The sequence below is a fragment of the Periophthalmus magnuspinnatus genome, chromosome 11 (assembly GCF_009829125.3).
Source record: "Periophthalmus magnuspinnatus isolate fPerMag1 chromosome 11, fPerMag1.2.pri, whole genome shotgun sequence".
Classification (NCBI taxonomy): Eukaryota; Metazoa; Chordata; class Actinopteri; order Gobiiformes; family Gobiidae; genus Periophthalmus; species Periophthalmus magnuspinnatus.
The window spans coordinates 15599767-15833208 of record NC_047136.2 but is presented as its reverse complement, the minus strand read 5'-3'; the positions used below and the strand labels follow the sequence as shown (position 1 = coordinate 15833208).

General features: G+C 38.4%; 7 protein-coding genes across 8 annotated transcripts; 2 read left to right on the top strand and 5 right to left on the bottom strand.

Annotated features, from left to right (window-relative positions):
* The first annotated feature begins 25872 nt into the window (after positions 1-25872).
* On the top strand, positions 25873-40435 carry oxnad1 (oxidoreductase NAD-binding domain containing 1). Its single transcript, XM_033975314.2, has 8 exons — positions 25873-26031; positions 26950-27069; positions 27511-27574; positions 27709-27812; positions 30511-30652; positions 35074-35301; positions 36203-36311; positions 37077-40435. The coding sequence occupies exons 2-8, from the start codon at positions 26960-26962 to the stop codon at positions 37232-37234; spliced, it is 915 nt and encodes a 304-aa protein (XP_033831205.1). The 5' UTR covers positions 25873-26031; positions 26950-26959; the 3' UTR covers positions 37235-40435.
* A 7167-nt stretch (positions 40436-47602) lies between these two features.
* Positions 47603-102402, bottom strand: LOC117379120 (raftlin-like). Its single transcript, XM_033975836.2, has 12 exons — positions 102255-102402; positions 73016-73199; positions 68331-68439; positions 59674-59862; positions 58583-58739; positions 57339-57539; positions 56408-56611; positions 52954-53060; positions 50249-50352; positions 48426-48501; positions 47865-47980; positions 47603-47768 (listed from the first exon to the last, which is right to left on the bottom strand). The coding sequence occupies exons 1-12, from the start codon at positions 102400-102402 to the stop codon at positions 47603-47605; spliced, it is 1761 nt and encodes a 586-aa protein (XP_033831727.1).
* An 18559-nt stretch (positions 102403-120961) lies between these two features.
* dazl (deleted in azoospermia-like) lies at positions 120962-131508 on the bottom strand. Of its 2 annotated transcripts, XM_055225188.1 has the most exons (10): positions 131400-131508; positions 128677-128799; positions 128266-128357; positions 128148-128199; positions 128011-128077; positions 127815-127945; positions 124720-124797; positions 124596-124646; positions 122817-122879; positions 120962-122050 (listed from the first exon to the last, which is right to left on the bottom strand). In XM_055225188.1, the coding sequence occupies exons 1-9, from the start codon at positions 131400-131402 to the stop codon at positions 122835-122837; spliced, it is 642 nt and encodes a 213-aa protein (XP_055081163.1). In that variant the 5' UTR covers positions 131403-131508; the 3' UTR covers positions 120962-122050; positions 122817-122834. The 2 variants fall into 2 exon arrangements, with proteins under 2 accessions (XP_055081163.1, XP_055081164.1); XM_055225189.1 differs by lacking the exon at positions 124596-124646.
* Positions 131509-132720: 1212 nt separating this feature from the next.
* Positions 132721-191194, top strand: dnah3 (dynein axonemal heavy chain 3). The gene is made up of 62 exons (XM_055225491.1): positions 132721-132739; positions 133913-134037; positions 134556-134737; positions 136193-136374; positions 136439-136634; positions 137351-137546; positions 139290-139415; positions 140152-140350; positions 141795-141974; positions 142971-143101; positions 143179-143284; positions 143937-144115; positions 144658-144842; positions 145438-145561; positions 146236-146386; positions 148322-148466; positions 148546-148757; positions 149581-149672; positions 149748-149862; positions 149934-150050; positions 150472-150651; positions 150738-150874; positions 152259-152460; positions 152919-153011; positions 153334-153444; positions 154642-154756; positions 154829-155027; positions 155611-155719; positions 156208-156321; positions 157248-157424; positions 158322-158413; positions 159069-159288; positions 159601-159735; positions 160052-160163; positions 160780-161021; positions 161912-162012; positions 162603-162708; positions 163242-163371; positions 164468-164704; positions 165290-165393; positions 166103-166397; positions 167553-167732; positions 168245-168368; positions 168916-169072; positions 169147-169290; positions 169884-170176; positions 171747-172120; positions 172962-173127; positions 173821-174037; positions 176054-176236; positions 176695-176893; positions 178412-178925; positions 179281-180908; positions 181550-181775; positions 182460-182704; positions 183401-183517; positions 184532-184689; positions 186524-186691; positions 187596-187738; positions 188576-188780; positions 189767-189904; positions 190841-191194. The coding sequence occupies exons 1-62, from the start codon at positions 132722-132724 to the stop codon at positions 191192-191194; spliced, it is 12105 nt and encodes a 4034-aa protein (XP_055081466.1). The 5' UTR covers position 132721.
* Positions 191195-208499: 17305 nt separating this feature from the next.
* On the bottom strand, positions 208500-211678 carry LOC129456679 (C-type lectin domain family 9 member A-like). Its single transcript, XM_055225490.1, has 6 exons — positions 211622-211678; positions 210810-210917; positions 210215-210277; positions 210076-210123; positions 209576-209742; positions 208500-208628 (listed from the first exon to the last, which is right to left on the bottom strand). Exons 1-6 carry the CDS (start codon positions 211671-211673, stop codon positions 208500-208502), a joined length of 567 nt encoding a protein of 188 aa, XP_055081465.1. The 5' UTR covers positions 211674-211678.
* A 2033-nt stretch (positions 211679-213711) lies between these two features.
* LOC129456678 (hepatic lectin-like) lies at positions 213712-224110 on the bottom strand. The gene is made up of 5 exons (XM_055225489.1): positions 224050-224110; positions 221249-221422; positions 214340-214509; positions 214147-214271; positions 213712-213895 (listed from the first exon to the last, which is right to left on the bottom strand). The coding sequence occupies exons 1-5, from the start codon at positions 224108-224110 to the stop codon at positions 213712-213714; spliced, it is 714 nt and encodes a 237-aa protein (XP_055081464.1).
* Positions 224111-225182: 1072 nt separating this feature from the next.
* On the bottom strand, positions 225183-230249 carry LOC117379117 (CD209 antigen-like protein E). Its single transcript, XM_033975833.2, has 7 exons — positions 230180-230249; positions 229313-229429; positions 228885-228947; positions 228765-228800; positions 228314-228480; positions 227051-227175; positions 225183-226975 (listed from the first exon to the last, which is right to left on the bottom strand). The coding sequence occupies exons 1-7, from the start codon at positions 230238-230240 to the stop codon at positions 226777-226779; spliced, it is 768 nt and encodes a 255-aa protein (XP_033831724.2). The 5' UTR covers positions 230241-230249; the 3' UTR covers positions 225183-226776.
* Between the last annotated feature and the right edge of the window lie 3193 nt (positions 230250-233442).

The following is a 233442-nucleotide window of genomic DNA, read 5'->3' as shown; positions in this document are numbered from 1 at the left end:
GTGTTTGTTTACTTGCTTTACATATTTGGCCTACTTCCTGTAGCCTTTCTCAGAAGTTTCATGTAATGGTGTAGTGATGCGTCTTGTCGGCTTGTAGGAAAGTTTTTCTATAAGCCTACAAGTAGGGGGAGTAAGCTTCCTCTACTATCTGGAAAAAACCAAGTGAAGGAGCTTACGAGACATGTCACTAGACCATTACATGACACTTCTGAGGAAGGCTATCGGAAGTAGCCCAAACATGTAAAGCATGTTTCAACAAAAGGAATCACTAATAATAAGTTCCTCTTGAGGTATGTTTTTGATCAGGGAACACCTTTATAACACGGTAGGAAGATAAAAAATTGTTTGTGTATAATTATCCCACTTTAATGCCATACTGTGAAACATTCCTGGAAAAACAATTACATCTTCATCGAGACAAGTAGAGGGCAGACAGCTCCACTAGAAAAGTTGCATTGCACAAATGAACTAAGGTAAATGATCTTTTCATTATAGTATTAAAAAGGACTGTGGGATTAAGAATGACAAATTCTGTTGCACCTAAACTCAAATGACTGGGCTCAACATTTACAGATTTTCAGTTTGGTTATTATTTTTTTAAACTCTCATAGATATATATATATATATAGGGTCCTGACCTCCATGTGAAATTATGATTTATTTTAAAGTTTTTAGTGTCTGTGAAACTAAAACTAGCTCTGCGTCCACTACTCCAAACCTGACAGAGGAATGCCGTAGGACGGCCTCTCCCATCAGTGCACAAACACACACACGCTGGGTTTCCACACTTCTTAGGGACATCACGTTGACTTACATTCATTTCCTGGAAACTGACCTAACCTTAACCATAGTCAGCACTTGCCTACCCCTAACCTAAATAACCCTAACCCTAAAGGCACTGCACGCGATTGTTAGTGTCTTAAAAACCTGAAAAACAGGATTAGTTCATTTTAAACAGTTTGCAGTGGTCCAAAGTTATCCCTCACTTGCCTTATGCATTCAGAGCATCCTAATTATTCACTGTGATGTGTTTATAAGTGCCAGAGGAGTTTTGTCATCACGCTAATGCTAGAAACAACTAGCATGCTAACAGTGCACATCCTGATTATCGAACAATAAAACACTTTAGAACCAGAGGCGAACACACAGCAGACTTATTTTGAGGTCAAGAGTTGTGTACTGTATGTAATATATCTCTTCTCTTGGGCAAGAACAATTTTTAAGATGGAAAATAAAATCGGCTACAGGGCCTTTATTTTAACCCACATCTGAACTTTAAACCATGTTGTTGATCCAATAATAAAGGATTTACGTCATGGGGACCTTTTGTTTTTTTTTTAAGTCCCTATAATGTGATGAATACGTGTCCACACACAGACACCTTTGACTCACCGCACTTATTTGCAACTTAATAACCACAATCCATCACAATCAACAAACAATAGCATATTATTCTGCTAAGTATTTGTCATACTGGTTTAACTTAACAATTAAGAGCCAGATTTACCTGTCTGGAGCACAGATCAAACACATTAAAATCATGAATGCATTTATGTGTTCAGTGAGGCAAACTGTGTTAAGTGTCTTGCTCAAAAACACAACGATAGAATGAACTACTCATCACAAGCTCAAGTTTGAAATGGAAAAAAAAACATTATACAAGTATCTGGTGATGTCCTTCCTCTGTACTGTAAAAAAACAAAATACTGCAGTTAAAATTATTTGAGTACAACATATTAAAGGACCACTACATAACTTTCTGATTTGGCATAAATGGCATTAAACATTATATCTCCTTGGAGATAAGCGGGGTACGCCACCGGGCTAAGTTACAGGTCAGATCTGTGGAGAGGCGACTCTGATCACAGAAGAAACACCTGTTTTTCAATGTATGTTGGAGCATTAATAAAATTGTCAAAGAAAAAAATGCAAGATAGGTATGTTTGATGCCGTACTGCAGGACATTTCAGTCAAAGCTATAACATCTCCATGGAGACAAACAAATGTTACATGGTGCATTGTTCATAAATCTATACATGTAAGCTTGCAGATATTTGATAAGACTGGAGCAAAAGGTTGAACTTTTTTTTTTTATTGTCATCTTCTTTCAGTTCACAGGTGATCACATTTCAGTTTGTGCCTGTTTGTTTAAACAGACAATAATGTAAGATAGGCCAGTACAAAAGCAATACTACCTATGTTGTAATCATTCTGGACAATTTAAAAATGACACAAAACAGTTCTTGCACAACATATACTTCTAATCAACTTGAGTAATCTTACTTTGAGGTATCCTAACAGTGCTCTTATCCCATTCTTTGAAAATATTTACCTTATTCCACCCCACCGACTTTTACCTGTGAATGGTACTAAACCTCACTTTCTTTGTGGTGGCACTTCCAGTCAGGTGGAAATCCCATTCTTTTAAATGGAGAATTTGAGAAAGGTTTTGCCACTAAATATGACATAAAGTGGCTTGATTTGTGTAAAACGTTCTATGTTCGTGTGTCAACGCTGCACACATTCTCCTGGAGGCTTTAAAACGGCTCTGAAGTCTGTATAGAACTGTCAAGATCAGCAGCCCCATGTAAAATAATACAACCCAAACGATGAAGGTGGTGCCCTCTGCAACTTCTGGAATAGAGTGAATAGCATTTCAGAATTTGTCAGTCTGATTAAAGGTACAGTATGTAACTTTCATGAGGTGGCACTTCACCTGCATGATTCCATAGAAACAGTAGGTTAAAACCATACTTCTGAACATTCTCCATGAAGATAGATATGTTTTATGTCATACTGTGGAATATTTTAGCTGAAGGAACATTTCCATGGAAACAAGTAGGAGGAAGCCCTCCTCCAGGCCAAATAAGAGTCAGGCTTGTGGAGATGCAAGACCCCTCACAGTCAGTATGCATGTTTTTCAGTGCAATAAACACAAGTAATGAGAAATAACATGCTTTTATTTTTAGCTAAAAAGTTACATACCGTGGCTTTAAATATGAATTAAACTTGAATCTTACTTTTATAATCAAGTAATTTTAGGCTACTTTTACTTCTTGAATACTCTACCTACTAAAAAAAACAAAACTATTTTGTTGACTTTCTTGACTAGACCAGGCTACATTATTCAGTTGTATTCCTTTTTTAAATTGTCCAAGATTGTTACCACACTGGAGATATTACATTACTGGCCCTCACATTATCTGCTACTACATATTCCTTCACTTTAGGCAGTTTTTATGGCTAAATATAAATTCTATCCTTCATTTCAAATACTTCAGCGATCAGCATGTTTAGCTCTGCTTCCATTGTTAGCCCCTAGCAAGCATGTAGCATTATAGCATCTGAGTTAGCATCATATTAAAAACACCTTCATAAATACCCATCCACCCCTTACATTCATAATTATGAGATAAAACTATAAACTCAATAACAAAAAGTAAACATACAAACTGTCAGTTCATTATGAGGACATGTGGAATCGGCTGTATGAAATATGAATTATTATTTAGCCTAATGGTGTCTCTTTGCAATATTAAACCCTTCTATAAAAGTATACATCCATTTGACTATTTGGAAGAGAAAAAAAACATGTATTGACTATGTCTGTGTAATCCCTCAGTCATCCAGGTCTGATCCAGAGTAAAAACCAAAAATAGAATCTGTCAACTGGACAAAAAGTTGTTCAGTTACTTTTGGCTTTTACTATTTATCGACTATTTATTGATGAACCAAAAACAGCTTATAGAGCCTGCATAAAACATTCATTTCAGACCTTGCACCATGTGGCTTAGTAGTTAAGTGGACAGTGCATGTGCATTTCCTACAGACCAAAATAATTCAAATAAACATTATTTTCCAAATAGTGTTTGTCTGTGGGTTTTGCTCCACCTGTTGAATCGTTTCATTATATTTCACACATGACATAAGCTAACACATTGGTTATGTCACATGTGGCAGTGATATTTGTTTGTTGATGTCTATTTTATCTTTTGATATTTATACATTACTAATATGACCATACTTGGAGTGTTTTATGGACTGTGCACATTTTAGCGGCTGTCTTCATCATGTCAGTTCTTTTCTTCTTCATCACAATGTAAACAGTTTGTGGTGTTTGCTGTTGTTGGGCTGTGCGATTGGACAAAATATCAAAGTACGATTCTGTAACCAACAAGAGGAGTACTCCTCGCTCAGACCGCACACAGTCCGTCTGAACCCTGGTGTCGGACCGGTTTATTTGTGGTGTGACACTCACACGAGGCACTGCTGTGCCGCTGCGTCACCGCCTTTGAAGCTGCACGCGTGCTCACTCGATAACTATTAACTTATTAAGACAAAAGGCCTGAGGTTGGCTCTGGCCTCCGGCAAAAATAGAATCCAACAGATTTGATCCAGAGCTCCGTGGCATTAAAGGACACATAATATGCATTTGTTGTATTATTATTATTGGCCTTTAAACATACTTTGTAGCACCTTAGCTTTGGCATGTCATCTTCTGGTAATTTGAATAATGGCTTTGTAAAGCAGGGGTTCTCTTTTCACTTTTCAGTTTCCTGATGACTCACGATCCACATATACTCACATTATTAGTGAGTGTAGTGATTAGTATACAGTGATATTTTTAACATATTGACTAAAGTAAAAAAAAATAAAAAAGGAAAATATATATTAATACAATTATTTCTGGAAATCATCTCGCAACCCTCACCCACACCTCCCCTCTTCCCTGCGCCCCCACTTTGGGAACCACTATTGTGAAGATCAAGACATTATTTTCCAGCATGGGTGTTCCCCATACTCATAGGGCACCTTCAAATGGCAGCAGAGGGAATTTACCATGTGAAAAAAAAATAGCTGTAATGCTCACAATGATTCTGCCAATATTTTATGAACTTAAATACTGTGCAGGGTTTTTACCTGCGACAAAACAATCCCAAGAAAGTTCAAACAGCGTATTCCTTGAGTTCAGATGCAATATCCTTTTTACAAAGAATTACTGAAATCAGCTTGAAAGAAGCGAAATACAACTCTACGTATGTTTTTGATGAAGGAACAATGTTATAACATGGTCAAAAGCAAACAGATGCATAATATGTGTCCTTTAATTTGAAAAACACTGAGTTATGATCTTAAAATCTTTCCTAACTGACTCATTGTCATACCTAACTTCATTTAAGGTTTTGTTATTGTCCACCCCCCAGTGGAGGCCACTCAGTCAGACCCTTCCTTCTTCATAAACACATTGTAAACAGTGTTGGATGTGCGTGTTTGCTGGTTCAACACCCTTCCTTCTTGGTCACAGTCCTGTAAGTTCTTGGTTTTTCAGCTAATTTTGTAGATTTTTGACTGCTAAAACTTACTAAACATAGTAATTTTGTATAACTAGGATTTTAACATCACTATCCATGGGTTTCAGCGTCCTGTTATGGGTGACATTTTGAAGACTTTTCATCATTCAAAACATATAACATTTCATTCATGGCGACAGTTCTAATTACCCCTTATTCTGAAGCCCATCAATATCCGTTATGTATTTTTTCAGATCCCACATTATCAAAGCTGGGCTGATTTGGTCCCTACATCGCACTTCATCGGTCCGTTGTTCTTCACACATGTACACATAGTAAACAGTCTTGGCTCGGCACGTGGTGGCAGGGTTGCAGATTCTATCACCGCACCTCCTCCTGGGCCCCTGTGTCCTGGATCGGCAGGCTCTTGCGTACCCTCCTCTTCTCCTTGAACCTTCCAGAGCGGCTCACATTCATGTTCCTCCGGCAGGTCCTCTCGTTGAACACTGACTCCATGTGCGTGTCATCATAGCGCTCGTCGCTGTCCAATTGGGCGGAGTCGGCTGGGGTCACAGCGGGGTCAGCTTTGGAGGGGGTGGAGTCTCGGGGCTTGTCCGGATGCGGGGCCCAAGGGTCAAAGTCCGGGCCGATGGGGTGGCTGTCCTTGGAGCCGGTCTTCTTCTTGGGCAGAAAGGCCTTCCACCAGGGGGCGCGCTCCGTCATCCTCTCTGCACACAGCACAACAACAAGAGCACAGAAAAGGTATTTAAAGAAACAGACGTTACTATTGTTTAAAGAATGGATATATCACTTTTATGGAGTATTCATTGTTCTTCACATAATTAGATCACCATGGTACATTTTACTGTTTAGAAAATGCTATATTTGCCCCAAAACAACGTATTAAATTGCTTAATTAGTTGTCCCCCCCTTCTGTTGATCTCCGTGGGAACTCACTCCTCCTTCAGAATACTATCACAACACAACACAGTCATGCATCCCACAAATAAAACTATTGCACATCACATCAAGTTTGTGAAGTTGTAATATATTCTATATCAGTGCTAATGCAGCCTGTGCAGCTCAGTGAGTGAATTCTGGAGGTTCACATGAGGCTGTACTAGACTGGAATGGACAATATGTGTCCGGGTCCTGCGTCCTGTTTTGATGTTATTACATCAAAACATATACATTATACTTTGGTGACTATAATCAGACAATATTATGACAACCCTTCAGAATTATGCTAAAATACTCCTGTAAAAGTCTTGGTTGGGGTTTTTCCACAAAACGAAATGGATTGGACACAAAAGAACCTAAATATTCTTCACTTATTTGGAACATGACACTACCATTACTTTTTATTTTCTTATCTAGCAAAAACTACATTATATCTTTCAGATATAATGTATTTTTTCTCAATTTGTTTCTATGCTTTGAAAATACCAGATTTTGTGCCTTATTTGATGTTTTGTGCTCTCTTAAGTGGTTGTTTGCTTAAATACAATTTTTTTTGTTACTTGAGTCATTTCTTGGACCACTAGTTTGCTCTTCTACTTAATATTATTCTGAAGTAACATTACTCCTACTGGAGTACAATTTTTGACTACTCTACCCACCTTTGAACATAATGACTTAGGTGCATATTAGTTCAGTAGCACAGAACCACAGATACATGAGCTGCTCTCAGTCTCAGGGGGGAGGGACTCTAAGGACGTTTCACCTACACACTTATGTACGCGGATTATTTAACTCTGCAGTACCAAGTGTTCATTAAATCAATAAAAATATTTTCAGTTTTTGCCAATTTAATATTTTTGCTGACTAAAACTAAATAAGAAGTCATCATTAAGACCTACAAGCATTTTTAGATATAAAGTACTGATATTTTTGTGAATACAAGGAATACGTGAAGACTAGATCCGAGTCCCTCAAGTAATAAGAATAATAATAAGAATAACATTATGTTACGTTAAGTAGAAATGCAAAGTAGTGGTCCATGAAATTACTCAAGTAAGATTAAAAACATGTTTGATAAAACTACTCAAGTAAAGCCCACTACACAAAACATTTTTTTTTTTTTCTGAAATTTCATTTCAGAAATGAAGAGAATCATATGGGATTTTAAATCTTACAATCCTCTGGGTGCAAAGACTGCAGCAAAGAGACCACACACTTCAAGCTGAAACTTGTGAAAGCTAGCACACTCTCACGAGCCGTTTCCTCTGTACAGTAAAGCAACTCGCTTTGAGACTATAATCTATTCAAAACAATCAGAACATTGTACTAATAGATTATGTGCAACTCAAATGTGTGGAACGCCTGAGGAACTACTCTAATATTTATTATGGTTAAAATATTTATTATGGTTAAAACTATTATGGACTTAGTCGACTAACACAAGACTAAAACTAAAAAGAATGAGTTGACTTGGGATGCATTTACACTGGTCATTGTCCTAATTTGAGGCCATTTAAGTTCTGATGTGGACTTGCTGTCCTGTTCTAGTCCTTGTTTGATCCTGGTTAAGTCTCAATTTTAATGTAATAAATATTCAAGTATGATGCATCCGTACAATCTATTTATTCAAAATACTAAGACTAAAACATTAAGATTAAAATTCCATGACAAAATCAACACTGCCATGTACTACTCATGAACTAGAGTTGCCATACAAGTACACTCCTCTGAATTCCACACACTCACACGCGTCATCACAGCTGCTTGACGTCCACAATGTACTTTCCTATTCTCACCATCATACCCCTGGGAACCTCTACCATCTCATAGAGATAGGACTCCTCTATTATAACAAAAAACAATGACTATTAATGTGGCTCATCATTGAAACCACAATTAGAGTTGAACCATTTGAAAAACATATCTAATTGCAATTTTTCTGACAAGTTAAAATTCTAAGCACGTCCAGGAGAATTGACAAAAGACTGAAACTAATACAAGAATCACATTTCAAAACATGTTTTAAACTACAGGGTTAGGCAGTTTTTATGCAGAATAAGACAGAAGGTTTTGTTGTTTGAGGAGGGAATTATGGTACTTCAAAAACTGCAGCCTTAAGTTTGATAGTAATTAATCTTACAGCTCTAATCATGATTACAGTTAATTCTATAGTAGAGCTATCATTGACCATTAGAAATGACTGAATCTCAATCTTGATTAAAATTTGATTAATTGTCTGTGCCCTATTCTGTCGAAATTATCCTGTCAAAGTACAGCTTTAATATATATATATTTTTTAATAATGTTTTTTGATACTGGCTATGTTTACATGCACAACAAGAATCTCATCATAATCTCATTTCTGGAGTTATCAGATTATTGACATGTCATGTAAACAGTTCTAGTTCTAGTTCTTCTTTTGACAAGGAAAATTATGCAAACTGCACAGCCATAATTCAAACTATAATTAATTTCATATTTTTATTTAAACACAAATGTACAGACAAATGCACAATACAGCGAGCATATCACTGTTGTAGAGCTGGGCAATATATCAAAATATTAATAATATTATGTATTCTGTTTGGAGAAATACATAATTTCTTTTCTGCTTCCATATGTGGCACAGTGGCTGAGTGGCTAGCAGTCTCACCCCACAGCAAGAAGGTTCCGGTTTCAACTCCCCGGCCTTTCTGTGTGGAGTTTGCATGTTTCTCCCTCTGTCTGAGTGGGTTTCTGCCTGCACCACAGCCTCATGGGAATGCTCTTCAGCATCACCAGACTCTAACCGTGATGGGAATGATCCAATACTTGACTGGAACTGCACCCAAAACAGGTACAAGACCGGTGTTTTGTATACTTTCTGGGAGGTGATAAATACCAAATGTGTGCCTAAAAATGCATCATTTTTAGGAACTTAAACTACTCTGGACATCTTGGACAACACTGGTCTTGATATTTACTGTAGTCTAAAATTGTCCAGCTAAGGTACCAGCTCTGGAGATGGATCCCCAAGTACTGTATTGTGGCACTGAAGGATGGGTCAAATGCAGTGGACAAATTTTCCAGTGGGAACAATACCGTGTACCTTTAGGAGGGGGTATTACATTACTATGGGGTAGGGCCCTCAAAGTAACCGCAATATTGCAATACCACAGTATGTTCAACCACACAAGGGGCTCAAGTGACCATGGTAACCGCATTTTAACACTCCTTGCACATGCCCAGCGTAATTTTACTATCCAACTATAAACCAATTCATGTTTACCTAGCATAAGCTGTGGGGAAGGATGCCGAGAATATGTATCGGAGGACAGTGGTAAGAGAAGACAAGGTGACTCAGCCCCTTTAAGAAAAGCAGTGTCGGTGTCAATGCTAAAGCGAAATGCTACCACATGGCCGTCTATTGAAGCCATGGGTCTATTAAAATAACTGGATAGGTTATTGCTAGCTTAGAACGGTCCTGAGTTGGATTAGTCATTGGTACTTCAACGAAAAAATCCCTCCTGCCCATAAAGGATTTTTCTCATAAAGCGCAGTGTAATCACAAACTGCTCATGTGTGCTGACAGGGCACCTACAATTTTCGCAAAGGTCAACTTTTGTGTTGATTTTTTTGTATTTTCAGAGCATAAACTTTTTCTCAGCTCCAAATCCATCTGTTGCCTTAAAAAATGCTTTTAATTCATTAGCTTCGGCTCTAGCTAAGCTCAAGCGCTGATTGGTTAGAGCGGCCACGTGGTACGACTTGAACAAGCGTGTGAGCGATGTAAATGAGAATGTAAATGTAAATGCCAAACCCAACACTAAGCCACAAGTTTAGAACATGGTACAGAAGCTCCTGGAAGGATAAACATTATTATTTATACATTGTAATTTATCCAACTGCGCATTATCTATAGGCAGCGCACGACCGGATGTACCTAGCCACTAAACTCGAGACATGTGCCATTGAGCAGAGCCCATTGAGCTCAAAGGGCGGCCATGTTTAGACCCCGGGGCTTGATTGAAACCAATAGGCCGTGCTCAATGGTGCATGTCTCTAGTTTAGCCTCATGAGACTTTGCGTGATGAGAGCGAGCAGAGTGTGTCGGCCACAAAGGAGGGAAGGGAATAAAAAGTAAATAATACATTTTATATTATAATGTTCATCCTTCCAGGGCACTTCTGAACCATGTTCTAAACCTGCGGCTTCTTCATGTCATACCACGTGACCGCTATAACCAGTCAGCGCTTGAGCTTAGCTAGAGCGGACATAGAGTGTAGCCGAAGCCAACAATTAAAAAGCATTTTTTTAAGACAACAACTGAAAATAGGTAAAAAGCAACACAAAATTTTACCTTTTTACCAACACAAAATTTTACCTTTGTGAAAGCAGCAGGTTCCCCTGTCAGCCAACCACAAGCAGTTTGTGATTACATTGCTCTCTAAGAGAAAAATCCTTTCTGTGCAGGAGGGATTTTTTTGTTGTAGTACCAATGAGTGGCCACTAATAACTCGTGACAGCTCTAAAACAGCAATACCTTATTATATTTTAATAGATCCATGGTCCCATCAGTAAGAGGGCTCGAGTCTTGAGCAGATAAGGGTTTACTGTGGGTGTACGGACTTTATGCATTACTTACTGAAGAAGCAACAGACTTGAATGCAAATCCACTCATCGGGCAGTGCTAAAACCATGGGAAGTTTGGCTCAGCACTGAACACTTAATAACCTCGATAAGTGCCCACAAGCTCCGTCCCAAACGAGTTTAGTGCAAGACACACATATCCTCTTAACTTGTCCCAAAAACTACATTTAGTGAAAAAAAAGTATTTTTCTGTTAGTCATGCCTGGCTGTTATTTGATTTGGCTATTTTTTTAAGTACCACACCAATGAACATATAATGTTATATATATATATAACAATATGGGCCTAGGTGCTATACTGCATACACCGCGATGACATCGCGGTGCTGAGGTATAAAGTTATCGCAAGGGAAATTCTTTAGCTGCGACAGCCCTAGTAAGGGGTACGGAGTATTGTTAACACATTACACATTTAGATCACCATGTTACCTTTTATTGTTTTGAAAATGCTACATTCCCTGAAAACAATGTATTAATATGTTTTATATGTTTCGGTTTTGCTTTTGACACTCTGAGTGCCTCCTTCGCACCCTTAATATCACCCCACAATCAGTATTCATCCTACTAATGAAACTGCTGCATATTGCATCAGGTTTGTCAAGTTAAAGCATATTGTTTTGTATCACAATTTTGTATATTTATGAAATACAGCAGTGCGGGAGTATGGGTGACGTAAGCTTGTGCGCTGTCTTGTATAGGCTCGTACTGCTAACCATAAGGAGGGTTTGAATAGTGCCCAGACACTCAATAGTACTTAAACATGCATGAATGACATATAAAACCTCTCCATGCATGTTTTTGATGAGGGAACAACGTAACATGGAAGAAAGCTCCAAAATGTTAATTTTGCATCAAACCCCTCTTTAACCTTAACTTGGGACTTTACAATAACATGAGATTGGAATCATACTACCAACGTTCTGGTAAAGATGACCTGCTCTTCATCCCCCTGAGTCACTGCTGGTGAGTTCATACTATTTTTGTTCTGTCCTCCTACACACTGTACTATGATTCAAAATGCTTTTAACAATGAAAGCAAATCTAACTATTGAATACAGAGTAAATTAATGACTCATATGTTAAATATATCTTTACTGTGACTAATTACCACACCATCAGCACATTAAGGCCATTATAAAGCCACAGCTTATTTTTATATTTAAATGAATCATAATCAAAATTGTAATTTCAATTTTTCACTTATGTGACATCACAACATTGTGAAATTCCTTAATTACTTCAATCAGACTGCGTATTTGTTGACCTGGTTTATGGTTAATATCTCTGTAATTACTGGGCCTATTCACATGAAACAAAAATTGGCATAACGTTCAAAGTCTTCTCTGTCAGCAACTGAAACAACAATATCTTCACAAAGTGGTGCTATTATTCAACCCCAAAGATGTGTCAGTTGAAAGCACTCAAGTTTGTGGAGCCGGATCATATCCGTGTGAACGCAACCTATTTGAATGGCTACTATTATCAAATCACCAAGACTGCACTTATTTGGGAAATTTAATGGTCCACTATGTAACTTTTCTAGGGGTGTTGTTTGCTTCCATGAGGATGTTATTGCTTTGTCAGCAATGTCCCACAGTATTTCATTAAATCTAAATCTATCTACAAGCAGGAAATGCCACCAGGCCAAGTTACAGGTCACATTTGAGGAGAAGTGACCCCGCACACAGTAAGAATGTTTCAAGGTATTTTTGAGCCACAAAAAACATATTTAATTGAATAAATCCAAGACAGAAAGCTTCATGCTAGGTACAGCAATAGCATCTCCATGAAAATAAGATGGTGACAGCCTACCACCAGAAAAGTTACATAGTGCACCTTTAATGCCGTCTGCAGAAAGCTAATCAAATCCAGATTTCAAAATTGATCAGAAAATGTATAATTTCATATTTTTTCATATAATCAAGCTTTTGTTTATCTCTCTAATTATTGGTTTGGTTCATTTATTAGAAGCCAGTCCTTAAGTGCCAGTCGTTAACACTTCTCACCCTGGACATGGACTATTTGAGCCACTTCCCTCTGGCAAGAGGCGACGGTCCATTGGGACCAGAACCTCTCGTCATAAGAACAGTTTCTTCCCCTCTGCCGTTTGTCTCATGAACACTTTATAATATTTGCACAAAACTGTACACTTTATAACACCGGTCACTTTAATAAGTCATGTTTGCACTGTTGTTCTGATGCTGCTGTTGTATATATTTTCTACCTTTAAGTATTTTATTTTATTTTTTAAGCATATCTTTTTAACTTGTGCATGCCCTTATTTGTATTTGTATTTATTCAGTGTGTTTTATGTTGCACTTTATCACCGAAGTAAGTTCCTAGTTTGTGAACTGTGTTCACAAACGATGGCAATAAAAGGATTCTGATTCTGATTCTGAAGTGACATTTTAACCTTACATTAATTCATATTTATCTGTCAGTGTGTAATTCAAACACACAATTTAGAAATTTTTACAGAACATTTTTGCAATTTTTCAGTTTTCAAATCCTGTAATTACCTTTACACTAGATTTTGAAACATCTTGTCTTACAATTGGTTTGGTATGAACATGTCTACGCTCATAAATCATAGACAATAATAACAACAAATGAACAATTTTTAAACTGTCAATGCTTAGAATGCATTAGGTTGCATTAGGTTCCATCCTCCCATGTTATACCATATTCTTTAGTTAAAGTTAACGTTAAATCATATTCTTTGCAAGTACTCAAGTAATTTTTTTTGAAGCAGCCTAATTTTTTTTTCTTTTCTCTAAACTATAAGTGAAAACCTCGGATTATATGTAATAGACTTTTTTTTTTTTTTTTTTTTTTTTTTTTTTGCTCTTGGGCCAATATATTTATAAACTGGAAATACTTTTTATTTTGTATTTTAATCCAACCATATTATTTTATTTTTTTAATAATTTATTTACTGTTGATCACTTATAAAGTTCTAAGTATTAGCAATAAGAGTAGTAGGTTACTCTTGCATAATACTTGCAGCTTATTATGCGTATGAAACCCTATTAGCCTGCAGGCCTACACTTGACCAGTTTATAATTACTATGATTTAGGCCAATTACATAAATGGACAGGCCAACTCTTACATATTACTTGTGTCATATTACGTATCTTTATTATTGAAAACCCCATTAGCCTATAGGTCTGCTTTTGGCTACAATTATTTTATACTATTAAACAAATAATAGCCTACTGACTCCAACCAAAGTTTGACAGACAGTGAAATAAATAAAAATCCAAATATTGTTTTTTAACGTAATGCGTAAACAAGCGTGCGTAAACGTCTCTTGTTTTACGTAGCCAACAGATAGAACAATATTCAGGAGCAGAGCCGGTGCACGGGCTATTGTTTACGTCCTGAATGCACGGCCCTTTTTGAAGCAGGTAACGCAACTTCGCCCTTCGACTAATCCCTCGAGTGCCAATGGAGCTTTGAAAAACTGGTTTTGGGTCGTGAGAACGTGCAGGGTTTTTTTACGCAGCCGTCATTCTCACATAAACACGCGAGAGAGTCAACAAAATCGGCTTACCTGGATATAAACAAACTCAACTCGAAATGATCCAAAGTCGAGTTTTGCTACAACTGAAGTCCGAGCTATAATCCGAGATGTGTTTCTACAGCAGAACTTTTAGCATCTATTTTTTTCGCGCGCACTCGAACGTATCCAGAGTCATCTCCAGTTGCATCGTGTTCCGGTATTGTCACTGTCAGACGGTTAGACAGCGCGTTCCCATTGAACCACGTCCGATTTGACATATTTATAAAGCGCTACTGGATCTGCAGGTTCCGCCTTCGAAACTTCGTTCGATAGCCACCTGTTCTCGCTCCCCATTGGACGAGAGCCAGGCCAGGTGTCACGTGGTCGTCTCAGGTGAACGTGGTCGGGGCTTGTGGTAACCTTAGCAACCTGGGAGCGCGCACACTGCCTCCTGTCGGTCCCACTCCCAGTTTGAGAGGGTTTAGTTTAGACCTGGTTTATTCCTGGTTTAGAGATGTTGGTTTAACCCATTTGGACACTGTTTTTAACTCGTGTTTAAGGTAGTCCTGCCATGTTTTATTTTGTCCTTTCAGACCTGGTTTAGTCCTTGTTTCGTCCTCTTTTACTTGAACCTATTGAATCTATTTTGATAAGTCTGTTTGTCCGAATCAGTCCCAATTATGGCAGTACAGAAGGCCTACATGGCACACTTTTATCCACTCAAAGACAAACTATTTGATCATATACGGCTGTGTTTGGGCTGTTTTTACAATAACATGGCTGCCAATCTGCCCCAAAGTCATGTCCGCTCACCGCCGCAAGGACCGTCTTGGTGGCTGAGTGGCTAGCTCTCAAACAAAAAAGCAAGAAATTATGGGTTTAACTCTCGGTCTTGCATCACCTGGGCCTTTCTGTGTGGAGTTTGCATGTTCTTCCTCCCAGTCCAGTTTCCTTTGTCAACCCAAAACATGCACAATAGTTCAAATCCTCCAGCTGAGGTAGTCCTGACCAAGACTAGCTCAAGATCACAGCGGCTTTGAAGTCAAAAGCAGAGGACAAATTTCCATATGCTATGAGTACAGTACTTTAACCGTGCATCCTCACTCACACTCCCAAAATTGTTTTGAATGGGTCAAGTAAGTGAAGTGTCTTGCCCAAGGGCTGCTAAGGTCATTAAAAAATGGATCGGCAAATGTCCTTGTGGTGGCAGTAAAGGTTGCAAATAGTTTAGATCTGATTAATGATGATCCTGATGATGATTAGCATTTGTGGTTGGTTGGTTTTACCCCAAGTTTTAGCCTGGCTTAGTGATGGTTTAGTCCTGGCTTAGTACTAGTTTGACCCTAGATTAGTCCTGGTTTAGTATTTATCCCATCTTAATCCTGGTTTGGTCCTGGTTTAACACTCTGGTTCAGCCATGGTTAGTTCTGGTTTAGTCCTAGTTTGACCCTAGAGTTAAGTACTGGGTTAGTTTTTATCCCAGTCTTAGTCCTGGTTAAATCCAGATTGAGTCCTGTTTAGTCCTTGTTTTGCTCAGGTTTAGACCTATTTCAGTACTGCTTTAATCCTGGTTTAATCCTGAATTAGTCACGGTGTTGTCTTGTCTTAGTCCGGCTTTCTATTACACTGCAAACTATATTTGGTGTCACAGCCCAACCCAACTTGTCATTGCATCAAACCATTAATGACGCTCAAAACAAGCTAGCAAAACAAGCTAGCAGTGATGCAAAAGAATGGAATGGGACTGATGCTGATTCGGCTTTTGTGGTTAGCAAAACAAATGAGCCAAACTGGTTGGACCTAGCAGCACCGTGCAGGCTACAATAAAGAAACGGCTAAAACGGAGCTTTGCAAAAATATATCATTAGAAACACGCAACAGGAAGGAGGTGCGGCTAACAATGCCACAACAATAGCAAAACGGGCTATTGTTGAGCTGTAATTCCAAGTAAAGAGGAGGAAGAGGACATGAAGGGAGGAGGAGAGAAAACAAGGAGAGAGAGAAAACAAGGAGAGAGAAGTGGAGGAGGAGAGGGAGGAAGGAGAGGAGAGGACGATGGGGTCAAGAAGAGGAAAGGAGAGAAAGAAGAGGGGAGATGAAGGAGAGGAGAAGAGGTGCTTATTTGACAGCAGTTTAGCTTGGAGAGCTGTACAAAGGTCTGTCTGAAAGGTTTTTAAAAATAGCCAAAAGGTGACGAAAAAACACAATTGCATAGTACAATAGCATACAAGGGTGTTATTAACTGTATATTTGATTTGAACTTAAATTAAATATTATACAATCATTATACTAATAATAATGATTCAATTGATATAAATAATAACAGAGTTTGATTCCTGCACTGAAGAACAAGTAGCGCTCCCGTCTGCTAAAACAGTCAGATTATATACACTACCAGTCAAACTTTTGGACACATTTTTTCATGTGTGTTTCTTCTTTATTTTCATAGCTATTTACACTACCGATTCTCACTGAAGGCATCAAAACTATGAATGAACCATGGACTGTATAAAGAAGTGGAATAAGGGAGTGTGACGTTACCCATTCGCCTCCAGTCAAATGAAGCTCATAAAGGCTAGATTATTATATATACAGTTTATGGAATGGACACATATGGAAACAGAAAATAAACTTAGATTATAGATTTTCAAATACTCTCACTTTGCTTTGATCACTGCTTTGCACTTTTGGTATTTCTTGATCTTGAAATGGCACACCTGCTTCATGGAAACAATTTCAGATGACTCATTAACCTCAATGAAAGAAGATCAAGGGTTTGCAGCTAACTACGCAAAAGAATAGGAGGCTAGGAAATTATAAAACATATGTACTTGAGTTGTGTAACTTTTTTTCTTTGCATAATCCCATACATCTTCATATATTTGATGTCTTCCATATCTATCTGAAATGTAGAGAATTATTAACTTAATTTTAATAGTCGTAATTCAATTTTAACTGGTAGTGTAAATGTACGTTTTATAGAATATATACATTTATAAATGTTACAATCCACAGTAACATTCGATACATAAAGCAAGGATACTGGCATTGTAGGAGCAGAATAAAAAAACAACAACACAGACTTCCTTACTCATTATAGCATTATTTATTTATTTGCATTTTAATGAACCTCTGTATAATTATAGATGATGGGAGATTCCTCTGATGGTTAGCCCTCTGCACGAGCTCATACTGACAGGACATTTGAAAGCAGGTAGGCCTGTAATATTATGTTCAAATGTACTTTTTGTTGTCTGATATATGTTTTACAGGATGTCCTTTTCGTGTACTGACCACATCTCTTTTCTCACAATGTATACATTCATTCTAAAGTGGAATATTGAAGTTTATGAAATGCACCTTTAACCCTGAATACCAGACAATAGTACACTTCACAGGAAGAGGTGTGTACAGTATTCAAAATAAACTACATGGAGTTATTGCTGTGAACAGAAAACACAGAGGAATGCAAGTCTGTCCCTTTCTTTCTTTCTTTCTTTCTTTCTTCTCTCTCATATCTCTCTCACTCCCTCTCTCCCCTTTCTCTCCCCACTCTCTTTTTCTTCTATTTTTTCTCTCTCTTTCTTCTCTCTCACTCCTTTTCTTCTCCCTCTTTCTCTCTCTCCAACTCTTGCTCGCGCTTTCTCCCTCTTGTCTCTCTCTTACTCTCTCTTCCTCTTCTCTCTCTCCCTCCCTCCCCTCTCTTTTTTCCCCTCCTCTCTCTTTTTCTCTCTTCCCCTCCCTCCCTCCCTCCCTCTACCTCCCTCTCAGTGAAAGTGTTCAGAGGAGGAATGTCTCGATGAGAGAGATTGCACATTCCACCAAATCTTCTCATCCAAACTGAAAGGTTCCGTACCAGGTCAGTATCTGGGTGCACTGTGAAACTGTACTTGTAGATTCTAATACTTGATTATGCAATGGTTACTTAGAATGAGAGGGTAGAGAATGCATAGGAGAGGTCTGATAGAGCAGAGGAGGCAGAGGAGGGGGTCAGATAGAGCAGAGGAGGCAGAGGAGGGGGTCAGATGGGGCAGAGGGTGCAGAGGTGGGGGTAAGATGGGGCAGAGGAGAGGTCAGATGGAGGAGAGGATGCAGAGGAGAGGGGCGGATGGGGCAGAGGAGGCAGAGGAGGCAGAGACAAGGGCCGGATAGAGCAGAGGAGAGGGGCAGATGGAGCAGAGGAGAGGGGCAGATGGGGCAGAGGAGGCAGAGAAGACGGTCAGATGGAGCAGAGGAGGAAGAGGAGGGGGTCAGATGGAGCAGAGGAGGCAGAGGAGAGGGGCAGATGGAGCAGAGGAGGCAGAGGAGAGGGGCAGATGGAGCAGAGGAGGCAGAGGAGAGGGGCAGATGGGGCAGAGGAGGTAGAGAAGAGGGGCAGATGGGGCAGAGGAGGCAGAGAAGAGGGGCAGATGGAGTAGAGGATGCAGAGGAGAGGGTCAGAGATAGAGAGAAAGAAAGACAGAAAGAAAAGAGGGGCTGAGCAAAAAGAAAGGCAGTGAAAGGAAATAGAGAGAAAGAGAGGACGGGACAGAGAGACTGAAGTATGACAGAGAGAGAGAGACTGATGTATGTGTGAGAGGAATCCTGGTTGTTGGCTCACAGCCAGGAGGGACGCCCCAGAACCTCCGCTCAGCTTTGCTGATGTCATCAACACTGCACTGTACATGCACAGTGAAACATGTGTAAGACACTCTACCTCTGTCCTGGTGCGAGTTTGATTAGTGGCCGCTCCAAGTGCTGCAGCTTCGGGCCAGAACTCCAGAGTGCAGTGTATTTATGCATAATTGTTGATGTACACATCATCATTTTCCTGCATGCAGTGGACGGTGGTCATTTAATGTCTCTGGATCCAGTAGTTGAATTTCTGCGTAGCTACTTGATGAGATCAGTAATGTTCCATAAACCAAGATGAGAGCTTTCCAACGACAAAAGACATTTTCTCAGAGTTAACCAAAATGTTCAGTGTCTTGTAGAATTCAGGCAGCCCACTTAATTGATCATGTCCTTAGTTTACTGTGTTCCATGCCAATAAAAACACTTGAATGAATGAAACAGTATCCTACTATATATGGATATTTGTCTTTTAAGTGTCTGGAGTTTTTCTTTGAAGTAACATGCCCACTGTATCAATGTTAGTAACTTGTTTGTAACTAGTTTGTCCGTCTAGGATGCACCACATCATTTGTTGCTTTGAGGAGGTGAATTTTTTGGTATAAGGACTTTTAATACAGTTAGAAGTTTACTTTTTTGTGTTTGTTTTACTTGTTTTTCACATGGATTTCATTTCTTTTGCAGATTAAAAAAAATAGTTCACTGTTTCTTTCACATTATAACTGTCCTGTCAAAAAACAGATTCAAGCTAGAAAAGCAGTCTCTCGCGCACACACACACATATTCAGTTTCCCTGTTAAACACACCCTCAGTGACTACTTCAGATGGACTTTCTGATAGCAGATTTCACTTTCACCACACGTTTCAATGAGTTTAAATGACAGAATATCCATTTCATGTGGGTGTGCATAGAGATTCATTTTTTTCATAAACATTCCATATCTGTGTCCCCAGATCATTTTAATATGTTCAAGTTTAAAAATGATTTTGCTGATTTACTTCTGACTTATAATTTATTGACAGTTACAAAAACACTGTACATAAGTGTTTTGTTCTGGATTAAAACCAGTCTGAAATAAACCTAAAAATCGTTACTACCTAAACCCTCCCTAAAACCCTCCCTAAACCCTGCATCATTAATCAGTGCTAGTGCAGCCTCTGCAGCTCAGATTCTTCCATACCCAGAAATCTCAGTGAAAACTGTGAATGAACCACTCTTTACTAGTAGTGGAATGTAACAAAGTAAAAGTAGTGCTGTAAAAGTAAGTACAAGTAAAAGTACTGTACTTAAGTGCACATTGTAGGTATCTGTACTTTACTTAAAATTTTAAAGTGGATATTTTTTACTTTTACTTCATTACATTTGAGAGAGGGTATCTGTCCTTTCTACTCCACTAGATTTGTGAACAGGACTGAAAAGTAAAGGTATTTTTTATTATTGTATGAGACCTGCTAAATACACTGAAAGGTTTATTTTTAACATGTTTATAATTTGAGTGAACAAAAATATTCAAATAAAAACAGCTAGAAAAAAATGATTGATGAATGAAGAAGAATTCAGCACACATCTTTTTTTCTTTTTGCTCTTCAAATACATTTTTAAACAGGTATTTATACATTTACTTATCTGTATTTTACTTAAAAAATAAAATTGAGTTCTTCTTACACCATTTTCCCACTTTTTTCATGTAGGCTTCAACTCTTAAGCTGGACATTCAGTCAAATCATATATGTCCTTCCACCCACCCACCCTACCCCCACATCTGCATGACCCCACACAAAATTACAACTCCCAGTCACTTGCAGTCTCACCCACATGTACAGACACAATCAGGCAGAGTACAGACAAACCATCAGAAGAGCCGCCTGCAGCCATCAGGACACTGACACAGGGCCCAGGGAAGAGATGAGGCTGAAACACCAACTCCCCGCCAGGAGCCCACAGAACAAGCCCCAGCAACCTCACCGACCACCGCTCCTGACACAGAGCGCTCCTACAGAGAAAACACTGGAGAGTCTTAAAGTAATAAAACAGTATGAGAAAGCTAAGAACTAGAATATAAAATAGCATCAAGAACATAATATAAAATAAGCCTAAAAATAAATAAATATAATCACTACATGTAATAATAGACAAATAAAACAGTAAATATTAATCTAAAGTTAAACTAAAGTGTGTATGATGATGGTTTTGATGATTCTCTAATTTCTACTTAATTTGGTGGAATAATTCATTTTGTAAATATAAATTATAGTTTTACACCAATCAAGAAGTAATTTGTGAAGAAAGGTTCTGTTTTAGGGAGCAACAATATAAAGGTGCTTTCTTAGATTTTTATTTGTCAAATAATAATTTCTGCGAACTGTACATTGGAGGAGCTTTGGCCCAGTGTAAAACATTGTTCCTAGGCAACAGACTAACAGAATTACCGAATGTGATGTCATACTTTCCAACCAGGAAGTAAAATGTTAAGCCTAAAAATGACTGAGCTAGGAAATAAAGTAAAATGTTTAGTAAAAATCTTAAATATTGTGATCTTAAGTATGTGCTGGAAAGACACCTCACTGTGATTCTTTGGGAATGACTAAGAGCCTGCTGCCGGAGGAGCGCAGGGTCCAGGAGGGTTCATAGGATTCTGATGTTTAAAAACCAGTAAAAGAACTTTAAAATCAATCCTGAAACACACAGGGAGCCAATGCAGTGATTTTAAAACCAGTGTAATGATGCTTTCTGATCCTAGTCAGAACACATGCTGCTAAATTTTGTTGTAAACCTGAAATATTCTTTTTGGAAAAAACAGAATGAAGGGCAGTCCAGCATAAACCAAAGACACAAATAAACAAACACTGTATATGAAGATCTGATTCATTTGCTTTATGACTTGGTATACTTTAGGTCATTAGTTATTATTCAGTTATTACATGTTAGACATACATATATTGTGCATAACTGTACATACAAACTCATTTGAATAGTTATAGTCATTTACAAAGTTTTAAGTACAAGACTACTTACTAGATAATGTCTGCCACTGTCCCAGTGGAGCACAATCTTTTCATACACTTTATTATTATAGATCGCGCAAAGTATCATTTCTTTGTTAATCCAAAAGGCTCTGCAGTGACCACAGCTGTCTGAGCTCTTCTGGACTGAGCGCTCCTCTCCTTTATGAAGGAGCTCTACTCAGGGCCTGAGGTGAATGCAGATAACACATAAATTAACTAATAACAACAAATCAATCCATGATGATTTATTGATGCCATACTACAATCATATATACAGTAGTCTTATAGAGAGAGAGAGAGCGTGAAAAAGAGACTAGTACTACACACACCCTGATCTTGTCTGATCTCAGAAGCGAAACAGGGTGAGTACTTGGATGGCAAACCACTCTGAATACCAGGTGTCGCAGGGGGGCAGCAGTGGCTCTAGTGCATACTGTTGTTGTGTCCTTAAGCAAGAAACTTCACCCACATTGCCCAGAATTAATGTGGTGTGTGACTGAGCGTTGGTGGTGGCTGGAGTGGCCAAAGGTGCACATTGGCAACCTCACTTCTGTCAATCTGTCCCAGGGCAGTTGTAGCTACAATAGTAATTTACCATAACTGAGTGTGAAGTGAATGAACAATGAATAATATGTAAAGCAACTTTGAGCATCTGAAAAAAGAGCAATATAAAACTAATGCACTATTATTATGATTAACAGCAGAAACATGCTCCTTGACAATTGACATTCTCTGAAAACATGTGAAAACTTTAATTTCTATGATAAAAATGTCTCCTACAGCAGTTCCTCATGTACTTTCTGTTCTTCAGTCACTTTCTTGTCTGTTAAAAACATAATCATACATCATAACTCAATCATTGGCACATTAAGAGACTAAAAACAGAACAGGTATGGCTCTGATTTGGGTCTATATTTAGTCCAGTGTTGGTTACCGTGGGAGACCGTGTCTGATACAAGAGCGGCAACATCTGCGTGACATCACTGCGTGCGCCTGCGTGTGTGTGCGATCACCGCGACTGCCTGAGCCCGTCCGACAGGTGCGCACCTGTTGTTTTTCCACTCACAGCTTGAAACAATGGACACTGGCCTCGGTGCAGTTCCAGCAAATGCACATTTTTACATTTGTCTGTGAACTATGTGTGGGTGTGCATTGAACTTGGCACAAATACTAACATAAGCACTATTACTATTGCTGCTACCTGTTTTCTTATTTTATCTGAGCTTTTGTCTTACTGTGAAGTGTCTTTGAAAGTGCTGTAAAAGTGTAATGTATTATTATTGTGTCATTTGTGATTTTCCAATTCTAGATGTAGTTATGTCCATCTTGCAGATGGGTCGCAGGGACAGCAGTCTGAGTAGGGACTAATAGACTCCCCTCTCCACACACACTCCCCCCAGCTCTCCTGAGACATTCCCAGACCACACAGGTACATCAGAGTGTCCTGGGTCTCACCTGGGCTCTCCTCCCTGTGGGCTATGCTTAGAACACCTGCTCCAGGAGACGTCCAGGAGCCATCCAGAACAGATACCTGGGCCACCTCAGCTGGATCCTCTCCATGTGGAGAAGCAGTGGGTCTACTCTGAGCTCCTCCCATGTGACTGAGCTCTTCACCATCACTGCTTGTATCCACCATCTTGTCCTTAGCAAAAATAATAATTTCACCTATTTTGGTTTTGACAGTTCAAAGGTAAACTCTATCATACAATTCTGACCTGCCCACCCCCTTTGTGTTTACTCTCTTTACAATGTTTGCATTGCATACATTGCATAAACCATACCACCCACAGGCAGGACCACATCTTGGGACACTTTTGGTCAGGTGCTTTCTGGAGGCGGACATGTTGCGTTGTAAGGGGCATATTAGCTGGAGGACTGAGTGTTTTGTAAGTTTGGGAGGAGCTGTGGTTATCACCTGAAACTGTCTGTGACACTATCCCACATGAGAGGGTGGAATGTGGACTGGAATGTGACGTGGCTGACCCTCTCCTGCACCACTGTGACTGCAGCAGACAAACAGCACTTCAGGATCTGGTAGAGTAGCCAAGAATTCTACTCAAGTAAGAGTAATGTTATTTAAATGTGATATTACTTTGTAAAAGTACAAAGTAGTGGTCCAAGAAATTGAATAGAACAGGAGTGGGCAAACTTCTTGACACAGGGGACACAGTGGGTTCTAAAATTTCACAGAGGGGCCGGGCCAGGATATATATATATATATATATATATATATATATATATATATATATATATATATATATATATATATATATATATATATATATATATATATATATATATATATATATATATATATGTATATATTATATTAGAGATTTGACCTGTAACATGTAGCAAAGCATGAATATGCAAGGCTCATTGTACAAATTGTTTTCCAAATGCATTAATTAAATTAATAATAACTTTATTAAATTTCAGTTAAATAAACACAGCAGAAAAACTTTGAACAAGGTTTATCCTTACCTATTTTAATCTAATTTGGTCACCTTTGGCGGGCCGAGTTAATAAACCCAAAGTACGGCAGTGGGCTTATTAACTCGGCCTGCCAAAGGTGTGGCCCCCTGGCTGTAGTTTGCCATGTCTGGACTAGACCTTTATTCGTGCTTACATCGTCAATGGGAGACATTAAATATTTTATATGGGCTTGTTAAAGTAGATTTTCAGAAATATACAGTAAAAAGTACTGTTTAAGGTAATATGGGTCAATTCACTTGGAAGCTTGAGGGCCAAGAAAAACTGGTCTGATGGTCGCATAGTTTGGGCATGCCTGAAATAGAAGAATAAAAAGGTATTTGGGAAAACTACTACTCAAATAAGAGTAACTTAAAGAGTAACCGTTGGATCATAATTGTTAATGTCTGTCAGGACATAACTGTTGGACTAAACATACACCGGTATTTTCAAAGGATAGATACAAAAATGAGAAAAACTACACCATAACTGAAGGAGCGGTGCCAGAAACCAAATGTTCAAATCATTTCAAATTGTCAACATAAAGCTTTTGTCACTTGTAAACTGACTCACAGTGGGAATAGTAATGACAGCTTTTAAGTCAAGTAATAGTGCTGTTACTTTAATAATAACATGAGCCACAAAAGCCATTAAAGCCACAGTATGTCACTTTTAGCCAAAGAATGGAGTAAAATAAAAGCATGTTCTTTGTCATTTTAGTTGTGTTTATTGTTCTGAAAAACTTAAGAAAACATGCGCATTGAGGAGGCTTGCATCTCTACAAACCTGACTTATTATTTGGCCTGCTTGTTTCCTTGATATAATCTTCCACAGTATGGCATAAAACTTCTCCAAGCAGAATGTCCCAAAAGTAGCATTTTAACTTTCTATTGGCTCATCATTTTGATGGAATCACGCAAGTGATGTCCCACAGGCAGAAAATTACATACTGTGCTTTTAAGGATGAGTGTAACTTAACTCTTATATTGCAATAATAAGAGGATACAAACAATAGTAAAGAAATTACAGATACCAACAATGGTTATGGGTTAGTGTTGATTCTGAAAAAAACAAAAGAGAAAACACAGCTCGTGATTAACGTGCAATTTTGAATCCTCTTACTAGACATAAATTAATGTATAACAAACAATACAACAACTCTGCAGCAACTCTGTCTAAAAGTATTCCGAGTATTCAGAATACAGTAGACCCTTGTAACGGACTACATTACAACATACATTTTAATTCAAGTATTCAGTAAAGTATTCTGTAACAAAATACATTTTAACAACATACCTCCACTATCTCTCCTAGTGGAACTGTACGTCCTCTGTGTCTTATGTGTTTCTCGTGAGTCTCCTGCAGATGGCGCTCACGCCTCACACTCCCTGCACCACACTCACAGAAGGAGCCGCTGTCATCTCCTCCGCCATGTTTCTGCTGCTAAGTCTGTTAAATGTGCATGTTTTATAAGGTTTAAAATATGTTCGAGGTTCCAGACAGTTGATACAAATTTAAATCTAAAGGATCTACCCTGACATCTCATTTATTTACTCTTTGGTAAGTTATTTAGTCAGAAAACAATCTAAAGCTACCGCTAAGCTAAGTGCCGAAGCTAACCCAAGCTAACCAGCATGACATAACTATACAGGGGTCATCAGTACCCGGTGTTCTCCCTCTGCTTTTGTAATTAGCGTTATCTATTCGTGTTTCTGTGATTATTAATGAACCTTACATTAGAATATGATATTGCTGTAACCATGTTAATTTGGAAATGTATAAAACAGGTGAAACTAGAGCATATTTGGTATAAGAACGTTTTACTGTGTTAAATTGAGACAGAGAAAGGTAAAAATGTCTATTGTTGATCTGTACATTTTGGGGTATTTTGGATATAGTGGAGTAATTGGCCTTGGTACTACTACTTAATTTGGACGTTCATTATAAAATACTGTTGTATCATATGGTGAGCACAAGACACTGCATGTGACTAGGAGAAAAACCTAAATGTATTTAGACTTTTAAAGATGCAATATGTAAGCCATGTTATGTTACCTCATCAAAAACATACCTGGAGTTGTGCTTTGTTTAATTTATCCGTTCAACCCGTTACTGTTAGTCTGTCCTCATCTCCAAAGTTCAAAATGCTCTGTTCCTCCTTGTGATGTCATGAAGTAGTAGTTTTCAAGTTGACAGCTCCTTTTACCTGTATTCAAGTGAAGATGCATGGAGTTAAAAACACAGTTTTCCTGTATTACCACATGACATCACAGAATGTTTTCTGTTTGAGAGAAGAACTCAATGTAAACATACAAGATTTGTGTGTTAAACATGTGAATGTAATAAAACACAACCAGGTCATGTTTGTGATGAAGAAACAACATTATAACATAGATCAGAAAATAGCCTAATATATTTCCTTTAAATGTTTGTGTACACTTGTCATGTAAGTTCTGCTTGTATATCTCTCTATGTTAGACTCCAGGAGATGGTGATGACTGCGCCCTGTGTGCTCCTTTCTCTGGCTCGGACCTTGGCTTCCCAGACCCCCTGTGGGTCCTCCCTCAGAGCCCTCCACAAGGGACTGATGTCTCTCAGGTGGGTCATGGGCTGTTTTCTGATAGGATCACAATTCAGTTTGTATCACTATATCACCCAGGACTAGATCATTTTCATGGGTTGGCCTAACGTTGGGTAAACAAACTACTCAGTATGGCTACTTTTGTCAATAAAATATAATTTAGATTCCTTAAATGTATGTTTATTCTTGTTCTGTGACACTTTGTTGCAATGAGCAATGCACCATTTACATGAGTTTTAAATATCCATATTTAGTTTGAAACCAAAGCAAATCGTGTCCATCCTACCCTCAGAGTCATTGTCCTAGCCCTTTAAGTGTCCTCATGTGCTCTCACATGAAGGTCAAAGTTCAACTTGCTCAGTTGTACTACACAAGAGCACACTAACCAAAACCACCACTAACTTGGCTAACACAGCTAGCAGAGCTAACAGAGCTAACAGACATGTGTGCGCTGATAGGAGGATGTCGTCCAGGAGACAGATGGACCACCTGCAGAGGACCGCAGCCCAGTCCAGACACACAGTAAGGGCCCTCCTCTCTTCTTCTTTGCTCCTGTTTATAATGTACTCGTGTGTGAGCAGGACTCTGCTCTTGTTTAGAATGCACTTGTGTGTGGACACTGGACAGGTCATTGTGTTCTGTGTCATTGTGCACAGGCCCTGTACCCAGCTCATGTGTGTGGCATCACTGATGAGTCGGACACAGTGAAGAGGCTGAGGTTAGCCGTGCACCCAGACTTCAGCTTTAAGGCCGGACAGTGGTGAGTGCACTTAAAAACAGAGACAACTCGCTTCTTGTAACTAATACTTCATTCAGTGTTTTTAGATCCTGACTTTTTAGTTTCAGGGTTTTTTTGTGTGCAAATTTTAAATATAACTTCAATTTAATGTATGCAAATAACCCATATGATTCTCTTTTTACATCACACAGCAAACTGGAATGAAAATATTTATCATACAGAGCACTGATTGTGTAGTCACTAAATCAGTTTGTAAGGATTTTAAATTAAAGTATGATCAAAATCCTGTAGCAGCCCACAAACATCAGCAAAGCTTATTAGCCATCGATTGATCTGGATTCTAAAATATCAGAATGGGCATAGGCCATGGAAAACTCATATTGGTCGATCTATAGTTATACCAGACAGTAACCAAAATACCCTTTATTCTTAATTTCTTGAAAACGTAATGTGCTTCTACTTGAGTAATATTATTTTTAAGTAATCAGATTCCTACTCCTACATACTAATTGGTCTTTTACTACTACTTCTATGATTGCTTATATTGTAGTGGCATGTCATTGGCACGAGGTGGTGCCATTGTGAAAAAGTTTGTTCCCAAGTTGGCCCTTTCACGTTAGAATTTTAAAATGCCAGTGAATAAAAAATCCCTACTTATTAGAGAAAGCTTGGATCTTTTTGCCCAGTCTCTGTGATCAAATGTGTGTGGGCGTTTTCCACTTTCCACTGTTTGTGCACATAGGTTTGTCCGTGGGACGTCCTGGCAGTCAAACAGCCTGTACATGGGGCGCTACTGCATTTGGAAACCATTACTCCCGTGGTTACTCTTACACCACACACACTTGTTAAGAATCTCACCCAGAGCACTTTGTGCATGCTCCTAACAACTGTGCGTGAGGGGGCACGTGTTCACAAGGAGATGGGTGGGTTTTTTATCACATTGTGGAGACTAAAATCTGTCTACACACTCACAGTATGGAGATGTGCCTCCCTTATGAGGATGTGGGTGAAAATAGATTAAAGGCACAGTATGTAACATTTTCGTAAAAAAAAAAAAAAAAAGACTAAAATAAAAGCATACTTCCAAACTTGACACAAACAAATCTGACTCTTATTTGGTCTGCAGGAGGGCCTCCTCCATCTCCATGGAGAATGTTCCGAAGTATGGTTTTAACCTTCTATTTCCATGGAATCATGCAGGTGACGTGCCACCTCTGTACCTTTTTAAGGTTAGAGTTTAGGTTATGCTTAGGCAAGAACTGACTATGTTTAAAGCTACCATTTGTAATTAGACCGGCCGACCCTGTTGTATTCTCACATAACAACACTTCACTATAGATGCTGTCTGTGTTATGGCTGCCTGATAGTGTGTGTTTTGCATCTGTGTAGCATTAAAGTTAGGATCAGTCTCCAGGAAATGAACACCCAAGAAGCATGGAAAACCAACATGAGTTATCACATTGTGAGAACAAAATTTTGTGCGGGTGGGCGAGACATATGCAGGTGGGTGGTGCTAGCAGATCCATGGACTACCTCGTATTTGTAAAGTCTCCAGTGCCAGGAGAGGTGGAACAACCAAACTTGAGCCAAGTCTTTTACAGATTTTTACATTATTTGGAGGGGCTTGCGTGGATGGGGCAGCAGTAGTGTAGTGGGTTATACTAGACATTTTGAATGAATATCAGTGGTGATGGATAAAAGAATAAACTTGATGCTTATATGTTCATTTCTTTGGGACACAAAAGGTGCAGATTCCATGGAATGACCCATTTGTTTATTCTATTAGGGCTAAACGATTTGGGAAAAATGTCTAGTTGTGATTTTTCTGAGAAGCACTGAGATTAGATTTGCGATCCATGTTTTAGTACCAGGATTCTGTTCAAAGTGAATGTCCAGAACTGACAAATTAATAAAAAGAATGACATTTGAGGACATGTTTATACAGATCTAAACTGCAGTTTTTATACTGACCTTTTGTTGTTTGTGGAGGAAATTAAAGAGTGGGTATTTTACTTCTATGGAGGATTAACACTAGACATATTTAGATCACCATGTTACCTTTTATTGTTTAGCTATATTCACAGAACACAACGTATTATCATGTTTTTGACACTCTTTTTGAGTCTCTCCTCCCTTTGCTGCCGGTGTTAAGTCACTCCCCCTTCAGAGCACTATCTGTGTGTATTCTACTAATGAAACTACTGCACATTTCAACAGATTTGTCAAGTTGCAGTATACAGTTTTGTATCATGTTTTTGTATACAGGATGTCATGTCTAAACATGGATGATTTGTGGGCTGAGCATTGCACAGAATCTTAACCATAAGGAGGGTTCGAATAGGAGAGATTGGTAAAATAGTCAAACATGCATAAATGACATCTAAGACCTTTTCAGGCATGTTTTTGATGAGGGAACGACGTTTTAACGTTGTAGAAAGATCCAAAAAATCGATTTTGGATTTAAAAAGCCATTTGGATTTGCTAATTTTCCATTCAAATTGCGATTTTGATTTGATTTCGCTTAATCTTGCAGCTCAATTTTTGATTCTGTCAGTATTCAAAAGAGGTCATGGTTGTTGAGTGAGGGTTAGCAAATGTCCTGTTTTAAAATAAGTAGTAGCAAATAAGTTGAACCACATAATTTTTTTTTTTTTAAATTTCCTACAACCCCTCCTGTAACTCCAATGTGGTGCAGTAACGTAGTATACTCTGTGTGCAGGGTGGACCTTTTCATCCCAGGCTTGGAGACTGTCGGGGGCTTCTCCATGTGCTCCAGCCCAGGTCTGATGCAGAGGGAGGGGGTCATCGAACTGGCCGTCAAGTACACCCAGCACCCCCCGGCTCGCTGGCTCCACACACAGGTCAGAGTTCACATTTAGTTACAATACTAAAATTTCTAATTATTTCGATACTATGGAATAGACTTGATACTCAATACCAATTCTGATACTACAATGATAAAAACATTCTTTATTTAGACAGTAGAATGTTGTATTTAATATTAGCTCAGAATACTGAACACTGAGCTGGACAAGTATCATTAAAGCGGGTATTATGCAAAATCAACTTTTTAGAGCTTTCTACCATGTTATAACATTGTTCCCTCATCAAAAACATGCTTGAAGAGGTTTTAGATGGCATTCGGGCAATCTAGCCATCTCTCCCGAGCCCTATTCGAACCCTCCTTATGATTAGCAGTACAATCCTATCTAAAGCCCAAAGCTTACGTCACCCATGCTCCTGCATGCCCATTTTTTATAAATACACAATACGCTGGATACATTAATACAAGATACAAAACAATACAATACAACTTCACAAACCTGATGCAATGCAGTAGTTTCATTAGCGGAATGTACGCTTACTGCATTATGATAACATGACTTTGCATGGGAGGGGGGACTCAGAGCGTCATAAATTGAAACTAATAAAAAAAATTTCAATTTGTTGTTTTCTACTAATACAGAATTTTCAAAATAATAAAATGGTGATCTAAATAACATATTTAGATCACCAGCTCTCTCTGGTGATCTAAATATGTTATGTGTTGGCAGTTAATACCCCATAGGAGTGTAATACCCCCTCTTTAAAGGTGCGCTATGTGCTGCTTGTCTTCCCGGAAATGTTATTGCTTTGCCTAGAAGATCCCGCAGCGTAGCATTTAACTCACTCTGCTCACAGTTCATGTATCTTTATTATTTATTTATCTATCCTTCTTCACCTGTTCTGGCTCATGTCTTTTGTCTCTAATTGGTTATTATCAATTGTGTACTTGTTGAATACAGTGAGACACTACTGCTTTGTTAGTTAGTGATGTCGTCCCTGGCTGTAGAACAGTACTCTTAGGCGTTGTTCAGATAGTTGGATCTGTTCACCAGGACTGGCATGTGATTTTCTTTGAGTGGGAGGTGTTTTTTTCACTGCACAGAGAAAAATAAGGTCCACATTTGGCACCGGAGAATCTGGGAAAAGGCCTGGACGATTTGGGAAAAGTACTCGCAATTTTTCTGACAAATTGTGCCACGTTTTAAAAGTCATTATTCAGTTCACAGTGCACATTTTAAACCCGTCCAGGAGCAGTAACATTTGAGAGAAAAGAAATCTGAATTGCAAAATGAATACAACATTTTCATAAAATGTTTGTAGAGGTCTAAACTACAGGGTTAAAATGTTTTAGATAGGATAAGACTCCAGGGAGGGCATCTGACACACAGGCACATTTCAGAACATGTTTGTAGAGGTCTATACTAGGGTTAATAGGGTTAACAGGTTTTACACAGTGTAAGACTCCACTGACACACAGGGACAATGAGTTTATATTACCTAAATAATTTGTTAATCATCATTATAATTATTACAATAGACCTAACCCTAAAGTGCACATAAGTAGTAACAGTTTGCACCCATAGTTAAAGGAATTGTTTTGAAACTTGACTTCTCTGTTTCTCCAGATATACATTGGACACATGATGGGCAAGTTTGTTTTTATGCTATAATTGGTTGTTTTGGTTCTCAAGACAATTATCCAATCAGAAAGCAGAATGAGCCTTACGTGAGTTTGTTTAAACCTAAAAGGACTCTCTCTGATCTGAATGGTCACTACCTAAACCCCAGAACCTGCAGTCAGTCATTAATTAGTTCTAGTGCAGCCCCTGCAGCTCAGTGAGTGAACTCTGGAGGTTGTTTCACATGAGGCATGACCTGTCTCTATACTGAGAATGAGGAAAACTTGATTATGTCCTCTGTCTGCAGTTTAAGGCTCTGACCACCCAGGTTCAGTTGTGATTCTAGTAACGTTTTTAAAAAACAGGTTGCATATACATTTCCTTATGGAACTCCCCAAAACCCATTACTAACCTTGTTTAAGCACATGTTTCGCTGGACAAAGAAAAACATATTCAAACCAATGTGAGATGGACATTCAAGGTCTGTAGTGTCAGGCATCAAAGAACAGCAAAATATTTTCAATGAACTGAAAAACACTTATAAACTCATTGCAGTGTGTACTTAGGATGCTCGGAGTGCATAAGACGAGTGAGGAATAACTTTGGACCATTACAAACTGTTTAAAATTACTTAGGTCTGTCTTTCATGTTTTTAAGTCAGTAAAAATCAGGGACAGCACCTTTTAAAATCCCACAGAGCCTGAGCACAGAACGCACAACTTCCTTCCTGTGCTTTTGAACTCTGCTGTTGACCTATAAAACTTAACTGTGAGAGAGAATACTTCACCATTTTAACTGAGGCTTTGTGATCCCAGACTTTTCCCTTCCCATGTTTCCTGTTTAGTTGTTTTTTGTTTGTTTGTTTGTTGAGGTGCTGTTTCAGAGGTTGTTCTCCAGAGACAAGAATGCTTCCTGTGGCACCACTTGGCTCTCAACTACTACAACTGCACAACCCTTTATCTACCATGTCTCTTTCTGTCCGCCTGTCTCTGTCTCTCTCACTTTCACTCTGCCCCCCATTTTCTTTTTCTCTCGCGGTTGTCCAACCCTCTCTTCTTTTCTACATCTCACTCTTTCCATTCTCTCTCACTTGTTCTCGCGATTCCTCTACTTCTCTTCTGTCTTGCCCTCTTTCTCAATAACTAGACCTCTGTATCCATCCCCTTCTCTGTAGTTGTCTTTATGTACATATCTCCTCTTTAAACATATCAATCAGTTCTCTCCACTTCAGAGGAGAGAGAGAGAGGGGGGGGGGGGTCTGGTCTGGTCTGATGTGCCACTATTACACCTCTCTTACTTTGTTTCCACGGATACGCACAGCCAATGGGAGCACGTACACAGCTCTTTGATACTGGGGTTTGAAGTCTTGGGCACTGCTTGGGACTTTTTGTTCACAGCTGACAGTCGCTCATGGTCTGAACGGATCTACCCAAAGCAATAGCACTCAAGTCTTCACCTCTCCCAGTCACGTCCACTGGTTAGTTTGGTTAGGAAGTGCACATGATAGGTTTTCAGGAACTTGATAAATATTCACCCACAGGTACTATGCCACCAAATAAAGTAGTTATTACATAGTTTGTGGGGTAACATTGAAAATTGAATCCGTCATCAAGGCACAAACTTGCATCCCAAATATAGGAACAATTTACACACAAGAAACTTTTTTTACAGTTTAAACACTCGCTTAACAATATGTGTTTTGTCAAATCATTACTATTTTGTAAATTAGGCACATTTTGGCCCTAGTTTACGGTGTGGTTGCTAGGTAACAGCTGCTAACATTAACCAAATCTTAATCTGAAGCATTTCCTAAACCTAATTTAACGATCTGGACCTTGTCCATAACCTCAAGTGTATCCCTGTTCCTAAACTTCATCACTTTAACTGACTAATCACAGTGAACTGGCTGGACATGCCAATCTAGAGCCATCCTTTAGAAAAAACAGTTTTAATTGAGTCAGGATTATAGTTTATAATAATTGATAACTGTTTTAGTAAAATGGGTAGTCTAATCTGTCACATGCACGTTGAATCAGAATTGCATTTTCATTCTTTACCAGTTGTGGAACATTTAGCAGAAGACATGTTTTAATTTCTTATCTCATAAACTGAAATAAGTTAGCAGCTCCTTCTTTGCCCCATCAACTTAAAACATACACAGTTGTCTAACCCTCCATCTAAGGTGATTCTAAACAAGCCCTAAAAAGCTCTAACACAAGACCTGGAGACCTGGAGTGTTGTACTGAAGTTACCCACTGCTCCACCAGCTCTCCAGTGGCTCTGGTTGGAGGTTGCACAGGATACATTTTCCCACAGGGACAATAAAGTTCACCTTCAGTAACTAACAAGGACAAAATATTAACCTCATACTCACCTTTTCTTGCTTGTATCCAGAATACATACTTCTTCAGTACTACGAAGATGTGAGTCTAGTCACTGGTGACAGGTGGATATGCCAGTCAGGGGCATCCATGGTCCATCTGTAGCAAAACAAATACGGCTGCTTCTGGGGAAAGAAAGCTCAAAAATATTACAGGAGACTGAAAAACATAGCAGATTTCTGCAGAATTAACAAAGCTAAACTATTGATGTGAGGTGAGAGAAATGACATTTTGCTCTTTATTTCAGTGACGCGTGCGAAATAAAACAAATCTGATTGGATGATCATGTTTAGTTCTGACTTGAGATGCAATGGAGTGCATGGGGACGAGACTCATATCCCTCTGTATAAAAAATACACAGACATCAGTCTGGACTTCAAGCAACACTTTCATTAAAGGTTGAAATTCTCTAGTCATGTCTCACTGCCACGTTAACTCCATTTTGTGTCTCCTCAGTGCACGACCGGCTCCCAGGTGGCAGTGCGAGCGGGCGGAGATTTCTTCTTTGACCCTGCCCCCTCAGACCCCGCCCTGGACCTCTTACTGCTGGGTGGGGGTGTGGGCATTAACCCTCTGTACTCCATCCTGCTGCACACGGCTGACTTGCTCAGGACAAATCGGGCTAATATCAGCACTGCACACATCTGCCACAGCGCCAAGAACACTCAGGAACTGCTCTTCAAGGTATGTTTTCCTCACAAGTCAGGGGGAATATATTTTTGTAAGATTGGAGCAGTTGAGGGTCAAGCAAGTGTTTTCTGCAGTGGATATAGATACTAACCAAGTATTTAAAGTGGAACACTAACACTAAGTCTGCATATGGTGTTTGAATTGCATTATCTACTCTTCCTAGTAATTTTTGGCAATTTTAGTGCAGATTTAGGCATTTATGACCAAAAAGCTGCAAATGTACCTAAGTTTGTGGTGCCTTCAGTGACTTCTGCAATATCCTGTAGTTGGTGACATCACACAGGACAACCCTGATAACAGCCAGATGTTTCTGATTACAAACACCTGGCTGCAGGGGCAGAGTTTGATGTCAAAATAAGTTCACAGTGTCTGCATTTAATTACATGTATATAATTTGAAATAACATTAGTCTACTTGAGTACAGTTTTTGGCTACTCTACCCATCTTTGATTGATGATTAGATATGACTCAATCTTCATCTTGATTAAAGCAAAATTGACTTTTCAGGGCTTTTAACCATGTTTGAGCAATCTGTAATTGCTTATTTTCAAGACACCATATGCCAATCAACTCCCATTTTCACCGCCACTGATCTACACTCATTGCTCTGTACTCTGGATTCTTGCAGTGTCACGCAGCTATTTTGGTACAAATGAAAAAAAATCTATTTGCTTGCTCTGCAGCTATCCGTCAGAGGTACCGACAACTTTGCAGCTTTTTGTTGTGGTGATGTTTCTGGCAACGTGCAAATGATATCCTAATGATTCATGGGTGTCATAGATTATAATTTCTCTGAACTAATTTGAACAGCAGAGTGATTGTGTAATTGATTGTAGCACTAGTACGTGAGCCTGTGAAATTATTCTACAGTTGAACATTGTTGTTTCTTTGTCAGAGTTCCATAGTGGACATGCATGAAGAGTTCTCCAGCACCATCTCCTGTGAGTTCCACGTGACCCAGCAGGGCGGCGACGTGGAGCCCAGATTGCAGCCCTACACCAGCCGTGAGTACACGCAGGACCAGGCTCCAGCTCTGGGGACGTCCTCTTGGGATGGATGACATGGCAAAAAAATGATCACGACTTTTAGCGACAGAGCACAATTTTGATTTTAACGCAATTCATGTACACTTACTGTCTTTACATTTTTTTTAAGAGGTAGCTAAAGGCATCTGCTTCTTCTGGAAGTTCACACATTACTAGAGCTGGAGTCGACTGAAGAAATTCTTCGTCGACTAAAGACATGTCCTTATTATCTGTTTCTGATCCAAACTGCACTCACAAGAGTACAACTGCACAAGAGTTCATACAAAAACAACTTTTATGCAGAAAAATATACTTCAAAACAATATATTTATATAAAGACAGACTAAACTGGTGAATCATGAGTTTAATTTACATATAAATACAAAAAATACCAAATTTTCAGATAACCCAGTCACTCATTAATTTCTCCTTTCTGTCTTGGCCCAGATAAATCCTTATGATTTAGATGAAATTATTAGTTGACTACTAGAAATTTTGGTCGACAAGACTCCATCGACCAATTAATCTAAATCTAAACTAAACAACCAGAGGCCTACACATCGCAATTATTTAAATCCACCTGTCACTCACTCAGTACATTGTTGAGCCTGACCAATAGGGGAAGTGGTTGGGAGCACACAGCTACATTTAAGAGTAAATTTGCGAATCACGATATTGCGATTTGACCCAAACAACTGATGGTCGCAGGAATGAGATCACATTTCGATTCTCTTCTCTCCTCAGGGGGCAGGATCACAGCCGAGCACCTTCAAGCCCATGTGCACCCTCAGAGCACCTTGTGTTACCTGTGCGGCCCCCCACTCATGATCCAAGCCCTGTCCTCCAGTCTGAAGGAGCTGGGACTGCCTGAGGAGCGCATCCACTTTGAGAAGTGGTGGTAGGACTGAGAACACAGCTGGAGGGGCCACTTACAGACCATGTACTGTATTTGAATGGACTTTAAATGGACAAGTACACACCTCCTCTTTTGGGTTTGGACAACTTATCAGCTGCTATGCACAAAACTGGTTGGATATTGTGTCCAGTAGCACTTCTATAATAACTACAGCTTAATTAGCCTTAATAAAGCATCTAATGAAAAACTGGCTTAGTAACTACTTAATTTGTACTCTCTAAACACAACCCCTTAATTAAGTAGTTACTCAGTCATCATTCTTAAAGAGCCTATATTATGCTATTTAAAAAGCCTGTTGTAATGTTGTTTCCTCATCAAATGCTTATCCGGAGTTGAGTTTTGTTTCATTCACGCATTTAACACACAAATTCTGCATATTGAGCCTGTAATCTTCTCTCAAACTGAAAACACTTTGTTCCACCTTGTGATGCCATTAAGTGACAGTACAGGAAGTGCTTCACTGTCTTTTTAAACTTCATACACCTTCACTAGAATCATTTGCAGTTACAAAAAACAAAACACAACTTTGTTTTTTTAAGGAGGTAACAGCATTATAATATGACTAAAAGCTTACACGATTCATTTTTGCGTAATATAGGATTATTTGTTAGTTTTGAATTAAGTCTTTGTTCATGCTTTATTAAGACTGTAAATAGAGTAGTTACTATAGTTTTAGCATCTAAGTGAAAGTTGTTACACAGTTCAGGTCCAGTCATTCTCACAAAATATGAATTCCTACCTGAGTTTTATTTTTTATATTTTTACTTTTTCTGACTGATAGTTGCAGACAAGATGCTGATGGGAACAATGCAAATCTAGAAATTATCATTTTTATCACAATTCTTAACTTTCCAAAACTGATCCAGGCTTGTGAGAAATTGGGCTCAAATTAGTATATAATTCAATGTTCAATTATTCCCATATCCTAAATAACACATAGGCTGCAACAAAAATTTTTATGTATGCACTTTGTTTTGAATGAAAAAAAATCTTTTGGTGCAGATTGGAAAGATTGTTTCCATTTGACAACTTAAGTTGACAAAGCAAGTGACCCAAAAATGCCTTTAGTGTCTTTCCTTAAATTTGAGGTTTGTTTGAAATTGAATGATATTTTAAAAGGTTATTGTCAAAGGAACCATATTGTGCTGTTTTCTGATCTATGTTATAATGTTGTTTCTTCATAAGTAACATACACAGAGTCATGTTTTGTTTTGTTTCACACAAGTTTAACACAAATCCTGCATATTTAGGCTGTTTTTCTCTCAAACAGAAAACCCTCTATTCCATGTCATTTTGGTAATGCATAATTAAACTCCATACAACTTCACTAGAATCATTTGGACAATGTCAGATCTGAAATGGTCAACCTTTGCTGAAATAAAGGTAAAAGGTAGCTGTTAACTTGAGTATCATAAAGTGGAACAGAGCATTTTGGAGATGTAGACGGCCTAATAATGCAGGATTACACAAACATGTGTGAATGAAATGCACAACTCCATGTATGTTTGTGAGGATTCTAAAATAGCTTAAAACTCACACGAGTCAATGATGTAGGGGCTTTAAATTGACAATGTTTGGTTTGTTTGAAAGGAGATCTTGGTGTAAAAAAGTAACCTTAAATCTTAATCTATAATATGCAGATTGGTAGAATTACGATTTTGTGTGCTAACAATAGTTTTTCCCTCAGCAGCACTTTGCAACATAACACAGTGAACAGAGCAAATACACATTTTAATAACTGATTTGAATTATTTTAAAATACCTCAGTGCTTCAAACTATTTATGTCATTTATGATGTTAATGTTTGGAATGTTGAATATAATTACGGTGTTTTTACCACGAATTCTGCTCCTTTTCATTTTGCCATAGCGGGAGAGTGGAGTGAGAGTGGAGAGAGTTTGTGCACCCCCTGTGGTGTGGTGTAATAAGAATCTCTGGGGGGTCTGTGAGGACATGTTCTGTCAGCAGGGGGCACACTCATTTTCATCTTTCCTTTTCTACACATGACACTGTAAATGGTCCTGTTGTAAAGGCTTTATTGACCTGCTCTCTTATATAAAGTACCACTTACATACACTACGTACAGCATGGTGTAAAGGCTGATCAAACCATAACAATACACCTTAAATGCACTTTTAACTGGATTCATTTAAAGGGGCACTGTGATACTTTTCTGGTGCTTACTCAAAACAATGTCAGGTCAACTGGATAATAATTGCTGTGTTTCAGATGACATCGCAACATCCTATAGGTGAATAATATTTTATATGGATAGGGGAAGTTGAAAATAATAATTAGAGGTAAAATGCTTGACCTTTGCACTTTTTAGAATATTGGCTATCTGCCTTAAATCTGTAGCAAAGGCCAATATTTACAGTAGTTTTGGCCGACCTGCTGCCTAAAGAATGCACATAAAGCTTAATTTGAATACTTTAGTGCGACGTGATGACTGCATTTAACGTGGCAACACAGCTCGCAAAGCTGTGGTCAACAAGGGCTGTGGGTGAGTTTGCAGCTATTTAGGTAAAATAATCTACATCAGCCCAAAAGTATTGCCAGAGTTTAACAGCTATTGGTTGCTCTGGATTCGACACATTGACCGATATATATATTTTTTTCACGGTTGATCTGTATTAATATTGTTCAAATGCAGAGTTTTGTAATACAGTGAGTTCTTGAGTCTAGTCACTGATAGAAATCGGTTCAACAAGTGCAGTGTAATTCCTAAGAAAAACTACCTCTTGCCCCCATCTGAGAGTATGGTACCATCACCTCATAGAATCTGAAAAACAGCAGTATTGTTTTGAGTATTTTCATACCTGGATAAGTTAAAAAAAAATATCTGGTGCTTGTATCCATAGAGATGTTAATGCTTTGCCTGGATTATGCCACTAAACGTCTGTCTCATGAACAGGGTCAGCTCTGTGGAGAGGCGACCCTGCCCTGGATAAGTTTCAACACAAAACAAGAAAAATGGAGACTAGTAGATGGCTGACCACCCTTCCTATCAGAAAAGTTACATAGTGCACCTTTTAAATGAAGTAAACATTATATGGCAGTGCTCAGATAGCGTCAAAGTGCAATATTTACATCTTTTGTCAAACCAAGTTCAGAATTTAAAGGTATTGCGCTTAATTACAAGTGTTTATTATTATGCCATAGCGACAAAATGAACAGAATTAGGACTGCACAACATTTTACAATAAATAAATATATTGTATGGTCTCCCATTAGATATTTCTTTTACTTGCAGTCCTTAAATGAAACCTATTGTAAAAATATACAGTACTGGTGTAACACTTTTAGCATCTCTATTGTCAGATCACGCAGCTCTAACGGATACACAACATGATAGTTTTGTAACCTAGTAGCTTTAAATACAGATAGAACATAAAGTGCATAAGACAGGTTTAAAATAATTATACTTTACATGATGCTAAAAATATTTCTGAGTTTTACCTAGTTTTGGTGAAGTTTATCGTTTGACTTCATCGTCGGACACGGACTATAGTAATTCCATAACTGTAATCTAGCAGCCATACTGTAAACAAGGACTTAAATTTAAACTAAAATTTAAACTTATAATTTCTGTCACTTCCAGAAAAATTTATGGAAGCCCGTTTCCACCATGGAAAAAAAAAAAAAAAAGCCCCACGGAAAGTCAAAATTACGAGTTTTAAACTCGTAATTATTAGTTTTAAACTCCTAATTACGAGTTTAAAGGAAAGGAAATTATTAAAATACCAAATTAATTTAATAAAAATTGATAAGGTTCACATTTTGTAAATGTTACGTTCCCAAAATTATGAGTTTTAAACTCGTAATTAGGAGTTTAACACTCGTAATTAGGAGTATTAAAACTACTAATTATGAGTTTAAAACTAATAATTACGAGTTTAAAACTCGTAATTTCAACTTTCTGTGGGGCTTTTATTTCTTTTTCATGGCGGAAACGGGCTTCCATAAAAATGCCTTCCTTTCACATAAATTGTTTGTATTTTGAATGTAATTTTGTCTCTTAATGACATAGATCAGAGGTGTCAAACACAATTTCACCAAGGGCCACATCAGGAAAATGGCTGCCGTCAAAGGGCCAGATGTAAAATAAATGTAACTACTCTTTAAATTTGTTAATTAATTTTCTGTATTTCTTACTTATTCAAGTTACAAATTTTGCATATGCGTTTGCAGAGATGTAAAAATATGCCTGTGTAACTGCGTATCTCCTGATAAAATTACATTTTAAGACCATCATACCTTTTAATTTACCCTATAGAGAGCCACATAAAATTATGTGAAGGGCCACATTTGGCTCGTGGGCCTTGAGTTTGACACATGTGACATAGAGAGAGGGATTGTTTAGAACTCAGCGCTACTTCCTGTATTTTTAACCATCTGTTTTTTCAAATTATGTTTTTGTTTGTTGGGATAGTATTTGTAGTAAATATTTATCAGGTTGAGAAGAAAAGCACAAAAATACAGAAAGTAGCGCTGAGTCTCTCTATGTCATCAACACCAAAAACTCCATGCAAAATGCAAAGACAATTTACCCATATAATTCTGTTTAACAATCATAAATATTGTTACAATTTAGTTTGGGCAACTTTTTAACATTATTCTTGCTAAGTAACAGCCATGGAATTACCTCTATGTAAGTTACTTCTACTGCCTGTGTTCAACCAGAAAGCAAAATTATAAACATCGCCAAAATTGAGGAAAGATCTTAAATATAATGACGTTATCTATGTTTAGTGAATGGGGTTGTCTAAACTGTCAAATGCACTTTAAATTTGAGAGGGCTCTTAAAACTAACACTGATTTCATAACAGTACAACACATAAATTAACTGTCATAATGAAATAATAAATACAGTGCAGTATTATATAAATACATTTTACATAGAAAAATACAACAGAAGTACTTTTTACAGTCCAGTCGTTCAAAGCTGTTTAAATAAACCTTAAGGCATTTACTCTTTACATACAGAACATAAGATACCTAAAAGGCCTGTACCCAATTTTCCCCTGTATTTAGACAAAATGGCCGCAGTACAGATGTATCGTATAAGCAGCTCTTGAGGTCAAAATAAGTCTGCTGTAAGCGGTCTGCGTCTAATTATACAGGGTTTTATTGTCTGAGAATCAGAAAGCGTGTATTAGCATGCTACTTGTTACTCCACTCTCTGAATGTTGTAAAAAATGCTTATAAACTCATCACGGTGAGTAATTAGGATGCTCTGAATGCAAAATATAAGTGCTGAATAAATTTCGACCACTGCAAACTGGTTAAAATGAACTAGTTTTGTTTTTCATGTTTTTAAGACAGTAAAAAATCAGGTACAGTGCCTTTAACTGCACAATACAGCCAACTCCAAAACTATAAATAACCTAACAGTAGAAAGTCTTTAACATTTTACTCATACATTATAATATTAACAAAGGCAACTCTATAGTACTCATTTTAGTTAGACGTTTCCAGGTTCACTCTGGGACGTTTTCGGGACATTGGCATTATCTGGCAACTTTCAACATGGACAAAAATGTGAGTGTAGTAAAAAATCTAACACCCGTACTGATGTGTAATAGGTTATATACAATAGAATTCTCCCTCTAGTGGCAGTAGTGGGTAGTGCAGGCGTTTCTAATGACGTTTTAAACAGCCAGCTGGCCTAATACAACATGTTAGCAGATGTTGTGGAGACAGTTAAATTAGCTGTGATGGGAATGTAAGTATATTCATGTTGTGAAGAAAATATTCTTATTATGTCTTTAAATGCATTTGTTCTGTGTCAGGCTGTCAGACCCAGACCAGACATTAACACATGTGAAGCGTCTGTCCCATCCCACAAGAAAGGAGGATATTGTTCTACCTGTCTAAGTGCAAAAGTTCACCATCTCATGGGTATGAAACAAAAGTCACTCTGCTTTGAAATGTATGTAGCTTTGTCATTCTGGTATAAATACTCAGAGCTCAGATGCTTGGCGGAAACTAAGGACCGTGACAAGAGATGCTCTAGGAGAGACTCAGAAAGACTTGGGACACCAGAAGGCTGCCAGTCTGCGGCCAGGGCAGATCTGGGCCTGGGCCTGTCTGTGTCTGTAACAAAGGATAAACCTTTTTTGTATTTCATAACTCACCGGGCTTCACAAATGGATTAGTTTTCAATTAGAATTGTAATCAAGAAATCAAAGAGATTCTGGCAAACCGTCCGACGCCTCAGAAGGGGGAAGCAGTGCTTCACCAACACTGTTTACAGTGCGGGTGGAGAGCTGCTGACTTCGACTGGGGATGTTGTCGGGCGGTGGAAGGAATACTTTGAGGATCTCCTCAATCCCACTGTCACGCCTTCCGAGGAGGAAGCAGAAACTGGGGTCCCAGAGGCGGACTCATCCATCACCCTGGCTGAAGTCACTGAGGTGGTTGGCAAGCTCCTCGGTGGTAAGGCTCCGGGGGTGGACGAGATTCGTCCTGAGTACCTCAAGTCTCTGGATGTTGTGGGGCTGTCTTGGCTGACACGTCTCTGCAACATCGCGTGGCGGTCGGGGACAGTGCCTGTGGAATGGCAGACCGGGGTGGTGGTCCCTCTGTATAAGAAGGGGGACCGGAGGGTGTGTTCCAATTACAGGGGAATCACACTCCTCAGCCTTCCCGGTAAGGTCTATTCCAGGGTACTGGAGAGGAGAATCCGACCGATAGTCGAACCTCGGATTCAGGAGGAGCAGTGTGGTTTTCGTCCTGGTCGTGGAACACTGGACCAGCTCTATACTCTCCATCGGGTCCTCGAGGGCTCATGGGAGTATGCCCAACCAGTCCACATGTGTTTTGTGGATCTGGAGAAGGCATTCGACCGTGTCCCTCGTGGTGTCCTTTGGGGGGTGCTCTGGGAGTATGGGGTCCGGGGCTCTTTGCTAAGGGCTGTCCGGTCCCTGTATGACCGGAGCAGGAGCTGTGTTCGCATTGCCGGCAGTAAGTCAGACCTGTTCCCAGTGCATGTTGGACTCCGCCAGGGCTGCCCTTTGTCACCGGTTCTGTTCATTATATTTATGGACAGAATTTCTAGGCGCAGCCAGGGGCCGGAGGGGGCCTGGTTTGGGAACCACAGGATTTCATCTCTGCTGTTTGCAGATGATGTTGTCCTGATGGCTTCTTCGAGCCAGGACCTGCAGCAGGCACTGGGGCGGTTTGCAGCCGAGTGTGAAGCGGCTGGGATGAGAATCAGCTCCTCCAAATCCGAGGCCATGGTTCTCGACCGGAAAAAGGTGGTTTGCTCTCTCCGGGTGGGTGGTGAGTCTCTGCCCCAAGTGGAGGAGTTCAAGTATCTCGGGGTCTTGTTCACGAGTGAGGGAAGGATGGAGCGGGAGATTGACAGGCGGATCGGTGCAGCGTCTGCAGTGATGCGGTCGCTGTATCGGTCCGTTGTGGTAAAGAAGGAGCTGAGCCGGAAGGCGAAGCTCTCGATTTACCGGTCAATCTACGTTCCTACCCTCACCTATGGTCATGAGCTCTGGGTAATGACCGAAAGGACAAGATCGCGGATACAAGCGGCTGAAATGGGCTTCCTCCGCAGAGTGGCCGGGCGCACCCTTAGGGATAGGGTGAGGAGCTCGGTCACACGGGAGGAGCTCGGAGTAGAGCCGCTGCTCCTACACGTTGAGAGGAACCAGCTGAGGTGGCTCGGGCATCTGCTCAGGATGCCTCCTGGACGCCTCCCTAGGGAGGTGTTCTGGGCATGTCCCACCGGGAGGAGGCCCCGGGGAAGACCCAGGACACGCTGGAGGGACTATGTCTCTCGGCTGGCCTGGGAACGCGTTGGGGTCCCACCGGAGGAGCTGGAGGACGTGTCCGGGGTGAGGGAAGTCTGGGAGTCCCTGCTTAGACTGCTGCCCCCGCGACCCGGCCCCGGATAAAGCGGAAGAAGATGGATGGATGGATGGATAGAATTGTAATTTTACGCAACAATAATGGTGTCAGAAGAGTGAGATCCATGAGTGATCGTCCAGGTTTCTGTCGTGATGCATGGAACTTTCAAAGAAGAACATGGACGGACATTGACTTATGTCCTGGACCACCACTGCTGGATTTGTACAACTTTGTCCGGTGAGCTTTTGCAATACAGACTTTATTTAATTAAGGGAAATCTTCATCTAGAAAGACTGGTAAATCAAAGGGCAATGTATTTTGAAAATGCAAAATGCTTAACTAAACATACACAATGGTTTTAGTTCTGATCCTATATCATTTTTGATTCTCACAAAAGCTAAAATTCCCATATTTCAATTACTTGATTGGACTTTTTCAGTCTTTTTGACTCCAAAATCTCATGTGTACTAGCATGCTGCTATAACACCAACAACAATTGCTGTCCCCCACTCCTGATTTCCTCATTTTTGGGACATAGTTGACAGACCACTCATCTCTTTAAGTCACTTTAAGCCACAGAAACGAAGTTGGACGTTACAAGTGCTAAAAGAAAAATGGGGAACAAAAGTTCAAGAGGATGTGGACAGATTCCAACTAAGGAGTCAAGTCAACTTGTGACATCAAAAGTAAAGCAGCTGAAAGCCACTGTGCCCAGTCACTAGCCCCTGATCCAGGTCTAGTTCATGGGACCGTGATGACTGTAGCTGCTTGATTAAGCTGTGAGACTCTGTGTAAAGGTGAACATGTTTTGCTGCACTTTGCTTTATATATTATCTATTATTGGGACCTATTTGGATTTATTCTCCACAGTGAGGTTTAGGAGTCATTACGGTTAACTACCAAACAGTCATGGCCCCTCTTATTGTAACTAGCTAGTCAACAGTCAAACGGGTTAAAGTCCCAGCTATTTAGTGAACAGTCAGTAGGTGAAACTCCTACTTACTAACTAGTAAAAAGGCAAAAGGGTGAGAGTCCCTGTGTAGTTAAGTGTAAGGACGGCTAAACTGTTCTCATGAGGGAGAGTAAATTCAAAGGGCCAATGCACCGCCATCAGGTCTAAGAATGGAGAAATTATGTAAGCGCAACGTGCAGGAAGACAAATGTAAATTTACGTCATGTCACTTTGACCTAATTCAGTCGCAATGTTAAGTGTGAAGAACTGTGGCAACATGGGAAAAAAAACAAGAAAAAAAAAAGGGGAAAATGATTAAGTACAGGGGGTGACACCAGAAGTCAACTGTACGTTTGTGTGTCCTTGGACCTGATCAGTCAAGCTGCACGATGTAAATTGTGCGTTATCAGAAAATATGTGTTTAACATTTGAGCCTTTGTAAACAATCAGCAAGAAAATGACTGGATCCAGTTTTAACAGATTCACTGATTTTCTAGTTTTATTTCTTTTTTTTTTTTAAATATTTCTTTTTTTAAAAATTGTATTTATTTTGTGCTTTTTGCCTCATCACGGCAGTGAGTTTAATGACACACATGTCCTAATTAGCTCAAATCAGAATGAGTCTTATATAAAGGTTCAATTGAGGAGGGTCTCTTTACGTAGAATTCTTACTAAAAGTGGACATGAGGGCAAAACACAAATTTGCGCTTTTCTTTTTTGGAACAGACCTTATTTTCATATTAACTTGTCTTTTTACAGAGCACAAACTTAACATGGAAAGTAAGCACAGTTTATAAATGAGACTGCAGCTGAAGTCTACATCAGAATCAAACTGGGTTCAAATCAGGACAAAACAAGTAAAAGTGTGAACACAAACTTACAGACAAAAGGCCACTTCCTGGTTTTGTTGTCAAAATACCTCATTTCAAACTATTTTAACACTAAGTTAAAGGTGTGTTTCTTGATAGAGATTTCGATACTAGAATACATTTTTGCAACAAATAACTTTCAACACTAAATCAACACAGTTTTTTATGTAATATCACCATGTGGTCTTATACTAGGTCTGATAAAGGTCAAAACCATTAAAAAACTATTCAGGAAAAGTCCAAATCGGTCCCAGTTTCCAGTACCTGCTCAAATGAATATCTAGTTTTGATACTAATTTCAGTATTGGATTAATTTCTGGGTATCAATTTTACAACAACCAAAGTTACTGGTTTCAATTGCTTATTCAAAACATGACATTGATCCATCCATCTATCCATCCATCCATCCATCCATCCATCCATGACATTGAGTGATTGCTTAAATATGGCTGATTGAAACAGTTATTCCAAGTCTGCTTAATGGCGACAGTAGCTGACAGTACTACAGCAGTTGTAACTTCACAAAAATAAATAAATAAAAGCCAGCCGCCTTAAATCAAGGTAAACACTGAGGAATCACATTGCGGTTAAACCCTTCCGTCCCGTCCCATTTCCCACCTCCTTCCCACACGATCCCAGTTTTCCCAGTGACAGTGTGAACCCGGGCGTGTTGTCAGCAGACCCCGGAGAAGAGTTGGATCTTGACGGGCTCCTCCACCGGGCCCTGGGACTCCTTGCGGCACACGTCTGTCCACCTAACGCTCTTGTGGATGCTGTCCACTTCTGTCTCGTCCTCCATGCCCTCCGGCGGCGCTCCGTTTCCGGGCAGGTACAGGACGCTTCCGTGGTGATGGTGGTGATGGTGGTTTCTCTGTTCTGGTTCTTCCTCCCTCCTCCTCTGCTCAGGTTCTTCCTCCCCTCTCCTCCTCCTGTGCGTGGGGGCTTCCTCTGGGCCCGGCGTGCCCCTCCTTAGGCTGTCCATCTCCAGGTGAAGGGAGGGGGGGAGGACTCTGCTACTCTTCTTGGGCTTGCTCCGGCTTCTGAGGTTCATCTGAAATCAGACACAAGCAACTTCCTGTTTGTTTTGTTCTTTGTTCTCAAGAGGACAACCTGTATAAATGTAGATAGTTGCAACCTGGTCTTAATTTCTATCAGTAAGTTTATAGCATTGTTTATTTATATGATTTTGGCGATTGCAATTAGATTTGCAATTTGTTTTAATAATAGGAGGCTGTTAAAAGTTCACATTTGAACCGTGTCTAAATCAATTGACCAAAGACTGAAATATGAACTGACAAACTAACACAAGAATCACGTTTCAGAACATGTTTGTACAGATCTAAACTACAGGGTGACCAGTTTTTATGCAGAACGAGACAAGACATTTTGTTGTTTGTGGTATTGTTTATGATATTTCAAAAATTGCAGAATTTGTGATTTGCTAATTGTGTCCATTTAAATTGTCATTTCGGTTGTGATGAATCTTGCAGCCGTACCTTGAAGTCTCTCCCCTTCCTCTGCAGCACGGGCCTCTGCAGGAACAGGATCTGCTTGGTGGACAGGCTCCCATCACTGCACAAAAACATTATTAGAGTTTACAGGTATACTGACCGATACTAAATTTATTATTGAAACAGTTACCTCATTTGGAAAAGTATCGATTCTAAAAAAAAAAAGTCACATTAACAGGACAGAAATGAAACTTTCCTGAACAGCTTTAGAATGATCTTGAGCTGTATCAGAATAAGTATAAGACTAGTATACACTCATGGACCACTATGGAACCTATCTGGATGACTGGGGCATTACAAAGATGTAAGGCCACATGGTAATATAAAAGAAGGCACTATGATGTCATGTTGAAAATCACATTCTACTCTCTAAATAATATCATTATATTAATAAATAATATCATTGTGGTATCAAAATCGGTATTGAGTATCGAGTTTGTCAAATTGCGACAACACTAATATAAACAGCTCCTGACATCAAAATAAGTCCACTGTTATATGCATCAAATTATAAAGCTTTTTACTGTCAGACAATCAGGAAGTGCATGTTAGTATGCTAGTTGTTCTTTGCGAGAACATTAAAACTCTGCTCTGGTCTTTGAAAGTTGTGAGAAGTGATTAATTGTAGTGAATAATTAGGATGCTCAGATTGCATAAGGTTATTGAGGAATAACTTTGCACCATTGAAAATCATTTAAAATGAACTAGTTCTGTTTTTAACACAGTAAAAATCAGGTACAGTGCCTTTAATCTGCCGCTCTTTGAGTGTGACAGGTTTAAATGTGGTTTCATGTAGAGACGTGAGGAGCCTCTGTACTTGGTTCAAATGTGAGCGCTGACAGTACAGTGCTGTGATGTGACAATAGGACTTGTTTACGGTTGTCAATAGTGATGGGGTCAAACTAAATGCACCAAAATATGGAAATCTGGCAAAATATTGCAGTTATGACAAACAACACAAAGTGATGTTCCTGACAGCCTCAGGCCTAAATGTGTCTGATATGTTGACAGGTTTAGCCCTATAGGTTCTTCTTTAATACTTTTACTTAAGTAGATTTAATACTTTATACTTAAGTAGATTTTTTTCATGTGATACTTTTTTTTGCTCCGGCATCTGCAGTTTTGCTTAAATAACAAAATGTAGTACTTCCCCCATCACTGCTGACTACTCTGGTTGGAGTACTCATAATATCAGGATTTCTCACATGTCCTTACATAAAGTGGATTGATCCTTCATTCTTGATGTACTTCCTCATTTTACATATCACGTTATTTCAAGAAACTGGAAAATTGCAAAAGCAGGGGGCAGTGACTCATTCTGTAACTTTGTTCCCTCTGACCAGATGGTGGCACATTCAACTCTCGCTCAAAGCCTGTACTGTTGTCATTGTGTCGCTGGGCAAGACACTTCACCCACATTGCCTCATCCAATGTGATGTTGAAGGCTGTGACGGGGAGAGCATCTGGTGTAAGTAACATGCCAAAATGTGAGTACTTTGCCATGGCACATTTAACCGTTAACATAGCAACAAAAAAACCAAAATGGTAACAACAGTGGCACTGAGATAATTCCACACACTGTGACATAAGCACCATAAATATTAAGCACCCCGAGGAGAGTTCACCCCTCAACCTCTTGCTCTATGGGAGTCCCAGATGACAGCTGTTAGAACACACATGGTGTACTCATATAATTTTGGATATACTTGACTATAAACTGGTCATTCTTGCTGTTATTTGCTGGGGCTGGTGTTACTTCTATTCCACATTGCCGGATCTACTTTGTGTGAGTTGGTTCGGTCGGTCACCTGTTGGTCTTGACGATGGGCGTAGGCAGGACACACATGAGTCTCCAGCCAAACGGAGCCAAGGACTGGAGCAGGGGGATATAGTCTGCCTTCACCATCACACCCTGCACACACATAGTTACAGGTATCACATTACAATTAAGAGGTAGAGAAATGAATGGTAAATATATATATAATGCATTAGTCTTATTAGTTTTCCAGATGCTCAAAATCGCTCAACAGTTTGGTGCATTATTCATTGACTCCACACTCGGAGGTGGTTCCCTGGGGCAGACTGATGGAAGTGAGGCTACCAATCTGCACCATCAACCCCCCCCCCCCCCCCCCCCCCATCACCAACACTGACGCACACAGCACACTCATACTATGCAAGGTGGGTGAAGTGTCTTGCCTAAGCACACAACAACAGTTTTTGAGACTAGTGCTCCACTGTGGCACCGGATATTCCCAGTGGTCTCTCATCCAAGTACTAACCAGGCCCTGTCCTACTTGGCTTCTGATGAGATCAGGCTTTGACAATGAGGTTTAGTTTATTACTTTCCATCTAAATATTCTTCAGGGTTTTCTCCACTTTCTCAATAAGGTATAATAGACAGTTTAGCTCTGTCATAAAATACAGCTACCTGATAAATGAATAATGCACAAAATCTGATTGCAAAAATGAAACAAAGTAAATCATATCTTAAGAAGTGGTGCAAGAAACAAATGCTTAACTGATTTTATATTATCAACATAAAGCTTTTGTTCCTTACTTTTAGACTTAATGTGGGAAAACTTTTATTCAAATAAGAGTACTGCCCTGTACAATATATTACTCAAGTAGGAGGAACAGTATCTAAAAATCTAAGAGGTTATATTAAAAAGAATTTAGCAGTTGGAAACACTTAGATTAAACTACATTAAAGCCACAATATGTAACTTGTTAGCCTGTTTTTAATTTTGGTTGTGTTTATTGGACTAAAAACTGCAAGCTTGTGTCTCCAATAGGGGTGGGACAATAAACAATAATGTGGTTTATTGTGATAAAAAAAGATGATAGTCGTTTGTGGGGTATTTTATATAATCGTGATAATCGTCAACAAAGGTAATCACCATTATATCACCAGAATGTGCAGAAAAAAACTAGTGTTGCTGTTTTCACTTCACAAATACAACATTATAACAGTTTAAATATGAAACTTATTCATAATATTAATATCATAATTAGATAATTTCTCAGGAACTTTGATAATTATCACGATATTATTGTCATCTTTAATGATAAGTATAAAGCCAAATTTCAGTTTGTCCCATGCTCTACAAACCTGACTCTTATTTGACACCCCTCTTGCTTGTTTCCATGGAAATGTTGTTCCTTTGGCTATAATATTCCGCAGTATGACATAAAACGTATCCATCTCCATAGAGAATGTTCCCAAGTATGGTTTTCACTTTATATTTCCATGGAATCACGCAGGTGACGTGCTATCTCCAGAAAGTTACATACTGTACCTTTGTCTTTCTGAAAATGAACAATGCAAACATAATTATGATACACACTATGTAGTTAAATGTAGATGCCAACTCTTAAACAACATATAAAACAGAAAAAAACTAAATATTATCTAGAAACCTTTCAAACAACGATATGTAGTGATCTTATAAAGTCAATCCTGCAAAACAGAGAATTTGAGTCCTTTTTCTCCAGCGTAGCCTTGGTAGCCAGCGGGACTGACACCCTCTAATCCCCCTGTGATCCTGCTCCATGTCTGAGAGAAGAGAGCTTAAACCTCATTTACACCAGAAGCCCTCCTCATAGATACAGACACAACAGTCCAATCACTCCTCAGTCCTCACACACTCAGCCTACACGCAGCCCAGGAAAACTGGATAACTGGCCTAGTCCAATTTAAACCACTTTATCAAAATACATGTAAACCCAGGAACTACGATTAAAGTGTCATGAGTCGAATCACGAAGATCACAATGACACATCTGGAGAAGCTGATACATACTCGGATGCCCGCTTCATGCAACAGTGCAGTCTGATTTACATTAGGTGGAGATTAGGAGAGGTGTTCAACTGCGCAGGGAAAGAAACAGCCAGGAAATATTAGACATGTGTTTCGACTTTTAATCACTTGTTTTAGATTAGCACTGATGTGTGAAAATAAAACCTACTGGACTTCACGGTGTTTATTTGTACTGCAGAGAGAAAATAACTTGTGAGTGTGGTTATATGTATGATAACCATTTTATTTAGCAATTATGGCTGCAAAGTTTTAGTGCTAATGCTAAATTACTAGGCGCCCCTGAACATCTCATAGTCCCCTGTTCACACCTATTTGGTTCTTTGACCTGCTAAAGAGTGGGACAAGACTGGTCTGACAAGTTTTCATACCTAATTTTCTTTTTAATTATAGTTAACATTAATGCTCTTCACATCATTGTTTGCATTGGTGGGTAAAAGCAGCTGTAAAATATAATGTATCCATTTTGTTGTGTATCAACTAATACAGGAGCTACTCACACGGTCACCCCTTTTTGTCCAATCAGGCACATCGTTACCAAGAATCCTGGGAACTGCCTGACACAATCTCAGACTAAGTTCAAACTAAGACATGTTCCTGACTCAAATCAGTTACAGGACCTTTAAAGCCTGAATCCCTCCTCACACACACATGTTTACATAGACCCTCCTCACAGACATATACAGGCACACTCACGTCCACCACGGTCCACTGCTCCACCACAATGGCATCATACGAGGCGTTCACGGACTGGGTGGAGCTCTGGAAAATGAAGACGCTGTCCACCAGGGCCACTCCACTGTCTGAGGAGCACAGGAGAAAGCTGTCACAGAGGCATCACCCAAACACTAACATTAGCTCAGAGAAGTCGTGTGAGCTCAGGCTGAACACAGACCTCCTGCTCTGACTGTACTTACTGTAATAAGGTCAGGGCGCTCATTTAAAGTGCTCATATTCAAAGGTGCATGGGAAAAGTAGCCAAAAATTATACTCAAGGTTAACATTACTTCAAAATAATATAACTCAAGTAGAAGTGCACAGTAGTGGTCCAAGAAATTACTCAGATAAGAGTAAAAAGTAATTGGGAAAAGCACTTCTACTACTTAAAATCTGAAGTACTTAAAAAACTAAAAATATTACTCAAGTAGGAGTAAAAGTATGCCACTAGAAAAGTACTCTGAAATGTATAGTTTCTTTAAAAAGTTACTCAAACAAATATAACAGTAAATGTAACCATACCCACCTCGCCTCATATCACGCTTTATTTTCGCCTTTTTTAGTTTTGAAGAGGCTTGTGTTCACCGTGCCATTATAATTCATATTTTAGAACTAAAAAGATAGTTGTACAAGACATTTCACATTAGAGCAGTATTTCTCAGTGTGGTATGCAAGCTCCTTCAGGTGATACACTGGATAAAGGCACAGGACCAAATTTATCCAGATGGTGGTGTCTATCAGAGGCTCAAAATTATAGAGTACACTGCCAGAGCACATCATAAACTGTGACAACTACTCAACCTTGAAGAATTTTCTTATAAATTGGTTGAAAACTATTCAGTCATGCGCCCGTAGATGATCTCATGCTTTTTTCTTGTTTATTATTCTTTACAGTGGATTTTTTGTTTTCAATTGTGCCAAAATGGCTGTGTAATGCTGTTGAATGCTACATGTATCTCAAACATGCATGAATCACTCTAAATAGAACTTCAAGGGGGTAAATGAGAAGGGAAACAATTACAATCCAGGGATGAGCCCCGGGCGCAGAGCAGCAGAGTGAGACGCTGAGCTCTCGCCCGCATTGTCACAAATCAAGTGTTCAGTCTCAGCAGATAGAGACTGTGTGTGTCCCTCAAAAAACTCCAATAAGCCACATTTCAAAAATGCTATTGCAGATGTCAGACGACAAAACTTAAAATAAAAATACTGACTTGTCCAAGTAACAAACAAATGGATAAGAATGTGAAATGTGGACTGGTAAACATTAGGTCTCTTTCCTCTAAATCTCTTTTAATAAATGAGTTAATTGGCGATCATAACATAAATCTTCTAGCTCTAATTAAAATGTGGCTCCTGCAAGATGATTATTTTAGACTAAATGTGTCGATTCCACCTAGTCGCTTGAATTTTCAGAGCGCCAGGCACACAGGCCGAGGTGATGGTGTGGTAGTCATTTCACACTCCACTTTACTTCTTAGTCCTAAAACTAATACTGCATTTCTCTCATTTGAAATCCTCTTACTGTCAATTACTTGTCCAAACTGGAGAAACCAAAAAGCAGTTTTTTTTTTTCATAATAATCTACCAACCTCCTGGTCCCTATTACAAGTTTTTGATTGAGTTCTCTGACTTTTTATCAAGTCTAGTGTTAGCTTGGGAAAGGATTGTAATAGTTTGAGATTGGAACATACATGTTGACAACAGCAGTGCCTTGGTAATGCCTTCAGTTCCCTACTAGATGCATCGGTTTTACCCAGAATGTAAATAAAACAACTCAGTGACGAGCAGGTTTCCGTTCAGCACTATAACCAGGCTGACAAACTGCAACAACCCAGTTTGAATCTTCATCTCTCAATTAAATGAAATGACTCCTACAGTTAGTACTGAGCAAGTCCAGCCAGTAAAACTAGGATCCTGCATAAATCCACCAGAGATACTAGAGAGTTTACTGCTGTTGATCAAGCAGAGATAACTTCAGCCATTATTCCTCTAAAACATCAGCTTGTATGTTAGACCCTATTCCAAGCAGATGCCTCAAAGAATGACACATAATTATCTGCTTCTTAACCTGAAAAAACAGAAGTAATTTTTCTAAGCCCCAAAGGCTTGTGAGACTCTGTGTCTGACCAGATAGTCACACTGGACAATGTCAGTGTAGCCTCCAGCTTTACTATAAGGAAACTTGAAGTCTTATTTAACCAAGAGCTTTCATTCACAGCACATATAAACCAAGCCTGTAAAACAGCCTTTTTCCACCTATGTAATATCACCAAAATCAGTAATATCTTGCCTAAAATTGATGCTTAAGAACATATTCATACTCTTGTTACATCAAGGCTATGTCACCGTAATTCCCTACTCCTATTCCTTGTCGAGTTTAGAATTACATTCTGCAAGATTGTATAGTACGATATCATCCAAAATCCACTCTTAAAATGCTGGACTACTGGTGGTTTCTAGAGTGTCTAAAAGCACAATAGGAAGGTAAGCATTTAGCTAAAGCTCCTGTGTTATGGAATCAGCTTCAAGCCCATACTACAGAGGCCAACATAAAACGTTCCTTTTTTAATTAGTTTATAGCCAGTTAGGAGCAGAAATAAAACCCACAGTTTCAGCTACGCTGCCTTTGGAGCAACTATGCTGGGGGAAGTATGGTAACTTGAGCACTATCCACAGTTTCTTCCTACTTTTCCTGTATTCACCTTTCACTCTTCAGTTCACCTGTAGTCTGTTCAATGCTATTCACAAGTTGTTCCCTGTTTCAGCTGTTTCAGATGCCTGGCTATTGACTCCCCGGGGATTACTGGATTCTAGATGACCCCTCTATGCCCTGGTCCTGTTCTGTGAACCAGAATCCTCCCCTTCCCTTACCTGGCTGGATGACCCCTACTCTATTTTGGCTGAGCCTCCCTCTGTCCATTAGTTTTGGCCAGGCTCTGATCCTACAGACTTGAACTTTATCTGCAAGTGGATGTGTGTTAGTCCTGGACACATCTGCAGCCTGTCCGTCCTGGTTTAGTCCATGGAAATGGATCTCATTTTTACTTCACTATGGTTTTCCTCAAGGTTTCTCTTGGTTCTCTTCCTCTTCCCACTGGGTTTTTGGATTTTTTTTCTGCCAAGAATGAGGGTCTAAGGACAAGGGATGTTCTGGGACAGTTATCTATTTGCTTGTTTTCAGTGAATGCTGGTTAATCTGTTTGTTACTGACCATTATTTGTTTCACTGTTGAATTTTCTAAATTCTGTTGGTTAAATCAATAATCTTCTTAAGCCCTAAAAGGCAACTGCTGTTGTGATTTGGTGAAAATACATTGAATTGAATTATAACACTGTTAAAAGTTCTTAAGTAAAATTTGCATAATACATAATAATTCATAAGAATCCTTTCCCATCCCTTATATCCTTTCCCAGCCCTCCATGTCATCACCCACCGTTCTCCTCTGTGACATGGAAGAAGCCGTCGACAAGCTGAGCGCCGCTGCTAAAGTGCTGGGTCATGTGATCCAGCCAGTGGGCGTCGACCTCGGTGACCAGCCCCGCCTCCTTGTGCACCCTGAGGGGCACCCTGAGTGAGTAGAAGCGCAGAGAGGAGTCCTGGTCCTCTGTGTGGTTGTACAGGGCAAACAGCTGAGACCCTACACAGAACAGCACATGATAATCACTTACTGATGAGTTCAGTTGCTAGTGTGAGACGACTCGAGAGTCTAAAGGTAACTATCACATTTATATAGTGGGTCAGTGGATCTCTACCAGTGATGTTTATGCTGGGATTGGGATTCAAACCACCAATCTTTGGATCAGAGGACAAGTACTCTACCTAGTGAGATACTGTCACCCCAGACTTTTTAAAGCTTAACCATGTTATAGTATTTCCTCACCCAAGATATACCTTGAGGTGTCCATTTCATTCAGATATCTTTAGGGAGACAATATTCATTATTTATTTAGAAGTCTATACACCTTCTCTGTAAACAAATGTACCAAACATTGATAATAGCAAGCAGGTATTATTCTATACGCGCATGAGCCAAAGGCCATTTCCCCCTAAAAAAAACCCAAAAACTTAAACCTAAATTAGTTACAGTTGTTTTGTATGTATCCTTAACACATTAAGGATACCACAATACTGCATTTGGCTCCTGGTAGTCCACGAGCCAAATGCAGCCCTCAGACCAGATGATCACACTGCAGATTTAAGTATTTCTTCCACTCTAACCTCAGTAAAATCACATTGTATTGTGACACAGGACTAAATGCAATATTCTAAGCCTAAACAAAGGTACAGTAGCTCTGTAAAGTTACATAAAGGTCTATGGCCCTCTGCTTTGAATATGGCTTTAATCTGTGGCCCTCTGCTCTTACTGTTGGGGCGTGGAGAGGAGCTGCTCCTCTCCCTGTCTTGGCTCATCAGGTGGATGTGGTTGTTGTTGTGGGAGGAGCGGTTCTGCTGTGAGGCTGACTCTGCTCTCACAGCTCCTCCACACAGGCTGCCCTCTGTCTGAGCCCCCTCCAGTGCTCCTCTATACGTCTGTGCATCTGCGGAGCTCACACCGCTCTCTGCTCCTGGAAAGAGTCACATTTAGGGTTTAAGTGTAGGGGGGTTGGTATGGTCAAACACTGAATGGAGCAGAGCATCCAGGATACAAGTAGAACAGAAAGATCCTGGAACAAGGTCTTGAAGTTGATCCCATCACCCATAATTTTTAGATCTTGTGTCAGGTCTCAGCAATGAATATAATTTGAAACGAGATTGAGCTTCTGGCATCTTTAATGATCAATTATCAGTTTGGGTTTTGGAAAGTCAAAAGGAATCAGCCAAGATATCAGGAAGAGAATTGTGGGTTCTGTGTCCCAGAGATGAACGTGCTTTGGTCTCAAATGTGCATATCAACCCAAGAACAAAAGCAAAAGTATGAAGTTGTGAAGATGTTGACTGAAGCTGGTAAGAGTGTGTCATCCACAGTGAAGCGAGTACTGTACCAACATGTTATGCTGTGCTGTACATCACGCTAGCAAATACAGTAAAAAAAAAAAAAAAAACGACTACATGACGCTGCTGAATCTGTGTCAGAGATTAAGAAAATAAAATTGGAGAGCAAAGTACGTACAGAACAGTGGGCATGTACCAGTGGCAGTGAAAACGGGGGTAGATCGAAGCAATGACGTCTTGAATATAGCAGAATAAAAATGTCTCAAACATGCACAAATCACGCTAATCACGCACTTTGAGAGGGTAAATGGGAAGAGAAACAACTATAACATGGTTAAAAGCTCTAAAATGTGGATTTTGCATATTAGATTCGCCTTAAATTGCTTAAAATTTGTATTAAGTTCAGGATATAATAATATTGATAGCCAATATTGATAATAATAATACTGAAAGCACTTGTTTTAGAGAGATGCTCATCTGCTGCTCATCTGTGTAGCTTTTACTGAAATAATTCATAAAAATAGCTTTGAGTTTGCACATTAACACAATTTTGAATCTCCTCTCCTGGGACTATTTTGCAACAATTTCAATCCAAAATCCAGGAAGATCCAATTGTCTGTGGTTTTGTACATTAATCTAGCACACTGCATTGCTCTTGTTTGACTATTGTACCCACCTGTACTCCACTGTCCTGTGTCTGATCCAGGTCTCTTTAGTTTATCTTCTGGGGTTAGTGTCTGGTCCTCCTCTGTTGGTCCAGGCTCACAGTGCTGTGCTTCTACGCCCTCAGCCCTGGTTTGAGGTACTCCAGATGCCTCAGTGGTGGTGGTGTGCTGAGGTCAGAGGCGGGTAGTTACATTTACTTGAGTAACTTTTTCAAGAAATTGTACATTTCAGAGTTCACTTTTCTAGCAGGATACTTTTACTCCTAGTTCAGTAATATTTAAATTGAAATACTCTTACTTGACTAAAAGTTGTGGTTTACAAGTCTATAAGTGACACATGCTTTATGTTGACAATTTGAAATGATTTAAACATTTGTGTTTCTTGTACTGCTCCTACGGATATGGATCTCACTTTCAGCAGATTTTGTGCATTTCTTTGTCCTTCTAATTACACTAACATTTTAACAAATTATAAATCAGATCTTACATTCCGACAGTTACTCTTTAAGTTAGTCTTCGTTGAGTAGGAGTTTTTCCAAATTCATTTTTTACTCTTACTTAAAGGGTCCATATTACACTATTTTCTGATCTATGTTATAATGTTGTTTATTCATCAAAAACGTACCTGGAGTTGTGTTTTGTCTCATTCACACATGTTTAACATACAAACCTTGCATACTTCTCTCAGACAGAAAACACTCTGTTCCACCTTGTGATGTCATGCTCCACTGTGTTTTTAAACTGCAATCACCTTCACTAGAATAATTTGGATAATTTCAGCACTGGAATTCCCAATCTCTACTAAACAAAAAGTAAAAGGTACCTGTTGACTTGAAAACAACAGCTTCTTGACATCACAAGGTGGAACAGACATGTACAGACTAATAATAAAGGGTGACTCAAACATGTTTGAATGCAATAAAACAACTCCAGGCATATTTCTGATGAGGAAACATTTTAACATGGCCTAAAGCTGTGATATAGGACCTTTAGTATTGAATTAGTAATTTCTTGGATCACTACTTTGTATTTCTACTTAAGTAATATGATTTTGATGTAATGCTACTCTTACTCGAGTAAAATCTTTGGCTACTCTACCCACCTCTGGCTGAGGCTCTCCTGGTGCCTCTATGGGACTAGCCCCGCAGCTGAAGCCTCGATGAATGGGAGAGGGGCTGGAATGCAGTGAGGACAGTTCGTCTGTGTCCCACTGCCCCGTGAAGCTCAGACCAGGCCCAGGCTGCTGGAGGAAGCCCACGAACATGACGCCCTGCTCCGCCACGTCCTGGATCTATCAGACAAATACACAGGGATGAAGCATAGGGCTCGTCTTAAGCTGAATTTTTTTTTTTTCTTAAAGAAAACTTCTATTAATTGCCAATACATAACACATTTAGAGCACCAAGTTACTATTTATTGTTGTGAAAAGTGTCAGTTTAGTTTTTGATCCTCTGAGTCTCCTCTCCCTTCGGCCTTCGTGCTAAGTCACCAGCCCTCCATCATAACACAACCAGCGTACATCCCGCTAATGAAACTACTGCACATCGCATCAGGTTCATCAAGTTGTAGTGTATTGTTTTGCTTGATGCTTTCGTATATATTTATGGAAAACTGTCGCGTGGGAGCATGTGTGACTTAAGCTTGTGGACTGAGTATTGGACAGAAGAGACGAGAGCACATCATGCCTGTGCTGTGTAACCTGCACTGGCTCCTATGGGTCTACTGGGTCCACTTTATCTGAGGGAGTTACTGCAGCCCTATACTCCACCCAGAGCCCTGAGGTCAGCTGACCAGCTCCTGCTGGCTATTAATACTAGCTAGACAGGATCTCTTGGCATTTTATTGTTCTTTTCCTATTTATCATGTTATCTGTATATTTGTTTTTTGTGGAGTTTTATATGAAGCACTTTGGTCAGCAGGTTGTTTTTAATGTTCTATATAAAGAAAACTCGAATTGAACTGATACAAACTAATACTAGATACTAGATACTACTAATATTATATTTGTAGAGGTGTAAACTACAGGTACAACATTTTTTCTTTCAATAAAAAGACATTCTATTATCTAAATAATTGTAGCCTTTTCGACCGAATAATTGTGCCAACTCAAAATACAATTTCAATTTGATTGAAATATATTGTGCAGCCCTACAATAAAGTCACACTAACAATCATACGGGAAAGTGTTTTGCCCTACGGCACAATCACTCACCTTTGAGGTTCAAAGTTCAGATGCATTTTTAAAGGAAGGACCATACGCATGATTTATTTAATGTGAAAGAAACAAAACAGCTTTAGATATGTTTATAATGAGGACTCAACATAATGGTTATGAAGCTGAAAATGTCATTGATCATAATGTATAACATTTGTAATATAAAATGACAAAGACACTAATAAGCCATTTGTGGCAGGCAGCATCACAAAGCGACTGTGAATGTCTCTCACACAGAGCTCATTTAGACACAAACAAAGGCACGCAGCATTCAGCCAATAACAGCCTCCTAATCACTCTGCAAATCAAATATTCTAATGACAAAAGGACTATCTGAGAGAGAGAGAGCATACACAAGACCTGAGCATGTGCACGAGACCTGGGTGTGTGTGTGAGCGTGTGCGAGGGTGACGTGTATGTCTATGAGCGGGCACGAGGGCTGGAGTCTGTGTGTGTGAGAGAGAGCATGCATAAGGGCTGTGTGTGTGTGCGTGTGTGTGCACATGTTTAGTATACAGAGCAGTGTTGGTTAATTGTCAGATATGGGGGCTGAGAGTTTGACAGGAGATGGCACAGACCAGTGGTTCACAGCCTGATACGTCCTGTCTGCTGCTCGGTCTGTTTATCAAACTAAAGCAACTTCTCTCTCTCTTATGTTTATTACTCTGCAAATAAAACTGTCACATGAAACCTTTTGCTTTCTTTTTAAAGACGGGGTATTATGCAAAAGGATTTTTTGAGCTTTGTACCATGTTATGATGTTGTTCCCTCATCAAAAACATACCTGAAGAGATTTTAGATGCCATTCATGCATGTTTCAGTAATTTTGCAATCTCTCCCGGGCCCTATTTGAACCCTCCTTATGGTTAGCTGTAAGATTCTGTGCAATGCTCAGCCCACAAGCCTATGTCACTCATACTCCCACACGACAATTCTCCATAAATATACAAAAGCATATACAAAACTGTACACAGCAAGCTGACAAACCTCATGTGCAGTAGTGTCATTAGTGGGAGGCACACTGATTGTGTTGTGATTGTGCTCTGAAGGGAGAGTCATGGGCAGCAAAGGGAGGCAGGACTCAGAGCGTTAAAAACAAAAGTGAAACTTTATAAAGCTGTTAATATATTGCTTTTGGAGAGTATAGCATTTTCAAAGCAATATAATGTAACATGGTGATCTAAATATGTAATGTGTTAGCAGTTAATACCCCATAGACGTAACATACCCTCGCTTTAACTACCATTTAGAATTATGTCACTATTTGAAATGCTAGTTTATTTGGTTTTGTTTAGTTTTTTGTTTCTTGTTTAAATGCTGTAAATGATGTCCTCCTGCCCTGGTCTCTCCTCTGAGAGCTGTGACCTCTCACCTGCAGCAGCTGGCCGCATCATTGTTAGACACTGATGTGTGTTTATATCTAGTGAGCTGGGCCTGTGCACTCTGTGTTCTTATGCTAATCTCCCCTCTTCTCCTCCCCTCTCCTCCCCTCTTCTCCTCCCCTCTCCTCTCCTCCCCTCTCCTCTCCTCCCCTCTCCTCTCCTCCCCTCTCCTCCCCTCCTGTCTCCTTCCCTGTGGCCAGGTCAGAGCTCAGGTGACGTGTGCTAAATGCCAGGGCTGCCACAGTGCCAGGGTGAGGCTCTAGTTAACACCATATCAGCGAGTTACATCACCTGAGGCTATTTTAAAGGGATTATGCTTCTGCTCTGTGTATTTGGAGACAAAGACAAAGCACATGGAAGTGCTGCAAGTCAATTCACAAAATCTCTTTTCCATATTCATTTGTATAGAGTCACAACAGCTGCTGTCAGGTCATATCCAGGAGCCTGTGTGGGTCATGAAACTTTCATTTAATTATAAACCTGGAAGAAATGTCCTGATACGTGGCTATGTTATGTTTTGGGATGAGAAGTGATTGGCTGAGCATTTTGTGTCTGAAAAAGCTGATTTAGATCTGTGAACTGAGAAATGATTACGTAGAACATGTTGGAGTTTAAACACATTCTTCCTCTTTCTATATTTGAAAATCAGATACTCCAACTTTAAACTGATCAGGAGACAAAAATACTGGTTACACATTCTGGTTCAGACTAAAGCTGTCAAAAAAATTAAACTAATACTTTCACTTGAGATTTTTTTTCTCCTTTATCTATACTTTAGTAACAAAATTAAGTATTCACTGATTCAGACAAAATTGGTCCTTAACTGATTATTTTAGAATGGCCTTGAGTTATATCTGAACTAGTATAAGACCACGTGGTAATATTAAAGAAACTGCTATTAATTTATGTTGAAAAGAACATCATTTTGTGTCTAGACCGGTGAGTTGCAAGCACAAATGAACAGAGACAGAATCCAACTTCTTTTTGTAGAGTTACAGAAGTTAAAGAGGGGGCGTTATGCAAAATATATTTTTTTAGCCTTCTGCTATTTTATAATGTTGTTTCCTCATCAGAAACAAGCCTGAGGAGGTTTTATAGGTCATCCATGCATGTTTGAATAATTTAGCAATCTCTCCTGGGCCGTATTTGAACCTTCCTTATAGCTAGAAGTATGTTTTTGATGAGGGAAAAACTATATAAAATGGTTCAACAATGCGTAATACCTCTTTAAATGCTGCAACAAAAGCCTTATAAATACTTTTGGGGCTCTTAAGTTTTCCATTTCCTTTTGGAACAACTGATGAGCAAATGTATGCTTCCTTCACAATGACTCATTTTACCTAACAATACTTACTCACTTGGTTCTATAAAACAATTCACTGCTTGGAACTATAAGATATCCCACCATGCAGGAACAAAAACAAGACTTATTTTTTAAATCCATTCTCATAAAACACTTAAGCAGATAAAACCAGACACGCTCAAACTACAGCAGATTGAAACAATGGAATCTAATGAGCAAGTCCTCTGACAACCGTTACTCAGAAGTCTGGAAACATCTCAGCAACCTCCTCCTTCCTCTGAGAACAAGGCGAAGTTACACACAAGGCCAAAAACACAAAGCTGAAAAGAACAATCAGCAAACAAAGGACGTTAACTATGCATAACAGAGGACTTCTTAAACAGTAACATGTATACTGTACATGTGAACAGAGCGTATATTATATTGACTGCAGTTCAAAATACACTTCATTGACAGTAAACAAGATTCAAAAATTACGAATGTGCCTTGGCCATAAGATGGAACATAAAATAATGAAAAGTATAGCACAATTTTGCATATGAATAAAAATAAACATTGACTAAATTATTACAAATATACAGTGAGGACAGTGAGGCACCGAATTCAGACAGGTGTGATTGACAAGGGGATTAGCCAATCAGGGACATACATGGTCCGTCTGCATCAAACTACCCAGGCCTAACGAGATCAGCTGACATGGCCACAATACGGCTGCTTATGTGTAAAAAAAACCCCTCAAAAACAGAAGAAGCATTACACTAGTCTGAGGTGAGAGAAATGTCATTTTGTCTGTAAATGATGGGCAACCAATGAGCTCCTTCATTTCACCTGTGCCACTGAAAAAAAAAAATCTGATTTGACGGCCTTGTTAGAGCCTGGCTCAAGGCATGACAGAGGGCGCGGTGACCAGACTGATATTCCTCTGTACAAAACATACAGAGATATCAGTCTGGCTTGGCCAGGCCAGGACAAAGGATTCCCAGGACATTTATCCTTTTGCATATTTTTTAATACTTCCATTGATGCTGTTCTTACTTCTTTGTTGCAAGTTGCATCACTGAAATTTCTCCATTGTGGGACAAATTAATCCCGTGACAACTGATGTGGGTGGGCAAAATTTTAAATCTCCAGATTGTGTGGAGAGGTTGAATAAATGTGTCATAAATAAAAATATATATTTTAAACATGTCTATATTTTTGTTTGTAAATGCTTGGATTGAAAATCAACCAATTCACTTCATTTTGGATAATGTGTTTAGTTTATTTTTCCATTGTCTGTTTATAACCAAAGCTTTCCTAAAACACTAATATAACTGAACTCTAATTTCCGGTCCCATTAGTCCCAGCTGTTTGTTTCTGCCTGATTGTCTCTTAACCAGGTAAACTTATGGCAGACAACTAATCTAATAAAAACTAATGCAAAACTAATCAGGTTTGGACCGTCTGAATAGAGCAGAGGCAACCAATCATGAACGGGGAATGCAGCATAGACGCCAACAAAGGACCAGCCACGGGACAAAAGAGGAGAATTATTATGAGGATATATCCGTTTGATCTGCGAGAGGGAGAGGGGCCTCGTGGTAATGGTGCGCGTTACATTTAGAGTTTTTAGATTGTATTATATTGATACAAATTTAATATTTTATATTTTATATTTTCTTCCCAAGTTAAAGCGGCAAGTAAAAACTATAAAACTAACCACAATACTCACACCGTCACATTGTTTGGATAATTACATAATACCATAATACATTATGTTGTTTTGTTTTTTTTACAAATCAGTATGGAAGCTTGAGCTAATATATTCTACATTTTTTTAAGAAAACATATATATCATAATCAGTGCTAGTGCAGCTTCTGCAGCTCAGTGAGCTTTGACATGAGGCACGGCCTGTCCATACAGTGAGAATGAGAAACACTTGTGTGTGCTCTATATTCAATTCAATTCCATTTATTTTTGTAAAGCCCAAAATCTCAACAGTACTTGTCTTTCAGGGCTTAACAAGATCGTTGATGTCACCACCAGAAAGTTAGAAAATCAAACAGTGGGTTAAGGCACTAGCAACACAGGATCAGTTGTGATTTTTAAAACTGTAAGAGCACAGACTACACATAGCTCCTTTAAGAAATACTCAAACACAAAATACATACATTTTGAACCTGATCATTTACTTAACCACGCAACAAATACAATAATACAAAATGAAGTATTTGAATTTTGCATGAATTGTAGTAAAATGTCTGTGTAATCCCTCAGTTGTCCAGGTCTGATCCATAGCAAAAGATGAAGTTTAGTAAGATTTTCTCATTAAACAATACTGTGATCTTTATAAATATGAAGTAAAGCAAGTCCAGCACTGCAGTCTTAATTTGACATAGATGAAATCATAAGTGATATTACCAATAATACTATTAACCAAAGCACCACCAAATATCACCAGACAACACATTTTTCCAGCTCTATTGATCTTATTCCGACCTTCCCACTTTTTGATATAAATGCTCCAAACCGTGCTTTCTTTGTGGTGGCACTTTCAGTTTCGGGAATCCAATTCATTTCAATGGAGAATTTGAGAAAAGGTTTGCCTAAAAAATCTGATATAGCTTAATCTGCGTAAAATGTTCATTGTTCACGCGCACCAAAAGGTCAACACAGCACTGATTCTCTGGGGGGCTTTAAAACGGCTCCGTATAGAACTCAAGATCAACATAATGTTTGACAGCACAAATGAAAGAAGAGAACTTGGTGACCCATAAAAAAGAGTCCAAAAGCGGTTATTATTAGACAGTGAACAATGCGTTCTCAAGGCTGTCTAATCTATAGCCGACTTGCTCATCCTGTGTCGTATTACAGCGATGACTGACAGCTCCCTCGCCTGCACACACACACACACACACACACACCCACACACACAAACATGCACACACACATGCATACCCACACACACATTCGCACCAAGAATTACTGTGATTGAAGCGGAGATGGACTGGATTGGAACCGGAGGACTACAATAGTGCACTAATGCTGTCTGAGGCTCCATTGTGCTCAGTGTGGTGAGACTACATGGTGCAGGAACATGAGGCTAAAGCGGAGGTCTGGGTTATATGTAAAGGTCTGCAAGAGTTTACTGAATGTTTGATAATCATGCAACAGTTACACTGAGCTATTAATTAAAGTCAGTGGGAAATTAAATTAGATTAGAGTCATTTAGAATTGCTGAAAATCATAAAGACTGAAGTTATCCATTTTGGGGCTGAAACAACTAATCATACTAATGGCAATTTATCTCTAATCAATAACTGTCAATAAATGTAGTAATCAAGAAATCTGGAATATACAGACTGTAAAACATGCCATTTAGTAAAAAAGTCATTACACCATACAGGAAAGCTACAAAAATAAAACTAAGTCTGGAACTGCAAAAAAGAAAAAGATACATTGATAAGTAGGCCTGTCACGGAAACAAATTTTGAAGCATATATATTACCAGAAATATCACCATAAATGATAATACTGAAACTACTTTATGTCACTGACACCACAACAACAAAGCACGGTAATCTCAGTAAAACATATTTTTAATAGATAGCATCATTTAAAGACCTGATCTGCAACAAATATAGCAGAATGAAGTCATAAAAGTTATTTATTCAAGCCTCTACAGCTCTTTTTTTTTTTTTATCTTATTACTGCAACTAGAAATAGAACCTCCAGAATGTACTCACTGAGCTGCAGAGGCTGCACTACCACTGATTAATGATTGGAAGCAGGTGTTTGGGTTTAGGTAGTAAGGATTCAGATCAGAGAGAGTCATCTAAATTATAACATAAACAGCTTGGCTATCATGTCCAATGTTTTTGTAAATAAGAATAAATCAGCATTAGAAATCAGTAAAAGCTGTATTTGATTTGACAATGTTTCTTGATGTCTTTAAAATCATGATACTCAAACATCCACCATCTTGAAGCAATGCATGCTGTGCAAAAAAATAAAAAAAATGCTTGCCTCCAGTTTCTGTTTATACTATTTAAGACTCATCCGTCTGATTTTTTTACATTATCGAATTGTACATCATGAACACAATCTATACAAGTAAAAAAACAATGTCTAAAAGTGAGAATTGACCGTGTACTTAGCAGGGACTGAGCGACCCAACCATGTTTCTCCAATAGGATGATACAGTCTTTCATCTGGAATTTTACAATCTCATCTACAATGTGACTATAGATCCATTTAATGTTTTAAATAGACCTATACAGTCGTTGTTATTATGTTTTTATGTTTTATAGTATTGTCTAAACAGGGCTATCATCAAAAGTCTGGTACTCTCATTGGTCTCTCCCTGTAGATAGATAAATGGAAAAAAAAAGCTTCTCTAAAATAATCTACTAACATATACCAAAACATACTCTCCTTGATATATTGATACAGCGGTCCACATTAACGATACTGTATCACCAAATTTAGTATCATGGAATATTGATATTTCGGCACATCCCGAGGAAAAAGGAACTGTGTAAATTGAGAATTGAGAGTGAGGCGTACGACTTAATCTAAGCATATTGTTTTCCAATAGGATTATACTGGAGCCCATCTTCCATCTTGAATTTTCACTTAATCAAATGGTACATCATGAACACAATCTATACAAGTAAAAGAGCTCTGTATAAATGTGATAACTGACCATGGAGTATTAATCTAAACATATTTTTCTCCAATAGGATTATACTGTCCCTCATCTTCCACTTTAATTTGCGCATAATCAAATGATGCGTCACAAACACAATCTATACAAGTTAAAAAGTGCTGTATGAATGTTAGGACTGAGATGTACTTGGCAGGAGAGAGGAGCACTGACCTTCTTGACGTAGCTCTGGATGAGCTCAGGGTCTGCAGCCTGGTTGCCCCCCACACACACATCTGTCTCAAGCCTGTGCCGGCACCACCGCAGCTCCCTGCGCTCCCAACTGCAACAAACAACACAACACAAGGGATAAGAACATTGAAGCTCGTCATTGAAGCTTGTCGCCACTGAATAAAAGGTTAAAGGTAACAGTTAATTTGAAACTACCTCTTCATGACGTCCAAAGATAAAACAGAGCATTTTGAGCTTTTGAAATGTAGACAGACTAATAATGAAGTGTTACTCATACATGTGTAAATGAAGCAAAACACAACTCCAGGTCTGTTTTTGATGAGGTAACATCATTATAGCATGGCCTTTAAGCTATATTTTCAGTAAGACTTTTTAATATGCTTCTAATATACTCACAAATATAAAATATGCTCTAATTCTAATTGTTGTGGAATTTCTAATAATATAAACCTTAAAAACTATAAAATCAACAGAGAAGCTAACTTCAGTCAAAAAGTCTGATTTAAGTCTGAATCAATTGTGCACAACTGTCAAAGAGCTGTTGTTCCTAATAGCGTCGTCTCACCCGCAGCTCCCAAATGAACACACATACTGTGTATTTATACCATCAAAACAATCATACCAGTTTAATCTAGTCCAAGTGGCTTGAGGCCGCTCAAAACATCGCCTCGTAGTCTAACAAATAAGAGATACACTCATGGATAATAACAGACAGTATCATGAAGGTTAGGTCAAACAGATCCAGAACAATACATAACAATACAAGTAAAGCTGTAGGATAAAGAATGCCATAACATAACTCAAGTATTGTTTTGATTTAATGTTGCAATATACACAAAATGTTCTGTATTGGCTTAAGAATAGTGACTTTGATTCCCAGCTTACTGATTTACTCTCCCCACTCTTTCAACCAATTGCCCACAAAATGAAACATCAGGTATATTATCTTTAATAAGAGAATCATAAAAAAAGAGCTGATACAAGATGATATTTCTACACTTTTTATTTATTTACATTTCATTTTACAGTTTTTCACATGTATTTGAGCAAAATGCGTCTTGCCCCAGTATATTGTATAAGCAGCTCTTGAGGTCAAAATAAGTCTGCATCATACTGTCTGTGTCTAATTATAAAGCTGTCAAAGAATCAGGAAGTGTGTGGTTAGCATGTTAGTTGTTAGCAGTACCACAGCAGCAAACACTCTGGTCTCTGAAAGTTGTGAAAATCACTTATAAACTCATGTGGTAAATAATTAGGATACTCACAATGAATAAGGTAAGTGAGGAATAACTTTGGACCACTGCAAACTAGATCTGTTTTTCAAATTTTTTAAGACAATACCTTTAACCTGGACCCTAAAATATACATAATCAAAGTATAGGACTGTATATATATACCCTGATAACACAGCACTATCTAATGCAGTAAAAGTATAGTACTCATAGACAGTGGGATCCCTGGCTGCTCCTCCCCTCTGTGTTCATTATCACAGGTAGTTCTGTCACAGCGGTACACTAGATACACCAATAACTCCAGACTGTATTACCCCAGCTATAACCAGCGTTGTCAGCAGAATAGACCAAAACAACCACAACAAAATGAAATAAAAATAAAATAAACTAAATGATATTACCTGTACATTTTAGAAGACATTTTGTCATACAAAGATCATGAGCACAGACGAGCATTTTTAGCCAGTCAGAGACAGTGTTGAATGGAGTGGAAACAACTGCCAGTGACAACTTCAGAGAGTAGTGTTTGTGTTATGGTTCAATATCAGAGTGAGAGAAGTAGGGATGGGTATTGTTAATGATTTATTGATACTCCTTATCGATCCAGTTTTTATTGGTACTATTATTGGCACTTTAACAGCAAAATTTATAAAAATATGAACAAAATAACACCGCAACTCCGATTACCCAGTGCACAGTGTCAGACCGTGTCCATGTGGCACGCAGTCAAAGCAGTGTTAAGAGCTCTAATAAATCTGGAGCTTATTGATCCACTGGACCGTTAAGACTTGGCACCGGAGCTGTCATGAAATCGGGTTTCGGTATCCATCCCTCGAGAGAAGGGACAAAGTGAACTGAAACATGTTCTTCGCTCATGGCTCAAAATCAGGCACAGGTTCCATTATTGAGTGAAGAAAGATTCGACAAGCTTCTCACAGCGCTACCATAGCTCATATTCTTTTATGGACAACCTTGCGACGTACAATTATACATGTTATTAATTGCACAGTGTCCAAATGACTACCTTTGAAACATTTTGTACCACTCACGAAGAAGCAAAACAAACCGAAGCCAATAGAACTAAATATAAATGCTCCTCATTACAAAGTCTTCAAAGAATAACATATACAATGATCATATAGCGTTCAATTCTCATTCAAATTAAGACAGCCACTTTTATCAATGTGTTTGATACATTTACCTCCATTCAGGCTCCCCTTGTAATAACCCTCTTAATCAGACAGGAGGGAGAGCTCATTTCTTTTGATATCATAAAGCATTATTCAGATTCAGATTGAGGTCATGGTGAAGGCCTCGCTATTATACCTCTCTGTGCCCCCACTCTCCCCACTCCACACACACACACACACACACACAGAGACAGAATATGTCACATTTCTTTCATAGCGTTTCTTTTTGGATGAACGGGGACAGCGGCGATGGAGAGATAAAAGGGTGCACACGTGGGGGAAGAGAAAGTGAATGGATGGAAGGAATGAGCAGGTGGGGGGTTGGTGGGGGGGGGGTACGGGCCACAAAAGAAGCCCCCACATGAAACGCTGTACTCCAAGAGAGGAGGAGAGAGGAGGAGACGGGGAGATGCTCCGTTCCCCCGCTGACGACGCGAGCCCGGCGTTTCCGTGGCGACAGGTGGCGGGGAGCAGAGGGGAGCAGCGGGGCGTAGAGCGGCGACGTGGGGGGCCATCAAAAGACCCCACCGCCACCACCCATCGCCACGCCCGTCTGCCTTTTATTCAAATGACAACAGAAATGTACAGTAAGCAGTATTATGTGTTGATATGCCAGAATGTTCCAGAGAGATAAATGAAAGTGGAGAATGGGAGGGTGGCAGTGTCGGGCTGCAGATTTCTATTGAGAATCAGGGATAATTTATGTGCATGTTTGTGTGGTGATAATTTATGAGCAGCGCACATGGACAAATGTAAGGCAGCCTCACAGTCTATGCGTAAAGAGACTTCATCAAAATGGGTTTCAGAAAAGGTGACAAGGTTCAAAATAACACAAAGATCTAAACTGTGTGGTAAAGTACAAAGGCGTGAAGTGGTGAAATATAGTCTTAAGAACTAGCTAAAGCCTTCTGTTGCATCTGAAAGTTCAAACTTCACTGTGATTGGTTAAATCTATCCTTCACTCAGTCGATACTTTGCAGCTGATGTCATCAATATTTCTGGGGGGTTAGAACATAAAGAACTGACTTAGCAGGAACTATACGACTATATAAGGAACTATATAACTGTATAAAAATAGAAATATCTGGTAAACATCTGGTAAATTAAATGCTACTCTATGTGCAATTTGGACGAGGACTACACCCACACATTATTAAAAGTTGTTGATCAAACACAGCACGCCTTCACTACCTACACAACTCCTGCTTGTTCTGCTCTAGTTTGGAACCATAATAAAGTAGTTCCCGTATGGTTTAGTGCTGCTGAGTGAAAGAATGAGGACAGAGGTAGAGCTTCTTTTGAGCTGAGTCAGGTCCAGTTAACAGTGTGTTTACATGTGCGTATGAGGGTAAGCAGCACCATTGTGTCATTATGGTTCTCAGATGCTCCTAATGAGGCAGGTCCTAGAGGAGACACCTACATCTCCTCTCCACTCAAACACGAGCATCCTCATTTATCTTCATCATGTGGTACCAGGCTTCAGTCCTGATCGCACGGTGTATGGAGGCGTTAGCATACCAGATCCATATAGATGAGGTAACCTTAGTGCACTAGGAAGGATGATAGCTTATCATTGTGTTCTGAACTTGAGTATCTTGTCACTACGCTGTGTTTTAGCAAAATATAATTAAAAATTACTGGGCCAATATATCAGAGCTTTTCTAATACTGATGAATGAAAAACTCCCTGATATCACCATCACTGTATTTTTATTATGAAGCTAATAACAAACACTTTGAAATGCTAAATTTTAGTGCTATGGTTGAAAAAATCCTTGTGACAATTAATGACCCAATCAACAGACTGGTTCAATAATTGAGTGTCATATTTTCAAACACCCCAATTTAAAGCTGCACGACGTAACTTTAAACTTTTATTGTATGTTGTTCATGATAATTCTCATAATAGTGTCTTACCTAAGGACGCAGTGACTGAATTTGGTCCAAGTAGGAATCTATCTTCCAACCTGTGTGTTTCTTCTAAGAACACAATAGCAGCATCAGTCGTGCTCAGAAGGTGAATCCAAAGTTAAGATTTATCAGCTTGCAGTTACAAATGACTGGACTTGTTTGCAGTGAGAATGTCCCATCTGTCTGGCAGGCTCATTTTCATATCCAGCTTTTACCATAAATGGCTATTGATTTTTTAAGTGGCCTTCTTTTGCATGCAATTCCATCAGGGTTCCACATGAATCTGTCCTGTGATAAATTGTGGGTGTTGGGACAGGGACAGGGTGGTACCTCACCTCTGCGTCTCCCTGATGAGCACAGCGCGGTGCAGCTGTCTCTGGATGTGTGCGTGATCTGGCCCACACGCATGGACGAACGGATGAACCGCCACCAGCACGAAGCCCTCCGAGTACAGCTCCCGGACCTGAACCGGCAATTCCCGCACGGAGGACAGGCACAGCACGGAGGACACTGGCACCTCTACAAGGGCAAGAAGACACACTGGGTTAAACAGAGATAGAGTTCATAGAGTTTGTGTATTTTGTGCTTGATAGGTGAGGTGCATAGATTAAAAAGATCCAAAAGGATAGGACTTTGTTATTGCAATTAATTGTTACAATTCTTTATCACCTCAAAATCCTACAGTTTCAAATCAGCAGATTGGGTCTTTCTAATGGAGAGGTCTATGTGGTTTGGAGCTGTGTTCAATCTTTGGAGGAAAGAAATTTATTGGGTTTAATGGCATCAATTACTGTAGAAGTTTGTCTAATTAATATTCATCAAATTGAAAGCCATATTTATGTATTTATTTATTTATTAGCAATCAACAGTGATTTGTAAAATCACTATCACTTTTAAAAGTAAAATAGAGCTATGTTCTATTATTAATGTTATATAGTGTTTTTCCAGACGCTCAAAGACGCTTTATAATTGCATGCATTTGTACATTCACTCCACACTCAGCGGTGGCAAACTACTATTGTAGACACAGCTGTCTTCCATTCAAGTATTAACCAGGCCCAGTCCTGTTTAGCTTCTGAGATCTGACACGATCAGACTTTAACAAGGAGGTCTGACCACATTTGGATTCCAACAAAGACATTGGCATGCTACAGTGGCTAACCCAAGCTGCAAATCAGTCATTATTAACAAACTGGCAAACTTTGAATTGACCCTGTCTCTTTCACACGTCTAAATGAGCTATTGTAAGCTAGTCTATCAGTGAGGACTCAAAGCCTCTTATTTAGAGTGGATCTCAGCTCATTCACTCAAAGAGGCCTCAGTCTCCAGGAGAAGCCTAAAGCTGCATCCCCACATGGAGAGGAGCTGCTGAGGCTCTGGAGACTGCGCTCATCAGTGGCCAGTCGCTGTGATGTGTAACAATAGCCAGTAGATTACATGTATTAGTGTAATCCATCTATTAAAAGACATTTGAGCACTAGAGAATTGAAAGTTGTTTGTAAGCTTTACCCTCAAAATGGCCTTGAAAACTAATTGTATTTTGGGCCACTCTCATACGACAATGCACCACAGTTACTACGGCAGAATGCTTATCCTTTGACAGCTTTACCTAAAATCTTTATCACAAAATAAATATCCTGCTTCTGACAGAGCACAATATACCAAATCTGAAAACATTAGGCTCGTAGATACTGAGACATAATTGTCATATTCCAGTATGAATTATGAGTCCTCTATCTGCAGGTTAAGACACTGGCAGATGTATTTAGTTGTGACTGTAGTACCTAAAAAAAACAATCAAAAAATAATTAGCACACAGGCTTCAAACTGTTACTTTAAGTGAATGCTCATTTTGTGTTCAGCTTAAGAACCTGCCCATGTGGCATCTTCACACTAAACCCACTTGAGCTAATGGCCAGTCCAGAGCTCTGTTCCTTTGGCTGACAGATGCTCTAGAGCTCTGCACCACTCCATCAGTCTCACATAAGAAAACAAGAGGAACACAGAAACATGAAAAGGTTAGGGAGACAATGCATACACAGAGCGCCTCCTCTAATCACAGCACACAATAGAGTACAATGTACACTCCAGTGCAGAGGGGACAGCTGCTAATCCAACAGCAAACTGCCATGGCTGTCACACAGAGAGGGAGAGGGCCTGGTCACCACACGCCTGAGACCTGAGCTACACCCAGTCAAAGTACTGTCACACACAACACAGGCAGAGATACCACAGGCAGAACAATATATGATCACGTTAAAAGGGTACTCACTGCCTGCTCACACCTTGTAATCTTAGCCTACGTCATCAGAGGTATAATACTCCCTACACTGGAAGCACAGCCAGACTAGATGTGAATGCACTAGACTGAAATGAACAACACTATGATAATGTGTTTAGGGTTCATGTCTCCAGTGAGTGCTGAGTCCTGTACTGATGGTAAATAAACTTCTCCTGCAGCATCTCTCTTCTCTTCAACTCTCTGACTAATTCAATTTATTCTACAACAGTACGGATGTCTAGATTTTTAGTTGAATCAATAATTTGGATGATTCAGGTCGTCATTTGTTCATGGTGATGTGATACTGATTGTTTAGAATCCAGTGACACCAATGATTTGGTTAAACTCTGCCAAAAAATGTTCTATGTGGAAAAACATGTAAATTTTCAGTTATTTTGACATGATTAACAGATAGATGTAATTCATTAATTTACAGCTTAACATGATTTTTTGATGATAGAAACATAATTATTGCAAAATGATGTAAAACATGATTGTTTTTGAGGTTCACTGACACCCCACCCTCCATTGTTTTTATGGCATCATTTTCAATTCCATATCTGAACATTGTTATTTACAAGGTGCAATTGAACGCCCCACATTGTTCAGTCAGTCATGCCCTGAAAGTGACTTCAGGTCTAAACAGTTCCACTACAGCGAGGCATAGACTGAGAGCAGAGGAGCCATTGTAAGCCTGTTTTAAAGGGCCTATATTACATAGAGTTGAGTCTTGTGAGCTTTGATCCATGTAAGAATGTTCTTACCTCCTCAAGAACATACCTGGATTTGTGTTTTTATTTCATTCACACATATTTGAGTAATCCTACATTATTAGGCTGTCTACATAATTACAAGCTCAAAATGCTGTTCCACCTTGTGATGTCATGTAGTGGTAATTTTCAAGTGAACAGTTATCGTTTACCTTTTGTTTGCCAATTCCAGGGCTAAAATTATCCAAATGATTCTAGTGAAGGTGTGCGGAGTTTAAAAAGAGAGTGTATTCCCACATGACCTCACAAAGTGGAGTGTTTTCTGTTTGAGAGAAGAACTCAGAAATATGCAGAGTTTGTGTGTTAAACATGAACAAAACAAAACACAACTCTGGGCATGTTTCTAATGAGGAAAAAACATTATGACATAGATCAGAAAATAGTGTAATATGGGCCCTTTGTGGCTTCTAAATAATGATCTGTTGTGAAAAATACAACTTAAATGATCATCTGTACCTAAAGATCTGCAACAAAAAGCATGACATATTTGCATGTATGTAGTGCACAGAGCACCAGAGCTCACCCATGCTGTGTGTGCTGTTTGTGAACGCCTATGTAATTTTTCTCATTCTGCATGCTCTCCCCTGTATGTGCCACCAACCTAAATCTAAAAGCAAAAAAATGCTAATATTTCATTAGCTTAATGAATGCTCCAAATGTGTCTCTGGGCGCTGCAGTCACATGCTGTTGCTGGGTTATATTTGAACTTTAAAGAACAAACATCATGCATTACTTGTAGGTACTGGCCTTTAACCATAATGTTGAGTACCTTAGCTTTGGAATTTCATGATTTAGAACTTAAAAAAATGCCTACGTAAAAATACAGCCTCAGTGCTCGATATACTCTGATCTGGTGCTCCTCGCCATCTACTGGCAGCAGGGGGAATTACCACAGTGCAAACAAATTAAACTAATGAATATAATTTGATGGCAGAAATTATTAAAACAAGTCTGGCAATGATTTATGGACTTAAAAACTGCCCAGGGCTTCCATCTGTGATGAGGATTACTGAAACTAGTGTGCAGGACGTGATATTCAACTTCAGGTATGCGTTTGACGGGGAAACAATATTCTAAGATGGTTAAAAATGTCTATTTTGCACAATATTTGTTCTTGAATAAAGAAGGATTCCTGAATCACCATCAAATGACGTCGTCACCAACATTTTGCACTCTGATAGGGAGCAGATTTACACGCACGAATAAAATCAAACTCCAGTATGTTTTTGATGAGGAAACATTAAAAACTCAATATAGTTGAATAGGACTTTTAAAGAGCAAAGCACAAACATGCAAATGCTACACAGACTGTCAGATGACAAGAAAGAAGCAGCAGCAGTATTTGAGTGTCAAACATTTTCCAAACACTGTAAAACCACTGTCCCACTTTCACCATGTCTCCATGGAGACTAAAAAACACAGACCCTGCTGCTAAAATGTACAAATACACAGTGCAAACCATTTATGGCCATTAGAAAATATAAACCAATCAATTCATCCTCCTCAGTCTGAGTAACATAGGCTACTTAATACTATGACTTGGTGCCTTAGGCGGGGCACAGCTCACACAGATGCATGCACAGAGAAGCATTCACCAGCATTCATCAGTCAGGCTCAAATGGTTGTGTTCATATTCTAGAGTTTGATGAGGAATATCCAAAATACAAATCCCTAAACCCTATCAATATTTGTTAGGGAATGACTCCATATGAAGTTCATGGCCTGAAGTCCTTTCAGCTGACAATACCTTTGGACTCAAGAAAAATGTCATTACTCTCTGAAACTATTGTGAAAGAATAATTTTACATTTGTTTATTTATATAGACAGAGATAATGTTGAACTTTCTGCCAGTTTTGTTTCATGTGGATAGGTTGAGTAACTACAGAGATATTAAACACACACCAGGTCAACAAATCTGAGGTTGTCTATGACAGTGAAATATTTAAATTTTATATCCTTGCATATCCTTACACAAATATGTCATCTTATAGGTTATTTGTTATTGGATAATTGAATAGGTTGCATTTACATGACATCACAGTTTTCTATAATCCCTATAGTTTACACTGAGCTGGAGGACAGGTCATTATTCTCTGGTGGAATTCGCTGTTAAACTGTCAGATTGCAGATTTGTTGACCTGGTTTGTGGTTAATATCTTTGGTCCAGAGTTTATTTTTTGACAACAAAGTGGCCCTTGGTCTGAAAACACTGGTCTATGGTTATTCACAGGGTTCCAAGTCCATGATTTAGATAACAAACCTCATACAGTAATATAAAATTCATTATAAGCATTAGTCATATTAATACTTTGCAGCTCTAGTCTAGTCTAGTCTGGTTTTGTATTGTGAAATAAGTCTCTCTCAAATTACATTATAGTCATAAGTACACTAGCATTAGCCAGCAGTTTTCCAATCACTGTCACCTTTTTTGTTGAAAATCTAGACAGGACCATGAATGCTTGTATTGATCTTGGGCTCCAGAAAATGTGTTGTTTAAATCCATTTCATGTTTTTACTTTTTTGCCAGTGTTTGCCAATGTGTGCATTGTCACCATGGTAACTGTTGGTCATCCCCAGCTTGATATCGCTGCATAATATCAATAATGGCTGTTTTTTCTGATACTTGAATGTCACTAGCAACATGTACTGACAACTTTCTAGAACTTTTAAATCTTGGACAATGGCTTTTGGTTTCCTCGGCATCCAGGTGGGAGAGCAATGTAGAGAGGAAGATGTATAAGCACACGCACAAAAGAGGAGATGGAAAAACCAGAGGCAGAGGAGCTGAGGCTGTCTGTTGTGCCTGAATGCTTGTCATCCTTCCATTCAATCTCATTTGCATGGGTCTGGAGAGGAGAAAATAAGCTGCATAAATTAACTCCACACACATTTTGGGTTCCCGTGCTTTTTGGGGACATCACATTGACTTGTATTCATTTCCTGGAGACCAGTCCTAAACCATAGTCATCACTTACATAACCTTAACCTGAACACTAACCTTAAAGAAGACATATTGTGCTTTTGTCTGCTGTATAGTTGCAATCTACGAAACTTGTGTGTTATTATGTTGTGTTTGGACATTTGGACATTTTAAATCGCAATATTGTCCACTGACGCCTGGGTTGGAAAATTGCAAAGTGCCGCAAGCTGTTGGACCCTCCAATGGGTAGCTGCAGATCACACTATTAAGCAGTGAATTTTGTTTTCATTTGAGCCAAAATGACTACACGATGCTTCTGAATCCGACTTTGAGAGGGTAAATGAGAAGGGGAAACAACTATAACATGGTTAAAAGCTCTAAAGAGTAAAATTTACACAGTATGTCTCCCATTTAAACTCATATCTTAAAGGCGCACTGTGTAACTTTTCTGGGGGAGGATATAACACCTGATTGTTATTGCTCTGCCTAGAATGTATGTCTCAGCATGACATTTAAGAAATCAGTCTCCATAGAGACAAGTAGGTGACACCTCTATGCCAAGGGAACATGACCCTGCTCACAATGACAATCTATGTTTTTCAATGGATTTTCTAGTCTGGAACTGAATAAATGCAAGATAGATGAGTTAATGCCATACTGTAGAACATTTCGGGTAAAACAATAACTTTATACCAATAACGTTAACTTTAAATCATATTGTTCATCTAATAATTGATAGTTTTCAGATTCTATAATGTGATAATGTTGTACTGCCAGATGGGGGCAAGAGTTTGTTTTTCCTATTGATTATATTGTACTTTCCTATTTTAAGGTATCTACTCTTAGCATCAACTGTTATCTTAACACGTGCCCACCAGTGCAGTGCAGACACTACACAGACCAGCGTGTAACTTATGAAGACGCTGTGCGGATTAGAAGAAGGACCCTCCTATAAAAGCTCCACATCTCAGAGCTCTCTTCCTGTCCTTTCCGGAGAGACCTGTGTGGAACTCATTAAAGCCTTCTGACTTTATGTTTCAGTCTCTTGGTCCTCTTTGACACTTACACCAGAAACAAACATTCTTACACTGTGAAATATCCAGAAGACAGAAGCACATATGTTGAACTTGATTTTTTATTGGTGGGCAAACCATATAACTCCCATGTTACATAAATCTGCATTTCAACAATTTAACATCTTAGCTGCCCCCATTTGTATTAAATATTATTTGCCCATGTTGTGATGACATCTGAAATCCACCAATAAAGAATTTACGTACTTTATGGGGACCTTATTTTTGTTCCCATTAGGGTTGTCAAAAGTATGGAAAATCAGGTACTAATCAATACTAAAAGTAATATAGAAACTGGACTTATTTGAGCATGTATCGATATCAAAAAAGTCACATTCAAAGGAGAGAAATTAACCTTTCCTGAATAGCCTGAGAGCTTGAGATCTTGAGCTGTATCAGAACAATTATAACACCACAGAGACAAGTAAACACCCATGGACCACTATGGAAGCTTACATAGATACTACACTGTAATATTTACAACTAAGATATTCAGGAAAGGTTAATTTCTGTCCTTTGAATGTGATATTTTAGTATCGATACTCGCTGAAAAAGTATCTAGTTTCAATTGTAGTTTTATTATAGATTAGATTTCAGTCCCCACAATATGATGAATATCCGCCCACACACAGACACAAAACAGTGAAACTCATCTCATTTTCAATTTGTACTCCATCATCTCCATCTGCACACATGGTCGTACACAGGCAGACAGCACAGACCTGGTCAAGCTTAGAGGGCTAAAGGACATTTCCCCATCTCCAAATCCCATTCAGATTTATACAGGCTCAAACTAATGCCTTTTCAATTCAGAATGCATAACTTGTGTTGCACTCACTCGCCTCTACGATTGAAAAAATGGCCACAGCTGAGGGTGATGTAGCTGTCTCCTCTGATTGGGTATTATCCACAGCAAAAACAATTTCGGACCCAGACAGCATGAAATCAGGCCTTATTACCACTGTCAACATTTATATAAGATGCATGGGAGGGAGATTGCGTTACATTGTTTTGTATAACGAAAACACCTTAAAGTTAAAAAAAGCTAAATAATCTCAGTTTGAATGTGCGATTGAAGGAGGTAGAGTGATTTAAAAAGTACTGTTTCTTTAAAATAAAATGTTCCTTAAAGAGAGGATATTACTTAATTGCTAACACATGACACATTTAGATCAGCATGTTAGCTTTTATTGTTTTGGAAATGTCATATTCACTGAAAACAAAGTATTAACATGTTTAATATTTCACTCCCCGTTCAATAGCCATGCTAATGAAACTACTGCACAAGTTGTAGTGTAGTGTTTTATATCACATTTAGTATATTTATGGAAAATTGCAGTGTAGGAGCATGGGTGATGTAGGCTTGCGGGCAGAGCATTGAATAGGATCATACTGCAAAACATAAGGTTTTGCAGTACAGGAGAGATCACTAGATTACTCAAATATATATGGATAACATCTAAAAACCTCTTCAGGCATGTTTTTGATGAGAGAACATTATAACATGTCAAAAAACACTGTTACTTGTCATAATAATCATAACACAGAAATTTGACTTTGCCCCATTCCCAGTGATATCAGATTTCTATACAGAATACACTGTACAGAGGGCTGATCATCTTCAGTGCTATCTACTAGTGGTTGGAGATCTCAAATAAAAAAGAGGAATTGTTGTCATGGAGATATGCAGAATTTGAATATTGCGCATATGGTCTTCAATTAAATTTTTTTTTGTGCAAAAACAATTAGTGTCTGCTAAAGGTAGTCAAAAGTCACATGGAGAGTGATCAAGTCTGTGACTTGATGCCACAATATTGAACAATTACCGACCCATCTCAAATCTGCCGTTTTTACTTGAAAAAGTTGTTTAAAGTTGTTTACCAACAGCTTATTAACTTTCTCCAAATGAACAACTCCTTTGATATTTTCCAGTCAGGTTTAGACCCCACGACAGCACTGAGACTGCTCTTATCAAGGTGACAAATCACATCCGCCTGAACACTGATGCAGGCAAAGTCGCCGTCTTGATCCTGTTAGATCTGAGTGCTGTTTTTGACACTGTGGATCATGGGATCCTCTTACAGAGACTAGAGGACTGGGTGGGCATCTCTGGTACTGCACTAAACTGGTTCAAATCCTATGTAGAAGACAGGCAGTAGTTTGTTGAAATTGGAAAATGTATCTCAGATAAAATGTCCCTGACCTGTGAGGTGCGTCAGGGGTCAATCCTGGGACCCCTGTTGTTCAATCTCTACATGTTGCCGTTAGGCCAGTTAATACGCAGCAATAATGTGTCCTACCACAACTCTGCAGATGACACTCAGATCTATGTCTCACTGGCAGCAGGTGAATATGGACCAGTGGATTCACTCTGCCACTGCATCCAACAGATCAGTGTGTGGATGCAAAACAACTTTCTCCAGCTAAACTCAGACAAGACTGAAGTCATCATCTTTGGCCCACAGAAACATAGAGAAAGTGTCAGCAGTCACCTCCAGTCTCTCTCTCTGAAACCTTAAAATCAGGTTAGAAATTTAGGGCTTATAATGGACTCAGACTTAAACTTTAACAGTCACATAAAATAATATCTGCAACTTTTTACCATCTAAAAATCATTGCAAAAATCAAAGGTATACTGTCAAAACCAGACTTAGAGAGACGTATCCATGCATTTGTCTCCAGCAGTTTAGACAACTGTAACGGCCTGCTCTCTTACCTCTCCAAACAAACACACAGACGGCTACAGTACATCCAGAACACTGCTGTTCAGGTCCTGACTAGAACCAGAAAGTACGAGCAGAGTCTAGGTCTCTGCACTTGCCCCTGTGGCTCAGAGAATAGACTTTAAAGCAGCTCTGCTTGTGAACAAGTCTCTCCATGGACAAGTACATCTACGACATATTAGTGCCATGAACCATCTCACCCTCTGAGAACCTCAGGGACCGGCCTCCTGCTGGTGCCCAGAGTCAGGACTAAACATGGAGAATCAGCGTTTCAGTTTTATGCAGCTAAAACAATCTTCCTGAAGATGTGAGACAGGTCTCTACTTTGACAATGTTTAAATCCAGGCTCAAAACTGTTCTGTTTAGCTGTGCATACAACTGATTCTTATTCTGCACTTTTCTTCTTCAATGTTAATTTTATGATGATTATTTATGTTTTGATTTGTTGTATTGTGATTTTAATGTCTTTCTTATTCTGTAAAGCACTTTGAATTACTTTGTGTATGAATTGTGCGATACAAATAAACTTGCCTTGCCTCTGTAAGCTGCCCTAAACTTTCTTGGGATTCAGAATACAGACTTTACAAGATCTCCTAGAGCTCAGATGGGTGTGATTGACAGGTGGATTAGTCAAAATAAGAAAAAATATCATAGGGGATGGAAACAGAAACGTTGCAGATTTTGCAGATATATCATTTTGGACTTGTTATGCAAGCCCTAAGCAGGCTTTCAAATCATTCTAATGTTCACATACATTATACATGGGCAGACTCAGCATCTCCTCCCTGTGATTTGTTTATTTTATTTGGCCCCAAAGTAAAAAAAAAAAAAGAAAAAAAAAAAGCATGACGACTTATGCTAGTAATCCAGTAAAATCCAGCATTCCATGGTTAACCAGTTGCACAGTGACTATGGCGCCTGTCCTGCCACAAACAGCAACAATTAATACTAGAGTAGCCAGTGTGCAGGTAATAAAGTTGGCAACAGTATCAAAAATCAAATACTTATCAACACTAATATCAAAGCTAATATTGAAACTAGATACTCGTTTGAGCAGGTATCATTACAGCAAAAAGCACATGAACAGCACAAAATTTGAGCTTTCCTGAATGGCTTTATCAGAACTAGTTTAGGACCACATGGTAACAAAAAAGTAATATTATTTTGTGTTGAAAATGACATTCTCTTACTAAAAAGGAGCATTTTTTTTATCTTCGTAATGGTATCATAACCAGTATTGGGTATTGAATCAATTCCTTAGTAACGTCGAGTTTGAAATTTTAGAATTGCAACAACACCAGACAACAAATCACAACACAAAAATAAACTCAATACTAGATAAATGTGTAAAAAAAATATTTCTGATAAAAGCAATCTAAATGTTACAGAAAGATGATTTTTTTTTCCATTTTTGCCTGTTATTTGTATTTCTATTAAACATATGCAAATACTACCCCTGCAGAAATGACAGAACGCACATTTGCTATTCCATACTGCTCCCTGCATCACCGCACACTTCCATCTCAGTTAACAATGACGAACCATCGCTCCCATCCAATCACCGCAGAGGACCAGACACTTTTCATCAAGCAAACTGGTGCGTGTCTGCAGGGACTGATCACACCGCCACGATAATAATAATAATCATCATTCTGCTACATGCGGGAGGGAGGGGAGGGTAAGGGAGGGAGCGGGGAGCCCGGAGCCGGGGGTGGGCTGCTCCTGTCAGTGTAAACAGTCATTAGGATGTGTCATTAAATGTGGTGCTGGCTGCCGTTCATTCAGTGCCAGGACAACAGCACAAGTTCTGAGGCCGAGAGATCGCTCCAGGCAGAGGAGAGGAGGAACCATTTGGTCTGTGTGCACGGAGAGCTGTGTGTGGATTAAGGGAAACTGTTGTGTACAAATATCTCACTGTTTGCTGTTGTGGTTAGATTTGCAGTTTTTTCTTTTTGTAAATGAACAGTATGTAGCCTTATTTGTTACTGTTTTAAAAAGGTACTACAACTGAAACTAGGTCAACAGTAGCTAATTTGCTATATGGACATGTCTCACGTGAAAGCTCTGAACCTCCAGAATTCACTCACTGAGCTGACATTGGCGGCAGGTGCTGGGGTTTAAGTAGTAACGATTCAGATCAATCCTTTTAGGTTTAAACAGACTGGATTTCAGCATTCGAACTGGCAACCCAAATGAGAGCCTCATGTGAGTCTCATTCTGCTTTCTGATTGGATAATCGTCCAAACACAAATTTACAACAACAAACAACAACACTCCAATGTTTTCTGTAATTGGGAATAAATCAGCATCACAATTGTCATCATTACAATTATTATCAGTAAAAGCTATACTTGATCTGAACATGTTTACCTCATATCTGGAGACACTGATAGGTTGTGTTTGTGAAATCAAATCTTACATATACTGTATGTACATATACTATTATGCAAAAAATGCTCACAGCTTTAATACATAAAACCGCATTTAGTTGATAATTAACTGCACACTTTGTTACTTGTGACCACTCAAATCATTTTGGCTGATAAACATTGCAGTCTTAGTATGTATATGATGGGATTAGAGTACACTAAAGGATTGATGATAGTAATTAATAACAAGATAAGTACTACTAACGATTCTGATTTTAAAATAGGGGTAAACATCTGAGATTTTGCATAGAATGCCAAAAGAGCAAGGTCCAGCTCATGGAAATGCAGTCTGCTCTAAACCACATGTTTTACTGACAGAGGTTTGGCTGTAGAGTGCTCCATTAAAAAGACCCAAGCTGATCACTGACCATTTGAAACAACTGGATCTTGATTTGATTAAAATTTGCCCAGCCCTGTATAAGTGCACTAAACATGCACTGATGGTGTTTAGTATAAAATGTGAGCCTCATATGACATCACCCAATATGTGGTCTGCTCAGGTGAACAAAACACTTTTTGTAGGCTGATGTGTGCGCTCTACCTGCTGTAGCTGTGGCTGTGTGTAAAAGTAGACAAATGAATGAATAAATACATGTTGCAAAGTACAAGTAGCTCTCATTTTCATGTGCTCCTGAGGGAGAAAAATGTTGAACACCTCTGGTCTAAGTGATTGCAATTAGCCAGGCCAATAATGAATTTTAATTAAGCTTTATAATTTGCCAATAGTCCCTTAAAATACCACGTTTCCATGATTAGTACTACTCGTGACTATTCATAACCAACCTTCTTAAAAATGTAACAGACGAGGACATATCAAACATTTATCATTTTGGGTCAACAAAAATAAAAGCCTAAAAAAATCAGCCAACTCTGCATAACTTTGTCCTCACTCACCATTTGGGATGCACGGTGATTAGCCGGGGCATTAACTGTATTCTGATAGGGCATAATGTTATGCAGGGGGCTCATCAGAATATTACAAACTACATTACTTGCCCTAGTTAGGCTTGTGCACATTTTAACAGTGAAAAAGCAGATAGTAGTTAGAGCACTCATCAACCAACCAGAACAGCGGAAGATTGATTACCGCTTGCGGAAGGTTGATTACCACAATTTCTGTTGTTGTGTCCTTAGGCAACACTTCACTCACATTACCTAGTCTGAATGTAGTGTATGGAGGGACGGAGGGGCAGAATGGCAGACTTACCACCACCACGTATGGAGTGAGTTATTAATGTTCTGTAAAGTGTGTTGGATGTCTTGAAAAACACTATATAAAGCCATCATATAACTATTCTAAATCGTTTTATTGTCCGAGAATCAAGAAGTGTACTAGCAAGCTACTTGTTGTTAGTATTACAACAACGACATCTCTGCATTATCAATACATCATCACCAAATTAAGTATTATAACATATTGATATTTTGGCACTCCCCTAGTTTATAACATGAGCGAGCCAAATTATAGCTTGTGAATGTTGAATGCTGAAAGTGTTATAGTAAATGTGTTTACAGGCTTGTTTCATCTGCGCAAACCTTGGCGTTGGATTCAGGTTCAAATACTAGACAAGATCTATACGGCAACAGTATGCTGCTATATTACACCTCTGTCTAGTGTCCAATTCTCACTGCTCTCCAACAGAAGGGACATATGGCTCAAGTGTGCAAGCGTGTCTGAGGATATTCAGAGGTGTTCCAACCACTCTACACACTTCACATAGACATGCTCCTATGTGGAAGCCTCTACATAGCTGCTCAAGAAATCAACACATTTGTACAAATCTTAAAAAGTCTGTACCAGATTTTTTTTCCACGCGTTTGGGCAAAATACACCTTGACTCTGTACAGATATTGTATAAGCATCTATTGAGGTCAAAACATGTCCGCTGTGCACCATCTGCATCTAATTAAAGCATTTCACTGTCTAGTAATCAGAAAGTGCACTGTTAGCATTACCAGTACAAAGGCACAGAGGTTTGGAACAGCATCCCAACTACTCTCAGAGACTCACATTAAATATATTAAAAAACCTCAAACACTGGCTCAAGAGAAACCAGGTCTGTAATCACTGTTCCTAAAATTTTTGTTATGTTAGTTTTTGTATATGTTGTCTCAAAATGTGCATTGTCTGTTCATAAATATGCCTTTAAATAAATACATCAAAAATCTTTAAATAAATACAGTATATCAAAAGCCATTTGTAATCATTTCTTGAAACTCAAAAAGCTCCATTTTAGAGGCCCATGAGAAAACTCAATCTCCACAGCAGAGGGAACATAGACCTAGACCATGGGCCTTTGAAATTACAGTTATTGAGCTCCTTTTCACATGGTAATCCTTAAATATGACAGAAATGAGAACACTACAAGGTTGAATAAGAACCATTTCTACAACAGTCACTACATTTACATGCACAGAGAAATCCAAGCACGCTAAACATTCAAATTCAAACTTTCTTTGGCCAAAACCTCTCCTAGTCTGAGCCTAATGTAAATTAGACTGTGCTGTTACATACAGAGGATATCCGAGTACATATCAGCTTCTCCAGATGCGCTATTGGGACCTTTGAGATTCAATTCACAACACCTCAATAGTAGTTCCCAGGTTTACATGCATTTAGAAAAATCGTTTAAATACAATACGACAATATCATAAGTATAAAATAAGGGCAGCAGTGGCATACATAAAAGACTAGCAAAGGCAATATTTGTAACTGACTAACTCTCTACAGGCCTTCTCCTTTTGTTTGTTGTCCAAATAAATTTGAGATGTCCCAGCCCAGTTTTTTGACGAGAGTTAACAATAATAATAATAATTTGTTATAGCATTCAGACATTATAACATAATGTTTGAAACTCCTCCACACACAGCGGCTTCAGAACATAGTGACAGAGACATTAGATAAAGTTTTAGCCTCTGTTTCTAAAGGCAGTGTGTTTTCATCATATTATTCATGTTTGAGGCTTGTAAAAACACACCAGCCCGAGGCACATGGCTACTTAACATATGTAAACAAGTTAGCACATTTGGCTCTGCTCCTCCACCAAATTTGTCTTAAGTATTTTTCATTCTTAAGGCTCCGTGAAGACATCACAAAGGTAAAACAAACACCATCTCAGCCATTAATCGTGTTTTAGCTGTTTTAGAGCATCCCCAGTCTGTGTTTATTCATCTCTGGGTGTTAGCTGCAGTGTTAACACCATATCTGTGTGTGGAGGACACTAGAAGCTGTATTGGCCTATTCTATTCACCAAAATCCAAGCCAATACTGACTACCTCGGCGGACATCCCTAATATAAATCCCATTAAAATCATTAGTCCACTAATAAAAGTACAGTCCTAGTGCAAATCATGACCTTGTGTGTTGTGCCTCTGAAAGCTCAATATCCATCTATGGCATTAAACTCTTATGAGGTGAATACCAAATAATTCCAAAATATAGCAAAATTTAGATACATACATACTATTGTTATCAGCTGCTGTATTTGTTTTGAACATGTTTAAAAAATTGAGGAAAATGTCTAATTTCAGTTTTGATTGCAAGAAGAATTGCAATTTACGTTTTGACAGTGAACTGACAAACTAATTCAAGAATCAAATTTCTAAACAAGAATAGACGTAAATACATGGTTAGCAGTTTTTATGCATTGTTATTTGTTGAGGAAATGATGGCACTTCAAAAACTGCAGCCTTTTGTGATGCGCTAATTGCGTCCATTCACATTTTTAGGAAATCTACTCATCTAGTACCATTACATGGTGTTTACCCAAAGGCAGTACATAGCAAAGCATATGACTAAGGCTTTGAAAAGTTCCACTCTTACAGGAGAACACAGTGCATCACAACACGCCGCGAGCTTTAGAGGCACACTTCTCAGTTACATTTGTCTGTGACACTGTGTGAACCCTAACACCCTTTGTTCCCTCTCTTTCCAAAGTGCTTCACATCTCACAGAAGATGCAGCAGCTCTGTCTTCGCCCACGGACACACTCCCCGATCAGTGTGGAGCTGTGTGTGTGCCGGGAAGTTGATTGTTTTTTACAGTGACGCTTTTCAGAGGGTAGTACTCAATTACATTTACTTGAATAACTAAGAAAGTGTACTTTTCAGAGTAGTTTTCTAGCAGCATACTTTTACTCCTACTACATTTATTGAAGGAACAGGACTTTTACTTGAGTCAAAGTTTTAGTTACTCTTGCCACTGTGATTAAGTGTACAAGTACTAAAATGTTAATATTGACAACATGAAATGATTTAAACATGTTTTGTCCTTTATACTCACTTAAAATCATAAATCAGATGTTACGTGCTGACAGTTACCATATTCTTGCTTAAGCAGTAGTTTCCCCAAATATTTTTTTTTTCTTACTACTTTCTACTTCTATGATAGTAATATTATTTTGAAGTAACATTACTCTTACTACTCTGGCTGTTTTTGGCTCACATCTCTGGACCGGCGCTCTGAAAGTGATTAGCAGGCTATTGAGTGGCGCGTGTAGCTGCGGCGGGCTCAGGGATAAGCCCGGAGGAGCTGGAGGTGGAGACAGATCTACATGCATCACCTCCCAGGCTTAGCGCGTGCTTTAATGCTCCAGCACACCAGGATCTGCTCACATGCCCAGGACTGGATGTGAATGAGGAATTATGGCTACAAAACAGCAGCCTACAGACACTTTGAGCTCAGAGTTCATCACGTAAAGGGTGTAACCATGACAACAGATTTGACATATCGCGATAATTACTATGTTGAACAAGTTATAGATGGAACAATACTTAAATAAACATCTATTGTACATCTATCTACTTTGTACTGAGGGGGATGCAAATCTAATCTGTACTAATGTCAGATTTGAGCTATAGGATGAATAAATAAGTCATTATTGATACAAACTACCATTCAGGCAAGCTCATGTTTTTTAACCATATTGTACTTTTAGAAATGTATATATTATTGGATGTGACGTCCATTTTCTGCATTATAACTTTCAATGACTCTAAATAATGTTTTTGTTTCTCCAGAGTATATGTAGTTTTAAAAGCCTGCTTAATTTTGGGGGATTAAAAAAAAAAAAAAAAAAAAAACACTGAAATGTCCTGCGGTGTAACTGTAATACTTTGCTTCAAAAAATTCAAGAATGGGTCACTTTTGTCAGAAACAGTAATGGTGATGGCATAAAGTTAAACACGTATACATCGTTTAATAAAATAACACATTTATCTCTACCTTAAAGCAGTTTGATGCTGTAATCCAGATAGTGTCCTTTAGGGTGACATGAAAAATTATAAATATAAAAAGGCAACTACACAAAAACTAGAAGGAGCTCATGTGACATTTAAGCATCAGAAAGTGCTTTGGGGTCAAGGGTTTAAGCTACAGCTCAAAATAAATAATTATCATATTCTTTTTTTCTGTTTCCTTTGTTTGCTTTGGGTCTGAGGATGGAGTTATAACTCTTGTTTAGGCTGAATGATTATGCTAAGTAGGCCTCATTTCACACTTAGAGTAGCTCAGTAGACCCAGCCTACGTACTGAAACTGTAAACAATAGCTGTTTCAGTGTATTTAACTCCTCACTTCAGATAGATATAAGGCAGTGTCCACCAGCAATCAGACCAGAACTGAAGAAGCGGCTTGGAAGAGCAGCGAAACGTCTTCACTCCTACAACTTTTTGTCCAGTTGACAGATTTAATTTTGACTTTTACTATGGATCAGATGAAGAATACCGAGGGATTACACAGACATAATATAAAACTAGTACTATAGACGTATTCGTTTGATTTTTTAATACCGCAAGTTCATAGTGAAGGTCCAGCAGAGTGACTGGAGATATGTTTTTATAATCTTTTAGGGTTATTGTCTCAGTGGCATAAATTTGTTTATAGTCTAAATTTTTCTTCTGAAATATATCATACTTCAGAATGTGTTGTCATGACAGACCTAGATTTACATTACTTTTCTGGTGAATGAGCACATTTTTACACCAGATGCCCTCTCTCAAAACTGCATTATCCCGACTGGAGTGGTTGCTATGGGGGTAGTGATTTACCCAGGGACAACTGTAAATGAGCCTTGAACTGGTTAGCCCCTGGTTCGAAGCTGAATGCTTTTCAACTGCACAATAGTTCAATCAATCTAGTGTAAATTATAATAACAGCAGGGATATAGAATGGCAGTATTCAGGCAATGTTACAGCAATCCATCAGAAATGTGCCAAAACATGCCTCTAAATGTGTTAAATTCACCTCAAAAGAGCAAAAATATGACTTTATAGTCTTATTTAAAACATTACACTATAGGTACGTTTTACTTTTTTGTATTATTTTTAATATTAAGTGTTAGATAGATTTTGCTAGATATTTCCAAAACAATTGTAGTGTTTTTGATGAATAATACATATAAGAGCAAAAACAAACAAACAAAACATAAATGGCAGTAGAACTTAAATATTCTAAATAAATAAATTATAAATATTCTTCATCACCAATGAGTAGGCCTGTCACTACAACACATTTTGAAGTGCAGTATCATGCAAAATATAGGTAATAAACAATAATATTTAGACTAATTATGACACTGGCACGAAAAGCCTGACGCGGGTTTATACCCCCACAATATTCTATACTGGATTATATAAACCTGCAGAACTATAATAGATAATTAGCTGAATGCTTTAACAGGTAGCTTGTATCAATAATGATACTTAGATTAATACAATCTAAAATTAATAGAAGTTATTAATACAACCCTCTACAGCTCAAATTTTAACATGCTAAAGAAAAATAACAAAAGGTTTCCCACTAGACAAAAACAAAAGTATCCACAATAAATGCTGACCCCCAAAATTGTTGGTTGTTGGATGTGCCATTTATTTAAAGGTACAGTATGTAACTTTCTGGGGGTGGTAATAGAAAGTTAAAACAAAACTTCTGAACATTCTTCATCAAGATAGTAATTTTTATGCCATACTGTAGCCAAAGGAACAACATTTCAATGGAAACAATGGTGCTCAGAGGAAGGACACGTGTTTTTTTGTACAATAAACACAATCAAAATGAAAAAATATGCTTTTATTTTACTATATTTTACTATAAGTTACATACTGTGAGTTTAACATTAGATCAACACAGTAATTATAGTGACAGGCCTGGCAATGGCTCAGGGGCAAAAACAACAACCATTTTTTTTCATCAGGGTATATACCATAGACTGTACATATAAATGGACATAGATAATCCGCTAGCCGCCACATTCCAAGTCATCATGAGCACGCTTCCGGCTCCATCGACTCCCTCCCTCTGTAACTGCTGCAGTGAGCCTCGTCATTTTGGTCTTAAAATGTTCATAATAACCCGCTCTACATATTCCTGGCATTTTTATTTTGCTGTTGTGTCTGTAAATCTGGTAAATCAAGTGGTAGCCTCGATGAGCTTCATTTGGTTGTAGTTAAATGCTATGGGTGACATCACACTCCCTTAGTCCACTTTTGCATATAAAATGATATATACACAGCGATTTCCAACTGCTTCCGAGACAGGATCCAGGTCCAGAAGAGTACCTAGCTGGAAAATGTTCCATGTCATGGTCAATTTAATGTTCAAATTAAATTGGCAATGACATCATGACAACCAATTCACACATTGATAAAATACTACCATGCCCCTGTACCCGTGCTAGCTAACATCTGAACAATGCCAACTAGATTACGCCAACACAATTATTTACAGAAACAACAAACAAAGCAAAATATATTCATAACACTTCTCGATGAATTCATTTGTTTTTCTCAAGAACTGCATTCACATCTTCCTGCGTCAAACGGGATCTGAAGCTCACAGGAACCGGGGGGTGTCAGGGTTCACAGTAAACATGAGGAGCCGTGTAGACGCGGCGGAATACAGGGCCGTGACGCTGCAGGCGAAAAGCACGCACAACAAGACCCCGCTCCTGTTTTTTTTCCTGCAGGTCTCAAACTTCACAAAGATTTAAAGATGAACTCTGTCACATCAGCAGTCGTGTGTGCGTATGTTTGTGGGGGCGTTGGAGCGTAGAAGCCGGAGCACAAATCTGGTAAAGGGATGCTCTCTCCTCCACTCTCATCCATCACTCGTCTCCTGGTGGTTGGGATATTTCGTACAGGCACGCGGGACATATCTCACGCTGACAGCACACATGCGACGCACAGGTGGGGTTAGCAGAAGTATGGGAATATGTTATCTGAGGCTAATGCAGGTGAGATTCTGTCAAAGGGGTGCAATTTAGGCTGGGTAACAGTTCACTATCGATCTTTAAAGGTCCTGTACTGCACCAAATTGACTCCTGTGAGCTTTAAACCATGTTAGAATGCTGCTGCCTCATTAAAAACATGCCTGGAGTTATGATTTGTTTCATTCACACATGTTTGTGTAACCCTTTATTATTAGTCTGTCAACATCTCCAAAGCTCAAAATGCTCTGCTCCACCTTGTGATGTCATGCAGTGGTAGTTTTCAAGTTAACAGCTACCTTTTACCTTTTACTTTTTCTTCAGTAAAGATTGGCAATTCCAGGTCTGAAATCATCCATAAAATGATTCTAGTGAAGGTGTGTGGAGTTTAAAAACACAATGGAGCACTTCCTGTATTACCACATGACATCACAAGGCGGAATACTGTTTTTGCTTTTTGTTTTTTTGAGAGAAGAGCTCAGCCTAAAATTTGTGTTGTATGAATGAACCAAAACACAAATCCAGGTATGTTTTTAAGAGGAAACAGCATTATAACAGATCAAAAATTAGCATAACATAGGCCTTTTAAAGAGGGGATATTATGCTAAATCAACTTTTTTGAGATGTTTTATATGTCATCCATGTATGTTTGAGTAATCTAGTGATCTATTTGAACCCTCCTTATGATTAGCAGTATGATTCTGTCCAATCATCATCCATGCTTCCACACAATATACTACAACATCACAAACCGGATGCGATGTGCAATAGTTTCATTAGCAAAATGCATGCAGACTGTGTTGTGATAGCGCTCTGAAGGGGGAGTGATTTAGCACATTATTAGGAGATCTTGAGTTGAACTGTTCTAATGGTCAATGATGAACTTGGGTCTTTTAATGTAGAGGTCAACATCTAACTCTTTGTTAGTAAAAGCATGTGGTTTGCAGCAGACGAAAGACATAAATAAATAATAATAATAAATAAGCAACTGTTCTGTACTAATACTTGTTTCTGTCTCACTTCCTCCCTGAACAGATTTATGGCATGAATCGTTTTTGGTTTTTGCTGTAAGTATCTTCTAACAACACCAAGCCGTCATTGTGACAGGACAAATAAGGCCACACTGATTACACAACTGTTGTCTTGTGTTCGTGGACTCAGTGTCGTCTTGGTTGTTGTTGCCGTGGTTCTGCAGTGTTTGGCACCAATGAGTAATATTTATGTAGATGGAGCGGCTGATTAGAGCAGTTTGACGCCTGTCACACCTCAGTCTCACGGAACGGAGCACAGAGCAGTCAGCTGGGGACTCTCACAAGGCTCTTTAACACTCACACAAAGGACTAATTACACTTCACTTCACTCCATTCACGAGAAAATCATTCCAAGCTAAATATGAGCTGATCAAAACGCAGTAAGTGATAGAGATAGCCCCATATGGATTTTTTAAGCCGATACCTATATCGAATATTTGTCTTGCAGTTGTAGTCGATAACCGATATTATAACAAAATGTATTTATCTGGGATGTAAAGTCATATTTTCACTCATTTTGCCAGTTCAAAAAGACAAATCTGATGCACTGAGGACATGCAGAGAATGACACATGGGCAAACAGAATGAAAGCAGTGCAGGAAAAATATCGATGCCAAATATCGGCTAAATTTCCAATATTGGGTTCTTATGATATCTGGGGAAATCATCCAATAACACAGATATCGCCGATAGCCAATATATCATGTCTAATAAGTGACACAATACATCTAGGCTGTGGCAGAGTGGTTAATACGTACAAAAAGTAGTGTAGGTTTTCTATCTCACTTCCGTCAAAAAATTTTTTAAAGACAATTGCAAGGATGAGGTGCATTGCATTGGTAACTTAGAATTAAAATGAGAGTTAATGACTGTGTGTTTCTTTGTACTGTGTCAGCCCTGACTTGGGAGGACAAGTTCAATTGCTTAATAAATTAATTGATCACTAAATTAATTATTCAATAACTAAAAAATTCTAATAATGAGAAGTGCTTTTATAACTGGCTCAACAAGATCATATCCAAAATATCAAAATTTGCCTTGTTTTAGTATGGATATTTTGTATAAGCAGCTCTTAACATCAAAATAAGCCCAACAAAAAGGTAAATTTTAAAAGGGAACGTTTTTATTTTGACCTAGTTTGACTAGTAAAAGTTTTGGTTACATTTAAAGTAGATCTATAATGCAAAATCAGCCTTTTAGCACTTTTAACCATTTTATAGTTGTTTCCTTTTTCATTTACCCGCATGTGATGTGCAGTAGTTTCATTAGCGAAATGCACACAGATTGTGTTGTGATAGCACTCTGAGGGGGGAGTGAATTGGCACAGAATTAGGTCTCTGCAATTAATTGAACCTCCGAGATCTAGATTCGAACTGTTCGAATGGTCAATGATGAAGCTGGGTCTTTCAGTGCAGAGGTCTACAACCACTGAAAGGTGTATTTGTGGTAATTCACGCATATTTGAGTAATCTTTATTGTGCTGTATTCAAGATATCATTGCTCCAATCAACTCCGCTTTTCACCGCCACCAGTACAAACCCACTGCTCTGAATTTGTTACATTCTCCAATTTTACATTAGCTCCCATTGGGTTTCTTTTAGTTTTTCAATATTGCGGGTGTAGATATAGATTACAACTATACAGAAGACACAAGCACAATATGTCTTCTGTAACTGAACTTACTGTGTCAAAAACTAAATTAAAATATTACAATAATATCATGATCACAAAAAAAAACAAAAAAAACATGGTTATCGACTATTGCATATTTTTCCCATATCATGCAGTCCTCGTGTTCATCATGTCAAAATGTATATCGTCATGACTAAATTTAGAGTTTACATTATCAAACATACCACAGACCCTCTTTGACTCCCGGCAGAGTTCAGTGTCACCAGTATACTTGTCATGTATCAGGTTTTAATGAGCCTGTGCCCAGTATGAAGCAAGTCACACCTCTCTATCTTCTCACAATTCTCCCACCCTCTCGTCCTCCCTCTAATTCTTACACCTCTCTGGTTCTGTTCGACTTTGCCCTTTTCCACGCTTTTTTCCTCCACCTCTTGTGTTTTTCTGTCTCGCTCCATGTATCGCTGCCTTCCATTTCATCTGCTCATTATCGGAGTGGAGCACAGGTAGAATGTCAGGCCTGTTACCGCAGTTACCGTAACTTCATGCGGCGTGTCGGGGAGGAGAGGAGAATAACACGGTAGATTACGGCGCCTACTAAAGGGTCATTTGCTCCGCAGCAGATGAGAAACGTGTCAGAGCGGTAGATGTTTCTGGGTTGCGTAGATGTAGAGGGAAAAGTTGGGGAGACGCTGAGTTGAAATTGGCGACATAATGGCTGCTAATGTCAGGTGAAATGGTAACAGTTGTGCAAGTTGCCCTAATCAGGTCTCTGAAGATACATCATTTGTTCTCTGCTCATATACTTTTTCCACTGTGAACTACCTTCGCTAAATGAAAATGCCAGAGAGAAAATTGTGCTTTTTCTAGAGCCCATTAAGCAAAACTGACCATTTCAACTGGTTAATATTGCATCATTATATAAAAATACTCCTGGTAATGATATAAGGACAAAAAGGGCATTGTGTTGTTGGAGTTAGGAAATATAACTGTATAAACTCAATTGTGGCCTTTCTTTAAAAACTTGCATGCTTTTTCTTGTCATTTAGTGATAACCATGCGTCACATTCATAGATTATGCCTTACCTAATGATGATTCTCTGCTGCTGGCAAGTCTCATGTTTTATGATTTTGTTATTCCTGGTGTAGACATGGCTTTATTCTGGGTTAGTATTGGGTTAGTCCTTGTTTGTTTCAGTTTAGTCCTTGTTTAATTCTCCTTAAGACCTGGTTTAGTCCTATAGCGCACTGTTGTCAAAGCTTTTATATTTAATTTTTCACAAAAATCTAATATGGCAGTTGTTATATTGTTATTGAAACAGATCTAGTACATGGAGGCACTACATGGCCAAAAGGTCATGGTCCTCCGAAAAATCTGGCCCTCAGAAAAGCTTAGCTGAATAGCCCTGCTCTACATGAATGACTTGGAGTCTAAAAGTCAATTGCAAAATAGTTATACCAAAACCAAACCTATGGACACTTTTATCATAGACATGAGGAAGGGCAGGGCAGCCACATCATTAGCATGTGTTTGAGTAAGCACTGAGGGGTTCAGTTAGCCTCTAGTGTATCGTCTGCACTCCACCCTAGCATTAGGCACTTGTCCCAGACAGACAAATACTTGAGTTACTTTAAAATCCATCTCTCCGGCCACACATGCCTGGGAGGCTCATACCACTATTGTTTGCTCCTTCCAGCTCTGTGGCCCAGTCATCGAGCCACACTGCAGGGGAATAATAATATTAATGGAAGCTAAATTCAATTAGAGCATGCTTTGACCGTGGGTTTCCTCAATGTCATGGCCCCTCGTACACATTCCTCTATCTGCCTCCCACACACACACAACACAACACAAATAAATCCCTTTGCTGGGAATGAGCTCTCTCAATCTGGACAAACAATCAGATAATCCTCCAGGAATCCTCCACTTCTCCATCAGTGGCGCAGGAGAGGAGCGCTCAGACACATTCACACCACTGCTTTTACCCACACGTCGAGGATATCTTAAGCAGCTCAGGTGGAGTCATGCGATTTCTCCATATAAATGACCTGCCTGTCTGCTCCCAGATAAGGCTGAACTCTATTGACGAAGTGCTGTAAGTGTTTTGTGTGAGAGTGAATGAGCGGTCATGGCCGCTTATAGGAACACATTTCTAGCAGAGAAAAGTCCATACTCCCCCCCAAATCGATGTAAGCTTTAGATGCCATTGTATTTCCTCTACATTGTCCATGATGAGGTGTTGCTGTGTGGTGCCAAATAGCTATAAAGAAAACCATTGTAATAGCTTGGAGGAGATTGGTATAGAAGTTAGAAAAAAACATAGCAGATTTCATATAACAATTTTCTGGGAGATTTGCCCAGCTGTATATATCAAATGTTGTCCTATTGATAAAAAGCAATGTGACATTACCTTTTGAGCCAAGCTAGTTTGCATATTTAGCCTAGTTAAACATGCAAACTCTGCATAGAGAAGACCCCGTCAGGACGTTTCTGTTGCTGTGTCTACAGGCAAAACACTTCACTGACAACTGTATCAGACTGTGATAAAAAAAAGGCAACCAACATTTTTTGTCCAATGTTGTGAACAGTTACATACAGAGAAAAGAAGGTCTGCATAGTTATATTAGAACCCCATTTTTTATTATTGCTAAGCCTGTCATGATAACACATTTTAAAGTGTAATATATTGCATGAGAAAATATACATGATAATATTGACACTAATTTATGGCACATGATTATCCACCCCCCCAAAAAATATTCTAAATGTCTGTAATTAAAAACACAACCTGCAATTAAGAAATAGCACGAAAAGAAACATCTCAATCAAAAGTTTGTATCTGTAATGAGTCATGTAAGTTATTTATTCAACCATCTACAGCTCAAATCTTATCATAGTACAGAAAAATAGCAAAAGCTTCCCCAAAATACTGACCTCCAAAAATGATTGTTTCATCTCATGTATTGAACGATAAGTCAATGTAGTGATTATTGTGACACGTCTAATTATTGCGATGTGTAATAATAATAATAATAATAATAATAATAATAATAATAAGCTGATAAATCTCTGGGAACATTCTTCTTACTATACTTATTTTGAGTCCTGCAAACAGTCGAGATCCTGGGACAGTTTAACAGTCAGCTACATCCTGTATATATGTTTTAAATTATAGTCCACCCCTGTTCTTTACATTTTACCATGAGACTTTACGGCCAGTATGTTATCATTAGCCATTCAGACTCCACTAGAGCCATCATCATAAAAATTATATAGTACATTATATAGAGACGAGGGATTGGTTTTGGACAGCACCAGTCTGTGTGTGCATGTGTCCATCTACAGGCTGCTGGATGCGATTAGACAATTGAGCCGCTTTCCGCCTTAAGCAACATTCAGGAAAGGCAGAGCTCTCCTCAGGCCTGTGATGAGTTCTGGTTGGCGCTAACGTTCCACTTTGCCAGATCTCCCTCTCCATCGTTCCCGGCCAACTCCACAGCCTCAACTCATTTGCCAAACATAACAAGTCTGGCTTAAGCATGAAGCTGACTGGCAAACGGGGCCTTGTCACTTGGCTGCACGCCGGGCCTGCTGTCTGTTACACTGTTGCATTGGAGGAGGACTTTGGTAAAGCTCCTTGCACCTGCTTTTGCATGTCGGTTGATAGAGTTACATGAAGCTGAAAGATAGGTTTTATGAGTCTCCTCTGCACCTCCCTGGCTGTCTCATCTCTGTGCAGGCTAACACAATGGAAGAATTACTATTTTTAGAAGCCTCTGGAGGATTCCCATCAAACAGTTGTGCAAAGCTGTAGGCGAACAAACACAGTATTTTTCATATTTGCAAACATAAAAATATATATATATAAATTGCGCTCTTACTCCCAAGATGAGCATATATCAGCATTAGTATAATATCTGCAAGGCAAGTGCGGATGTTTGAGAGAAGGGCACAATACAGCAGAATTTGAGAATTAGAGAAGTCTTTGAACTGTCGGCAACAGGAGCTGGCAAGGAGTTGAGCTTCTTAGCCACGTTCCGCCCTGAGCTACTTACGGTAAATAAATAAAGAAAGGAAAAATACAGCTGCGCGCTCAGAGTTGCTGACCTAAACATTTTATTGAAATGCTGGGAGAGGGGACAGCAGATGTGGGTAGTCTCGGAGGTGCCCACACACAGCCACACTGGAGCATGGCAGAAAAACAAAGAGTGTGTGTGTGTGTGTGCTCTGTACAGACTGTCATTTAGGGAGAATTAGCTTGGATTAGACTCAAACCTCCAGACTGGAAGTAGTGCAGACGTGGAGAGAGTACAGTAGCTCTGTCTGTCCATTTTATATAATCATTTAAATTGTGATAAGTATGTAGCACGGGATATTAAGTCAAGTGAGGCCATATCATAAAGCCATAGTCTCACAAGAGTTAGCTGTATCTCCTTTTTTAAAATATATTTTCTCTTGGGAGAAATACTTTTATTTTGTCTCCAATATGTACATGTCATTCTATTATGTTTAAATTTGAAATTACTTTATATGTGATTTGCATTACTTGGGAGAGTGTTGTTGGTAATGTTGTCTGTTTTATTTAGTGAAAAAGCAAATAAAATATTATCATAAAAAAATCTTTACACATATTTCACTTGTTGCTCTAACTGGGCTCAGGCCAGATTGATATGTGTAACACTCTGAAGTGAGTTCTACTCTCACTGAAGTGAGCAGAAAATTCAGAACGTCATGATTATTATTTAAATGGGATTGGCTGAAGCGTCACAACAGCGAAACAAGCCGAAAAATCTAACTTTTGTTACATCCAGGTGAGAGAAAAGAACAGCCATCTTCCCTTTACACAAATACACAAGGATTTCCTTCTGCATGTTTTTCAGAATCAAAATAATCCGTACTGATGCTAAAATAGGCTGAAGTACGACTGTTGCCGTTACCATGTTTGTTTTGTTTGGGCGCTTCGCCTTTGGCTTTTGCACAAACCTCAGTGCTGCTCTGTGATTGGTCTGCCCGCCCTATTAACCTTACAGCGGGAGTCTCTCAAGATGGATTCTCTTGGGTTTGTGAACTCACAAATATCACAGGAATCCATCTTGCTGTGCAAGGTTAATGTGCTAATCTTTCGTGTAAACATCTTATTTCAGACAAAAAATAGCCAAGAGTGCTTAATGTTTCACAGAGAGGCACCAATATCAGTGTTAGGACCTGTGAATAACAAGAACCTCTTCATATGGTTGCATCGTCACCTGATGCTCTCGGCTTACCCTTTGGCTAAGCATTTAGTACTTCAGTAAACATATTGGTTGACTAAAGGCACGCCCTGTGCCTCCATTAGTTGACAAAAGCTTTATGTTGACAAGATTCAATAATTAATAATTTCTTACACACTCATTCACATGTTTTTTTTTCTCTCATTTTGTGGTCTATCTGCTGAAAATAGATTATTATCATTTGAAGCAAAAAAAATAAATTACAGACAGCACTCGATTTTATTTGTGTAGTAGTTTCCCTAAATACTTTTTCACTTTTACTTGAATAATTTCTTGGGCCACTACTTTGTACTTTTACTTGAGTAATATTATTTTAGAGAACTGTACACTTGTATACACAATTTTTGGCTACTCTTCCAATTTCAACAATTAGTGTGTACAATTAGTGGTATTATGATGCAAAATGTTTAATCTCATAACAGGACACTGTACGTTTGGCCTGAGCGTGACTACAGACTGTGAGGCCACAAACTCATGAGAGAGCATGTACTACACGACACAGCTACAATTAAGTACAGAACAATTAATCATCCACAAAACAACCTTCTTTTAAAAGTGGTGACATGTGAAGATGATCCAAACAGATGAAGCAGACATCAGCTGTATGAGGAGGGGCTATTAACGCAGTGAGTGCAGTGGTTTAGGTTTGTTAGTGGTTCAGCTCTGTTGTAAGTTGTAAGTACATGTGATCTTCTGTGTTATTAATCTGATATTTGGGCTGAAATTATAAGCACACACCTTGCCTTCTTCTGAAAAGTCAAAGATAGATGTTTATAGCCCCAAGGCCATGTCTAGTGCCTTCCCTTTACTCCACACAAAAAGATACAGACACATTGGGGGAGCAAGTATTTGTTCTTGAACCTAAAGACAATTTAAAAGTCAATCCTAATGCTAACTCCAGACACCATACTAGTGGTTCACAGGTGACCAAAAAGCAAGCATTGTTCATGTTCTGTATGCCTAAAAGTGAGATACTACATAAGGTCGTCAATGTCATAGCTTCTCTAAACTAAAGACTTGCCAAAACAATCAGATCTTAGAAATGTTAGGTTGTACACTTTCTACTGAAGCAGTACTAAATCCTTACAAGGCCATGTTTTAAAAAAAAATCCCACAGCAGGTGTTAATAAGTTTTCACACATGAGATAAAGGCAGACATGAGGTGAGCAGAAAAGGTGCAGGTTTAAAAATGAATCATCCCAGCATATGGCATAACATACCCCACCCCTGTATGGAACCATACCTTCTTTGCCCAAAAGGAAGTCCAGGAAGTGGTAGGTGTAGGCCACACCCACTTTGGTCTCCACCTGGGGGCGCCGCAGAGTGGAGTAGATGTTGCCCGGGCTGGTTCTCTCCTCTGCTTTCTTCAACTTTGGCAGCCGACAACCCATTTCTCTAAGAGCAGGAGAAGAGGAGAAGAGCACGAGCATTAGCATTAAAATAGACGTGAGACAGGAAAAATAACACATATCTATGAGCGTGAGAGAGAAAGACACGGAACTGATGAGATTCTAAAAATATGAAAAATGCATTAGCGCTTCCAATTTTGCAAGCGACAGATAAGTGTAAATACAATTCTGCACATTGGAACATGAGCTAGAGGCAAGAATAGATGCATTTTTACAGCTGAGCAGTCTCAGTGTGACTGGAAGGTGCAATAAAGATACATGTTGCATTGTAAAAGCAACTCTGTGAACTTTTAAGATGGATACGAATACATAAATTATGAACAACCATAATAATAGCCAAGTTTACTCTTCAAGTAAAGGTATAAAGGACTTCTTATAGCTTAAGGAAAACAGTGAACATGTACAGAATCATTTTAGTGTAACTCAAAATGTTAAAGACTGGACTTTTTGTAGGAGGAATAAGGGTGAGGGAGGAATACAATTTTCAAAACAATAAAAGGGAACATGGCAATGTAAATATGTTTTTTTCAGTTTTGTGACCAAACCTCCTTTTGTGGTCAAACCTCCTGGTCAAAGCCTGATCTTGTCAGACCTCAGGAGCTAAGCAGAGCTAGGTCTTGTGCCACAGAGGGGCACCAATGGCAAAAACTGTTGTTGTCATCTTGTGAGTGAGTGTTGGTGGTGGTTGGAAGGGCCGATGGCGCAGATTGGCATCTTCCATCAGTCTACCCCATGGCAGCTGGGGCTACAATAATAGCTTACCACCACCAAGTGTGGAATGAATAAATAAGCCTCTGTAAAGCCTCTTTGAATGTCAAAGAAAAGTCCTATATAAATCAAATGCATTATTATTATTATTACTATTATTACTATTAATTTAGTCAGAGGATAGTCCCAGTTTAGATCAGTCAGTCCTAGTCCCTGTCAATCCTGCTGCAGACATGATTGATTTGAGGGCCTTTATTTCACGATTTAGTCCTGATTTTAAACCTCATTTAGTCCCAGTTTCTTGGTTCTGATTGATGTATAGCTAAAGAAAATATAAACAATAGACAGTAATATTCAAACATATATTGAAGACATTTATTTAACCCCCTACAGCTGAAATCTTATAGTAGTGCAGAAAAAAAACAAAAAGATTATCCTCTTGCACAAAGATAAAGCACCCACGATAAATACTGACACCCCAAAATCATAGCTCCATCTATCATATTTTGAAAAATAAGTCGATATAGTAATTATTGTGAGAGGTCTACTACTATGAAACGTTTTCTGGTGAAGGGTCTGCCACCTCCTTGTCTTCAGTCCTTAGTCCTTACATCCACAATAAACATACTAGAAAGAACTTTGATCTTATTAACAGCGCCAAAGTTAGCCTAGTATTCTGCCTATAGTTTAGAGTGTAAGTATACTAATAAACCCCAAAATGAATGTGTAAAAATGTTTAAAATGGTCAACATGTGTAGAGTGTGTGACAGGTTATTTATGAAATGTTAATTATGTGTTCATTAACATTGTGGGGCTGATTGCTACGTCAAAAATAAAGTAACACTTCCATGTGCTGTAATGTTTTCTAACAACATTCTGGTGTCACTCATGTGTAGTCGAGTGGTTGTCAGTCACCAAAACAGCCTTGGTTTTTCAGAGTTTGTTATGTTGTGTGGCTATTGGCAACTTGTCCACTGAAAATATATTGGAGCCAATGTATGGAAGGGCACCTGCCTAAGTTTTTATAGAGTTGGGCAATTAACAATTGCCATATATAAGTAATTACTGGTGTAATAATATGTCTAAAAATGTGCTGGCCTGTTTGTAGCACGTATAGTAGTAATGCACTGACAGTTACATTAGATTTCATATAGCCACAAGCGACTTGTCTGAACTAAAATGTCACCCATTTTTCAACTAAATATACTGCACAAATAACTTCCATGGACCTCAAGCATCAATCTCAAAAAAATATTGCACTGCTCTAATCTCTCTTTACAGCATATTTTTCAATTATGATTTATTAGATAAGGAAAGGCTCATTTTCACTATGTGTATTTTTCCCTGACACTATCAAAGCCAAAGTCAGGCAGATAGAGCAATGTACTTCATGTAGTAATATATTCACTAGAAAAGGCAAGTCTGGGTCTAAAGTGGACCTATTGCAATATATATATATATATATATATATATATTTGCCATTGTCATTGCTCTAATCTACCTCATGTGTTTACTGTCACTGGTGCACGCTCACTGCTCTGTATTTACTTCCTTCTTAAATTTTATTTTCTTAATTGGTGGTATTGGCATTTACAATAAACATTTATAAACATTTGAAAGCTTGCTTGGGGATAATCAGCTACGTCTTAACTAATGACCACAACATCTACAATTTTATTTAAAATCTGTTCCTGACACTTTATAAACTGCAAAGTTATTAAAGCATTTTACTGAATCTTGCATTTTAAACAGCCCTTTTGGAGTTAAAACATAACGGCGTTATGAATATAAGTTACCACATAGCTGCTTAGTCTCCACGGTGTCTTTGAACTCTTAATCTTTTTTTTTTTTTAAGTCTATGGAAAAATGAATAGAAGATTTACTTCTGAGCGAGTGGTCGCTGATGAGCTCCATAGCCCTCGTCTATAGAACAGCCTCGAGGCTCAAGGCCCACCTTTTTAACTTGATTGTTTTATTTGATTGCTTAATTGTTATTGTTATTTGTTTATTATTACATGTATTTAGTGTATTTATTTTTTTAAGATTACCATTTTATAGATATTTTATATATTTATATATAAATTTATCTATACCTAGCCTTATATATTTTAGTATGCAAAAGTGTGTGGGTGTGTGTGTGTGTGTGTGTGTGTGTGTGGGGTGTGTGTGTGTGTGTGTGTGTGTGTGTGTGTGTGTGTGAATGTGACTGCTTGTGAGGTGTATGATTGTGTGGGGTTGGGCAGTAATGGGGATAAGGTGGTGGGGTGGAAAGGCATGTGTGACAGTTTTTTGTCCCACATTTCTGGAATTCTTTTCATGTGTCTTAGCTTCTAAAAAAATACAAACACCTTAAAGACCTGCTTTGAGTCGGGTTGTCACTTCACAGGTCTGGCAACCAATGTTCCCTCTAATTTTTCACGAGCAAACACACAAACTCCCTGAGCGTCCCATGGACCACTGTGAGCGACATCAGACCTGTGCACTGTGGTCACGCTGCATCGCATCCATCCAAGTTAAATGGTTTATTAAAATAATCAAATGACCACATTTACATTTCTGTTATAAGACTTTTAATTAAGTGCTTTAGCCACTTATATAATGAAAATGACAAAAATCTTGCTCATGACCTGTGTAGTATGTTAATGCTATTGGAAGTATAAATATTTAATTTTAACTATGGCAAAACATGAGCTTCCAACCAAACCAAGACAACTGTAAACTCCAATGTTGAAAACACACTTAACATTTTTATGATAAAGCTCTGACTTGTATTATGAGTATAAGCCATTGTGTGAAGCTTTTGCTGTGACTGAGTGAGATTGTCCTACTGTGTCTGGGAGACAGTCCGGTAACTCTTTCAGTATATGACACATCATTTGATTTTTACAACTCATGAACTAGTGACAGTATCAATGACCAATACACACTGAGAGAAATCTGTATCTGCACACCCAGCTGCTCTATTACTGTACATTTATATATCATATCAAAACACAATATATAATGTGTATTTGTATATAAAATATAGTCAAAACGAGTGGTATGGGTCAAAACAAATATATATTTACAAACCACACACTGCAAACAGTGAACAAACACACACTGGAAACTAATAATACACTGTACATGTGACAGTGTGACAGTCATTCTGTGACAGAGGTTGGAGGATCGAGTCACGCTCGGACCAACTTCTGTCATTGTGTCCTTAGGCAAGACACTTCACCCAAGTGGTGTGTGTGTGTGTGATGATTGGTGGTGGTCGGGGAAGCGCAGATTGGCATTAGCTAATGCTAATGATTACGCATGATACACATTTGACCCACAATTAAGTCAATAGCAGAATAAACCACGCTTACCGATCAGGAACAGCATCCAGTCCATCCAATCATAAGGTCCTCTGCTCCTGAGTCCATCATTAGATCTTCACTCGGTTCCACGAACCGCTCCGGGTCCGAGATGCCTCTAGTTTCACTTGTACAAACATCCACAGTGTCCTCGGTCGCGTACTTCCTTAGTTTTGTCCGTTTCGTCATGTTTAAAACGCAAAACTGCTGCAAAACAGTACGTAAAATTACGCAATTACTCGCACGTAATTTTACGCGCGGATCTTTGCCCGAGGGCGGGCCGTCGGAACGTAAAGGGGTTAAACACTTAGCATCATTAGCATCATTAGCATCATTAGCGAGTCTTCACTCCACATCGGCCACATCAGCTAAAACTCTGGCAGCGGGACATGAGGACGCCTGTCAATGACGTGGATAAGCTGCGCAAATACGTATGTGAATCACATAATTGTCTGGAGCAGCTCGTCCCCGGTCACACTCACTGACTCACATTGAAAAATAGCGCAGAATGAATTGTTGTGTGTTTATTTTATTTTCAACTCCGGTTCGATTTTTTTTGTGCGCAGCACAGATTTTCTGTGCGCAGAGACCGTGTCAGCAGTGCGCAATTGCGCACGCGCGCAACTTGGAGGGAACAGTGCTGGCAACCTGCTTGTCTCCATGAAGATAAACAAGTTTAAAGCTTTACTGTGGATCATTCCAGGCAAAGAAATAACATCTCCATGGACAGGTGACGGACATTTCTCCAGAAAAGTACCTTAAATTAAATTAAAATTATCTTGAGTCATAAAAAATGAAAACAGTAATTCTTCAAATATTTTATAAGAGGAGCTATTCTAACAAAAGAAATTAAGTCTAAAAGGGAAATATGAGCTTGTCCGTCTCTGTGTGCTCTATTCCCACACAATTACAAACTCCCCACTCTAATAATATGAGTGTGAGCGCGTCAACCATTACCTGCTTGGTGGGCTGTGATACGTACGTGCATCTCCTAATCAAGGCAGGCTGATTGGGAGCGACATGTTTGATCAAAATGAATTAAAGCAGAAATGAAAGCGATTTCCTGCCCTGTCAAGCAGAGCAACACAAGAGTGGATCGACAGGCAGAGCAGAGCAGAAGGTAACCACATTGTGGCAATATTTCATTCACATCTTGAGCTGTATAGGTTGCTATTTTAAGATATTTGAAATGTCAGAGAACTGTGTGCACTTACACCGAGAAGGGAAGGTATATTGTGGAAAATGTACTGTCTCTTGTCAAATCTATTGCCTCTTTTCCACCGGCACGGTTCGCTTGGGTCCGCCTTGGAGCGGGTCGGCTTGGTGCCTTTTAAGCAAGGCCCCAGGTCCAGTGGTCTGGCTCTGCTACACAAGACACTGACGTCACCCCCCACATGTTTACTTAATAAATAAAATCTAAAATCATATCTAAATTATACTCATATTGTTTGGCCAATCTCAATGATTCATAAAAAGACATAGTAATTTCAAGTTTGTGGCACTGGGAGACGAGGCTAAAGCCAAAACTTATTCTGGTTTATCATCAGTTTTTGATGCATTTATTTCAGGTTTCTTTATGTAGTCCATTATGTGCATTATGCACTGGAAATATTATATAATGTTTGATCTTTAAATGCGAGTGGCGTGTTTCCATAAACAGGAAACAGTTGTTGCATTCATGTTGCCTTGTTTTGCGGAGCATATCAAATAACAAGATAATCTGGATAAATGTGTTTCAAGCAGCAGTATGCTAAAAATACAAGGAGGAAAACTAATTTGTAATATATTTTCTTAAATTCAGTACAACCAATATGACAATCATTTGACTGATATTTTACCACTTTAATACCCATGACATTATCAGCTGCACTAGAGGCCCCCAAGAGCAGAACAGAGACACAACAGGAAAGCCTCCCCTCGGCCTTACTCTCACTGCGCTCTGTTGTTTCGGTCAGTGATGAGGCCATTCCCTCTGAACGTCTACTGCCATATTTGATGTAGAAACTCTGAAACTGGTTAGCATAAGTATTCCATGCAGGGTCACCATGGATACAGCAAAAACTTGCTCAAATCACACATCACATCAGTTGGTTTTCGTAAACTAAACCTCCAACATACAACACAATTACATACAACAATGCCTGCTTTAACTACAACCAATTATACTATTATATGATATTTAACTGATCCAGCCTAAAATGTTTGAAAAGTACAATTGACTCAGTTCTTAGTTGCCTTAGTTGAACTTAAAGTTAACTGTAGATTGTGCACAATTCAAGGTTTACATTGCCTGGGATACAGAATACACACCGCTTCAATAGTCCTCCTAGTCACCGGAGACATTTAAAAAAAAACTTTCCTCTTGTTTTCATTGGCAAAGGGGAAAAAAAATATCACAGGGGCCTGAAAACATGGGGGATTTCCATAGAATCAATGAGTCTAGAGAAATATAATTTTGTTTGTAAATGATAGGCAACCTTCTTCATTTCATGTGTTCCTGGGAAAAAAAAAAGATTGGATGAACATGTCTGGTTCTGGCTTGAGACCATAGACTGTATAAATGGGCATAGCTAACTGATGCTGTCAGGCTCTTCATTTTGATCTTAAAATGTTTGTATTAACCTGCTCTACATGATCCTGATATTTTTCTTTCACTATTATGTCCTTAACTCAAGATATGAACATTAATAACAGACAAATCAGGCTCCTTCTTTCCCCAAGGTCACTCCTACTAGCAACAGGTTTACTCCATGCTAAACCAGTGGTACAGGTGGGAAGGGGCGTTACCTTCAACAGCCTCGCTCTTGGATTGGCTCTTTGGTTGCTATGATACACATGGTCAGAATTCCTACTTTGAAACTCGGCTCCAAATTCACCCCTGTAACAGCCTCGATGAGCTTCATTTGACTAGATTTGAACTCTATGGGTGACACTCCCTTAGTTCAAGTCTATATACAGTTGTTTGTTCAAGACAGCCTGGAGTGAAGACCAGACTGATACCCCCTAAAAAATACAGAGATATCATTCTGGATTTACCAGGCAAAGGTTAACAGCATTACTAAGATGTCTGTCATACATAAGATTGTTCACTAATGCGCAAACATAAAATTGTCCATCACATCAGAATGCCAACATGTGACAGGCAGGAAAAAAAAAAATCATTCAAACATATATTTACAAAAGAATTAATTTGTGCTGTGTATACTAATTTGAGGGGTTGGTTAGAGGGAACGATTAGTGTGATAGATCTGTCTGACTGGTGTGAAATGAAAAAAAAAAACAAAGACACTGCCCGAGTATCATCAAACTAATCTGATGTGACAGTGTTACTTCCCTGAAACCATTTGCACGGTTCCACTTAATCTCCTCATCTTCTGCTGGCGTGAGGAGCACATGTGTGTCTCCTGCAGTGCGCACCTCCACCCCGGGGCAGACCTATATTCGTATCTGCACGTGTGTTTGCACACAGAGAATGGCATTGGAAACTCCCATCAGGCCAAAACACATGGACATTAACTCGACTAATGACCCTCGCTGTCTGCATCAGGCTAAAGACAACTACACGTGTGCATTGTTGATGCTCTAATTGGATGGTACTTGCGATTCCAAAGGTTATAAAGTTTCCAAAGAAGTCTTGCGTGTCGATTGTCATCTCTCATCTCTCTTCAGGCACTGTCAATTTGAATATGCCATGGAACAAGCAATTAAGAACCATTAGCGTTTCAAAACAACATTCTCTTTTGTAATGAGGGCAGTGAATGAATAATGTGTTAGAAGCGCGACTCATCTGACTGTCTATGGGTGCAAAATTCTATTCACCGTGTGCTTGTGCCTCTTGACCTGCTATTTTTTGTCTGACGATGGGCAGATAATTATTCATGAACTATTTGCACACTCAGTCTTCTGTCAGGCTTTGGCAGTCACCTTTTAGCTTTTTAGCCACACTTTTGTACCCGCCTGCCATTCTTGATTAGGGCACCTCGCTTTTCTCGTGCTGCACAAAGCCCCTATTAACCCTGTAGATAAAGACAATTAAACAGTTTATTTTCTGTCCTCCTGATGGAACTCGCAACAAAAGCTAATGAACGTTTGTTGTTTATATAGTAAAGGTACCATGTACCAGTGGCTACAAATGGTACAAGGATTTGAACAATGGCTCAATTATGTTTCAAGTGACCAAATTAAAGTTTTTCTATGCATGCTGAAACAGAGCCATAAGATTAATTCCCCAAAACCAGCTATTTTTTATCACTTGACAAGAGCTCTGTGCGTTACCCGTCTTTGTATCAATCACTTTTTGCTAGGTGCACATATGTATTAAACAACAAAGCACTAACTATTCATGTGTATTAAACTACAACGCACTAACTATTCATGTGTAATAACTACAAAGCACTAACTATTCATGTGTATAAACTGGTTATTCACAATTGTGCCCGACTTACTAATTGCATCTATTCACTCACTGTTCATGATGAAACGCTTCTGGTGCAGCGTCTGCCACCACTTTGTCCTCATGGAGATGTTACTTTGCCTGGAATATTCCACAGTATATCTTGAAACTTATCTCTGTGGAGACAAGCAAGTGATGCCTGCCAAGTTATAAGGACATATCTGTGGACACCTGACCCCGCTCATAGCAAGAATGCATGTTTTCAAGTTAATTTTGACCGAAAGAAAAAGAAAAAAAATAGGATTGACTAATGTGTGAATGTGGGTTTATCTATCTGTCTGTCTGTTATTGACCAACAAGACTGTTACACTGTTTGCTTTCTGTTAATAAAATCAATTATCTTGTTAATCCCCAAGAGGCGAGATTTTGGGCTTTACAAAAATAATAAATGCTAGAAAGATTAATGGCATACTGTGAACATGTTCACGCAAAGCAACAACATACATGGAGACAAGCAGGGTGACACTCCACAGGAAAAGTTATACAGTGGCCCTTTAAATAGCCAACTAAAACAGTATAGCTGCTTTGTTGCATCTAGAAAACCAGTTTAGTGTTTTTATAGCCTTAATAAATATGATATAATATGAACACTTAAAACTGAAGTTCTACACACAACTTGGTATGTGTGGACAAAATGCCGTACTATTGATGTCAACAGCCGAGTTTTCAATTTCCATAAAGAGTAATGTCTCCAAATGTATGATAGAAATAATACAGAGGGTCCGTCCATTCCGATTTCTAAAGGATCTAAATTATTCAATACAATCCAGCACTTTCATTTTTTGCTTACATTTTTCTGTACTTGTCATAATTGCTTCGAGCTTAACTAGACATAGCAAATTTAGACACATTTTAAAAGACAATTTATACAATTCCAAGTACAAATAAAGTATTGCACCCAGTCCTTTCAAACTTGTTCTGTTATTAGTCATCTTACAAATGAGTCACTCTGAAGCGTTAGCTGGAACTTTCCATTTCTGAAGCAGATACCATAACTTTTAATCTTGAGTCAATCCACTTAAAGTAATGAGCTCCTTCTGGGTCCTATACTTTGGTGCATACACCCATCTATCCATCTTAGCCCTCTGTCTGTGTGTGGGCACTGGGAGGTTTTGGCGACAGAAGTGCTCCCCCGCTGAGCCTGTTAAGTTCTATAAAGCATTAGAATGTCTCCAGCCAGACAGCCTGCCGGCCAATTGGAGCTGAGGTTATTACTAAGTTGAACCGTGCACATCTCTCCAACAGTTTCCCTTCAGGCTAAAAAGACCAATGAGGATATGATGCATCGCAGGACTCATCTCAAGAAACGTTGGAAACCATAAATCAAAGACTGAAGACCCAGTCCTTGTCTATTCAAGGATTTAAAAGATTAGCTATAGGTTTTCTAATTTTTTATGAACATAACAAATGGAATACTTGGTGAGATGGAAAACTGATGCTTGCTCTTCTCCATCTCCTCTGCTCTCTTTGAAATTCTAAAATAACCATCAAAGTAAAGCAAAGTAACTTTAGTATTCTGTGATATGCTCTTCCTATGCTGTAACTAATTGTTTCTACATACTGGCTTAACATCTCACCTTGGGAGCAGGATTCAGAAAGCTTTCATGAAACATTTACATTTCAAAATCTTGCATGATTTTGTCACTTTCTGAACTGAACTGAAAAGAGATACAAAATATATTACAATCCGATCTAAATTGTAACTTGAATTGATCAGTTGAATTAACTTTCAAAGAGAGCAAAGCTTATAGGTAGAACAACGTCCTCTGCAAACAACTAAATATGTGGTCTTAAAAAAAACTAAACTAAAATGTATAATAATAACCCCAGTGTTTAGACAATATTCTGAAATGCATGGATTCTTGTATTTAGGGATGGGCAGATATGTATTTTTTGAGCCGGTACGATCTAATATTTGGCCTGCTGCTGTGACTGAAAACAGATATTTAGTTTATCAAATCACAGCAAGGCCACATTTCACTTTTGTATAAATAATAAAATGTATTTATTTGGAATATAAAATAATTTGTTACATGTTTGTATAATATCCTAATAAATACTGCTCTTCCATTTCCACTCAGGAGTCTGTTCAGAAAGACAAATGTGATGCACTGAGGACAGTCTGTGAATGATACATTGTATTAGTTAAGCAGTTCATATTTCAGTCTTCTCTCAAAGCCTCTTAAAGTGTTTAAAATGTGCACTGAAATTAATCTGAAATCATTCATTGCAAGTCTAATTACAAACACATCTTTTCAAAGCTGTGCAGTGCAGCCTCATTCACAATTATTGAAAATGGTTTGGTCAGCTCACTACAATACACCCCAAGCCTAGTAATGAAGTATAATGATATTTTTTTTTTGTTTTATTTTAGTGGAAGCAAACAACAGTACATGAGCTAATGGGCAAGCTAGTGAATAAATTCTTTATAATTTCAAGTTGAGGTTCAAAAGCCACAATTTTTATTCATTTTGGAAGCAAACATCTGCATCTACAATTTCTACTTCATAACATAGTGCATATCTTTTATTTTCTGTCCATCTAAATGCATTATGCATTTTGCCGTCCCAGACATCCAACTCCACTCTAAATCACTGGCCCACTGTTTTGCTTGTGGCGCTTGCTTTTATTGCTAAATAAAATGTGATTGGTTTCGGTCATGAGTAGCCTGCAGCCGCTCTGTTTGATCCTCATCATAATTCTTACTGTCTGTGCGGCTAAAAACAAAAGCCTCACTAACATATGCACAGCAAGTTAGAAATTTGCCTTCTGTAATCCAATACAACAGGAAATCAAAAGCTGCGATTGTAGCTGTGCTAAATCAGACACAAGGACTTATTTTTATATTAGGCATTTTATCTTTGATTCAAACTGACTGACATTTTTTCCGTATGGACCAATGTGCTGATTTTTTTTTTCATATTGTCAGTATTGATCTAAATATCCCATGTGTCATTCCCAGTTTGCTCTCAGTACATCACTCTTGAAGAAAACAATGTTTTAAGTCAGTCCATATTGCTAGCACAACAGCACAACTTTGATCTTGGTTTGACTCCATTTTAACTAGACTTGAATTATTTTGAATAATCTTGAAATAAGATTTACCAGTAGTAAAGTAGTACAACATTGGATTTTTAAGTGCAATAAAAACAGTCAAAATATACTCAAATCAAGATAATTCTTCATTCAAACACTAATGAACATATCTTAGGATTGTTCAAATGAACTAAGTGCTGTATGGTTATGCAAACATAGAAAATACACCTATTTTTATTACATACCAACCATGAAAAGTGCCAATTATTTTTTACAAAAGAGAATTGTTCATTTGTGAATAAAACTGCATTTGATTGGCTCTACCATCAACAGCTAGATAAAAATCAGATATACTGGCTGAAAAAAATTCTGACCGTAAATGGGCAACACATTAAAGGCCCTGTATCGGATTTTTTTCATGTATTTGAAAATGTGTCCTGCTCCAATGCAGCTCTTGATCTCAAAATATGTCTGCTGTGTACTATCTGCATCTATTGTCTGATAATAAGGAAGTGCACTGTTGGCAGCTGTGAAAAGTTCTTATAAACTCATTGCGGTGAATAATAATACCAGAATACTCAGAATACATAAGGTAAGTGAGAGAGAACTTTGGACCATTGCAAACCATTGAACTAGTTCTGTTTTTCAATTTTTTTAAGATCAGGTACAGCATCTTTAAATCAAAAGTGGAAATTGCTGCTCAGACAAAAAGGCCCTTTTTATGACATATTGAGCAGGTTAACATCACTGACTTCGCTACACGCCAGGAAATAGACAGAAAAGTCCCTGGGAGCACAACACATCAATGCAGCGATACAGGCGGAAAGAGTGACACATAAAAGGAGTGAAGGGAGAGAATGGCGTGAGTAAGAAGATAGATGGGAGCAGTGAAGGGTGGCTCATTAGACAATTTCTTGTAACAGAGACTTTTGGGATGACAGAGGATTTGAGCGGGAGTGTAATCCGTGAGCGTTGTGCCGTGGGGGTGCTGAGAGAGCCGAACCCAGCGCTGCAGCGGAGAGATACAGGTAACCCTCACCTCTGGAGCCTTCTGAATACCAGGGAGAACAAAAGACTGCCTCGTACAATTCAATATGCCATTTATGAATTGAAAATGCACTGATGTGTTATTGCTCGCTTGACTGTCGGCCACAAATTGTGTTCTGTACCTGTATGTATAAATGACTACCGGGTAAATGAAGTAGGCTGATAATTTGCTCACCAGTCAAACATCCAGGTTTTATATCAGAACCACACTTGTTCACAATGTTAAAGTCAAAATACAGAAAAGGTATGAAAATAATAGCCCAGGGAATCGCAGGGTCCTTCACAATTGTATAAAATACATCACTCACAAATGCAATATATTAATACATGATTTATTGTATATGACATATTTACAATGCACCACTATTCATAAGTATTAGTAAAAAAAAAAGCATGTTTATAAAGTCTCTAAGTGCAGTATAGAACATGTTTATTAAATACACTTATTTTAATAATCAAAACAGTGAAACCTTCAACTGCAATTATAAATAAGTTTCCTTTCTAAGAATAAGCAACAAAATTGTAGTAAATAGTCACATTTTTATATAGCGCTTTTCCATCTTTAAGGCACTTCAAGCACTTTACATCAAGAAACCACTCACCCATTCACTTGCATATTCTTACACTATTCTTACAATATTTGCAGACACTAGCAGTGAGGCGGGTTAAGTGTCTTGCCCAAGAACCCAACCATGGCATTCATCTAACATCACCAACCTGTGGGTCAGTGGATCTGATTGCTCTACCAATGATGTTTACGTCGAGAGCAGGAATCGACTTCAGATCAGTGGTCAAACACTATCAACTGAGCTACTGTCACTCATATACCGCAACACTAACCAATAACAGACTGCAGTAGGGATGGGTAATATGGTCATAAAATCATTGTACTGTGATTCATATGTGATTTGCTTCTAAATCAATCAGTTTTTCCCACCCACACCTCTTATTGTTCCACTTCAGCAATGCTAATTAACCAGTTGCAATTAAGTGTGAACTTTCAGAAGATGATGACTTTAGTTGCCTCCTCAAAGCAATACAAAGATCCAAAGTGTACATGAATAGTGATAAAATCTAAATTGTGATCTGGCTCTAGGCTGCAGTTAGCAAATCACTTACTTATAACCATGGGGAAAAACTGACCTCTAGATGTGGGACTCCCTTACATTAAACTAGGGGGTATATAAAGAAAAATACAATCAAGAGTTGATCAATCTTTACATTTTGAAACTGAGAGCCTTTATGCTGAGGCCTGATGTCTTTTAATCTCAGAGGAGGCGATGTGCTGGACAGTAAGAGTTTGAAGTTTTCTGTTCATTCTGGTCTGAGGAAGGAAGAGAAAGCAGACGGCTCACCCCTTCCCACACTGCTCTACCTCTGTCACAGCGAGGAGACTTTGCTGAATAAGGGCTTGTACAGTTTTGATGCATGGGATGTGCTGTAGGGTAAAAAGATAGTAAGGAAATGTTGATATGTTACATGAATCAGCCAATCAAATCTGGTCATCTGAAGTAATGCAATTTATGAAAGAAAGTTGAAAATCAGTGTGGCACGGGCCAAAATAACCATCCAGAGACGGTCCAAACTATTGTTTCTGAGTGAGTGGTCATAAGCAGCGCTATACTGTCCCACTGAAACGACTGTCTAACGTTAACCCTCACATCAGCAGTCACAACCTTTTAAGAATTACAATATGTACTCTAAAAGAACAAATATTTCAGTTAGGATTAAGATGGTTGGTAGAGTTAGATATTTGAGGTGACACATTTTTAGGTGTGTGGGAGTATGTACCTTTTTTAAATGAATGCATCTTCTTCATGTCTTCAAATGGTTGTCACTGTTTATTATGCTTCATTATGCTTCACTGAGGTTCATTACTAACTGTAAAAGTACTGTAGTAGAACATCACTGACTTCTACTTGTGAGTGGTCTTTTATGTCAAACAATCAGCTGTATATATATATATATAAATATATATATATATATATATATAATATAAGAGAGAGAGAGAGAGAGAGAGAGAGAGAGAGAGAGAGAGAGAGAGAGAGAGAGAGAGAGAGAGAGAGAGAGAGAGAGAGATAATAGTTTGTAAAGATTAGATTATAAACTGGCATAGGTGATAAAAGCATTTAAGCATTACATGATAGCTAGTTTGTAAAAGCTGTGATAGAATAGTTCTACTAAACAAATGTCTGATCACTACTTCAAAAATTAAAATGCAGGCGTTGTACTAATTTGGCATTTGAGGGACAATGGAGATGGAGTAACCTTCAGAAAGAGCACTTTCAAATGTTCCCCTGAGCTGTAATTTAGGAGGGTTTGGCATTGTCTCGATAAATTTCAAGCAAAACAGAAATATTAACATTCTCTTATTTTTGAAAACTATCAAGCAAATTAAGCCAGAAATCCAACAGTTTTATCTCGACTGGTTTACACAAATAACAAACAGTGTATTCTTGGCTCTCAAGTCAAACATATCTTTATAAAGCAGGGAGGACAAAACAAAAAAACATTGGCAGGGATGACAAATAAAAAGAAGCTGTCTGACATATTAAGTAATTGTATTAGAGTGGGAAATTGGTCATGTTTTTTCAGCGGGGTTTCAAACGGGTGGGTGGGGGTTGATTATGGACTACGACAAACAATTGAGCTCGTCAATCTCACGTTCTATTGTATTAAAAAAACAAAAAAAAAAAACAACAAGCTGCTTACAATTTTGCATTGTTTGCAAATCTGCTATCTCAAACCAGCAGACCAAAGCCTTATTTTTAAAGAAGAAAAACACTACATACTTATATTGCTTACTCTATATTTCCTTCCGCTTGAATAGTTTTCCCTCATTCTGATGGATGAATTCTGGTTAGTTCAGAGTGTAAAACCCTATGAGGATATCTTGTCCTGTCTATTACTATAGACCATGATTAGTTTTTAATTACACAGGCCACATTTGCTTATCCAGCTAAAAGGTGAAGAGGTCAAAGTAATTTATAGAACCCTCTGGACATTATTATTCAGACACTCTCCTCCTATACGCAGACCTTTGTGACTTTACCCTGTGCAGTGGATTTTCCTCCTATAAAGGGTTAGGGATAACAGATTGACACTATTCTAGGGTTCTAAGTGGACAGTTACCGCGGAGCCTTGAATTTTAGCCCCATGCACATCTCTAACGGCTATAAAACACCAGAGAATACGAGATGGTATTGCCTTGGCGGACGGTGATGCACTGAACTGATTTCGGCCGAGCAAATAAAAGTGTCACTGCTGACTTACCGCCTTATTCACCATTGGCGTCTGCTGTTGTTGTTTTTACAGACATTTTCAAAGAGTTAGTTTACGCTTAAACATCTTTACGCACCTTTACGCACGTGAGCGCATCTGAAAATTCGGGGTGACAGACTGATTCCTGCAGAGTGGCGTTGCCTCCCCTGTTGCTATGTTTATCTGATGATGGAAGGATGCACGGAGGGAAAAAATAAATAAAGAAAAGATTTAAGAAAGGGGGCCACATTAGACAGACAGATAGAGCCTGGAGGAGCACGTCAGGCGCCTAGAGGGAGGGCCTAGATTTCCCCAGGCAACAAAGTAGTCACCTCAAATAGTGTTTTAATGAGCCCGCCGGGGTGGGATAAAAACAAATTATGACAGTGATGTATTAGTCTGTCAGGGAGTCTACTTTATGCAGTTATAGTGAACAAAAGGGCCCGGGCATTAATTCACTCAAGTGGCTCTCCTAGATCCATCACTGGAAACCCTATTTGGAGCAAGTGTAAGTAATGATTTACATGATATTAGCTACTGTTCCCCCAGCTGCTGTGATAAACCGGTTGCCACTCAGCGCTAATGAGCCCTTTTTTTCTCCATACTCTTCCAAATGGATTGTGAGCGCCATGGAACAGCCGCACAAAAAATGCGATGTGACTAATTGATGCCTTTTACATATGTGTGAGTGCAGCCTACCTTGAAATTACATGTTACTGGTTCTCTCCGCGCGCTGGCGAGTTCAGCCACAAGCCCTCTGCAATCACACAGCGCGCCGCTCGGGCTGCTGATGCAAACACGTGGTCCGCCGGTGCTGCCCGTTAACGGTGGCAGTTTAGTGAACGGGAAATGATACACGACAGGATGCGCACGCGGAAAATCGGTCTCCCAGACGCACGCGCACGCACACACAAATCCATGCGTCCAATCCATCTAACCAGGCGCCCCCCTCCCGGTCTTTTCCATCTGCGCCCGGCACATTTACTCCGTCACGCATATCTTGAGTTCACTTCAACCTGTGACAGCCGGCAGCGGGGTTATTCATTTTCCTGCGCCACGAATTTAAATGGCACAAGGCGTCACACAAATCAAATCAGCGAGTGAAATAAATAACGTTTTCTGTCACCTGTGCGCGTCTCCCACAACCACGTTTCGATCTTTCATCCCTACAGCCCCCAAGCATTGCGATACCGACCTAAAAAAAAGTTGTTGCTGGCCACTTGTTTTGTAACAACTTAAAATAAATAAAACAATAATAACCGAACATATTGTCGTTTACAAGTAAAGCAATAACTTGTTACTCACCAGTAGATGGGCAGCAGTCTCAGCGAAGATTTACGCACAAGTGAATCACAGGCTCCTTCAAGGCGACGTGCGTAATTGTCAGTCTTTTCTTGGGGCGTTTTACAAATGTTGCAAAGGAAAACAAGTGGTCTCAATAAGGATACTACTGCACAACTGGTCCATTTAGGCAGCGGTAGTCCCTTCCCTGTCAGCTGGGCTCGGCAGCAGCGTGTAGTGTGAGACAGGGAGGCGAGGGAAGGCGGCACGCCATACGCGCATTCTCTCTCCACCCTGGTCCAATCACTCGCTGCTCTCGCGGGTTGGCCCCAAAACACAGTAGATTCTGTGTACTGTTGTTAAACGTTACACTCGTGACCGGGCACATCATAGAAGCATCAGGAGTATGGGCCACATGAGGACTAGAGAACTAAACCGAAACATGAAGGAACCTGGACAAAGTTAAGATTGGCAAAAACACAAACAGGACTAAACTAAGTATCTGCATGTTGTACCTATTGGTACTTGTACAATTTTATTTTCTTTGCTATCCTTACTATGTACCTTAGGCGGAATATACTTAAGTATCAGAAAGGCAAACATGATGTGAACATTCACTTCAAGATTCCTATTCATATTTATTCCCCAGTGGTAATTTAAACTCACCAGTTCACCCAAGCAGTGAGGGGAGAAGTCCAGAGCACTCACAGAATCCAGTAGGACAAGAGGACATGACTCATGAAAGGTCGTTGATCTGGGGATCTGTCACTGTACTTTCTAAAAAGTAACATAAGTGATACAATTCCTACAAAAACAAACAAAAAACCCAATAATTAACAAACTGTATGCATAAGGCTGTAACTACGTCCAAATTCAAATTGGGCTCTTGCACTGTCACATTACTTTGAACAGACTAAAGAATGTTAACCACTTCAGAGATGGCAAATAGTGAGCATTAAGTTATAGACTAGAAAAAATAATAAACACAAGTGATGTCGTGTATTAAAACTGTTCCAGATAAAGTAAAATTCTGTTGACTTGACAGTGTGTCCATCAAGGTTATCAAGCCTGTTTACATTTTAGGGTCTCCTCAGGAGAATTTATTTTTCATAAGAAGCTATCCAGACTTATTCATAATTCACCAAGGTCTGCATGACTGACTGGGCTGGTGGGCGGGGTTTCGAGGGTGGTCACCCGGACAGGACGAGACCTCTGGGGAGTGGCACCACTAGACTGTGACAAAAACAAAAAGATGATGGGCCTGTTGCCAGGGAAGACTGGCAATACCACTGCAACCAAGAGGTGGAGAGACATGGCAGAAACTTGACATGGTAACTGCATGACAAAAGACAAGTGTAAAAGCACAAGTATTAGCAATATGCAAAGAAAAAAATATATACCAGAGATTAATATGATTATATACTCACAATTTATTTTCAAGTATTATGACTGAAACCCCCCAAGAACACTGTAAATAAACCAGAACAAAACAGTGCAGTCCCAAGGCTCTCTGAACAAAACAAATGCAGAAACAAACGCAAGTCTGCAGCAGTCAACAATGAAGGCTGTAACAATACCTCACAAAACAAACCTCCCACCAAAATACAGTGTTGATTTAAAACTCCAGTGTCTAAAGACATTTCAAAAATGAAATCAATGAAGATAAGGTATATAAACGATAATATACATTAAAACGTCACTTCCAGTAAATATAAAAGCTCTGTGCAGTGTTGCTTTTCCCAAAGAAACTCACCAAAACTGTGTGAATGACCCCCCTCAAACTGATGTAGTACAGTTACACTCATGTGTCCCAATTTTTTATAATTAAGTTAAAATTGTTGTGGTCTTACATGTCCCAGTTGACTGATATTGAAAGATTTGACGGCGGGATTTTGCTTAGAATACCAGAAACTACCACAGAAAAATTCTCTGGATGTTTAACTGAAGATCTGAGCAGAAGAATAGATAACATTTGAATTAAAATGTGTAATGCAACACTTGTAGGGACCAATACTGGTATCACTTAACCTACATTAACAAAATCTGACTACATGTAAAACATTAGTGGCAGAATTTAATGTAATGACCACTGTGCCCTTATGGTGTAATGGTGACATGTTATAACATTTTGTCATCTGGGGCAATGAACTGAAATGAACATGTACTATTTGCATCAGAGCAGAATTAAGCAGATTACATTGTTACTCTAGATGTAAACAGAGAGCCATAGAAGACAGTAAAAGAGCCACAACCAAATAACATTTAAAACTCAAAAATAAATTATTAAAATAAACTTATACATCTGAAAAGGGTGTAGGGTTAAAAGTTCTCTTAGGGATAATTAGATCAGGTGAGCCGGCTGTCTCTATGATCCAAGTGGGTTAAAAGCAGAGTGGCTGTGGCGAGGAGAGTTGGACCAGGTAGGAAATAAACACTGAGCATTTGGTTGCTTCCATCTTTCTAGAGCATCAGTGTCACGTCTCCTCTTTATCTCTGTAGCCTTAAAGTGAAAACAATAAAGGAACAAAATCAACAACCTTGGTGACTAACTTGTAATAATATGAGAGTGTGTTGTCACCATACTAGAATTTCAAGCTCGATTTCGATACTAAGTAATACACTTGACACTCAATACCGCTTCCGATAACACGATAATTAAAAAACATGCTTTATTTAGACAATAGAATGTGATTTTCAACATTAAACAGAAGTACTTTCTTTTATATTACCATGTGGCCTTATATCTGTGTAATCCCTCAGTCACCCAGGTAGATTTTATAGTGGTCCATGGGTGTATACTAGACTATGTGGTTTTATACTTGTTCTGATACAGCTCAAGATCATTCTAAAGCCATTTAGGAAAGGTACATCTGTGCTGTGAGTGACTATTTTAGTACTGATACCGGCTCAAATGAGTATCTAGTTTCGACACTAGTTTAATATCAATTAGTATCTGATTTACGATACTTTTGATAAACCCTACAAGAAATGTCCTGATCCAGGTGTGAGAGGTGGTCTGCACGGTTGGATCTGATCTGAACTTAAAACATGCTAATTCAACAAAAAAGTACACCAACTTGTTTACAGTGTCATTTTTGCATTATGTGTATGATCTTATATTGATCTATAAAAATGTAGTGTATTAAAACAACACAGATAGACACATGCCTATATATAAAGAATAGTACAAAATGGCTGACACTGAGGCACATTCTTGGGACATTCATAACAAATACTCAGGCGTACTAGGCAGTGAAATGGCTTACCTGAGGAGTGTCAGTAGTTTAAAGAACATTCAGCATGGTCTGAACTCCACAGTCCATAAAGCTCTGCAAAACAAACACATGTCATCATTCTCTACAGCACTTGAATGAAATCCACCTACTAAGGTTAATATGACTACTTCCAATTTACAGCAATGTTACGGTTATACAACCCTGGGGTTGAAGTGGGGTGTAAAACAAGTCAATTTCATTCAGTAAATTAGACCCAAGCCTAAGCAAAGGCCTAGCTCAGGGGTGTTCATTACATCAATTGCGATCTACCAGTCGATCGTGAAGGCATTTTGGGGTAGATCACGTCCCGTCATCCATCCAGTCACATGACTAATATACAGGACAACAGTCAGATTACACCTGACTCTAGGTCACATCATGGGCGCTGCACACGCATAAACAAGCGCGAGTTAGTCTAACCCTATAGCGTCGGATCCTATCGTCGCCGATAGAGCACAGTTGCGGACTTTCCAGCAGCGTAACTCCACGCCCAGTCGTGCTCTCATGTAAATTCAAACGGCGTCTCAAAGCGGAGACATGGGGCTATCTAAATATTTTACCGTCATTACGGTAATCTGCCTCTGTTGTCCCTCGAAGGTGACGAATGAGAGTGCGGGTGCTGTGGGGATTTATTCGATGCGTAAAAGAAAAAATACAGATGGATGTGTAAAATAGAAGTAGTTGTGTGAAAAAATGCAGTCAATTCTGATACTTCGTTTAACATGATTTTTATGGCTATAAAAAAAAAGACAAAACGTAATTATGAGCTTTGTTATCGCTTTCAAACGAAAAATGCAATTTTACTCCTGGCCGGCTGTCAGAAGCTACTGCCCGAACTATTCATCCCTCACTGATTCTATTCAGTGCAAGTCATCAGAGCAGTAATCATCATTCAAGTAATTATGAACATGTAAGAAGTTCAATTGTGTTGTGCAGTATTATCTCATGACGTTGTGCAAGGTACATCAAAATGCACTGTACATGTAAGAATTCATAATACATTTACAAATGTATGTTTAACATTTTTGTATTAGGTGGTAGATCTTTCAGACACGATCATTTTAAAAGTAGCTCATACTGAAAAAGTCTGAGCACCCTGGCCTAGCTTCTCTAAGTTTACTCCTCAAGCACATTTAACCTAGTACTGTTCACATATAAAATATAATGACACTTTTAATAATAGTTTCAGATTTGGCTGTAGGTCTGCAGAATCCTAAACATACAGAGCATTTCTATCCAAACAACTCCCCCTAGTGGATGTCTGGTGGAAACAACAGAAATTGAGTGAAAAACACCATGAATCATTTAACTGTTCTGTTGGGAGAGATAAATCAAAAGCACTATGGGTCTAACAATATATCATATATATCAATATATCAATATATGCATATACACCTCTGTGGTATATCAACATAAAGCATTAGTATTTTAATAAATTGTTGTTGACTATTTTAAAAAAAATACAAACTTTGTCAGAGTCTTTCTCAGATATGCAAGATACATGAAATGGAAGTGGTGCACTGGCTAAATCAGGATTTGTATATGGGCATGCATTTCCAGTTAAAGAATTTTCAATTAGCTAATATTGTTAAATATAGATTGTAGACATGTATATTGAGCATTATTGTAATAGTACAGCAGCATTTATACAAATACTAAATTATGTAATCTAGTATGTGTGCTATATCCCATGATTTCATCTGAAATGTTAATTCACACTCCTATCAGGGAAGCTGAATCATCACATATTATTGCTGTGAAAATAGTCACCTGGCTGACAGGTTGAGTCCTCTGGTCTGGGGTCCAGTGAGATGGAGAGTACTACATTTTGGGAGAGGCATGGTCAGAGTCACCAAAGACCTAATCTCTCGATTTGACAGTGTGTATGCTGTACCTGGTATGCATAAGGATTCTGTGTGTAGTTCACTGGCATCGGGGGCACCATCACTCCTCCAAAACTTGAGTAGTACGGCTGTGACAAAACAGACAGAACTTAATATAAACACCAAACCAAACTACCATACTTTTGTTATTGTCACACTGACAACTGTGCGAGGGCACCCCAGGCTTAGGTTAACACAGCCACACGGTAGCAGCGCTTCATCTCCTTCCGGAGCAAGTGAAGTTGTTCAGAAGCGACACCAAGGATGAAGAATTCAATGGATTTAGTGATTTGGAGTGAGATCGAGAGTAAACTTGTTTGTTTTTATTTGTTAGTATCTTACGTTAACATACCAGACACGTATTCAGTTCGTTGTCTATGCTTCATGTAGTTGAATAAATGTGTTATTTAACGGTTGATTATATATGTTACAGTTCACTTGTTTGACCAATAGATAGTGCTGGTGTGTTTGTAATACCTGTATGAAAATTTACTTGACTTGTTTTCTTTTATACATTTCATATTTCATTTCCCTTATTTATTTCCCCTTCATTTATAAGACCATAAAGGTGATACATTTTGATTTGGAACAATAGTCTAAATGTTTAGATTATCAGACGTCTAATTGAAGGTCACGACAAGCACTATTTAAGAAATAATTGAAAAGTAAAATACCGGTTTGTTTACTAGCCGCCCAAAGTGCTATGTATATTTTTCATGCGTCCATATGCAATTTTGTGTGTATATGTAATATGAGCCAGAGCTTATGTTATATTTTATGTGTTTGCTAGTTTTATGGTGTGAACTGTGATGAAGTAAGACCAAAGTAAACATCAGTGAAAAGAACTCTTGTGTCAGTGTTTGTGAACAACCCGGCATATGTTACGTTAGCGTAGCATATCTGATTAGCTATAAATATCTTACATTAACACATAGACAACCAACTGAATATGTGTCTGGTATATTACCGTAAATTTCAGATTATAAGCCGCTACTTTTTTTCCACGCTTTGAACCCTGCGGCCTATACAGCAGTGCGGCTTATTTATGGAATTTTTACTGGATAACGGCCCCTGGGGGGCGCTCTCTAGCTGTAAATGTAAAAGTGAGACAGACGTGGGGAAAGATTCTGAAGAATTCACTAGTTTTGATTTTGAACGATCATTTTGCACATCATGAAATGGATATGATGCAGTTTTTAAGATAAAGAAGGAAATAGTGCAGGGGTCGGCAACCTGTAACACGCAAAGAGCCATTTGGACCCACTTTCCACGTAAAATAAAACACTGGGAGCCGCAAATACTTTTTGACATCTAAAATGAAGATAACACTGTGTATAATAATAATGTAACGGAATAATGTAGGATTTATTTTCACGGACAAGCCTTCTACACGTGGCAGATAAATATGGCAAAAATAACTTAAGTGCATAAAAAAATACAACTCACCAAAGCGCTGCATCAGACGGAGCCCTGCGCTGATTATGTGATTATGTCTACTCTGCTCCGCAGTTTCTTTAAAAAAAAACCCCAAAGCTCTAAAGGCGTATCGCCTTTTTTCCTTTTCCCCTTTTAACAAAGGGGAAAAGTTGTCCTTTTCCCCTTTGTTAAAAGCTCTCCAAAAGACTTTTGTTTTGGCTCATTTTCACTCGGTTGTGGCTCTACTTTTGGGCGACGTGTCTGATGTGTTATACGTGATACGTCATCGCGGAGATAAGAGCAGATAATAAACTTATCACTACATCAAATAGATTTCTGTGGCGATTTCCAGCAGGATTTTCATGATACATCTACGGACGAGCTTATTAGTGCGTCATTAGGGACGGGCGAAAGTTGCTCCTGACCCCTGTGCGCACAGCGTCTGAAAATCAGGGCTCTTTACGCAGGACTGTGAGCTGTGTCAGTGTCAGTTCCCAAGCCACGCAGAGCCGCAGTATAAGGCTGAAAGAGGCGCATGCGGTTCCAGAGTCGCGGGTTGCCGACCCCTGAAATAGAGCCACTGCACGTAAGCTCGGCATCAATGAATCCAACTTGGTCAATGTAAAAAGACGACAAAAGTTTTCAGAGGAAATAAAAGCAGATTTTCCGTGTTGGTGCAGCTTTATTTTCTAAAGCTGCAGATGTGTTCATCCCGTGTTGATGTCGTGTTGGTGCCAATTTTCAGGCAGTTTTAAAAAAAGCGTGTCGGTGCACCGTCTTTCTGTGTAAATATCTCATGTTACAATATGAAAACCTGCGGCTTATATTCAGGTGCGGCTTATATATGTACAAAATTGATTTTCTTTTCAAATTTAGCTGGTGCGGCTTATATTGAGGTGCGCTCTGTAGTCCGAAATTTACGGTATGTGCTGTACTGCTATACGGCCTAATGTTCTCCATTTTATTGCTATTATTATAACTTGCCTTTAAAGACAAAATGTTTGTTCTTGGTCTCGGATTTTGTAAAAAATAAATTTCCCCAAAAATTGGGACTTATGGGACTATGTTTTTTTCTTCATGACTACATATTTTTGGGCTGGTGTGAGTTATATTCCAGAGTGACGTATAGTCCGGAAAATACGGTAATCACTCCTTGATAATGACATCACTCAGCTAAGAATTTATAAACTATGATTAAACCGACTATTCTGCTCATACTCTATATTTCCTAATTTTACATCAATGTCTATCTTGACTTACCTAAAGCAAGTTCTTAGTTTGTGAATTTTGTTCAATGACAATGACAATAAAACCTTTTCTGATACAGAAGATTATTAATACACCCTTCTTAAGATTGGATTATATCTTCTGCAGAGACACGGAGAGGGTACGTGGGCTGTTTATAGTCTGTGTGGCCCATGCGGCTGCAGACAGTAGAAGTCAAAACTAGCTACTAGGAACTACTCGTTTGCACAGACCATATGCATAGTTACAAATTTTCTCAAGAAAGCGACGCGGAAAATCAGGTCTGTGTGGAAGGGACGTGTTTTAAAAAATGGAAATTAGGCCACGCAGATGTGTTAAGCATAAATCAAGCTTAGCAATGAGTTGCATCATATAAAAGAATTGCATATCACAAATGATTTATGTTGAGCAATATGATATGGCGCTGTCCTTATCTATAATGTACCTGACTGTAAGGGCTGCCTCCACTGATGATGGGTGAGGGGCACACACCCATGGGTGGGCAGCATGTGCAGTAGAAGTACTGTGTGGGACTCATCCATGGAGCTGGACCAAACAAGCGGGGAGGCAGAGACCCTGGGGAGCGAGCAGAGCATTAAGTTTGTGCTGACGACTGCTGACCCATTTGACACAATACTTACTGGCACTTCTTTCTTTCATGATGGCAGGGCCCAGCTTCAGTTTGCGGCCTTTAAAACTGATTGGTTGCTATGTTGAGAAAGAAAACACTTTTAATGGTAAGGAATACAGAGTGAGAGTTTGAACCACATTCACTTACATCAATGATTGACTGAATGTTGACTTCTTCACTGAAGTACACAAAGCCGTACCTAAGCCACAAGACAATGAAGACTAAACTCACACAGTGCACCCTTCACAGCTCTATGAGCACTTACCCTTTGCAAATCCCTCCACGGTATGTGATTATTTTGACCTCTTTAACAGCCCCAAACTGCGCAAAAAAGTCACGCATCTCATTTTCATCTCCCTGTAGAAGACAAATGATTGAACGTCACTTATTCAATTTGACCATATTCAACTTTGTAAACTGCCCCTGTGGGACTAATCCATAATTCCTCTTCCCTAATTATGCCATCTGTTTATGGATGACCTATTTTTGGAATTATACAGTATAGAAATAAACTTTCCTGATGGAATTGGTAGACCCAATTTTTTAAAACTACGGGTAGAGGTAGTTTTTGATAAAAATCCACATCACATATCATTAAAACAAAGGTGAGAATAAAAAGTTCACAAGGAATTTCCTTGAGAAATGAGAAGTCAGTTAAGAAAAAACAATACCTTACCTTTATATCAATTCCACCGACAAACAGGGCATTGGGAGTGAGTTTGCCTTCAGGCAGAATGTATCCATTTGACAACCTAAGGGAGGGGGAAGTCTGGGTGCTGCTTCTGGGCTTGTTGATATCCTTAGAGAGGGAATTGGAAGACAGAATTAGACAATTCTGTATGTATCATCTGTCTCTAGAATTTAAAATGCACACATATTTGGTACAACAAGAGTTATATTCAGGTTTCAACTAACAATTATTTTTGCTTTTTACCATTTGTTAATTAGCCTATTAGTGAGTGAGCAAGCTTGTGTCTTATAATAGAAACACTCAAATGTGAATTCTTGTTAGAGTCTGTAACATTAACGTCAAGTCATGTCTATCCTGTAGTCTGTATGGTCTAGCCCCAGATTAGCCAATAGCAAATAGCTTAATTAGGGCCCTAGAACATGTGCAAGGAGGGAAAGCGAAATTAAAGGTCGATTCTAATTTGCCAAGAACCTGTTACAAAATGGCTCAGTGGTGTCAGTGGTGCCCCCTGGAAAATGAAAATGCATCTTGAGATAGGAGGGGGCAGAAGCTATTTTTTCATGAAGGACAAATGAAGCAGGTACACAGAGCATCTCAAGATCTCATCAAAAAATGTATATTATGACCCTAAACCACACAGGACGTCAGCCATATTATCGGTAATTCAAACTTAAAGTCCAAAATCTAGCCCTCATACTTCAACAGAGTTATCCTAGGGTTTAGATTTGATGGACTTCACACTGAGGCAGCAGCATCAGAACATATCTGGGATCAAAAGATTTTAAAAGAATTTGCGCAAGTCTTAGGGTGTGGGTGTTACAAGCTCTTAACGAAGCAGCCACTTTGAAAGCATTAGAATCCCTGTAACTTTCACAAACATAGTTGGATTCAGATGAACCCAGTGTAGCGTTTCTGTATTTTGATGATCTGGACATACTGATAAATTGAATTAAACTTGTATCTTTTAAAATGGGTCAAAAACACCAATGAAGATCTTGTTTTATCTACAGCCATATCTGCATAACAAAGCCTTAAATTTATGAAAAAAGTCAATTGGAGGTTAAATTTTGTATTTTATTTTACGTAATCCAATGAAATCTGGAAGGCACATTCTTTATGTGACCCTGAGCAAAAAAGTCCATGTCCAAGTCCTATCTCCAATGTGAAGGTGGCCTTTTTGACTCAAAATATGCAGATGTCAAAAAGTCAGCCCTTATCCTTTAAGAAACTTAACTTAGGGTATTTATCTGACAGATGCCAAACTGAGACCGCATCAAGAGATATCTGGCATCAAAAGTTGTTAAAAGAATAGACATATGTTTCAGATAGGGATGCCCAAAAATATCAGTGCTCGATTATTATTGGCCAATAATTGCAATTATGACATCACACAGATCATTTTATTATTAAATTACATGATTCATATTACTTCATATTTGTAAATGTCACATTTTTAAGGCTTTATATGGTTTGCTTTAATCACATTTAGGCCTATAAACTAAAACAAATATAAAATTAAGTTTTACATTTCAAAAATCTGGTTAATTTAAAATGTATTATCGGTTTTACTTTATCAGTGACACACATCTTCAAATTATGAGTTATCAGTATTCAGTATCAGTATAATTGAATTTTAAGTTCAAATGAATTTGTAGGTAAGAAAATCAATTTTATTTTCCCCACTTTCTTGCACTGGAAATTGCATTAGAAATTTAATTTAAAATTAAAATAATTAATTAATTTAATTTAAAATTAATGTGCTCTTCATTTGTTTGTCCCTCACAAAGAATAGAAACACTGGGCCAGTAAAACAGTAAAAAAGCGACATGTAGTTTTTAGAGTTTAAGCCTTTTCTATTTACAGTCTAAAATAAAAAATATAATTTTAGCCAAAAGGAGAATATGGTTTACTGCACTACTTAATTGAAATAATTATACATCTTTTTTGTTTTGACAATTTTTTGTAGTTTTTTCTGTAGAAAATTTTTAGTGGAGAATTTTTTATTTATTTATTTATTTTATTTTTTTCAGAGAGAAATTACTTAAACCTAGTATTGGTTGAAAATTACATCCGTATCATTAGGCTCAGGGTTAAGTCCTAACCAGCTCTGGACTAAGGATCATTTGAAAAGTATAAAAATCCAATGGAAGTATAATCCTCTATGATGTTTTGCAAACATCATAGTCATTTATACAGATCTAAAGTAGCATTTGTGTATTTTGAGGACCTGGCCATAATGATATGTGAATTAAATGTATACCTGTATACCTAAAAATGGCTCTCCACCCTTCTCTACAAAATTAAAATTGAACAGAAACATTTACCTCCAATGTGACAGCGTTTTTTTTACTCAAACGTCAGGGTTGATAGAACTGATATGGTGTTTTAATGTTTGAAAGTAGTCAAACCTTCCTGGAAAATATCTAACCTTCCGCCACAAAAGACAATAAAAAATGTTCTTTGGGTTTTCGCTACTTTGTTCAATGCATTTTTCCACACAAATTAGCTAATGCGCTTTCTGCAGTTCGCAGCATGTTACTGTTAGCACTAGCTTAGCACGTGGCTTACTTGAGCACAAACTACCTCCTTCGTTGGTAATTGCCATATTGCATGTTGTTAAAGTGTTGTAATTTTCTTACAAGCGAACATTTACACGTACAACATCATTAGCATTGTGTACGAGTAAATGCAAATGTAAAAGTACTTACCATGACTAAAATTATAAAAAGAACATGAACTAGAACAGAACAGGGCGCAGATTGCCGCGTTTGGCGCGAGAGAGCCAACAACGTCTACGTCACACACAAGACCACACCCAGAGCGCGTGCACGACCAACAGAACAGGAACAAAACCGACTTAAACTTTTTAAAATATTATAAAACTAAAATGTTCTTGTGAATTTATTTATTTATTTATGTTATTTATTTATTTACTTTAAATTTAAAGCGCCAGCAGACAGTGGCGTGGACTTCTGATTTACTTTGCGCTCGTTTACAGGTAAACTGCACCGTATGTCACAGCCAGCAGATGGCGCCAGAGGAGCACATTGGACTGTCTTGGATAACTAAGGTGTTCTCACGTTGAAGTACTGTCAAATAATAATTGTAGTTAGAAATATTGCTGCCAAAATGCACCCATGAAAAATACTGTGAGTATGTTTACTAGTTGCTTTTTAGCGCAGTTTTAGAAGTATATTATATTAGTCTTCTTTAATGCAAAACCTGATAAATTTAACTATAAAACTGAATTTTTAAACCATAGTTCGCGTCTTCTGTTAACTCTGACCAATCAGAGCAGGCGATGACGTGCTGTTACATGTTTAAAGAAAATCGTGAGACAAAAGTGCATTTGGATAATTTGGACTTGAAGAGTGCTCAGTAACTTCTGTTATTTTACATGCTAGAATTCAACTCAGTTAGCCTACAAGTACTGGTTTTAACTCTGCTCAAACCCACCAAAAAGCTCTGGCTACTACTACTACTACTACTACTATTACTACTACTACTATTACTACTACTACTACTACTACTACTACTACTACTACTACTACTACTACTACTACAAGTAAGGCACTTTTTACCTTATGAGCATGCACATTCACCAAAAACGTATATATTTTGCATAATATTAACTAACGCCAAACAAAAGGTCCATAAATCTACAAACTGTGTCAGGATACCGCCCACTGTGTTGCCATAGTGACGGCCCATAGTCCAACAGTTTCAATTTACAACAGGAGCAGGAGCTGGACTTAACGCTAATGCTCTTTATGTGCTATTATGTGAACTTTAACTTTATTTGTTCTTAAGGTAAGCATCAAAACTCTTCCAGGGCAGAACACGTTTTAATTTCTATGTAAAACATTACGCACTAATTTAGCTGCATCAGCACATTGTGAGCTAACATTAACTGTCAGAAGCAAAAGCAACTTGATTTTTTAGGAACTTATTTTCGTCTGATTGTCTATTTTTATCAGTTTTTATGTTTTCAGTTTTTCAGTGATATTTGGAGACAAATGATCTGTGGAAGATGGAGCGGCTGACACAGGTGAGCTTCTTATAACGGTGAAGTTTATTTCACGTTGGACGTTGAATATTCGCCTCCGTAACAACAGCGGGAGCTTCCACTGACTGTGCCCCGCTCACTCTCACACGGCGCAGGGAACCGTATTCTGAAGTGCCACTAGGTACGCAGGTTAGGGACCGTCAATAAATGACTGTTGTAGGGAATGGGGTTTGATGAAAAAACAGCCCCTTGAAATGATCAAACAGTTATGAAAAAAAGATTTTTAATTTAGGTTTAATGCATTTTTATGATTAATTAATTAATTTGGAAGGAATACTTTCAGTACTTCATCAATCCCACATCAGTCCCACAAAATCAGCAATTCAATTACAGGTCTGTGTTTTTTGGAACTACTTTTTTTTGTAAAAACTTTGTTTAGCCTTTTCCAGACACTTAAGGTATTATTTGTCTTTGTAGTTCTAGTAACTTATGATAATATTCTTTCTTACTTTTTCTAATTATATTAAGCTGTTTATGTATGTATGTATGTATGTATTTTTTTATTTATAATATTTATCTTATGCTTACCTTCATGCTACAAATTGTATATCAATGATTCAGATGTTATTTGGCTTGGCTTATTGATGACTGGGCATAAACTATTTCTATACACTGAATTTAAAAACTCCAAGAGGATTTACTAAATCAACATTAAAATCTCCACAAATTATTTTTATTTTACCTGCTCCCGTCTTGGTCAACATTTCTGCTTCCCATTATTGCAGAAGGTCAATCTTTTGTTTTACTGACACCAGCTGCACCACAATGGATGGTTTCTTTTTACGTCCTTATGTTAAGGATTTTAAAATATCTATTCAGTATATTGCCCCCCTAAAGTCGTAGTTATTAATATATAGCAATTGCTTTGCTAACAAGTGGGTAATTGGGCTAGGATTAGAAGGCTAGATACTCTGAAATTTTACTAGAAAAGTACTCTGAAAAGTAAAATTTCTTAAAAAAATTACATCTCATTTTATATTGTGAGCTTAACTAAATAAGCAAAAATAAATAAGCACACATGTTTCACTAAAATATCATTTATGTTGACTTAATGGAGTCATAAAATGTTACTTTCCCCTCTTAAGTTTGGTGTTTGGTGTGAAAATACAATGATCATCCTCAGTGTTGAACAGATATGTCTTATGTGACCTCTAGATGAAAGATGAGTCAACCTACAACTTGAGTGAGAACAGAGGATTTCCTGTCCTTCCTCCTCTGCCCAGGACCTGCGATGAAGACCCCTCTGATCTATATCAGGTAATGTTATCTCAGAGGAGACTGTGGAGGTCCCCCACAGGAGAGTTGATTTGAACTGTTAAACAAGTCCCTCTCAAATAAGACTGAAATGTAATAACATTACAGTCACAAGCAAGCGAGCATTAGCCAACAGTTTTAGTTTCAGCTAGTCACTCTTGCCTTTTTAGTTGAAAATCAAACACCTAAACAGTACCATGAACACTAGTGATGATCACAGGTTCCCGAAAACGTTTTGTTTAAATCCATTTTGTAGTTTTTTCTTGACTTTTCAGACAATTAACTTATCAGGATGTGTTTGCTCATTTATGCATTGTGTCCCCATGGTAACTGTAGAACATTCTGCCATTGACATTCATGCAGTACACCTCCAGGATGATGCCACTGCAAAGTATCAATAGTAAGGACTAGTTTCACCATAGTCTCAGTATAAACACTGGTTAATCTATGTCTATTCCATGAATGCACTTTCTGACCACACAGGTATGAGTAGTTCAACATATTCTCTCGCTCTTATTTATATCATTGTACAGATATTCCAGAGGCACAACCATTACCCACCTATTCTCCAGTTCAACTCCTGGATCCTGCTAGTTCCTTACAAAGAGCTGAGGCACCATCGAACCCCGAGTCAGTGTATTGGGAACAATTACAGCCCCCGCGCCCAAGATCTCAACATCGCCAAACTCAAGCAGAAGAAATGCAGGCTGCGCCCAACAAGAACTAGTATCCTTCTATTTTTATTCATTCAGTGCTAGAAAGACAAACATAGTGACAAATACAGAACATATACATATACAGTACAAGAACGTACATGTTACAGTCACAGTATGATTTAAAGTTCAGACACGGTTTAAAGTAGTTTAAGGTTAGGGGTTAGGTTAAAGAGGAGTTATTATACAAAATCAACATGTGTAAATATAGATAGATAGATAGATAGATAGATAGATTATATATATATATATATATATATATATATATATATATATAAAAAAAATTTTTTTTATGTGTTTATGACTTTTCCCCCCCACTTTCCTTCCCTTCCTACCCTTTAATTTTTAACTCATCAAATTGTGCTGTTGGTAAAATGACAAATATGCAACAGTAATTGATGGGCAATGTATGACTTTAACAAGATCACAGATCCCACTTCACCTGTTGCGAGACGGACAGCTACACTGAGGGCCGGGTAAGAGTCAAAGCAAATATAAGATGAATGTGAAATAAGGAGATGATAGTTTCAGTAGCATGGTTTTATTCATTGGTATTTTGGAGCAAAGCCAATGTTATGTTTGTTATGTTTTATATTATTTATTTAAAGCCACAGTATGTAACCTTTTAGCCAAAATAGACTAAAATAAAAGCGTGTTTTTTCCAGTTGTTTTTATTGCTCTGAAAAACCTAGAAAAACATGCATCCTTAGTTACTGTGAGTGAGTCTTATTTGGCCTGGAGGCCTCCTACTTGTTTTCATGGAAATGTTTATTTTTCCTTTGGCTATAATATTGTCTCTATGAAGAATATTCCTAAGTATGGTTTTAACTTTCTATATTTATGAAATCATGCTGGTGACGTGCCACCTCCAGAAAGTTACATACCTTACTACTGTACCTTTAAGTCCAGAAAACAATTAAATAAGACATATTATGCTTTTTCTGCTTCAAATAAACCTGTACATATGTACATCATTATTATGATATTTTGTTCATTGTAAACCTCAGTATTAAACAAAAACAGAAATGGAGGATTACTCAAACATTTTTTAACTCTGGCATCTGAGGCTTAAGCGCACCGCGTGAATGCACGAGACGCACTGTTTAAATGACTGAAACGCATCGCTAAAACGTTAGACCAGCCTAAACGCGCATCCCACATAAACCTGACACCCCTGACGCCACGGTTTCAATGCAGCATAAGACAATATGGGGGATCCATTCTAACATAGCCAAAAAACTAATCAAAATGAATTTTTAAATAAATAAGACTTTCAAAAAGCCCCTTTCAGGACTAAATTTGTTGTATTGTCATTTATTGAGTTGCTTGAAATATAAATGCTGTGTTAACTGAATGTGATATTGAAGTGACTATATTCATTATGACAGCAGTCTGTTATTTTGATGAATCTGTAAAGTTGATACATTCACTTGTAGTTAAGTCAAAGTTGTAATTTAAAATGGGTCAGGATCCAGTAAGACCTCTGTTCTTCCATATTTTGCCAGGTTTCATGGTTCAGTGACACCTCTACCCCCTCTGTCGAAAAAAGCGCCCCGAAGTCGCTCCATAAGTCCCAAGGAACAGCGAGATATCATGATACATCAGGAAAAGAAAAACAATAACCTAGACCCCACGGATAAAGACTTAAAGGTACCAAACATAGTGAATGTCCAAGTTTTATACTGCAGTATCAGTATAAATTGCTTTATCTTAGAGGTATGAGTACTACATCAACACTGTCCCGTGCGCCATGCTGCCCCCGGAGCCCGCTCACCAGATGGACAACATTCTGAGCCTGCTTCCCCCTCTTAGTGTGGGGGAGAAACACAACCTCAAAGTGCAATTATTACGAGCCAGCCTGGAGGAGGAGGTCAAAAATAACTATATCTTTGCGCTCAAGAAATGTATAGGTATTTATTTGATAATTTATTTGATAATTTAAGCATTTCAGTGTGTATGTGATGTATGTGTATGTGGCTATGATTTATTCAATCACAAACACATCTTGTTTTATTTTTTTTACGTACAATGAAGTATGTTTCAGATGAGTTTATTTTAAGCTATATGATTTTTGTCTCTACTACATTTATTGTTTGTAAGTCATAAAAGAGAAAGTTAGATAAGAACCGTTATCATTTTTAGTAACAAATACAACACTAAGATGTAAGCAATAACTAATCAGGCTGATGCTAGATTGATGTATGGCACTCTAAATCGACTACTACACATCAATCTAGGGTGACTCTCTGAAAGCGATCAGGATCTATTGAGACCTTTGTTAAATCCAGTTGAGAAAAAAGCACAGGCATTTTTCTCTCCACAAATGCACAAAGCGCTTCCCTCTGCACAAAAACAAAGTAATCCATATTTTTACTGAAATAGGCTGAAGTACGTCTGAAGTACCTCTGTTGGCGTTACCATTTGGTTTGCTTTGCTTTGTTTGATTGCTTCACCATAATTCTGCGCTGAGATTGGTCTAAAAAACTGGTGCCCAGTGTATTCTGTGATTTTGCCAGCTCACAAATATAATTCATCTTGATATGTAAGGTTAAGCAATAACTGTATATTAAATACATATTTAGTAAAAGCTATTTTTATCATGAATGACGTTTGTGATGTTGTACAGTGGACTACATCCTCATGGAGCCCTCCGAGCACCAGAGGCTGTCTATCGGCTGCATCCCACAACCCTTCCCTCAGAGGGTGGTCCGAGCTCCGGTGCCCTGGGCCCGCAGCTACAGTCTGGCTAAAGAGTGGCACCAGCAGCACCTGTTCACCGTCAGCCAACTCATGTTCCAACTGCAAGACGTATGGATCAGCAGGTGAAAGGATTCATTCAAGCAACACAGTTACACTGACCTTATCTTTGAGCAGTCCTTCTTTAACTATGTAGTGTTTTTTATGAAGCTGCCTAGAGCTTTAGACTATGGGCTGTAAACACATACATTTCATCAGTTATATTTCTTCTACTATATTATAGGGGTGGGTGATATGGCAAAAAATAAATATCACCATGTTCTTGGACGCAGATGACAATTCATGTACACTTTGTTTTTTCTATTGCCTAGAAATGTGAAAAGTACCAAAAATCAGATACAAATCAATACTAAAACTAGTATCAAAGTTAGATACTCATTTGATCAGGTATTGTATCGAAAAAAAAGTCACATATACAGAAATTAATCTTTCATGAATGCTTTAGAATGATCTTGAAATGGATCAGAACAAGTATAAGACACATAGACTATATGTGCTCATGGACCACTATGAAACCTACCTGGAAGACATGTATTACACAGAAAGATATGGTGACGTGGTAATATAAATGGTAATATAAAATACAGTACTACGATTTAATATTTAAAATGATATTCTAATGACTAAATAACATTTTTTAAATTTCTTTATTATCATCGTGGTATTGGAATCAGTATTGAGTGTTGAGTCTATTTTTTAGTATCGGAATCAAGTTTAAAATTTGAAAAAATGATTGCCTTTTAGGTAAATAAAGTAATTTCTTCTTCTGAAAGTTTACACTTCACTGTGATTGGTTAAATCCAGCTGTCAGTCACTCCACTTGAAGAAGGAGGTCTGTGTTTGAGCAACAGCAACGTTAAACTGAGAAATAGTGAGAATCAGAATTTGACAACATGACCAAAATAGCAGATTGGCACAGGAATGAGATTACAATTTGATTTTTATCACCATATTAATTATTTTTAATCTTTTTAATCTTGTAAGAAGCCAACTGGAAAATAACCATCAATGTAAAATACTTTAGGTGAAGCTTTATTTTTGCTGGTCTTAAAAAGAAATCCTGTATATTGCAAATGCATTTTTCATATTCATTCACAAGTGAAGGGTTGCTCTAAGTGCTGTCTTCCTACTAGTTTAAATGAATAATTAACAACATTTGCTTTTGAATTGTTTATATTTTTTTACTAAAGTACTCTTTCCATCATTGTGACATTGTTGAAGTGTGCAATGTCAATCTCAACATGTACCGTGTAATATCAAAGGGGATAACCAAAGGATGAATGCTAAAATGACTAAATGGGTCCTCTCAAATTATCCATATTTTTATACAAGACACATTTACCTGGGGTGGTTTCTTGTGGACTGACTGAAATGAAGTCAGTGAAGGAGTCTTTCGGATCATTGCAGCCAAGCCGTCTGTAGCCATCTAAAAATAAAACAAAAACAAGTTATACTACAATTATGCTTGGCTTGTGATAGATATAGTCCTCAGTTCTATAATGCACTAGAGAACTATCTGAAATTCTTTATGATCTATATGAATAAGATTTGGACCAACCCTAATTAATATGCAGAGATTTTTTATTATATTGCTAGTTACTCATATAAAGACCTAGTCACTAATATTAATGGCCACGTTCAACATTTGGGTTTTATCCTTATGGATATACAATATTTTATCAAGGTAGGAGAAGGTGGACTGGCTCTTGACCCAATTTAGGAGTATGACTATATCACACTGTAGAATTCTAAATACACCAGTACACATACAAACAGTATAAATGATAACTGTTTTGCTGTGTTCCTAGCTTTTCCTCCTTGCGGTTTGTTCATCTTGAAGACCTGTTCTCTGCCAATCTCCCTCTGCTTCCTTCTGAATTTGAAGAGCTCATTCAGAAACAGTGCCAAAGAACACGCGAGGACCTGCTGAAGCGGTGAGTGCGTCATCCTGATCAGTTTGTCTGCTGCCTGTCACTGACTTTGTACTGAGGTAACCTAGTCTCCATGCAGACACGAGCTCCTGTTTCATCCTTGTCCACCTTGTCAGGGACATGTTCAGCCGGTACATTGTACCTGACTCCTGGTGTCCATTGCTGTCCAACCTGTTTGACCACACAGCCAGAGATTGGGATTATAATGCTTTGGCTGTACCTGTCTGATGTCCATGGATACAACATGGGTGCAACACATTTCACTTAAAGATACATTCTGAGATGAATAATTAGGGGACAGTCATTTAATAGTTGTATTAGAGAGGAGGTTTTACGCTTCTATTGGGTATTCATTTTTTACACATAACATTTTAAGAACGCCATGTTACCTTGTTATCCTGACTAAAACTGCATTCACACTTTTTCATTCACTCATTTGCTCCTGGTTTGAACCCTGTTCAGACCTGATACAGAGTTGGTTTGGTCCTGTTCTAGTCCTATCAGTAATACAGGGTTTAGTTCCAGTTTAGTCTTAATGTTGATATGGTGTCTGTGTGAATGCCCCCTGACTCAGCTAAGCTAAATTCATTTGACCTCACTGAGTCCGAGCTCAAAAGGAGTGGGTAAAACTAAGCAACCTACTTGATCCATTCAGTGTCAATCTTCTTCTCACCACAGTTAAATTGTGATGTGCCTATAAGAGAAAAAGTATTTGGTAATAGCATGTGCTGTGTTACAGGTGGCTGCCTCAATGTGTGTCCCTGTGTCGGGCCTTTGAGGAGCTGTGGTTGCCCTTGGTGATGTCTAAAGAGGAGCAGGCCTCTTCTCTCTTTTCTGTGGAGCTGTTTAACTGTGTGGCCACGCTCATGTCTCTGCAGCTCCGTAGCCTCGTCATCAGCTCACTGGAGGGTCTCCTCTACTTCTTCAACATACACAAGGTCCATCTCAGCAAACATGCCAGTTTTAGATTAGCAATAAAAGGAATCAATGTCATGACCTATGGGACTTTAAACATGAATAATTATAATAATATTGAAATCCCTGTGTATCAATACAGTGAGGGCTTCTGATAGAGCTCATTTATTAATCAGTCTACGAAAAAAGCAGTGCTACTCACAGCCGTTCATGAATAGACTATTTTTGGTCATCAAACGCCTATCATGCTTGAAACCACATCAAGAAGGAACAGACTCCTTTATTTCACTTAATCTAATCTTATGTCTAGTATATAGACCAAATCCCTGCAGTGTTCTCTGTGTTTCCCTTGTTGATAAAAACACAATAGGAATCTCTCATAGTGTATAACTAAGAAACAATATATGACACAGAAACGCTTAAGTCCCTTGTTTTACTGTACGTGGTATATTGTCACACTGTGGTATTTTTGTTCACAGTTATCGTCCTTTGGAACTTTCATCGTGTCCCATATATCCCTATACTGAGTAATGCTTTTCAAATGAACAGTCACATGTTAAACACATGAGATGCAGTGTTGTGTATAATAGAAAATGTTGAATTATATAGCTCTGGCAACCAAATCTCAGTTATTCACAAACACAAATGGCAGTACATTTGGTTATCTGTTGTAAATAAACTTATGTTATTTTAATAATAATAATAATAATGGTTTACACTTGTAATGCGCTTTTTCAAAGCCTCTCAAAGCGCTACACTATAGTCATTATTCATTCATTTCCTCACTTGGTGATGGTAAGCTACTATTGTAGCCACAGCTGCCCTGGGGCAGACTGACGGAAGCAAGGCTGCCAATCTGCGCCATCGGCCCCTCCGACCACCACCTAACATTCACGCACACACCACTTTCATACTAGGCAATTAGGCATTTTAGGTTTAGCATTCTCAGGAATATTTTATTGACATTCTTAGCATATAGTCCTCATCATTTGCTTCTATTTTGTAATTGATACTTTGCAGTAACATCATGCTGGAGGGCAGCTCTGCATGTATGTCTATGGAGAAATGCTCATCAGTTACACTGGGGGGCACCATGCACGCATAACCAAACACATCTTGATAAGTTTTTAGATTGTCTGAAAAAAAAAAAACTCCAGAAAAAATACAAAATTGACTACAACTAAAACTACTTTTTCAGGAGGCTGTGATCAATACGAGCATTCATAGCCATGTTTAGGTCTTTGTTTTTGAAGAAAAAAGGCGAGAGTGAAAAACTGAAAAAATGCATTATAATTACTGTGTGAAAATAAAGCCCAGTCTAACTTGAGTTACAGAACTTCAGACAGAGTGCCTCCAGTTAGCTTCACTCCAGGGAATGTTGATGACATCAGCTGCAAAATATCAATACTTTAGTAAAAAGAATTGTTCCCAAATGCCAGTAGAATGGTAACTGTGTGAATGCTTCAGGAGGGCAATGACTTTGGCACGTCCTTCAGTGAGCTGCAGTACACTCAGGCTCAAGTGCTGGTGCTTAAGCTCAGGGTGCACCAGGCTCACATCAGCTTTGAGCCCAGCTTTGAGCAGTGCTGGCTCTACATCTACAGGGCCTTCATGGAGATCATTAAGAGCGCTAAGGACATACCAAGGGTAAGAAACATGGACTGGACATGGACCGCTTGGGGCTACAACCATTAACCCACTAATTGTGACTAGTTTACTATCAAAAAGAATTGTGGTTATACTGATAATCAATAATTGTTAGAGGAACTGTATGTAGCCTGTGCTCTTACAATTTAAAAAAAGGTACTAAAATCACAACTGAACCTGGTTTGCCCGTGCCTTAACCTGCATTTAGAGGACACCTACATGTTATTCTCATTCTTAGTATATGGACTGCATATACTGGTGGGATAGTAACTGTCGTAAATATTTATCATAGTTTCACATCAGTAAAGTAATAGCATGTGGAAAAAACTTTGACAAGTAAAAGCATAAAAGTGCAAGAAGTAGTGGATTGTTCTACAATGGAATCTCTCTACTTATGTCATCAACACCAAAATGTTTATCCAATATGCAAAGACAATTTATACACATGGAACACACTTTTCCAACAGTCTAAACCTAAAAAAATAAGGGTTGTTATTTATTATTATTATAATATTATTATAATTTAGACAAGTTTTGGCTCTTGTTAACATTATGGTTGCTAAATAACAGGTTTGGAATTACCTCTAAGTATGTCATATCTGCTGCCCGTGTACAAACAGGAAGTAAAATGATGAACTTCACCAAAATATAAAAACTAGAAAATAGGCAAGATTTTTTTTTGTAAAATCTAATTATTTTATTTTAATGACAAAGTACTAATCTAATCTGGAGGGGGTCTTTGTTTGCACTGTAAAGCACTTTGTAACTGTTGTTTTGTGCTATATAAGTGCTATACAAATAAAGTTTATTTATTATTTATACTCTTATTTGGGGGATTATACTAGATGTATGTGTGTCTTTTGCAGTTTAATTTTTCATTATTTTTATTTATTAACAATAACTCGATATTGTCTTTCGGCATATATTTCCAAAACAACAATTGCAATATAATAATCGTTATAACCCCAGTCTCTGCTATTCTCCTTGTTTCTGCAGGTGGAATGTCTCCTTTTTCCATACCTGGAGGAGTTACACCTCGGCACTGTCCACCAAGATGAGATGTTGGTCACAGACATCATCCACAAAGCCCGAAAGGTTTTTGACAAGAACACAGTGGGACCTCTCAAGTAACTGCTCTCACATCTACAAGTTATCCTCATAACATAGTACTGTACTTTGAGAACTTTTGCTGTTTGATTTACAGGTACTTGAATGTATATACAAAGTACGGAAATTTACTGGACGGCACTGCAAAGCAGGAGGTTGCCGAATTCCTGAAAGAGAAGCACTCATTGCAGGGATTTTCTAAGGTATACAACATTTTATATATAACTTTATATGGGTCAAAATCACCCACCCAACTCAGTGCAATTTGTTACAATAAAAGTATTGTATATTGTTAGTTAGTAAGGAAATTAAGCAACAAAAGCATATCATTAATTAAAAACAATTAGGGGAGCTGTACCAGATTTTTATTGTCTTAAAAAACTTGAAAACCAGAACTAGTTTTGTAGTTTTCCAAAGTTATTCCTCGTTTATCTTATGCTTTCTGAGTAATGCATTATAATTTATAAGAGCATAGTTTTGCAGTCACAGAAAACAGCAACTAGCATGCTAACATGCACATCTTGAATAAGAGACAATAAAACACTTCATAATTACATTCAGACAGCATGCTGCAGACTTATTTTGATCTCAAGAACTGCTTATACAATATCTATACTGAAGCAAGACGATTATTTTCTTGCATGTATACATGGGAATAAACTGAGTGAAGGGCCTTAAAGTATATCACTAACAGAGGTAAAACATAGATGAATGGGTGGCACTTTGGGTTGCCGACAAACAAGATGGTTGTCAAGACAATTCATATATACATTACATTACATACATTTATTTTGCTGATCACTATCTATAGCAATTATTGGTTATCAGTTCATGTTTTCCTGTCTTCTCTTCCAGAAAATCGAAAATATCAGACTAATATGGAGAGAGATTGCCTTGATGCGTGTTACCGTGCCTCTGTCCATGTTTTGTTTATATGCTAGCACTTTAAATGAAGACTTATGTCACCGCACTAACCAGCTCAAACACCTGATAGTCACGTTTGAAGAGGACGAAAATCGAGACCTCAACAATAAGTGAGAAACTGCACTATTTTTAAACATGTGGGTGTGTGTGTGTGTGAGTGGGGTTGTGTGTGTGTGGGGTGGGGGGGGTGGGGGTGGGTGTGTGTGTGTGTGTGTGTGTATATATATATATATACACACACACACACACATACATATATATTTATATGCGTGTGTGTTCTTTTCTCAAACTGAAAACACGCTGTTCCTTTTTGTGATGTCATTTAGTGGGAATACAGGAAATCCTCCATACAAAAGCCATAAATATAAAAATTAAACCAAAAACTTGAGGTTATTCTAGTGTATTGCAGAGTAATTCTGTATATATAAAATTGTTATTAACCTTAAAACAACCACTAAATGACACCACAAGGTGAAAAGGAGCATTTTGAGCTTTGGGGCCTAATAATCCAGGATTACTCAAGCATATGTGAATGAAACAAAACACAACTCCAGATATTTTTTTGAGGTAACAACATTATAACATGGCTTAAAGCTCTCATGAGCCAGTTTTACATAATATACGACCTATTTACTTTAACTATTTGTTGTAGAATCTGTCAGAAGTATCAGGACATAAGTGACACCATTAGAAGCATTCCCAAATCCACAGAGGAGCTGATGAACCTAAACCAGTTTATAAAGCATACCAGTGATGTGACAGTGCACAGGCTGATAGAGGAAATTGATGAAGCCGTGTTCCGCCTGAACTTCTTACTGGACTACGCCACTTTGTCATGTAAGCACCGCAATGGTCTAATCTAAAGGCCATAAATAAGCTATTGGTACAGTCTATTGCTTTACAATTTCATGCATTATTCATTTTCTCCACACTCGCACACACACCAGATTCACACTGGGAAAGCTGGTTGAAGTGCCTTGCCTAAAGACACAACAGCGGCATACGCTAGATTATACACACTGCTGCCTCACTGAGTAAGTGACGGCTGAAGCAAAATGCAGCAATTGAAAAGTTCCAACGAGTTGTATCCATTACTTTAATATTCACAAATTATAATCCTTTTAGAGTTCTTGATTCAAAACAAAAGACACATAGGCTTTGAATTCTACTTGGGTTGAAAAAACTGATAATGCTTTGACAATTATGTTATTATCAATTGCTGTAGGATTTTACCATAATTTGTCTTTGAAAAGCCTTTACAACAACTTTACTGAAAAGTCAGTTCAAAGTCTGGACACTTTTTGCTTTCCCTGTAAAATAACTATATAATATATATAATATATAATTATAATATATAATATTATATAATAATTTGATTCTCAGCCCTTGATATCTTATTCTTGTTTATAATGATGTGTTTGTACTTGTTCAGCTGAAGACATCCGGTTAAACTCCAGTGTGTTCCAGTGGCCTACAGAGATACAGACTGAGCTGGAGCTGAGTAAGAACCACTTGTCTGACATGAAAGACCAAGCAGAGGACAACCTCCACACAAGGTTCATGCACACAGCACACAAATACTAACAAGCCTGTGAATGTTATACTGTATACAATATTATGTGGTAAACATAGCCTTGAGTCCAAGATTAAGAATTATAGTGAGTCTGACCCCAAGCCCCAACTACCTTATAATAATTCTTTGGCTGTGATTCATGATGTTTTGTCCACTTGTCCACGTGATTTTAATGTCAGCAGGACTATCCTAGTTAAGAAAAGCTCAATCAAGTACTAAGTACTAAGTGGCAACACATTGTACTGGTCGGAACACAGCTAGATGTTTCTAAGTGCACCTGGATGCAGGAGCGGAGTTTGAAGTGTGGACACTTGTTAGACCAATCACACTGTTCCTTATACCCCCAGGCCCCTTGTCTCCTCTTAAGTCCTCCAGGTATTGCCCAAATTAGCAGCTTTGTTCTATTAGGTGTTTAGTCCCACTTTAGTCCCACTCTTACAATGTCTTCGTCATTGTCATGATATTTGAAAGTTCAATTATTAAAAATAATTTTGTAATGTTAGTGGAGCATGTTTATCACACATTATAAAACCAGTTAGATGTTCACAATTATCAGGTGACAGGGCCCCTGGGACAGGACTGATTAGCAATAAGAAATTAGCAATTTAGCAATGAGTGGCTGCCACTTTAATTAGACTAATTGACATGTCATTTCAGGTTATTTGAATATGAGCAGACTCTACAAAAGATTAACACAGACATCCAGGCCTTCAAGAAGAAGGAGATCATCCCAGAGGAGATGAAGGCCAATGTTGTCAGCCTCACTCAGATCAATGCCAGTCTGGAAGCTGCTGTCACTGAGCTGGAGGTAAATGCTTAACATGAGCTCCCACTCACACATGCAGTCTCACAATTTATCTGCATTTTGTCTGAACATGGTCATGTATGAACAAAGCCAGACGATTCCCAGTACAATCACTTGGTTTCCAGGTTACTGCAATGTGCTATGTTAGAGACATACAAATCATAGAAGCCACATAAAATGAGCGGATGTTGTCTTAAGATGACAGGTTGGGTATTTTACTCCTTTGGGTATTAATTACTAACTCATAACATATTTACATTACCTTGTTGCCTTTTATTGTTTTGAAAATGCTATATTCACTGAAAACAGGATATTAACATGTTTCATAAGTGTCACGTTTTTGAGTCTTCCCTTCGTTTTCTCTCCGCATTAAGTCACTCTCCTTTCAGAGTGCTTTCAGAACACAATCAGCATGCACTCCGTCAATAAAACTACTGCACATTACATCAGGTTGGTCAAGTTACTGTGTGCAGTGTTGTATCATGTTTTGGTATATTTATGGAGAATTGTGATGTGGGAGCATAGGTGAGCATTGCAGAGAATCTTACAGCTAACCCTAAAGAGGGTTCAAATAGGGCGAGATTGCAAGTAGTAACACGCATGGATGACATCTAAAACCTTTTCATGCATGTTTTTGATAAGGAAACAATGTTATAATATGGAAGAAAGCAAAAAAAAAGTCTTTGCATAATACTCACAGTATTACGTTTTTTCATAGTATCCACCCCCCAAACAAAACATAAGTAGCAGAAAAACTATTGTTACCACTGATTTCAGTCTATGTCATTCAAAAATTTCTTGATTAAATCCGGTTTAAATCTGGGCTAACTGTTAAGGGACACTACTGCTGCTGCTATATTTAATATGATGAAGCGTCTAACCCTTAAAACTGCATTTTTAACATAAAAAATCCAAACCAGCACTATTGTATACAAAGATATCCATAGTGGCCATTATACTACTACAAAATCTGAAATCTGTGGAAAGGTTAGTGATATATGTCTTTGAGTGGAACTCTAGACACATTTGGGTGGACCTCTAAACACATTGACACTTCTGATCAAAATTTTAAGACCAGCTGAAAAATTGCAAGAATTCACATTTTGCACTGTTGGATTTTAAGAAGGTTTTAAGTAGTGCTTCAAAATGCAAAAAGAAGAAATGGGAGTGAGACAAAAAAATTTGAGTAAGCAGTTTATTGCAAACAACCATTACACTGAAATAGGCTGTTCATCAACTGATTAAAAGTTTAAGACCACAGCCTTTAAAAGCCCAAATCTTCCCAAAAATGTGGATTGTTGAGGAGTGTAATAGTAGAATGCTCAAGTGTCTTGTCCCAACAAGGCGGCCGTTCCGTCAAAACGTGTACAATAGGCACAGAACACTGGTGTGACTTCTATGATTTTTATGAGACACAAAGTGCAGAGAGCCAAGTGCTGGGTTAAGTGTGAACAGAGTAGACCCGCAATGTTCTGGTGGATGTGTAAATGGGGTCACTGCTGAGTGTTCTGGCATTTTGTATGCAGTTATTTACTGGGAACTATGTGGCTATAGAGACATAAACACGTACTAGCTGTAGAGTGATAAGGGGTCATGGTGTATTCTATGTAACAACTAGTTTCTCCTCTATTTGACTACATTAAGCATTATGTAAGATAGCACAAAAGCTTACTGGGAGACAGCACTAGGCTAAAAAAATACTTTCAATTCAGTCAAAGAAAAAAAATGCAACTTAAACCACTGACTATTTCATCATAGCTTTATTTAAAATTGTCCTGGAAGTGACTTGTTTAGAACTGTTGCGGACACAGCCTGGTACTGGTATAAATGTTCTATTCCATACATTTTAATGTGACAGCAAAAATTGAATGGTACCGGCCTTTAGAATGTTTACAAACACTGGAATGTTCTATAACATGTTTTGTACCCCCTTCTTAGGACATCAACAAAGAGCAGACTCTGCTGGAGAGGGAGCAGAGTGAGTTCCCTCTGCTGCAGGTTCTCATCACAGACAAACAGCTTTACGAACAGCTGTGGACCACGGCTCTCAACTTCGAGACCATGTCCAAGGTCTGGATGAACGGTACCTACCACTTACGTCTCCTACTAAAAAGTATATATGACCAAAGGAGCACAGTTTCATTTTCATCATAATCCATTAGGTCCGTTCAAACACCTGGATGCAGAGAAGATAGCCAATGAGCTTGATGTGATGTGGAGGACCATGCAAAAGCTGACCAAAGCTCTGTCCAACCTCCCCGGGCCCTGTCGAGTGGCCAAGTTCTTCAAAAACGAGATTGACCAGTTTAAGCAGCACCTGCCTGTCCTCACCACTATCTGTAATCCCGGCATCAAGGACCGCCACTGGGAACTGGTATGGCTGTCTCTTTAGACGGCTGACAATAGGAGAGGCCATAAGTGACAATATGGGCAATGTTGAATTATCTTATGAAATTATAGGAACTGTATGTAAGATTTTGATTTAAAATTCCATAAACATCTGTTTGTGTCTCCAACTACAAAGTAGACATTAAATATAGCTTCTATATTTCCGTTTTTTGTGTCAATGCTATTGCTAACTTCTATGAAAATGTTAAATCTAAGATAACAACAACATTTTATTGGTTGTAAAGACTACCCAATTATTTTTAGGAGTAGATTATTTCACTCAGTGGCATTTTTTAAATATTTTTTAAGCTCTGAAATTTCTCCACATTTGTAAAGTGTTTAACACATTGTCAGAATGAGGTTGAATAGTTGGTAGGGCTACACGATTTAGGGTAAATATTAAATTGTGATTGTGATTAGATTTGTGATTTATGTTTTAATAATTATATTCTGTTCACAGTTCACCTTTTAAGCACATCCACGAGAATAGAAAAATTGAAAAAAGAAAAAAAAAAGAACTACTACAATAATCCCATTAGACAGGTTATTTTGTGGTTTGTGTGCTCATTCTGTCCATTCAAATTGCAATTTTAATTTGATTTTGTGCAGCCCTAATGGTGGGTATAATTTCCCTCAGTTCCACATATACCCTGCGATTCTCCACTCTCAGCTTGTTAGTAACAGGATACCCAATCACTGTGCATGAAACTTTGATGATGGAAGTTGAGCTGCAGAATAGTGACTGTACTCATGTGTGCTGTCTTGTGATCCCTGCAGCAGATGAATCATGTATGTACCCTGTGTTGTAGATCAGCTCTATTGTGGGTGCACACGTAAAGCATGATGACCAGAGCTCTCTTCTCCAAATGCTCAACCTGGGACTCTCCAAATTCTCCACCCAGTAAATCCATACACAGAAAAACAACACAACAACTCACTGTACATGAAAATAGTCATTAATATGTCTTTGTCTCAGACTGGAGGAGCTCAGCGCTTCAGCCAGTAAGGAGTATTCTCTTGAGAAGAACATGGCCAAGATGAAACAAGAATGGACAGAACTTTGCTTTACATTTAATGTCTACAAGGATTCTGTAAGATATGTTTTTATTTAAAAACAAACCATACAGAATTTTATAAGTGATGATGATTCATTCTATTATAGGGTACACATATAGTGACGGCCGTGGATGATATCCAAGTACTCCTGGATGACCACATAATCAAGACACAGACAATGCGAGGATCGCCTTTCATCAAACCTATTGAGGCTGCATGCAAGGTAAGTGTATTTCTTTCTACATACGTATTTAACATTTGAAATGACCATTTAAAATGATCAGACTAGGGATGTAACAATAACCAAAATATCATGGTATCGTATCGCCAAAAGTCTCACAGTAATATTATGAGTTACAAGTATCTTTGCTTAAATATAATGTTATGATGCAATAGAGGGAACTACATAGACCATGATCCTTTGTTTTGTTTCAGAGTAGATTGCATGAAGAAAAAACTGGTTCGGTCATAATCCAAATAATGTGATTTGACAAGACTTGGCAAGACTAAAGTAGTTTATTCACAAGTGTGTTCACCTCCACAAAATATTGAGTAAAATATCATACTGAGAGATTTGGATATTGTTACATTCCTAGATCAGACTATAGTATAGAGCATAGACCATGGGCGGTATGTTTATGTAGGATTGGGAGGAGAAACTGCTGAGCATGCAGGACATCATGGACTCCATGTTGAAGTGCCAGGTCACATGGCTTTATCTGGAGCCCATCTTCAGCTCAGAGGACATCATAGCACAGATGCCTGAAGAGGGACGCAAGTTCGCCATTGTAGACAGCTATTGGAAAAACATCATTGGAGAGGCTGTGAGCATTTTTCACTTTACTCTGGGCCTCTATGGCAGATCCAGACTGATACCTCTGTGTACATAACTTTTTTTGTCTTTGTTTAGGTCAAAGACACACATGTGCTGGTGGCAACAGGGCAGCCCAACATGTTAGAGAGACTGCAGGAGTCCAATGTGTTTTTGGACGACATCCTGAAAGGTCTCAACACCTACCTGGAGCAGAAGAGACTTTACTTCCCAAGGTAAAAGAACAATAAATGCATAATTTCGATAGTAGACTGTAATATCTGCAGTGTTTCCCCTACTATTATATTGCCGCTCCCCACCCTGTCAATCAAATTATGCAATGCTAACCACCTATCGTCAAAACAAGTGTTTTACCAAATCCATTCCACTACTCCAAAAGAAACTACTGTATTCATAGAATTCAAGTCCATATTGTGTCTCATATTTTGCCTGCCTAGTCCAATCTGTCACTCAGAGTGATCTGATTCATGTTTTGTGCTATGCTGTAGTCAGCTCTGCTCTGATCCGCTCACAGACAGCGGGAGCAGCTCCACTTCTGCAGATGATAACACGACAGGGACAGATGCAGAAACTATCCCAGCTCAAGAGAAAGTTATATTAGAGTTTTAGATGATAGTGAAATGCATTAATGCTTCATGACATGCAAGAAAATGCAACTTAAAAAGTCTGTTAGCATAATTTATTTGACAGATAAAGCAGTGTGCTCTGTGCATGGGTTATAAAGCAATGAAAGGATGAAGAGTGAGGTTTGCACCTGTGACTGTTGTCTCTGCGTCTGCTTTTATTCAGAAGTACACCATACATAACTGTATTAGGTCATAACTTCAGAGTTCATTACTGCAAATGATTAAGGCCCCAATATGAAATCAAACAAACTATAAGCCCATTTAATTAAAATGCCAAACTTCTGAAAGTTTATAAGATGTTTTACAGCCATGTAATTTTTAAACAATATTTAATACATGTGAATTGAAATATTATATTAAGAAGTAAAATGGCAATCAGTTATCAATCTTTTCTAATATGTAGGTCTATATTTTTCTCCAACATGTATGAGTATGAGATCATGCGTGTGCACAAACACTGAAAACACTGCATCTGTGTTTGTGAAAACTTTATGCTTCCAGCTACTGTTGGTTAAACTGTGTATTTAGTATTTAGTATTTAGTCCTTCATACTAGCTGGAAAATAATTAAGAAATATGTACTTATTGTGGATATACCAATATAATACTGTGAAAATATAATCATGAGTCGAAGTTTTGGAAGTATCATTGTAAAGGAAAGGTAAACCAATTATACCTATGTGCAATACTTAAGTCACTTTACGAAGATGTTATATTAGAGTCTATTTTTAGTTTACTGGAATTTCTCCACTGTGGGACTAATAAAGGCATATCTTATCTTATGACAATGCTCTACCAATCTAATCTTATAAACAAGAAACATTATACACAAAACATTAAAATAAAATAGTTTAGCTGACTGCAAATGTGGTGATCTTTTGACTTTAAATATTTAGTGATTAGCAATGAACACAATTCCAACCAGATTACATTGACTCTATCCCATCATTTTGGGGGCTGTGCCTCTCTTGCAGATTCTTCTTCCTGTCCAATGATGAGCTGCTAGAGATCCTGTCTCAGACCAAAGACCCTCTGTGTGTGCAACCCCACCTGAAGAAATGCTTTGAGGGCATCGCCAAGCTGCACTTCACAGAGGAGCTGGAGATCACAGGCATAATTAGCTCAGAGAAGGAGACTCTGCCCCTGTCCCAGAAGATCTACCCAGCAGAAGCCAAGGTTCGTGCTGTCCTAAGGTCATATGCTATATACACCAGATTAAAAAATATTGTATATTTCCTTTAGGCTCTGTGTACAGCAGTATGCTAGCTAGCTCACTGTGACTACCCAATTATTTTTATATGTTGATTACTTCAGTTTGTGGCATTGTTTTAAAATTAGCATTAGCTTTAGCACTGAGACCCAAACGTCTCTCTTTCTAAACACACCTTATTTGTTTAGTCTTTAACATGTTGTCAGTGACATCCATCCATAACCTGCTGTCCACTTGCCTTATCTTTAAATATTTCGTTTTAGTTTTTAGTTTTGACTCTGCAAAAATCTCATAGAGATACAACTGGCCAGGAAGTAGTGACACTGTTGTGCACAGAACCAATTAATTGTTTACATTACTTCTAAATTTATGCTTGCCCCAGCACCCAACAGCAATCCTGAGGATGATTTGTGTCTTCTGTCAGGGTATGGTGGAGAAGTGGCTGCTGCAAGTTGAGCACCTTATGCTCCGGAGTGTGCGGGATGTCATCTACCAGGGCCTAACCCAGTACGCAGAGGTAGGACATACACCTTATACTTCCACTACACCAGGACCTTACACTGTATGCAGAGGTTGGACACACACTTTATACTTCCTCTACAACAGGACTTTACACAGTATGCAGATGTAGGACACACACTTTATACTTCCACTACACCAGGACCTTACACTGTATGCAGAGGTTGGACACACACTTTATACTTCCTCTACATCAGGACCTTACACAGTATGCAGAGATAGGACATACAGTGTATACTTCCTCTGCACGTGTTTTCACCACCTTGGACTATACGCATAAACATTATCCTGCTCATCAATCTTTCATCTCTTTGCTTTAGTTACCTCGAAAGAAGTGGGTGCTGCAGTGGCCGGGCCAAGTCGTCATCTGTGCCTCCTCCATATTCTGGACCAGTGAAGTGTCTGAAGCTATCCAGAAAAACACTTTACCGGTTTGTGTTACAGTCGATATGTGTACAAATGTATCGCACTTTTAAACATATGTTTGTGCAGACATTTTGCATGATTACCGTAATCAATTTGCCTCAGACTTTAAAAAAAATGTTTTTAATCATAGGTGTCTCTCCCTTGAATACAAGTCCTATTTATATTTTTTTTACTATTCTTTAGGGCTGAACACACATTATAAACTGTTTATATTGTAATATTGGCTGACACCTTTAAGGATGAAGGCAGATTTTATTTATTTTACTTAGTTAAGTGCTAAATAAGCCATGATTTCATCTTAGTTTTGTCTATGGTAAGTTTTTTGTTTTTTTTTTGACTGTTTGACTTGACATGCCCATATCAACTGAACTCATTATTGTGTATATAATGAAATATTGCAATAACATTGATATTGCTTGCCTGAAATCTAGAATACACGCTCCAATATTTTAAGACGATGTGAGCCTGGTGACCCTGCCCAAGTTCAGATGGGCATGATTGACAGGTGGATTAACCAATCAGGGACACTGGTATCAGAAAAAATCAAGAAAAAAAATATTACAGGAGCTGAAAAACATTGCGTATTTCTGCAGAATCAATGATTTTATGATTTGCAGTTGATTTTATTCATAAATGATCTATGATTAATGAGCTCCTTTGTTCTTCTGATTGCACAATCATGTTTGACTGGGCTTTAGACACAACAGAGGGCTTGGGGAACAGACTGATATCAATCTGTATTAAAAAATACATAGAGGTATCAGTCTGGATCTGCCAGGCAACGATATTGCAGTATTAAACAGCCTAAGGAGATCTTGGGTTTTTAAACAGCCTTAAAAACCCAAGATCTTTTCCATTATCTTGCAGCCTTACTATTCTTCTAAAAACAAAACAAATAGAATAAAGTTGTAAATTCCTGCTAAGATTGGTATAATTTTTTTATTATAGAAGATAGGAGTGCATATAAATTGAACTGAATTATTTTAAATCCTTGGGATTGTGGTCAATTATCAAGGTCATTTTAAAGAGAATGTATATATTTATATATACATTACGATACTTGTATACTATACATTATATAGACTTTTTTAACAATGTTTTCCATGAGTTATCTGTTCATTTCATTTGAAAATCTCTAGAGAACAGTATATTGGAATTCTGTCCTTATATTTCCTCATAGACATATCTATTTTCCTTCTTAGGCCTATGTAGATCAGTGCAATGCTCAAATAGCTGACATAGTGGACCTGGTGCGAGGGAAGTTATCAGGAGGAGCTAGGATGACCCTCGGAGCCCTCACTGTCATAGATGTACATGGTAAACTCAAGAACCAGTTTGTTACATAATGAAAGTCACAAATGATACACCTCTATCCCTGGATCCGTACAGCACGAGATGTTGTGACCAAATTGTCCCAGGACAAGGTCTCCTCGCTCAACGACTTTGCATGGATCTCTCAGCTGCGTTACTTCTGGGAGGATGGAGAAGTAATGCTCCGGATGATCACCACTTGTCTCAAATACGGATATGAATATTTAGGCAACTCCCCTCGCTTGGTCATCACCCCACTCACGGATCGCTGTTACAGGTACACTTCTGAGTGGAACTGTAAATGAAGAAGTGGGCTTTTCAGACTGTACTTGTGTAACACGAAAGACTATGGTCCCCTTTAAAACACTCTGGCAAGTATGGCTAAGACAATGAACAAAGCAGCTGTAGTGGCAAAATATATTTTTATTTAGTTGATAATGATAAAACAGTAGTAGTTCCAATTCATTCAATAGTTTAATATTTATTTCTGTAAACAGTAGACACACATAAACCCCAACATGAAAGTGCTGGTGCTTAGTCAGCAAAAGTTAGGCACAATATACAGAAATACATGTCTTTAGATATTATTTCAACAAATAATGTCTAAGCTTCTTTTAATTTAATCTTTCTGTGTACATTACTTAGAGTTTTGCCCAGACATGGTTGCTAGGTAACAGTTATAGAATTCCCTAGTGTGACCTATGATCCAACCAGGAAGTAAAATTTTAAATCTAAAAATTGCCAAAAGGTTTTTAGCTAAATTTTATAATGTAACATAATATAATAATGCAATGATCTTAACTGTATTTTAGTAAACTTTGTTGTCCTGTACCACTAACCACCTTGTTTCACTTGTGCAGGACTCTGATGGGGGCTCTGAAGCTGAACCTTGGGGGAGCTCCTGAGGGTCCAGCTGGAACAGGGAAAACTGAGACCACTAAGGACTTGGCAAAAGCTTTGGCCAAACAGGTATCCAGGAATAGGTAGCGTTCATGTTCTAGAATTTTAAGGTCACATGGTAGGGGCCTATATAACCCTATAGTAGGAGATTTACTGTTTATGAAAGAAGTATTCAAAATAAAATCCACAAACCTTTGATTATTTTGGGAGGATTGGGTCCACAAACTTGCAATATTAGGTTCATGGCCTTAAGTCCTTTCAGTTGGCAACAATCACACTTTTGGAAAATTGCACCACTTTCTGAGGCTGTTATGACAGTATGATTTCACTTTTGTTTATTTATACTGACAAAGAAGGCATTGAACTTTGTCAGGTCAACTAATCAGCAATCTGACAGTTAAACAACAAATTCCACCATAGAATTCTGACCTGTCCTATAGCTCATTTTTAAACTATGGGATTCTACAATGTTGTGAATGTGTCACATTAACCCAATCTATTTGAGTTTTTTCCCTAAATGTAATGTGAAGTTATAACGGTGTGTTATTTGTGTCCAGTGTGTGGTGTTTAACTGCTCAGATGGCCTGGATTACAAAGCCATGAGCAAGTTCTTTAAAGGACTTGCTCAGTCTGGAGCCTGGGCTTGCTTTGATGAGTTCAACCGAATTGAGGTATGAGTGAGACAATGTATGATCTGTAAATAATGTCACATTAGGTAGAAGTAAAATTCCCATAATTTTTTCTATAGACTTTTGTTTAAAAATACATAGTGAAAGGAGGGTAACATGATTTCAAGTGTAAAATGTATTGATAACTTTACAATTCAAACTTTTTCATTTCCCGTCAAGGTTCCAGTCTATGCAAAAACAGGGCCCTTGAGAGCATTAACAAAACATTCAATTCAAGTAACATGTTGGTTTTTAAAGAGAGAATATTATGCAAATTTGACTTTCTACCGTGTTATAATGTTATCCCCTGATCAAAAACATGCCTGAAGAGGTTTTAGATGTGATCCACATATTTGAGTAATCTAGCGATGTCTCCCAGGCCCTATTTGAACCCTCCTTACAGTTAGCAGTATGATTTTGTCCAAGGCTCGCCCCATAAACCTACATCACCCATGTTCCACACGAAACTTTTCCATATATATACAAAAGCATGGTATAAAACAATACGCTACAACTTCAAAAACCTGAGAGGATGAGCAGAAGTTTCATTAGCAGAATGCACGCTGATGTGACAGCACTCTGAGGGGAGAGTGAAAATATATCTTTTTCAAAACAATAGAAGGTAACATGGTGATCTAAATATGTTATGCATTAGCAGTTAATACCCTATAGAAGTGTAATACCCACCCCTCTTTAAAATTCAAAATATTTTTAAGAGGGTCATTTGCTCTAGTCTAAGGGTACTATGCCTGGAGTTTGTTCCACTTGTCTTTCCAAATTCAAAGGTTCACCATGGAGACGACAAACTAATCTGATACAATTAACATTAAATCGGAATTTTACTTCCAGAATCACAAATGTCCTGCCACTGTTGCCCTTTATATAGTGTCTATTGATCTGATTTGCCTCATCTACTCCCCTTGTGTCAGGTGGAGGTGCTGTCCGTGGTGGCCCAGCAGGTCCTGTGCATACAACAGGCTATAGCTAAAAATCTGAAAAAGTTCATGTTTGAGGGGACAGAGCTCTCCCTGAATCCCACCTGTTCCGTCTTCATCACCATGAACCCTGGATATGCTGGGAGAGCTGAGCTGCCCGACAATCTCAAGGTACGACTGTACCTGAAAGACATAGATAATATACACTTTATTAAGAAGACTGACCACTCACTGAAACTGACTACAGTTACAATATATACAAAGCCCAAAGCCCCAAATGCTGATTTATTCTTAATTATAAAAAAACATTTTTTTGGTTTTTATTTATTTTATTTCATTTTATTTTATTTATTTATTTTAATTAGGACAGTGCATATTAATCAACATGTCAACAAACAGCATCAATGTAAATATGCCGGAATTAGCACAATAGCTACTTTACACCCGTTGTCCTAAGGCAGGTCAAAAACAGGAAATTTAAAGAAACACAGACAAACCAAAAGTGCACATAGACATGACAACAAGTGAACCACAATAGACCATATTCCGAGTTTAAGATGTCCCAGGAAAAAAAACCAAAAAAAACCCAATCAAGACAATTATCCAATCATAAAACAGAATGAGGCTCACATGAGTCTCTCATTTGGGTTGCCAGTTTCAATGCTGAAAACCAGTTGGTTTTAACCTAAAAGGACTCTCTCTGATCTGAATCGTCAATACCTAAACCCCAGCACCTGTAGCCAATCATTAATCAGTGCTAGTGCAGCCTCTGCAGCTCAGTGAGAAAATTCTGGAAGTCCTGAGCTTTCACATGAGGCATAACCTGTTTGTTAGAATGAGAAAAACTTGCATTTGTCCAGTATCTGCAGGTTAAGGCAGTGGCAACCCAGGTTCAGTTGTGATTGCAGAACCCTTTTTTTTAAAAAAAACAGAATAAGAGTGCAGACTACATACAGTTCCTTTTACTCATAATATGTTCTAATATTATGTTAAAAATACAAAAAGGATGAGTACTTGGTCTGCTTCATCTATTATTTTTTGTTTGTTTGTCTTTGTCTTCTATTCTAGGCCCTTTTTCGCACTGTGGCTATGATGGTGCCAGATTATGGTCTTATTGGAGAAATTTCACTGTACTCTATGGGCTTCATTGAATCTCGCAAGTATTAAGACATTTTAAATAGTTCACTCAATTTTCAATTTTTATTTGAGTTAAAGTACATATTTTAAATTAAGTTAAGTTAAGTTTTTTTTACAAAAGATACAAAAATACAAGAAGCAGAAGTGAGTTGTTAACAGGATAGAGGTTATGCAGATGACATCACAATCTTTGGAACTATATTAGTCGGTGGCAAATAGGAATGACATTTTCTATTGTCTAAAATGTGAAAGAGCTGTTACAGTCTAATAACAAATATGAAAGTCTACATTTCTGCTAAATATTTAGTTTGCACCGGACATCGAAAACAAGAAAATCAGGTAAAGAGTAGAAAATAGTTTAAACCCACTTTTAACACATTTAACTTTTAAAAAAAAAATATTTTTATTAGTCTAATCGTAACTTTTATGCAGTTTAGACAAGTTTTGTATTTTGTTAACATTATAGTTGCTAGGTAACAGTTATGGAATTACCTCTACATGTCATATCTGCATCCTATATCCAAATAAAATTATACTTCAACTTCACCAAAATAAAATAAAAAAATAAGAAAATTGAAGAAACTTGGCAAAAAATTTTGTATTATGCATTTTAAAATAATTATGTTAACAATGTCTTAGGAAAATTAGCTTGCCATATGTTCTTTAATTTTCCCCCAGTCTGGCTCAGAAGATTGTAGCCACGTACCGGTTATGTTCGGAGCAGCTCTCCTCACAGCATCACTATGACTATGGCATGAGAGCAGTCAAGTCTGTGCTGACCGCCGCAGGGAACCTCAAACTCAAGTATCCCCAAGAGAACGAGAGTGTGCTGCTGCTCAGGGCACTCATGGATGTCAACATGGCCAAGTTTTTAGCCCAAGATGTACCCCTCTTTCAGGTGAGAACACGGTTTTGATTGAAGGAAAGTTCTGATAACATTCAAAGTGGGGTTAAACACTAAATCAACTTTTTTTTGCTACTAAACAATTTACAATGTATTCAGATGGGGGGGCAGTTTGTAAAAGTGGTAAAATGAGTAAATGAAAGGGAAACTGTATGAAATGGTCTTGTTCATGGTGGAGCTCTTCAGTTCTTACTGAGGAGTGCTTGTGTTTACAGGATTCCCAAATAGCAGACATGATTGATATCAGTTGCAGCCCGGCTTTGGTTGTACGATGGTTCTAACTTTGCTTGTCTTCTGGTTGTTCAGGGTATCATCTCTGATTTGTTTCCTGGTGTAGTCCTTCCCAAACCAGACTATGATCTCCTCGTTAAAGCTCTGGACAACAATATCAGAAAGCTCAAACTACAGCCTGTGCCCTGGTTCATTGGCAAAATCATTCAGGTATTTCACTTTTGTGTATAACATTAACTGGTTCTAATCTAACATTACTGCTTCCATTTGAAGTCCTATAAAAGATGCATAAGAAGAATATTGTGAAAATGGTGTGTAGATTTGATCATGTGTAGAGACTTTTATTTAATGTTTTTTGTTTTGTTTTTGTTTTTACTGAATTCTGGTGTCTGCTGTAAATTTAATATGAAAATGAAATAGCTTAAATCAAAGCTGCATCCTTTTGTTGTAGAGAATCATATATGAAACTACTTCTTATTCATTTGGAGCTGCATCTTTTCATTGACATAGTTGTCTAACACTGTAGGTATATGAGATGATGTTGGTGCGACATGGATTCATGATTGTTGGAGACCCACTGGGAGGAAAGACCTCAGCCTACAAAGTCCTTGCTGCTGCTCTTGGAGACTTGCACAAAGGTAATACTGGCAATAACAATTTATCAGATTTATATAGCACCGTTTTTGGACACTCAGACACTCATTCATTCTACAAGAACAATAACCCTTTTTATTGAAATGTTATTAATTGAAACTTATTTGAATCTGAAACCATTCCAAGTACCTCTTGGTTAGTGGTCTCTCTCGTTAGCAACAGGCCGCAAGTGCAAAAAGCAGATATAAACATAAAATAACAATAAATTCTGACTTGATGTGATAAATCGCCATATTTCCAGTAATGGCAACTTTATATGTTGGGCTGATATGCATCGAAACGATGACGTCATTGTCATGCGTAGCAGAGCTCTGCCCCTGGACCTGGAGCCATGTCCAAAGCATGGAAACACAACTTGGCTGGAGGGACCAAACAGAGTCATTCTAAGGTGGCCCCAAGCAAACTGTGCCAATGGGAAAGAGGCTTTTTATACAGTCTATGCTGCCAATCTGTGTTAAATGCCTACCACCACTCATTAAAGAGCAGATATAACTGCTAGCACATATTTAGATCACCATGTCACTCTTTTATTGTTTTGAAAATGCTATATTTCAGTTTTGTCTCACAGCTCTCTCAGCTTGAGCTCTCTCTATCTCATAGAAAACCAGATGGAAGAGTTTGCTGTAAACTACTGCATCATTAACCCCAAATCCATCACCATGGGGCAGCTGTACGGGTGTTTTGATGCGGTCAGTCATGAGTGGTCAAATGGAGTCCTGGCTACTTCCTACAGGAACCAGGCGATCTCTACCTCTGACGACCGCCAGTGGATCATCTTTGACGGGCCCATCGACGCTGTGTGGATCGAGAATATGAACACTGTACTGGACGACAACAAGAAGGTAGAGATGTGAGATAAAGGGAAACTATATTAAAACTTTGCAGTTTATGTCATCAGCATTCCCTAGGGGTGTTGTGCTAACTGGAGACACTGCAGGTTAGATTTTAACACAATCTGACCATGTTGGGCTTCTTTACTGACCTGAAAGCATTGTCAGCTCATGTTTTAGTTGGCTCGACATTAATGGAATTCAGTGAAATTTTGTCACCCCATGCAGAAGAACATTGCCAGATCTGCTCTGTTCACAACTGGCATTTGGCAATGGAATATAATCATGTAGCATAACCAGGAAACCAAGCTCGTAACTTGGAACCCAAGCTCATAATCGAGGAAACCAGGCTTTGGTACTGTGTATTTTCTGGCTTTATTCACACATAAACCTTCCCTGCATATTCCCATTAATTTACCTGGGAAATTACCATATTATAAAATGTAGGGAACTCAATTTTGGCTTTGTTCACAAATGACCCTGTTCAGATAAAATGCAGGGAAATTCCCAAGTCAGGCTATATGTGTAAGTGGGGCTTAAGGAATAGGCCTACCGATTATGCAGAAAACTAAAGGCATATATTGCTAAAGTTTGACAAATATTTAAAATTCAAATATGCTGAAGCTTAAAATATTAAAATCCTCAAATCCTCCCTTTAGCTCTAGTTACGTTTTGTCAATATCTAGTTTTTGTTTTTGTGTTCTTCATACCGGTACTTGTCTGGGTAGTTATAATGTAGTTATGTTATATGTAGTGTAGTTATAATCCTGAAAGTAAAACTTAAAAAGTAATTGCATTTTGTTTTGGTAGGAATACATTACATTTAGTTTCTTTGTTTTTAAAATGGAGTAGAGTTTAAATATCATAGACCTACAGTACACAAAATATTGTTTTTATCCTAGTTGTGTCTGATGAGTGGAGAGATCATTCAGATGAGTCCCAAGATGAGTTTAATCTTTGAACCAGCAGATCTGGAGCAGGCCTCTCCAGCCACTGTCAGTAGGTGAGGGGACCTTATAACTGTATTTTTCCTGCTTGCCAGCTGTTTATCTCTAATGAAAAAAATTTCCCCTTGGAGATGAATAAAAGTAATTTGGTTTCTGATCTTTATGTTTAAGATTTTATTTAAAAAAAATTTGCCTAGTTTTCTTTAATTTTTGTTTTCATTCTGGTGAAACTTATAATTTTATTTCCAGTTCTGTTACCTGGCAACCAAAATGGTAACAAATTGCAAAGTAGTTATGATTAGACTAATAAAAGTAGATGACAACACCTTTAATTTCTTAAATCAATGTTTAATCTGTCAGAAAAATGTGTTCTATTCTCAAAAACGTTTGAACTCACAGCTTTTCTTCCCAACTTTTTTTTTGCACAAATTGATGTAAAACTATGATAAATATTGACCACGGGTATTATCCCACCAAACCAAATCATAATTACAAAAACATGAAAACCTGTCATATACACTTTAATGTTTTATAATATGTAGTGAATAAGCTCCTTCAGTGTAATAATAACAATAAAACAAGTTGTTGTATTAATAATGATGAAAAGCATTCATGTTCTGTATGTCGTTTGGATGCAACCCTCCAGATGTGGTATGATCTACATGGAGCCCCATCAGCTAGGCTGGGCCCCTCTCAGAGACTCCTACATGAACACTCTGCCACAGAGCCTGGATGCAGAGCACAGAGAGCTGGTGAACACTCACTCACCTCACAACACAATTTACAGGGTTAAGGTCTAACAGGCCCAATTCTGCTAAATTTACTTTTTGAACATTTAAGGATATTGTCCTTAGGGTTGACAAAAGTATCAAAAGTCAGATACAAAAACTAGTATCGAAACTAGATAGATTATAGACTAGATTTAAAGTATCGATAAACTCATTAAAGTATTGATAGGGCTGCAACTATCGATTTAAAAAAAAAAATTTATCGATTAATCTAATTTAAATTTTGTAGAGTAATTGCCTGTGCAGCCTGCCTATACAGTCCGCAGGGCATGACATGTGCCACTTGCACCCTCTGCTGGCTGCAATGCTGTTTTTTGTGCAATGAAAAAAGGATTGAATGACTTTTACCTTCAAGCATATATATTATTTACATAGTATATGGTAGATATTTTACTGTTTTTGCACCATAAAAATGTGCCATTTTTTCTGTGTTTGTCTTTCACATTTTGTAACAACATAAGCAACTAACACAGTTTATTATGTTACCTTTGTCACAGATAGTGGACCTCTTTGATTGGTTGGTTCCTGCGTGCCTCGACTTTATTGACAGAGAGTGCCACTTCTTTATCCAAACGTCGCCCATTCATTTGGCTTATAGTTTAATGAGGCTGTACTCTTGTCTCTTGGGTAAGTCCCATCCACTGCACTACCAGTCAAAAGTTTAGACACACCTTCTCATTCAGTGTTTTTTCTTTTCTTTATGTTTACTACTTTCTACATTTTAAATATACACAGAAGGCATCAAATATATGAAGCTAGATATATAGAATGATGTAGCAAAAAAAAGTTAACTCAACTATAGGTGTGCCAGAAGGCAAAGCAGTCAAAGGTGTGCCTGTGTGTAAAGCAGTGATCAAAAATCTGAGATGTTTAAATGATTTAGAATTTATTTATTGTTTACCTTATTCAAATTCATGATATCACCAATACCTTTACATTATTAAAAGCCACATGGTAATGTAAAAAGAAAGTACTACAATTTAATGCTGAAAATTACAATCTATTGTCTAAATAAAAAGTGTTTTTATTATCATCGTGGTGTTGGTGTTTGTAATTTTAGTATCATGACTTGAATACTACTTCATTGAGAATCTACAATGTAAATAGTCATGAAAATAAAGAAGAAACATAAATGAAATAGTGTGTCTACATTTTTAACTGGTAGTGTGACTCACCTTATCTTCTTCCTTAATGTCTGTGTAATCCCTCAGTCATCCAGGTCTGATCCATAGCAAAGGACAATGTTTAAATCTGTCAACTGGACAAATTGTTGTAGAAGTGAAGACCTTTCACTGCTCATCCAAGCCGCTTCTTCAGTTCTGGTCAGATTGCTGGTGGATACTGCCTTATATCTATCTGAAAGGAGGGGCTAACTACGCTGAAACTGTAAACCTCTTTTGCCCCCGGTTTCACCTGAAACTACCCTATTCAACCTTTAACAACCCTGCTATTGTTTTATTTGTTTGGGTCTGAGGATGGACTCATAGATGGGGGATAGATGAGGCTCCTAAGACATCTAATGGGGGCCTGAAACTGGAGACAATAGCTGTTTACAGTTTCAGTGTAGTTAGCCCCTCCCTTCAGTGTCCACCAGCTATCTGACCAGAACTAAGGAGCGACTTGGATGAGCAGCAAAACGGCTTCACTCCTACAACAATTTGTCCAGTTGACAGATTTAAACTTTGTCTTTTGCTTCCTACTTAATGTTTATTTTTTTCCCCAGATGAAATACCAAAGTCCAACCTTGAAGGTGACTGTGCCATGTCCAGCCAGCAGATCACCATGTGGTTGCAGGGTCTCTTCCTGTTTGCAGTGGTGTGGACTCTGGGAGGAACCATCACTGGAGACAGCCGCAAGAAGTTTGACCTCTTCTACAGGGACCTGATCCTGGGCACAAGCAAAGAGCACCCACGGCCCAGGAGTGTTAAACTCAAGAAGAACAACCTGTTCCCCGAGAGAGGTGCAGGGTTTACATGATACTGGAAAATTTTGTGAGATGGTTGTTAAGAACTGTAATATCGATATTATTGCGATATCTTAATATATTTTTTGACTCAGTCATTTCAACTATTAACAAACAAAGACATTACATGCTTTAATCTACAAGTGAAACTGTGTCAAAATAAAATAGGGATGCAAAAAAATAGGGATGCACCGATACTGATACAGGTATCAGACATCAGCGCCAATCCATGGATCAGATGTTGGCTTCCAAATATCGTTTTTTTATTGGTTGTTGGCCCAGAAAGTCCTATAATGTTTGAAATTTTACTTATACAAGCTTTTTTGTAGTTAGTCAGTGTGTCCTTTAATACAATGAAATATACCAAAAAGTATTATGAAAATATTCTGAATTCAAGACAACCTAACCTGTGCAGAGATTTATTTTTTTGTAACAGATTTTACACATGAAATGGTAAAAACTCACAAGCCACAAAATCATTTTTAAATGTTAACAGAACTGATTAAGTTTGTGTACATGTTTGTGTGCAATAAGAGCAAAACTAAGACTGTGAGATGAAATAATACTTTATTTGTTTTGAAGGTTCAGTATATGATTACTACTTCCATATGGATGGACAGGGTCATTGGAACGTTTGGATGGATTCTATCACCACAGCAGAGAACACAGTCTCACCCAAAGCAAATGTGAGTAATGTTTAAAATGGCAATTCAGTGCCCAACCCCCAGCAGGGCACCTGGCATGGTGTTATTTGAAAAAGTATAGATGGCGTAAATCTGCAATACATGTGATTTACCGGTACTTTTAAACAACTGAAAAACATTGGGTTGATTTTATTTAATGATTTTATTTTTCCACCATCGACATTTATAAGCAGTTAATTTACATTATGCAAATTAGCAGACATACATGTTTTGACCCATTATGATACAATGGTTAAATAATTCAAATAAAACCAAATACCTAATACCAATGCCTAATACCAATGCAAAAATACATTTGTTGCTTAATTAATTTACGGCTTGTTTAGCTACTAGCCCGTTTAACTTCATAAATCCACTTCTACTGTCATTCGGGCACTTAAATTAATCGGGTAAAAGGCTCAGGCTTTGTTTTACTCTTGATAATCTGTACATCCCAGTACACAACAATAATCTACAATCTCTGAAACGCCGACAAAGTTTGCTCATTACAGCCGACATTGTTAGAATTCTCAGCCGCTACCGCTGCCAATGTGTGGTTTGGTGTATTTAAATGTCATTTAATACACCAAATTTGACCCAAGATGCCATTTACAATTATTACACCTTTTTTGCTCTCAATCCGGATCTTTTCCTTTTTAACACTAGGAAGATGAAATTGCTATACCCTCCCTGTCTATATCTCCTATCCCAGGTATCAGACTTGATCATTCCCACCATGGAGACTGCCCGACAGCTGTTTTTCCTGCACACTTACCTGACCCATGAGGTACCCATGCTGTTCGTGGGGCCCACTGGAACTGGCAAATCTGTTATCAACAATGATTTCCTGGTCAAACTGCCCAAGGAAAAATACACTCCCAACTGCATCAACTTCTCTGCACGCACCTCGGCCAATCAGACACAAGACATCATCATGGCCAAACTGGACCGTCGACGGAAAGGCGTGTTCGGGCCCCCAGTGGGCAAGAAGTGTGTCATCTATGTGGGTCAGTGCTTTGTTATTAGTATCATGGTTTTAAAATGTCCTTAATGTTGCCAGTATATTATGCACTATTAGTAATGAGAACATACAACTGTGATGACTTATCTTAATGGTGCCCTATGTAACAAGTGCTTTTGTGGCTCAAAATATCGTGTAAAACATAGCAAAAGAAAATATTAAATCTGTCAACTGGGCAAAACGTTAAATAACGTAAATGTTACTTTTTTTTTTTTTTACACAGATATCTTGTAAAACATGTTTTCAGGGTTGCCTCAACACAGCCTTTACCTGTAACATGGCCTGGTAGTCTTGCCTGCTTGGCTCCTTTATAATGTAATATGTTAAATGACAAAAATGTAATATGTTAAATGACAAAAAGGGAAACATTCCAAGCAAAGTAATAACATCTTCATGGAGACAAATAAGCGGTGTACTCTCCTCATAAGAAGTTACATAGTGCACATTTAAAGGGCCTGTACCTGAGTTCAAACCATGAGTCAAGAATATTTTTTTATTTGAACTTTTAGCCCCACCCACTTAGCCATTTTTATCACTATGGTATTGCACCATGACATAGAAGCAACTGTCTGGGATCGTGTTATGCAGTTTTTTCCTCATAATCATTAACTCTTCCACAGAGAATCAAGTAAATGAGAGTGTCAAGCAGTTGATTTCCCATCATTGTTAATAACAATGTACCTCATTCAGTGAAAGAAGTTACCATGTCAGTTGCTTTTGTGTTAGTTATTACCTATGAAATTCCAATGTAAAATGAGTAGATACAATTTTACTTTAATATTTTTCTCAATCCTTTTCTTATTTAGCAGCTTTTACCAAACTATGCATGATGTAAAGAGCATTTATGTTGATAAGAATAAATGTAAATCAGGTAGAGGCCCTTTAGATGTTCTCAAACATTTATGATCATCCACAAAATACAGTAGGCTAGCTTCTGATACAGAAATGTCAACATAAACATTTTACATAATGTGATTTCATTTTATTTTATTGTGCAATTCATTTATTTAAACCAATATGTTCTTCTAGTATGTAGGAACTCAATTCAGCAATAATTATGTTTATAACCTTTGAGGTTTGTTAAATTCAAAGAGATTTCTAATAGATTATTTGTCCTTCTTATTTTAAATTGCTCTCACAGATGACCTAAACATGCCAGCAAAAGAGATCTATGGAGCACAGCCTCCCATTGAGCTGCTGAGACAGTGGATCGACCACCAGCACTGGTATGACAAAAAGGACACCTCCAGGATCAACATTGTGGATGTGCTCTTCATGTCTGCAATGGGGCCCCCCGGTGGTGGCAAGAATGACATTACAGGTAGTTATTACCTCACTGCACTTAGAGGTGGGTAAAGTAGCCAAAAATTGTTGTCAAATAAGAGTAATCTTACTTCAGAATAATATTATTCAAAAATAAGTAAAATAATGGTCCAAGAAATTACTCAAGTAAGAGCAACTGTCTAGACATTATATCTGATATATAATTTGCAGTTATGTAATGTAATTTGAAGGACAAAACATTAAATAATGCACAAAATGTGGTATTTTGAATAGGCACAAAAATAAGAAAAACTAAATCTATTTGAAGGATATAAGAAACTTAACTCAAGAATAACCAAATATTTTACTCAAGTAAGAGTACTGTTACTTGAATAAAAATCTTACACTAGTAGGAGTAAAAGTATGCTGCTAGAAATAACTCTAAAAAGTAAGATTTTTTTAAAAAAGTTACTGAAGTGACTGTAACTGAGTACTACCCACCTCTGAGTCTGCACTTCTCATAGATTAAATATTGTACCTCTGAAGTTGTGTGGATGTCCTAACCTCCAGGCCGGTTCACCCGTCACCTGAATGTGATCTCTTTTGACTCCTTTGATGACGAGACTCTCACAAAGATCTTCAGTGCCATCACAGACTGGCATTTCAGCAAAGGCTTTGACGCTTCGTTCTACAGGTAGGTTGGTGGACCAGTAAATACAGCCTAAATATTGTAACATAGCATTGTATTTTCTGGCTAATGAACATTAAATTTGATGTCATAGTGTATTAGCACTGTTCTTAAAGTGTTTCAACAATTATGAAACACTGAACATCAGATTACTTAGGCTTACAACATAGGCTGTCAATGTAATTTAGATGATACACAATTGAAAGAAAGCAGATAGAGGTGCTGTTTTAACACACCATCACATGACCCATGGCCAGGAAAAGTAGTGAGCTTAGTGTCCAAATTGCACTGTTATTGAGCGCCCCATATAGTCCGGGCCTATGGAGTGAATAATAGGGGCTAGCGTGTAAGTTGGACACAGCCGTTTATGAGGTTAAACATTTGTGAATTTTCCTTTTAGAAAATGTGAAGATATCAAAATCTCTATTTTTTTAAAGTATATAATCTATACTGCAATAGGCTTACCGGCTTGTGTCGTACAATGAATTGTCTGATTCTTCATGTAGATTTTTTACATTTCTTCACCATTACTGACATGTAAGTCTTTGTACAGACTGGGGAAGATGATGGTGCAGGCCACTCTGGCTGTGTATAAAGATGCTATAGAGGTGTTCCTGCCCACTCCATCTAAGTCTCACTACATCTTTAACCTGAGAGACTTTGCCCGAGTCATCAAAGGAGTGCTGCTGGCTCCACACACACACATACAGGTCAGTCCACACAACTTTACTTGACTTTTGTCTTACTGTTCACACAGTTTGATTAAATGTATATTTTGTGATAGGATGGTGACAAACTGATCCGCCTGTGGATTCATGAGGTCTATCGAGTTTTCCAGGACAGACTCATCAATGATGAAGACAAGGAGGCTTTTTTCAACATAGTCAAAGAGAGGACGTCAGCTTACTTTAAACAGACTGTAGACAAGGTAGGTACATGGAATATAACAAATTTACTCTAGTGTAGTTTTCAATATAAGATACCCCATACGTACAGTATACAGCAATTATTTTCTTTATCTCTGAATGCACATGGTCACAATCACATTTGTCTGGTGGAGCAAAGGAACCATATAAGTCTGTCTACACAAACAGGAAATCCACAAATATTCGATGTTTTGTCAGTGATGGATTCAAAATCTAATCAGAGCTGCTTATTTATAGCGTGCATCTCTGAAATCCAGAGGACATCTTTTCTGAAAAATACTTTGTTCAGAATAAAAACTTTGTTTACCAGATTTTCAGTATTCAGTTTCACTTTCATTCCACTTTAAAATTTTGAACTCATCAGAATGTTTTGCGCTTATAAACTCTTTGCTGTCAATAATTAGGATGCTCGGAATGCATAAGGAAAGTGAAGAATAACTTTGGACCTCTACAATATGATGTAAATGATATAAATTTAAAATGAACTAGATCTGTTTGTCACAATTTAAAACTGTAAAAATCAGGTACAGCACCTTTAACTCATACCTACTATTACTACAACAGTTTTTTTGGTCAAATGTACATTTTCTTACAGCTCCTCAGTCACCTCAGCCCAGACGGAAAGATCAGGGACGAGCACATCCGCAGCCTGTTTTTTGGGGACTACGCCAAACCTGACACTGACACCAGAGCCTATGACGAGATTACAGACCTCCACGCCCTGCAGGAGGTGATGGAGTTCTACTTGGATGAGTATAACAGCTGCACAAAGGCTCCCATGGCTCTGGTCATGTTCAAGTTCGCCATAGAGCATGTGTCCCGCATCTGTCGAGTTCTCAAGCAAGACAACGGACACCTCCTGTTGGTCGGAATTGGAGGATCGGGCAGGTAATGTTGTCACAATAGTAAAATTTCAAAACTGATTTCTATACTTGATATTCAGTACCAATTCGGATGCCACAATGGTAATTAAAATACTCTTTATTTAGACAATAGAATGGGATTCTCAACATTAAAGCAGACCTATTGTGCAAAATCAACTTTTCAGAGCTTTTAACTATGTTATTTACCCTCTCAAAGATGTATTTAGGGTGATCAAAACCTACGTGGGCAGCAACAGTGACACTTGGAGAGGGGTGAAAAGGAAGAATGGCCTCCCTGATCTGAACCCGAACAGTGGACTTCTGTACTAGTCTCAGTTTGTCCTTAACAAACACAGTGTTCAAGTACAGGGGTGTCCATCAGTGCTCGTGGCACCAGGACACTCTAGGCCCGAGGTCGATGATTGATTTTGTGGTTGCGTCATCTGACCTTCGGCCGCGTGTCTTGGGTGCTCAAGTGAAGAGAGGGGCAGAGCTGTCAGTCAGGACATGGCAGACTCAACCGTATCGTGAAGATCTGTTGGGAATGTCTGGCGAAGCCTTCTATCAGCAGGGTCTTCAACTCACACCTCCAGGAGAGCTTCTCTCAGATCGCGGAGGAGGCTGGGGACCTGGAGTCCAACTTAATGATGTTCTCTGCCTTTATTGTCAATGTGGCTGCTCGTAGTTGTGGTCCTAAGGTCTGGGGTGGCTGTCATGGCAGCAACCCCCGAACCCGGTGGTGGACCCTGGAAGTGAGGGATGCTGATAGGCTGAAGAAGGAGTCCTATTGAGATCTGTAACATTGCGTAGCAGTTGGAGGCGCGCTAGAGGGACTATGTCTGGACTGGGAATGCCTTGAGGTCCCACCACACGAGTTGGAGGAAGTGTTTGGGGTGAGGGAAGTCTGTACTGCTGGACTCCTTAGACTGCTGGCCCCACAACCTGGCCTTAGATAAGCATAAGAAAATGAATGGATGGATAGTTCAAATTGTCTTGTGCATTTTATAGGCACTATTAGAAATTAGAAATCATCACACAAGTTTGAGATCCCTGATTTAGAGTGATTCGTGAATGTTTTAGTAATATTTATTCTTCTGAATTCAAGACATCATTGCTTCAACCTACCCCTGTTTTCACCGCCACCAGTGCATGTCCACTGTCCTTTACTTACTTCTTTCTCCAATATTATTTTCTTAATCAGTGATACACATAGCAGTGTGTAGTCTTTTTTGTAACAAATAAAAAAAATCTGCCATTGTTTATATCCATAGGAGGTGCCGACAGCTGCATAACTCTTTGTTGTGACATTTGTGGCGACGTCAGCTACCATTGGGCACTTTTTTCTAACACTGTAGTGAGTGGACTTGTTGCACAATATGTCTTCTTTAATTAATAGTAGTTTCTTTTATATTACCATGTGTTCTTATACTGTCACATCTCAAGGTCATTCTAAAGCTATTCAGGAAAGGTTCATTTCTGTTCTGTGAATGTGACTTTTTTAGTCGATACCTACTCAAATGAGTATCTACTTTCAATACTAGTTTTATTATTGATTAGTATTTGATTTTCAATACTTTTCACAACCCTATTGGCAGGCAGAGCTCTACTAAACTGGGCACTTTCATAAATGACTACATCCTGTTCCAAATTGAGCTCACGAAGAACTACAGCATGACTGACTGGAGAGACGACCTTAAGAGAATCATGCTCAGAACTGGGGTGGAGGGGAGAAGTCTGGTCTTCCTGTTCAATGACAGTCAAATCAAAGACGAGGCCATGTTAGAAGATATAAACATGCTTCTAAACACCGGGGACGTGCCTAACATCTTCGCAGCAGACGAGCGCGCTGACATTATTGAGAAGATGCAGGGGATCGCTCGCATAGAGGGAAAAAAGATCGACACCACACCACTGTCCATGTACAACTACTTCATAGACAGGTTGAAGACCAACCTCCACATAGTGCTAGGTATGAATGTATGTCTCTGCTTTTCTTGCATCACTAGTACCCAAAAAACTGTTATCAGAAAAGGAAAGGTCTCGCTTTGGAATTACTTTTTTAAAATAAGTAATTAGTAGTGAAAGCTAATCATTTTTACAATTTAATATTAAATAGAATTGATAATTAGTTAATTAGCCATTTAAATTGCTTTTTACCATACGAATTATTTAACTGCGCTGGCACTGCACTCCTTAAGTGTTCAGCATTTTGTAATGGGGTGGGAGTAACGTTTCATATCCCAAAGACCTAAACTTAATCAAATTAAATAACTGTTCCTACACCTAATCGTAACATTAACGTGATAGTGAAATAATATATGTAAAAAATAAACACTTGCTAAAAAAAAGTGAAAAAAAAATAAAGCCAAGCTCCATCCCCGTAACGAAATGCCTGACATTTAGGAAGTTTCATTTATGCATTTGGCATGACAATGTATAAATGATGCCTGAAACCTAATCATTGGAACTGAAAATCCAAACTTAAATGTAGGACTAGGTACCATTTAAAAGAAATGGAAAAAAAGAAAGAAGGTACTACTTTTGGTGTCGAAAAATATTGGTTATTGAAAACTTGTAGAAAATGCAATATTATTTTACTAGTAAGTTTTTATGTGCCATGTCAATCAATACCCTCATCAATACACTGCTCTAATTAACAGATACAATATATACCTGTATATTATCACTTTTCTTTTAACCCTTAATATTTTATATGATTTTGAATAACTGTTTTTTTTTTTATGAAAACATGAGACAGTATTTGGCCCCAGTATTTGGTCTCTTCCACCCTTGATACACGTGTGTTTCAGCCATGAGCCCCATAGGTGATGCATTCAGAAATCGACTGAGGCAGTTCCCGTCGCTCATAAACTGCTGTACCATCAACTGGTTCCACGCTTGGCCCAACGACGCGCTGGAGATGGTGGCCCACAAGTTCCTGGAGGATGTGGAGCTGGAGGATAACATCAGGCAGGAGTAAGAGGGGAAAATCCGAACACACTATACATTACTCTACAAAAACAACATTACATGAGTTACAATTGCTTGAATTAAGTATTTGCCTTGATTATAGTAGGGATGTACTGATCCAATTCTGATACTGAATTTGCTTCCAAATATCGGTTCAGCCAATATTCTGTTTGGACATGTAAATTGATGTAATAAGACTATTTACCTGTCGTAGTTTTCAGTATCAAAACTGAAAATGCTCATATTATATTATCGTCACTAATCACACTTAAAGGAGATATATTGTGCTTGTGTCTACTATATATGTTATAATTTGGACAAATTTAAATGCAGGAGTATTCAAGATGTCACTACTCATGCTAAGACTTTGAAAGGGTATATAAGAAGAGGAACCAATTATAACATGATAAAAGGCTTTAAAATGTTGTTTTTGCATAATAAGTCAGCTTTAAAACACAAATAAAAGATAATTCTGATCTTACAATGAGAAACAAAATCTACTCAGTCAGTCATTTTACAGTAGAAATCTTTCCCAAAACCAATTTTACAACTTTTTCAAGACTGTGGTTTTTACAGTGTATATCCAAATTTTTGCCATGTCTTTCTTACTGTAAACTGTGTTCTTTCATTTATTGTACAGTGATACTTGGAAGTCATATAATCATATTCCTGATACCAATTCCTTCTTCTTGACTGCAGAGTGGTGGAGATGTGTAAGACCTTTCAAACCAGCGTTAGGGACATGTCTGAGCATTACTTATCCAGACTGAGGAGGCATAACTATGTGACCCCCACCTCCTACCTGGAGCTTATCCTCACCTTCAAGACTCTGCTCAACACCAAGAGGAGTGAGGTGGACATGGCTCGCAACAGATACATCGTGGGCCTGCAAAAGCTGGACTTTGCTGCCACACAGGTCCTTTTATCAACTATAGATTAAACATGTCAGGAGGACTAGTTGATTTCATTTGAAGTTAAAGGAACTGTATATAGCCTGCACTCTTACTGATTTAAAAAAGGTACTACAATCACAATTGAACCTGGATTGCCAGTGTCTAAATCTGCACATAGAAGACATTTTCATTCAGGCCTCATCTCATGTGAAAGCTCAGAATCATAAACTATATATAAATGGACATAGCTAACCTACTAGCGACCGCATTCCAAATAGGAAGAGAACATGGGCACGCTTCCAGCTCCATCGACCAATTCTATTTCAATTGAAAAATCATTGCCCTTCTCTCCTTAACTTCTGCTGTAAGGCTTCTCATTTTGGTCTTAAAATGTTCGTATTAACCCACTCTACATCATCCTGGTGTTTTTATTTTATCCCTAAATGCAGATATGAACTTGCCTGGGATCCAGAATATACACTTCTTCAATACTATATGAAGATGTGAGTTTGGTCACCAGTGAATCTCTCCGTTTTCAAATGGGCGTGATTAGCCAATTGGGGACACATAGTTGGGAAAAAATATGGAAATAAAATATCACGGGGGCTGAAAAAACAGAACAACAGAATCAATGGCCGAAGCACTAAACTCTGCCAATCTGAGGTGAGATAAATTAGATTATATTTCCAAATCAAAGGTCACCAATGAGCTCCTTTGTTTCACTTGTGTCACTGAAAAAAATCTGATCTGATTGCACAATCACATTTGACTGGGCTTGACAGGCAATGAAGGACGTGGGGACCAGACTGATATCAATATGTATAAAAATGGATTTGACAGGCAATATATGAGCATTAATCATAGACAAATCTAGTGCCTTCTTTCCCCAAGGTCGCTCATGCTAACTTCAGCAACAGGTTTTATTGACCCTTCCCATTCCACACACACTCTGATGATAAATAATTACTTAGTGACTTAGCTGGAACTACAAGTGAGCCAATTTGTTTGTGAAATAAGTTTATTTGTATAGCACAATTCGAACACAAAGTAATTCTAAATATTTTACTGAATAAGACATTAAAATCACAATACAAAAAATCAAAACATAAATAATCATTATAAAATTAACAAGAACAGTGCAGAAAAAAAAACTTTATAAAAAACTTTCACACAACTAAACAGAACAGTTTTGAGCCTGGATTTAAACATTGTCAAAGTAGAGGCCTGTCTCAGATCTTTAGGGAGACTGTTCCAGGTTTTGCTGCATAAAACTGAAAGGCTGATTCCCCCATGTTTAGTAGACTAAAAACTTTTTGCCGGACTAAAAACTTGTTGCACTTAGATATGGAAATTAGTTCTAATTGCAGCAGAGCTGGAGTGTTAATCTGTTTTGCAAATCGCTCATGAGAGTTGTTACTGCAACTACCAGTAATGTCTGAAAAATACCTCTCCCTTGTTTTACAGAAACTGTGGTTGTACATGTAGATCTTTGCTTTGTAAATCTCAGAAGCTTCAAGTCAAACCTGGAGCTTTGACTTGCACCATTCCTGCTCGGCTCTCCGGCACTTCCTTTTCTGTGCCCTCAAATGAAAGTACAAGAATGAACTGTAGAGTCCTGTTCATGCTTAGTGGCTGAATGTGTCTGAACTTTTACAAGAGGTATTAATACTGGCAAAAAAGTCTGAAAACTCAAGTATAACATGGATTTAAGCAACATATTATCAGGAGTCTGTGATCAATCATGTGATTATGGCCTTGTTTAGGTGTTTGATTTTCAACAAAAAAGGTGAGAGTGACTAATTATTGGCTAATGCTTGCTAGCTTGTGACTTATGTTATTTGCAAATCAGCTCAACTATTGTAATTCCAATTAAGTCAATTCTTTATACAGTCTAACTTGAGTAATAGCGCTACTGACAGAGCAGTGCCTGGAGTTAACATAATGCAAAATATCAATATGACATCATGGTGGACAAGTGGCTTTTTAGCAAGCGAAAATCTTACTGTCAAAAAAATATTTTTTTGATCCAATGTGTGCAGGTGTCAGTGATGCAACAAGAGTTGATGGCACTGCAGCCCAAACTCATCCAGACCTCTGCAGAGACAGATAAGATGATGGCAAATATCGAGAAACAGACTGTGGAGGTGGATGCTAAGAAAGAACTGGTGTCAGCCGATGAGAAGGTGGCTAATGAGGCAGCAGCAGCAGCTAAGGCCATCAAGGTATATGTATAATCTACTGTATATTAGGTATAGGTATACTCTACTGTATATTAGGTATAGGTATACTCTACTGTATATTAGGTATAGGTATACTCTACTGTATATTAGGTATAGGTATACTCTACTGTATATTAGGATGGACACCAAATATCCAAGATATAAATGTGTTAGCAATTAATACCACACAGATAATACCCCCTATTTAAGCACTCTACACAAGCAAGTGAGGCCATGTTTTTAAAGTCCATGCATTAATGTAACCATCAGCAAATGACCTTCACTGTCTTGTTAGTGTCATGTTGCCAATAGCCGTGCTTCTCTTAAGTCTCCTCAACACATTTTCTGCTGCGGCTTGCAAAAAAGGACACCTACTAAGGAGACATGGCCAAAGTGAAAGAGAAACTGCTAGTAGACAGTTGTTTTCATTTTCCATGTTGTTATTCCACCTTGCCTTCCAGACTGAGTGTGAAGGGGACCTGGCAGAAGCTATGCCTGCCCTGGAGGCTGCTCTGTCTGCTCTGGACACTCTGAAACCAGCTGACATCACAGTGGTCAAGTCCATGACAAACCCTCCAGGACCAGTCAAACTAGTCATGGAGTCCATCTGTGTGATGAAGGGGATCAAACCAGAGAGGAAACCAGACCCCAGTGGCTCAGGTACAGTCAAGACCAAAGTTTGAAAGGGCTATATGCTGTTTGTGCATGGTGAGTGTGGTTTAGTGTGACACTATGTAAGTTTTGGTGAAGAGTCTGCCACTTTCTTGTCTCCACGGAGATTCTTTGTCTGGAATCTTCCACAGTGTGGCATTATAAACGGATCTATCTCCATGGAGACAAGAAGGTGACAGCAGAAGGCCAAATTAAAGGTCACATATGTGGAGAGACAGGTTTGCTTTGGGGGGGGGGGGGGGGGGTATTTATTAAATTATTAATAAATACCTTGCATTTATTAATAATTTAATAAATGCAAGGTAGATACATTTCATTTACTGTAAGTTCAGTTTATTCGTCCGTTGCTGTGAAATAAGTGCACAGCATTCATTCAGAGTAAACAAAGAGCGATTTAGGAAACACAAACCAAGGCGCTGTACTGCACTTCACTCACCTAATGAGTTTCCTCATAAATAAAATATTCAAATGCAGTATAGCATAACCTTTACAACCTATATACATATTGTATATTAGGGTATTTTTACAAAATCTGCAAAGTTATGGTCCTTGGTCTGAGGTTGTGCAAAATACATTCAAACATCTCCATTTGTCTAACTCCAGGGTATAAACTGTGATTTAGGAATAAGTGTAACAATTTTTCTATTTTAATAATGATACTTAATTCGGACATACTGTGATTATATTTTCCGATTATTACTGTCACTCTGAAAAGATACCTGGGGTCTTAGACTTAACAATTCTTTTTGTTAAATAGGACAGTTTGTTTACCTGCTTTACATGTTTTGGAACTAGCTTCTTGCTTTTTGGCCTCTGAGAAAGGCCACAAGAAGTAGTTGAAACATGTAAAGTAGATGTTGTAGAAGAAATTGTAATAACTCGAGAGTTGAAAAGAATAAGATGGTGGCGTTCTAACACAGAAGTTTATTTACCATCATAACAGGACCCAGCATGCAGAGACATGAACCCTCAAGATATTATGATAGTGTAGTCTGTTCCAGTCTAGTACAGTCCAGTCTAGCTATGCTTCTGTTGTAGGGAGTATTATATCTCTGATGACATGGGCCAAAAAAACAAGGACTGAGCAGTAAGTGTCTTAGATAGAGCACCAAAACGAAATTTCTCTAACTGCAGGTAACTAACTCTAAACTAACCTGTCTGAAAAAAAGAATGGCTAATTCTAAGTTTAAAACTGAAGACAGAATTAAGCCTTACCAAATATCTAGGGTTTTTATAAAGCATGCACATTACAAATACAAATGTTATGTACGTGACTTTTCACGTTCCAAGTTTGTGATCTATAAAAAGACAACATAACTTGGAAATGAGAGGTCCAGTCTCAAAACGCTGAACTGATCTTTTAGAGATGAAAAGTTTTTAGCTTTGAGGAGATTTATTGAAATTTGTGATTTGTCCGTACACACTTTAAGTAAAAAATTCCACACAAAGTTTTTTTTTTTTTTTTTTTTTTTTTTTAATGAGACTCTTGAACTGTGCATGTTCCAGGTAAAATGATTGAGGACTACTGGGGCCCCTCCAAGAAGCTGTTAGGAGATCTGAAGTTCTTGGACAGTCTTAAAGCGTATGACAAAGACAACATCCCCGCTGCCTACATCAAGAAAATCAGAGAAAAGTTCATCGACAACCCAGAATTCCAACCGTCGGTCATTAAGAATGTGTCCTCTGCCTGCGAGGGGCTATGCAAGTGGGTGCGTGCTATGGAGGTGTACGAGCGTGTGGCTAAGGTGGTGGCACCCAAAAAGGAAAGGCTGAAGCGGGCCGAGGCCGAGCTGTCCATGCAAATGGACTTACTGGCTGTGAAGAAAGCCGAGCTCAAGACTGTGGAGGACCGACTGCGGGGACTGAACGACGATCTGCAGGCCATGATCAATAAGAAGCAGGATCTGGAAGACAACATTCAGCTGTGCTCCCAGAAGCAGGTCAGAGCTGAGAAGCTCATCGGGGGACTGGGAGGGGAGAAGGACAGGTGGACAGAGGCAGTCAGGCTTCTGGGCATCAGGTAATGGATCTCATTCAAGTTGAGGAAAATTTTTGACTGACCACACACTTATTTATTTATTTATATTTCTTGTTTTTTACAGAAGGGTGTTTTAGATATCTTGCTTTTTTTTGCAATATTTCTATTTATACTTACTGTTTAGTGCCTGAATTGATAATTGAGGCCTTCAGTGTATGTAGGTGCTAGTTAAGGGATGATCTTTAAGTTCCACTGTGAAAAAAAATGTATTGCAATAGCCTTTGAAGTTGTTTCAATGAAATAATACTGTAGGTGTAGATTAAACCATTTGCAATTGGAACACTTAGACATTATATGTTAAAACTTGCCTGTTGTCTTAAACTTTTGCTTCTGTCAGATACATTAATCTGACTGGAGACATCCTGCTGTCCTCTGGCACCGTGTCCTACCTGGGGGCCTTCACAGTGGACTACAGGACAGAGTGTCAGAAGCAGTGGCACGTTCTCTGTCAGGAGAAGAAGATCCCCTGTTCAGAGGACTTCACCCTGAATAGCACTCTGGGAAATCAGGTGTCTATCCGGGCCTGGAGGATCGCTGGGCTGCCTGTGGACTCCTTCTCCACCGACAATGGCATCATCGTCTTCAACTCGCGACGCTGGCCCCTCATGATCGATCCCCAGGGACAGGCCAACAAGTGGATCAAGAACATGGAGAAAGCCAACAAGCTCTCTGTCATCAAATTATCTGACCCTAACTATGTGAGAGTCCTGGAGAACTCCATCCAATTCGGTACCCCTGTCCTCCTGGAGAACGTTGGTGAAGAACTGGACCCCATTCTGGAGCCAGTGCTGCTCAAACAGACCTTCAATCAGCAGGGCGTGGAGTACATGAAGATTGGGGAGAACATCGTGGAATACTCCAAAGACTTCCTCTTATACATCACCACGGGGCTCAGGAACCCGCATTACCTTCCCGAAGTGGCCGTCAAAGTGTGCCTGCTCAACTTCATGATCACCCCTCAAGGTTTGCAAGACCAGCTCCTAGGACTGGTGGCTGCCAAGGAGAAACCCGACCTGGAAGAGAAGAAGAACCAACTCATTCTGGAAAGCGCTGCCAACAACAAACAGCTGAAAGAGATCGAGGACAAGATCTTACAAGTGCTCTCCTCTTCTAAAGGCAACATTTTAGAAGATGAAACTGCCATCAAAATATTATCTATGTCAAAAATATTGTCTGAGGAGATTTCAGAGAAGCAGAAAATAGCTAGCATGACGGAGAAGGAAATTGACAATACTCGCTTGGGCTACAGACCTGTGGCTGTACATTCCTCTATTTTATTTTTTTGCATATCCGAGCTCGCCAACATTGAACCTATGTACCAGTATTCACTAATGTGGTTCATAAATCTCTACCTGTTTTCCATTGCTCAAAGCTTAAAAAGTGACAACATGGAGGCAAGAATCAGGAACATCATGGACCATTTCACTCTGAGCATCTACAATAATGTCTGCCGATCGCTGTTTGAGAAGGATAAACTACTCTTCTCCTTGCTTCTCACCGTTGGCATCCTACAAGGCAAAGGTAAAGTTGATCAAGAGGTATGGCACTTTCTGTTGACCGGCGGGATCGCTTTGGACAACCCACACCCAAACCCTGCTCTGGAATGGCTGTCTGACAAATCCTGGTCAGAAATTGTGAGAGCGTCTAGACTCCCGAGCTTGCAAGGCCTCTACGAACATGTCCAGAAGAATGTTTTGCTGTGGAAAGACCTGTATGACTCAGGGAGGCCTCACAAAGAGCAGTTGCCGGAGCAGTGGGACAACCTGACAGGGATAAACAGAATGGTGATCATCAGGTGTTTCAGACCGGACAAACTGGTCCCAGCCGTGCAGGACTTTATAGTGGACAACATGGGACAGGCCTACATTGAACCACCAACCTTTGACCTGGCAGGGAGCTATCAGGATTCCCACTGTTGCTCCCCGCTGATCTTTGTGCTGTCGCCAGGGTCAGATCCCACAGCAGGTGAGGCTTTGAAAAAGAGTTTCATGAAAGTGGAATGTGTAAGAGACAATTCGTGCTAAATTTACCTAGCCTTTAACCTTGGTATACTCGTGAAGGTTTTTTTCTTCAGTCTTTTGTTGTAATATTTACAATAGCCAGTTAATTTCACGCTTTGACTTCCCACTATAAGAATAATAATGTATTAGTCTTATATAGTGCTTTACCTCACACTCAAAGTCTTTATATAATTTTATACATTTTCCATTCACTCCACACTCGGTGGTGATAAGCTACTACTGTAGGCTGCCAAAGTACATCCTCTCTAGCAACCACCAATCATTCCCTCACACACCAGATTCACAGTGGGCAAGGTCTTGTCACATAAACAGTTTGCACTAGACTAGAGCCACTGCACCCCCAATGTAACACTTGTGCCCAGATACTGTCTATAAAAATGAAAGTGCCAAAAATAATTTACAGAATGGGAAATACCATTGCAAAATATTTTGAAAAAAGACAAGAAGAATAGTAGGAGGTAGTAGGCCCCATTTACGTAACGTGCAGACATTTTTGTAGATATAGTGGTTATAAGCTTTTTGGTTACATAGATTTCCTCTTTACCTGTCCCCTTTATACAAGTAAAAAGGGCTTTTCTGTCTTAGGCCTGCTGAAATTTGCAGAGGACCTGGAAATGGGTGGCAGTAAGACCCAGACCATCTCTCTGGGACAGGGGCAGGGGCCCATAGCCGCTCAGATGATTGATAGAGCCATCAGGGAGGGCACCTGGGTGGTCTTGCAGAACTGCCATTTGGCCACCAGCTGGATGCCCACTTTGGAGAGGATTTGTGAGGAGATCATCACCCCTGACAACACGCACCCCAACTTTAGGTAACAGGACATTTGTCTTTCAACACATCACAAGCCTTGACAACCTCACTGCTCTTTGTCACTTTTCACATTGTAGATTGTAATGATGTTTTGCTTTGTGCCACGTGGAAGTAAGAATTTGTATTGCTGTATAAATGTATTTTGCTTTGAAATATCAAAACGCAGAAACAAACCACAATGTTGAACAAATGTAATAATTTCATTAGTCACAAGGTCTGTTATCACCCTCCGTTTATACTAATAAATCTTCATATCAGCAGTAGACTTTTTAATTACCCCTTGGAATGTCAGTAAACAGAAGACTTGGACTAACAGAGGAAATTACTTGGACATTGCTCACACATTATCATATAAAAGAGCAAAAAATAGATCACAATTTATTCAAGTAGAGAAACTAGCAAAAGACTAAAAGAGGAAAGGTTGAACAAGGCACAAATATAGGCTACGGTATATGCAAGAGGTGGTGGGGTAAGGAGATAAAGTCCGCACATGAGGTGGTCATTTGACTTATTAAACCAAACATTCTTAATTTAGTATTCCATTTTCAGATTTTTTGTGTGATTCTTTTGATTTCTGTTGTACATTTAGATCTGAATCCTGATCATTCTAAAAGAAAATATACTATCACAATTAAACAAATTTAAGATAGGAATTATATCAACTTGATATTTGTTATGTGTGCAGGTTGTGGCTGACCAGTTACCCCTCGGATAAGTTCCCCGTGAGCATTCTTCAGAACGGGCTAAAGATGACCAACGAGCCGCCTAGAGGCATCCGGGCTAACCTGCTGCGCTCCTACCTGAGCGACCCCATCTCAGACCCAACCTTCTTCAGCAGCTCCCACAAGCAGGAGATCTGGCAGAAGCTTCTGTTTGGCCTCACCTTCTTTCATGCTCTGGTGCAGGAGAGGAGGGCCTTTGGCCCACTGGGTGAGACACACTGGGCTTTTAATACATCTGCTTAACCATGAGACCACATACACTAATCATCATAGAATGCATTAGTTCCATTCCATTCCATTAGTTCAACACTGCACTGGAGGAGATAGTCAAAAGTAGTCAAGTCAAAGCTAGGAGTGGTCAGTATTGACAAAACTGTTTTGATACTGTTCTAAAGATAACAAAAGTCAGATTAGATGTTTGCAGTCCATAAGCAAGTATCTTATAAGATGTGAAAGGACTGTAAAATTAGGCTTGTATCCTTGCGCCTCACTTAGACTGCATATGGTGCAGAGGCTGTAAGAGTGAGAATGAGCAGAGTACTGCGGAGGTGCTGGGGTGCTCCAGAGTCATTCCGTTAGGAGTCCTTTCACTGGATGTCTCAGCCCTCCACAGGCTTTTTTCATATATAAATGGTAGTTATTGTGTGAATTCATTGTCTCACAAGACAAACTTTTATAGCTTGTGACCACAAGAGGACAGCACTCCTCATGGGAGTAGAAGAATAATCTGAACGAGTTGTTATACAAGTTTGCTTTCATGTAATTTATGTACCGGTACTATTCAAATTTGCATGCTTTCAAAATAATATATTGCCCATTTCAAATCCTTTTGAAAACAACACTCTTTAGCTAAATATTAAGAACAAGAACTGAAAAAGAAGTGTGTAAATACTTTGTTGTTTAGGTTGGAATATTCCCTATGAGTTCAACGAGTCAGACCTGAGGATCAGCATCAGGCAGATTCAGATGTTCCTGGATGAGTACGAGGACGTTCCTCTGGAGGCTCTCACATACCTCACAGGTATGTGAGCACAGCTGTGTGACAGGAGGTCCTGGTAAATGAATTACAGCCAGAAAATCTAAACTTACCAATGTAACTAAGGCTCTATGAATCTTGGATCGCAATCAGTAGGGATGAAATAGAACTTGCTATTCAGCTCTTAATGATTAGGTTCAGTGTAGGTTCAGTGTAGTCACTTATAGTGTGTTTAATGAAAATATGCATACTGCTCCAGGCTAAACCCAGACTAAACAGACTAAAAAAACAGTTAGTGGTCCTGCTGTACAATACTATACAGGTATAATATCATTTGAGAACCTTCAAAAAATGCAGCTGAAGTAGGTTATGTTTCTCAGCTATTACCTTTAAGTCCCATTGTGTAAGATTTCTGGTGATGGGCATAACACCTTCTTGGCTCCGTGGAGATGTCATGTGGCATCTCAATGGAGTCGATTGTACAGATAATCTGTAACTGTTTGCTAAGGCTGCTATTTAATGTTCAGAATGTGCATCCCAGGTTTTAACTCAACCAGACTAGAGCAGTCCTTTAACAGGGCTGCATTATGAAGATAAATTATTCAAATATTGATACTTTGCAGTGACATTACACTGGGAGTGTTCTACATGTATGTTTATGGCAGAATGATCAGCAGTTTTCAACAATGACACAATTCACACATTAGCAAACAGAGCCAACAGAGATATTTGATTGTCTGAAAACTCAAGAAAAATACGAAATGGATTTAAACAACACATTTGGCCTGTTTGATTTTCAACAAAAATGTGAGAGTGACTACATTAAAGTCTAACAGAGCCTCAGACAGGGCTATGCTTACAGATAGCATCACACACGGATGGAATGTTGATGACATCAGCTGCAAAGTGTCTGTGTACACCACTGGTTCACAGTACTCCTGTGGTAGCTCAGACTGTCCCTGTGTCCTGGTTCTATCACTCGTTGCCGAATGGTTGAAATGAGCATAGACTTTGTGTGGATGATGAGTGTCTTAGTGATCCCATGTGGATATGTCCCAGGTGAGTGTAACTATGGAGGTAGAGTGACAGACGACAAGGACCGCCGCCTCCTGCTGTCCCTCCTCTCTATCTTCTACAACTGGGAGCTCATCCAACAAGATGGCTACTGTCTGTGTGAGGGGGGGCTGTACTACATACCTGCTCATGGGCCCTACCAGGTACTGTCTACTGCATTCACTATATGTGTGCTCCATACAGTGGGTCCTCATACAAAATACTATTTGAATATTAAAGTTTTTTCATGCATTTCACATCTTTAATAATATTTTCTGTAGGGTAATTGTGTCAAAATGTTATTAAATCCAGAAATTAGGAGGATTTATTATACTACTACTATAGAAACACCAGTACACAATACTGGTGAGACAATGCTTAGGGGGAAGACAAAGGGTTGAGAACCACTGCTAGAGATTATAGCTTAATTATTTTATGCTTTTACATCTGAAATATAGAAAAAAAAAATTAAAATGGAAAACAAGTCAAACACCACAGCTATCTGCAGAAAGTAAAAGGATCCCTCTGCTGGTGAACTGAGCATATTTTGTTAGTACCGGTAATTTGAGCATTTAATTGAATATAGAATATATGGCATTTAAAATGAAAGTCTAAGCCAGGTACAAGTTATGTTATATAGTAGAGTTTGATGTTTAACTATTTATGGTTATTAATTAATTAATTACTAGACTAGCATAGTGGAGTTCTGGGTAGGGATGAACCTATACTGGTATCAGATATCAGCGCCGATGCAGGAAATTTAGCTTTAATTTGATGGAATAAGACTATTTACTGGTTGATGTAGGTCTAGGATGTCTCAATAATGTTTGAACTTTTATTCCTACAGAGCTGTTCAATAGTTACTTGCAAAATAAATAACACAACACAGTTGGATCCATTTCGTAAAAAGTTTCTGTGTTTTGGGGGAAAAGGGACATTCTCAGTCCCTATACTGGTATCGGTTAATATTGTGTATCAGCTAAAGTATTGATGTCAGTATTGGAGCTGAAAATTCTGGATTGGCGTATCCCTAGTTCTGGGGCTTTCTGAATCATAGTATATAATATCATTTCAAGAAAATAAAATTCGCATTAATATTTGGCATGCAAATGTAGATACAGATGTGGTTGTCTCTGTATTAGTGTAAGTCATTTAAATGAAACCCTGCATCTGTCAAACTGGACTCCCTCCAGCCCCTGGCTCCACTAAGAAACACTTAAGTTTATTTGTCATGTGAGAAATCTGCAGTGTGTAAATGACAGCTCTGCTAATAATCTAAATGGTCTAGACAGGTAGACTCATTTAAACGACTTGACTCTATATTTATGACTGCATAGATTTATTAGACTAGCACTAGGGGTAGGTAGGTAGTAGAAATGCAAAAGTACTCAAACTAATAATTAATTGTTTTCATTCTTTCACAGACACAAGAACACAACAGATGTTTAATGAAAATTAGCATACAATGAATGGAGGAAACATTTGTTTTTTTTATCTTTGAGGCTTAGAAAGCGTTACCCATGTATCGAAATACATGTACATATGGAATAGTGATCAAATGATATAGTTGTATTATGTATATGGAGCAGCATTCATTCAGTATTGTTAAAGGATACATAGATATAATAAATAATATATTTTGAAACTGTCCTGGGACATCGGTTCTGGAGTACACAATGAGCACATATTTTGAAACTCTAAACTGACAGCTGCAATCTATTTTAAAAGGCCTATATTATGAATATTTGACTTGTTGAGCTTTAAAACATGTTATATGTATCCTCATCCAAAACATACTCAGAGTAATGTTTTCTTTCACAGGTGTAATGTACATTAAGTATCTTTTTCTGCTGCTGTGTGACCATTGACCAACTATAATAAATTATTATTATCATCTGTACTGACAAAATATAAGTGGAGGTTAGAGGATTTTAAACCAGAGTTTGTAGATGTCTGTTATAGATAAGTGCACACAAACCTTTGTTTTGTTGTTTGCAGACGTATGTGAATTACATCCGCAGCCTGCCCATCAATGCAGAGCCTGGAGTGTTTGGGCTCCACAGTAATGCAGACATCACCAAGGACAACCAGGAGACTAACCAGCTGCTGGACGGAGTGCTCCTCACCCTGCCCCGCCAGTCAGGAGGGGGCGCCAAATCCCCACAGGTCTGCACACCACCTGCCTCCGCTCGCTTGTTGTTATACATATTACACTGTTCACCTGATTCTGGAAGTTGGCGTATGAACCACCATGGTCATTGGGGTTATATTATTTTGCATTGGGCTACTGATCTTGACTGCAAATAAGTTCTGTACGAACTACAGAGCCGTTTTAAAGCCTCCCAGAGGATCGGTGCAGTGTTGACTTGTTGGTGCATATGAATATTTAACTTTTTTACACAAATCAACTTACTTTATATCATATTTTAGCAGCAAAACCTTTCACAAATTCTCCATTTGAAAAAATGTGATTCCCAGTTAACCGGAAGTGCCACCACAACAATTATTAGCCTTTAGAGGCAAAATGTCAAGGTACAACAACTAGTGCCCATCTCTTTTGATTAGGTTTTTCTCAATGGTCATAAATTGTTACATTATTTATCAGATATTATATTTACTTGTACACATCTCTGTACATCTTTCTAAATTGTCTCATTTTGATTATTTAGATTGTAGGGTATTACTTTTTTTTTTTGCATTGATTGTTTTGTATTTTAGCTAGTGGGTCGAAGTTATTACCCTTATGGATCAAAATTTAAAGCTGCACTCTGTAAGTTTTCCAGTCCCACCTCCACCATCCATGGAAATGTTTTGTTTTGTCTGGAATGTTCCACATGAAGGTAAGAAGTCACCTCTACTTAACTTGCTTCCATCATTTCAGCACTAAAATTAGCCCAAATCATAGATCTGCTTGTGTCAGATCTATGGTTTTCAGTCACTCTTCTAGAAAGCTCAGACATTAAACCAAGACTTTGTTCCCGTCATTTTATTGACTGTTTTAAAATGAGAAATAGCTGAGCAAACCTGTCCAACTGTAGTCATTTGGTCTGTCTGCTGTGTCTTTGGACAGGAATTGGTGGATGAGCTGGCAGAAGACATCCTATCCAAGCTGCCTGCAGATTTTGACATTCAGATGGTGATCGAGAAGTACCCTGTGGTGTACGAGGAGTCCATGAACACTGTACTGAGGCAGGAGGTCATCCGCTTCAACAGGTAGACTCAACCTAGTCCTCATTTAAACCTGTTTAGTCCTGGTTTAATCCCTATTTAGTCCTTGTTTAGTGCTGGTCTAGTCCCAAATTAGTTCTGGTTTAGTCCTGGTTTAGTCCCAGTTTCATCCTAGTTTAGTTTTGGTTTTATCCTAGTTTTGTCCTGGTTTAGTCCCAGTTTAGTCCCAGTTTAATGCCACTTTAGTCTTGGTTTAGTCCTAGCTTTGTCCCAGTTTTGTTTCAGTTTAGTCCTGGTTTATTTCTGGTGTAATGGTATTTTAGAATATTGGTTCCTGTTTAGTCATATTTTAAGGCAAATATAGTCCTGGTTATAGTCTTATTAGACCTTCCTTACACCTGATTTAGATCTGGTATAGTTTTGTATCTCGTTTAGTCTTGGTTTAGTCCTGGTGTAATACTTTTTTTAGACTGTTTGCTCTTGTATATTTTTGTATCTGGTTTAGTCATGCTATAAACCTGATGGTACTGATTTAGATCTACTTAAGATCTGTTTTTAGCCTTAGTATTGTGTGGCTCCACTTTCTTCAGAATCATTTGGATCATTTGTGTCATCAGCCCTGGAAAACTACTGCTTCATGACATCACAAGGTGGAACAGAGCATTTTGAGTTCTGGTGATATAAACACACTAATAATAAATGCCAGAGTTACTCAAACATGTGTGATTGAAACAAAACACAACTCCTGGCATGTTATTGATGAGATAATAACATTATACCTAACATTATACCATAATAACATTATACATATGGCTTAAAGCTCCCAAGAATCAATTTTGTGTAATATAGGAACTTTAAACATGTGTTGTTTGTGTGCATCAGGCTGACCAGTGTGTTGCGTGCCAGTTTGGTGAACATCCGTAAGGCTCTGAAGGGCCAGATCATCATGTCCGCAGAGCTGGAAAACATCTTTAACAGCGTGCTGGTAGGAAAGGTGCCCTCCATGTGGGCCGCCAAGTCCTACCCCTCCCTCAAACCCATTGGCTCCTACATCAGCGACCTACTGGCCCGCCTACACTTCCTTCAGGCAAGACTCTATACAGCAGGAATCATAATAATTCTCCTTTCTATTTCATGGCACCTTTCAAGACTGTCAAGATCCATCAAGAAGTGGTTGAATCCGAATGTCCACACTATCTCCTACTTAGGACATTATTTAGGCGTCACGTTATTTTTAGTGGTGTCCAGTGAGTGAAAAAGTAAAGCATTCAGTATTTTCCACAGTAAATCTTGAAAAGTAATGCCCAGCACTGATCACTAGACCAGCCAATATAGACCACAATGATTTGAGTCAGAAAAACAACAGTGGACAGAGACAGGTTTTAAACGCTACACTTATGAATGAAAACAGACAGAAGCATTGGGTTAACATCAATCACTTATTGTGATTATGAATAAAATACTACTAAATAAACTGTTGAGCTGTTGAAAGATCAATAATGAGATCCACCTCTACAAAAAACTTGTGTGATTATTTGTCCATAAATAAATGTGTAGCAGCTGAATTTGATCACTATCTATTCCAGAAATCAATTTTTATCTGAGTTCTGCTGACGTTTTTCACCCATACATCATACTAAAGAGTGCAGGGCTTTGTACTGTTTGAGGGGTTAGGGCATTTGGACACAGACAATAAAAAGAGAAAAACCTCCTCCCTGCCCCTCTGTCACTGTCCTGTGTAATAAAAAAAAATTAAGTTAACACATTTTGTACAGCTATTTAATTGCTACAGAAAATATCTTGATTAGCCTCTTCATTCCTGCTCTCTGGTAGCCTGTCCACTGTGCCATTTAGCCTCCTCTTTCCAGCCCTCATGTTCAAGAGTCTGGCTGCAGATCTTTACCAGGATGGATCTTCACTGTCATGTCCCTCACAATTTTTTATTAGCTTTGTTTAAAAAATACTTTAAAGACATTTCATCACCAATAGATTTTATTTAATTTCTTTGTCTCTTCTCTACTCTGCTTTAAAACATGGTGTCACAAAAAAAACAAACTATATTTAACTTTTCAGGAGTGGATTGACGTAGGCGCTCCCACAGTCTTTTGGCTCTCAGGGTTCTACTTCACACAGTCTTTCCTCACAGGAGTGTCCCAGAACTTTGCCCGAAAGTACACCATCCCCATCGACTACATCGGCTTTGAGTTTGAGGTATGCTTTTCAGTCATGAAAAAAGTCTTTTTGGGTCCATTTTACACCTGGTTTGGCCCAGTTGGGTTGTAATGAACATCAGGTTTAGTCCTGTTTCAGACCTAATTTTATTATTGGTTTAGATATGGTTTAGTCCTTTTTATTACCTGGCTTAGTTCTTTTAGTCCTGGTCTACTCCTACCTGGTTAAGTTCTGGTCTAGTCCATTTGAGAACTGGTTTAGTTCTCCGTTTCCCATAGATATGACTGAGACTATGATGAAAGAAATCATTTTGTCATACACATTTATGTACTTAAGTAGTCCTTTATGATCAGCATAGTTACTTTTGTCTATGTTAATAGAATATTTTACAAAGTGATTTTTTCTTAAGCCAATATGCTCCAACTTGTATGAGGGTCATCTCAGTCTTCTCTGTTAATGGATAATTCCTTGGAGTGTCCTAGTCCTATTTTCAAACCTTTTTAGTAATTTTAATGATTGGTTAAACCCCGGTCTACTTCTTTTTTACACCTTGTTTAGTTAAGTTTCAGATCTTGTTAAGACCTGGTTTAGTTTTATTTTTGGGTTTAGGATGGATTCATACTTGCTCTTTTTGGTCCTAATTCAGCCCTTTTTAGCCAGGAGTCAGTATGTATTCTTGCTTTGCTCTGCTGTAATCCTGGTTTAGTCCTGGTCTATTTCAAATAATTTCTGACTTTAGTCCCAGTTTAGCCCCTGTTGTAATGTGGTGATTGTGTGAACTTGGATCAGACTTGGTTTTGTTCTATACCAGATTTAATCTTGCTTCTACCCTAGTCCAGTCCTGATGGAGTCACATTTAATATTTGGTGCATTTATACTCATTTTAGTTCTTGTGTTGTTGTAAACCTTTAAATATGTTGGACAATCCCTTCTATAGGATTTTTTACTCTAACATCTACAGTCTTTGTGTTGCAGGTGACCAAAGAGGAGAGTCACATGAGCGAAGAGCCAGAGGACGGGGCGTACGTGCGCGGGCTGTTCATGGAGGGAGCGCGCTGGGATAGGGAGAGGATGGTGATCGGGGAGTCCTTACCCAAAATCCTCTTCGACTCTCTGCCCATCATCAAACTCAAGCCCGGGGAGATGTCCAACTTTAAGCACCAGAACATGTACGTGTGCCCAGTGTACAAGACCAGCGCCCGCAGAGGAACCTTGTCCACCACAGGGCACTCCACCAACTACGTCCTGTCCATCGAACTGCCCTCTGAGCAGCCGCAGAAGCACTGGATCAACCGCGGAGTGGCCTGTCTCTGCCAGCTTGATGACTAGATAGACTGTATACTATTAAAAATGATTTGCAATGAGACTACGATTTTATGTTGAAAATTACATTGTCTAAATAAAGACAGTTTTTAATGAGTTTTTTTGTTAGTTTTATTTATATCATGGTATCGGAATTGGTATTGAGTATCAAGTCTATTCCTAAGTTTGAAATTTTTTGTATTGTGACAACACTTTTAGGAGATCATGAAAAGCTATTATATTCTAGGAACCAGCCCCGTCCACCGCGATTATTTTGCTATCTTTTTTTTACTGTTATTTTTCATTAGTGTACATGCCATTATGAGTTTGTAGTCTTTTGTTTCAACTAGACCCCGTTTGGTCCCAGGACCTCCAAAACCTCTTTTCTTAGGACCAAGTCTCAGATGTAATTTTGTGAGTAACAAGTGGTGCTGAAGTCACATACAGTGTGACGCAGTAATGAAAAGTGGATCAAAGAGCATTAACATGATGAGGAATACAGCAATATAACATTATAGGGGTGTTGTATACTGTTTCATATGTACATAGAAAACTTCCCCAATTTATTAGCTTCAAATTAATCCCAACGTGAGCTCTGTGTCTCCAACGGTTCACCTGCTATAACAGAATTAACATTCCCCCCCAAACCAACTGATACAGTCCCACAGAATACACATGGGAAAGGTACAGATTTCAGGATAAAAATTCAACATAACCTTTATAGATTTGCTTCAGACTTGGCACAGTTTATGTTTATATACCAAATATTATCTAAGTGAAATTTAAGTCTCGTATCTTTTAAGATGTTTTGGGGGTTTGAAAGAGGGGTGTGATTAAAAATATCAACTTCTCTTAGTCATACACCCACTTGGGAGTACTTGTTACTAAGGATGAAAAAGAACGGTAAATCAAACTTTGATTCAATCATTGCTAAACCAAAATCCAGGTTTAACCAGAGGTTTTAGAGAGAACAGTGTTAACAAAAACAGAGGGTATTTCCAGACTCATGTACTCTGCAGTAGCCCTGCAAAGAGCCAAATATACATAAAGTAATTAACCAAATGTTGTATAATTGTGTGAAAAAATAAAATGCATTATATTAAAATAATGTAATTACCAACTCTATAGATGCTGGTGGCCTTAGTTAACTTAACTCAGATGCTGATATCTTACATTTTGGATATATTTTTAAATTGAAACTTGTACCTATCTACTGTGATTGACAGCAAAAAAGGCAAAGAAAATGGCACAACATCCAAATCTAGTGATTAAGGGAAAAGTGAGAATCCAGATGAGACACACATGACATAATGAAAACACCTGGCAGATGACAATAACACCAACTCATTCACACATATTCATTCAAGCAAGTTCAGCCACAGGGAAAAACAAGCTAGAAGAGGAAGGAGAGTTTATTTTTTTAGTTTATAGTTTAGTATTAATACAGTTTAACCTATACCACCGATCTAAATAGGTAAATTGGTAAAAAGAGGTGGTGAGATGTAAAAGAAAGAGTGTGTGGCGTGTTGGGATATTTTTGGAGCGTGTGCTATGTGCACATGTAATGTCCTGGTATTATCTCCTTGGTACTAAGCATCCTTCAACTCCGAAGCCCAGACTCACCCCTCACTTCCTCTATTGCATAACAAACCTGTTTGCCTAACTAGACTGTATCATTGCTGCTTAAGTGGGACAGTCTGTCAAAAACTCCTGAGTTGCTCTTTTTCTCAGTCCACCCCAGACTGGAAAGTTTTTAAAAGTTGCATAATGTGTTTTCTTTAAAATTTCTACCTGGAACCATATAGCTTTCCTCAAAGTACAAACGTGAAAAAGTTAAATATCTCTAATGAAACTGTAAGTCCCAAAGTATAAATATGTTAGAAGAAACAACATAGTTTTTATTTGTTTATTTATTAGTCTGTTCAGAGTTGTGCTTTGGACTTTTACACAGTCTGGTTCAGTGCTGTGATACTTGATAACCACATTATGAACACAGTAATTGCACTGCCCCTGTCCCAGTGAGAGGGACACAGACACAGAGAAGACTAAAACATGACTAAAGCCTAAACATGTTTAATCCGTGAGGAAAGATCCTGGAGGCACTGAGAGCAGGTGCAACCATTATGTCCCTCACATGAAGGCAACACATCCACATTCAGGAAATTACAATATATAAAAGTAAATCTAACATTGCATAGACAAGTGATCATTTTTGACATTAAACTTTTTATAAAATGTACCTGACAATACATTCTTTATTCCATGAGTAAAAACTAAATCAAATCATTCATCATCTGGTTACATTTGATTATACACATTCACTTACACAAAAACACACTAGACAAACCCAAATGAAAGGTGCTTCATGTAACATTTCTTGTGGACTGTACAGCACCTGCTTTACTGAGAATGTTCCACAGTATGACATTACACATATCCATCTTGCATTTATTCAATTTCAGATGCTTTTACTGCACACAAATATGTCGGAAAAACATATTTAGCATCTGGTGGCAGTAAAAGCCACACTGGAACATTCCAAGCAAAGCCATAACATCTCCAAGGAAACAAGCAGGTGGCATACACCCCAAGTTACATAGTGCTCCTTTAAATAATACTTACTCAAATAAATTGAAATAAGTATAAAAGATATGAAAATATTGAAGTATTTTTATTATGGTGTATTGGTGTGAACACTCGATAAAAAGAAAATGTACAAGTGGAATTAATAGGTCAGTTTTGAAAGTTTTGGACGAAATGTGGTGTTTAAAGCTACTGTCACCCACCTGGGCTTTGTACACGCTCACCTAGGACTGTCACGATAACAAAGTGTGATATATTTAAGTAAATATAGACAATAAATGATAATATTGAACCACTTTAAGTCAATATAGTAATTATTGCGCTCTCTGGTCTTCTTCTGTCAGGCACACTATCAGACTGCAGCAACACAGACAGCCTCTACTGGTGAGGAGTGATAATGCAAGTGGGCCAGTTTAATTATGTACGGTAGCTTTAAGTAAAATGAAAACATGTAATTATTGTAACACACATTTAAGACATAAAACAAACTCAATTTTCTGAACTTAGATCACAGTTTGCGTGCAAGCGATTTAACCTGAGAAATAAAATGCACACTGAAGGATCGTTTTATCATTGCACAATTTTACCCTTGATTTGATGGTAAAGAAATTCAAAGAAGTTCAAATAAAATAACTTTTCCACGGCTCAACGGTAGAGATGCAGCACATATACAGCTACAACATTTACATTCTACTGTACATTTTCTGTTGATACTTTGCAGCTGACGTCATCAACGTTCCTTGGTGATGCTAACTGTAGGCATTGTTCTGTCTGAAGCTCTGCTAGATTTTAATCTGAGTTGTATTTTACCATAAAGAACTGATCATAAAGATGAGCAGTTGATTTGTGCTTTTAAACAAGTTCCTCTCACACGTAAAATTACAATCACAAGCTAGCCAGCGTTAGCCAACAGTTTTTCAGTTAGTCACTCTCACCTTGAAAATAAAAAATGCAGGTCCATGAAAGCTCTTTTTGATCACAGACTCCTGAAAATGTGTTTTTTAAATGTATTTTGCATGTCTTCTTGAGTTTTAAAACAAGCTTTAATCTTTTTTTTACAGTGTTTGCTAATTTTTGACAGTGTTTGCTAATAATTGTTCTGATGCTGCTGTTATATATTTTCTATCTTTAAGTATTTTATTTTATTTTTAAGCATACCTTTTTATACTTTGTGCATGCCTTTATTTGTATTTATTCAGTGTTTTCATGTTGTACTTTATCACCGAAGTAAGTTCCTAGTTTGTGAGCTGTGTTCACTGACGACGGCAATAAAAGTCTCCTGATTCTGATGTGTGTATTGTGTCACCATGGTAACTGCTGCGCATTCCACCATAGACATACATTTAGAACACCCCCAGCGTGATATCACTGCAAAGTATCAATATAATAACAGTCCCAAAACATCTAAAAAGTCAAAGAAAGAAAGAAAGTTGTTTTAGTACCTGATGCCCTGATTTTGTGATGGTAAATTGATAAACCACCTAAACATGAACTTATACAAATATTTCACATCATCCAACATCAAGGCTGCATTCACACTTTAGTCCTGATAGGCTTGGTTTGGTCCTGTTCTAGACCCGGTTTAGTCCTGATGTAGTCCAGGTTTAGTTCAGGGGTTACAATTCTGTTAAGACCCAAATTTGATCTTGATTAATAATGTGCAAAAATTCAAATTAAAAATAAAAATAGAACAAACTTATGTTGTAACCAAATAAGATCATTATGTGTTGGATATCCTAATAATAACTAATACATTGCTGTAGGATTGCCAAAATATTGCAGGATTATCCTCATAATTTTCACCTCTATCCCCCATCCCTCTGTTGTGTGTGACTGGCCCTTTCAGACGCTGTGTTTTTTGAGCAGTGGGTGGCACTGTCCCACCCGGAGCCCGCGTCCCGTTGCCGTGCCAACGCTCCTAGTGGCTTTGGGAATGCTCACTGTCTCCATCTGGATCTCCTCGTCCTGGTTCGGATCCGGGTCTGTCCAGTCCAGGTCCAGAGGGTACGGAGAGCCTGCCCAAATGGAGGTCTCTGAAGGGTACTCACACAGCTGCTCCAGGCGCTCCTCCGAAAAACACACCTTCACCTGACGACAGCAAGGAATAGGGAAGTTAAAGGAACTGTATGTAACCTGGGTTTTTTGCAGTTTTAAAGAAGGGGTATTTTAGTTCAATAAGAAAAACGTATTAACATGTTTTAGAAGTTTCAGTTTTGTTTTCTAACACTCTGACTCTCCTCTCCCTTTGCTTCCTGCGTTAAGTCACTCCCCCTTCAGAGCACTATCATAACACAATCAGTGTATCCCACGAATGAAACTACTGCACATCACATCAGCTTTGTCAAGTTGCTGTGTACAGTTTTGTCTCATGTTTTTGTATATTTTTGGAGAGTTGTCATGTGGGAGCATGGATGCCGTAGGTTTGTGGACTGAGCACTGCACAGAATCTTACAGCTAACCATAAAGAGGGCTTGAATGGGGCACAGGAGAGGTTGTTAAATTACTGAAACATGCATGGATGACATCTAAAACCTCTTCAGGCCTGTTTTTGATGAAGAAACAGCATTTTAACATGGTAGAAAACCTATTTTGCATAATACCCCCTCTTTTAAAAAGGTTCTACAATCACAGCTGAACCTGCTGCAGAGACACTGATTAATGATTGTCTGCAGGTGCTGGGATTTAGCTAATGAAGCATCAGATCAGAGAGACTCTGGTTTAAAACAACTGGATTTCAGGTGTGTATTAGCATGCTAGTTGTTGTTAGCTTTACTGTGATGGCAAAACTCTGCACTGGTCTCTGAAAGTTGTGAAAAGTATGTCTAAACTCATTGCTGTGAATAATTAGGATGCTTGGACCAGCTGTTTAAAATGAACAATGATAGTTCTGTTTTTCACATTTTTAAGACAGTTAGAAAATCAAAAAAAGGAAACACAATAAAAGACAAGCAGATAAATAATATTTGCTGTAAACATTCATATTCATGTATTTGGAAAATATTACAGTGATAAAATGATATGCTTTGGGCAATAAATAAATATTTGACTTATTCTTGAAGCTGCTGTGTGGGGCAGTTTGTCAGGAGTAGTTGCAGCCACAGTGCAGCACCCGGGGCTTATGCATCTCCAGATCTTGAGCAATGTTAGCTCATAGGATAAGCCTATTGTGAGGGTTTTAGGTCAATAAAAGGGAAGCACCTAAAGAAAGCCCCAATACAAAGTGAGAACATTCAAACTCAGATAGGCTCCAGACTGAGAGGAGGTGGCTCAGTGGCTTAGACAACAACAATAAGACTGAGTTAAAAGCTATTGATGATATAGGGCACTTTATCCTGTGTACTATTCTGTTTGTATTCTGACAATATAAATTCTACTGTGTATCTACTATTATCTGAATGGGCCTCAATAGTAAACTTCCCTTTCACCTGTACAGAGAGAAAAGTCCTGGTCTAAAGTGGACCAGGCCATAATTCTGTCCTGAGCCTGGTTAGAAGGTGAGCACATTGGGCACTCCACACTGAAAGGCCCAGGTCACCTGGGAATTGATCCCACAACCTTCTTGCTTCTATTGTTAGTGCTAACCACTTAGCTACCTGCTAAACCAAACCCCTAGAGACTGTTTAGTGACACTTGTGGGCGGAGCCTGCAGTGTGACATCAGAACGTCCGACAGTGACAGGTGGTGAAGGGGCACAAATCCATCAGAGGCTAAAGGTGTTTGTGAACCACGAGCGAAAGGGAGAGTCACATACTGCACCCAAAGAGAGGGCTCACCACAGAAGAGGGAGCAGCTTAGACCATTACGATCAGAGAGACTCACACAGTTATAGTTTACCATATCATATAGTGTACCATCATTTCCTCCACAAACAACTAAATATCATGTCTTATTCTGCATAAAAACTTCTAACCCTGTGGTTTAGATCTGCACAAACTTGTTCTGAGATGACTTTTGTATTAGTTTATCAGTTCACATTTTTGTTAATTCTGGATGCATTTAAAGTTTGAACTTTGAACAGAATCCAATTCTTACAAAACATAAATCGCAAATATAACCACAATCACAATGCTTTTTAGAAAAATTGCAATTCAATGTTTTTTTTTTCCAAATTAGCACTAAATGATGATATATATATATATATATATATATATATATATATATATATATATATATATATATATATATATATATATATATATATATATATATATATTTTTTTTTTTTTTTTTTTTTTTTTTTTTTTCCTGTTTGAAATATTCAAGTCTGTGAAACTTGGCTGCTGATACTTTTACCCACTTCCTGTTTTAGCATTGACTTCCTCGTACATCGACTGAAATAGACACAAAAGGCTGACTACTGGACCTATGTAAATCTGGTAAAACAAAGTTGACTCATTTACCATAAAACCCTGACCAATTGTTTCACACGATCATATTCTGTTGTATATGGAATAATTTCTGTATTTGTATCATCAAATCACAGGAGTAAGTGTAATTTAACAACAAATGATTTAGATTTAGAATTAGAATTAGAAGTAGAAATATGCCTTCCACAGAACAAATTATGAAATATTAATGAGAATATTACAAAAAACACAAGCTAGGAGAAGCCAATGGCACAGATTGGCAGTCTTGCTTCTGTCAGTTTACCCCAGGGCAGCTGTGGCTATAGCGACTTACCCCAGTAACACGTGAATAAATAATGCATTCTGATTTAAGTACTTTGGGTGTCTTTGAAACCATGGTACAAATCCAAGGAATTATTGTTTCTTCTTGCTGTCACTATTTTATGTCTTAAACCTGGTTATGGTCAGTTCTATTAGTTAAAGTTCTCACACAACCTGAAATTGAGCTGCTCACTTTGGCACTATTAAAACACCATATACGCAGTTTAGTAGGGAAAAACAGGTTGATTTATTCACATTAAACAGGGCTGACCAGAAGTAACTGCAGGAAGACACTTTTCTTTTCGGTTTCTGTGGTTGAGCCAAACAAAAAGCAAACTAAAGTCCCCTCATGATTGTGTGCTGCTTGTCTAATGAAGCTAAGTGGAGCAGATCCCTGTTGGATTTTATGGTGGAGAATCAAGATGTCGTGCTTGATAAGGCTTTAACCAGCTTAGTGTCGTCTGTTCTTCAGCCTGGCACCAGCTCTCCTGACTTTGTCGTACTGACCCCATAATAAGAACATAATAAAGATCATTTACTGTAACTATCACAAGGTTATTACTGTTATTTTTGTCGACAAATGGAACAATAAACTCAAGTATGCATGCTTTCCAAATTATGACAAAACATGTCGCTTTATACTTTGAAGGTTAAACTAAACTTAGGACCAGCAGCAGCAGTAGTAGTAGTAGTAGTAGTAGTAGTAGTAGTAGTAGTAGTTGTAGTAGTAGTTGTAGTAGTAATAAATGAATGCTAATCAATAGTGTATAATAGTTAGCGTTACCCTAAGTATCCTACTTTTTAAATATGTATTGTTTTTTCCAGCAATAAAAGGAGAAATTAAATGTGTACTATGTATTTGAGATAGAGTATCCACCACGTCCATGAAGATCTAACTGCTTTGCTTGGTATATTTCACAGTGTGGCATTAAACTTATCTATCTTGCATTTATTCAATCACTAAATGCAAAAAAAAAAAAAGCATTCTAGCTGTGAGTGGAGCCTCCTCTCCACAGATCTGATCTATAACCATCACCTGCTGGACCCCATTGAGATAATTATGTTCAATGTCAGATTGTGGAACATTCCAGGTGAAGCAATAAGATCTAAATAGAGATGAGCAGATGGCAGAAATGTTACATAGTGTGGCTTTAAAATGATAACATACCTTTTTAGAAATCCCTTTGTTCTTCACCAGACATGACTTGTCCAGATTCAGATATCCTCCAATCACCTCGATCTCCTCCACCGTTGGGTATTTCTTCTTCCCTGGTTCATTCACAGTCTTTGTAGTATTCGACGTTGGGCTTGTTGGGCTTGTTGTCCGCGTTGTCCGTGTTGTCGTTGGTGATGACCCCTGAACTTGTGTTTTCTTCGGCGTAATAGTTATAGTCGCGCCTCTTTTCACCTGACCTCCAGAGGCACTTTTGATGGTAAATAAAGTCGTTGGGGTTGGACTTGGTGCTGGTGAATTGTTGGGCGATTGAGCAGGTGAAGGAGAGCATGGGGAAGATACAGGTGTAGGAGCCAAATCTAAAATTTTCAATGCATTTTCCGGTGAATGAGAATGTAAAATTGCCGGATTGATTTCTATACTTTGGTCTTCTGGAGACTTAATCCTTTTTTGAGACAGTTGTTGAGTTGTGCCTTCTTCTTTCAGTATATTCCCTTTTGGACTATGGTTAACTTTGGCATTTTGAGATGTACAAATTTGAGACTTGAGTACTTCCTGTTCTTTTAGCTTGAAGTTTTCAATTTGGCGTTGTATACTTTGAATGCCCTCTCCTTGTTGTTGTTGTTGTGAACTAAGTGGTTTGATTTTGATGAGATGTACAGACGGCATTTCTGCTGTTCTGTCTCGTAAGCATAGTCCAGATCTCGAACCAACTGTCTCTAAATTGTAAATCCGACTCATATCTTCCAGTGAGTTTGAATCTGGCGACGTAGGTGAAATAGACTCCCCCGATTCGAAATTCCCGGTCAGTTCCTTCAAATCTTCTTCAGAAAACTGTGTATCGTCTTCCAAAATTTCCTTTTCATCTACTTGATCATTTTGAATATTTTCCTCGTCCGATTCTGGTCTTGCGCTCTCTGTGTTAATTCCACCACCACAGTCTACTTCCTCTCCTTCCTCAACCTCAGACTTTGAATCAGGAAGTTGGGGGCTGACGCTAACTTCCTGTGGAACGTCATGAACACGCTCGCTCGTCGGCGTCTCTACCTCTTTCTCCACCTCAACACTTTGCCCAATTTGACTGTCTACTTCCTGTTCTTTTTCAGCTTCAGCCATTGTTGTCGTAACCACTGTTTCACACGTAACTGTCACTTCAAAATGATCTACGTCTTTTGCAGGTTTTTCTTTTACATTTTCAGTTAGTTGTTGTTTCATTTTCTCTTTCAAAGACTCAACATGACTGACTGGATTACCTGCTTCTCTTCCACTATCGCTATCTTGCACAGTGCTTTGCTTTTTCTTTTCAACTGCATCTTCAGCTACATAAAAAACAGTTCTTGGTATCTGAATTTCCAGAGGTGCAGGTTGGGACCCCAAAGTTGAAGTGATGGTTGACGTTTTTGCATCTAGACTCACTGATCCACTGTTTGGAACGGTCACTTCTGAGTTTTTAGTCAATTCGAACATACTCTTAGACGTCTTTTCTCCTTTGTCGGTACTTAAAACTTCCACAATCTTTTCTTCATTCTGTTGGGATAAAGTCGTTCCCATCACACTTGAGGCTAGCCCCTGTCTATTTGAATTATCCTGGACAGTGCAAAGCAAACTTGAACACTCTTTAAATGCAGATTCGTGCCTATAGCTAGCATCTTTGGCACTGGCTTGGATTTTACTTTCAGAATTTTTACCCTCAACTTTAACACCTTTCTCAACGCCGTAATTCTTTTCTCTTACTCTCCCTTCTTGCCGAATCGGGACTCTTTTAGCAAATGAGATTCCTTCTACATTTTTAACGCTCGCGATTGTGAAACCCTCCTCTCCATCTACAACGTTTCTGTTTTGTTTCTGTTTTGACTGCCAGTGTCTATGTCTTCCAAACCTATCTTTTTCCAACAAACGCGCACACCCCATTTTAATCTTTGTCGTGTTATCCCTTCCCAAACTTGCCACTTCGGTCGTCTTTTCTGAACCGTTATCATAACCGTAACCATTTTCCTTGGTGCTAAAAACTCTATCTGAAAAGCTGAAAGATCTTTTGGGCACTCCTTTTAGCTGTCCACTTTTCCTGTCCTCGCTCTCATCTTCATCATCAGCGTGTAAATACGGAGGAGGGTTTAAATTTTCCGAGCTTTTGGACCGACATGGCGGCTTCCGATGCTCTCCGAACTTACAAAGCAGCTGGCTCACCCTCCCACCTCTTTCTACGAAAACGCAATCGTCCGAGTTATCCTTTTTGTCCTCTTTGATTACTGTAGCTTGTCCCCACGGACGCTCTTTCTCCTTCACAGACTCTTTTGCTTTCTCTTTAAGCCATGACATGTCTGTTCTAACTTCTCTTTCCTCTCTTCCCTCCCTTTTTCCATCAGTTTTCTCGGCCTCCTCTTTGTTTTTCACTTCTGGCGGCTTAATAATCAAAACTTCCGAAGCTCTGATTTCAGTGACGCTCCCACCTCCAGCTAATATCTGTTTTAAATCCATTTTAATTCCTCTTTTAGTTTGTATGTCCTCTTCACTCCTCTCAGATTCTTTCCATCTACCTCTCCGCTCTTCATTGCTATTTCTTTCTTGTTCAATGATTATTATATTATCCGCCCTTATTGTTCTTAGACAAGGGACAGTCGGTGAAAACACTGGACTTGCCGAATCCGTATCCCTGTATTCTTCCTCTTTCTTTATTTTTAGAGATTCCTTGTCCGGCCTTTTTTGATTGCGGTCTCTCTCTTTCGGAACGCTCCTGCACCAGCTAGCATCCGTTTGCTTGTTGCTTTGGTCTTTCTCCTTCCCTTCACTCAAATCTCTAAACTTTTCCATTTTTACCTCAAAATGACTACCTCGACCAGCCTCTCCATCATAACTTTTTGGACTACACAATTCCACCTCTTTCCCCTTTCTTTTCTGTATCCTTATGAATGGATTCTCATTCACAGGGACGATCGTTTCTAGGGAGACTTGACTTTCATATTTGGGATCTCCGTCCAAACACAATCCCGGATCAGGACTTGTGGATACATCGCTTCCCAAATTCACAGTGATTGAACTGTCTGTGTCACTGAGTCCATCCAATGTGGACCTAGCCTCATTGGGGTACACCTCTCCTGGACCGTCCTGCTTGGCCTTTCGGCGTTGGATAATTCCCCTTTTCCAGGCCGGCATGTTGGCCAGTTTCTGCTCCTCCTGTTTCTCCCTCTGCTCCCGGGCCTCCTCCTCCCTCCGTTTCCTCTCCAACAGCAGCTGCTTCCATTCAGGCAAAGAAGACACCGACATCACCACAGGAACACGGGGACAGGCTTAGACAAGAAGAACCTGCAACGATACACAATCCACAGTTAGTTTATTTAAAAAAATGCTGTGATTTTGATGACATCCCAACATTTTATAAGCCAAAATTATTTAACACAGACAGGGGAGGGGGAAACTAAAATGAATACAGTTAAAAGGCTTTTTTTATTGCAATACAGTGAGCTCTTGGGACTTGTTATTAATAGAAATGATCAGGTTCAACATTTGTGAATTGACCTTTTGGATTTTTCATGATAAATACAATGTAATAAATAGGGAAATCTGTCTCTTGCAGCCATCTGGAAGTATGACATCATCCCATTGTTGAATCTTAAACCACTAATATTATACATTTGAAGTTCTAATATAATAAATAACTACTATTACTACTACAGTTGTAACTTTCACAAATAAGATGACTTCAGCTGAGTTTAGAAAACTATATTTATTCTCTACTATGGTCATGGTAAATAACCTGCATACATGGTCTTTTCTATAAACTGTCTGCAATTATTTATAGTGTTTCAGGTGAGCAACTTTATTTTCAGTCCAAATTTGGATTATACTTGTTACTGTTATACTTTCAGTTAAACACAGGGAAGAAATTGCTGTACAGTAGGTTTAAGGTTAAACAATTAAAACAGAGAAACATGGTTGTTTAGCTAAAAACACAGAGCAAAACCTAATTGTGTAGTTACAATAAACCCTGTCAAACATGGAGATACAAAAAAGATTGTGCATGTGTGTGTGTGTGTTTGTGCATGTTTATGTATGTGTGTGTGTTAATATTCATAGTCCAACTTAAAATAAAACGTTAACAGTCAGGCTACACTGTCATGTACAGTAGGCTAGGTGTGTGTGTATGTGTGTGTGTGTCATGTACAGTAGGCTAGGTGTGTGTGTATGTGTGTGTGTGTCATGTACAGTAGGCTAGGTGTGTGTGTGTGTGGGTGTGTGTGTGTGTGTGTGTCATGTACAGTAGGCTAGGTGTGTATGTGTGTGTGTGTGTGTGTCATGTACAGTAGGCTAGGTGTGTGTGTGTATGTGTGTGTGTCATGTACAGTAGGCTAGGTGTGTGTGTATGTGTGTGTGTGTCATGTACAGTAGGCTAGGTGTGTGTGTGTATGTGTGTGTGTGTCATGTACAGTAGGCTAGGTGTGTGTGTGTGTGTCATGTACAGTAGGCTAGGTATGTGTGTATGTGTGTGTGTGTGTCATGTACAGTAGACTAGGTGTGTGTATGTCATGTACAGTAGGCTAGATGTGTGTGTGTATGTGTGTGTGTGTCATGTACAGTAGACTAGGTGTGTGTATGTCATGTACAGTAGGCTAGATGTGTGTGTGTGTCATGTACAGTAGGCTAGATGTGTGTGTGTGTGTGTGTCATGTACAGTAGGCTAGATGTGTGTATGTGTCATGTACAGTAGACTAGGTGTGTGTATGTCATGTACAGTAGGCTAGATGTGTGTGTGTCATGTACAGTAGGCTAGATGTGTGTATGTGTCATGTACAGTAGACTAGGTGTGTGTGTGTGTGTGTGTGATGTACAGTAGGCTAGATGTGTGTGTGGGGGTGTGTGTGTGTGTGTGGGGGGGTGTGTGTGTGGGGGTGTGGGGGTGGGTGTGTGTGTGTGTGTGTGTGTCATGTACAGTAGACTAGGTACTAGGTGTGTGTGTGTCATGTACAGTAGGCTACATAATCCCAGTGAGGAGCGCGACAAGATTATAGAGTAATTTCGTAGAAGGAGCAATACACAAAGCACGAGCCCATGAGTAGAATTAACTCTTTTTCAGTTATTGTAAAATTACCTTAAAATTGCAATCTATAAATGTTTACATTTCAAACGTACCTTAAACAATTCGTATCAAATTTCCTGTTGGCATCTCGTCTGATCCGCAGCTCTCCGTGCGTCCTGGCTGTGCGTCCTGGCTGTGCGTAAAGTTCCCACCTCGTTTACACACACGTATCCTTCACTGACAAATTAATCAATAGAGTCAGAAAGAGCAGTTTATGATAAAAAAACAAAAAAAAACCCAAAACCCAAAACAATAAATCACCACACGGCCCGAACCACAGCGCCCGTGCTCAGAGTAGTAAACATGTTGAGCTTGAGACGCACCGAGTGCTAATCCGATAATTACATTAAAGTCCATCAGGAGAGTTTAGTGGGACACACCATATTGTGGACCTAAGAAAAGAGCGCAGCCGTCTGCCGTGTCTGGACACACCACCAACCCCCCTCCGCGCGCCCCGTGTCCCAGCAGCAGCGTGGGACCGATTAGAAAAGGAAGAAGAAAAGAAAGGCGCAGTTAGAGGGCGGTGGGATGAGAGTGTGATGTGGCAGGTAAAGCATCGGGAGAGCCATTTATCCACTCCTAACTCCTTGGACGAATTCTTCCATAAATAAATACATATGTACATAAAAGGGAGGAAACTGTCATGTTTTTGTAGTAGCAATGCAAATCTAAACTATAGTCAATATATCACAATTCAGAAACACTCCACCAGCTCCTTTGTAAACAACAGTCTATCCGTTTCTCAGACATTCATGCCACTATCACATGTTTACAGTCCTGTCTTTCACTAGTGTAAGTTATGGAATTATTATAAGATCATATTATATAAATCCATTGTGTAAATGTCTAACGCCATCGTGTGGTGACACAGTGTTACTACAAAATAAGAGCGACAGGGCTGACGGTTCAGACCCTCACCAAGGTTGAATAAGGACTAGTACAATTCTAATCCGAAAAGGAAATATTTCCCAAGTAAGTATTGCTAGTCTACTTTCTCAAAAACTAAATCTGAAGCAATAAAAAGGCTACAGTTTTAACACTTTAATAATAAATCAGATGGCAGTATTGGCCCTTCTCATGTAGCTTCTCATCTGGGCTGTTTATATATGAAATAAAACCAATTTGCAGTGTGATCTTTCAAACAAAGAAATAAGGAGGTATTTCTGTGCTATTTCTAGAATAATTGGACAAAAGATGCTTGGTCAGATGCTTTGCCATAATATTTCCAAAATATCATTATCTAACCACTCAAAAATATGAATCTCACCTATAACATTCAAACAAACATCTTAAGTCATTTCATCATGTTTGTTTTTTATTTTCATTTACTCTGTTATTTCCTCCATTAATGTGTGAAATGAAAGGTGTTTTTGCTGGGCCTCAGCTTCCTTATAATAGATGTACGCTACATTTATTTTGTAAGATAAGCGTCACTACAAGCAGAGAAAAAACATCAAGGACAGCAGTTTTTGAGTGAGTGAAAAATTATTTAATAATAATTTTTTAAAAAGATCATTTAATTTCATTAAAAAAATAAACTCATAAAACAGGCTTGGACAAAAATGAAGGACAAATGTTGCTGTGTTCAGGCACTTAATAGTTTTTGCAAATCATTATTCAAATGTTTTATCAAAATGATTAAAATGTCCACATATGAGGATGCTCATTTTACATCACCTTTCTCAGAAACTATAAAATGTAAAAAGATAATTCTTTGTATTTACACTCATCAGGTCCCAATCAGCCCAAATAACAAAGAGAAATTAATTATGCATGTCATGCAAGAGCTCGGGTCTTAGGAGGTTAAAATGACCATTTCTATTATTTCATTAATTAATATAATATTTTCATAACCATAACGCCAAGTTACATTATAGGTCTGCATTTTTCTGCTTGCATAAAACTGTTGAAATGAGGTCAAGAATTTGCAGGTTCAGTTTTCTGGTTTTAAATGTAGATAACAATCACATGCAGCACTTCCTTGTTAATTTTAGAAGTGTATGAGACCTTTTTGCGCTCTTATGGTTAGAGTTATAGAGTTAGAAAGACTTTCAGATGCCCGACAGAATATTTGCAGTATGGTTTTCAAAAGTTAAAGAACAAATTTCTTACATTTATATGTCAAAAAGTATCTGCAGAACAATGCATAGTGTAATTGTTTACCTCCATTAAGTGAAGAGGATTAAAACAAGATTGAATCAAATGTCAGGATTATTAAAAAGCACTTATATATTTTGAAATTGTAAATAAAAACACACTGAATATATTTCTGCAATGATAAATAAATACAAGGAGTGAACAGGAACAATAAACATGCATAGCTAATATTTCATCCTAATTTTCTTTCTTGCTTTCTTAGCTGCAGGGCTGTGATGGAACAAATAATGAGAACTGATGGGTTTCAGATGATAATATTCTATGATCAATTATATTTAATACAGATGGGGCACATAAAATGAATATTGTTAAAATACAGATTTATCTTGTAACGCATTGAGATCTTGGGTCTAGACATTAGAAGTGATTAGGTTGAACATACATTTCGTATACTTCATGACAAAGTGCAATGTAATCAATCAATACATTTCAATGACATCACGCTTGGGGTGTTCAACATGTATCTCTATGGCAGAATGTTCAGCAGTTACCATGGTGACACATCGCAGGCATTTGCAAACACTGACAAGAGCTGTTCATGGCCCCATTTAGGTGTTTGATTTTTAACAAAAATCGTGAGTGACTAGCTGAAAAACTGTTGGCTAATGCTAGCTAGGTTGTGACTGTAATTTTATGTGAGAGAGACAAGTTTAAGACCATAAACTTTCTCAGCTGTAGTTCTAAGAGTCAGTTCTTTCTGGCCAGAACAAATTTTTATAAAATGTGTTATACATTCCCAAGGCATTTATCGTAACGCGGCGGGTTAGGACCAAAGTATGCGGACTCAGGGCAAGTTGACAATGTTTATTTACAAAGGTAGTGAATCTCAGTCTTAAATAGTTCATACAACACACACGAGGAACCAGGAAGCGGGAGACAGGCAGGACGGACGTAGAGCAGGTCGGGAACGAGAAGCCGGGACCGGAGTGAAGACGGGAGCGGGGACGAGACCAGGACAGACAGGGCCGGCGTAGTCCAAAGAGCGGGACCCAGAGTAAGAAGCAGGCGGGACGCCGGAGGCCAAGACGGGCAAGGCAGAGAGAGATGACTGTACCGGAGCACAGAGGCAGGAGCAGGAACGGGCGAGGGCAGGAATCTAGAAAGTGGCAAAATCCAAAGTGAGAGCAAGCAGGCGGGCAACAGAGATGCAAAACAGAGCTGGACCATTCACGTTTTACACGCGGACGGTCTGGCTCCGAGTGTAGTCTGCCGAGTCTTCTTATACACAGCAGCAGGTGATGGTGATTGCGCTGATGCGCTCCAGGTGCGTGCAGAAGGAGTCAGAGACTCCGCCCAGCTCCAGACAGACAGGGAGGGGGAGAGAGAGTACAGGAGGGCAGCAACAAACAGGCGTCATGACAGCATTATAATATATACATCACTGTGCCAATTTAGCATTGTTTTCATTCTAGCCGCATGTAGCTGATCTTGTGGCTTTTTTCTCACAGATAAACCTGTACTTATTTTTGCAGGAATTATCGTACCAAGACTTTAACCCATTTATGAACATGATCTCTCCTATAATCGCACAGTTTTCTCCATCCACATCTTCTTCTTTCCAGTTGTCTGGTTCAGTGTTATGCTCATTTTTTGTCCAAAATTCTAAACTGTGGGGAATAAGAGAACGTTGTCATAATCCATTTATTTATCATTTATTGGCTAAACAATCCACCGTTTTTCACCTCTGGTTCAGTGGAGAGCCATCGGTCCACAGCCATTCCCCTTCTGTCTGTGAGTCTGTCAGTCCAATCCAAAATCTCTCATCCTCGGCATCCATCAGCAGACGAACTCTACCATCCAGAAATTCCTAAAAATACCATAATGAATGGACAACAAACATTATTGATCCAGATGAGAAATTACTCAGAGTAGTGTAATTACCCAGTAAACAGACCAGCAAATTAGCCACATAGAAATATAAATACAATGTTATAAATTAAATGAATTCAAACTATAATAAAGGAGAAATCGATACATTATAAAGTGCTGATACTACAATTGTACAAATGGGAATCGGTCGTTGGACATTTAAAGGAATGCTATATGTACATTCCCTGTATAGTGGAGGGTCCGAAACCATGGAGACATCAGAGGACTACACATATCAATCTAGCGAGAGCCACCAGAAAAGTTACATAGTGCACCTTTAAAATGGATTTATCATTAATTTTCCGCACCCAGTAACCACAGGTTCTCCAGGGCTAAATCTATTTGTACCAACAGACTCTTCGGCAACCACTAATCATCAAATTCACCTCAGACTTAGGAGAGTGCTGCCAAAGAACACAATGGCCGTTTCTCAATTTGACGGTTGCACACTTCATCGGCTGCATTTGAAGGGCACTTACGTCACTTCCGGCGCAACAAGGCCTGTCCCATTTCATGCGCCCCATGAATGTGCCCTGTGTTTCCAACATTTCCATGGAGATCGGCAGTGAACGAAGCTTCCATCCAAGCACACTTTGAGTATAGCTCATGAGTCAGCAGCCATCACGGTTGGTCGGTGATGTAACATAAGCGACGTAACATAAGCGCACAGACAGCAGTTGACGTACGCTCCGTGGCATAGGCCTGTCCCATTTCGGCACGGCCTTTGTGGTCGACGGAGGCTACACGGAGGAGCACCCCTCATCGGCCAGGTACTTCGAATGGTACTTCGAAGTGTGCAACGGTCGAATTGATACACGGTCAACATCTGCCATATAATATCTGCAATCAACTGGCCAACTTCCCCCTATTGAGCGTATCCTGTACCTGTTCCTCTCTGCTCTCTATCTTGATCAGGTCTCCTCTTTTGCTCTGGCACTTGTCTTTGCTGCTGGTCCAGGTTAGTTGGAGGCTTCTGTTAGAGAAATAATAGCACTGTGTACCATTAAGTTCCCAGTCCTCATCACACTGGGCCACACTGCTGCATGTTGAAACTGTAAAGGACGTGACATTTAGGAATAGATTTGTCAGATTGTTAATGAAGAATGCAAGTATCAGTAGTAGTAATAATAGCAGTAGTAGTAGTAACAGTTGCAGTAGTAGTGGTAACAATAGTACTAGAAGTAGTAGCAGTGGTATTAGTAGCAGTAATAGTGGTAGCAGTAGTAGCAGCAACAGAAGTATATAAAGCTTGTAAAACACAGGACTAAAATTACTGAAGAAAATGTTTGTAGGTACAGAAGTTATAGAACATAGTTGTCTATGTAAATAATGGTGCAGTCGTATTTAAGGGTGTTTTTTAGTCAAAACTCTGCACTTAGTCATACCTGCTGCTGTTGTCTGTGCTGGAGTTGTTTGTATTTCTGTAAAATTCACTGGACACAAATATAAAAGTATTTTGTGTATATAAAAGTATATAAAAGTCAGTTAGTTCGATGACTCTTTCAGTTTTCTTTAGGATCTTACCTGCGACAGCCGTCATTTCTGTTGTTGCTTCAGAATCTTTTTTGAATGGGCTGTTATAATACACTGAAAGCAAAGGGTAAACAACACATGTTAAAAATAAGAGTAGTTGTAATCGCAGTAATAAATAGTAAGTAGTAACCTAGTATTTCTAGAATTTATAATAGCAATCTTTTTGAAGAATAGTATTTCCAGTTGTAGTAGTAGCTGCATGCTACTAATGCTATTAATTCTAGTAGTTGTTTTTAGTAGGCCTAGTTGTTGTAATAATAGTAGAAATATGAGCTGTAGTGTAAGAACAGACTAGTACAACCAATAAGGGCTGCAACTTTTAATCAGCATAATTAAATTATCATAATCACATTTTATAAATTGTAATCACTGAACTAGCCAAAAAGACATTTTAAAACAAAGACTAACGTAGACTGTGGCATTACATCAAAATATCAAAAAAAGTAAAAATAAATATTCTCTATCTAGAATAGTAATGTAGTAGTAGTGTTTTTCTAGTTAGTAGTTGAGGAAGCAGTAGGCTAATAGTGGTAGTAATAATATTGCTAATAGCTGTTGTAGCAGTATTTATAGTAGTCTAACTCACTGATGAGAGCAACAACACCTGCCAAAAACAGCAGACTGAGTACCCCTAGAGCCACCCTGCCCCCAGTGACCTTTGACCTCCTCTTTGGGGCTTCATCATCTCGAAGACCTGCAAAAAAAAGAGGCACATATTTGCATAATGGTTTGTCAGTTTATGTCGATCCTTTAAATTCTATATAACATAAGTAGAAGCGACATGGTGGCTGTGAAGCCAGCGCTCTCATCACTAAGAAAGAAGGTCCCGGGTTTGATTCTGTCAGATAATCTTAAAACCAGGGGTGGAAAATGTATCGAAAAATGGATAATATCACAATGAATTTTTTGGAGATATGCTAATTTTGAATATAGAGTATATCAGATGTCTCGTGTGCTCTTCCAAACAAGGGCATAAAGTGATATTTCTGCCCATTTGTGGTAAATGTTATGGTCCATTGCACATTTTAGTACATTCTTGATATATTGTTGAAATATTGTCAACAAATAAATATATAAAAATATTCATTTTTGTCAATATCGCCCACCCCTGCTTAAAACTATATTGATAGCCATAATCTGGCATATATCTGGCCTAATAATTAATTAAAATTAATTAAAATTAATTATTAGGAGATAAACTACTAAAGTAAAAAGTTCAGAATGAAGAGCTGCTTTTTTGTTTGCTTTTCTTTTTGTGCTAATGAACTGTCCAAATTACATGCAGTTTTTTTGTTTAGTTTTTTTATGCAAATAAGGATGGCAAGGTGGCAGTCATACAATTCGGATAATGTATTAAAAATGAACTTGTTTGTATTTATAAGAAAAAAGCATGCTTACCTTTGTTTTCCCCAACTATTACGGCAACATTTTCATACACATTTTCTGCCATTTCACTTGATCTAGTTTGACTTCTGCCAAGAACCTGTTTTGGCGCCTGTGTTTTTTTCTGCTATCTCACTTCCCTCACTTCCTCCTTTCATGTGTGAAATGAGTGGACGGATATCTGATGCAAGCATATATATATATATATATATATATATATATATATATATATATATATATATATATATATATATATATATATATATATATATATATATATATATATATATATATATATATATATATATATATATATATATATATATATATATACACACACACACACACCCACACACACACACACACACACACCCACACACACACACACACACACACACACACACACATATATACACATACCATTTTATTTTTAGGTAGTAGTAAACTCATTGTGTATTAATAAACCAAGCTTGGACATCTGAAATTTGAACCATCTTCATCCCAAACAAACATCAATGTCTTGCTTATTACTTGTGACATTAATGTGTCTTTGGCGATATAGGGACACATATAGTGTTTACTGTGTAACTTGATCCTGTGGTGATGATGTTACTGCAAAAGATAATTTCCCAGTTCACACAACTATACAGACAAAAACTCTTTATTAATAATTACTTACAAAGTTATTTAACATCATGATGCTACACATTTATTTTACCAAAAATATATGGGCTAAAGTTTTGTTTCTGTAGCATGTCAACTGACTGCTGTGATTGAGTAAAACTCCCCCAAAGTCTCTCCTCCAAACTATTTCAGTGGATGCCATTCCAGATCGATATTACATAGCTAACATTTTAACGTCCTTTTAAACATGTGGATCGGAAAGCATTTTTATAATCTTTTGTAACTATTCTTGAGTTGCTCTACTTTTGTCTATTTTGACTGAATTGATTTTACATCATCATGTTTATTTATGGGATTGTGTGAAGCACTTCATAACCAAACATTTTAAAAGTAAACTTGTCATTCATTTTCCCCATATACTTCATGAAAAAAAAAAGTGACCACAAGACCTATAACTGTAAAATCTATTTCTGAAACCTTATAAACTGTTAAGTTACTAAATATGTTATGTTTTAAATGTCATTTTTGGACTTAAAACACAGCACTTTATGGATATTAGTTATCATGTAGCTGATTAACCTCAGCATTGATTTTGAACTCTTGATGTTTGAATTTTTTTTAGAAAGGTCTATGGGAAAGATGAATGGAAATGGTTGGGCTCCATATAAAGATGTGAATCTCTCCAAAATCAGATAAGTGTGATTGACAGGTGAATAAACCAATCACGGATACGTACGGTTTGTTTATATCAAAACAATTATGACTGGGAAAAAATATCACAAGACACTGAAAAACACTGCAGATTTTTGCAGACTCAGTGCTGATAGTTTACCATTAAATACCGTATTTTCCGGACTATAAGTTGCACTTTTTTCATGGTTTGTCCAGGGGTGCGACTTATACTCAGATGCAACTTATATGTGAAATTATTCAAGTATAGACTTTCACATCTTCGTTATTGCCACACTGTGTCAACTGTGTGAGGGCTCTCTAGGCTTGTACCAGTATGACAGCCGTGTGGAAGCGGCACTTCATCTACTTCTGGAGCAGGTGGAGTTGTTCAGAAGCGACACCGAGAATGAAGAATTCAATGGATTTAGTGATTTGGAGTGAGATCCAGAGTAAACTTGTTAGCGTGTTTTTTTATGCTTTAGTTGCCTGATTAACTGTTAATATCTTACATTAACATACCAGACACATGTTCAGCTGCACTACTATTCAGGCTGTTATTCTTTATTTTATTGTTGTTATTATTATAACTTGCCTTAAAAGATAAAATGTATGTTCTTGGTCTTGGATTTTGTAAAATATATTATTATTATACGATTTATAGTCCAGTGCAACTTATGTTTTTTCTTCATTATTACAAATTTTTTCACCCGTGTGACTTAGACTCCGGAGCAATGTATAATCCGGAAAATACAGTGCCAGAAAATATCTGAAAAAATAATAATTTCTTCTTTAACTTTTTTGCCACATTTTTAAAAATGTGCTCTTTTTTCACAAATGCTGCGATGTTTCTTTTTGCATGAGCGGTCATACCAGCAGGACAGCTCTCCCATAAACGCACTTCGCCCCATCCTCACACAGTCCTCTCCGTCTGGGTCCTCCTCTGTCCAGTTGTCCGGCTCCTTGTTCTTGTCGTCATCAACCCAAAACGCTAGACTTAAGATCAACAACAAAATACAAATGTGCATGTAATTTGTGAATTCCTTCCATCAAATAGCAGAAAATAACCATGTAATGGGAAAAGTTAGATAAGTATAATGCCATACTGTGAAACATTTCAGGTGGTTTACCCTCTTCCAGTTACACAGAGCACCTCTAACCTCTCACCAGTATTCAGAAATCTTTCTTTGACAATTAAATGTCAAAGAAGAAGGCTAGTCTATAGTATACATAGTCCATAATCTTGCCTTTGGTTCAGTGGAGAGCCATCTGTCCACATCCATCGCCCTTCAGATTCTGAGTCTGTCAACCCAATCCAAAACTTGTCAAAATGATCAGACATCAGTGTTTGGAGTTTAGCATCCAGAAACACCTAAAATCAAAATATAATTTTACCTTCCATCACCTTGTAGTCCTTGCAGTTTATGTGCAATACAATACCTGCTCTTCTCTGCTCTCTATCGTCACCAGATCTCCATTAAGCCACTGACACATCACACGGCTTTCATTCCAGGGCAGTTTGGCTGAATGTGGGGAAAAATAATAGCACTTTGTTCCATGGAGCTCCCAGTCTTTGCCACATGGGGCCACGTGGTTTGGACAAGTGGGGCCTGTAGGGATAAGCTGTTTTCACTGTTGTATTCTCACATTTGTTTTCTTTTAGTCAGAGTAGTATTAACCTGACATGTTTCCACTACTAGCAGCAAGTTGTCTGCCTAAAAGAAAACCAATATGACTATTGTAATTGAAGACAAGAGAAATGTTATCAAAGTACTATTGGATTCTGGTTCTCAGCCACACTCTTTCTTACAGGAATGCCTGCAGGATTTTATTAGAGCGTAAACACAAAACCAACATAGGTTTACACATACAGTCAGTGTGGGCAAAATATATTAAAACATAACCTACATACAGAGTGAATACAAATTAAGTGTACAATAAAAATATTTACTTCAAGTTAATTCACCGATTGCGTCAAACTGCTTAAGCAGGTCCTCGCTATCAATATTGATGTCAGGTTGAATGTTCATTAGAGTCAGTCCAGTGAGCCTGGTGTCCGTCATCATGTTACATCGTGAGTTTAAATGTTTAGTTGAGGCTGTGGACACTGGCATAGTCAGAAGAACTTTAAGCATTGTGTGTATATTGGGGAAAAAGTCCACTGTTTCTTTAAACGCTTGGCCAATGTCACTGTTTCCTTCTTTAGTAAAAGACAAAAGTAAAATCTATTAACTTGTCAAAAAGTTGTGGGAGTAAAGATGTGTCGTTGCTCATCCAAAGTTCTGGTCAGATTACTGGTGGACACTGCCTTATACCTGTCTGAAAGGAGAGGCTAACTACACTGAAACTGGAAACAGATATTGGTTACATTTTTTTTTTACTCCACATTTTTCCAAAGTAGTCGTTATCTCTTTTTGTCAAGCAGCATAACTACCACTCTGGTTTTAGTAGAGGCAGTGCGTACATTTCAGGCTGGATTTTGGAGACTGTTGTTGAGAGGCGTTAGATATTGCAATAAACCTTGAATGACAATAATGCTGATAATGAAATCAAATTACTTCATTGCCCTGCTCAAAGACACAGCAGTTTTTGGGTCCCCTTCAGTCTTCATTTTATCCAGAGCAACAAATATATTGTTGTAGTTTTTCATTGCAGTCGAAATATGCCCATCATGCTGGGACCATATGTGTCTGAAAACTGTTGGGTAAACACTGCTGGGTCCTGCTGTTATCCAAGACAGGCAGTGTCTTTTGATACATTTATGAATGACACAATGTCTTGGATTGCATTAAGGACATTTCATACCAATGGGATGCATGTTGAAATTGAGTTGGGCGATATCCGTTTTTCATATCGTTATACTGTCCCCTAATTATACCGCGATAGATGGTATTATAGTCTGTCCCAACTAATTAAACCAGATTTGTTATATTTTTATTTTTCTTTAACTAGCACATACACAGTGTGTAAAATAGATAAAATAGTGCTTAGTTATTAAGGACAATGTGAATTAACTAAAGGTGAAATACATCATTAATTAACCAACAAGCCTAATGTCTTTCTCATCCTTTTTTTTCTTTTTTCTATTTTATTTAAACTACAAATTTAAAAGTAAATGTGTGAAGCTATGACAGTAAAAAAACGTTGGAAGTTGTGTTTTTAACTATCAGCCATAACAGCAAATACACATGTTCTCATCAAAGGAAGTACAGTGTGGGCGTGTGGCTGGACTCCCCTGACAGTTTGGTAAAGTCAGCATAATGTTCACAGATTCGGACGTCCGCGGTTAATAGCTAATAAACTTCAGAAAGATAATAAACATTCCATAATACAGTACTCAGAGTTATATAGCCTAACTACTACAACAACTTTAAATCAGATGTGTATTTTAGTCGCATTGAAATACATTGCTGCACATACACAGATGGAGCAGTGGAAAGACCTTAGGGACCATCAACAAATGGCAATAGGCTGCAAAAAATAAATAAACAAAATTCTCAATAGCTTCAAAAGAAAAGATCACAGAGCCAAAAAAGTTTAAGTGCACAATAAATGCAACATTGCAGACACACTACAGCCATTACTACAAACCAATTTTCATTATAATACAACAAGTTATGGTAATTAATAAATATCAATATTCAACAGCTTTTATCCACAGCACTTATCAATAATGACAATATACATCTATTACAACCTTTATTTTACCATCTGAAGCTTTATTGACTCTCTTATGATGAAATATGGTGAATAATGAATATACATTTTCAACAGCTTTTACAGCAGTTGGTCTGTTGTCACCAAATTCACAGCAAGTATCAATAATCACCATAGCCATTTACTACGGCCTTTATTTTTACCATCTGAAGCTGTTTTGCAATTTCTATGATGAAATATGCTGAATTTTGAATAGTGAATTTTCAACACACACACACACTCACACACTCACACATTCTGTTCAATTTGTGTCTGTTCAGTGTGTGTTCTGTTCAAAAGACACACCCTGAACAGACACAGACTGTTTAGTGTCTATCTGTTTTGTGTTTGTTGAGGGGTGTATGTGTGTGCGTGCGGTCTCAGTTGATGTCTGTGTTCAGACTGACAAACACGTTAAGAAACCTACCTCTGACACTGAGCACACACACAGACACACAGTAAGTTACCAACAGCCAGTGTGTGTCCTTGGGCAACAGCGCCTCATACAATGATGCCGACTAAGACATCACCCGGCCAAACAAGGTCTGCGTCAGATGTTGGGAAACCAGAGCACCCTGATGAGGTGTGGGCAACTGGAACAAGACGGAAATGGGCGAGATGTGAGAACAAGGCTCTGTTGGAATGCTACTACTTCAGTGACCCGAGTCAGAGGTGTTACATGAACAGGATGTGTTCACCAGTTACAGAGACCAGTACCACCTAAAAGTCTCCTAGAAGATGTGAAAGCAGCACTGACAGCAATCCCTACCTCAACCATCACAGAGACCAATGAGCTGATATACACTTCAGCAGCAGTGATCCTAGAGATGCCTGGGTATAAGAGCAACCATGGGAGTCATGATAAACAATATTCACCATGGAAACAACGGTTAGATGCTAAAATCAAGGTAGTGCGGAGAGAATTGAGCCAACTGTCAGAGACCCAGAAAGGTGCAATGAAAAAACAAGTACCCAAGAGGTACAGCCAAACACCCATACCTGAAGCACTGGAAACTGAAAAACAAAGGCTCCAAGCCTTGGCCAGCTGCCTAAAGAGGTGCACGTGAGATAATTAAGCCAGACGAATAAACCTTCTGTTCGCAACACAACTGGTACAAGTGTATGCTCAATGGCAGGGTAATAACACCAGAGAAGACCCGTAATTCACTAAGGCTGGAAGCTGAAAGGTACTGGAAAGGCATATGGGAGAAGGAGGCCTGGATTGATTACAAGAAAGCCTATGACTCAATGCCACACACATGGATCACTGAATGCCTGGAACTGTACAACATCAACAGGACTCTAAGAGCCTTCATTGCAAATTCGATGAGGTTGTGGAAGACCACCCTTGAGGCCGATGGCAAGCCACTTGCAAAAGTGACCATCAAACGTGGCATATACCAAGGAGACCTATTGTCCTCACTGCTGTGATGCATAGGTCTGAACCCCCTCAGCCAAATCATCACCCACACTGGCTATGGATACTGACTCAGGAATGGGGCCAGCATCAGTCACCTCTTCTACATGGATGACATCAAGCTGTGCACTAAGAATGAGCAAGACATCAACTCACTGATCCACACCGCCAGGATCTACAACACAGACATTAGCATGTCATTCGGGCTCGAGAAGTGTAGCCATATGGTGATAAAGAGGGGGAAGGTAGTCCACACATAAGGGGTCTCCCTCCCAGAAGGAACAATGGCAGACATTGAGGACAGATACAAGTACCTTGGTATCCCACAAGCAAATGTAACCTTGAAGAGGAAACAAGGAAAATAGTAACGACCAAATACCTCAGACGAGTAAAACAAGTCCTAAGGAGTCAGCTCAATAGCAAGAACAAGACCAGGGCAATAAACAGCTACGCCCTTCCAATAATCAGATACCAGATACCAGGAAACATAGGCTGGCCAAAAGAGGAGATACATACCACAGATGTTAAGGCCTGAAAGCTCCTGACCATGCATTGAGGGTTCCATCCTAAATCCAGAACCCTGACACTGTATGCGAGCTGTAAGGAAGGAGGCCGAGGACTAGTGAGTGTGAGAGGGTGAAAGCCACATCAAGGACAATGCCCCAACATATGATGTGCTCAGTGAATGTCTCAGGCAGTGGACCGCAGAGGAAGAGGTGCTGGAGGTACCATCATGGGAGGACAAGTACCACCAGAACATAACTGGTGGCTGAAATCAAGAAATTCTACCAGTGGCTTGAGAAAGCTGGACTGAAGGACAGCACAGAGGCATCATCCTGGCTGCACAGGAGCAGGCCTTGAGCACTAGAGCAACAGAGACCCAGATTTAGCACACCAGACAAAGACCCAAGGTGTAAGCTGTGCAAAGAGGCCCCTGAGACAATCCAGCACATAACTGCCGGGTGTAAGATGCTGCAGGGAAAACATACATGGAGCGGCATAACCAAGTGGCGGGCATAGTGTACAGAAACCTCTGTGCAGAGTACTGTCGGCTGCACAAGGGGTTAATGGGCCTTATGTTTGGTCAGTTGAAATTCCTGCATAGTCAAAACCTGGACTGACAAACACATTAAGAAAGTAAAAACTATAACAGGTTAGGTTGAAAATTAGGTTCACAGTGAATGTCCTAAATATTATTCAACAGTTTTCTGTCATACAGGAAGCTGCAAATGAGAAAAGAAAATGTATCTAAAACATTTTAAACTGTTTCCTCATGATTATACTATTAGGCATGCTTACATGCTCATATGCTTACAAATGCTTACTCATTTTGAAGATGCTTTATGTAACTTTTCTGTTAAAGGATGATGTTATTGATTTGCCTGGAGTGTCCTACAGTATGGCGTCAGACAGTACTTATCTCTATTGACACAAGTCCGTGACATTGCAAAGTTACAGGCCTGATCTGTGAAGAGGTGACCCTGCGCAATAATTCATGTATTTTTGAGCAATGAAAACATGAACTGATACATTTAATGCCACACTGCAAGATATTCTAAGGCAAAGCAATGATATCTTCTTAGAGACAAGCATAAGAGACAGACGCAGGCCTCTAGTATCTACATGAATATGTCAGCACAAGTCTGTTCAAACATTCATGTATTGAAAAAGCAGGTAAATCTCAGAATTGAATGCATAAAATGGAAGCTTATATTGCGTGATTTGCATATAAATATAAGTTTGTTAGACATAATTAAACTGTGTCTTCGTTATCCTCCCTCCCTCCAAGCTCCACTGACCAAGTGTTTAGTCTCATGTCCATGAAAACGTGGTTGTTTCCTCCTCCGAGCTTTATGAATTACTCTGTGGGCTTCTTTTCTTCTAACAGTAAAAACATGATCAGTGTTTGTTGATAATCTGTCCAAATATGAACATTTGAGCAGACTTTTCACCGCATTAGCTGCAGATTACAGGTCAAACTTTTAGCTCAAATCTCCAAGGCTTTGCAGTTAATAACACATTTCTTTGACAGTTTTGTTGGGGGTGTTATTATATGTTTTCTTCGCTCTTCAGATGAGGTTTTCGCTCCATGTGTTTCAAACATCTGACCAGCCACTGGGCTCTGTGAAATGGGACAGCCTTGTTGCACCGATAATGCACAACTGGCCTTCAAAAGTAGCCGCTGACGGATGCAGCCGTTGAACTGGGATACGGCTATAGTAGTCCTAGTTCCCAGGTGCCTCGTACATCTTTTGGTTTCCAGAATTACCCTTTGATTACCCTTTGTGGGATTTTCAGGATTTTTCCCCTTTGATAATCAGTGATTTATGTTTAATGGCTTCTTAGGCAGTATAGTAGCCCTAGTCCACAGGTATCTCACACACCTTTCTGTGAGATTCTGTTGAGAAACAGTGTTCAGTAACACCACTCGTTTCATTTCTATCCTTTTGGGCAAATGTGCCCACCAGATTTAACTGTTTTAAAAGGTTGTTTACTCATTTCCCATAGCTTTACTTGCTGTTTGTTTTATTTTTAGCTGAAAGTGGCAAAAATCTGACTAATAGCATTTTAAGTGCATTTTACGTACACAGCGTACATGTACACACATACATATATGTTTACTTACGTTTATATTATTGTATTCTGTGATGTTATTACAGACCAAATATTCAATTCAAATACATTAATAAAAAATAAAAAATAAAAAACATGAAAAAAAAATAATCAGATTTTTCAGCTTACGCACAGCGTTCACAGGCGTACTCCTGCAGGGTGCCACTGCTTTCTTACCTGGTGGAGCTATGCTTGTCACAGTATCTTTGGTTTCAGTTTTATAATGCACTGCGGGCAAACAATAAAGAAAAGCATGTTATTATTTTCCATGAAAAACATGTTATTATTTGCCATGCTTAATTGTTAGCACAAGCCTTCATATGTTTTCTTTTTTATATATATATATATATATATATATATATATATATATATATATATATATATATATATATATATATATATATATATATATATATATATATATATATATATATATATATATATATATATATATATATATATATATATATATATATATATATATATATATATATATATATATATATATATATATATATATATATATCTGATGGCCTTGTTGTCTGAACTATTTATATTAGGTCTGGGCTTAGCAGCTGAAGTCCAGAGTGATGTTGATTAATAGTTTTACATTTCAGTATTACCTGGTACAGTTGTGTTTTTTTCCATTGCTTTAGTCTTATCTTCACATGAGCATTTAGCACTAACTCCAGTGAGAGCAGCAACAGCAGCTAAAAGCAGCACACTGAGCACCACTAGAGCCACCCTCTCCACTGTGACCTTTGACCTTCTCTGTGAGCCAAGAACAGGCTCCATACCTGGGGACAAGGGCGACATCGATGCTTACATGCTTATATGCTTACAAACCTCATTTTGAAGATGCTTTATGTAACTTTTCTGTTGAAGGGTGATGTTATTGATTTGCCTGGAGTGTCCTACAGTATGGCGTCAGACAGTATTTATCTCTATGGACACAAGTCCGTGACATTGCAAAGTCCAGATCTGTGAAGAGGTGACCCTGCGCAATAATTCATGTATTTTGAGCATTGAAAACATGAATTGATAAATTTAATGCCACACTGCAAGATATTCTAAGGCAAAGCAATGATATCTTCATAGAGACAAGCACGTAACAGAATACAATATACAGTATGGGCCTAACGCATGACAATCTTCTACATTGTCTTTATTTAAATACATTTTCTTAGCATTTTATGTTAATGAGCAAGACACAATGGCACACGAGTGTGAAGTGGAAGGAAATATTTTACAAGGTTTCCATTTTTTTAAATAAAAAACTTAAAAGTGCAATGCAAAGTACTTAGCCCTCCTAAGTCAGTACTTTGTGGAACCACCTTTTGCTGCAATTACAGCTGCAAATCTTTTGGGGTATGTCTTCACCAGTTTTGCACATCTACAGACTGAATTTTTTGCCCATTCTTCCTGCAAAACAGTTCTGTCAGATTTGATGGAGACCGTTTGTGAACTGCAGTTTTCAGATCTTGCCACAGATTCTCAATTGTATTTAGGTCCGGACTTTGACTGGGCCATTCTAACACATGAATATGTTTTACTTTAAACCACTTCATTGTCGCTTTGGCTTAATGTTTAGGATTGTTGTCCTGCTGGAAGGTGAACCTCCGCCCCAGTCTCAAGTCTTTTGCAGTCTTCAACATGTTTTCTTCCAAGATTGCCCTGTATTTAGCTCCATCCATCTTCTCATCAACTCTGACCAGTTTCCCTGTTCCTGCTGAAGAAAAACCCCCAAAGCATGATGCTGCCACCACCGTGTTTGACTGTGGGGATGGTGTGTTCAGAGTGATGTACAGGGTTAGTTTTCCTCCACACGTAGCCTTTTGTTTTTAGGCCAAAAAGTTTGGTCTTGGTCTCATCAGACCAGAGCACCTTCTGCCACATGTTTGTTGTGTCCAAATTACTTCTAGCAAACTGTAAACAAGACTTCTTATGGACGGTTTTCAACAATGGCTTTCTTTTTGCCACTCTTCCATAAAGACCAGATTTATGTAGTGCACAACTAATAGTTGTCCTATGAACAGATTCACCCATCTGAGCTGTGGATGTCTGCAGCTCTTCCAGAGTCACCATGGACCTCCTGACTGCATCTCTGATGAGTGCTCTTCTCATTCATTCTGTAAGTTTTGGTGGACAGCCATGTCTGGGTAGGTTTGCAGTTGTGCCATACTCTTTCCATTTCCGGATGATGAATTGGACAGTGCTCCTTGAGATGTTCAACGCTCGGAAAATCTTTTTAGATGCAAGCCCCGCTTTAAACTTCACCACAACTCCCCAACACTCTCTGAACAAACTTCTGTGGCCATCACAGCACAGCTGCATTTACACTGAGACAAGATTACACACAGGTGGACTCTTTTTAGTCATTAGGTCAACATTCAATCTTTCCAAAATCATCAGGCAACTTCTAAAAGCAATTAGTTGCATTCAAGAAAAAGGGAGCCTAATACTTTTGCACACTGCACTTTTAAGTTTTTTATTCAAAAACAATTTAGAAATCTTGTAAAATATTTCCTTCCACTTCACATTTGTGTGCCATTTTGTGTTGCTCATTCACATAAAATGCTAAGAAAATGTATTTAAATGTGTGGTTGTGACGTGACAATATGTGATTAGTTCCAGGGAGATGAATACTTTTGCAAGCCACTGTACCTGTGCTAAATATTTATATTAGTTTTACATAAGTCAAGTGGCAGTTTGTGAATAAGACTGAAAGTCTACATGCAAGGAACACAATTTTTGTCCAACATTTATTCAGGAAAATGAAGGCATTCTTATATTATTTTGTTTATGAAGTGGAATTACATTTGTCCAACCAGGGAGTGCAGATCTAAACTTCACCAAAAGTGTTTAAAAATCATGCTTTCAGTTTTCCTCTTCCCTTATTACTTTCCTCTTAAACCTTGTGTTGAATGCTTTGTGTCTTAAGCATTGAGGTGAACTTGTTTCTCTGTAAGAATGTGACACATACTTATTTTAACATGTCTTCACTAGAACCAGCTGCTTCGGTCACATGATACTGGTATTCCTTGTACAGAACGTATGTAAAATGAGTTAAGTCCTTATAAGACCTGCCTTCTATAGATAGCACCTTTATGGGGCTTTAAGTAAAACTCCCCTGAAACACAACATATGTGCCTGCTGTCTCTAAATTCATTCTTTTGATCAGATAAACTTCTTTCAACTCTCTACCTGGTCTGCAATCTCTTCCTTCACAAGTACAAAAACTATAAGAATTTTAGTAAAATCTTAAACATATTTATGTTCAATTTAGTCAGTATTCTGACTTATCTTTATGCATGTTATTAGCAATACCACCCCAAAATTTGAATGACTGTAAAAATAGCATTCAATACTGTCTCAAATGCAAAGAACATTATTTATATTATTTATGAAAAAAATGCATACTCACCTTGGTTTTGCCCAATCATGGCAACATTAGCGTACACATTTTCTTCTGTCATTTTAGCCATCTCGGTCCAACTTCTGTCAAATACTGTGTGAGCAAAGTTCTTTAAACACTTTACTAGACAATTTTCACTTCCTCTATTTCAGCTTCCACAGTTCAAAGTGAGAAAGGCACTTCTAAACTCATTGTGGTGATTGGGCAAGCAAGCAAAGTTTATTTCTAGCATAGCGCCTTTCACAGCCACGGAGGTTATAAAGTGCTTCACAACAAGAAGTTAAAAACTCATTAGAATAATACACAATTACAACAGAGTCAATACAACAACATGGCGGTCATAGCAGCCCCTAAAACACTACTGCACCTACTGGACCAGACTGCTGCATACATACTGTGCATTGACTTAAAGGGCCCATATTACGCTATTTTCTGATCTATGTTATGTTAAAACTCAAAAACATGTCCGGAGTTGTGTTTTGTTTTATTCATACAAGTTTAACACAGAAATCCTGCAAATTTATATATGCAAGCTGGCTCCTTCTCACAACCTTTCCCTTAAACCACAGTAAGCATCAGTCCAGCCTCTTTGTATCCATTTTGGGCAACCACCAACACACAGTTGGGATACTCATCATTATGTCATTTCCAGTTGTCTGGTTATACAATTACCGGTATACACAAGTATAAACACCATGGGATTGTCCAAACATCAGACCACTCAGGAAGGAGACGGGTTCTGTGTCTCAGACATGATCGTGCTTTGGTCCAAAATGTGAATGTCAACCCAAGAACAAAAGCAGAAGACCTTGTGAAGATGCTGCTGAAGCTGGTAAAAGTGTGTCATTATCCACAGTGAAACTAAATTGTACCTGTGGCATTAGAAGTGGGAGACAAAAGTAAATATAACTCAATTACAATAAGCTAAAAATAAACCAGCAATGTCATCAAGTTTTACCCAGAAAAAATGAATAAACTAAACAAACTAAACTAGTGCAATCAATGACCGAGGCAAGAGTGTTCCAGTTTAAACAGTAGCATTTATTTTAAAAAGCATAAAGATGGAGTTAGAACTTCTGATTGTTATAATTTCATTCACTATAAAAGGATTAGTATAATTTCATTCACTTGAACAGTTTGGGTCTTGTTCACAGATTACAATTACTGTCCAGTCATTCCATTACAAGATTTATATTTTAAAGTTCAGTTTGACATTAGGGCAAGAAGGAACAAAAAGGTGAAGGTAAGGCAGCAGGATGCACTCCAGGGTGTAGCTGATTCAAACCCCATAACCTGAGAAATAAGGGACATCAGTCTATAGCTGGTTGAAGTATTTCACTCTCATACTAACAACTTAAACAATTTAAACATACCATTTATTGTAAAATGTGTTATTGGCCTTATTCTGTGACCTGGGCTGCTGTTCAGACCTCATGGACACTAGAAACTTCTCCTCCCCTTTAATGAGAGGATACAGCGTTTCTTCAACCTGACATAGTTACTAATATCTCCCTGGTCTGTAAGGTGTACCTCACAGAGTTGGCATCTAGCAAGTGATCCTAGACTTAACATTAAATTCAACACACAACCTTAGATAACTCTTGAAAAGTTTGACCTAGGGCCTCATTTATCAAGTGTTTGCTCATGTGCAGCTAAACACGCTATAAGTGGAGCAAAAACCCAACACAATTTCTCTCAGAGACACGAAAGAAGGCGCTGCGCAGTTTGGCTTCTATGAGTGAATGACATCTGCTAAATAGGAAGTGAAGGAAATGCAAATGAAGTTGTGCCTCTAGATTTATCATAACTATGAGAGCAAAAACTGTGATAATACAGTATGTTGGAGAGACAGGTACAGACTTTTTACACAGGATAGTTGCTGCATTTGTACACCTATAGGGCATTTGATATTGCTCAGTGCAGGCTGCTCCACACCTGTTAGCTGCACTTAGCCTTTTTGTGTTTAACCTGGTGGGACCGGCTGTCCTGTTTTCATCTTTTGTTTGATAAGGTTGGTTTGGGGATAGTTTTGGTTTTAGGTTAGTGATGTCGGCACCGGCTTCTACGGCCCTGTACAGGGTTGACCCGGTGTCGCATCCTTTTGTTCTGTTTGGCTCATCAGGTCTACCTTTCTGTTGTTACTTTGTTTTGGGCACGGGAGGGGGTTCTGGTATTTTAAAGTAAATTGAAATTAACTTAAAATAAACTATTTTACTTTTTGTAACCTGTTTGACTCCTGTGTCCTTTTTAATATGTTTGATCCACCCGGGTCGTAACACATGACCACAGATTGTGCAAGTTATTTTTCAGTGTACTGTGTACTCGTGGTTTTGCACATGGAATGATAACTGAGGCCCCTAATCTCCAATCTTTAGACACAAGCCTAGACTAAACCACACCTTTATCTCATATTCACGCCACCTTTTTGATACACTGTGTTTTCAAATTGGAGTAATTATTCAAATAATGGTTTCATGCTGCTGATACAATGATTGCACATTTGCATACTTCATATTCAAATGCTGTCTGTTTAGGGTCAACAACGTTCCAATAAAATGAATTGTATAAAGAGTTGGTAAACTATTATAGCTACACTCATAGACATAATCATTTTAATGTTCCATTGTAAGTTGGAGCGGTGCCCCAAAAAAACTCCTTTTTAATCAAAGCTGAACACAAAGGCTACATGCTACGTCTAAATTAATTATCTGTTAGAACTACCATAAGGAAGTATTTCTAGCTGCATGTAGCTGATCTTGTGGCTTTTTTTTCACAGATAAACCTGTACTTCTTTTTGCACGAATTATCGTACCAAGACTTTAACCCATTTATGAACATGATCTCTCCTATAATCGCACAGTTTTCTCCATCCACATCTTCTTCTTTCCAGTTGTCTGGTTCAGTGTTATGCTCATTTTTTGTCCAAAATTCTAAACTGTGGGGAATGAGAGAACGTTGTCATAATCCATTTATTTATCATTTATTGGCTAAACAATCCACCGTATTTCACCTCTGGTTCAGTGGAGAGCCATCGGTCCACAGCCATTCCCCTTCTGTCTGTGAGTCTGTCAGTCCAATCCAAAATTTCTCATCCTTGGCATCCATCAGCAGACGAACTCTACCATCCAGAAATTCCTAAAAACAAGCATAAATGAGACTAAATACACAACAAACTTTTTGATAGCTTGAGAAATAACCCACAGTAGTCCCAATTGATCAGTAAACAGACCAGCTAGTTAGCAACAGCAATATCAATACAATATTATAAGAATAAATGAATAATAAGACAAGTCCAAATGAAAGGAGCACAGAGAAGTAGATATTCAGACACATTCAGTTAAAGGAAAAAAATCTCATACACCTCATTCATCAATGAAGAGGAAGAAGAAGAGTATTGCCAATGAGCACAACATCTGAAAGCACGTCTTCTTTTTGTAGTTTTACATTGGCTGCCAACCATCTCAAAAGGAGCATTACTGCCACCTACTGACAATGAGCTCACAGTACAACAATGCACTAAAAATAAATACAAATAAAAGTTTGAAAATCTATCTAAAGCCGGTCACAAAAACCTTTCTGCTTTCAAAAGTCTTACCACCCACTCCACAACCCAGAATGCCCCTCAAAGTGAGTTCCTTTATCCCCCAGTTCCTCAGGCTCTCGTTCAAAGCTGACCTGACTCTACAGGACACTCTTTGCGTCTGAGTTGCTGCTTTTAAAGTGGAACTAAACCCTAAATCTACTTCTTTGTGCTACTAAAATGTATATATGGCGTTTAATTAGCATTGTCTATTGTTTCTGATTACAAACTCCTGGCTGCAGGGATGGATACCTGTTTGACCACATCCCACACTCTTTTCTTTAGTCCTCAAGGTACTGCCCAGTTTAGCAGCTTTATTTGAAATTTGATATTGGACAGAGTTTGGGTGTTTAGTCCCACTTTAATTTTAATCTCATCATTGTTTTAGTTAAGGCTCCTCTGGTCAGTTTGTTTACTTTTTCACTCACTCCCAGTCCTTCTAAGTTATGCTTGTTTATACCCATACTCCTAGTGGGAACTGCTATAACCCCAAACCTGTTATATATGTCTCTGTCTTTTTGTTTTTCTATCTGTGAATATATGGGTAAAATCAAAATACTTTCTGAATATCAATGAGGTGACTAGATCTATTTTCTTTTTCTCTTCTTTCCTCTTTTCCGGACTTTAGAAACCAACCGCCCAACTTCCTGGTTGTTATACACCACTGTCGCCCATATTGAGTGTATCCTGTACCTGTTCCTCTCTGCTCTCTATCTTGATCAGGTCTCCTCTTTTGCTCTGGCACTTGTCTTTGCTGCTGGTCCAGGTTAGTTGGAGGCTTCTGTTAGAGAAATAATAGCACTGTGTACCATTAAGTTCCCAGTCCTCATCACACTGGGCCACACTGCTGCATGTTGAAACTGTAAAGGACGTGACATTTAGGAATAGATTTGTCAGATTGTTAATGAAGAATACAAGTATCAGTAGTAGTAGTAGAAATAGCAGTAATAGTAGCAGTAGCAGTAGCAGTAGCAGCAGCAGCAGCAGTAGTATTTAAAGCTTGTAAAAACACAGGGCTAAAAATGACAAAAATTTCAACTAACTTTGTAGGTATAGAAGTTATAGAACATAGTTGTCTATGTAAATAATGGTGCAGTCCTATTTGAAGATGTTTTTTTGGTCAAAGCTCTGCACTTAGTCATACCTGCTGCTGTTGTATGTCCTGGAGTTGTTTGTATTTCTGTAAAATCCATTGGACACAAATTAAAAAAGCATTCAGTCAGTTTAAGTTTGATGATTCTTTCATTTTTCTTTAGGATCTTACCTGTGGCAATCGTAGTTTCTGTTGTTGCTTCAGAGGTGGTTTTGGATAGGCTGTTATAATACGCTGAAAGTAAATGTAAAATAAGACATACTTAGGGATAGAGTTGTGAACATAAGTAATGGCCTAGTATCCAAAATTGTATTGGAAATAGAGTAATTAGAGTAAATGATTTTTAGTAGTTATAGAAGCGTCTGTATTAGTAATATAATACTTCTATTGGTTGGAGTGTTATTTTCCGTAGGTTTTTCTGAGTTGTTTTAGCAGCAGTAGTAGAAGTATTAGCTTTAGTTGTACTAAGCAAGTTTTCAAGCTGTTGTGGTCGTAATTGAAGTGGTAGTAGCCTATTTCTAGCTAGTAGTTGTACAGTAATCTAAAAGTAGCAACAGTATTTCTAGTAAATGTGTAGTCATAGTAGTCTGTCAACATACTGATGACTCCAATAAGAGCAGAAACAACAGCCAAAAGCAGCAGACTGAGCACCACCAGAGCCGCTCTCTCCACTGTGACCTTTGACCTCCTCTGTGGGGCACGAACAAGCTTCAAACCTGGGACAAGAGGGACATGGAGTATTTGACACAGTCCTATGTTTACAAGCCCCATTTTAATGATGCGCTATGTAACTTTTCTGTTGGAGGCTGATGTTTTTGATTTGCCTGGAGTGTTGTACAGTGGCGTCATACTGATCTGTCTCCATGGACACAATCCTGTAACATTGCAAGGTGCAGTAGCACTCTAGGTTCCTCCCATTGGGACTCAATTTTTGCCAGACGCCGCAGCAGATTTCAAGCCTTTTTCCTTAATAAATAATACGTCATGTCATGAAGTAGTCTCACGCATGAAGCTTTTTAAGGCAGTGACCGCGACAGCACAGTAGTGAGTGTCACCACTCCAACACAGCAGTTTGAGCAAGGAGTAATAATACTCCAAGGAGTAATAGTTTGTGCAGAAAGGCTGAAAAAATGTGTTTATTACACAAAGCAGCGCTTTGTTCCTTCTATAATGCAGTGATGACATTTCTGGCCAACATTTATTTAAGAAAATTTTGATGTTTTTTGTGTAAATTAATCATGGAATTACCTCTGTCCAACCAGGTAGTAAAATTATAAACACCAACCAAAATTGTCAAAATCTTAAATGTAATTATGTTCAGTTTAGTAAAATGGCTATTCTGACTTGTCTATACACTTTATTAGTAATATTGCCACAAAATTTTAGTGACTGTAAAATAGCATTCAATACTATCTCAAATGCAAAGAACATTATTTATATTGTTTATGAAAAAAATGCATGCTTACCTTGGTTTGGACAAGTCATAGCAACATTAGCATACACATTTTCGTCTTCCAATTTAGCCATCTTGGTCCAACTTCTGTGAAATACTGTGTGAGCAAAGTCATCGTTCTTTTAAAGCTGTAAAGTTCACTTCCTCTTTCCATCAATTTTTTTCTTTTCTTTTTTAAACTGCCCTAAACTTCCCAAAACGTCCCATGAGACAAAATTAAAACGGTTAAAACATGTCCCCATTGTCACTCACGGACGTTACGGTAGCATATAGAAAAATAAAGTAGGAATTAATTTATTAAATAATTCATCATATGCATAAAATATTGAACCAATTGAATTGTGCTTCATCAGAAATGTTTTATTGTTTTTTCTTTCATAGGCTATGATTCAATTTACCATAAAGGTCCTGTACCATGTATTTGAGCAAAATTTGTAAACTTTCCCCTAGTACAAATATGTTGTAACTTCAGGTAAAAATAAGACCGCTGTGTCCTGTAGGCATCTAAAGGATTTCATTGTCCAATAATCAGAAAGTGTGCCTCAGCATACTGGTTGTGGGGGTAACATAAAACATATTTTAAAAACATCTGTTGAATATGAAACAATTTAATAAATACCTTCAAATCATTTCAACACCGAATTCTGTTGATCCATCTGGGAGTATGACATCACCATATTCTACAATATGAAAACCACCAATACAGATTATATAATACAGATTATAAACATTTTAAACAGTATGGCAGCTTCACCCAGAGTTTTATCAGAAATTGGTGGCTCGGTGATTAGGTGGAGGTTCTGTCTCCATTCAAAGTGTACTATTGTTGTATTCTTGGACAATTCACTTTATGCCTTGTGGGTTGTTGCAAGTGCGATGTATGAAGTTAAAAAACGGAAAAGCCCTATATAAGACCATAATACCCCAACCAAGTACTAGGACTGTAGACGACTAAAAGTATTTTTGGTTGACTAACGACATGTTCTGCCAGTCAATTAGTCAACTGAAAAGGGGCGTGTCAAAAGCTCTCAAATCTTTATAATGTGGCCATGTTTTGGGTCAAAACTACACTCACATGACAACAACTACACTGGAATTCATGCTAAAATAACTATGTATACAGGAAAGTAGGATACTCCATATTTATAAGGAAAAAAAGCTGATTAAACTTTTGATTCACATCTAAATCTTCAGATAATTTACTACATACCAGTCCCTAAACCCCTAAAATCAAAATAAAATAATTAATTGACTAATAAACTTTTTGGCCACTCTACCACTTGCATTATTTTTCTCTCCTGTTTATCTTCAACAGATCTCCCTTAATAGTTAGACATGTCAAATGTTAAGAAGGACAAGACATGTAATGAATGAATAAAATAAACCAAACTCAGTCATCAGACAAGTTTATAAAACAGATTTTAATAATGAACTCATTCTTGCACAGAGTATTTCTTTGCTACAATTACAGAGACAAAATATTACTGATATCCTTTAAAACATAGCCAACAGAGATGTACCTACAAGTACTGTTTTAAAACTACACCAAGCATGAACAGCATTTACTGTCAGTATGGGCAGGGCCAGCCCAGCCCATAAGCTGACCAAGTGACCGCTTAGGACCCACTAAAGGTTAGGGCCAGCCCCCTGAGTATGGGGATAGAACTGCCAAGCTTCTGGTTAGTGGGAGAATGTCTCAGTTAAATGGCACAAGCAACCCAGACATTCAACTAGGGCGCCATTTGTTGGACTGGGCACCAAATTCAAATTGTTCCCCTAAAAAATGCAAAGTCCACCTTTGCTTAGGACGCACAGTTGGAAGCATACAATATCCCACTGATTATGATGATAATATATTTATTTGTATATAATCATATATAATGTTTAGTTATAATGTATTTATGATAAGTTATATTCACAGTGTCAATATTGAGTTGGTGACTTCTCACAGATGAATCTGTTTTGTGTGTTACAATGTTGATCAAACCAATTCTCATAAAAGAACAAATATTCCCCTCCTCCCATCCCCACACAGTCTTCTCCTTCGGGATAGTAATAATATTCACTCCAATTGCTTGGTTCAGGGATCAATCCTCTTCTCATCCAAAATGTTAAACTGAACCAGAAATACAGAGGGAATAATTGGACTAAAATATTCACAAATGTTTAATAAACCAATTTTGACCAAATCTCACCTTGGGTTAAGTGAAAAGCCGTCCGTCCATTTCCACACTCCCTCTGTCTGAGAGTCTGTCAGTCCAATCCAGAACTTATCTTCATTGTTCATCCTTAAATATTCCACTTTATAATGTAGAAATATCTAAAATGTAACACAAAAAATAAATATGTCTCCTCAGGCGGCTGTGGCACTAGTGGCACTACTTTTATTTGCTTGTCTGTTCCTTAATTTGATTGTCTGTTTCTGTTTCATTGTTGATTTTCTAACTTTCTGTTGGTTAAATCAATTATGATGTTCTGCCCTAAGAGGTAACTGCTGTTGTGATTTTGGGCTTTACAAAATTAAATAAAATTGAACTAGTGAAGGCGCTCATGATGAGAACCCAAAAGTTCTTTGAAGTTGGAGGGAATAAATATGGAGCATGTTTTTGAGTCGCATACCCCTCGATGGTGCATTCAAACCACAGTGTGAGAGGTGTGGAGTTCAAGAACTAGAGATGTTTGGTACGATCTGCGGTGTGAGACTTTTGATGATCAGTCATGTACCCCCTGCTCCAAAGCACTTGAAGAAAATGTCTGTGAACGCTGTCCATATCATGTTTTTACAATCCTCCCTTTCTTACCCCCCATGGTCTACACACATATAACTGAGGAGTACCCACACCACCGTTTGGTAACCACCGCTCTAGACTAATCAGTGTACAGTACCTGCTCCGAGACGCTTTCAATCTTCACCAGGCGTCCACCACGATTTTGACAACGGACACGGCTCTGACCCCATGTGTATTTACCATTGGAGAAAAAGTAGCACTTTCCTCCATGAAGCTCCCAGCCATTGCCACAGTAGTGTTTCGTTGGACATGGTGGAACTGGTGGGACAATTTTGGATCAGGATTATGACGTTTTTTTAGTTATTTATTTCTAATTAAAGTGGAAATATCATGCATTATTGTAGCTTTAATTGGCCTTTCAGCAAGCCTTTGGGGACCTTGGTATTGGTATTTCATGCTTTCCAACGGAAAGTACTGTTTAATACAGTGTAAAAACTATGCAATTAAAAAACAAATAAATGCAGACTATATAATCAGTGATATTATA

Bases quoted from the DNA above. Each gene is read 5' to 3' on its own strand.
- oxnad1 (XM_033975314.2), top strand. From the start codon at position 26,960: ATGGTGATGACTGCGCCCTGTGTGCTCCTTTCTCTGGCTCGGACCTTG. The intron at 27,070-27,510 runs GTGGGTCATGGG...GTGCGCTGATAG, and splicing joins AAGGGACTGATGTCTCTCAG to GAGGATGTCGTCCAGGAGAC. The intron at 30,653-35,073 runs GTCAGAGTTCAC...GTGTCTCCTCAG, and splicing joins CTCGCTGGCTCCACACACAG to TGCACGACCGGCTCCCAGGT.
- LOC117379117 (XM_033975833.2), bottom strand. From the start codon at position 230,240: ATGGCTAAATTGGAAGACGAAAATGTGTATGCTAATGTTGCTATGACT. The intron at 229,430-230,179 runs GTAAGCATGCAT...CTCTTGTCCCAG, and splicing joins TATGACTTGTCCAAACCAAG to GTTTGAAGCTTGTTCGTGCC. The intron at 227,176-228,313 runs GTACAGGATACA...GCTTGTTTTTAG, and splicing joins TAGAGAGCAGAGAGGAACAG to GAATTTCTGGATGGTAGAGT.
- dazl (XM_055225188.1), bottom strand. The intron at 124,798-127,814 runs GTACATTATAGA...GTTTTGTCACAG, and splicing joins GAGGCAGCCCTTACAGTCAG to CCGTACTACTCAAGTTTTGG. The intron at 122,880-124,595 runs GTGACTATTTTC...TTTGTTTTGCAG, and splicing joins GGACTCAACCTGTCAGCCAG to AGCTTTATGGACTGTGGAGT.
- LOC117379120 (XM_033975836.2), bottom strand. From the start codon at position 102,402: ATGGGTTGTCGGCTGCCAAAGTTGAAGAAAGCAGAGGAGAGAACCAGC. The intron at 59,863-68,330 runs GTCAGTGCTCCT...TTTGTCTGATAG, and splicing joins TCCAGAGCTACGTCAAGAAG to ATCCAGGACGTGGCGGAGCA. The intron at 48,502-50,248 runs GTGACCGACCGA...GTTTTTGTGCAG, and splicing joins CCCATCGTCAAGACCAACAG to TGATGGGAGCCTGTCCACCA.
- LOC129456678 (XM_055225489.1), bottom strand. From the start codon at position 224,110: ATGGCTAAAATGACAGAAGAAAATGTGTACGCTAATGTTGCCATGATT. The intron at 214,510-221,248 runs GTAATACTGAAA...TTATCCCTACAG, and splicing joins AAAAAACACAACTGTACCAG to GCCCCACTTGTCCAAACCAC. The intron at 214,272-214,339 runs GTATTGTATTGC...TTTTGATTTTAG, and splicing joins TAGAGAGCAGAGAAGAGCAG to GTGTTTCTGGATGCTAAACT.
- dnah3 (XM_055225491.1), top strand. The intron at 157,425-158,321 runs GTACGACTGTAC...CTTCTATTCTAG, and splicing joins AGCTGCCCGACAATCTCAAG to GCCCTTTTTCGCACTGTGGC. The intron at 170,177-171,746 runs GTAATGTTGTCA...CCCTATTGGCAG, and splicing joins GGAATTGGAGGATCGGGCAG to GCAGAGCTCTACTAAACTGG.
- LOC129456679 (XM_055225490.1), bottom strand. From the start codon at position 211,673: ATGGCAGAAAATGTGTATGAAAATGTTGCCGTAATAGTTGGGGAAAAC. The intron at 210,278-210,809 runs GTGAGTTAGACT...CTTTGCTTTCAG, and splicing joins AGGTGTTGTTGCTCTCATCA to TGTATTATAACAGCCCATTC. The intron at 209,743-210,075 runs GTATGACTAAGT...CGTCCTTTACAG, and splicing joins AGCACAGACAACAGCAGCAG to TTTCAACATGCAGCAGTGTG.